Here is a 288,358-nt window from a genome sequence, read left to right as displayed (position 1 = left end):
GTGAATCGTCCAGATGAACAGTAAGCCAATAGAAAAATTATCTAAGAGGTACATGTGTTTGTATTCTAGCCTATCACCGAATGAATCCGCGAATTTGGCAGGTCTCTACATATTACTTAGGTAGAGACCGGAAAAATTCGCGAATTCATTTCGCGATAGGCTAAAATACAAATCGTTATACCTTAGTGCTGCCTCAGATATTGACTCACAACTCACCTGGATGAATCTGGACCAATAATAAACACCCAACCAAAACTTTATCAAATCACGGGCTGCTACGTTGGGACGTCTCACAAGACAGCAGCCAATGAGTGGGTGGCATTTGACCGAGTGTACGTAGAACTATGGAGTTCATCCTATAGGTCATGAACCCGAGAATTTTTCCGGTCCCTATACATAGGATATTAATCCATACAATTTGGACTTTCACGCTTGTACGTTCACTCTGCGCAGTGTGCCACTGTCACTCGGCAGGAAGGTACCGCTGCGGTGAACTGCGTCAGCTTGCGTCGACTCGCCCCGGGATAGCCTGCGCGGTTGTGGCTTCGCGGTGACCTCTGGGGTCACTAGTGCAATCACATCTCGCAGTCGGGGTCCTCTGATGACCCGGGGTTACGCCCGCCGGGACTATGACTCATCAGCTCATGTTTGGCCATGAGGGGTCCCTGGCCTCCACCTGCTGCCATCGTGCAGTCACAACTTTGCCTCATCTGCAGCACAACCTACCTTCCGATCATCGCTTACTGCCCGCTATGAAGTACCCGTGTTGCTACAGATTGTTGTGGTGCTACCTTCTTGAAAGCGAGCAGGTAAACCACGTTCCAACAGCAATGCTACCAACAACTGAAGTCAGCTCTCCTGCAATACCTGCATATACATTTCTGTATATTAATTTCCTCTATGAGGAAGATGTGACAGATGGCATTTGTCCACTGGATACTGACAACTCGTTGTTTTATTCTATCAGCTACGGCGCTATAAAGCAAAAAAAAAAAAAACTTCCACATTATTAAATTTAACTTTGTTATAAAAGTTAACACTTTTTTTTTTCCTGAAAGTTGAAGATTTTTAATGTATTTTTTTTTTACTATCGCAGGTGTCTTGTGCCAAATTGTTATATGTTTAAAAAAAGACGCGTGTTAATGGCGTGATCATCTCAACTGGCCAAATAAGAACCAGTTTTAGGTTTCAGTATCGAAGACTGCTCCTTGTAACCTTGGCAACGGTTTTCCTTGACAGTTCGTATTGTGTCAGACCTGGACGAGATTCGTAGTCTGATATTTACGACGGGTATCTAGTATTTATGAAATTTTGTTGTACATTTCCATTAAGTATTTTTTATTTACACTTACCTTAACAGCGTTATACTGACATCTTGCTTCATTGTACACAGTATAAAAATTTCACCTTAAATTTACTAAGAACACGTGGTACAAAGTGTTACAGGTTTTTCGTAAAAGTACGGATATCTTCAAAAGCGCACGTTTAATAAGTTTACTTTCTTTGAACATTAACTCACAAGGATCGTATTGAAACTTCTAAAACTTGCTGAGTCTACGGCAGAAACACTCTAATTTGATCCAAGAGAAGGTTTAATTTGTTTAAAACGGAACAGAACACACTAAAAGTCACATTCTTCGCTGATAAGTCCGTAAGCTTCGGGCAGTTTCTCTACTGGAGCAAACGCATCATATAACATGAGTGTATTTACTTTTACATCACACGCCTCCCCTAACACGGACCCTCCCAAACACACTTAGTACTAGCTAAGTTAAGGGGGAGGAAAGGTTTCACAAAAATGATTTCACGAAAACGCATTAAAATTCAGCCTTAAAATTTTACTCCCATCACGCCCAAAGAAGTTTCACTTCAAAAATTTGCAGAAAACTCAAAATGCTTGTGAAATTAAATAATTGTACTTAACGTTAACGACGTCGCAGTACTTGGTTAGTGCCCGGGTTCACTTGCTCGAGTCCCAGCATGAGCACTACACTGTTTGGCCCAATTCAACTGTCACAACTCATCCTTATGTACATCTGCAGTCGAGCTCGTTTGAGGACGCAAGGTACAATCATAGCTACAGGCAAAAGGACATAGCGGATTACCGTAGAGACCTGAAAAATTCGTTGATTCATTCGGTGATAGGCTAGAATTCAAACACATATACCTCTTAGATAATTTTGTTATTGGCTTACTGTTAATCTGGACGAATCTTAACCAGTTATAAACCCTCAACCAAAGAAGGATCGAATCACAGACAAACCAGCTGAGACGACTTACAAGTCGGCAGCCAATGAACTTGCGTTATTTGGCCGAGTGTACAGGGGTATGTGCAGTCTATCCTGAAGGCCATCGAAACCGCGAATTTTGCAGGTCTCTACGGATTAGTTCTTTATCAAAGTATACTCGAAGAACATGTGCCTAATTTAAATAAATTGTAGTTATTGGCACGTCCTGGGTGAGAATTGTTGACTGAAACGTGTGCAGTCCAGGTAAAAGGATGGAAAATTCTCATTTTGATGTCGACAAATGTCACTGAAAAAATAATAATTTGGTTGCCACCAATTTATGTGAGACAGAATAAACGTAACCATATACTTTATGGTGAACAAAAAAAAATTGTAGTGTCAACGAATTCAATTATTAGTGACAGAAGAAATTTATTGCAAATAAGAAATGGTTACGTCAGTACTACAAATTATTTTTAGTTGCCGCTTCAAATTGCTTGATAGTGTTTATATTTTTTTTTTAAAAATTGTATTTTGTTGTCATACGTAACGGAGATCAAGACCAGGTCAAACGTTTCCGACGGTTGCTCCAAAGGAAAATCCGGACCTCGACAGCTGCATGTTGTTGGTTTATTCCGACACGAACTGAGACAGCGGCGACAGACGCCTCTACCCGTCCGGAAGAGACCTGGAGGGAGCTGGTGAGTGGTTGACGGTGTAGTCGCCACGTGACAACTCGCGCGCCGGCCGGCCATTGATTTCGTCCGCCTGCCAGTCCGCCGTCCCCCCCCCCCCCCCCCGGGCAGCTCCCTGGAAGAGGCGCTGTGGCTCCCGCTGGAAGTCTGCGGGCGAGACACTTCCTCCCGAGGCTACCACAGCCTCTCCTCCTCCTCAGAGAGTCTCCGTGACGTCACAGGAGCCCCTGCCTCCCGTGCTGTGGCCGTCTCTTGTGACCTCGCTGGCGAGGACCCGTCAGGCCCGGACAAGAGTCACGTCATGCCACGTGGCCTCACAGTAGCTGCACTCTGATTACGAATCATCAGTAGAGACCTGAAAAAATTCGCGGATTCATTTCGTGAAAAGCTAAAAATTCAAATAATCATACCTTAGTGCTGCTCCTGCCGTTGGTTCACTGTTAATCTTGAGTAATGAGGGTCAATTAGAGACCCTCACTCGTAGAAGTGTCGAATCACAGGCTGCCCAGTCGAGACGACTCACATGTCAGCAGCCAATGAACAGTTGGCATTCGCCCGAGTGTGTAGAGGATAGTGGAGTCTATCCTGGAGGTCGTTGAAGCCGCGAATTTTTTCGGTCTCTAATCATCAGTTATTTCAATCCTTCCGATCCTGTTTATTTAAACTTCACATTTTCAGCTTCGGCTTACTGTGAAATCCGTTAACGTCTCTTGAGTATCAGTACCTTACGTTATAAAATTCTGCGAATGTTTAGTATAAATTACTTAAAAATCAGTGCTCCTGAGTCACTTACATAACTTTACGACCTAATGCGAGGAGAATTTAGTTGGTTAGAGATAGCCAAATCAGGTTTTATTACAGTTTTATTAATTACTGATATATTTACATTAATAATAAATGATTGTACTTAAAAATGTCCAATCACAAATCACTGGCACTTAAAAATGTTTATTCTCAAGTCACTCAGTGTCTGTCAAGTTCCGCAGTGCGCACTCCTCACTGGATGGAGCTAGGCTCAACACCTCGCGCCTGTCCTCACACGCAGTCTCGCGCCACTCTCGAGGGGGTCTCTCACCCTCTTCGCCGATGTCGCACTTCCCGTCACTCACGGAACTCTCCGAACTCTCGGAACTCTCGGAACTCGTCGCGGAACTTGGCACTCCCCGCGGAGGCCGGCGTCGCTGCTCAAGTACTAGAGGGTTGTCTTTCCAGAACCGACGAGAGCGGCTGTGGCGAGTCGCGCCATCCCGGGCCGACCCGATGCCCGAACAGTCCAGTAGAGCGGCGTCAATCCACGCCGGTCCGCGCGGCGGCCCGCGGAATTTACAAGGCCGCTCAACGATAGAAAACAGCGCCGAGGCAGGGTGTTGCTAAGGGGGGAGGGGGAAGGGGTAGCGACGACCCTTGTAATCCGACCACCGCGCGTAACGCCAGTGGCTGAGCGGGGACGCCAGCCAGCTCCAAACCTGGTATCGCGGTCTGGTCTCTCGCATTCGAAACATTAATATATTTTTATTATAATTCATTTTCAAAAAAACTTTTCGTTTCTTAACACAGAGAGTTCATCAGACAGCTCGAGTAACCTCTGGAAACCTCGGATAAACACGAGAATCCTCTGGAAATCTCTGGAAACCTATGGGGAACCTCGGGAAACATCAATAAATCATGGGAAGCCTCGGAAAACCATTGGAAACCTTAGGAAACCGAAATCAGGATTGCCGAACTGGGGATGGAGCGCAGGTCATCTGGAGTGCGAGCTAGTGTGTTACCACTGCGCCGCCTCGCTCTGTCAGCCAATGATAGTCCCTTGCAGAGAGCAAGCCACGCGTAACACACTTGGAACTGACTAGTTGGAGTCCTACCTCAAGCACACGTGTAGTGTGAAACTGTTAAAAAACGACGCAAATAAATAAAATCTCATCTTAAAAAAAATTGTTTAATAGGCTCCAAACACATTCAGAATAGAGAATTATCAGCAGCTTTTTTTTTTTTTTTTTGGAAATTCCTCTCATTCGTAATAGTTAAAGTTTTATATATATATTGAACAAACTCTATGTCGTATTAAAATTGATTTAGACAAAAAATATTATTATTAAAATGTTGATTAAGGAATGGCACATAGTTGAATGAAATCAAAGGTTTAGAGGAGAAGGCTGTATTTGAATCTTTCTCTAGTTTAATCCCCGGTGTTTAAGATATATATAGTAAGAATTGTAACAAATAAATTGGTATTATCAGCTGTTTGTATCTAACCGTTCCATACAAGTTTTTACTGCTTGCCTTAAAGGGGTACCATTTTCAAACATCAATTTGTGAAATAAGTAGTTGAGAAAAAAATGTATGATTTAAACTGGCGACTTCTTCTCCTCTGTAAAAATTAGTTAGTTATAAAGATATCTACGTCTCATCACTAGAGACTGGAAAAATTCGCGGGTTCAATAACCTCCAGGATAGACTCCACTATCCTCTACACACTCGGGCAAATGCAAACTGTTCATTGGCTGTTAACTTGTGAGTCGTCTCGACTGGGCAGCCTGTGATTCGACACTTCTACGAGTGAGGGTCTCTAATTGGCCCTCATTACTCCAGATTAACAGTGCACCAATGGCAAGAGCAGCTCTAAGGTATGATTATTTAAATTGTAGCATTTCACGAAATGAATAAGCGAATTTTTCAGGTCTCTACTCATCACTAAGGCATTGTCCGGGTGAGTTACTATACTGTAAATTAATATGAAAAAAAGGACAGGGCGCTGGAGATAATCGGTGGCGATACGACCGGATGCTGAGCAGAGAGTGGTGGTTGGTCCACGCGAGAAGAGGAACACAGACATCGTGTTCCGTGTTGTGTCCACGGGAAAATCTCTCCCCGGGGGCGGTGCTGTATCAATCCGGGAAAAAGGGGGAAACAAAGAAAAAGAGCGCGGCTTGTAGCTATTCCCCCCTCCCATGAAACAACCCCTCCCCCCTCCAAAGAGTCTAGTCGATTGCTTCGCTTCTCCCAGCAAGGCGGGTCAGAGCAACTGCGGACCCGGAGCTCTGAGCTTCAAGCAAGAAGGGCTGTATCTGCACACCACACGGAGTCGAAGGACAGCCAGGTTAACACATTGTAGCTTCACAGGACAGCCAGGTTTCCGTGTCATGTGCACGACCTGTGTAGTCCTTCACATCTGAGTGAAATTGGATCTGTCTATCTTCAACATCCGTACTAACTCAACATGCGTGAATTTGATACCACTGCGTAGAAACATGAAAAATTCGCGGATTCATATCGTGAAATGCTACAGTTCTAATTATTATACCTTAGTGCTGCTTCTGCCATTGGTTCACTGTTAATCTGGAGTAATGAGGGCCAATTAGAGACCCTCACTCGTAGAAATGTCGAATCACAGGCTGCCCAGTGGAGACGACTCACAAGTCAACAGCCAATGAACAGTTGGCATTTGCCCAAGTCTGTAGAGGATAGTGGAGTCCATCCTGGAGGTCATTGAACCCGCGAATTTTTCCGGTCTCTACCACTGCGATACAGAGCAACAACTGTACATCAAGTATATGGTGCCAACTTTAATTACATAAAAAAACACGTGCATCGGAAAAGCCGTACAAATTCAGTTAACCTGCTGGTATGGTAACGACAGTTGCAGACAATATTACAACTGGTTCATTGTATGCAGACACAAATAATATGGTGGAAAAGCGGAAACAGGGAAGAATGTTGGTTTTACGATGAAACACCAAATCCCCCGCCATAACAGTTAGAATAAATAACTACTTATATTTAAAGCAACTGTGTTTACTGAAAAACTATATTTTAATATTTTCTGTAATTAATAGCAAGACTGGCTTAAAAATAGAAAATGGATACCTTTAATAGGATTGGTTTGCTACATTATTTTTCTGCCATAATTTATTTTTTTTACCAACACATTTACTTGATTATTAGTATAACTTACCTATAGTTGGTTGTTTTTAAATATATGTGTTAATTCGATTTATATTATTTTTCAGTGGATTAAAAAACTATAAACTTCTGCTTATATTTCAACTAGAGTTTAAACTGGAAGTAAGTATTCATGTGGTTAATATTTTGAAAGTAGACTTTGATAAAATTGTTTGGCTTTAATTTCAAATATAGGGTTAGTTTTAACATTGTTAAAACATCGGCAGCTTTTCTTCTGTCAAAACGCGAACATTTAACAAAGCAGGTTAGATGTGTAGTACCTCGATAGTTAGGGCTGAAAGCAATATACTTTCTGGCTCTGATTGGTGGAGGAAAGTCGTCCCGCTCATGATTCCGCCTATGAAAACAACCGAACTCAGTAGAGTCGTCGAGGCAGTAGCGACTCGCAGAGCAGAGCCCGCTAGTCTTCCGTCAGCTGAGTCGGGGTAGTAGTGACTCGTATATCAGAGCCCGCTAGTCTTCCGTCAGCTGAGTCGGGGTAGTAGTGACTCGTATATCAGAGCCCGCTAGTCTTCCGTCAGCAGAGTCGGGGCAGTAGTGACTCGTATATCAGAGCCCGCTAGTCTTCCGTCAGCAGAGTCGGGGCAGTAGTGACTCGTATATCAGAGCCCGCTAGTCTTCCGTCAGCAGAGTCGGGGCAGTAGTGACTCGTATATCAGAGCCCGCTAGTCTTCCGTCAGCAGAGTCGGGGCAGTAGTGACTCGTATATCAGAGCCCGCTAGTCTTCCGTCAGCAGATTCGGGGCAGTAGTGACTCGTATAGCAGAGCCCGCTAGTCTTCCGTCAGCAGAGTCGGGGCAGTAGTGACTCGTATATCAGAGCCCGCTAGTCTTCCGTCAGCAGAGTCGGGGCAGTAGTGACTCGATTATCAGAGCCCGCTAGTCTTCCGTCAGCAGAGTCGGGGCAGTAGTGACTCGTATAGCAGAGCCCGCTAGTCTTCCGCCAGCAGAGTCGGGGCAGTAGTGACTCGTATATCAGAGCCCGCTAGTCTTCCGTCAGCAGAGTCGGGGCAGTATAGACTCGTATATCAGAGCCCGCTAGTCTTCCGTCAGCAGAGTCGAGGCAGTATAGACTCGTATATCAGAGCCCGCTAGTCTTCCGTCAGCAGAGTCGGGGCAGTAGTGACTCGTATATCAGAGCCCGCTAGTCTTCCGTCAGCAGAGTCGGGGCAGTAGTGACTCGTATATCAGAGCCCGCTAGTCTTCCGTCAGCAGAGTCGGGGCAGTAGTGACTCGTATATCAGAGCTAGCTAGTCTTCCGTCAGCAGAGTCGGGGCAGTAGTGACTCGTATAGCAGAGCCCGCTAGTCTTCCGTCAGCAGAGTCGGGGCAGTAGTGACTCGTATATCAGAGCCCGCTAGTCTTCCGTCAGCAGAGTCGGGGCAGTAGTGACTCGTATATCAGAGCCCGCTAGTCTTCCGTCAGCAGAGTCGGGGCAGTAGTGACTCGTATATCAGAGCCCGCTAGTCTTCCGTCAGCAGAGTCGGGGCAGTAGTGACTCGTATAGCAGAGCCCGCTAGTCTTCCGTCAGCAGAGTCGGGGCAGTAGTGACTCGTATATCAGAGCCCGCTAGTCTTCCGTCAGCAGAGTCGGGGCAGTAGTGACTCGTATATCAGAGCCCGCTAGTCTTCCGTCAGCAGAGTCGGGGCAGTAGTGACTCGTATATCAGAGCCCGCTAGTCTTCCGTCAGCAGAGTCGGGGCAGTAGTGACTCGTATATCAGAGCCCGCTAGTCTTCCGTCAGCAGAGTCGGGGCAGTAGTGACTCGTATATCAGAGCTAGCTAGTCTTCCGTCAGCAGAGTCGGGGCAGTAGTGACTCGTATATCAGAGCCCGCTAGTCTTCCGTCAGCAGAGTCGGGGCAGTAGTGACTCGTATATCAGAGCCCGCTAGTCTTCCGTCAGCAGAGTCGGGGCAGTAGTGACTCGTATATCAGAGCCCGCTAGTCTTCCGTCAGCAGAGTCGGGGCAGTAGTGACTCGTATATCAGAGCCCGCTAGTCTTCCGTCAGCAGAGTCGGGGCAGTAGTGACTCGTATAGCAGAGCCCGCTAGTCTTCCGTCAGCAGAGTCGGGGCAGTAGTGACTCGTATAGCAGAGCCCGCTAGTCTTCCGCCAGCAGAGTCGGGGCAGTAGTGACTCGTATATCAGAGCCCGCTAGTCTTCCGTCAGCAGAGTCGGGGCAGTAGTGACTCGTATAGCAGAGCCCGCTAGTCTTCCGTCAGCAGAGTCGGGGCAGTAGTGACTCGTATAGCAGAGCCCGCTAGTCTTCCGCCAGCAGAGTCGGGGCAGTAGTGACTCGTATATCAGAGCCCGCTAGTCTTCCGTCAGCAGAGTCGGGGCAGTAGTGACTCGTATATCAGAGCCCGCTAGTCTTCCGTCAGCAGAGTCGGGGCAGTAGTGACTCGTATATCAGAGCTAGCTAGTCTTCCGTCAGCAGAGTCGGGGCAGTAGTGACTCGTATAGCAGAGCCCGCTAGTCTTCCGTCAGCAGAGTCGGGGCAGTAGTGACTCGTATATCAGAGCCCGCTAGTCTTCCGTCAGCAGAGTCGGGGCAGTAGTGACTCGTATATCAGAGCCCGCTAGTCTTCCGTCAGCAGAGTCGGGGCAGTAGTGACTCGTATATCAGAGCCCGCTAGTCTTCCGTCAGCAGAGTCGGGGCAGTAGTGACTCGTATATCAGAGCCCGCTAGTCTTCCGTCAGCAGAGTCGGGGCAGTAGTGACTCGTATAGCAGAGCCCGCTAGTCTTCCGTCAGCAGAGTCGGGGCAGTAGTGACTCGTATATCAGAGCCCGCTAGTCTTCCGTCAGCTGAGTCGGGGCAGTAGTGACTCGTATATCAGAGCCCGCTAGTCTTCCGTCAGCAGAGTCGGGGCAGTAGTGACTCGTATAGCAGAGCCCGCTAGTCTTCCGTCAGCAGAGTCGGGGCAGTAGTGACTCGTATATCAGAGCCCGCTAGTCTTCCGTCAGCAGAGTCGGGGCAGTAGTGACTCGTATAGCAGAGCCCGCTAGTCTTCCGTCAGCAGAGTCGGGGCAGTAGTGACTCGTATATCAGAGCCCGCTAGTCTTCCGTCAGCAGAGTCGGGGCAGTAGTGACTCGTATATCAGAGCCCGCTAGTCTTCCGTCAGCAGAGTCGGGGCAGTAGTGACTCGTATAGCAGAGCCCGCTAGTCTTCCGTCAGCAGAGTCGGGGCAGTAGTGACTCGTATATCAGAGCCCGCTAGTCTTCCGTCAGCAGAGTCGGGGCAGTAGTGACTCGTATATCAGAGCCCGCTAGTCTTCCGTCAGCAGAGTCGGGGCAGTAGTGACTCGTATATCAGAGCCCGCTAGTCTTCCGTCAACAGAGTCGGGGCAGTAGTGACTCGTATATCAGAGCCCGCTAGTCTTCCGTCAGCAGAGTTGGGCAGTAGTGACTAGTAGAGCAGAGCCCGCTAGTCTTCCGTCAGCAGAGTCGGGGCAGTAGTGACTCGTATATCAGAGCCCGCTAGTCTTCCGTCAGCTGAGTCGGGGCAGTAGTGACTCGTATATCAGAGCCCGCTAGTCTTCCGTCAGCAGAGTCGGGGCAGTAGTGACTCGTATAGCAGAGCCCGCTAGTCTTCCGTCAGCAGAGTCGGGGCAGTAGTGACTCGTATATCAGAGCCCGCTAGTCTTCCGTCAGCAGAGTCGGGGCAGTAGTGACTCGTATAGCAGAGCCCGCTAGTCTTCCGTCAGCAGAGTCGGGGCAGTAGTGACTCGTATATCAGAGCCCGCTAGTCTTCCGTCAGCAGAGTCGGGGCAGTAGTGACTCGTATATCAGAGCCCGCTAGTCTTCCGTCAGCAGAGTCGGGGCAGTAGCGACTCGCAGAGCAGAGCCCGCTAGTCTTCCGTCAGCAGAGTCGGGGCAGTAGCGACTCGCAGAGCAGAGCCCGCTAGTCTTCCGTCAGCAGAGTCGGGGTAGTAGTGACTCGTATATCAGAGCCCGCTAGTCTTCCGTCAGCAGAGTCGGGGCAGTAGTGACTCGTATAGCAGAGCCCGCTAGTCTTCCGTCAGCAGAGTCGGGGCAGTAGTGACTCGTATATCAGAGCCCGCTAGTCTTCCGTCAGCAGAGTCGGGGCAGTAGTGACTCGTATAGCAGAGCCCGCTAGTCTTCCGTCAGCAGAGTCGGGGCAGTAGTGACTCGTATATCAGAGCCCGCTAGTCTTCCGTCAGCAGAGTCGGAGCAGTAGCGACTCGCAGAGCAGAGCCCGCTAGTCTTCCGTCAGCAGAGTCGGGGCAGTAGCGACTCGCAGAGCAGAGCCCGCTAGTCTTCCGTCAGCAGAGTCGGGGCAGTAGCGACTCGCAGAGCAGAGCCCGCTAGTCTTCCGTCAGCAGAGTCGAGGCAGAGAGAGCTCGTGCTTATCGTCACCTGTGAAGGACTGTGTGCAGGAGGGAAATAAAGGAGGGGGGGGTGGTTATGGGAAAGTCAGTAAGTGGCAGCTTGTATCCCTGTGCGGTGTGTATACCCTGGCGGGCGGGTTGCAGCTCCATCAGGGGCGAACAAGGAACCCTGCCTGTCGCGACAACACCGCGCGTTATCGCGGCCAGCCGAGCCGCGAGCAACACAGGCACAAGTCCATCCCGCCTTCTGCCTCTTACTCTTTGTAGCGCTTCGACTTACTGAGTATCCAGAAATAACAACTCTTTACAAGACTTAAGTATTTTTATCTACAAGATCTGAATACATTAGAAAATGCTAAAGGAACATGAATAATTAATCATCAAGGTATTAAGTAAGTTTGAGAGTGATACTTTCTTTGTACATTTTAGTAAACATAATAACTTTTTTCTTTCACATATTGGTGCAGCGAATTAATTATTTGTACTAAATTACTTATTTAGAATTTCAGAAAAAATAATTCACCATTAGATTTATATGTTTCCAATGGAACATTTATGGAGTAACAGAAACCTAATACTGTCACTGGTATGAAACACTTTAATAAACTACGGACTGTTCATTTCGAAGAAGGTATCCACTGACAGTAGCCACAGATCCTGTGCTTTGGGCGATATCTGTGGACCGCGGTAAGAGGCGTCCTTCAGGACTTCAGTTCGAAATGTTAACTTTTAACCCGAGTTTTATGATTTTTATCTTTATTTTTAGCGTTTTTATAAAATTGGTTTGTTATTAATCTTACTGTTCAGTTATACTCTATTAGTAAATAACTATGTACCTTAAAGCCTACGCCACCGTAGATTCATGTTCTGGTATTTTGCTGTCGTCTAGTTGAAGTTTACAGTTTCTTGGTCGTTCAGAATGCGGGGGAGTTTCGAGATTTATTTAATGTTTGTGTTTACCCTGATAGGACGTTAATTACAAGTCTATTACTGATAGAGTTTATAGGAAGCCCCACAAATAATGTGTTTCACACATATCCCGCTTAGGCCCTTGTACAACGGCACGGAAACGTAACAAATGACAACCAATGAGTTTGCATTTCAAGGTTGTGAAATATTAATATAATAAAAAATATATATTAAGCTTCGAGACCATTGTTCGGGCCATATTTACATAAGTGATAAAAATAAACGACAGAGAAATAGTATAAAACTTCATATTCTTGTAATTGAAACAATTTTAAACGTATTTAGAACCTAAAAATAAAACATGGCTATCATCTCAGCTTCTATCGGTCGCACGGAGCAACGCACACGAAAGAGCTCAGCACTGCCGAGCTGATCCGTGCGGGTTCGTCTGTTGCAGAAACTCCTGTTCCGCGAGATCCCGTCTCAATTTACGTGATCCGTCTCAGTACAAGCTTTGGATATATATACTGTATAGAAGTCGCGAGTGGATAGGATTTACTCTACGTTTTTCAGAAGCGTATAATGAGCAGCTTGGGAACTTCACCGCTGCAGTGCGCTGCCGTAACGCCCTGTATCGTCTTAGTTGTTATTTATACGTTATAGCGCAGCACTGTCGCCCGCTGTCATTCCCCGCACCCCTCATCCATCATTCACTGCAGCTCAACGTCGTTCAACGGGAGGGGGAAGGGGTGTCTGAAGAGTTGGACACTTGTCCGCTAGGGACCACCACAAGTCGATGCCCTAGAGATGGTGGCGATTGCGGCGGTGAATTAACCAACTACCTCAAAACCGTATTAGAATTTTAAAACCTGAGCTGGCGACTTCTATACAGTATATATATTCAAAGGTACAAGTCTCATTGTTAGAGACCGGAAAAATTCGCGGGTTCAAATACCTCCAGGATGGACTCCACTATCCTCTACACACTCGGGCAAAAGCCAACTGTTCGTTGGCTGTTGACTTGTGAGTCGTCTCGACTGGGCAGCCTGTGATTCGACACTTCTATGAGTGAGGGCCTCTAATTAGCCATCATTACTGCAGATTAACAGTGAACCAATCGCAGGAGCAGCACTAAGGTATGATTATTTAAATTATAGCATTTCACGAAATGAATACGCGAATTTTTCAAGTCTCTACTCATTGTACAACGGGCCTTAGAGAGTTATGGCCACAGAAACTTTTCCAATCTTTAGATTTGTTTTAAACTGTGGTGAATAAAGGAAAAGACGAAATGATTTGATGCAGCCGTGTGTTATGGAGGGTGGGCTGGAAAAGGTGGAAGGGGAAATACAGCAATGCCGACCAGGGAGGCTGCGCGCAGGAGGGGCCACGTCATGAGTCACGTTGCGGCACGGGGTCAGGGAGGATGACACGAGCGCGAACTGACGCCAGGGGAAAACCTCTTGCGAGACCAGGCTGCTGCCAGAGATCTATATTCGCTCAACACCGCGACTGTCCGTTGCACCAGTGACTGGACCAAGAGAAGGAGGCGCCGTCTCTGATCTGCAACCCGCCACTCGAGCAGAGCAACGACCACACGTCTGCAATCACTGGACACTCATCCTTGTGTTCCTGCACGCGTATACAGCCACTTACTACACTGCCATCTGTGAATCTACAAATGAAGTAACGTGATGGAAAGTGCGTGGCGATAGAATGTACTGAAAAAAATCTTTTGTCAACGGTTTTTTTTTAAGCTGAAACGGAGGCACTTGATAACTATCAGCCTCGCATATGATATCATATTTTAAAGAACTTATTTCCCATGTTAGAATTTAGTGTTTACTTTATCTTTATTTTTAATATTATTTAAATAATTCAAAGTTATCTCATATAATAAAAAAAATCTATATCTCTCATTTTTATTCGGGGGAATTCAAACAACCAATTTTTTTCAGACCAATTTTATTGCTATCACAAAACATTTTGCATGAAATATTGTAATAAAATATACTCTGTATGTATTTCAGCAGTGTGTAGCACAGCAGTGAGGAGATATGTTCACGCCAGCCACTTGCAAGAGTCGCACCAACGCGCGCGGACTGCATTAAGACTGCTCCTGACTCACTGCGACTCCCAGGCAGTCCCGATGCGGCAAGCACTCTCGCCGTTATGGCTTAGCGGCAGAAATAACGAGCGATGGAGGTGGTGTTACTGAGCCAACTACCCCCCCCCCCCCCTTCCTCTTCTAGCTGAAGGACTGATGTTCCCTGGCATCCGAGTCCTCGTCTCCGGATCCCCGCATGAGTGCACCAGCCCGCCAAAACAACAGCTCCCGTTCCGTTATCTTGGTGACAACCGCAACCTAATGTACGAGTGCTTTTATTCCATTGTTCAAAAATTAAGTTTTCTCTAAAGCATATAAACTTGAATTTTTGACGTGACAACGTCTAATAAATCTATGAACGCCCGCTGAACGCACGAAAAAGTGTCCCGTTACGCAAAATGGCCCGTTAAGCTGTGTCCCTTTACACTCATTGTACGCTTGCGCCGCATCTATCTCTCTTTCACTCGATTGGAACCATTGATTTGACTTTTTCGAGGCACATTAAACTTGAAACACTCCCATTCGTTTCCTACTTTTCCTATCATCGTCCTATCCTTAAGAGAATAACACAGATTGGAAGAAGTTAAATAGCAAACATGTACAAAAGTTATAGTTAAAATAATCTCTTCGTTAAAGTAATACACATATTTGAGTTAATAAGTGCAAATTAAATTAAATTTATAAATTAAATTGTAGATTTCATTTCAGTCCTTCTTTGTATCCATACAAAATAGTGATAATTAAATAAAAATGATTCAATTTTATTCATAAAAGTATGCAATCATTTAATCAATGTTTTGTTATGACGTTGTCACGTTAAACTATCGTCCGTAAACCGACTTTACAGACAACCAATTTTTTTTAACTGGCACGGAATTCTTAGTGAAAAATTACAGTTAATTGTACAATTACCAGAAAACAACTGTATTGCTACAAAATAGTGTTCGCAGTAATACTGGGTTCGGATTCGTACCCGGGGATTTATTCTTTGTGTTGTGCCAGTACCTCAAAAAGTTAAAATTATTTGTGAACCGTTTCCTGAATAATTTTACCGTATTAACTCCGCAAGTAATAAGCATGATAAAAACAAAATAAAGTCACGTTGTTGAATACTCGATTAGCTTTCCCATGGTTTAAAAAATTAGCTTAAATAAATATATAAAATTATACGCTTATTTTCGTTATAAATACTCAAGATTATCTCGAAAAACGAATTTTAATATGCAAAAATAACCTTAGCCATGTGTTGTGCAGATGTGCAGTATCTTTCTTATAGTATTGCAAGCTATCTCTTATAACTGGTTCCCGCAGAAATCTTTTGTGAAGGCACAGGATATGTTATTTCTGTGCAGGTCCCTGCTCGCTCGAGTGGTCCCGTCTGTGAGTCCAGAGGCCCGCTGGTTGGTCGATTAGGCGGCCTTTGAGAGCGGAGCTGCTGGTTGGTCAGCTACCCCTTCCCCCACCCCTACCTACCCCCTCCAACAACCCCGACCAGCCACTTGTCAGTTCCCACGCCTGCGGGCTCGTCAGCTCTGGCCCCGTCCCACACTCTCGTCCAGTAGTATTTACACAACACTACTGCAGAAGCTACCTTTTCTCGCGTGCCACCCACGTGTGGAAACACAGAAGACGAACATCTGATGAGCAGCAACCTAGCGACGAGACCGACAAGCAAGTTTTGGCCATGGCTTCTGTGCCATTGAACTGTTTTGTGGCACTTGCTCAACTTTATTTACCTTTTTTTTTTTTGTTGTTTTAATGGCGAACTGGTTTCCACACATTTTTTAATTCAATTTGTAAATTATTAATTTAGTATGTCATATTTAAATATATAAAGTTTACTACTGGACAAAGTTGGAATTGTTCATAATAATTGTAATTGGGTGTAACTAAAAAAAAAATTTGTAACACAGCAATTTTGTTATTGTGCCAACGTAATTTCAAGTTTATTATGAACCATGATTTATTCTAATTTAATTATTTTAGTAAATATGTAAAAGAATAATTTCATAATCTATAAGTTAATTCATTGTTTGTGGTAATATTGTCAAGTAATAATCTATATATATATATATATATATATATATTGTATTTCCAAAAGGTATTCTCTACTAGTACTATTATCTATGTTCTTCTTCGTCTTGCCGTGAGCGAGAAAGGACTTTCTTTTTCAACACCTCGTCGATCACAATTCCATCATCAAACTCTCGTACATGGTCTAGTATTTAAATTTAAAAAAATTTTGGTTTTCTGTAAAGCTAGTTTACGGACGATAGTCTTACGTGATAACGTCATAAGAAAACATTGATGAAAAATGCATACTTTTTTTTTAATTTTCAAATATTATTTACAGTTTTTTTTTTAAATTTAATTTAAATGATTTGTTTAAATATAATCACGAACAATCAGTTAAAAATGCCCGCCTTAACCTTTTTGATATTATAGAAGATTTTTCTCGCACGGAGGTTGGCCGGTTCTTGCACGCTCGGCTCAGGCAGAACGTGACAATTGTTCGTGCGTGCAGCTGGCTAACATCGATTTATAAGACTTTATCACGTCAAAAAGCGTTAAGAAATAAATGAAAGACAGAGCTGGAAGTGCCTCGCGGTGGAAGAGGACGGGAGAAGGCAGCCGGAAATGGCGGCTGTCTCGCTGCGGGTCGTATCCTCATTGAGGATCAGCGGAATGGAGACGAACGGCCCAGAGAGGAACTGAACACCGTGTTGAACCCTCGCTCCTGATTGGCCCGCTGCGGGGTTCCCCAGGTAGCGCGTTTTGCGAACCTGCAGTGACCGTCTCCTCACGAGAAAACTAAGCACTGCATTAGTCACGATTAGTGCTCCACTGGTTTTAATACCGTGAAGTTTGGAGAACGGTTCACAGTCGGGGATGCACCACAACGCCGAAATACCACAACGCCGAATGTACAATAACGCCGAAAACCATAACGCCGGATGCCAAATTGACTACATCGCCGACAGCTAGAAAACTGCTGTACCACAACGCCGAAATACATGAACCCCGAAACATGTCATTGCAGGACTGCCACAAAAGTTAGGTTAGGTAAGGTTAGCACACAAACTCATTCAGTTGTTTTTCATTTTGCTCCTGTGCCCCCCCCCTCCCCCGCAGCAACATTTTTCGGCGTTACTGTATTTCGGCGTTGTGGTACACAGCAGTTTTCTAGCTGTCGGCGTTTGCAGTCAATTTGGTATTCGGCGTTATTGTACGTTCGTCGTTGTGGTATTTTGGTGTTGTGGTAACGACCCGGTTCAGTCGACCAACTATAAAACGACGCCACCCCTACGTCACCTTATATCCCCTCCATACTGCGCCATAGAAAGATCAATAAAAATAGAAACCGAACATTTCTGAAGACATCAATAAAAGTGGTGTTTGACTTCACACTCATGTTGCATTAATTCCCACATTGTTTTGCGTCTCCAGCAAATGTTTCACTTTATGAGCATTGCGTATTATTATTATTATTAATATTATTTATTGATATTCATTATTAATTGAAATTCGACTCGATTATTTAACTAAATTAAATAATTAATTTTAAACACGATTTTCATAGTAATTTTGAATACTAATTATTTATTATATATTTCTTTTAATTTGATTGTATTTATACTTTGCTAGCCATGTTTGTACTATCACACAAGAGCTTTTATTATTTTATTTCTATTAATTATTTGCATGCAAAATTTAAGTTAGTATTTTATTGCGCGAATTAACTATAACATCTAATGCACGTACATGGGTACGAACACCCAATTTGTAACCCACTTATAGCACTTAAAAAAATTATGTTGAAATTACAGCTCTTATAAATGAATAAAAAAATTTGCCTAATTGTAATAAAAATATAACTTTCACAGAATTTATTTTTTACCATTTCCAACAACATTTTCGATATAAATATTTAATCTTTGATTGTACACACAATCATATACATGTACATGAAAATATAAGACTGTTTTACGAAAGGGAAAAATGTTAGTTTTCTTAATTATATCGAATATATTGTTAGAAATGGTGAGAAAAAAATTCTGTGTAAGTTACAGCTCTTAATAATTAATTTAAAAATAATTACCCAATTATAATAAAAATCTAACTTTGTCTGTAAATATTTGTTTTATTGCATCATTATGTTTAATTTTAATCCGCTTGAGAAAGCCTCCCTAGACCTCCGCACGTCTCAACCAACACCATGTAGATAGAGCCCCAGACCTCCCAAAACAGGCAGATGCTGAATGTCATCTTATAGCCCCTTCAGCCCCACCTTCCACATATCCCGACTGCGCCCTAAGCAGGTTTTCGGTCTGTGTCCTGGTCGAGCACACCAGCAGTACTGGAGGGAGGGGAGTGGCAGTTGCTGTCTGGCGACACCACCACACCACCACACCACCACCCTCGCAGTTCTCCTCGTGACCCGACGGATATATCCTGCAAGCAGCAGCCGCTACACTCCGGTACAAGTAGTTCTCAAAGCCGATGTAAAGTATATTTGTGTTGGCACATGTATCCCCCACGAAATATCAACGTGTTGACAAAAAAATGTTCCGTGATGTCCACTTAATGTTTTATTAATAACAGCAATAATGTGTTGTCCTTGTTGCTAATGAACGTTGTTGGTTTTTAAAACATGAAGATTTAAAGCAGTCATGGACAGTGATGATGGGTATTTTGTATAAGTTACACATGCAATATTATTTATATAATATGTATGCATATGTCTATATGATATTATTTCAATAGGTTGCAGTTTAGTTGTGTTCATTAATTTGATGCAAGTTTGTGGCAGTCCTGTCTTTTTGTCTTAGTTGCATCATAGTGTTGTTACTTGGTAGTTTTTTTTTTCCTGTCTAATATTGTTTTAATTTAAGAATTGTTGATGGCGTTTTTTTAATATTTGTAATGGTAGTTGTTGACGGGTGTGTAGCGGAATCGAAGCTGTGTTTGCATGTGTTCTCTGTGTGGAGTGTACTGTTGCCTGTGCCGGTAACTTTCTCCATTGTTTAGTTAGCTGTTGCCTACGTGAGTTTATTTTCTTTGAAGAAGTATTTATTTTTGTGTTTAATTAGAAAATATTCATTTTTATTTTTTTAAGGGCAAAAATTGTTGCCTTTGCCGGTAACTTTCTTCATTGTTTAGTTAGCTGTTGCCTTCGTGAGTTTATTTTCTTTGAAGAAGTATTTATTTTTGTGTTTAATTAGAAAATATTCATTTTTATTTTTTTAAGGGCAAAAATTGTTGCCTTTGCCGGTAACTTTCTTCATTGTTCAGTTAGGTGTTGCTTACGTGAGATTATTTTCTTTGAGTGCTTGTCCACGGGTCAGGCGGGGAGAGGGTCCAGACTACACTCAGCTGCCTGCGAGGCGGTGGGGGGCGGGGCTTGGCGTCACCACGGAGCTAGGGGGAGGGGGTGGGGGAAGAGGCGCCGCCAGACGCCAGACGCCCCTCTGGATGCGCGCCAGGGACGCCAGAGACGCCCCGGCCGGAGACACGCGTCTCTCCGCGTGCGACCGGCGCCTGGGGAACACAACCAGACTATCTTCCACGGCCAATCACTAGAGACTGGAACAATTCGCAGTTTCAATGACCACTAGGATGGACTCCACGATTCTTCATGTACTCGGGCAACTATCAACTGGTCATTGTATACCAACTTGAAACACCTGTTTACTGCGATTCTTATGATTCGATACTTCTTTTGTTGAGTGTTTACCATTGGCTCAGAGTCCTTCACGTAAATTGCGGTCCAATCACTGACGCAGCATTAAGCTAAACGAGTTTATATTCCAGCCTGTCTCGAAAGGAATCCGAGAATTTTTCCAGTCTCTACTAATCACTACAGACTGGAACAATTCGCGATTTCGATGACCTCTAGGATAGACTGCACAATCCCCTACACACTCGGGCAAATGCCACCTACTCATTGGCTATTGTCTCGCGACCTCTGTCAAATGGGACGCTTGCGATTCGATACTTTTTTTTTGGTCGAAGGTTTTTTATTGGCTCAATGGTCCTTCAGATGAACTGTGAGTCAATCCCGGAAGCAATATAAAGATACAGTTTTTTTGGATTATAGCGTATCATGAAATGAACCCGCGAATTTTTCCTGTGTCTACTAATCACGTATCTCGTCGCTATATCCCTGACGAGCGACTTTAAAAGCATTTCATGGCGTAACGGTTTTGATGCCACGGAATTCTCGGCAATTTCTTTATTTATAAGTATATATGAACATCTGTTACATATTTTTATGTAACAAATATTTTATTTAACCAAAAAAAAAGCTTGAAGCAGATAATATCATTTTTATAAACTCATAATATAAATATTTTAATACCTCAGTAGGTAACTGCTGCCTGATGATGGCGACTGCAATGTCGACCGAAACTTCGGTGAATTTATGACCAAGGACACGGCTGCAACCCAGGAGCCAAGCTACTTCAGACAATGGCCGTGAAAGTCTGCGAAAATTATCATAATTTTACTAGCTTGTAAGTAAGAGAAACCCATTTGCTACGAAACTTAAAACGTTAAAAAAAAATATTTTTTTTATGAAATTTTGATTAGTAACATAAAATAATGTAGTTTTATCCGTGAACACCGTGTCATGCCGTGCCACAACTTGAAGCACAAGAAACATGGCACTACAAGACACGGGGAACTCAATGGGGGGCCAGAGACAGCCGGCAGTTTGGGCATCCCTGCGCCGCGTATAATCGGTTCGCCGGAAACGCCAGGTCGATACTCGGCGAGCGGTGAGGTTAGGTACGACGTCTGCCGGCGCACAGACGAGTCCTGATGAGGCGGAGGTAGCCCCCCTCCCCACACCTCCTCACCGCCTTAGCCCGCCGCACTAGCGCCCCTGGCGAGCGCGACTGACACTGCGCTAGGACTCGAGGCAGACTTACCATCGCTGTCCGGCAACTGCTGTGCCCATGCCTGTTTACGTGAATGGCTTCTAAGATCGAGATTTAGACTATCAATACAGCTGTACACATTAATAATTTGGTAAATAATTAGAGTTACTTATAGTTATCACGGAATTAATAGTAGATTAAAACAAATAACAGTTTAATTTTGTTTAAAAAAAACACGCTTTTATAAATAAACCAAACTACAAAGTAGAAAATAAATAATAGTTTAAAAAACTAAAAAAAACACGCTTTTATAGAAAGTCCAACTAAAAAATGGAAAATAAATTTTAATAAATTTGAATTTAAATAGTGTAAAATAAAAAAATATATATGTTATTTTAAAAAAGCGTGGGGTGCATTTTAAGATATTATCAAAATGATAATCCTTCTACTCATATATGTCAATAAAATAATTATAACTATTGACTTTTTTTAAATAACATACAATTTTTTTACACTATTTTTAATTCAAATTTATTAAAAAAAAATTACTTGTACAAGAGAAAAAAAAATTTCACCATACCTACCATCCACATGGGAAAAAGACCCCAAGGAAGACCAAGAAGCAGGTGGGAAGAGGAGATGATTAAAAGAATGAAGGAGAGAGAAGTAGACTGGAACAGAGTAAATGATGAGGCGGGTGCCACCTGAACCGAACACTCACTGCAAGCAAAACACTATTTAGCAAAGTTTCAACAACCAAGGTAAAACTTGCTTTCGCAGATGGGGCCTGCATATTTAAATCAAAAAAGAAAGGAAAAATAACATAAGTCCAAAATCTTTGAGGGGTTGCCAGAACATCAACAACAAGATAAAGTATGTTTATTTGAATTTTATTTTTATCTTTCTTCTATTTTAATTTACATAGCCAAAACACAACTGACTTTAAAAATAAAGTTATTATCTCTATCTTCAAAAATCTTAGGTACATATTATTTGTTTTTATTACACACACAAAGGTATAATTTATTGAACAGGAAAAAAAATGGTTTGATAGTAAACACACTAAAAACAAACTAATTCTTTAATCAACCTATATCGAAAGAATGGTCAAGAGAAGACACTAACTGAAGTATATAATTTTAGAGATAATGTTAAGGTATTTGGAGAGCTAAAGTATTTTTCATGAAAAAAAAGGTTTGCAAATATTACTGCAAAAGGTGCAGGAAAGTGCAAAAAGTGCAACATGGAAAACTAACTTTCCGAGCACCCGACTAAAAACCTAACTACTTATTTTTAGCAGGTCATTACAACAAGCAAAACACTGGCCGTTATAGACAAATAAATCAACATTGCCATACTTAGCTTTCAAAGCCTCCAATATATAGGCGAACCTTCCTCTCGACGCTGATTTTCGTGTGTTCGTATCATGGTTCTCTTCTAATCTGATCAAATCCCGAGTCAAAATGGCGGACCCTTGTGTTGTTACCACTGGGTTGTTAATGGCATCTCCCGTTTACCTTTTCTTGTTAACGGAATTTATTTGCTATGTTTAGTGCATCTAGATTTGTTTATTTCAAATAGATGGTAAATTTTTTTCTTCCGAACTTTCCCGTGTTTGTGCTGTCTGGATGTGCGGACAAATTGTGAAGTTGGTAACATTGTAACTGACTCCTTCGTGGCTTTTCGGTGGAGACGAAGTTTCCCGAGTGAGGAGCGACGAGCGAGTGTGCGGCGAGCACTGCGTAGAGGAGACCTGGTTTGGACGCCAAAGTGGGCACAAAGATTCTAAGCGTTCTAAAGAGTTAAACGCTTATTGGTGTGCCAAATGAAACTTTATGATAGTGAAACTGGAATATCCATAACAAGACATTACTAAAAAAATACCAATAATGTATTAGCCAAGAAAATTGCGTTGGAAAAATGGCGTCAAAGAAAAATGTTTGGACTATTTTCTGGTTCTCTTTAACATTATAAACGCAGCGCTAAATTTTTTATACATATATTTTAAAATTAATAGTTACAGTCCAATAGATGCATTAAAACAAAAAAAGAGTAACGTTTTACGTGTGTACATAAATACTCGCACAATTTTTTTTGGAAGTTCCACATTTTTTTTTAAGAATTAACGTTTTTAAAATGTAAATATAAAATGAAATGTTGCAGGGGTTTTATAGATGCTAAAAAACAAAGAATGATTTTTGTTCAAGTAAAAACCTTTAAATACGAATACTTTCCTGCATGACTCATTTGGCTCAGTAAGGGAAACATGCGTGTTTAGATTATGAAAGATTATAGAAATTTCGCTTTACGAAAGTTACAAAATTAAAATAGCTAAGAATGTAAATCAAATGTAATATGTCTCATTACTAGCTGGTTTTTAACATTGAGGTAGCCACACGTGCGACTGCGCGGCAAGTTATCCCGGCTACAGATCAGGCTGCCCGTAGGGGCGATGAGGCTGGTGCTGCGCGCTCTCGCGTGGTCCTTACTGCACCTGGCCTCCCCTCGCGCTGGCGACCACGCCGGGCGCAAAGTGGTGATTAGCCTACATCTGCCCGGGCAGGGGAGGCAGTTATCGCATCAGCTGTGCCGGCCCCTCGCCGCCAAGAGTAGGCAGCCCCGCCACACACCGCCGCTGTGCGGGTCGGCGTCTCCTCGCTTGCAAGGGGACGTCACAGAAGCACAGTGAAGGAGGGTCGCGCTAAACCATTACGTAATTATTCATTATAATGGCATTTTTAGAAATTTAAAACTACAGCTGAACACTAAAATCTCAGGGAATGGTATAATTTTAGTACCCCAACATTTACACATAGTATTTTTAAGTACTGATTTTGCTCGAGAAAAGAAAACTGGACATTTTATACGTTTCCATTTTTTTATTTTATTTTTTAATACTTTATATTTAAGTCAATTGTTTCATTTCGTTAAGAAAAGTCATAAATGCAAACATATTAATGTTCATAAATAGACGAAACACACTGTTCAAGTTTGTATGAAAGACATACTTAACATGTGTCCAAACTGACATGAAATATAGACAGTACTTGGAAATAAATCATCCTGTTTCTGTGAATGAGAGCTGTAATATGGGGGAAATACACTGTTGCCCACTAAGGAATATCAAAATATTACAAAAATTATACATATTTGGAACCTTATGTAGCTAAACTGCTGTTATTTTCTAATTCTCTTCTCATGTGTATTTTCTTTTATTCTAAAGGAGAAATCTCTCAAGAACTTATTTTAGTAATTTAAGTATAAACAAATATACAAACACTAGCTGACCCGGCAAACGTTGTTTTGCCATATAAATTATTTCTAGGGAATTTCTAGCTACAGTACCCGGCGTTGCCCGGGCTGAACACAGGGTGAAGGGTACCTTTTTCGAAATCAGATGTAGTTAGTAATTGTCTTCTTAATTTGAATGTCAAGTGTGCAAAATAATTTAAATCACTTTCAGATCCCGACAGACGTTCTGCCAGTGTATAGTTATTTAACTGTATACATCTAAAAATTGGTGGTCTGTATGTAATCTAGACTCTATAAAGCACTATAGAAAAAAGCTTAAAAATAAGAGATTACTAATATTGAAAAGATTCCATTATCTAGCTAATGCTCGACATGCATTGCAATGTCTCATTCAGTTTTAATTTGTAATATGTTTGAAATAGTTAAACATATACCAATTATCTATCCATCTCTCTAAACATATATTTATCCCTATCTACATCTTTATTCATCTATGTATCTCTCTATCGCTATTTATCTCTTTATATCTACATATTTACATATATACCTCACACTATCTCTATCTCTTCTATATATAAATCTCTATATAGCTCTATACATCTATATATCTCTTTTTCTAACCCATTTCATTCTCTATACCTCGCTCCATCTCAACTTATCTCTCTGTTTCTCTCTATCTCACTCTATATGTATATATCGCTATATCTCTGTCTCTCTTTTATATTTAAATAAATAGTGTCATGCGTGCGCACTTATACCACAAAAACAGACGAAGTGCCGCTATATAATATGAAATAAACACATTTTTTGAAACAATTCGTGCTCCAACTATTTAAAAATAGTTATACCATCTCAGAAACCTTCATGGGCATGCGCATAACAACCCACCAAAATTTCATCGCAATCGGATGAATGGTATAGGAACGCATACGGCACAAACAAACGAAAATTAAAGACATGACAAACGCATCAAACGATGGTGCGTTTAAAATTCAAGGCAACTCTATCTATTGACGAAGTTAAGAACAAAACTGTTATGAGCGCCTTTATTTTGCTAGCCGCTGCGAGCTACACTAAGCGGGCTGGTTTCACCAAGGAGAAAAATACGAATATGCCAGACCTTACTATTTGTTTGATCGTGTGGCAGACATAAAGAAATGACACTCACTCACTATTTGTATATCTATGACCTATGATTTTTTCTGTTATAAAATGAAATTATCACTTTTTCACTCCCTTAGGGATGGAATTTCATATTAATATGTGGTCTGTGTGTTAATCGAGGTAATGAGCTCGCTGTAGGCGGGGAAGGTTGATCAAGTGTTAATTGATCAGCTATCGACCGGGGTTGAAAAATATAAAATTCTATTAAAAATTAGGGGTTGGTGATATAAGAGTGAAAATTTAGGGTTGTATGTATTTTTAATGCCACATTATAAAAAAAATTTGTCCAAAAATTAAAAAAAAAATGTTAGGGGTGGACAACCCTTATCACTTAGGGGTATGAAAAATATATAGTAGCCGATTCTCAGACCTACTGAATATGCATACAAAATTTGATAAAAATCGGTCAAGCCGTTTCGGAGGAGTATCGTAACTAACACTGTGACACGAGAATTTTATATATAATATTTTATAATTCGTGTTATGATTAGCGTTTTAAAATGTTTTAGGTTAGTATTTTAATAATGCTATGGATGTATAAATGCTAACATGTACGGTAACTTTATAGTATTTATTATTTTGTACATTATAGAAATATGGGCAGTAATTGAATAAAATTCCTTAACGAAAATCAGTTTAAAAGGCGCAATTTTATCGGAGCTGTGTCTGATTGATTAAAATTTTCTGTTGTTTCGTACTGATAATTGTTATCTGCGTTTGATTCAGGCAGCGATTTTTACGGCGGGCACATAAAGTATGAGTGTTGTATGCATCCAGAAATTTTGGTATTTCAAAGACGATTATTATATTTATCAGTTTGTTTATCACAATTGGCATTATTTTAAATAATTATTCATTCAAGTTTGAATACAAAATTATGATAAGTTTATTTCTAGCATAAACAACATGCGAACACATGAATTAGCTCGTCACCGATGTCAGATATTTACACTTCATTGATTTTTTTTTCTATCAGAGGACATAAATAATAATTTAACTGATTGTAAAAGACTACAGGTTTTATTTTTCTCCTAAATTCACTATCACTAGAGACCGGAAAAATTCGCGGGTTAAATGACCTCCAGGATAGACTCCAATATCCTCTACACTCTCGGGCAAATGCCAACTGTTCATTGGCTGTTGACTTGTGAGTCGTCTCGACTGGGCAGCCTGTGATTCGACACTTCCACGAGTGAGGGTCTCTAATTGGCCCTCATTACTCCAGATTAACCGGGAACCAATGGCAGAAGCAGCACTAAGGTATAATTATTTGAATTGTAGCATGTCACGAAATGAATCCGCTGAAGGCATGGCAGTGACACGGCGCCACAGGGCAGCAGTGACCGAGTGACGCGGCGGGCAGGCCGGAAGTGATAAGCCGCCTGCCAGCAGATACCAGGGCGCGGGTCGCTGACCCTGAGACCTCGCCACCGGCTGCCGCCTGCGTCTCTGGGTCGAGCCGCTACTGCCAGGGACTACTGATCACTACTGTGTCTGACACCAGGCTTCTCAGTAGCCAGCTACTGCCAGGGACCAGGGAAACTACACACTACTGTGTCTGCATTACACCAGCCTGGTCACCACCAGCCTTCACAGTAGCCGTCCCAACACATCACCGTCTCTTCGGTAGAGACCGGAAAAATTCGCGGATTCCTTTCGAGACAGGCTGGAATCCAAACTCGTTTAGCTTAATGCTGCGTCAGTGATTGGACCGCAATTTACCTGAAGGACTCTGAGCCAGTGGCAAACACTCAACAAAAGAAGTATCGAATCATAAGAATCGCAGTAAACAGGTGTCCCGAGTCGGTAGCCAATGACCAGGTGATAGTTGCCCGAGTACATAGAGAATCGTGGAGTCTATCCTAGTGGTCATTGAAACCACGAATTTTTCCAGTCCCTAGTCATCGCTGACCATGCAGTCCGCCACACGCGTGAGAACTGCCCGTGAGTTGTGCGGCGAGGACATGCACATAGGTGCGTCCTCATGCTACTGCATAGTCGCGAGAGTTATCAGTTCCCGTCTCTACTACTCTTATACACGAATCGTCTTGTGTAAATATTCCACAACGTTTAAAAAAAATCTTTATTACTTAGTTTAAATAATACTTAACTTTAATTTTAAATGAAAATTCAACTTTCGCAAATACTCTACATTAAGATTTCGAATTGCTCTGTACTTCCATAATTAATATATAATTTGTACACTTATCGTAGAAGTAATAATGTCATATTAATAAACATATTAATTCCTAAGTTCTCATGTAAATTAGAAAAATACTGGTATAATTTTACAGTTGGAATATATTTTAATTGTTCATAGATTAAAGAATATTTATCATTTAATCCACGTCGGAAATATTTTTATTATTTTTTATTTATCCTGCAACTAAATATCGTCTAAATTCTACCGCAAAACCCTATAAAAACTGTTTGTGAAAACTTTATTTTAATTCTCTTAAATTGTCACGACACCCAATTGAGTAATTTTTTATAGTTAGTATGTTTATCTTTGTCAGTAAAATAAATAACAATGAAATGCGTTTTTTGATTGTTCTTTATTCTAATTTATGTAGCAGAATTTGTATTAACTGGTGTAGGCTCTTCCTGGTAGTTTTCCTGCAGAGTAATAAGCTCTTTTATACTTTCAATTACCTTATACTTAGAGACCGGAAAAATTCGCTGTTTCAATGATCTCCAGGATAGACTCCACTATCCTCTACACACTCGGGTAAATGCCAACTGTTCATTGGCTGTTCACTTGTGAGTCGTCTCGACTGGGTAGCCTGTGAATCGACACTTCTATGAGTGAGGGTCTTTAATTGGCCCTCATTACTCCAGATTAACATTGAACCAATGGCAGAAGCAGCACCAAGGTATAATTATTTGAATTGTAGCATTTCACGAAATGAATCCGCGAATTTTTCAGGTCTCTACTTATACTTAAAGACCCGAGATATATAATGAGTAGAGACCCATGAATTTCGCGGATTCATATCGTGTTATGCTAAAATTCAAATAATTATACCTTAGTGCGGCTTCTGTCATTGGTTCTCTGTTAATCTGGAGGACTGAGGGCCAATTAGAGACCCTCACTCATAGAAATGTCGAATCACAGGCCACCCAGTCGAGACGACTCACAAGGCAACAGCCAATGAACAGTTGGCATTTTCCCGAGTGTGTAGAGGATATTGGAGTCTATCCTGGAGGTCATTGAATCCGCGAAATTCACAGGTCTCTAATAATGAGTTTTTTTTTGTCAGGTGACTAAACGTCACATTCATTTTAACGTGTGGACCTATAACGTTTTTGACGTTACAACGTCTAATAAATCGATGAACAACGGCTGCACGCACGAAAAAGTGTCCCGTTACGCACATTATCACGTTACGCTTTGTCCCGTTACACTCATTGTACGCTTGCGCCGCATCTATCATTCTTCCACTCAATTGGAACAACCATCGATTTGACTTTTTCGAGGCACATTTAACTTTAAACACTCCCATTCGTTTCCTACTTTTCCTATCATCGTCCTATCCTTAACAGAATAACACAGACTGGTAGAAGTTAAATAGCGAACATGTATAAACGTTATAGTTGAAATAATCTCTTCGTTTAAGTAATAAACATATTTGAATTAATGAGTGAAAAAAATATATCAATTAAATTGTAGATTTCATTTCACTCCTCCTTTGTATCCATACAAAATAGCGATAATTCAATAAAAATGATTCAATTTTATTCATAAAAGTATGCAATCATTTCATCAATGTTTTTTATGACGTCACGTTAAACTATCGTCCGTAAACTGACTTTACAGACAACCAATTTTTTTTTAGGTTGTTATTTGAATAAAGACTTTTGTTTGTTTCACTCCAATTGCACACGACTGCCACTACAACACAAATGTTAATCGTCGGCTCGGAGTCTTACAGCCTATGTTAACAAACGCGTATTCAATCATCGGAGCCATGCTAAAGTTTAAACAATTTAATTATATTTTGTAAACAATTAATTCCAGGAATTTCGAAGATTGTACATATATATTATTGTCTATTCTTCTTTGCTCTCGTCCATCAAAATCTTTCGGGCAGTTGTATGAGTAATCGAGAAAATGTCACCAGTTCGTTGGACGCTGACTTACGAAGTGTCTCAACTGGGTTGCATGTGATTCGATTTTATTTTGGTTTGAAGGTTTCCCATTGTTCCAGGGTCATCCTGATTAACTGAGAGCCAATAGCAGAAGTATCACAAAAGTATGAGATTTTTTAAATTTAGCCTGTTCTCAAATATTGGTATTATTGGTAGAGACCTGTAAAATTCGCGATTTCATTTCCCTAAAGGATAGACTCCATGATCCTCTATACACTCGTGCAAATTATATCTGCTGATTGGTTACTGACTCGTAACACCTGTTAACTGGAATGATCGTGATTCGCTAATTCTTCTGTTAAAGTTTTTTCATTGGCCCAGAGTCCTTCAGATAAACTGTGGCCCAATCACTGAAGCAAAATAATGTTAAATGTATTTGGATTCTATCCTATCGCGAAATGAATCCGCGAATTTTACAGGTCTCTAATTATAGACCTAACATTTTCGCTTTTCTCTGACCCTAGAACTTAATTATTAGAAACCGGAAAAATTCGCGAATTCATTTCGCGATAGGCTAAAATACAAATAGTTATACCTGAGTGCTGCCTCTGCTACTGGCTCACAACTCACCTGGTTGACTCTGGGCCAATGAGAAACGCCCGACCATAACTGTATCGAATCACAGGCTGCTACGTTGGGACGTCTCACAAGACAGCAGCCAATGAGTAAGTGGCATTTGACCAAATGTACGTAGAACTATGGAGTTCATCCTGCAGGTCATTGAACCCGCGAATTTTTCCTTTCCCTATTAATTATAAATAGAGACTGGAAAAATTCGCGGGTTCAATGACCTCCAGGATAGACTCCACTATCCTCTACACACTCGGGCAATTGTCAACTGTTCATTGGCTGTTGACTTGTGAGTTATCTCGACTGGGTAGCCTGTGATTCGACACTTCTATGAGTGAGGGTCTCTAATTGGTAGGGACACCTGTATTTCGCGAATACATTTCGTGTCTAGGTACATCGCAAAACACCGTAGTTTTTTCCTTGTAGTTATTGGCTGTGGTTTTCCCGCACTTGACGGGGCCAATGGGAATGTGGATACCGTACTGCTGCACGCACACGATTCGCCATTACTCTAAGAAAAAGCTACAGTGTTTTGTGACATACCTTGACACGAAATGTATTCGCGAAATACAGGTGTCCCTACTAATTGGCCCTCATTACTCCATATTAACAGTGAACTAATGGCAGAAGAAGCACTGAGGTATAATTATTTGAATTGGAGCATTCCAAGAAATAAATCCGCGAATTTTTCTGGTCTCTACTAATTGTTGACCGCAACCTCGTGGTACTACCACAGCCAGAACTTGGCAAGTACCGCTGACCCGCGGTGTGTTAGGACGATGCGAATCACGAATGTGATGGCGTGACGAGCAACTGCCGCCTCTAGTGACCTGAAGTGAAATGGCGTAAGCGACCGAGAGAGTGTGTGTTTAAATTACACGTGTAGTTGTGGTTGCAGTTGGAGCGAGGCGCTGTTTCACAGCTTCACGAAGACAATCTGCAAGCGAGGAGGCCTGCAAGCGAGGAGGCCTACCAGCAGTCTGGATCACTGTATCCCGTCTGTGTGTCCTGTTATGCTTTCGTGCCAACTCTTTATTCACTTATTATCTTAGAAAGATTTGTGCAATGGGAGTGCATGACTTGATGTAAGCTTTTGGACATACGCCATTGCTAAGCACGTGCATGTCTGTAGAAGAAAACTACAAAATACCAAAAGACAAAAAAAAACACAAATTAAGCAAAAATTGCTGTTGTCAACAGGATATGTGCACCACATAATATTCCATAACAAAAATATGGTCAACAAAGAAAGATAAACAATTAAAAATGGACTAAGAGAACGAAAAAACCGGTTTTGGGAAACTATTGTGTTTGTTTCGTCTTTTAGTTTTGTTGTGTTTTTGTCTCGTTTCAACTGTATGCTGGTGTTTGGACTTGTGTATGTTTGGACTTGTGATGTTTTTAAATTTGTGTAAATATGTTGGGACTTTGAGATATTCCTTATATCAAGACTGTGTTTGAACTTCCCGCGCTACTGGCTGCGGTAGCGCCACTAACTGGCAGTGCCGGCAACTAGTCAGTCTTTGTTATCGCGCCGCCGCGGTAAGTCGTTCCGTCAGGAAGATGGTGTTATCAGTCCACAGTCAAAACATTTGGTCCTCCGGGCCGGATCTTGCCGGCGTGTTTAGTCTCTCAAGAAATAGTTTCGTAGGTGTTTAGTTTACTTCGTCGGCGTGCGTCGATATGCATCGTTCAGTTCGAGTGTGGTCCGTTGACGTCTGAAGTGCATTGATCATATTTGTTTTCTACTCTGATGAAATTAACTTGCTCGTGTAAATGTATCAGACGTGAAGCACCCTATTGTTGTGTTTGTCACGGATTTGGAAATTATCGTATTTGTCCTGAGTGCGCCGCGCCGCGCCGTGACTTTAACCTCTCCTTTGTATTACGTCGCCGTCCTTTATCATTGTTCAGGGTCCGTGACCTTTCCCTTGTTCACGTCTCCTTTGTCCATAGTGTCTCGTCGCTGCCTTTGTCCTTTAGTATCCTGTCGCTGCCTTTGTCCTTAAGTGTCCTGTCGCTGCCTTTGTCCTTTAGTGTCCTGTCGCTGCCTTTGTCCTTTAGTGTCCTGTCGCTGCCTTTGTCCTTTAGTGTCCTGTCGCTGCCTTGTTCGCCGTATCCCGCAGTTGCCTTTGTCCGTTGCGTGACGTCACAGTTCTTTGTGTCAATGAATAAAGATTACGTGTTTTGACACAATAACAGTACATCATGGCAGACGTTCGGTCGGCGTTATTGCGCCTTAGACTTGCTGAAGACCGGGTTAAACGTGCGGCGGACCTTGCACACACTGCGGCGGGGGACCCGAATAAAAGGGGCCTATTTCTTGCAACGGCTCGTGATCTTGCGTCAGTGAAAACTGGTTTTGATGCAGAATATCTCGCTGTGGAGGCTGCAGCGGACCCAGCTACGGGTTTCGATCCTGAAGCCCATGTAGCTCGCATAATCTCATTTGAAAATTACTATTATTCAGCGATGGCCGCCGTGGAGTCCTTCACTATTGAAGAGAGGGCTAGAGACTTAAAGGAGCAAACAAAGAGTATTTCATCCGGGAATTCTCACGTTGCTCTACTAAAAATAGTGCTGCCACATTTCAATGGCAACCCTAGGGAGTGGATGAATTTTGCCAACCTATTCACCACTCTTGTGACAACGAATGCCAACCTTACTGAGGTTGAGAGACTAGTGTATCTCAAAACCGCACTAAGTGATGAGCCACTTCAGTTGATTCAGTCATTGACAATCACAGACGTGAATTTTAAAGTAGCCTGGAAATTACTCACTGATCGGTATGACAACAAACGCTTAATCATATCTGTTCATGTTGAAGCCCTTCTGCAGACACCTTTTGCATCTGCTGATGCACCAGCATCACTTCGACATCTTTTAACGGTTATCACGGAAAATGTGGCAGCATTGGCCGCACTTGATGTCCCAGTCAGTCAGTGGGATTTAATATTGCTTCCTATTCTCTGCAAGAGATTAGATATGGTACTTCAAACCCAGTGGGAGATGACACTCACCGGTCAAGACCTACCATCCTTGGCCAAGTTCACCGAATACCTGGAAAAGCACTGTCGTGCTCAAGAGGCTGTGATATCATCCAGGGGAAAGGTACCCACAACACAGATCACTCGGCAGAAAAATTTCCCCTCTTTTGCACCTGTTCGTAAGTCTGTTCTGCCTAAATACCAAAGTGCAAATACCTTCCTTGCCAAATCAGAGACACACTCCTGCCAAATGTGCAGCAGTGCTCACTCATTGTTTAAGTGCTCTAAATTCAATCAGCTTAGCCCAACAGAGAGATACTCTGTAGTCAGACAACACAGACTATGTTTGAACTGCCTTAGATCATCACATCAAGCAAAAAACTGCCTCATGGGTTCATCTTGTCGCCATTGTGGTTCGCGTCATCATTCACTTTTACATTTTGAGGACGAAACTTGTGAGGATGAACAAGGTGATGCTGCTCCCGACTCTGCAGAGGGACAGTCGACTGTACACGATGTAAATCCAACCTCTACATTATCCACTGTCACCTCTTGTCACCTCAGTGTCAACAGTCCTGTTGTCGACAGCCCAGGTTCAGATTCATGATGTGCGTGGAAACCCACATACGTTTCGGGCCCTGCTAGACTCTGCCAGCCAGGCCAGTTTTATCAGTGAAAGATGTTTTCAGTGTTTGAGTCTGCCTCGCAAAAATGCTCACCTACCCATAGAGGGTTTATCCAATACACCAGTGAATGTTGCCAAGTCTTACACTTCTTTGGTAATTAGTCCAGTTGGTGAAGACAGTCCTCGGTTTGCTCTCGATGCCTTCATCCTTACACGAATTGCTAATAGCTTGCCCAGTGTTCAGTTGCCTTCTGACACTCGTCAGTCTGTTGTTCACCTCAAGCTAGCGGATCCCTCATTTGATATCCCTGGTGCTGTAGATTTGCTTCTTGGAGCCGACTTGTTTCCACAATTATTGACTGGTGGTAAGTTAGAAGGCTCTCCCATGGCCCTCAACTCAGTACTGGGATGGGTCCTTATGGGAAAAGTGGAGACAGCATCTTGTAGAACTGCAACCTTTGTCACATCCATGGTGACCACCATTTCCCCCTTGGAGGAAGTAATGAAAAGGTTTTGGGAGCTGGAGGAATTTCCACACACACACTACCTCTCTCAAGATTACACTGTATGTGAAGAACTGTTCAAGAAAACACATTGTAGAAGTGCTGAGGGGCGGTATAGTGTTGCCCTGCCGTTTAGGAATCCTGAACCCGAATTGGGAACCTCTCGATCCCTTGCATTGAGCAGGTTTGAGCATTTGGAGAGGCGACTGAGTGACAATGTTCCACTTCATGGAATGTATTCAGATTTCATGAAAGATTATTTGATGGCAGGCCACATGGAAAAGGTTCCAAAGTCACAGATTGATTGCTCTACTTCCTTTTACATTCCTCATCACTGCATAATCAAGCCAGACAGTTCAACCACCAAACTTCGTGTAGTCTTCGATGCGTCAGCCAAAGGTTCAACTGGAGTATCTCTCAATGATGAACTGCTCACGGGACCCAAGCTGCAGCAAGACATTGTTAAGGTACTAAGTAACTTCCGCCTTCACCCAGTGGTGTTTACCACTGACATAAAGCAAATGTACAGGCAGATAGGTGTGCACAGAGAGCATCAAGATTTTCAACGAATTGTGTGGCGGTTCAATAAATCGGAACCAGTTGAAGATTATCGACTGAAAACCGTGACGTATGGAGTGTCCTCAGCACCTTACTTAGCAATTCGCACCCTGCATCAACTTGCTGCTGATGAGCGGGAACAGTTTCCTACTGCTTCAAGGACACTCTTGTCAGATATCTATGTGGATGATGTTGTGACGGGAGCTGACTCAGTAGATGGAGCCTTGGAACTTCAGCGAGAACTCATGACACTTCTCGATAAAGGTGGGTTCATGTTATGCAAATTCATGAGTAATAATCCTGTGCTCCTGGAGTGGCTCCCTCCCGATGCTGTTCAACTGCCAAGGCCATTCTCCATGGACCAAGATAGTGAAGTAATAGTATAGGTACTTGGGCTGCAATGGAACCCACTCTCGGACACCTACTCGTACAATGTCCAGGCTAGCTCTGAATCACCAACTAAACGTTCTATCTTGTCTAATTTGGCTCGCGTATTTTATCCTCTTGGTTTTCTGACACCCTTGACCATGTTCGCGAAGAGCCTCATCCAGGAATTATGGCTGAAGAAACTGGATTGGGATACAGTTCCACCGCCTGAGATTGTAAGAGTGTGGGAATGTTTCAGTAAAGACTTGCCACACTTGTCGTCCCTTACAGTTCCCAGACATGTCAAAGGCTGTTCAGATTGCTCTTATGAAATTCATGGATTCTGTGACAGCTCTGAGAAGGGTTATGCAGCTGTTGTGTACCTGCGTGTGAGTTGTAAGGGTGATGTGAAAGTACATCTCTTGGTTGCGAAGTCAAAGGTCGCACCTGTCAAGGTAGTTTCATTGCCTCGTTTAGAGTTATGTGGTGCTTTAGTGTTGGCTCGGTTGCTGCAGCATACTCTGGCAATTTACAAACACCATATTAAGCTTCAGTCCATAACTGCCTGGACTGACTCCCAAGTTGTTATGGCATGGGTCAATACTGCGCCACATCAGTTGAAGACTTTTGTGGCAAACAGAGTAAGCGAAATTCAAGACTGCATTGAAACCTCCTGGTGTCGACATGTACGTTCCGAAGACAACCCAGCAGACTGTGCCTCTCGAGGCTTGCTTCCTGTAGACTTGCTGAACCACTCGTTGTGGTGGTGTGGTCCACAGTGGCTAAGACATCAACCCTCTCAGTGGCCTGTCCAAATAGCATTTGATGACATGGCACCTGATTCAGTGGTGCTAGAGAAAAAGAACCTCACTCTCATCAGTGTTGTAACACCTCATCAGTGTGATCCACTGCTGGAACGACTGTCAAGACTGCTTCATGTAACGTGCTACGTGTTGCGATTCATTCACAACTGCCGTGCCAAGCAGGCGAAGTTAGTAGGTCAGATTGGTACTCATGAGATAAAAGGGGCAATGATGTTTTGGGTCAAACGAGTGCAAGCTATTGTTTTTGAGGGTGATATTACAGCTCTAAAAAATGATAAGTGTACATCCCCACAGCTTCGTAAACTGGTCCCATTCCTCGATCCCTCTGGAATGGTCAGGGTGGGCGGTCGATTGCCTCAGTCTAGTTTGCCCTTTGAGCACAAACATCCCATTCTGTTGCCAAAAACTCATCGATTCACAGATCTCATCATTAGTCATTACCACGAACTTAACCAGCACCCTGGACTACAAACTCTGCAAGGCATTCTCAGAGAAACCTTCTGGATCATCGCAGACAAGCAAGCAATACGTCGTCGTTTAGGTCGTTGCCTTAAATGTTTCAAGGCTAGACCCTCTACTCAAGCCCCATTAATGGGTGATCTCCCAGCCATGAGAGTTCAACAGGTGAAGCCCTTTTCCAAGGCAGGAGTGGACTATGCCGGTCCCTTCACCATAAAAATGGCACGTATTCGTCGACCTACCCTATTAAAGGCCTACATGTGCATCTTTGTATGCTGTACAACTAAGGCAGTGCATGTGGAACTGGCATCAGATCTGTCCACTGAAGTTTTCATTGGAGCTTACAAGCGCTTTCTTGCTCGCCGGGGCCGATCATCAGACATTTATAGTGACTGTGGGACAAATTTTATCGGAGCTCGCAATCATTTGCAAGAATTACAACAGCTGTTGACGTCATCAGAACACCAGAAAGGTGTTACAGAATCTCTGCAGCCACTTGGAGTGACATGGCATTTCCACCCCCCGTCTGCCCCGCACTTTGGTGGGCTATGAGAGGCAGGGGTGATGTCCTTCAAGACACACCTCAGGCGAGTTATTGGCGAGCAGGTACTGACGTACGAGGAACTGTACACGGCCTTGGTGCAAGTGGAAGCAATCCTAAATTCAAGACCACTATGCCCACTGAGTTCAGATCCAAATGATCTGAAGGCTCTCACTCCAGGCCATTTTCTAACCCTTGAACCCTTGGTCACGCTGCCTGAACCCACCTTGGAAGCCATCCCCATTGGCCGTCTGCAGCGTTTTCAGCTGGTGGAACGTCTGCACCAAGACTACCTCCACACGCTGCAGCAGCGTGGCAAGTGGTCTCGACAAGACAGACCGATGGCACCAGATCAACTAGTGCTGCTCAAGGATGACAGGATCACCCCCTTGCAGTGGCGTTTAGGACGCATCATTCAACTGCATCCAGGAAATGACAATATTCCTCGTGTTGCGACTGTCCGCACCTCTAATGGGATGGTCAAGCGTCCTGCTGTAAAACTTTGCCCCCTACCAGTTGAATTTTGAAAACAGTGTTTCAAGGTGGGCGGTTATGTTTGGACTTGTGTATGTTTGGACTTGTGATGTTTTTAAATTTGTGTAAATATGTTGGGACTTTGAGATATTCCTTATATCAAGACTGTGTTTGAACTTCCCGCGCTACTGGCTGCGGTAGCGCCACTAGCTGGCAGTGCCGGCAACTAGTCAGTCTTTGTTATCGCGCCGCCGCGGTAAGTCGTTCCGTCAGGAAGATGGTGTTATCAGTCCACAGTCAAAACAGCTGGCTTGTTTCTGTTTTGGAAAACTATTGTGTTTGTTTCGTCTTTTCGTTTTGTTCTGTTTTTGTCTCGTTTCAACTGTTGTGCTGAATTTTTTTGGGGTTCAATTCATCATTTGTGGGCTTTTTCGTTCTTTTAGTCCATTTTTCTTTGTTTTTCTTTGTTTTTTGGCCATATTCCTGTTATGGAATATTATGTAGTGTATACATCTTGTCGACAACAGCAATTTTTGCTTAGTTTGTGTTTTTTTGTCATTTGGTTTTTTGTAGTTTTCTTCTACAGACATACATGTGCTTAGCAATGGCCTATGTCCAAAAGCTTACATAAAGTCTTTATTCACTCACTTCTTTATTCCTCGCTCTCACTCTCTCTAGCTCTCTCTCTCTCTCACACACACACTCTCTCTCTCTCTATCTCTCTCTCTCTCTCTCTCTTACTCACACCCTCTCTATCTCTGAGTTCAAACTGACCAATTCCGTAATTTCGTGATTTGTGATTTGATTGATTTCCATTCGGATGCAGTCATCTTTCATTCGCTGCAACGTTCTCGTGCGATTTTATTAAACTGTGTGGAGTAGAAATCGTTTATCTGATTCGAACTGAAATACCTTCCTTAAATATTTTTAATAATATTGTTACTTAATAATATTATAAACAAAATTTTCGAAATATATTTTTAATTAATAACATATGATAGACAAAAATACACTTTGAAAGAGTTAATTAAAATTTTAAAAAAAAAGTTTTAACTTATAAATATATCAATTAGGCAAAAATACTTATATTTATAAGGTAAAAACTCTATTACTATACCAAATATTATGATTTTTTTCTGTTGAGTCAGATAGCAGATATAAATAAAAAACAGACATATTATAACATGTTACAATACAAAGTCAAATCACTTGACAGTTTTTTTTTCATCAAACAAAGTCTGTTCAATCAAACACAGCCTCTCTTCTCATTCTCCCAGCCTGGTCGCAGTGACGTCACACGGCCCACTGGAGCCTCGCTCGTGTGATTGCTGTCCTCGTCACCCCTTCTGCTCCCCGCCCCCCTCAGCCGCCCAAACCCCCCGTCAATCACCGCGGCCGTGTCACGTGATTCCACGCGTCGATGGGTGGTGGGCACACTTACTCCTGTACCAAAGTACTAGCCAACCAGAACACGTTCGCTCCTGTTCCAAAGTACTAACCAACCACCACACGTTCGCTCCTGTACCAAAGTACTAGACAACCAGAACACATTCGCTCCTGTTCCAAAGTACTAACCAACCACCACACGTTCGCTCCTGTACCAAAGTACTAGCCAACCAGAACACATTCGCTCCTGTTCCAAAGTACTAACCAACCACAACACGTTCGCTCCTGTTCCAAAGTACTAACCAACCACCACACGTTCGCTCCTGTACCAAAGTACTAGCCAACCAGAACACATTCGCTCCTGTTCCAAAGTACTAACCAACCACAACACGTTCGCTCCTGTTCCAAAGTACTAACCAACCACCACACGTTCGCTCCTGTTCCAAAGTACTAACCAACCACCACACGTTCGCTCCTGTTCCAAAGTACTAACCAAACACAACACGTTCGCTCCTGTTCCAAAGTACTAACCAAACACAACACGTTCGCTCCTGTTCCAAAGTACTAACCAGCCAGAACACATTCGCTCTGGTTCCAAAAGTACTCACCAGCCAGAACACATTCGCTCCTGTTCCAAAGTACTAACCAACCACAACACTCCTGTTCCAAAGTACTAACCAGCCAGAACACATTCGCTCCTGTACCAAAGTACTAACAAACCAGAACACATTCGCTCCTGTTTCAAAGTACTAACCAACCACAACACGTTCGCTCCTGTTCCAAAGTACTAACCAACCACCACACGCTCGCTCCTGTTCCAAAGTACTAACCAAACACAACACGTTCACTCCTGTTCCAAAGTACTAACCAGCCAGAACACATTCGCTCTTGTTCCAAAAGTACTCACCAGCCAGAACACATTCGCTCCTGTTCCAAAGTACTAACCAACCACCACACGTTCGCTCCTGTTCCAAAGTACTAACCAACCACCACACGTTCGCTCCTGTTCCAAAGTACTAACCAAACACAACACGTTCGCTCCTGTTCCAAAGTACTAACCAAACACAACACGTTCGCTCCTGTTCCAAAGTACTAACCAGCCAGAACACATTCGCTCTTGTTCCAAAAGTACTCACCAGCCAGAACACATTCGCTCCTGTTCCAAAGTACTAACCAACCACCACACGTTCGCTCCTGTTCCAAAGTACTAACCAACCACCACACGTTCGCTCCTGTTCCAAAGTACTAACCAAACACAACACGTTCGCTCCTGTTCCAAAGTACTAACCAAACACAACACGTTCGCTCCTGTTCCAAAGTACTAACCAAACACAACACGTTCGCTCCTGTTCCAAAGTACTAACCAGCCAGAACACATTCGCTCTTGTTCCAAAAGTACTCACCAGCCAGAACACATTCGCTCCTGTTCCAAAGTACTAACCAACCACCACACGTTCGCTCCTGTTCCAAAGTACTAACCAAACACAACACGTTCGCTCCTGTTCCAAAGTACTAACCAAACACAACACGTTCGCTCCTGTTCCAAAGTACTAACCAAACACAACACGTTCGCTCCTGTTCCAAAGTACTAACCAGCCAGAACACATTCGCTCTTGTTCCAAAAGTACTCACCAGCCAGAACACATTCGCTCCTGTTCCAAAGTACTAACCAACCACCACACGTTCGCTCCTGTTCCAAAGTACTAACCAACCACCACACGTTCGCTCCTGTTCCAAAGTACTAACCAAACACAACACGTTCGCTCCTGTTCCAAAGTACTAACCAAACACAACACGTTCGCTCCTGTTCCAAAGTACTAACCAAACACAACACGTTCGCTCCTGTTCCAAAGTACTAACCAGCCAGAACACATTCGCTCTTGTTCCAAAAGTACTCACCAGCCAGAACACATTCGCTCCTGTTCCAAAGTACTAACCAACCACCACACGTTCGCTCCTGTTCCAAAGTACTAACCAACCACCACACGTTCGCTCCTGTTCCAAAGTACTAACCAAACACAACACGTTCGCTCCTGTTCCAAAGTACTAACCAAACACAACACGTTCGCTCCTGTTCCAAAGTACTAACCAGCCAGAACACATTCGCTCTTGTTCCAAAAGTACTCACCAGCCAGAACACATACGCTCCTGTTCCAAAGTACTAACCAACCACAACACGTTCACTCCTGTTCCAAAGTACTAACCAGCCAGAAGACATTCGCTCCTGTACCAAAGTACTAACAAACCAGAACACATTCGCTCCTGTTTCAAAGTACTAACCAACCACAACACGTTCGCTCCTGTTCCAAAGTACTAACCAACCACCACACGCTCGCTCCTGTTCCAAAGTACTAACCAAACACAACACGTTCACTCCTGTTCCAAAGTACTAACCAGCCAGAACACATTCGCTCTTGTTCCAAAAGTACTCACCAGCCAGAACACATTCGCTCCTGTTCCAAAGTACTAACCAACCACAACACGTTCGCTCCTGTTCCAAACTACTCACCAACCAGAACACATTCGCTCCTGTTCCAAAGTACTAACCAACCACAACACGTTCGCTCCTGTTCCAAACTACTCACCAACCAGAACACATTCGCTCCTGTACCAAAGTAATAACTAACCACAACACATTCGCTCTTGTTCCAAAGTACTCACCAACCAGAACACATTCTATCCTGTTCCAAAGTACTAACCAGCAAGAACACTTTAGGAAGTAGGTACTAGCTCGCAATAACACTTTTGCTCCTATCCCAAATTACTATATCGTCAGAACACTTTCATTCCTGTCTGAAATATTTTCCTTTCTAAACGTTGTGTATGAAATACAAGTATAGAAAATTATTTCAAAATTTTATAAAAATTGAATAATGCCCTCTGATATAATGCTTTTAATAAAAGTTATATAAAACATTTTAAATTTATGTTATAATTAGTAAACTTAAACATTAAATTGATTCAGATACTGTAATACAATCACTAACAATAAGCCGAGTAATTAACGTAGAAGGTTGCTCATATCAACTAGCTGGTCTCCTAAACAAATTTTTTTTTTCTGAATTAATTTATCTGTCTTTTGATAAACACATTTATACATACATACCTAAAGATATATCACGTTTATCTGTTTCCCTAACTTAACCATGTATGAAATTAAATATACAATAAATAGAGACCGGAAAAATTCGCGAATTAATTTCGCGATAGGCTAAAATACAAATATTTTTACCTCAGTGCAGCCTCTGCTATTGGCTCACAACTCACCTGGATGTCTCTGGGCCAATGAGAAACACCCAACCTAAGGTTTTATCGAATCACAGGTGCAAAACACTTGTGTAATACTGCATTAGCGTGTGTTTGAGCTGCCCCAGGCTGTCTTCCTTCTTCACCCTCACAGAGCAACAACCCCCGGCTCTACCCTCCAAGGAGCGAGACAGACGCCCGCGGCTAATGGAGCGCCCCTGGCGGCCGGCCGCCGCACTAATTGGCCGGCTAATTAAGTCCTCCGCCAGTCGCGGCCTGCTGCAATTAAAATTTAATTAGATATTCGTTATGTTTTTACACCGGGCAACCCCGACTGCGCACATCACCCCCTCTCGCCTCGCTCGCTCACACCTGCAAAACACATTTGCTGCTCTATGGAGTTGGATAACTGTTGCTCTAGCTCTAGTGATTTGGAGCGCTGTATATCTATGGAGTTGGAGCGCTGTAGCTCTATGGAGTTGGAGCGCTCTAGCTCTAGTGGTTTGGAGCGCTGTAGCTCTATGGTGTTGGAGCGCTCTAGCTCTAGTGGTTTGGAGCGCTGTAGCTCTATGGAGTTGGAGCGCTATAGCTCTAGTGATTTCGAGCGCTGTAGCTCTATGGAGTTGGAGCGCTATAGCTCTAGTGGTTTGGAGCGCTGTAGCTCTAGTGGTTTGGAGCGCTGTAGCTCTAGTGGTTTGGAGCGCTGTAGCTCTATGGAGTTGGAGCGCTCTAGCTCTAGTGGTTTGGAGCGCTGTAGCTCTATGGAGTTGGAGCGCTATAGCTCTAGTGGTTTGGAGCGCTGTAGCTCTATGGAGTTGGAGCGCTCTAGCTCTAGTGGTTTGGAGCGCTGTAGCTCTAGTGGTTTGGAGCGCTGTAGCTCTATGGAGTTGGAGCGCTCTAGCTCTAGTGGTTTGGAGCGCTGTAGCTCTATGGTGTTGGAGCGCTCTAGCTCTAGTGGTTTGGAGCGCTGTAGCTCTATGGAGTTGGAGCGCTCTAGCTCTAGTGGTTTGGAGCGCTGTAGCTCTATGGAGTTGGAGCGCTCTAGCTCTAGTGGTTTGGAGCGCTGTAGCTCTATGGAGTTGGAGCGCTATAGCTCTAGTGGTTTGGAGCGCTGTAGCTCTATGGTGTTGGAGCGCTCTAGCTCTAGTGGTTTGGAGCGCTGTAGCTCTATGGAGTTGGAGCGCTATAGCTCTAGTGATTTCGAGCGCTGTATGGAGTTGGAGCGCTGTAGATCTATGGGGTTGAGGACTTGCTAGCAGCTATGGTGCACGTGCAGCCATTACCGTTCAAATATTTTAACGTTTTATATTAAAAAAGCAATTATGACAAAAATGTTTTCAATTAAGAAATCAAAATTATCCCAGAAAATTTGGTCAAAGTACAAATGAAACTTTACAGGTCTCATGATGCTTATTTAATTATTAGTCACAAAAAGTCGCGAATTCGTTTAGTTTACCTTTTATCAGCTTCTATGATTTTCCCACAGTCTATGTAAAGTACCCTAGGGCAACGAGAAACCCTCAAACAAAACCGTATTGAATAACGGGAAACCCAGATTGTAATTTCTCAAGTGAGCAACGAATGAGTATGAGACTTCATCCCAGGTTTACAAAGGACTGTGTAGTCTATCCTACAGGTCATTGAAACCACTCTTTTTTTCCGGCCCATAGTGATTATTAAAGTCCGGAAAATTTTGTGGATTCATTTCCCGTAATGCTAGAATCCAAACACATGCAACTTCATATTGCTCCCGTGATTGTCTCACAGTTTTTTCCGAAGGACTTTGAGCCAGTGAAACACCTTTAACCAAAGAAGTCTCGAATCGGAAGCATCCCAACTGACAGGTCTCACAAGTTAGTAGCCAATGAGTAAACGCAGTTTGTCCGAGTATGTAGGGGATCTTGGAGTCTGTCCTAGGGGGTCATTGAAACCACGAATTTTTCCTATCCCTAGTGATTATTGCCACTATTAATTCACAAATTACTTCTGCTTAAGACCGGACTCAACATCATATACCTAGGGACCGGAAAAATTCGCGGGTTCAATGACCTGTAGGATGAACTCCATAGTTCTACGTACTCTCGGTCAAATGTCACGCACTCATTGGCTGCTGTCTTGTGAGACGTTCCAACGTAGCAGCCTGTGATTCGATAAAGCTTTGGTCGGGTGTTTCTCAATGGCCCAGAATCATCCAGGTGAGTTGTGAGCCAATAGCAGAGGCAGCGTTGAGGTATAACTATTTGTATTTTAGCCTATCACGAAATGAACTCGCGAATTTTTCCGGTCTCTACATATACCTAACAAAGTTGACTCAGCATGCTCATTGGTCGGTGCTCAAGACTGGGCGTGGCTGCTTCTCTCTTCATTACTGGCTCAGCATCGTGTCCAGAGGAAAGAGCGCCAATCATCAAAGTGAAGTAGATGTGCTGATGCGTGCTTCTGCTCCAAGCATACTTTTCTGCCGAATGAAAACGATGATCTATATGTAGGGAACGGAAAAATTCGCAGGTTCATTTAATGATATTCTATAATCCAAACAACTGTATCTTTATATTGCTTCTGTGATTGGCTTACAGTTTATCTGAAGGACTTTCGAGCCAATGAAAAAACCTTCAACCAAAAAAGTATCGAATCACAATCGTCCTAGTTGACAGGTGTCACGAGTCAATAGCCAATTAGCAGGTGGCATTTGCCCGAGTGTGTAGGGGATTGTGCAGTCTATCCTAGAGGTCATCGAAATCGCGAATTTTTCCCGTCTCTATCTGTATGGATTTGAGAATTTCGTGGATTCACCTGGCGGCTCCTGCGATCAACACTAAGCTAAGAGGTCGCGGCGATAAGTCTCGACACGCACTCTGCCGTCTTGTAGTGGCCTTGTTCCTATCCGAACATCATGCTGGGTAGGCGCGTCTTTATGTCATGTATAGAGACTGGAAAAATTCGCGGGTTCAATGACCTCCAGGATAGACTCCACTATCTTCTACACACTCGGGCAAATGCCAACTGTTCATTGGCTGTTGACTTGTGAGTCTTCTCGACTGGGTGGCCTGTGATTCGACGCTTCTATGAGTGATGGTCTCTAATTGGCCCTCATTACTCCAGATTAACAGTGAACCAATGGCAAGAGCAGCACTAAGGTATAATTATTTGAACTGTAGCATTTTACGAAACTTATCATTAGGGGCATGCAGATTTCGCGAAAAGATTTCGATACTAGATGAAAGTAAAAACACTGTAGCATCGTCTGTGTTTCGTGACTGGGTGAGTTTCTCCCAGGTACATATGGATTGTAACAACACCAATCACAGTAATCCAGTGCGGAAGCAAACGTGTTTTGAGTGGTTCGGTCAAATAAGGCAACGACTTCTCTCTCAGACAGCCGCCAATCACAAGGAAGAAACCACAGGTGCGGGTATACCTTGTTGCAGTGTAATACGTGTTCATATCTTTTCGCGAAAAATACATGCCCTACTTATCATGCAGACGACCGCCAATCACAACTAAGAAACAGCAAAAGCGGGCACACCATATTGCAGTTTAATAGGTGTTCAGATTTCTTTCACGAAAAATGCCTGCCCCTACATATAACGTTTAAAGTGTACCATGGCGGATACTCCACTATAGTATAACTAGGAACTGGACTCATTTGCCAGGTTCAATGACCTTTAGGATGGACTCTAAAACTCTCTACATACTCGGAAAAATGTCACATGTTAAATTAGCTCGTAAACAAACAAAATTTCTCAGCTGCATAGGCATTGGGTCGATACTTTTTTTTTGACGTGACGTCTAATAAATCGATGAACACTGGCTGCACGCACGAACAAGTCTCCGTTACGCACATTGTCCCGTTACGCTGTGTCCCGTAACGCTCATTGTACGCTTGCGCAGCATCTATCTCTCTTCCACTCGATTGGAACAACCATCGATTTGACTTTTTCGAGGCACATTAAACTTGAAACACTTCCATTCGTTACCTACTTTTCATATCATCGTCCTATCCTTAACAGATTAACACAGATTGGAAGAAGTTAAATAGCAAACATGAATAAAAGTTATAGTTAAAATAATCTCTTCGTTAAAGTAATAAACATATTTGAATTAACAAGTACAAATAAAAGTAAATTTATTAATTAAATTGTAGATTTAATTTCACTTCTTCTTTGTATCCATACAAAATAGTGATAATTCAATAAAAATGATTCAATTTTATTCCTAAAAGTATGCAATCATGTCATCAATGTTTTGTAATGACGTCACGTTAAACTATCGTCCGTAAACCGACTTTACAGACAAACAATTTTTTTTATGTACCTACATCTTTGGTCCAGAGTCCTGGTGATTAAAATTTGAGTAGAGACCCTGAAATTTCGTGGATTATTTTGGCCTCAGAGTAGAATTCTAGGTCATGAATGTGCTATGCCCATGTTTCCTTTCCCAGCAGTTGATAGCTTAGTAAGGACATTTTTATCGTTGTAAATCGGTACTACCTGATTCGCTTGCTTCTCTGCTAGCTGGTAATCCGGTGGCTAACGGTGGTAAAGGAAACTGTCCAAAAAAAAGGCTGTGCAATCATGAGCACAGTGCTGGAGTTTAATGGTTTCCAATCTGACTTACGAATATATAAGTACGCGAGAATTCCGTATTGATTTTAATGAGTAGAGACCTGACAAATTCGCGGATTCATTTCGTGAAATGCTACAATTCAAATAATTATACCTTAGTGCTGCTTCTGCCATTGGTTCACTGTTAATCTGGAGTAATGAGGACCAATTAAAGACCCTTTCTCGTGGAAGTGTCGAATCACAAGCTGCCCAGTTAAGACGACTCAGATGTCAACAGCCAATGAGCAGTTGGCATTTGCCCGAGTGTGTAGAGGATAGCGGAGTCTATCCTGGAGGTCATTGAACCCGCGACTTTTTTCCAGTCTCTAGTAATAATGATTGGATAGCAGAAGCAGCACAGTTAGTTTATTTTTGATTTTATTATCTTTTATTATTTTGAGTTTTAGATATTTTTCAATTGATTTTTATTATTTTCTTACTTTTTTTTGTTGGTATATATATATTTTTTTTCGTATATGTTTATGTTCTTTTTTTCCTTCTTTATTGGCTGATACTAATCGTACTCCTTTTGCTGAAGGTGAATCTGGAGTTATGCGTATTTGAAATGCGGCACGTGAAGGAACGAACACGCGAGTTTCTCTGGCCTCTCAGTGTACGTGCTGGAGGTCGTGTGACCAGGTACAGGAGGCAGGAGAGACTATGCTCAAGAGCAGCTCCTTGGGGGAGGATACCCCTGCTGGCATGCCTCGAGAAGGCCTGCATTCCCCCGACATCACGGCGAGACCTTGTTTTAACTACCGCGCCGCTGGTGCGATAAGACAGGAGCTGTCCTGGAGCGAGGTGGCACAAGGACACAACCACCCGCCTCCTGGGAGACTCAGTTGCGTTATGTGCCGTTTCAAAACTGATGATAAATAAGTAGCTTGGCTTCTGGGTTGTAGCCGTGTCCTTGGCGAACAATTCACCAACGTTTCGGTCGACATTGCAGTCGCCATCATCAGGGAGCAGTTATCTACTCAGTAGGTAATTCCCCGACGGTTCGGTCGACATTGCAGTCGCCATCATCAGGGAGCAGTTATCTACTCAGTAGGTAATTCACCGACGTTTAGGTTGACACTGCAGTCGCCATTATCAGGGAACAGTTTACCTACTGAGGTAAGATGTCGTATGATTATTCCTTCGGGTCTCAATCTGCTGATGAGTAGGTAACTGCTCCCTGGTGATGGCGACTGCAATGTAGACCGAGACGTCTGGTGAATTGTTCGCCAAGGACACGGCTGCAACCCGGAAGCCCAGCTACTTCAGACAATGGCCGTGAAAGCCTGGTGATAAACAAGCTGGAGTTGGTGGCACGTGGAGGTGTTAGGGGCGACCCGACGGGGGAGGAAGCCTGGAGTCGAGGCCTGACCACGCACACCCGGGGGACAGCGGTCTGGGGCAGAGACGTGCCGGGGGCTGGTCTGCGGGGGTTCCAGGGTGAACCAGCGAAGGGATTAACGGCCAAAACAAGAACGAAAGTACGGTCCAACGCCCTTCCTGATTCACATACAATAATAGTAATGAGCCTCAAAGGACTCTAGCTAGTTCACAGTTGCTTGTAAGGAAACAAAGAGGGTTCCATGCAAACAGCTTTATATTTTCTGATAACGGGTCACAAATAGAAACCGGGAAAATTCGCGAATTCATTTCGCGATAGGCTAAAATACAAATAGTTATACCTCAGTGCTGCCTCTGCTATTGGCTCACAACTCACCTGGATTATTCTGGGCCAATGAGAAACACCCGGCCAAAGCTGTAACGAATCACAGGCTGCTACGTTGGGACGTCTCACAAGACAGCAGCCAATGAGTGAGTGACATTTGACCGAGTGTACGTAGAACTATGGAGTTCATCCTGCAGGTCATTGAACGCCGGCTGCACGCACGAAAAATGGTCCCGTTACGCACATTGTTCCGTTACGCTGTGTCCCGTTACGCTCATTGTACGCTTCTGCCGCATTTATCTTTCTTCCACTCGATTGGCCTATGCGTCCGAGGAGAAGAAAGACAGCGGCAGCACACAACTTACATGTACACGTGAACTGTTTCGTCGACTGGTTATAAAGTGAAGTGAAAAGTTAATGTGGTTTTCATAGCTTATTACAACAATTTCGTCAATAAAGGTTAATTATTCTTGCATTTTAAAAAGTTGATTACTAGTATAATTCCAAGTATTTATTCTTTTATTATTAAAATTAAAATGAGTCAATTTCATTAATAAAAGTATGCAATCATTTCATCAATGTTTTGTTATGACGTTGTCACGTTAAACTATCGTCCGTAAACCGACTTTACAGACAACCAATTTTTTTTTTTTCAATTGTTGTTGGGTAATATTGCAAATTTCCCTTCGTTCAGGCAAAAATCCAACAAAAAGTTTTTTTTTGACGTGATAACGTCTCATAAATCGAAGAACGCCGGCTGCACGCACGAAAAATCGTGACTCATTGTCACTTTCCGCCTGAGCCGAGCGTGCAAGAACCGGCCAACCACCGTGCAAGAAAATTTTCTGTAATATCAAACAGGTTAAGGCGGGCTTTTTAAAAGCAGCAATTTAAAAAAAAAATGATTTAAGTTTTTGTCCAATTTCGTCATTTCAATTTAACAATTTATTGACATTGATTTTATTTCAGTTTATTTCTATAACTGATTGTTCGTGATTATTTTTAAACAAATTATTTTAATTAAATTTGCAAAAACTGTAAATAATATTTGAAAATTAAAAAGTATGCAATTTTTCATCAATTTTTTCTTATGACGTTATCACGTAAAATTATCGTCCGTAAACCGACTCTATAGACAACCGCCTTTTTTTTTTTTTTTTTTTTGCATCTTTAAATAGCGTCTAATGACAATATTTCACAGTTGTAGTAAACATTCTCATAACTAAACGGCAATTTACGTCCAGAGCCGGCGAAGCCAACAACATAGTCAGAAGACCACCCATGGTAACATATTGGGACGGCAGAAATGGAAAAGAAAAAATCAAAATGTTAGTAAAAAAATTAACCTTAAGTGCAAATTTTTTCCTCTTCAAAAATGATTTTTGTAACCATTTATAATTTTCATTTTACTAAATTCACCGGTTTCCTTCTGTTATTTTATTCTACAGAGCATTAAAAATGGTTTGGTAATAAAGCGAAAGCTAGCTCTGCTTGAATGATTTTAACTCGCAAAGGTGGTCACCTTGGTTATGGGTGGCATGTGTGACTTTCGCCCAGGGTGGCAGGCCTGGTTGCGCCGGCCCTGGCGACATCACAGGGAAAACTGACCGTCACTAGACTATTAAATCATCACTCAGTTAAGTCATGACGGTACTATGTTTGATGAAGTAAAATAAAACATCCAGTATCCCCCCTTGGGCAACGCAAAGGCGACAGGTTTAGGAATAGTGTCGCCAGGGTCACATCCGGGGGGGGGGGGGGGGGCCTTGTGCCCCGGGCGCCATATTTTGAAGGGAAAAAATGAGGGGGGGGGGGCTGAACTGGAATTCATTATTAATATGGATATATACTTGAATATCGTATTGCTAGAACAAAAAAAAATGTTGGAGGACAGATGAATTGAATTATTTGTATTGAAAGATGCAAACGTTTATATCGTTACATATTTAAAAACTGGTGTTTTTCGCGTACTATCCAACTTGCGATGAATTAAAAATGAAATCACTGGAATTAAATCTATTTATTTAACATCTGAGTTAAATCAAAAATATTTGTAAAAGTGGAATTAATATGTGGTGGCTATAGAGGTGCTGTTGGGAAAGGTTTTGGTATGGTTGGTTTGGAAAAAAAAAGAAGGGAGCTGAGATGAGTTCTTGCCCGGAGAGGAAACTAGTGTAGTTACGTCCTAGTGCGTGGTGCGATTGCAGCGCCGACACACCTGCGCCGGCAGTTGGCAGCACTGGGTCGAGCTGCCAACTGCTAACTGTTGCATGGCCAGGGGAGGGGGTAGCTCCACCCCCGACATCCGCCCATGGGAAGCCTAAGATGTACATCAAGATCTGTCCCTGCCCGAACACGCCCGAAAATTCACCTTTGGCCAACCTCGGGTTTATTTATATATATTTATATTTCTCTGTTTATTTTAATGTAGCTATACTAACCTAACTAACCGTCCATAGTGTTTTAAAGTGTTTTAATGTAGCTAACCTAACCGACCACTTTTAATATTTGAATTCATTTTTCCTGCACAAAAATAAAATAAATCCCGAGGTTGGCCGGAGGTGAATATTCTGGCGTGTTCGGGCAGGGGCAAAACTTGATGTACATCTTAGGCTTCTCTCCGCCAATAGCACGCACGGAACTGTCTCTCACACGTGTCTCTGTACGGCAGATATCACCAGCGCACCGCTGGAAACTAACAGAGAACCGGCAAAACTGAAACCCGTAATCAATAATTGTTTTTGGTGCCGTAACATACAGGTAGAAATAAACTACTGTTACGTCAGATGTGATACAAAATTATTTGCTGTTTGATTTAAACTTCCAACATTTCCAAGACCACAACAATATCCCGCTGATAAAGTATTGAGTCTGTAGTATTATTTCGTAACTGGATGTGATCCGCAGAAACAGATAGTTCTTTGCCTGACTGCTGTGAAATATTCATTCTTGAATTTACTAGTAAAAAAAACTACGCCATGTTAAAATTATTTTTTTCAGACCTAATAAAAGTGAGTGAAATTACAATGTGTTGCATGATTAGATGAAAAAAAGTTTAATTTTTTTACGCTAAATAATTTAATCTAAAGATAAACCTAATCACATTATAGCAGAAACGTAAGTCTTATCTGCTTGAGATAAATTCGTCGAGTGATAAGGCCAATCTCATATTTTCTGAGCACAGAAATCGCCTAACAATCAATGTTTCTCGGTGTGAAGCTATGGAGGCATGAGTTATTAAGGAACGTTTGTATTTTGCATTAAACCGAATTCGACGAAATAAATGTTCATATTTATACGTGCAATGGAATACAAGCCGGCACTAGTTGTCGATCAAGGCGGCAGAAAAGAGCGCATTCATCTAGTGAAATGCTGAAATAAATATAAACACCCGTGAGCTATTTCTGCTGTTGTCTCGCTGTTAATCTGGAAAACTATGGTCCAATGGGAGACCCCATCAAATATGTATCACATGTAGCCATAAATATCACAGATATGTATGTACAAATTTTCTTTAACTGGTTTCTTTAAAGAACCAATTGTTACAGTCCAACACACATAGGCTTGAACGTAAAATTTTACCGAAGTCTCCGATTCTTGCACCTTTAAGGCCCTATATATTATTTAATAGCTATGCCTTTTTTTTTACTTTCAGATATATCAGACACAAGTGATTTAAATTACCAAGGACACCAACCTAAAAAAGTGAAATTTGCTTGTTTGCACAGTTATTGGGAACAATTGCTAGATTGTTTTCTCGAAACTGAAACTTTGTAAGAGTAAAACAAAATACATGATCATGTATCAATCAACATAATGTAGTTTGCTAGCAGGGCACATCATTAAAAATGCAAATACATAAGCTTGGAGTCTGAAGTTATTAGTCTCCAATTGATAGAGACCTAAAAAATGCGCGGATTCAATTCGTGAAAAGCTACAATTCAAATAATTATACCTTAGTGCTGCTTTTGCCATTGTTTCAATGTTAATCTAGAGTAATGAGGGCCAATTAGAGACCCTCACTCGTAGAAGTGTCGAATCACAGGCCACCCAGTCAAGACGACTCACAAGTCAACAGCCAATGAACAGTTGGCATTTGCCCGAGTGTGTAGAGGATAGTGGAGTCTGTCCTGGAGGTCGTTGAACCCAGAAATTTTTTCTCTCTCTACGAATAAAGCATTATTAGAGACAGGAAAAATTCGCGGGTTCAACGACCTCCAGGATAGACTCCACTATCCTCTACACACTCGGGCAAATGCCAACTGTTCATTGGCTGTTGACTTGTGAGTCGTCTCGACTGGGCAGCCTGTGATTCGACACTTCCACGAGTGAGGGTCTCTAATTGACCCTCAGTCCTCCAGATTAACAGTGAACCAATGGCAGAAGCAGCACTAAGGTATAATTATTTGAAATGTAGCATTTCACGAAATGAATCCGCGAATTTTTCAGGTCTCTAGTTATTGGTTAGGGACATGTGTTTTTTCGCGAAAAGTTTTTTTGAGATTGTGTTTCCGTGATTGGTCGAGTTTCTTTCAGACACATGTCTACTGGCAGCACACCAATCACAGTAATTCCGTGCGTAAGCAAACGCTTCCTGAATGACCCGTTCGAATTAGAGAGTTGTTTCTCTTGCAGACGGCCGTCAATCGCAAGGTAGAGTTCGCAGGCGCAGGTATGCCATGTTGCAGTCTAGTGAGCGTTCAGATTTTTTTTTCGCGGAAAATTCCTGCCTCTAACAAATGTCGCTCAATTAAAGACGGTTCAAGTTTAACTTGTGTTGGTATTCCTATTTGTGTTGATATATAAGTTTTTTTAAGTGAATTAGACCAACATTAGCTCAGCAACCACATCCTCGCTGGCCCAGTTAAGTGTGGATAAGTCCTTCTCGACAGTAGCAAAAATTGATTGAAAACATTATTTTGGACACATGTCATTGCTGGTTTGTACAGCATGTCATAGAAAAGGCATGGTGAATGGACTAGAAGAAAAATGAATACACAAACACACAGAAAACAAACAAAAATCAGCCGATGCCAAATGTCAAACTTTCAGACCAGCACAGAGACTTCCACACGCTTGTGCCTGAAGATGGATCTCAGCTCCCGAAACATCGAGACTGTTGTCTTAGGAAGCTCATTGTTTTCGTCTGTGCTGTGGTCGTTGTGTTGCCAGAATATCTGTTTAGAGTAATCGTCGGGTTCCTCTGTTTGTCGCTGTTTACCCAAGGTTGTTGTTTGTATGTATTTGCTGTTCTTATTGCAACTGTACCGTCGTTATCAGCCCGCTGTTCGTTCTGTGCTGTGATATTGTTCTGACTAATTCCTAATAACCACACTGAGCTAGAAATATAGCTTGATTGTTCGTTTGAGTCTCGATTGTGAACTTTGGTTTTCATGTTAAAAGCGACGTTTATAAATTGTTTATTTGTTTACATGTATTTTATTCTAAACTAGCGACCCGCCCCGGCTTCGCACGGGTGCAATGCTGATACTAAATATACTAATTATAAATACAGACTAAAAACAAAAGATAATCAGCAAATATCAACAACAAAAGATACCTGTTCTATTCAGTTCTTTTTTGAACTTAAATACCTTACCTTAAACTACAATTTTTGATAATTAAATAAAAAATATTTTACTTACTATTTGTTTGACTAAAAACAAAAGATAATCAACAATTATCAACAACATGATCTATCTCGTAGGGTTCAGCCAGCGTTTGCAATGTAAGCGCAAAAAAAAAAGTGTTTATTTACATCACATTATAAACCTCTAAAATTATCAGTGTATCTCTACTATCTCTACTATAATATGTATCATACATAAAAACCTTCCACTTGAATCACTCTATCTATTAAAAAAAAAACGCATCAAAATCCGTTCCGTAGTTTTAAAGAAATAAGCATACATAGGGACAGACAGACAGCGGGAAGCGACTTCTTTTTATACTAGTGATAAAATGGAATGGCCGAAATACTGTTTTGATCTTTTTATTTAGAATTTTAGCCATCATTTCATCTTAGAAACTTGAACGCACAACAAAATTGTTTATAGTTATACTTGCCAGACGTATATAACACGTGTCAAATTTGCTAGCCAAATGTTACGTTTTAGACGGATGCTAAATATTTAGACACGTAATCAAGGTTCACTCATTGGGATAAACTAGCGGCAAGATAACTATAGTCATAATAGCCAGTTTTGCCAGCAGCTACCACCAGAAACCTCGACTAGTCGACACGCTAGTGTGCCTAATTACTAGCGTGCCTAGTTACTAGTGTGCTCAGAGACAGTGCTTCGCGGGTAAAAAATTAATTTTTTTTATTTATTTAACGTTAAGATATAGTCCCGCCGACATTGCCTCATTACAAGCAATTACTGACCTACGTCACGGAGTCATTCAAGTATTTCTGGAATGACTGCGCACTATTAAAAAAAACAGTTGAATGAAACTATTAAATATTCTATGGGATAGCAGTCAACAGACCGGATGACATCTGTCCAAAATGTCGGGTAAACGATTTTCGGTCTATTAGCGCTGCAGTAGGTGTCAATACAGACTCCGCCAAATATACAAATGTTGACAAACGGAACGCCTCAGATATATATTTTTAACTCTCTCTGAGAGTATAAATTATTAATCAACTCACTAGTAAGATAAATTTCACGGTTAATCACAGCATTGATAAGAATACAATAAGCAAAGAAACTGCCTTGTTTACTAAAGCTACCCAAAAAAAAAATTGTGGCGCCTTTAATTATTTTGGTCAGTATATACCCCGCTGTGTTTTGTGAAGTCAGAAAAGTATTTTTAAAGCCTTAACAAAACCACTTCATACAGGCAAAAAATAAAACTGTTGCTGTCACTAACCGGATATCACAAAACTGTTCTGTTGTCAACACACAATATTTGTTGGAGCCTGTATTGACACTAGGGTGGTATGCCAGTGTATCGAGTCGTTTGAGCGGCAGGTACTTCATCGAAGCTCTTTTACTTCGCAGAGAAAAAAAAATTGTTTACTTACTTGGATACAAAACCTCGTGAAAAGGGAGAGAGGTTTGGATTTTGTTGAGGGGGGGAGGGCTTTATTCAGAAAAAAATGATTTAATATTTTCTTGAAAAAAAGTAATCAGTGTAAGTTGTGTCCAATATGTAGGTTTGGGGAGGGGGAATCTATATAAGGTCTCCCTCTCCCCCAATTATATCTGCATCTGCCTCTGATCATATTCCATATTACATCTTTCACATCTTTATATAAATCCTCTCCCCTCCTTTTAGAACACAAATTATTCTGATTACTTTTTTCTGGAGAAATATTAGAACATAATTTTCTGATCATATCCCTCCGCTCGCCTCCTCTCACCCTTTCCAAGAGGTAAATATTTTTTTTCCGGGGAAGAAAAGGGGGAAGAATACACTTTTTTTCTTCTTTCTGCTCCAACAGACAGAACGGTTACATTATTTATCGTATTATTATCAATGTTGTGCTTAAAAGTGAAATTTTACAATCTGGTGAATTTATTAATAATGTCGACTCTCAAGGAGGGTTTCTGATGTTCTGAAGTGGAAATGCTGTCGCCAGCTTACCACCCTTCTGTTAATTCACCCTTGCTGACCCAATAAATAACCAAGGAGGGGAAGGGGGGTACATATTTGCAACTATGCCTTTTTAGATTTGATGTAGGAGAGATTCAGAGTTGGCAAGCTAATTGTGGTAATTATTAACTAGTTATTGGTAGAGACCTGAAAAATTCGCGGATTCATTTCGCGACATGCTACAATTCAAATAATTATGCCTTAGTGCTACATCTGCCATTGGTTCACTGTTAATCTGGAGTAATGAGGGCCAATTAGATGCCCTCACTCGTGGAAGTGTCGAATCGCAGGCCGCCCAGTCGAGACGACTCACAAGTCAACAGCCAATGAACCGTTGGCATTTGCCCGAGTGTGTAGAGGATAGTGGAGTATATTCTGGAAGGTCATTGAACCCGCGAATTTTTTCCCGTCTCTAGTTATTGGCGGGACTCGGGCAGTGGCGGATCCAGAGGTGCACCTCGGAGGGGGCAGTCTAGGATTTCAGCATAGCCAGAGAAAAAAAATGTCTTAAAATTACTAAATTTGTATTTAATCTACTCACACTACGCATAACATCCAACCACCAGATTTTATGATTCTACAAAGAAATGCGTTAATTACATTAAAATATCTTATTGTTTTCAGAAACAATCATTTTTGTCGGCAGTATTAATGTAGCAGGAAACTGGTTGTTCGAGGGGGGGGGGGGGGGGCACTTTCCAATGGTGACCCCCCCCCCCCCCCTTCACTCTAAAAAAAATTTGTACTTTTACAAGGGAAATTCTTGGAAACCCTGTTGCCAAGGATATTTCTTGCAAAACTACATGACAGACCCTTGCAAAATCGCAATGGTACAAAGCTCTGCCTTGTAATTTTAATAATATCATTGGCAACAGGGTTTCCAATGATTTTCCTTGTAAAATTATACAAACTTTTGTTTCAGTGTAGTATCCGCCGCCGGGCTCGGGGGGGGGGGGGGGGGGAGGACCCACCTGCTTGTGCAGCGACGCAGCATCCTCCGCGCGGTCGAAGCGCTCGAACTTGAAGCTGTTGCTGCGGTACAGCTCGTTGTCCGGCTTGCGGCCGCCGCACAGGCGCCGGGACAGCGCGCGCGGCCGGAACTCCAGCATGTGCGAGTCCAGGTAGTGGAAGTTGAAGACCCGCAGGCGCCGCTGCTGCTGCGGCCGGCAGTCCTCCTCCTGGTCGTCCGCTCCGCCGCCCGCGCACACCGACTTGAAGCTCAGGTAGTCGCACCACTGCACCTCCGCGCTGTCCGGGCTCGAGCCCCCGCCGCCCCCGCCAGACTTCTTCGCGTGCAGACCCACACGCTTCAGCATGCGCTCCATCGTCGCCCGCCGGAGCAGCTCAGCGGCGCGCGAGCACACGTCCGCGACCCGCGACTGGCGCGCTGCCGGCCGGGCGGCGCGAGAACCCGCAGCGACGCCAGCGCTCCGCCGCGCCAACTACCAGCGCCAAGCTCCACTCCGCGCGACTGGCGCGCTGCCGGGCGGGCTGCGCGAGAACCCGGTGCGACTGCAGCGCTCCGCCACGGCAACTACCAGCGCCAAGCTCCACTCCGCGCGACTGGCGCGCTGCCGGCCGGGCGGCGCGAGAACCCGGTGCGACTGCAGCGCTCCGCCACGGCAACTACCAGCGCCAAGCTCCACTCCGCGCGACTGGCGCGCTGCCGGCCGGGTGGCGCGAGAACCCGGTGCGACTGCAGCGCTCCGCCACGGCAACTACCAGCGCCAAGCTCCACTCCGCGCGACTGGCGCGCTGCCGGCCGGGCGGCGCGAGAACCCGGTGCGACTGCAGCGCTCCGCCACGGCAACTACCAGCGCCAAGCTCCACTCCGCGCGACTGGCGCGCTGCCGGCCGGGCGGCGCGAGAACCCGGTGCGACTGCAGCGCTCCGCCACGGCAACTACCAGCGCCAAGCTCCACTCCGCGCGACTGGCGCGCTGCCGGGCGGGCGGCGCGAGAACCCGGTGCGACGCCAGCGCTCTACCACTCCAACTACTAGCGCCAAGCTCCACTCCGCGCGACTGGCGCGCTGCCGGGCGGGCGGCGCGAGAACCCGGTGCGACGCCAGCGCTCTACCACTCCAACTACTAGCGCCAAGCTCCCACTCCGCGCGACCGGTGCGCTACCAAGCGAGTGTTATGAGAACCGGGTGTGAGCAGTGCACGACGCCAGCGCTCTGCCACGGAAACTACTGCAGATAGCACTCCGTATCCGTGAAACATGATTATGTTTTATTCTAAAGTATAGCCACTTTTACGTAAAAGTTACCAAGAAAATTCAATTATTTTTGCTATATTTGCAACATTTTTAAATTGGTTGTTTATGTTAATTGGATCGTTAGTTTACCAACATTAAAAGTACCTACTATCAAATAGTAAGGAATTTTAAATAGATTTAGTTAGCTTTTATTTTTATCGTAATTCCTAATAAATTGTTCAAATCATTTGAAAGCATTTTTACTGTTTCACGTCCTCTTTTGGACTGTCCCATGGGTGAAATTAGGAAAGTTTATGCCCGGTGAATTCTCAAGAGAGTTCCTGGCCACATGGCGTGAGACAGCAATTACGAATTCCCGAAATAAAGAACAAAACATACAGAACGATGTTGTATTAATGCAGAAAAGACACTTTGTATGATTCTGCCGCAGCACTCAGCCCATTGTTGTGTTTCGATGCCGGAACATGGTCCTGCATACTTATAGAACATGAGCGTTACAGTACAATAAATTATGAGGGTAAATATGTAGAGTAGCGGTATATGCGAAACAAAATGCTAAAAATCCGAAAATACTTTTATTCTATGCTCTTTCACTTCCTCTTTTCAAATCAACCGGCGGAGATAAGGAATTCCAAATACTTTAGGAGATATCGAATTTTTTAAATTTTGAACATGTAGAGTAGCGGTATTTGCGAGAAAAAAAATTCTAAAAATCTGAAATTACTTTTATTATATGCTCTTTCACTTCCTCTTTTCATTAAAACCGGCGGAGATAAGAAATTCTAAATACTTTAGGAGATATCGAATTTTTTTAATTTAGCAATACAACACCTGTACAACCATTTGAACGATGCCATTTTTGTTATTTTGCCGTGTGTTCATGAATGCGTAATAAATAAAATGGTCGATTAGGTCAGGTCAGTTACATTATTAATACTTTCAAACTAAGCGGACATAAAAAATAATGTGAATTAATTTTAATGGCTGTTTAGTTTTAAAATATTTATAATGTAACTGACCTGACCAAACAAACCGTGACAAAGGATGATCAGTAAAAACTAAAATGGTCGATTAGGTCAGGTCAGTTACATTATGAATACTTTCAAACTAAGCGTACATTAAAAATAATATTATTTAATTTCAATGGTTCGTTAGTTTTAAAGTATTTATAATGTAACTGACCTGACCTAACAAACCCGGACAAATGATGAACATTAACAACTCATGTAAATTTTTTTTGTTACTTATTACTTGCGCAACAATATCCAAATAAAAAATAAGACTTTAAAATTAGAAACGTTAAAAGCCCACCTAAGTTGGAGGCAGGTACATTTCCTTTGCCATTAGAAGGAAATGATGTAGTCGTTCACCTACGTCGCGATACCTCCGACGGAACATTAATAAATAAATAAATAATCACGTACTGGTTCATTTGAATACTGGCCAATCACGGAACTGTCACGTGACAAAATTGTCCAATAAGAAACATAATAGATACTCCTAAACAAGAAACAATGGTAATCGCAGCATGAATACGCAGGTATTGTGATGAAAATTAAAAAATTCGATATCTCCTAAAGTATTTGGAATTTCTTATCTCCGCCGGTTGATTTGAAAAGAGGAAGTGAAAGAGCATAGAATAAAAGTATTTTCAGATTACTAGCATTTTTTTTTTGCATATACAGCGACTCTACATATTTACCATTATCAGTTTTAAGATGTCGCAGAGTGGAAGTCACTGGGAAACAGTACGAGGTTACAGATTAATTGACATGCGAATTTCGTCACATAGTACATGACTAATACTTTTACACGCCAGAGCACTTTAGGATGACTAATTACACACTACTTCATTACAAAATTCTAGAAGAGCATATGGACCGAGTCCCAAAGAAAGTGCGCAAAACAGATTTCTGCTACATCTCGCGGGGAATACAGTTCCGTTTGTTTACCTTTGAATTAACATGGCGACGACATTGTATAGGATACTCAGCGTATCGATGGTTAAGCATGGGTGGAGGCTCACACTTTCACGTTCCTCATGTGGTGATACGAGTTGCAGCCAAAGTCCCACGAAAGAATTAATAAGAATTACTACTTTTGTCAAGACAGCTTCTACACGTTTCGTCCATGGACGGCCCAGTGCGAGCGAAAGTCTGGGCGCGCCAAGGTAAACATCGTCATTCGTGACCAGTCTAGTCAGACCACAGCCTTGGTGCTACAGCACCTGAGGGACGACCTCATCTTGGGTCTACCCTGGCTCATCCAGGAGGACGCAACAATTGACGTTCGAGAGGGTAAGCTACATGTGAGCCGTCAGGGCAGGATATTGTACAGTCTGGGCCGAAGGCCCGTCTCACCACTCAGACACACCATCATACTGACTGAACTCAGGAATGAAGTCCCCTGAGCACACAGCACGTTTCAACAATGTTCAGGCCCAGCAGCCATAGGTATTCACAGAAATGGACCGCAGTCTCACTACAGTCCCCACCCGACCACACGAGCCCCGATTTGTGAAGCCCATAGGTTTTGGACCTAGCGAATGAGAGGCCATCCAGATCCAGATTGCCGAGATGCTGCAGGACGGAGTAGTGGAGCCGAGCGAGTCCCCGTACAACTGCCTGGTGGTAATGGCCAAAAAGAAGGATGAGTCGCTCTGATTCTGTGTAAATTTTAAGCCTGTCAACTCAGTCACCATTCTCGCACTCCCACCACTCGTCGTCACCGATGCCCTGGCAGGGTTGGGCGATGCCCGCATATTTTCATCCCTGCACCTGAAGCCGTGCTACTGGCAGGTGCCTGCTCACCCAGAGGACAGACCAAAGATCGGTCTCACCACCCTCGACGGCCGCAGATTCCAGTCCTGTGCCATGCCGTTCGGGCAGATTGGCGCCCCTGCGACCTTTCAGGCAATGATGGTGCTCGTCCTAGACGGGTTCATGGGCCAGTTTGTCATGGCCTACTTGGACCACATTATAATCTGGTCACGTACATGGGGAGAACCATGCTCAACACCTCGCCATGGTCCTTGAGCGGCGGGCCAGACACGGGTTAGCATGTGCGCCCCACAAATTTCATATCGGGGCAACGGATCTGGAGTTCCTGGGCCACGAAGTCAGCAAATTCATCACCCTCTGAGCATTACGCTGCTGTTATGCTGGTTACGTCATCGCCTCAACCTACTTTACCGGCTGTCAAAAAGTTCCAACTCAAAAATTTTAAATAATTGGTATATCATATAAATACATACTGTTCAATTTGTTTTTTACATGCTAGTACAAGTTTCATTCGTTTCTTTATGGACTTTCTGCGATGAGAAAGGTTCTTGGAACACTTACGCCAATTTATTCCCATATTTGTAGCGTAGTAACTAGAGAACAGTTCCGAAGAGCACATTTACATGTAGTGAGGGGTTCAAGGCCATTCTATAATAGCAATTTCCTAAATTGTGTCCGACAGACACTGATCGCTAATTGTTTCACGAGTCCCTCTGATGTCTGGGAGATGGTTCGAATCCCCTTGGTCCAAATACATTACTAAATTTCAACTTTTTGTCCCAATTTGTGTCCTTTGGTAGCAGAGAAAAAGAAAACTCATACTTGCTGTTTCAGATTCCTGTTTCAAAAAGGTAAACTGGACAACGTGTTAGGAACAGATCAAGGCCAAGGCCAAATATTGATTAATGCTCTCCCTTCGCATCCGACATTTTTCAAGGGTCAAAAATACAAATTAAATTTTGGCAGTGTGATTAGACTTCATTTTTTATCTTACCATTTACTTTTGCTTTTCCGAATAACTTAATATTATTGAACTCCCACAACATTCACAACTTAAATGAATATTCAAAACAACTGCATACTCATTATTCACAATGCATGAAAACAAACAAAATCCAAATAAAAACACTTATTTTGGCGCTACATATTTACTCCGCTCTGGTAACTACTTTATGAATCAGTACAATAACACATCGCAACTGTAGACAGGGCAGTTTTCCACGAGACAATGTGAGGACATTCATTTCAGTATAAGGACACAGACTGCCCACACGTTCGGACTGTTGTAGTCGGGCTTTCACTGTTTGATAGCCTGTCGCGTGACAGTTGGGAGATAGATGGAGGACGAGGGAGGGGCGAAGTGGCAACAAGGCAGTTCCTTCCCACCGCCGCCACGCGGTCATCGCTTCTGTGCGCCGTAGCTGGAGCATATCATACCAGCAGCGCGCCGAGCAGCCTATACATCAGGCACTGCCAAAACATACTTTAGTTTTAATTTTAAAGAAATTAGTTTTTGCTTGCATATTTAAAGAGTTTACAATGCAGTGGGGCTACACCACGGTGTTCACACGCTGCAAGGCCCGGTACACACCGAGGGGGCCAGCCCAGTCTTCAGAATTAATTATATACTAAAACTCTATATTCCATGGTTGAAGTACATAATATGTTTAAATTTCCGCTAGGAGTTTTGGAAATTGTGGCAGAAAAAAAAACGTGATTTTCAAAAATTAATAATGGCTGCATTAGTAATCACTCATTTTGGCTGTAAAAAACTATGTATTTAAAGTTGCCTTCTTTAATAGTGTAATAAAAACATCATGCAGAAATAATAATGGTTGCAGATTTTAAAATTGGTCAAAACAATCACACATTTAAGAGCAGCAGTAATTTTTTTTTCTTTTACAGGTTTGTACAATAAAAAAAGTCCACCACCTTAAGAAAAATATTGCAATATTTATTTTCTATGAACATATCTACAACATTTCTACATTGCCAAAACAAGTATGACAAGGAAAGTATTGTTTGTAAATTGTATCTACAGTAAGTTATGATGGAAGTATCAAGGAAAATCTCAAAATAATATTTTTAACTTTTAAGTAAACAACTATTTCAAAAATTACAGTATTAATATTTCAATATCAGATATACATGGTTTCATTTTAGAATTAAGAATTATATCCTGAAATTTTTTTGGAGTTTAACATTCAAGAAGTGTGTAGAAACAGTTAAAAATCAAAGGAAGAGAAATAAATGCATTTCTTTGCAAAAGTTTGAGTTGCAATGTAAATTGCAAAAGCAGTCACTATAGACAGCAACTTCAGCCAACAAACATTCTTCTTTCAATAAAACATGACACATCAATTTTCCATGCAGGCCAGGCACTTGAATAAATTCCTCTGTGCATAAATTATTTTGCTAATAACAAAAGAAAAAAAAAACAGTTCACAACCTGCACAGATGTATTATATTTAGAGAAACTTTTTGAATCTAATTACATTTATAACAAACAGTATAATATCATTGAAAGTAACAAGTACCTCAGCAGGTACATATATTCACCTTCTACCGGCTCAAATTACAAAATTAAACAAACATTTACCACTACCTCTGCACATTGGTACATCTACTGCAAAGGGTTGAACTAGGAAACGTCACCATCATTCGATTTGTTTGAAAATCAAACAAATAACCAATAATTTAAAATCACCTACGTCCCGGCAAAAAGTATCAAATATTTAGCATTACGTCTGCAGGCACAGATGAAAAAATTATGTACCTTAATAACGCTTCCCTTACACATTGTTAACAAACACATACTTTTGTCTCAAATACACAGACATAAAGAAATTGAAATATGTAAATTTATTTTTTGTTGGGCCACTGGAACATGCGACTGTCTGCTGGTTCGTGACGGGAAGTAAGGAGTGGAAGCCGGAGCAGTTTCGTCGCTTGGTGCCAGGTGTCGCAGGTGGGTCGTGGGTCTTTGCGCGGCGCGGCGCGGAGTTCACGCCCGCGCAAACAGCAGGTCCTCGCCCTCCTCGTCGTCGCTGGAGCGGCCGTCGCTGCCCTCCAGCGCCAGCCTCCGCTCGGCCGTGGACAGCTGGCGGTACCCCTCGCTGCGGCCCCACGCGCCGGCGCCGGGAGTCGGCCGCATCTGCGGTCACACCCGCGGGTCAGCTACGCCACAACGCAGCGGCTTAAACCCACGCTTAAACAAACCTCCTGGGAGCAGCGCCTCGGGTCTACCTCCGGGATCCTTCCTACGCACACCCAGTGGCGTAGCCAGGATTTGTGTATGGGGGGTGTTAAGAAGCATGCCCCCCCCCCCCCCGTATTAAAGCGGCGGGCCCGGGGGTCCTTCCCCGGGAAAATTTGGATTTTAAGGTGTAAAATAGTGCTATTTTAGCAGTTTTTGGTACTTAAATTTAAATATTGTAATGGTAGAAATTTTATGAATTTTAATATATTTGTTTGAGTGATGAATAAGAAATTAATTAAATATTTGGAGCTAGGGGGGGGGGGGGGTTGAACCCCTAACCCCCCCCCCCCCTCCCCCCGGGCTACGTCCCTGCACACACCACAATATCATCCTCATGGGCCTAGTGACCCATCAGCATACAAGGAGCCAGAGATGAATCTGTTAAACTATTGCTACTTCCTAATGCACATAAACGAAAATAAATCAATTTTAAGCTGCCAGTAATTTCAAAACACAGCATTTCTATATCAACACAGTAAGTTTGACGATAATACCTTTCCTTGACACACTATCGATTGAACAGTGTTGTTATCAGATTGTGATATGATCTTTCGTTTTCAGTTTAAGGACAGGTTTTTTTTTTTCAGCGGATGGTGTGGACAGTCGGGGCAGTCGGCGGCACGCACGCACCTGCAGGGCCAGGAACACGATGCCCGTCACGGCCAGCACGGCGATGCCCACGCCCACCACGAGCGCCGTGACGCTCGCGAAGGAGGCGTAGTCCCGCGCCGCCAGCCCCTGGCGCGCCTCACTCACCGCCCCTCCCGCGCCACCTGCTATCCGCCGCTTGCCCGCGGGCGACGGGTTGCGGCACTCCCCTGCAAGCACGTGCGAGAAACTGCTTTCCAGCGCTCCAACCTGTCGCCTTTCGCTTCAACACTGCAGCCACACACAACGCGTGCTGCTGTCACTTCCCTCGCACGCCTACATTTACAACAATCCAAATGGTGCTCTCTAGGCCCTTGCGAACGTCTTATAAATCGATGAACGCCGGCTGCACGCACGAAAAAGCATGACTCATTGTCACGTTCCGCCTGAGCCAAGCGTGCAAGAACCGGCCAAACCACCGTGCGAGAAAATCTTCTATAATATCAAAACAGGTTAAGGCGGGCTTTTCAACTAATTGTTCATGATTATATTTAGACAAATTATTTAAATTAAATTTGCAAAAGCTGTATATAATATTTGAAAATTAAAAAGTATGCAAGTTTTCATCAATGTTTTCTCATGACGTTATAACGAAAAATTATCGTCTGTAAACCAACTTTACAGACAACCCCCTTTTTTTTTGTCAAAATCAAATTAGAATGCAAATATGAAAATCGTTTTGAATATGAAACATCATATTGGAGTGGAAAGATTTTTAAAAAAGTTCTTAATATTTTTTTGACACATTTAATTGAACAAAACATTTTAAAATTTGTTTACACATGCTTTTAAGCAAAGAAATATATATACAATTAACGAATTAACATTTGATGGTAATGAATACTAATACACAAATATACAAGATGGACACATGAATATTTAGGTTTTTTATATTGCTTGTGAACTGAAGCTTATTATTATGTTTTGAGTGTTTTTTTTCTATGCTTCACTAACTATTTCACTTGATATAGCATATATTAATTACATATTTACCCTTTGCTTATCAAGAATTTTCTGTTACATTAGGAGACTAGAATGAAGTATTCTTTCTTTTGAAAATAAATTTAATAATTAAGATTTTAATTTGTTATAAGTATAAGTATTGTGAATCTTCACAATAGTACCATCTGGATCATGAAACAAGTTCGGCAGTAGTATGATTGATACGCTAGTAAGTTACGAGGACTGTGATTGGTCGGTGGGTCTACACAGTTACCATATAGGCAACTAACTACTGTTTCCAATTAGTTTGCGATTAGCGTTCAGAAAGGAAGCCTATCAACTTAATCAACATATTCTATTCAAACATTTAGTCAGAACAAGACTTGGAAGCTATATGTTATAACAGTTTCTTGACAGTTCATATTGGTGATTCAAAATATTTATGGAAGAATATAGTTCATTGGCAGAAGATTCATTTTTTAATTATATACCCAGTAATTGGGGTACCTACGGAAATGGTTCAAGTAATTAAAGAAGCCGAAGCACATTTTATGAAGAAGAATACGCTAACAAACAATGCTACATCATCATAGGACGGAAATCGAAATTAGAAGAATAGCTGGGGTGATATTTCCAAACCAGCAAACTGACTGAAAAATAACACGGATAAATCGACAAAGTTGGACATGCCCGAAGGTCCTAACCAAGGATCAAGGTTCTACCAGAGGACGCCTGACTAGCTACGCATCTGAAAGGTTCCTGTCCGAGACACAGCGTCATCCCATCAAGGGTAAACTGAGGAACAAGTCACAAGTATGATTGTGATAATTAGGCGTTGACCTGTTTTGAATCTAGCAATTTTGACATATAGCATATATTTCTCTGGCATCCATTAGACTACATCCCTTAAACCTAGTAAATTGAAACTTACTGACATGAGTAGGTATTTGTTATTTTTTTAGATAAATCTTGTTTTGCCAATACACGCTATTTTGGATTCAACAGCTTGCATCACTGAATAACATATTTAACAGACACATAATATTTTCATTAGAGATATTAGATGGCTATGAAAATTGAGTTGAAGTGTATTTAATAAAAATATTTTGTGTTGTTCTTTGTCTTATTTTGATTGTGCTGGTTTGTATGATCATCCAGAGGTCCAACTACTTAATTTTTGTTTTTCTTGCTCTCATTAAGGCTGAACATTGTTTGGTCATTTAATGTAAAATAGTACCAACTTAGATAAACGATTACGTCTATTTAAATTAACGTCAATTTGAAACCACTGGATGAATTAGAGTAACTGCCAACACTAAATAATCTCTATGACTGTAAGCAACCTTTTAAGAACTTAAATCATCAGATTCAAAAACTGTTGTATTATATATTAAATGTTGAAGGACTCAGAAATATTGAATCTTTAAAATAATGTATCGTATTGCTATTAAATACGATGTTGACATGATTGCCCAGTATGTATTAGATGAAATTTAGCTTATTTTTGAGTGCACTTTAATTCAACTAGGGTTTCTGGCACATAACACAGAGATATATATTGCTGCGAAGGTGGCAAATAAATAAATAATTAATGTTAGTAACTCATGTAGCACAGGTGAGGCCACCTGTGTGTACTGCATACAATAAAAGTATGCTGTTGCTAATCAGACAAAGAGGAACACATGTTTTTTTGTGAGTGGAGCTGTGAGAAATGCATTGCAATGATAACCAAAGAATTGTGGTTAACATTATCTACTGTTGCTAAAAAAAATATGTAAATGTCTCAAAAGCTTATGGAATCCGTGTCGGGCCAGCTCTACTTCAAAAAATTCGACAAAATCAATGTCAAAGTTTTCAGGACACATTCGTCACAAAAGAACAAATAAAAAGCCTTTCTAAACAATAGAAAAAAAATTGCATCCCAGCAAATTAAGAACACATTTGAACCTTAAATCTTGGGATGACTTGAAAACGACAAGACGGCTCTAGTCACGATGTATTAGTGACATCGCATAAGTCTCGAGGAATGGGGACGCACCACAATGCCGAAATACCACAACGCCGAAATACCACAATGCCGAAATGCCAAATTGACCAAAACGCCGACAGCTAGAAAACTGCTGAGTACCACAACGCCGAATTACCACAACGCCGAATTACCACAACGCCGAAATACACTAACGCCGAAAAATGTCATTGCAGGACTGCCACAAAGGTTAAGTTAGGTTAGACTAGGTTAGGTTAGACTAGGTTAAGATAGGTTAGGTTATATTACTCTAGGTTAGGTTAGGTTGGGTAAGGTAAGGTTAGGTTTGATTGTGGTATTTCAACATTAAGGTACATTTAAGAAACACACACAAATCCATTCAGTTGTTATTTCGGCGCTGTGGTACACAGCAGTTTTCTAGCTGTCTGCGTTATGGTCAATTTTGATATTCGGCGTTATGGTATTTCGGCGCTGTGGTACACAGCAGTTTTCTAGCTGTCTGCGTTATGGTCAATTTTGATATTCGGCGTTATGGTATTTCGGCGCTGTGGTACACAGCAGTTTTCTAGCTGTCTGCGTTATGGTCAATTTTGATATTCGGCGTTATGGTATTTCGGCGTTGTGGTAACGACCCTCGAGGAATCGATGTAAAAGAAAATACTAGGCAAGGGTTCAGACGCGCCGAGACGCGCCGAGACGGGCACGGACCTGTGGCGGGGTCGCACGGGCAGCAGCCCTCGCCACCGTCGCTGCCGGGCGCGCAGCACGGCACGCACTGGCTGTTGAAGCGGTCGAGGTGCAGCGGGGGGCGGCAGGCGCGGCAGGCGAAGGGACCCGGCCCACCGCACGCCGCACAGCTGGGCTCACAGCCCTTGCACAGCTGCGTGGGCGCGTCGTAGTACTGCGAGGGCTGGCACTCCGCGCAGATGCCCCCCTCCAGGGCCGAGTTGTCGGGGCACGACGTGCACTGCAGCGGGCCCTCTCCTGCGAGCACGCACGCACGGTCGTCACCACTTAGGCACTGGCGTGCTGTCCATTCCTCACCACTCAGGTAATTAGAGTTACGAAAATAGCACTCTTGCACTGGCATGCTGTCCATTCATCAACAATCAGGTAATTAGAGTTACAAAAATAGCACTCTGGCACTGGCGTGCTGTCCATTCGTCTCCACTCAGGTAATTAGAGTTACAAAAATAGCACTCTGGCACTGGCATGCTGTCCATTCCTCACCACTCAGGTAATTAGAGTTACGAAAATAGCACTCTTGCACTGGCAAGCTGTCCATTCATCAACAATCAGGTGATTAGAGTTACAAAAAAAGCACTCCGGCACTGGCGTGCTGTCCATTCGTCTCCACTAAGGTAATAAGAGTTACAAAAATAGCACTCCGGCACTGGCGTGCTGTCCATTCGTCTCCACTCAGGTAATTAGAGTTACAAAAATAGCACTCCGTCACTGGTGTGCTGTCCATTCGTCTCCACTCAGGTAATTAGAGTTACGAAAATAGCACTCTGGAACTGGCATGCTGTCCATTCATCAACACTAAGGTAATTAGAGTTACAAAAATAGCACTCCGTCACTGGCGTGCTGTCCATTCGTCTCCACTCAGGTAATTAGAGTTACGAAAATAGCACTCTGGCACTGGCATGCTGTCCATTCATCAACACTCAGGTAATTAGAGTTACAAAAATAGCACTCTTGCACTGGCAAGCTGTCCATTCATCAACAATCAGGTGATTAGAGTTACAAAAAAAGCACTCCGGCACTGGCGTGCTGTCCATTCGTCTCCACTCAGGTAATTAGAGTTACGAAAATAGCACTCTGGAACTGGCATGCTGTCCATTCATCAACACTAAGGTAATTAGAGTTACAAAAATAGCACTCCGTCACTGGCGTGCTGTCCATTCGTCTCCACTCAGGTAATTAGAGTTACGAAAATAGCACTCTGGCACTGGCATGCTGTCCATTCCTCACCACTCAGGTAATTAGAGTTACGAAAATAGCACACTTGCACTGGCAAGCTGTCCATTCATCAACAATCAGGTGATTAGAGTTACAAAAAAAGCACTCCGGCACTGGCGTGCTGTCCATTCGTCTCCACTAAGGTAATTAGAGTTACAAAAATAGCACTCCGGCACTGGCGTGCTGTCCATTCGTCTCCACTCAGGTAATTAGAGTTACAAAAATAGCACTCCGTCACTGGTGTGCTGTCCATTCGTCTCCACTCAGGTAATTAGAGTTACGAAAATAGCACTCTGGAACTGGCATGCTGTCCATTCATCAACACTAAGGTAATTAGAGTTACATAAAAAAGCACTCCGTCACTGGCGTGCTGTCCATTCGTCTCCACTCAGGTAATTAGAGTTACGAAAATAGCACTCTGGCACTGGCATGCTGTCCATTCCTCACCACTCAGGTAATTAGAGTTACGAAAATAGCACTCTTGCACTGGCAAGCTGTCCATTCATCAACAATCAGGTGATTAGAGTTACAAAAAAAGCACTCCGGCACTGGCGTGCTGTCCATTCGTCTCCACTAAGGTAATTAGAGTTACAAAAATAGCACTCCGGCACTGGCGTGCTGTCCATTCGTCTCCACTCAGGTAATTAGAGTTACAAAAATAGCACTCCGTCACTGGTGTGCTGTCCATTCGTCTCCACTCAGGTAATTAGAGTTACGAAAATAGCACTCTGGAACTGGCATGCTGTCCATTCATCAACACTAAGGTAATTAGAGTTACAAAAATAGCACTCCGTCACTGGCGTGCTGTCCATTCGTCTCCACTCAGGTAATTAGAGTTACGAAAATAGCACTCTGGCACTGGCATGCTGTCCATTCATCAACACTCAGGTAATTAGAGTTACAAAAATAGCACTCCGGCACTGGCGTGCTGTCCATTCCTCACCACTCAGGTAATTAGAGTTACGAAAATAGCACTCCTGCACTGGCATGCTGTCCATTCATCAACAATCAGGTAATTAGAGTTACAAAAAAAGCACTCCGGCACTGGCGTGCTGTCCATTCGTCTCTACTCAGGTAATTAGAGTTACGAAAATAGCACTCCGGCACTGGCATGCTGTCCATTCCTCACCACTCAGGTAATTAGAGTTACGAAAATAGCACTCTTGCACTGGCATGCTGTCCATTCATCAACAATCAGGTAATTAGAGTTACAAAAATAGCACTCCGGCACTGGCGTGCTGTCCATTCGTCTCCACTCAGGTAATTAGAGTTACAAAAATAGCACTCCGGCACTGGCGTGCTGTCCATTCGTCTCCACTCAGGTAATTAGAGTTACGAAAATAGCACTCTGGCACTGGCATGCTGTCCATTCATCAACACTAAGGTAATTAGATTTACAAAAATAGCACTCCGTCACTGGCGTGCTGTTCATTCGTCTCCACTCAGGTAATTAGAGTTACGAAAATAGCACTCTGGCACTGGCATGCTGTCCATTCATCAACACTCAGATAATTAGAGTTACAAAAATAGCACTCCGGCACTGGCGTGCTGTCCATTCATCAACAATCAGGTGATTAGAGTTACAAAAAAAGCACTCCGGCACTGGCGTGCTGTCCATTCGTCTCCACTCAGGTAATTAGAGTTACAAAAATAGTACTCCGGCACTGGCGTGCTGTCCATTCGTCTCCACTCAGGTAATTAGAGTTACAAAAATAGCACTCCGTCACTGGCGTGCTGTCCATTCGTCTCCACTCAGGTAATTAGAGTTACGAAAATAGCACTCTGGCACTGGCATGCTGTCCATTCATCAACACTAAGGTAATTAGAGTTACAAAAATAGCACTCCGTCACTGGCGTGCTGTTCATTCGTCTCCACTCAGGTAATTAGAGTTACGAAAATAGCACTCTGGCACTGGCATGCTGTCCATTCATCAACACTAAGGTAATTAGATTTACAAAAATAGCACTCCGTCACTGGCGTGCTGTCCATTCGTCTCCACTCAGGTAATTAGAGTTACGAAAATAGCACTCTGGCACTGGCATGCTGTCCATTCATCAACACTCAGATAATTAGAGTTACAAAAATAGCACTCCGGCACTGGCGTGCTGTCCATTCGTCTCCACTCAGGTAATTAGAGTTACAAAAATAGCACTCCGGCACTGGCGTGCTGTCCATTCATCAACACTCAGGTAATTAGAGTTACAAAACTAGCACTCCGGCACTGGCGTGCTGTCCATTCGTCTCCACTCAGGTAATTAGAGTTACGAAAATAGCACTCTGGCACTGGCATGCTGTCCATTCATCAACACTAAGGTAATTAGAGTTACAAAAATAGCACTCCGTCACTGGCATGCTGTCCATTCGTCTCCACTCAGGTAATTAGAGTTACGAAAATAGCACTCTGGCACTGGCATGCTGTCCATTCCTCACCACTCAGGTAATTAGAGTTACGAAAATAGCACTCTTGCACTGGCAAGCTGTCCATTCATCAACAATCAGGTGATTAGAGTTACAAAAAAAGCACTCCGGCACTGGCGTGCTGTCCATTCGTCTCCACTAAGGTAATTAGAGTTACAAAAATAGCACTCCGGCACTGGCGTGCTGTCCATTCGTCTCCACTCAGGTAATTAGAGTTACAAAAATAGCACTCCGGCACTGGCGTGCTGTCCATTCCTCACCACTCAGGTAATTAGAGTTACGAAAATAGCACTCCTGCACTGGCATGCTGTCCATTCATCAACAATCAGGTAATTAGAGTTACAAAAAAAGCACTCCGGCACTGGCGTGCTGTCCATTCGTCTCTACTCAGGTAATTAGAGTTACGAAAATAGCACTCCGGCACTGGCATGCTGTCCATTCCTCACCACTCAGGTAATTAGAGTTACGAAAATAGCACTCTTGCACTGGCATGCTGTCCATTCATCAACAATCAGGTAATTAGAGTTACAAAAATAGCACTCCGGCACTGGCGTGCTGTCCATTCGTCTCCACTCAGGTAATTAGAGTTACAAAAATAGCACTCCGGCACTGGCGTGCTGTCCATTCGTCTCCACTCAGGTAATTAGAGTTACGAAAATAGCACTCTGGCACTGGCATGCTGTCCATTCATCAACACTAAGGTAATTAGATTTACAAAAATAGCACTCCGTCACTGGCGTCCTGTTCATTCGTCTCCACTCAGGTAATTAGAGTTACGAAAATAGCACTCTTGCACTGGCAAGCTGTCCATTCATTAACAATCAGGTGATTAGAGTTACAAAAAAAGCACTCCGGCACTGGCGTGCTGTCCATTCGTCTCCACTCAGGTAATTAGAGTTACGAAAATAGCACTCTGGCACTGGCATGCTGTCCATTCATCAACACTCAGATAATTAGAGTTACGAAAATAGCACTCTGGCACTGGCATGCTGTCCATTCATCAACACTAAGGTAATTAGAGTTACAAAAATAGCACTCCGTCACTGGCGTGCTGTTCATTCGTCTCCACTCAGGTAATTAGAGTTACGAAAATAGCACTCTGGCACTGGCATGCTGTCCATTCATCAACACTAAGGTAATTAGATTTACAAAAATAGCACTCCGTCACTGGCGTGCTGTCCATTCGTCTCCACTCAGGTAATTAGAGTTACGAAAATAGCACTCTGGCACTGGCATGCTGTCCATTCATCAACACTCAGATAATTAGAGTTACAAAAATAGCACTCCGGCACTGGCGTGCTGTCCATTCGTCTCCACTCAGGTAATTAGAGTTACAAAAATAGCACTCCGGCACTGGCGTGCTGTCCATTCATCAACACTCAGGTAATTAGAGTTACAAAACTAGCACTCCGGCACTGGCGTGCTGTCCATTCGTCTCCACTCAGGTAATTAGAGTTACGAAAATAGCACTCTGGCACTGGCATGCTGTCCATTCATCAACACTAAGGTAATTAGAGTTACAAAAATAGCACTCCGTCACTGGCATGCTGTCCATTCGTCTCCACTCAGGTAATTAGAGTTACGAAAATAGCACTCTGGCACTGGCATGCTGTCCATTCCTCACCACTCAGGTAATTAGAGTTACGAAAATAGCACTCTTGCACTGGCAAGCTGTCCATTCATCAACAATCAGGTGATTAGAGTTACAAAAAAAGCACTCCGGCACTGGCGTGCTGTCCATTCGTCTCCACTAAGGTAATTAGAGTTACAAAAATAGCACTCCGGCACTGGCGTGCTGTCCATTCGTCTCCACTCAGGTAATTAGAGTTACAAAAATAGCACTCCGTCACTGGTGTGCTGTCCATTCGTCTCCACTCAGGTAATTAGAGTTACGAAAATAGCACTCTGGAACTGGCATGCTGTCCATTCATCAACACTAAGGTAATTAGAGTTACAAAAATAGCACTCCGTCACTGGCGTGCTGTCCATTCGTCTCCACTCAGGTAATTAGAGTTACGAAAATAGCACTCTGGCACTGGCATGCTGTCCATTCATCAACACTCAGGTAATTAGAGTTACAAAAATAGCACTCCGGCACTGGCGTGCTGTCCATTCCTCACCACTCAGGTAATTAGAGTTACGAAAATAGCACTCCTGCACTGGCATGCTGTCCATTCATCAACAATCAGGTAATTAGAGTTACAAAAAAAGCACTCCGGCACTGGCGTGCTGTCCATTCGTCTCTACTCAGGTAATTAGAGTTACGAAAATAGCACTCCGGCACTGGCATGCTGTCCATTCCTCACCACTCAGGTAATTAGAGTTACGAAAATAGCACTCTTGCACTGGCATGCTGTCCATTCATCAACAATCAGGTAATTAGAGTTACAAAAATAGCACTCCGGCACTGGCGTGCTGTCCATTCGTCTCCACTCAGGTAATTAGAGTTACAAAAATAGCACTCCGGCACTGGCGTGCTGTCCATTCGTCTCCACTCAGGTAATTAGAGTTACGAAAATAGCACTCTGGCACTGGCATGCTGTCCATTCATCAACACTAAGGTAATTAGATTTACAAAAATAGCACTCCGTCACTGGCGTGCTGTTCATTCGTCTCCACTCAGGTAATTAGAGTTACGAAAATAGCACTCTGGCACTGGCATGCTGTCCATTCATCAACACTCAGATAATTAGAGTTACAAAAATAGCACTCCGGCACTGGCGTGCTGTCCATTCATCAACAATCAGGTGATTAGAGTTACAAAAAAAGCACTCCGGCACTGGCGTGCTGTCCATTCGTCTCCACTCAGGTAATTAGAGTTACAAAAATAGTACTCCGGCACTGGCGTGCTGTCCATTCGTCTCCACTCAGGTAATTAGAGTTACAAAAATAGCACTCCGTCACTGGCGTGCTGTCCATTCGTCTCCACTCAGGTAATTAGAGTTACGAAAATAGCACTCTGGCACTGGCATGCTGTCCATTCATCAACACTAAGGTAATTAGAGTTACAAAAATAGCACTCCGTCACTGGCGTGCTGTCCATTCGTCTCCACTCAGGTAATTAGAGTTACGAAAATAGCACTCTGGCACTGGCATGCTGTCCATTCATCAACACTAAGGTAATTAGATTTACAAAAATAGCACTCCGTCACTGGCGTGCTGTACATTCGTCTCCACTCAGGTAATTAGAGTTACGAAAATAGCACTCTGGCACTGGCATGCTGTCCATTCATCAACACTCAGATAATTAGAGTTACAAAAATAGCACTCCGGCACTGGCGTGCTGTCCATTCGTCTCCACTCAGGTAATTAGAGTTACAAAAATAGCACTCCGGCACTGGCGTGCTGTCCATTCATCAACACTCAGGTAATTAGAGTTACAAAACTAGCACTCCGGCACTGGCGTGCTGTCCATTCGTCTCCACTAAGGTAATTAGAGTTACGAAAATAGCACTCTGGCACTGGCATGCTGTCCATTCATCAACACTAAGGTAATTAGAGTTACAAAAATAGCACTCCGTCACTGGCATGCTGTCCATTCGTCTCCACTCAGGTAATTAGAGTTACGAAAATAGCACTCTGGCACTGGCATGCTGTCCATTCATCAACACTCAGGTAATTAGAGTTACAAAAATAGCACTCCGTCACTGGCGTGCTGTCCATTCGTCTCCACTCAGGTAATTAGAGTTACAAAAATAGCACTCCGGCACTGGCGTGCTGTCCATTCATCAACACTCAGGTAATTAGAGTTACAAAAATAGCACTCCGGCACTGGCGTGCTGTCCATTCGACTCCACTCAAGTAATTAGAGTTACGAAAATAGCACTCTGGCACTGGCATGCTGTCCATTCATCAACACTCAGGTAATTAGAGTTACAAAAATAGCACTCTGTCACTGGCGTGCTGTCCATTCGTCTCCACTCAGGTAATTAGAGTTACGAAAATAGCACTCTGGCACTGGCATGCTGTCCATTCGTCTCCACTCAGGTAATTAGAGTTACAAAAATAGCACTCCGGCACTGACGTGCTGTCCATTCGTCTCCACTCAGGTAATTAGAGTTACGAAAATAGCACTCTTGCACTGGCATGCTGTCCATTCATCAACAATCAGGTAATTAGAGTTACAAAAATAGCACTCCGGCACTGGCGTTCTGTCCATTCGTCTCCACTCAGGTAATTAGAGTTACGAAAATAGCACTCCGGCACTGGCATGCTGTCCATTCATCACCACTCAGGTAATTAGAGTTACGAAAATAGCACTCTGGCACTGGCATGCTGTCCATTCATCAACACTCAGGTAATTAGAGTTACAAAAATAGCACTCCGGCACTGGCGTGCTGTCCATTCGTCTCCACTCAGGTAATTAGAGTTACAAAAATAGAACACCGGCACTGGCATGCTGTCCATTCATCAATACTCAGGTACAAAAATATTCAATGAAATTAGCCTCGTCATACCATCAGAATAGGTTATCCGTTTTCAAGTTTTTTAGTGCAAACATTGATTTCATTCCGCTGTTTTAGTACAAGAAGTATGTATCTGATGATCCATGAATAGTATTAAAAAGAGCTTTCTCCTAGGACCATGCGCAAGGGCTTGACGGAACTGTGTATTGTTTTTGCGAGAAATTTCCTACGCTTTCTACTGCAACATTTAATTCGTAATGGAACTGCTATAAAGGCAGTGCTTGCTTTTACTGCAGGGAACTGACAAAAAAAAATTGGAAAGGAAATATCCTGCAGTGTTTATTTTCTCTTTTGGTGAAGGGGACAGGTAAAAAATATATATATATACGGGAAGGAAAACATGGGTATAACAATAGTATACTTTTTCTTGTATTTTTTGTTAGATAATGCCAAGGCATTTGGTGAACAGGGTAGGAAAGCCACAAAGGCTGAAGAGGGGAAGAATGTGTGGGCTTGTGGACCCGCGAGATAGGCGGGGGCACTGACCCCGGCAGGTGGCGCAGCTGTGGTGGCACTTGAGGCAGCCGTAGTCGGACTTGAAGAAGCCGGCGGGGCAGTCGGGGTGGCACTGGCCCGCGGCCAGCTGCCAGCCGGCCGGGCACGTGATGCACTGGTCCCTGCGCGGGCCGCTGCACGTCCGGCAGCTCAGGAAGCACTCGGTGCACACGCCCCGGTCGCTGTAGTACCTGCGCACGTTCCGGCTCGATCAGTCGCGCTTCACATCACGACGACGAGGCGGTCTCTCTGTTCGTACAATGTGTTCGTTATTAGTTACTTGAAATAAAATAAAAAATGTAATCTTGAATGCATCTGTAAATATTTTTATGTACATAATAATTTCATTAGACTGAGCGAAGTTCAGTTATCCAGATATGACTATTTTTATCAGTGATTAGGATTAAAAATTATTCACGATACATACTACATATTTTCGTGTACACTAAGTGTTGGATGAACAAAAGAAATTTTCAAAACTTGAAATTCTACTGGTTCAATAAAATGCAAGGCCAGGGGTGTGTGTCTGTGTCTGTGTCTGTGTGTCTCTGTGTCTGTGTGTGTCTTGTGTGTGAATATAATTATTTAGAGCATTTTACACTACAGTACACTCCCGATTATCCGCAAAATTAAGTGGCAGGGCCACCGCAGATAGTGAAAATCGCAGATAATCCGCAAAAGAGCCGAAAATGGGAAACAAAAAAGGAAACATTAATGTTAATCTAAACATTTATGTACAGTAAAAGTTACAACTAACATACGACTAGAAACAAAGTGCGACAGAGACAAAAATAGCAACGCATGCCAGCCTACTGAGTGAGTTCCGAGAAGGCCTGTGGCGTTTCACTGTATACTGCACACGATACACTCGTCAGTAAAGTTCAAAATTTGCTCACTTGTAATAAAATACAGATTTACATATGTGCTGTATTTTTTCGTAGCATGCGCGGATAATCCGCACCGAGCATCATCCGCCCGCGGATAATAGGGAGTTTATTGTACTTTATATTTGTTCAATATAATTTTTTTCTCTTTTTCATTTTACTGTATTTCGCAAAAAAATTTCTCGGACTGCACTGAGGTAATGTTGTGTTCCACTCAAGCAAAGCAGAGTTAAAGGGATCGGCGGAAGCGTCTCACCCGTCGGCGCAGGTGGCCCGGCACTCCCCGCGCTGCAGGTGCAGGCCGGCGGCGCACGCCGTGCAGTTGGAGCGCGCCAGGCACTCCCGGCAGGTGTGCAGGCACGGCGCGCAGGCCCCCCGCTCCTGGTACCAGCCCGGCGCGCACGCCCCCACGCAGCGCTGCCCCTGGGCCAGCAGCGGCGCGGCGCACGACGCGCAGTCGTCCTCAGAGGGGCCCGCGCACGTCAGGCACGACGCGTGGCACGCCTGGCACCGGCCCTCCACCCAGAACTGGCCCGCTGGAACACCACATCCCCACGCTCGCTCACGGTCCGCAACTCCCCAGCACGCCTGCCCTCCGCCCAGACTGGCCCGCTGGGACACCACGTTCCCACGCTCGCTCACGGTCCAGCACGCCTGTCCTTCGCGGTCGTGAACTACGAGTGTGCGTGTGTGTGCCGACGTGCGCACGTCAGACACGACGAAACAAAGCATGCATTTGACAAAAAAAATGAGGGGGGGGTTGTCTGTAAAGTCAGTTTACGGACGATAATTTTACGTGATAACGTCATTAATACAAATATTTCTTAAAAAGTAATTAATTACATAACGCTGACATAAGAATCATATTGTTTTGTGTTTTTTAAGGCAGGGATTTATATTAAAAACACAATCAAGAAGGTTTTGCTGTTGGGCTATATGTATATCCCTACCGATTAATACTCTAAAATTTATTGACTTTCAAGACACACATTAGAACAGGTCTTGTTGCATCTATTATGTTCCCAAGTTTTTCATGATGAATGTATAGTAAAGCCCAAACATTAATATAAATGGCAACATTAATTTAATTTAAACATTAATCTAATCTAGACATTAAGTGAAATGATACAAATCACACAATTGTCAAAAACTTTTCTTTAAGGAGCCCGCCTCGTCAGGGGTGTATGTGTGTTAGTGAGGCGTGATGATAAGTTGGTGCTTCTAGCGCGGTGTCGCCTCTGGACTGGCGCGCAGTCTTCTTGTCGTCACAGGACAACTGTGAAATTTGAGCGGTGACCATAACATTATATGGCGGAGAAATTAAGATAAAGGTGTAATGCAAGTCCCTCAAGTACTTTCAAGAATCTGTACCGCTTGTTTTAAGTCTAAAAATTACTCTGAAAACATGCGTTTTAGCCATTTTAACTCTTCTAAAAATACAGTTTAAAAACTTAATCCGAAATCAAAAGTACTTTTCGGCCCTCAGCGAGCTATTAAACGCTTTTCGTAAGCGGACCCCCACTCAGATATCTTGAGTAGTTTTCAAATCGCGTTGTTTTCCCTAAAGCTCTGCGCACCGTGTGTGTGCCCGGGTAGGCGGAGCCCTCAACCATGTGTATAGGGATTACGTGTACACGTATGTAGAGCAGCAGGGACTGCACTCACTTGCCGCGCATCTGCCGCCGGCGTGCGCCACGCACCGCCCCTTCTTGCTCAGCGCCCAGCCGTCCGTGCAGCCGAGACACGCCGACCCGTCACACTCAGCGCAGCCCGGCGGGCAGCGCACGCACTCGCGCCGCTTGGCGTCCCCGTAGTGGCCGCGCGGGCAGGCCGGCACGCAGGAGCCGTCGTGGGCGTAGTGGCCGGCCTGGCAGGTGACGCACCGGTCTGCCCCCGCGCCCGTGCACGTCTCGCAGCTCGCGTCGCAGGGCTGGCAACTGTCCACAGGCGAACACACACGAGCGTCCAACACCGCTACCAAACATCACGGTCTCTCGAGACAGGAGGTGCAAGGGCTCATTTTGCTGGAGCAAGTTAATTTTTATTTTGGTTTTCCAGGGTTTCTCGACGCAGCTCAGGCTAATACTTGCATGGTTCCATGGCTGGTTCTTACCTTAACGTCCCTAAGTTGTGATGTTGCATGTCCACTAATTCCAAATAACGTTGCTGGTGAGTAGATGTAGGGATCAAAATAATATAAAAACAAATAAGCGCCTCAAGTCTACTAAGAAACCGAGCAAAGTAATTTATTTGAGCGCTTATGCCCATAGTCACCACTCTGCTTGATCCCCTCGTAACGACAGGCGAGTGATCCTCTGACCCCGAGATCGTGTCAAGACGCGCTCCACTGGCACGTCGTGCAGTGTGCTACCTGTAGTCCTCGGTCTCGTACGTGCGCGCGGGGCAGGCCGCGCGGCACCGGCCCCCGAACAGCACCAGGTGGTGGTCGCAGCTGGTGCAGCGGTCCGCGCGCTCCTGGCAGCTCGCGCAGTTCGGCTCGCACGGCACGCACTCGTCCTTGTCCGTCACTGGACAACAAGCAAACCCCACGCGTTCACCGTCTGGAGTCCGATTACTAGACACCTGCAAACTTCGCGGATTCATTCGGTGATGGGCTAGAATTCAAACACACATACCTCTTAGATGATTTTGCTAATGGCTTACTGTTCATCTGGACGAATATCTCAACCAGTTATAAACCCTTAAACCAAAGAAGGATCGAATCACAGACAAACCAGCTCAGACGACTTACAAGTCGGCAGCCAACGAACTTGCGTTATTTGCCCGAGTGTACAGGGGTATGTGCAGTCCATCCTGAAGGCCATCGAAACCGCGAATTTTGCAGGTCTCTACTGATTACTCAAAAAGATTTGGAATTAAAAAATGAATAGTTCAATGTTCGATTCGACATTTAAAATTTAATAATTTATTTCAGTATTTTTTTTCACCAAAAGACAGCTACTGAAAATTACTCACAAAACTTTAAATACTAAAAAAAGTGTAACATGTATGAAGCCAGAAGATTAAGTGAACACTTCAGATTTGTTTCATACAGCATAGTAAATACAAGTACATGCTTTTTATATGTAACTTATCATCTGTGATTATGACATATATTTCTTTTTCTTTATACTGTACCTTGCATCAATTTTTCTAGGATTCCTGTGAAAAACGAAAAACATATTTCACAGTATATTTAACTTTGATTAGAAAAATAATTGATATTCATACAAAAATTTATATTCAATCATATCTTTTTTCAATTTTAATTCAATAAACAGGATTTGCAGAAGCCTAGCATCGATTTAATTAAAACAATTCCACGTGGAAGAGTGCCGGAGAGTGAAGTTGGAAGCACGGAAGTGAAATGGTACTAAATTTTTCTTTCTAAATGTGTACATTTTGATTGGAGGCTACTGACACAACATATTTACTTTCATTTTGGTAAAGAAACAAAAAACGGGCAGTAAGACATGTAATTAAAAATATAAAAAAAATGGAAAGCAACCCAGAAATCTGCTGTCGCACGGGGACGCTGTTACTTAAACGTGACATCATTGTTTGCCTGGGGATTAAAGATTCACATCGCTTGGGTGTGACTCGGCTCGCAAAACCTCTATACTACTTGCAATCTAACCTGGCAGCCCGCTCTAAACGGCGGGCACGCGATCTCACTCCACACCAATGATGGTTACCAATGGACCCTTAGGGCCTCCCGCATGCCCCGAGTCCTGTGGTCGGAGGATTAAAGACACACTGTCTGGTAAAAGGCTTTATTGCTCGCGTTGCTTGATAAGACAAGCACTTGCCAGTTTCACACGGGAGTTAAACTGAGAGAGAGGCCAATGGCAAAATCGTCACACTTAGGTGCAGTCCAGGACACCACGTGACCTGGCCTCGAAGGAAGTATCGTAGTGTTGTTTAAAATGTCCTGTGGACTTAAGATATTTAGTTAAAGTAGTCTACCACCTGGAGTAGGCCTTGCAGAAGAAAGAAAAGGTTTATAAAAATTACTCTGTATGGCGGTTGTTAAACGATCAGTTAAGAAACACGGTGAGGTCAAAGAGGTGCAGACGACGCGTCCTACTGTGGGCAGCGATCGGAAGAGACTGGGATCAGAAAGCTTCAGATTTACCGTTAGGCAATGAACAATAACATGGAGGAACAAAGTAGCGAAGCAAAGCCCTTACAGCTCTTAACACTAATTTAAACATATTTTTCCTGAATAAATATTACTTAGAAAAAAATTATCTATTTCTATTTTAGTTCAAAAAAAAAAGTCTGCCCACTTCGGGTAGTTCAGAAATCAGCCGTTCATGGCGCTGCTCAGTCCTTATGTCTAACTTGTGAACTTAAACACACTACGAAGCAGTAAAAGAAAAGATAAAGAATGACGACTAATTGTTTAAATAGTAATTACGATAGAGGTGCGTGGCACAGGCCCCATTAATGCACCTCTTGCAAGGCAGACAAACATACGAAACGCACGTACGCACTCGACAGGCGGTGAATGGATGGCGATGGACATTGGGCTTAAAGGAGGGCATAGCCCGGACATCAAATCAGAGGATAGTACTTATCCTATTATTATATTTGTTTCAAAAATATTACATTAAAAATCACGGGCAGAGATACCAGGGCGACCAGGGGGGTCCGAAACCCCATGGAATTAAGAAGCCCCTCACTGGAGGGGCCCGCTTGAGCTTGCAAAATACTGACTGCGTAACCAGGTTGATAAAAATAAACGTCTAAACTATGTTTTATGGAAAAATTTCTGTATATTTTAAAGTTTTTATGCATATAGGCCAACATATGGGCAGTATAAAACATAAAAGCACCCTATCCAGAGATGAATTGTATCAGTTAAAACCCACGCGAAAACTCAGCGGCCGCGCGGGCTTTCCCTTGAAAATACAACAGATTTGCGCTCTTGTTAAGAATCTTACCAATGCTTTCATACCTAATACTGCTTATTGTACTTCTGAGTTACAGGTTATCAAGGTCGGGGGTAACCAGTCTCTAGACTTCACAGGGGACCAAAGATTTCGCAGGAGCTCCTGAAGTGTTAGATAAAATGTAAAAGCCAATGTGGGATTTCACTTTTCAAAACGCTTGAGGTGACGGGACATCCAAGCACAGCAGGCCCGGGCCGCGTGTGTACCAACTTGCAAAAGTTCACCATTTTCTGGCGCTGGGTTGGATTCCACAGACTTGAACCAAAGTTAAGTGCAAATTATCAGCTGGCTGCTACTACTACATGTATTACTTTCTATCCCTGTTGCGCATGAGTGGGTCATATCTAATGGGTAAACCGTTAGTTTTTTTTCAGCATCTGCAGGTTATTTCCGGATACGCCCATTAGCTCTGGATTCAATAATAAATTTAATGAGTTTTTCTAGCCAAAATATAGATAAATCGTCATTTTTATGAAACTTTGCATCTGGGTGGTAAAAATGTTTTTTTTTTTTTTAATTTAAAAAAAATAATTTTGGAAAAAAAAAATTATGATTGTAATTTAGGACCAGATAACCCCACCTTGTGTAACACACAAAACTACTCGCGACAATCTCTTTTGACTACTCAATTGTTTGTGTATAAGAACCTGACTACGTCAACCTCTAACCATGCTAGGCTTTGTGGATGTGATAGCGCCTCGACTGACAATATCTTTTGACTGCACAATCATTTGTGTATAATAGCCTGACTACGTCAACCCCTAACCATGCTAGGCTTTGTGGATGTGACAGCGCCTCGACTGCACAATCGCTTGTGTACAAGAGCCCGACTGCGGCACGGGGCTGGCGCGGCCGGGCGCGGCGGAGGGGCTGCCGACCTTGGAAGTAGCCCTCGGGGCACTGCTGCAGGCACACGGCGAGGTCGGTGATGCGCAGGTGACCCGCCGCGCAGGTCAGGCAGCTGTCCTGGCCCGCGCCCGCGCACGTTTCGCACGACTCGTGGCAGGCACGGCACGCCCCGCTGCGGTCGGGGAAGCTGCGCGGGGGGCAGGCCGCCACGCACGTCCTGCCACAAAGCACGGCACACACACGCTTGACGACCTGCAGCTGCGCGTTCCTGCTACCTCATCTCTGCTCGGACACTCGCCAGCAGTAACGGAGGAGAACCTTCCTTCACCGGTCCATTCTGCACTGATAAACTCATTCCTTGATTTGGCACATATTACAACTTGTATTAAATGCTAAGTATACAAATTAAAAACAGTAGATTTACAACAACGTGCTATATCTATATGTACTCATAATAAAACTGTTTGAAGCAAAAAGTCTGCACATTGGATAAAAGGATGGATAAAACTATTAAGAAGTCAAAAATATACTTTTGATTTTTTTTTATCTGTTTGTTTGTCTGTTTGTTTGAGCATCAATCAAAAACTACTGGATGGATTTTGAAGATTTTTTTTTTTTTTTTTTTTTTTTTTAATGGAAAGCACTTCAGGCTAACTTAGAAACTAGGCTAGGTCTTAATACAGAATTTTCCACCCCTTAGGGCTCTTTCACACGGAGAGCCGTGCGGCTCGCACTCGCGAGCGGGAGCTTTTTCCGCTCCTACCTTCCACTCTTTCACACGGAGAGCCATTTCGGCTAGGGCGCTAGCCATTGCGTAGTCGCAAGTAAGCATTGGAATGGATCGTACACGTGTCGTGGCCATGTATCTTCTTTACCGTAGGCGACGTCTTCGACGACAAAAACCCCGATGTACCAAAACGTATTGGGTACATCCTATTAATCAAAGGCGCGATGAAACAGGTGTTTTTGCCACGCTTTATCAAGAACTTCGATGAGATGGCAACAAGTTTTACAACTACTTTCGAATGTCATTGGCCTCATTTGATGAGCTCCTTGGGAAGATCAAGAATAGTATCCAGCTCGAAAATACTAACATGAGGAACTGCATTCAGCCTGAACTGAGGCTGGCTGCAACATTAAGGTAAGTAAATCGCACTGTCTAAACAGAAAATTTATGTAAACCATGGCCACCAACTCCTACACAAACTAAAATTCAATTTAATTGAACTAAAAAATCTTGAGAGAGAATAATTATAATAAACTCATATGTTCTTTAATTTGCAGCATTCTTTATTGCGAATAAATTTAGCAATATATATATTAAGCTTAAATAATGCACACTGAAACCTCAAAGTTTGTATATAAGTAATACAAAAGTTATTTCTAAAAATAATAATTAAAAAATAGAAAAATTTAAGGTATTGAAAATAGACAATATAGACAATGAAAGAATAATTAGGTAGGCAAACACATACTAATTGAAACCAGACAATTGCACTATCGTCCCATATCCTGTGGAAATGGAGTCTGTGTTGGAGACGTGGTTGTGGTATTGCTTGGGCTGGGAGAGGGCACACATGAGGTGGTGGGCATTATATGCGAGTAGTTGTAGCAACTATGATTGGATTGCTGAGGAGTGCTTGGTTGTCCCCATGCAAAAGGCTGATTTGTCTGGTTTGGATCGATAACAAATGTAACAGCGGAGTGAGGTGGATTATTCCTTGCAGATTTTATTTTCTGAATCAAATTCAGTGCACCAGCTTGGAATTCGAGTACCTCATCATCAGTGAAGGTTTCCAGTGTTGGCACTAGTCCTTGCATGAAACAAATGTGTCTGTTTGGGGTTTCGAGTAAATGCAGCATTTTCTGCTCAAATTCGTCAGGGTGGCTTCTGGGTGTTTCTTTTCGTCCCTTCTTGTTTGTTGAAAGAACCTCCCTTTGTTGGGTACGGCTTTCCGGATTCGAGGGTACCGCACCTACGGTAAACTGTTGTTGATCCTCAGCTTCACCTTCTACACTTCCGAGGCAACTTCCTGGGTCACTGTTGTCACTGACAAGAGAATCTTCAGTCACCCTCCGTTCAAAAACTTTCCTTAAGAAATCCATTTGGTCGTGGTAAACATACTTCTTGATTTTTGAAGCGGGGGCTCCTGATTTCCTCGCATTTTTTGCTCTGTCGAGTGCTTTTCTGTATCCATCTCTGATAGTTTTCCATTTAGTCGTTAAGTCCTTTTCTGCAACAAAAAAGAAATGATTCGTGTGACAACATAGTGAATTACCACTAGTATTTTCACAATTTTGTTGTTTATTTTCATGTTAACTTGTTTTAGTTTATTATATTTACATAATGAAATAATAAAAATGATGTCAAACAACTAACTCGATAGTAACTGCAATTGATAAATAGGGAATTCGTATTTTGCATAACCGTATGGCCAATTTTCGTCCTTATTGTGTTAATAGGCTATAGTTTTTTTTACCAATCAACTGATAAATGATCTTGCACTATTACTATCTTTTCAGGTACCTTGCAAGTGGTTGCACATTCACCGAGCTACATTACATGTTCAGAATCGGAATATCAACTGCATCCATGATTGTGAGAAGCGTTTGCGAAGCCATTTGGGCAACAATGAAAGCGGAAGTGCTCCCAGTCCCGACAAAAGAACAGTGGGAAAGCATTGCAGCAGGTTTTGAAAAAAAAGCTAACTTCCCACATTGCCTTGGTGCTGTTGATGGGAAACATATACGTTTGGTATGCCCTTTCAAAAGTGGATCCATGTACTACAATTACAAGGAATATTTTTCTGTGGTCCTCATGGCCATAGTGGATTCTGAGTACCGCTTTGTGTACGTGGATATTGGCAGCTACGGAAAGGATTGCGACTCTTCGGTTTTTCAACGTTCGAGACTTTGGAGTTCAATCGAAAATGGAACTCTTGAACTTCCGACCGATAAATGTCTTCCTGGTGCAATGGGACTTCAACTACCTCATGTTTTCATCGCTGATGAAGCTTTCGGGTTGCACAGAAACTTGTTGAGACCCTTTGGAGGACGACATCTTTCAGTTGAAAAGAGAGTATTCAACTACCGTTTAAGTAGGGCAAGACGTTTTGCAGAATGCGGATTTGGAATTTTATCAAACAAATGGCGAATCCTTCACCGGGCAATCAATGTGCAGCCAGATTTCGCTGTAGACATTGTTAAATGTTGTATTGTACTCCATAATTTCGTTCGTGACAGAGATGGTTTTGCATTCGAAGACACTATGACAATTACAGGACTGGAGGATGTACAACAGCAACAAGGAGTGCGAGGAACTTTGTCCGCCAACAATGTCAGAAATGCGTTCTGCAATTATTTCATGTCACCTGTTGGTGCTGTACCATGGCAGATGAATGCAATTTAATTATGTAATGCAACAATGTCAAAAATGTCTTCTGTAATTGTTTTAAGTTACTTGTTGTTGCTGTAACATTGCATATTAATTTAACACTGTAATGCAACAATGTCAGAAATAATTTCTGCGGTACTTTGCAGCGCCGCGTTTTTATTATTTTTTTTATTTTATTTGTAGGTACCTGCCCAGTAACAAGATATGTAAAATGAACAGAAACAAACAGTTCATTAAATAAAAAAAAACACAAAAATTGATGTAGCTTCATATTTGAGTACTTATTTTACTTGGCTGGTGCACTGCCGTGCATTCAGACTCAAAATTATTTTATAAATATGTGTATACTAAAATATACGTATATACATAAATACGTAAATACAATTTCAATTAATATGTGTTTTCCTTTCACCTTACCGTATTTCTTTTTCTCAGGCCCGGACAATGTTTCAAATTCACCGTTGATTTCTTCACACACTTCCCTCCAATTTCTAGCCACTTCATTCCGGTCCTTGTATAACTCGGTACTTTTGTCCCAAAGGGTGGGCCGGATACGCACTGAATTAATTAAGAACTCGACATCAACATCCATCTTGAAAGCGAGAGACTGAGGAGCGAGAGCTATTGTCGCCCTTCGTGTGAATGCCCCCACTCCTCCCTTTGCATTCCGAGGATGAAGCGCGACCCCCGCCCACAGCGCACGGCTCGCGATGCGCGAATCCGGCTCGAGATGCACGAGCCTTGCCGGCCCTCGCTCGCGCGCCCTGAAGGCCCGCGCTCCCCGTGTGGAAGCTCCAGTTGCACTCTCTGCATTTCAGTCTCGCGCGCCTCGCTCCCGCTCGCGAGTGCGAGCCGCACGGCTCTCCGTGTGAAAGAGGCCTAAGTGTTAAAAAAAAGAGGTAACTATGGTTAAACTATAATTATTATATCTCTAAAACGAATCAAGCTTAAGAAAAGTTAGTGGCTACCAATAATTAACATTCAAAAACTACCTCCCACAATTTTTATATTTTGCAAAATTCAGCCCATTATAAATGAACAAAAAAATTATATGTGTATTTTGATTAATAATCATATCTCAGAATTAAATTATCAAGCATAGTAATATATTTTGTCTACAATAATGAACATACGAAAACTACCAACTAAAACTTTACCATTTAGCGAAATTCCAGCCATACAGTGTGAAAAAGGGGTGAATATGGTTTAAAGATAAATGATTTAAACTTCAAATTTAATCAAGCAAAGTAAAAAAAAAATGAGGATTCATAAACACATTGGCCGAGACCAGACATGCGCGGAGTCATCAGAGACGTGTGGCCACAAGTCGCCAACCCCGTGGTATCCGTGTGTGTTAAGCGGTGTGGCGTGCCCGACGCCTAGAGCGGGCCAGATCTTAATAAATTAGCTCGATCTAATCAGAGGACCAATATCTCGCCTCACACAGGCCACGTAACGCCCTGACCGGGAGTCTCAGCCGGGTCCACGTGCCCACTCACGTGGTGGCGCCCACTACAAACAGCCTCGCGTAAGCAGCTGTGTCCTCAAATTTCTCTGTTAATACGCAGATAATGTGAACATGAAGCCACTAGCTGATAAGCAGTCCGAACAGAAGGCCAGATGCTACGATGCTACAAGAGCAGTCCGAACAGAAGGCCAGATGCTACGATGCTACGGTGCCACGAGGAGTCGGCCCACTCACGTGTCGATGCGGTGGTTGCGGCAGCGTACGCACTGGGCCGGTCCCGGGCCGCGGCAGCCCTGCGCGTCGCACTCCGGGTCGCAGTGGGCCTCCGCGCCGGCGCTGGTGCTGTTGCCCTCGCCGTCGAGGGGCACGGACACCTCCTGCGCCTCGCTGCCCGCCGCGCTGTACACGTCCGAGAAGCTGTGGAAGCCCGGCTGGCCGTACGCGTCGCCGAACTCGTCGCCGGCCGCCGTCGACGCGCTGGGGAAGGCGAACGGCAGCTGCGACGCGGCCTGGGGGCGCGCCAAGGACGCCGCGGGGTACGCCCCCGGCGCGCCCGTCGGCCGCAGCCGGATGGGGTTGGTGGCCGTTCCGTAGAAGATGAGCTGCCACTTCTTCAGCAGGCCTGCGAGAAGCCGGCCGTCACCACGCGGTCCCTCACGTCGCACGGTCGTGAGCTGTCACCTCACGCCACGACGATAAAGAACACTACTGGATACGCCATGATGAAGCAGCTGGGCAGCCTAGCATGGGACTGAAGCTGGCATGCAAGTTTTTCTCCGAGAGTTGTTCCAGTGCCAAATCTGTCTTCTGATCGGTCACTGTGTCCAGCATGCTGGTGAGGCCATCCTACGGACCTCCTAGCAGTCTTGCCAATCATCACAGGGAATACTTTGTATCTCCTGCCAATGGGATGCACATGTGTTTCAAGTTGACAAAAATATTTTTTTTGGAATTTCTCTCAGGGAAATTTATTTTACCTTACCTAAACGTCAAACTTGATAAAAAAATTACAAAAATTAATAAAGACCACACGCTTTCACGGCCATTGGGTTGTAGTCACGTCGAAGGCAACGTAACTGCTACCCTGATGATGGCGACTTCATCATCGGCCGAAACTACGGTGATATGTTTGCCTTCAACGTGGCTACAACCCAGAAGCCAAAGCAACTCCATTTTAAAAATTTTTGCTTCTTTTAATTTGAATACATGACACTGAAAAAGTTATAACTACCTACATCATGAAGCCAGAGATTTGAATTTAAATCTGAAAAAGGTGGAAAGTAATCTGAACGAAATAAAATATTAACTGAATATAACAAGCATTTTAAACAATTAAAATATGGGTATTTTGTGTGAAAAGAAGTTGTAACACACGAATAAGTATAAATTTTGATACATGTATTATATATTATCTGAAATTTTATAAACAGAACTCTTATATTTCAATCTGATTAAATCAAACCCGGATAAAGTCGGTGAAAATGCAGCCTATTTCCGCTCACACAGTGTCGATCTGAGATCATTGCTATGAAGCGACGCGAGAGTTGGTTCACATCGGGGTTCCCAATAATCTTCATTCGGTGCATTCTTTTGGTGCTCACAACTCAATGGTGCAACAGAAAATGTGATCGAATGATGATCAAACCAGCTTATGAATCCAGATCATGCCTGAACTCTAATTGAGTAAATGACCTTTAAGTTAGTGATCGTAGGATTGCTATGAATTTAGACGTAGTTATGCCAATATTTTAAATTCTACAACCAACTTCCATATATAGTTCATTGAAATAAACTGATTGAAGCTTGCATATTAAAGTGTCATTTGCAGAATCTAATAGCTACTTACTGCATTTCTAGGGAGCATATTACCACCTATTATCCATTTGCATTTACCTGTTTGAGCAACAGAGCCGAAAATGTGACTCAGCAAAGTAAGCAAAGAAATATGGAACAGGTTTTTTTTTTAATTCCATGTAAATTAAATCACTTGATAAATCTACATGTAGACTTGACTAGTCTACATTGAACAGTGTGTAATATGTATACTAAGAAAAGATTATTTAGGTAATGCACCTTCCTAAGGCATGGCACAGTAATCAATGGTTTATTCTAAAAATTTCAGTGTGGCATGCAACATAAAACTTTTAAATTGCAGTGTGCAAATTATTAAGTCATCTTAGAGGTTTTTTGCAGTTCAAATCAATTTGCCGTAAAACAAAAAGTTTAGATTGTTTGAAAGAAGTTTGTAGATTTGTCATTTAATCTTTAAATTAGTAAGAATAATGTATTTTACTCAATTTTAACAAGTTTTACTTACTTCTCTTAGATGAGACTGATGGAGTCATGTGTTAGAAGATGATAAAATGTCACATTTACAGTCGCTCATTTGCAACATTACTGGCCGATGTATTTTCCCGGGACAGGCAGTGGAGAGTAATGGCCCACGGAAGAACATCACCCTCAATAAAATGTCACATTTACAGTCGCTCATTTGCAACATTACTGGCCGATGTATTTTCCCGGGACAGGCAGTGGAGAGTAATGGCCCACGGAAGAACATCACCCTCAATAAAATGTCACATTTACAGTCGCTCATTTGCAACATTACTGGCCGATGTATTTTCCCGGGACAGGCAGTGGAGAGTAATGGCCCACGGAAGAACATCACCCTCAATAAAATGTCACATTTACAGTCGCTCATTTGCAACATTACTGGCCGATGTATTTTCCCGGGACAGGCAGTGGAGAGGAACGTCACCCCGGGGATGGAGAGGCGGGCGGAACACTCACCCGGCTGGTTGACGCGCCGGCTGCCGCTGTTGACGATCTGCAGCGTCCAGCGGCCCTCGGCCTTCTCGCCCCAGTAGTGCACGCTGAGGAAGGGCCAGTCGTCGAAGTTGGAGTTGGTGACGTCGCGCGGCCGCTCGAACAGCAGCGTGGAGGTGGTGCCCATGGGCGAGGTGAGCAGCACACGCAGGTTGCCGCGCGGGAAGAAGCGCAGCGTGATCTTGCACTGCACGTGCTCCAGGAAGCGCACCTCGTTCAGCGAGTTGGAGCAGCCGTTCACGTCCACGTGCGTCGTCAGCGTCGAGCTGAACGTCTGGTCGATCTGCCTGAAGGCAGATGGTGCGACGCCACATTTCAGCACAGAAGAGCCAAACTTACAGAACGATTGGGAAAAAAATAAAGGGTTGGTTTCTCTGTAAAGTCGGTTTACGGACGATAATTTTACGTGATAACGTCATAAGAAAACATTCATGAAATATTGAATACTTTTTAATTTTCAAATATTATTTACAGTTTTTTCAAATTTAATTTAAATAATTTGTTTAAATATAATCATGAACAATTAGTTAAAAAGCCCGCCTTAACCTGTTTGATATTATAGAAGATTTTTCTCGCACGGTGGTTGGCCGGTTCTTGCATGCTCGGCTCAGGCGGAACGTGACAATGAGTCATGCTTTTTCGTGCGTGCAGCCGGCGTTCATCGATTTATAAGACGTTATCGCGTCAAAAAACAAACCAATGAAGGAATAAATATTTCATACTTTTTGAAAAAAAAAAAAAATAGGGTTTGACCCCACCAAGAATAAAACCCGGATAGCCTTGCTGGGACACATAAGATATAATCATTTTACTTCATGTCAATCCCCAACCCAAAAAAAAAGAGAAAATCACATAGTAAATTATACCTCAAATTCTAGTAGGTACAAAACTTCCTATTTAGAGTAATACATGCAACATATATCTACCAAGAAGAATGCTGAACTAAAAGTGTATAGAAAAATCTCATTGTAGGCTACGGCAGAGACAGAAAGTGTGGCTAGAAGGGATAGTGCAGAAGAGATTTGGTGGAGATACATCGATGGTGGAGGTACAGTCTGGACACTTTAACACAGGAAATGGATGTTAGGTTATAATTATATAAATATCACGATTACCACAGCAGTAAAACTCAATGAGTGGTTTTTTAAGAGGATTTGTCCCATTCCAGGATTTTATTTTATATTTCATTCAACCAATGTTAAACATGTAACAATTTTAATTAGCTTAACTTTTTTAAATTTAAAAACATTTATACGGACATATGCCATTCTGGCTTTCACTCTATATCAAAGAGAAAACCCAAGAATAGACAAGAAAGATGAATACACAAATACATGGAAATACAAGCCAAAATCAGCAAATGTCAAATGTGTGAATGCATGGACAGCACAAAGAATTCAGTGGATTTAATCACCTAGTCAGGAAAAATATAACGGCACTCCATTAAAATTTTAAAGAAACTTTTGTGCAGTTGCAAAAAGGAAAATTTCTCTATAAGTGTAAGTTATAATACCAAACAATCTTTAGCTACATTGTGGGTTCTATAAATAATTAAAATATAACCTTAGTAAAAGCAGCCTTTCACATTTAGTGCACAGAAAGTTCTTGAAAACAAGTGGGAAAAGTATTCAAGTAGGTATGTAGAACCTTCCATTTTACACTCATGAAATAATATTCTTTTCCCAGAAAGCTGAAAGCATCATTCAACACACATTATTACGTACATTATATGCAGATTATTACAGACATATTTAATTAGGCACTACACAGAGTCATATAAAATTTTAATAATGGTACAATACAGATATGTATTCCCATTTGTTGTCAACATCAAGCATTCAGGATGCACGACTGCTTGATATGTATGAGTATGAATAAGTGTGTATATATATATATATATGTATATGTGTGTGAGTATCTATCTCTCTCTCTCTCTCTATCTCTCTCTCTCTCTCTCTCTCTGTGTATGTATATATACATATATATATAAATATGATGAGAGAACTATTATTTAAAATCTTTTCAGAGAAAGTTGAATAAGGGGTGTCAATTAGATGAGAAAAAGGTTGGAATTGTAAGACAGCAGAGAACAGCTCATTAATGAATGAAGTGCCAGTATGTGTGAATGCGTTTCAGTCAAGGAGGTGGTGGTTAAAGGGGGTAGCAGCAACCTCCAGCGCTGGAAACACTGACCTGTCTTCGTTGAGCTCCTGGGACTTGCAGATGTGCTGCGGGGGGATGTTGGTCCACTGCTCCGCCAGGCTCACCATCGCCCCAGCATCCATCAGCCCGTAGCCGAACTTGTGGGAGACTGCCCGCACACCACACCACACACCTCTCACGCTCTCGTTCACACTCGCTGCCACACTGTCTCGTCGCTCTGTCCAATGTTCACTTTAAATAGCGTGGCCGTGCAGAGAAACAGTTATGGCTATGGTAGCCATCAAAGTTTAGTGGTCATGTCTTTTGCCTCCCAAAACACCATCAAGGCTGTTGGGGTTGAAGTCTCATCTGATCAACACAGTGGCGGATACCAAGGGGGGGCACCCGGGGAAAGTGCCACCCCCCCCCCCCCCCCAAACCAGTTGTCTGCTTCATTAATATTTATAATATTTTAATATAACTAATGAATTTCTTGTAGAATCATAAAATCTGGTGGTTGGATGTTATGTGTAGTGCGAGTAGATTAAATACAAATTTAGTAATTTTAAGACATTTTTTCTCTGGCTATTCTGAAATTCTAGAATGCCCCCTCCGAGGTGAATCTCTGGATCCGCCACTGGATCAACATTTGCATTCTCCTAATGTAGCAAAGTGACACATGTTAAAAATGTGCAGATTTACTGGTAAGTCAGTCCTGGTTTAAGTACGTACTTCAAAAAACATTTTTAACCATGGATACATCTCGTCACTTCTCCTCTTGTTTGTTTCTAACTCACTCTCTGTCGACAAGACTAGAGGCAAACTAATTATAATATTGTAAGACTGGATATTGACCAAAATTCAAGGTGCATACTTAATTTATGCTGCCCTGTAGAGACCCCAGGCACACCCCATTGACACTAAGAATAACTGAGCAGTGTACTCTACAATATCACACAGCAAATTATATCCCAAAAACATACTAGACATAATATTATAAATTTAAAAAAATTAGTAATCTGTTTAAGTCTTAGTGTCGTGCACCGTGTTGGTCATTTAACTATATTTTCATAAATTAATTCTGATAGCTCTCTAACATCCGTCGCTGGATCACAAATTTTCTCACCAAACATTTACAAAAAAGTTATTTTTCGAGCTGTGATAGTTCATGCAAGATGCTATATTTATTAACTCTAGAGTGAATTTTTTTTCCAATAACAGATAATATTCAGTAAATATCAATCTGATGAGAAAATTTGAGATGAATCAAGAAATACAATAGAACTGTTGTGATGAATTAACAAAAAAAAAGGGAGGGGGTTGTCTGAAAAGCCGGTTTACGGACAATAATTTTACGTGATAACGTCATACGAAAACGTTGATGGAAAAATTGCATACTTTTTTAATTTTCAAATATTATTTACAGTTTTTTTCAAAATTTAAATTTAAATAATTTTGTTTAGACATAATCATGAACAATTAGATAAAAAAAAAAGCCCGCCTTAACCTGTTTGACACTACAGAAGATTTTTTTCTCGCACGGTGGTCGGCCAGTTCTTGCACACTCGGCTCAGGCGGAACGTGACAATTATTCTGCGTTCGTCGATATATAAGACGTTATCACGTCGACAACTGACGGATGCTAGTAATGACCGCAGTGGCGAGCGAGACGCCGGGACCGGGCCGGGAGCCACACGCACCCTTCCTCTTGACGCCGTTGAGCACCCAGCCGTCCTCCTTCTGGAGCGGGCCCGAGCGGGAGGTGAGCACCACCAGGTACTGCATGTCGCGCCAGGTAAGCCCCGGGTTGGCCTCCAGCGCCAGCGCGGCGATGCCCGCGGCGAGCGGCGCCGACGCGGACGTGCCCGTGTGCTCGGCCGTGCAGATGTGGTCGGGGCGGAGCCGGCCGTCCATGTCCACCGTGGCCACGGAGCGGTCGTGGCCCGGCGTGCCCGAGCTGTACGTGGAGGCCAGCGTGGAGCTGCACTCCTCCAGGTACCACGGCTTGTACCTGCGCCACACGCCGCTCTCTACAGCCTGCTATCAGCCTCTTCATTCATTCACGTGACTATGTCACAATCTACACGTTTTTACGTAATATTGGATTTTAACAAATTGCTCTTTTTCAACTTTCATCTTTATAGAACTAATGTTAAGTTTCTTAGGTTATATTTCACATATTTATTTCTCACTTATTATACATTTGCAAATGTTTACAATCGTCAAAATATGTACCAGCATGCTGCAATTTTGAAGTGACGAGATGCACTCACATACGAGCTTGCTTTCGTGAGTGCTAAAATTCCTGGTTGATTAAGTGAATATTGTTAACAAAGTGTAAAACAAATGGGAAATAAATTATTATTATTGTTATTGTTATTATTATTCTATTTACTACTACTACTACTACTACTACTACTACTACTACTACTACTACTACTACTACTACTACTACTACTACTACTACTACTACTACTACTACTACTACTACTACTACTACTACTGCTGCTGCTACTACTACTACTACTAGTAGTAGTAGTAGTAGTAGTAGTAGTAGTAGTAGTAGTAGTAGTAGTAGTAGTAGTAGTAGTAGTAGTAGTAGTAGTAGTAGTAGTATACTAGTTTCAACCAAATCCAGAAACACGAAAATGTGAAATGTAAGCCGCTAGAAAACAGGAAGAACTTTAGTGAAATTAAAAAAAAAAAAAGCCAGTCATGGGGACTGTTGACGGAAGTGAAAACTTAAAAAATTTTGTTTTTAAATGTGTAATATGACATCATTTCTACGTCAAACGTACATAAGAAAAATTATTTTGGTATTATGACAGTACGATGTCAGCATGATATCATTTATCTTTACATCATTTTTTTAGTCACAACAGATGTCAGTGGTATATAAAAAGTACGTAAAAATTCATCACCTAGCTATGACTTACCTCAGTGATATCAGACATAGGTCATGTATTCACATGGTCAAATTAACTTCACTTACTGCTACTACAGCCATGTCGGTGATGCAAAATCACAAGATTTTACCCATCCAAAAAAAAAGAGTCCAACACGCACATGATACAGTCGAGTATACACAGTGTACTAGTGTATCTATGCGTATACATGTACACAGGCCGCTGCTCGTCACCAGTCTGGCGCGACACGTCACTAGCATGTCGGTGACGCGAACCCATAATTTTTGCCCATACCAAAAATCACCCAACGCGGCTAAAGAAGTTTTCACTTCAAAAACCAACAGTAGCGATAAACTCTGAGTGAACCAAGCCCTGGCAGTGCAATAATGCAACCAGGTTCAAACAACATAAATATGTATAATTTTTAAATATGTTTTTTTCTAAGAGATGAGGTTATTTTCATTGCCATAATGTACCATATGTATTAAACAGCTTCACTAACCCCTCCATGATTCATACTGGGCATTTGGACTGACGCAAAAACAACGCAAAGGTTTTCACACAAAAATCTTGGAACTGTCCGGTGTCAGTTTCTACCATAGAGTACTTGCCATGACCCTGAACCACATAATCTTTTTTTTGTTCACAATGTGAAGTAGGTTGTGCGGTTGACTTCAACGTGAACACGAACAATGGGTATATGCCGTGCATACAATTCGTGTTCTGGACCATAGGACAGGTGCTGTGACTTGTGGGTTTGGATAGTTTCGTGCAATTATATCTCGCGTGTTCCTCCGGTGGAACGTGGTTGCAACAACAAAGGAACTAGGCAGTGCGATGGTAAACATGTCCTGAGAACGCTGCGCAGAGTCGGGAAGGGGAAGGTTGTCGCAACTCACCCGCCCTGCGTGGCGCTGGAGATGGACAGCGTGAAGATGCTGTTGGTGTAGCCGTCACAGTTGCAGGAGTCGGTGTGACGGCCCCCGTTGCCCGAGGCCCACACGAAGATGGAGCCCTTCCCCTGGCGACCCTGCGACCATACACACACGCCTCACCTCGTCACTGCTGGGGCGGTTACCCGTCGTAGGCACGGAGGGGCATATCCGTTCCCAAAATACCTCAAATATATTTCAGGCCAACACAGCAAAGTAGATTCATCGCTCCCGGAATTTTAATTCCTGCATACGCTCCTGGCCGATTCTGTTTCCACTAGTTACGCGACGCCTGTCCGTCTCTACTGCACTAGTCAGCGAGACATAAATAAAACTATTAATTATCATTACAGCACAACCACAAAGAGAATTCCAATCAGTCAGCATCTCAAATAGGTCTTCGAAAAGAAAAGAAAAGAAAAGTTCTTGGTTCATGTAACAATTTAATTGAGCTGAGTAAAACCACATGCCAAGCAAACTGCTGCATTTTATATACAACAACCACCTGTAATCTTAAGCTAGTTTTTAACTAGGTCGTTTGTCGACTACATCCTTTAGTTGAGATCATGAATTATTATTTTTGTTTGATCAACAAAACACAGCAAGCTATCTGTTTGCAGCAAAAATTGACGCACGTGTCCAAGTCTAGAGTTTCTATAATATATATGTATCATGAAGGTGAAGGATGCAAGGGTGCAAATGAAGTGTGCTCTTTTGTCACACCATCATGTCAAGTAAGGTAACTAACTGAACTCTTTCTTTTCTTAGTTGGGGCACATTTTAAGAATGTGTATGGGGCTAGTGTCATATGGGCAACAGGAGCACTTGTTCATGCCCTGTGTTCAATTTTTTGGTGTTATTACAAACTTAAGAAAAATGATCAATTTTATACTCTTAAACAATATTTTTAGGTGATTGCTAATACTGTGCATAATATTACAGCAAATTTGGGTGACAGCACGCATGAGATTTTTGACTTTAAAAAGTGATGGCCGAGTTATTTCAGATAGATAGTTCTATCCTTCAAAACTGCCAAAAGTATCATTCCTCAAAGTGAAAAATAGGGTTTTACACTTGCCAGTTTCAAGGAATATAAGTTTTTGTATTTATATTTATATATAGTTCAAAATTTGGCCCTAAATTTCACTTTTTGGAAAAAAATTACCAATTTTTGAAGTGCTGTATCTTGGGAACTCTAGGACATACAGGGCTGTGGTTGAGCTTACATTGTGGGAAATGTAGTCTGCATTAAAAACTGCAGGAATGAGTTTTTTTCTACCACATATATTGTAGAAATTATAACTAAAAAACGTGCAAAAATTATACTGATTTTTGCCAATATCTCAAAACGCACCAGAAAAGTTTGTTGGCTAGCTCAAGATTCGGATTGAGGCGTCCAATAATAAACGTAGGGAACGATAATAATACCACCTACTGGATATTTTGTAACTAAAAGTCTTTTTTTGACACTGTTTGCCTGGGTTAATATGCGTGTACTTATTTTGAGTGTTTAGTGAATGACAAAGATAATGATAATTCCTAATGTGAAAATATGTGCATCTCACTTCCAGATTTAGTAATGACCCAATCATTTTCATCAGCAGAGATACTTTAAGAAATCTAAATAATTTGTAAGTAATTTATGCATAATGACTATCATAAATTAAATAATTTGTAAGTAATTTATGCATAATGACTATCATAAATTTCCTAATTAACATTGTTCCATGCTATGCAAAATGTGACGTGTCATTTCATTGATAATAATGTGGAATGTTTTTCATGCGCAATATCAGTGGTGCAAAGAAACTAACTATGAATTTTTAAAAATATTGTAATGTATAATTGTTTATTATTTTCACATTAATGTATCAGAATATCAGCTTTAAAAAAAAGTTGAATTCCTTGAGACTAATAACCGCTGGGAACTTGCAGAGACCGGGTCAGTGCTGGTTGCCGGTGGCTGTCGTGGAAGGGTAACCCTTCATTTCACAGACGAGAGAGCCACACCCGAAGTTCCCCGAAGTTCATGCTCACTTTTTTTTTCCCCCGTTCTATCTCATTTTATAAACCGGTGTGGCATTAAATTTTGCGGTCGATTAGGATAGGTTAGCTCAGTGCTTAATTTCTAAAGTTTTAGGTGTGGGAACTCTAAAGCGGGATGCTCAGACCGGGGGGTCTGGAATACCCCCCAGGAAGGAGGAGGGTCCGGGGGCCCTCCCCCGGGAAAAAGTTTTGAAAATCATAACTGTAAACCCGCGTTTTTAGGCCATCCAGACATAATACTACAATTATTTTTATAAAAAATTGATATTTTAATGGTGATTACTTTTTAAAGTGCTTGATTATTAATTGTTTTTTAAACTTTTAGTTTTAAGTGCGTTCCCTTGCGTTCCGGCAGTGGCGTAGCCAGGATTTGTGTATGGGGGGTATTAAGAAGCAGACCGCCCCCCCCCCCCCCCTCGTATTAAAGTGGGGGTCCGGTGGTCCTCCCCCGGGAAAATTTGGATTTTAAGGTGTAAAATAGTGCCATTTTAGCAGTTTTTGGTACTTAAATTTAAATATAGTAATGTTAAAATTTTTATTAATTTTAATACGAAATTGTTTGAGTGATGAATAAGAAATTAATTAAATATTTGGTGCTAAGGGAGGGGTTTGAACCCCTAAACCCCCCCCCCCCCCCCTGGCTACGCCCCTGCGTTCCGGCACTCTTGGGAGGTAAGGGAACGCCGTTCCCTTGCGTTCCCACTGAAATTAACCCCTGGGTTAGCTACATTATAAATACTTTAAAACATTGTGGATGGTTGGTTATATTAGTTTAAGTATAGCTACATTAAAAAAATACTGTAAAATCATTTCATGGTTGCTTAGCAAATAACTTTTTTAATATGTAGCAGATATACAGGGCTAGAAAACCGTTTACATGATTTCACAGTATCTTTAATGTAGCTATCCTAACCAAATCAACCATCCACGATGTTTTAAAGTATTTATAATGTAGCTAACCTAACCTAATTGACCATTAGTAGGGACCGGAAAAATTCGCGGGTTCAATGACCTGTAGGATGAACTCCATAGTTCTACGTACACTCGGTCAAATGCCACCCACTCATTAGCTGCCGTCTTGTGAGACGTCCCAACGTAGCAGCCTGTGATTCGGTAAAGTTTTGGTCAGGTGTTTCTCATTGGCCCAGAGTCATCCAGGTGAGTTGTGAGCCAATAGCAAAGGCAGCACTGAGGTATAACTATTTGTATTTTAGCCTATCGCGAAATGAATTCGCGAATTTTTCCGGTCTCTAACCATTAGTTATCATGTGTTACAATGAACAAAAAAAACCCTCCGAAGAAGCACGATCGGGAGTTTGTCTCTCTCGTCTGTGAAGAGAAGGCTTCCCTGGTCGTGGGTCGGGGAGGATCAGTGGAAGAGGGAGAGGAGGAGGAGGAGGAGGTGGAGGAGGGGGAGGGGGAGGGGGAGGGAGGAGAGGGGGTTGAGGGAGGGTGGGAGGTTGGCACTCACGCTGGTCACGCCGTAGATGAAGGCGCGGCGGGCGAGCGGGCCGGGCCCGTCCACGGTCTTGCCGTCGTCCTCGGGCCCCCACGAGGCGCTGTAGATGTCGATGTGGTCCGGGTTCAGCCCCAGCGCGCGCGCCTCCACGGCGTCGTTCACCGTGCCGTCCAGCATGCGCACCCCTGCCGACAACACACACACACACACTCTCTCTCTCTCTCTCTCTCTCTCTCGCCAGGGGTTAGTCGCGTGCCTCCGGAAGTAGTATAACACTGGTGGTTTGTACCCAGCGGCGTAGCAAGCGGGTGGCAGGGATGGCCCCCGCCAGGGGCGCCAGTGCAGGGGGGGGGGGGGACACTGCCGCGACGGTTTCGCGGTTACTGAACCCTCCCCCATCTCTTTTAATCCAAGAGGGGGCGCCATTTTCAAATTCGGCCAGGGGCGCCAGTCACCTTAGCTACGCCACTGTTTGTACCTCATCTAGAACCTATGCGGTTTACAAAAAATGAAAAATTCCTCGTTTTAGCAAGATTCTATTATTTATATTGGTCGCAATCACTATTTGTTGTTATTGTACTGAGGATTAATGACAGTGAAAATCACAAAATAGATATTTTTACGGCGATCGGTTAAACGGTGTAGATGCTGTTGCGCTGCAGCGCCATCTAGTGGCCGGTTATGGCAAAATAGATAGCATAAATACCTTTTCAACATCAATTTATTTATATACATATATATATGGATGTTGGTATATATGGCGTTTATAAACTCCGACCGACCACACATCGAAATGTTTTTTTGATGGAAAAGATTTTTATGATATCGGGAGAACATTTGTTGCGTGGGTCACTAGAGGGCAGGCGTGTTGAACAAAAAAATCGAACACCCAAAGCGGTCCCGCCGAGTCAGGGGTGTATGTGTGTTAGCGAGGCGGGATGATAAGCGCGACGCTCGCTGGTGCTTCTAGCGCGGTGTCTCCTCTGGACTGGCGCGCAGTCTTCTCGTCGTGCATTGAGCGGTGACCGTAACACTACATGGCGGAGAAATGAAGATAAAGTTGTAATGCAAGTCCCTTAAGTCTTTTAAAATCTATACCGGTTGTTTAATGCCTAAAAATTCCTGTGAGAAAATGCCGTTTAGCCATTTTAACTCTTCGAAAAACTTAATCCAAAACAAAACTACTTATCGCCCCTCAGCGAATTCTGAAATGCTTTTCTAAAACAGACCTACTCGGATATCTAGAGAAGTTTTCAAATCGCGTTGTGTTTCCTGAAGCTCTGCACACCTTTCATGTGCCCAGGTATACGGGGCAGAAACTTCAGACTAAGTATATTCAAAAAGATTAATTTTAAAAAAAAATTAACATGGTAATAGAGACATAGAAATTTCGTGAGGTTACTGGGCACCAAAAAAAAATCAGGTCTGTGTACAATCGAGACCACTTTCTACCGTCCATCAGATGGTTTCTTTGTGATTGAACTTTCTTTACGGGTTATTTTTGAGCTTGGGTCATTAGATCGTGACAAAAAAAAAGGGGGTTGTCTGTAAAGTCGGTTTAAGGACGATAATTTTACGTGATAACGTCATAAGAAAACATTGATGATAAATTGCATACTTTTTAAATTTCAAATATTATTTACAGTTTTTGCAGATTTAATTTAAATAAATTGTTTAAATATAATCACGAACAATTAGTTAAAAGCCCGCCTTAACCTGTTTGATATTATAGAAGATTTTCTCGCACGGTGTTTGGCCGCTTGCACGCTCGGCTCAGGCGGAACGTGACAATTTTTCGTGCGTGCAGCCGTCGTTCATCGATTTATAAGACGTGATCACATCAAAAAAACCTTTGGTACAGTCAGTAAAGCAACTACTAAAGTGTTAAGCCACTGAAGCCAGCCCTGCGACCAGAGTAATCACTCAAACAAGTATTACTAGACAAATGCACGACGGTAAGACCATGTAGAAATGACTGATACAGACAGGTTCTCATTTTCTGCGCAGGAAGTTAACACTGACTTCCGGTATGCTAGAATAACTGACCATTTTTTTATGTGCATAATTCCATGAGGGAAGTGGCTTGGTTTCTGGGTTGTACCTGCGTCCTTGGCGAATAATTCACCGACGTTTCGGTCAACATTGCAGTCGCCATCACCAGGGAGCAGTTACCTACCTGATAACTTCTCGCTGATGATGTCGACTGCAATATCGACCGAAACGTCGGTGAATTATTTGCCGAGGACGCGGCTACAACGCAGAAGCCAAGCTACATAATACAATGGCCGCGAAAGCCTGCGAACATTAATTCCATGAGAGTTTTGTTTACAAATGGAGCTCCAAAAAAATGAACCGACATTTTTGTTGAAATAATGACAATGTTAAGTTGTGGATTTGACACGTGGCGTGTTCAGATGCGCCGATAATTAGAGACCGGAAAAGTTCGCGGATTCATTTCGTGATAGGCTAAAATTCAAACACGTCAACAATTCTGCTGATTGTGCTATTGGCTCGCAGTTTAACTGGATCTCTCTGGGCAAATGACAGACTATTGCTACCCAGTGGAGACGCCTCACAAGTTAGCACCCAATGAACACGCGTGTTTACTTGAGATGTGCAGAAGAAAATGGAGGCTATCCTAGAGGTCATTGAATCCGCGAATTTTTTCAGGTCTCTACTGATAAGGAAATGCAAAACAGAGCCCGGACGCCGAAAGCGCGAGAGGTCGCAGACGGTCCGGCACGAGGGCCGCGGGAACTGCAGACACCCGGGTGTGCACGCACCTCCCACGCTGGCGTTGTAGGCGACGCCCACGCCGCAGTAGTTGTTGAAGGCGACGGCCGCCACCTCGCCGGCGCAGCGCGTGCCGTGCTTGTTGTCGCCGTTGTCGCGCGGCATGGGGTCGTCGTCGTTGTCGTTGATGTCCGTGCTCGCCAGCTGGTCCTGCGCACAACATCCCCCCGCCACGTCTACAACTGGAGGAGCAGGAGACAAGACAGCTGGAGAGGAGACACGGGGCCAGACAGTAGACAAGAGGAGTCTGGCATTGGACGAGACAGGTCTGGAAGTAGTCAAGTCACACAGTGGACAAGAGGAGTCTGGAAGTGGACAAAAGAAGAGGAGACTGGTGGTAGGCAGGAGGAGTCCGACAGTGAACAAGAGCAGTCTGGTCTGTTAGTACACAAGAGTCACACAGTGAACAAGAGGAGTCTGAAAGTGGACAAAAAGAGGAGACTGGTGGTAGGCAGGAGGAGTCCGACAGTGAACAAGAGCAGTCTGGTCTGGAAGTACACAAGAGTCACACAGTGGACAATAGGAGACTGTGGTAGGTAGGAGGAGTCCGACAGTGAACAAGAGCAGTCTGGTCTGGAGGTACACAAGAGTCACACAGTGAACAAGAGGAGTCTGAAAGTGGACAAAAAGAGGAGACTGGTGGTAGGCAGGAGGAGTCCCACAGTGGACAAGAGCAGTCTGGTCTCGAAGTACACAAGAGCCACACAGTGGACAAGAGGAGTCTGAAAGTGGACAAGAAGAGGAGACTGGTGGTAGGCAGGAGGAGCCCGACAGCGAACAAGAGCAGTCTGGTCTGGAAGTACACAAGAGTCACACAGTGGACAAGAGGAGACTGGTGGTAGGCAGGAGGAGTCCGACAGTGAACAAGAGCAGTCTGGTCTGGAAGTACACAAGAGTCACACAGTGGACAAGAGGAGACTGGTGGTAGGCAGGAGGAGTCCGACAGTGAACAAGAGCAGTCTGGTCTGGAAGTACACAAGAGTCACACAGTGGACAAGAGGAGACTGGTGGTAGGCAGGAGGAGTCCGACAGTGAACAAGAGCAGTCTGGTCTGGAAGTACATACACAAGAGTCACACAGTGGACAAAAAGAGGAGACTGGTGGTAGGCAGGAGGAGTCCGACAGTGAACAAGAGCAGTCTAGTCTGGAAGTACATACACAAGAGTCACACAGTGGACAAAAAGAGGAGACTGGTGGTAGGCAGGAGGAGCCCGACAGTGAACAAGAGCAGTCTCGTCTGGAAGTACACAAGAGTCACACAGTGGACAAGAGGAGACTGGTGGTAGGCAGGAGGAGTCCGACAGCGAACAAGAGCAGTCTGGTCTGGAAGTACATACACAAGAGTCACACAGTGGACAAAAAGAGGAGACTGGTGGTAGGCAGGAGGAGTCCGACAGTGAACAAGAGCAGTCTGGTCTGGAAGTACATACACAAGAGTCACACAGTGGACAAAAAGAGGAGACTGGTGGTAGGCAGGAGGAGTCCGACAGTGAACAAGAGCAGTCTGGTCTGGAGGTACACAAGAGTCACACAGTGGACCACCAGACGACGGGCGGGAGCCAGCGGCACTCACGTAGTTGAGGGCGAGGTCCGGGTGGTTGGTCTGGATGCCGTCGTCGAGAATGGACACGACGACCCCCTTGCCCGTGTAGCCCTTCCTCCACGCGGGGTTCACGTTCATGTCGAAGCCGTCCTTGGCGCCACCGTTCTGTGGGGAGAACTTCTGCAGGGTTAGCACCTCCAAGAGGTCAGCGCTCACAGGATGTGTCACAATTCAAACATATAGAAACAGATGTGATGGTTACTGGCTGATGAATCTGACTGTTTCCGAGACCTTACTTTAATAAGCGATAAAAGCACGTACCGCTCTTGAATGAGCCAATGAGACTGCTACTGCTGTGTTGAATAACATCCGTAATTTGTCTGTACGCAATATCTTTGCTCAAAAATGTTTTCTCAACCAAGCAGCATTTACGAATACCATATGTGTAACCAAGGGTCATTCTAATGCGGTGTTTAAGTCATCAGTAGGGTTCAAAACACAGTGGATCCGCCTTGAATTTTCTCAGGGAGGGAACGGTAAAGACATCGTGAGCCAGTATGTCTCGAACCATCAGTGGCTGCCATGCAGGCTGTGGAAAAAATAATATTACTTGTTTTGATAAGATTATTATTAATTATATTGGTCACAATCACTATTTGTTGATACTGAGGATTAAGGACAAAGGGGAAAAAATATATAACAATTTTTAATGGCGATCGGTTGAAAGGAATAGTGAGTTGATCCGCTGCAGCACTATCTAGTGACCAGTTATAGCAAAATGGATATCTTACAAACCTTCTCCATGGAAAAAACACTCCGATGTGGCAACTTTCATGGTAATCGGTCGGAGTTAATCATCATCAATTTATATGTGTATACGTATATACAGGTCTCAGGAGCAGAGACACTCACCAGGTACCACTGCTCCTTGTACAGCGGGTCGGGGAAGAGGTCCCGCAGCCATCAGAGCCACACGGAGGCTCGACTGGACATGCTACAGGAGCAGAGACACTCACCAGGTACCACTGCTCCTTGTACAGCGGGTCGGGGAAGAGGTCCCGCAGCCATCAGAGCCACACGGAGGCTCGACTGGACATGCTACAGGAGCAGAGACACTCACCAGGTACCACTGCTCCTTGTACAGCGGGTCGGGGAAGAGGTCGCGCGCGCCGATGCCGCGGTACTGCACGTGGCGCTGCGACGCCGCCCCGGAGCCGCCGAAGAAGGACGGGAAGTCGCTGAACGACTGGAAGTCCTCGAAGTCGCGCTTCTTGCGCACCTTCTCGTGCTGCTGCTGCACCCACGCCACCTGTGACACGCCCCCCGTCAGCCCCCATACACACACTTGTACTATAGTAGTTCTCTAGTTCACTACAAATGTTTGAACACCTAAATCACAATGCTACATTTTCTAACTTGATGCAAGCTTTTGGACATACGCCATTGCTAAGCACATGTATGTCTGTAGAAGAAAACTAAAAAAAAACACAAAATACAAAAACACAAATTAAGGAAATAATTGTTTATGTCAACAGGATATAAACACCACATAATATTCCATAACAGGAAATTGGTCAACAAACAAAGAAAAACAAAGAAAAATTGACTAACAGAACAAAAAAAAACCCACAAATTATGACAGCACAAAAATATTGAACACAAAAAAATTCAGCACAACAGTCGAAACGAGACAAAAAAAAACACGACAAAACGAAAAGACGAAACAAACACAATAATTGTTTTCCAAAACAGAAACAAGCGGTGTTTCGGGGACTGCTATCTGCTCCCGTCCTCAGGCAGAGACGCACATGGTAGGCTACGACAACACAGGTGCTATATGTTCTCAATTACCAATTGTTCCATCATTTAAACTTATGTATACAATAGCCTAAAAATTAACATACATAGCACACAATGGTTCACAGAAAATAGTAGGCTTCCCATAGTAGAACACAATGAATGTTAACTAACGGTTAGTATCAAATAGTATAAAAGCAAAAAATTGAATATCTAAACTGTATGTAAATTTGCAGCACTGAAATACTTTACTGTGAACACTGTAAACACCTAGCTAAGATGTCCTCAACTCTGTGCAAATTGCACACTGGCTACTACAGCGGGCAGTGTGAGCTTCTGTCGTTCCTGTCGGCAATCACGTAGACTTGATTAGGTCTCGGAGAAGAAATGCCTACACAGTGCTAGGGGCATATTTCTCAACCATGTCTTCAACCAGTCATTTAAGGCCTAGTGTCACATGCCATACTACTTTCTCTTCATTATTACTTTTTTCCAAGGGCTATCTGTAAATTTAACACGATACCTCCCTTGCATTTGTTGTCATAACACAAATATTTGCAATGTATATTCACTAAGTGTAATATATTGGACGTTAAAAATGCCACAAGTTTTAGTAATTATTATCACCTGCACGACATTTTTAAATCCATAAACTTAGTGAAAAATCTGTTGATGATATTTGTGACAGAATGGCGAAATTCAAGGGAGGTATCACGTTCAAATTATCAGAAACAGCCCTAAATTAAAAGTAATGTCGAGAAAATTAAATAAAAATCTCATGACGTGTGAGATCGAGTCTTGAGCATGTTGTATCTGAGACACACTTTTTTTTTTTCAATATAACACACTAGAAAGAATGGCCCTTTTGGCATGACAACGTCTAATAAATCGATGAACGCCGGCTGCACGCACGAAAAAGGATGACTCATTGTCCCGTTACGCTCATTGTCACGTTACGCGCATTGTCCCGTTACGCTCATTGTACGCTTGCACCGCATCTATCTCTCTTCCACTCGATTGGAACAACCATTAATTTGACTTTTTCGAGGCAAATTAAACTTGAAATACTCCCATTCGTTACCTACTTTTCCTATCATTGTCCTATCCTTAACAGAATAACACAGTATGGAAGAAGTTAAATAGCAAACATGTATAAAAGTTATAGTTAAAATAATCTCTTCGTTAAAGTAATAAACATATTTGAATTAAAGAGTGCAAATAAAAGTAAATTTATCAATTAAATTGTAGATTTCCTTTCACTCCTTTGTATCCATACAAAATAGTGATAATTCAATAAAAATGATTCAATTATATTCATAAAAGTATGCAATCATTTCATCAATGTTTTGTTATGACGTAGTCACGTTAAACTGTCGTCCGTAAACCGACTTTACAGACAACCAATTTTATTTTCTACGATTTGTATTTCGTGTCAAATGACTTTTGTCCGATGAAAGCTAGGTCAAATGACCGTCGGCCCGGTCACTAATAGAAGTACAAGATGTGTTTTGTGCACGCGAACTCAGTGTTTCATCCCAGTGACTCGGCTGGACTCCAGGACTCGCATCTCCAGAGTGACGGGCATAACAGAGAGCAGCGAGGACTCTAGGACTCCAGCGGCGGTTACACTGTACATTTGTACACTTACAAGACAACACCTGTATCCTTACAAAATAGTGTTTGCAGTAATACCGGGCTCGTATTGTTACGAACGCAGACAGGACCGCGATTTGCGCCAGGTTCGGAGCTGGCTGGTGGCCCCGCACGGCCACTGACGTCAGGCGCCGTCCACTGACGTGAGGCATGCCACGCGTACCTGGCCGGATTACAAGGGTCGTCCTTACCCTCACCCCCCTCAGCACCCCGCGCATCCTCCCGCCACGGGCTATTATCACCTTGGGTGGCCTGAGAATTCCGGGCTTGCAGAGGCCGTCGCGCGGAGTGGCATGAACGAGCGTCGCCATTCTCGATGTTTCGGGCGTCGGTTTGACCCCGGGATAACGCGACACGTCAAAGCCGCTCTCGTCGGTTCTAGAAGGGCATCACAGGTACTTAAGCAGCGACGCCGGCCTCCGCGACTGTCCCTGCGAGTGAAGGGAAGTGCTAGATCGGCTAAGAGGGTGAGAGACCTCCATGAGAGTGGCGCGACGAGGAGCAACAGGACCGTGAGAGTGCGACTGAGTGGCGCGAGACTGTGTGTGTGGACAGGCGCGAGGTGAGGGGCGAACCACTGTCGAGCCCAGCTCCAGTGAGGAGTGCGAACTGCGGAACTTGACAGACATCGAGCGACTTGAAAATAAACATTTTTAAGTGCCAGATTAAGGTGGTGGGACATTATTTAAGTACAATTATTTATTAGTAATGTAAAGCTAGTTATTACTAAGACTGTAATAAAACTTAATTGGGCTATTCCTTACGAACCCAGTTCTCCCCACAAAGGTCGTAACAGTATTCTTAATAACGTAGTTATGCTTTGTGTTGCCCTAGTACCAACAATAGTTAAAGTTATTTGTAAACCGTTCCCTGAATGGCTTTCTAGTAATAAATGCGTAAATTAATAATAAACAGTAAAACAAATTAAGTTATATTATTGAATATTCTTTTCCAAAGATTAAAAAAATTCCATTAAACTGTGAAATTAAACACTAATTTTGGTAATAAATACCTAGTATTGTCTCAATATGGAATTTCATATGTGCAAAATAACCATAGTCATGTGTCGTAAAAAGTAACAATATTTATTGTATTATTACAAGTATTTTTTGCAACTGTTTACCAAAGGAATCTTTTGTAAAATTACCGAAAATTTATTTTTTTTCTGGGTAAAGGACTCTTCATTCTCTTCGCTCGCAATCTGCGAGCTGCAAAAGCTAAAAGGCGCAAGTTCCAGTCCTACAGCTAGTCTAGTTTACATTGGGCGGTGCTGAACTAAACGGTAAGGCCTCTAGCTAGGCAAGTCTAATTAGCTGTCAGCTGCCATTAAATTTTACATTTCCATCTCGCCACAGACAATTCACGTGCACCGACCGTTAAAAAGGCGGTCGGAGCTCACAGTAATTCAAAGGTCCCATCGCATTAGTAAGTGGTTGCTACACTAAGGATTAATGCTACCGTTGAAAAAATGAAAATGGATTTAAACAATTAACAATGGGTTTCCACACACTTTGTTTAGCCAATTTATTTTAGTTTTCCCTGTTTTGCTGTCCTGCATAACATTATTTCACTGTCTCATTAGTCCATCTAGCAAAATAACAGCTATAGTTCAATACGCATTATTATCAAAACACGTTCACTGTAAATAAATAACGTGCATGATTGACTGTAATAGGTTTCCCTGCACAATATACGGTTTGCACTGTTTCCATTCCACCAAAGTAACGTAACCAAGACTGCCAATCTGAAAAAGAGAACTGATATAAAATGTTTATATCAATTTGAAATATATATATATATATATATATTATTGTACGGTTGAAAAACTGTAGGTAAAAGACTGTGCTTTAAATTAACACACATGTATCCTTTAGGTTTAATCATTGTTAGTAAAAATCAGCAAACCTATATTTGATTGAAATATGTAACGGTTTAAACACCTTTGATACTACGCAGTATCGGAAATAATTGATAATGTGCTGTACTAAGGCACTGACAATTCCCATGTGTTTTTCAGGTTTCGAAGACAGCCGCTTTTTTAATTCCTTGATATTTCCCTATTTCGACGATTTTGTCTGCTTGCAAATTAATGTAAGCTAGTTTTTTTTGGCAAATACGTGAAATTAAAGCCTGAGACTAATTTCTGTGAAGACTAGTTATCACTAGTTGACACTAGTGCAGACGTGGAACTCCCTGGAGTACCTCCAAGTAGAGACAGGAAAAATTCGCGAATTCATTTCGCGATAGGTTCAAATCCAAATCGTTATACCTCAGTGCTGCCTCTACTATTGGCTCACAACTCTCACCTGGCTGACCCTCGGCCAATGAGAAACACCCAACCAAAAGCTTTATCGAATCACACAGGCTGCTACGCTGGAACGTCTCACAAGACAGCAGCCAATGAGTGGGTGGCATTTGACCGTGTGTACGTAGAACTATGGATAGAGACCTGAAAAATTCACGGATTCATTTCGTGAAATGCTACAATTCAAATAATTATACTTTAGTGCTGCTTCTGCCATTGGTTCACTGTTAATCTGGAGTAATGAGGGCCAATTAGAGACCCTCACTCGTAGAAGTGTCGAATCACAGGCCGCCCAGTCGAGACGACTCGCAAGCCCGCAGCCAATGAACAGTTGGCATTTGCCCGAGTGTGTAGAGGAAAGTGGAGTCTATCCTGGAGGTCATTGAACCACCGTATTTTACCGGTCTCTACCTCCAAGCCTCACACGACACGGAGAACCAGCCACCGCTAGAGAACACGCGCGCCGGCTCGGTCGACTGTTTTACCAGTTGATTGGCCTCCCGGCTTGATTGCCGCCGGCTGAACGGATCCGTGACTGGCGAGCTTCGCGCGGCGTGAGCGCTCCTTCGGGTCGCGAGCTTGTAATTGGCTCGGAACAGTTCCGGGTAGGCGGGTCCCCGCCACGGCAAGTTGCAGAAGCGCCCAGAGCATAGGCGAGCCGGATCCAGCTGTTCAGTCTCTCGTTCACCGGGTGTTTTGAGGGGTCCCAGCGTGATGTGGGAGATCGGTAGAGACTGGAAAAATTCGCGGGTTCAATGACCTCCAGGATAGACTCCACTATCCTCTACACACTCGGGCAAATGCCAACTGTTCATTGGCTGCTGACTTGTGAGTCGTCTCGACTGGGCAGCCTGTGATTCGATACTTCCACGAGTGAGGGCCTCTTTTTGGCCCTCATTACTCCATATTAACAGTGAACCAATGGCAAAAGCAGCACTCAGGTATAATTATTTGAATTGTAGCATATCACGAAATGAATCCGCGAATTTTTCAGGTCTCTTATCATTATATTAGGATGACTGCGGAGATCCGGGCTTTAAAGTTTTTTTTTTTCAAACGAGGGAAACAAACAAACAAAGCGGAAGGAAGAAGAGAAGGGAAGACTGGTCTCGGGGGAGCACGGCGCACAAGACGGACAGAGGGAGGGAGGGACGTCTCTGCCGGCGGGATTAATAATTCGCGCCGGAGGATTGCCTAACCGCCCCGAGGGGGGGAGGTGCGTGGACAACAGGGGAGTTGCGCCAAAGCGACGCAATCCAATCGGCGTCGCCGCAGATTGGACGACACCTCAGAGAGCCGCAAGCCGAAGACAACTCTCGCCCCGGTAGCGTCGTGACGCCGACACCCCCCCCCCCCCCCTACAGGTGCCCGCCGACAACAAGCTGGGAAACATCGACACAACTGACGCCCTGCAGTGCTCTCCCCACGAAGGGACTCTGAAGTAGGGTTACCAGACACTGATAACAAAAAAGGAGGACATTCACCTCGCAAAAGGAGGACATTTCACTAAAAAGGAGGACAATATATATTTTTTTAAAAAGCCATGAATTAATTACAATGGAGTACGATATTTTACAATGTTTTGGCATTTAATACAGTAGTTTCAGTATAAAGAATCAAACAAACTACGCATATACAGCATATTAAAAACACGTGCTTCTGCATGTGATGCTACCTGTCAAGCTGTCATAGAACTACTTACTAGTTGGGTGACTCTGCGGACAGCGCATTAGCGCGCACCGCGCGCTTTACTCAGAGTGTAACTGCAGGAATTATCTCACTTTATAAAAAAGCCGAACATATTGGAGCATTAAGGAAAATCCGGCCGGACGCAAAAAAATACATAAAAAGGAGGACATGTCCTCCTTTTGCCGGACGTCTGGTAACCCTACTCTGAAGGGACTCAACGATAACTACACTGGCAACTAGCCGCTACGTCTGGTTACATGGAGAGAAAAAAAAGGGGGTTGTCTGTAAAGTAGGTTTACGGACGATAATTTCACGTGGTAACGTCGTAAGAAAACATTGATGAAAAATTGCATACTTTTTTTTTTAATTTTCAAATATTATTTACAGATTTTGCAAAATTTAATTTAAATAATTTGTTTGAACATAATCACGAACAATTAGTTTTAAAAAAACTGCCTTAACCTGTTTGATATTATAGAAGATTTTCTCGCACGGTGGTTGGCCGGTTCTTGCACGCTCGGCTCAGGCGGAACGTGACAATGAGTCATGCTTTTTCGTGCGTGCAGCCGTTCATCGATTTATAAGACGTTACAGTCAACAAAAAAACCAGAAAGCTCGCGTTTCTAATAAGTTTAATTCCACAATGTTTGTGGGTATACAGTACTTTTTATTCCACTGTCTGTGCAGACATAAGAGATTGTCTGGTTTGCCGACTCAAGAGCACGCAACATGAAATTGTCCATGTCAGATGCAGTCCGTGTCTAGATCCAAAAAAAAAATTTTCGAAATAAATTAAAATAAAAAATGAATCTGATCAATCAAAATAACAATTTTAAACTAATTATATTCGAATCGAAGCAATGTAAATTTTAAAAATCTAAATTTTTACCTGTCAAAGGTGTGACGTATCAAAATTTTAAAGCAATCGGTGAAGAACCTTCGAAGCTTTAAGATTTAATTTTTTTAAACGAACGACCATTTACATTTTTATAGCTAATAGAGAGTATTTAGGATGGAAATCTGAGAGTCTGAAGTGTGTTTAATTGAATTATGTTCTTCAACCTCAGCGAATGTTTTTCGTTGTAGCAAAATTATTTCATTGTAAACATTGGGTGTAAAAACCATTATTTTTCACTTTCTTTTGTGGCGTTTTAATATCCCCCATTATTTCAATGAAATAATTTTTGACAGCATAAAAATTCGCTAAAATTGAACAACTTCGTTGGATTAAACATGATCTAAATAATGCTCAGTATTCAATCTAAAATATTTTATATATTACATACAATAAAAATGTTACTCAACTCCAACTAAGGCGTACACCAGCCACGGGAAACACCCTATACCAAATAAGATGTTTTCATCATATTGTGTCGTAATGAACCCGCATCCAAAGTCAGTCGGTCGAAATCAGACTCATCTTGTACATGTCCCAACTATCTAAACTCGTATGGATATATTCTTGCATCTTTTTCATTGACCTTGACTAAGTTTAGGATTTAGGCGACACAACAGTATAAGTGGGTTTAGATTCTGTAATTCGTCAAAAATTTTTTTTCAATATTTATTTTTAAAATACAACACATTTAAATCTATGTGTTTTTTTTAACTACAGTACACGGGTAAAGGGTATGAAAGAATTAATTAAATTTTGCATACAGTGTATACCGTTGCTAAACAGAGAATGTCTGGTGCGTTTAATTCTTTTTGTGGGGAAAAAAAAGGGGGAGAGCAGGAGGAAGCGCTAATCATAATTTCTGCCCCGGGCGAAGGAAAATCCTGCATCAGTCCCTGGCCCCGCCGTACAATGTTAATGACATAGCGTATTTACATCGACATTAAAGGTCTGTTCTTTATAACATAACACTAAATGTGCAAATACACACATACTTCCACACCACGAAAGATCGCAAGCTTTAAGAAGATTTTGTAACTTATCAGACGAGTCACTGCCAAAATTAGACGTAATGCTAAAGTGACGTAGAATGTTGCGGTTGAAAATTAAAAAAAAAAAAAAAAAAAACTATGATGTGTTTTCGAAGTAGCGCGAGAAGAAAGGAAAGTGTACATCAAAGCATTTACGTCCGCCTACCGTGTAATGTAATGAGAAACCTGACCTTGACGTCAGATTGAGGCGCGACCACAAGAAGTTATGATGGTTCATTTTCGCTTCCAACGACGACACCTATTTCCTTTCCAGCGCCACACGTGGTAGTCAGTCATTAACATCGGCTACGTGACTGCCGCTGTGTGAAGCAATCACAGCCTGCCGCCTCCCCCCCCCCCCCCTCAATGAGTTCGACCCAAGGCGTGTTCCTTCCCGGATCTCCGTGCGTGGGGAACATGGCGGACGTTGCTCACGGGTTTTCTCGGAGTACTCTCAAGTGGTCCTGCTCCAGAAGTAGGAGTGCGGAGCACGCAGGGGTCATTGACTGACCGAACTATGACGTCACTGCGGCCATCTTGGAATCTAAATAATTCAGAATGTCTCAAAATTACCCTATTTTGAGAGGAAATAAATTCCCTTTTTGAGAGAAAATTTCCCGTTTCATTCTTCAAAATTCGCAATTCGGAATACCTCGAAAGACTTTCGTCTTTGAAAGAACCCAAATTACTAAAAATGGCATAAGACTTCTACAAGCAAGCCGTCCTAAGCCGCCGCGGTCTTGACCTTGACCGTAAACTTGAAATTCTTTCATCATTGTTTTGGTCAAAAATTAAAGAATCAAGTTTACGGCCAAGGGCATTACCTCGGCGGTTTAGGGTGTCTTGCTTTTAGGTGTCTTAAGCCACTTTTTTTTAGGAATTTTTGTTCTTTCAAAGATAAAAGTCTTTGAGGCATTCCGAACAGCGAATGTTTTTTTCAATTTTTTGAGGAATACCGTAAAACGAGAATTTTTATCTCAAAATAGGGGGGGGGAATAGGAATTTGGAGTCTTTTTGAGGAATTTTGGAGTCCAATATGGCTGCCGTGACGTCAGAGTTCGGTCGGTGGTTGACCCCCCTCCACGCTCCACACTACTGCTCCTGGGGCAGGAACGCCTTGTGCACACTACTCTCTCATTCGTGCATCCGTGCATTCTGTCCCCGCTCCAGTGCGAGGGGGGGGGGGGACACGGACAGGTAGCTCCGGAACTTCACACCCTCCACAAATAACACAAATAAAATTCCAATTTTGACTGGCAATGCAGATACAGTTAATTGTTAATCAGTAGAGACCTGTAAAATTCGCGGATTTATTTCGCGATAGGTTAGAGTCCAAATACTTTTGACATTATTTTGCTTCAGTGATTGGGCCACAGTTTATCTGAAGGACTCTGGGCCAATGAAAAATCTTTAACAGAAGAATTAGCGAATCACGATCATTCCAGTCAACAGGTGTTACGAGTCGGTAACCAATCAGCAGATGTGCCTAATTTGCACGAGTGCATAGAGTATCATGGAGTCTATCCTTTAGGGATTTGAAATCGCGAATTTTACAGGTATCTATTAATCAGTTATAAAAATTTAAGTCAATTAAGTATTCTTACCGATGCAACCTTGAATGTTTTAACATACGTGTATCAAAACAAAAAAAAAATTGTTCTTTCTGACCCAAGAATAACTTTTCATTTGTGTAATGAGCTGTGACTCGTCATGTCTAAGAGGTGTAGGTCATATTTAGGCTGAGGCAGTTTTCAAACACCATGGAAATTCGTTAAGTTTTAGAACCAAACTGTCACATAAAAGGTTAAACTCTCACAAGAGAACATTGCAATGCAAATACGTACTAACGAGTTTTTGTATATGTTTTTTTATGTACGTATTTTCCTGTAGCGATATGTCTATTTTAATATTTCCTAGATTATTCCCGTTTCGTAATACGCATGAACTCTTTCCTGTGTGTGTGTTCTCACTATAAGATACTTTTCTCTGAGCTCCGGCGGCAGGCACGTACGCCGAATGCAAACACCGCGATTCTTTTAAGACAAGAAAAGGCGCGCTTCGAGGGGGAAAAGAGAATCACCAATGCCGAGCAGCGCCTGCGAGGTTCGCACGCGGCGCCCGGTACACACGCGTGCTCGGCGGGACAGTATCAAGTTCGCGCGCAGGCGGCGTTACAAGCCCGAAAAAGCGAATTGCTTCCTACATCCGGGGCCCGGTTACACTTCAAGGCTTCTCAATGCGTGGATTTACCCTGATAAGCAGTACTAACACTACACATCAGGAAACCTTAAGTTGTGCGATATGCTCATATCACGTCTGCAGTCGAGGCCATTGTAACTTTGTACAAGTAAATCTGCATGGGAGAAAGTTATGTAACAGACTACACGGAGAGACAAAAAATATGTCAATGAGATACTTAGTTTAGTGTAGGATGAGGAGGCTTGAAGGCGGAATGTTGTAAACATGATAAGGCAATGGGAAGTCTGCCGGCCACTGCAGGTGGATGTTATTGCAAGATAATGAGCGGGACAGCTTCTGTTGCAGCCAGTAACTCAGATTTATTTGCGCTCCTTGATTTGTCTACCGTGTTCATTCTGTTTTAGCATGTTACAGAGGGAAAAACCCACATATACAGTTATCACACGCATGTATTCGATCGAGTTGTCACCAGTTTACTTGGAATATAAATTAAATGACCTGTAGGTACAAAGATCCGAAATCTCACGCAAGAAACATTGGTGTGTATCGTTGAACATGCATATAATAAATACGTTAACTTAAAAAAAATGTTACGTGACATATTAAATATACACAGACTTATGCACAGACTTAACAGAAGAATTTATGTACCTTAAAGTGATTTACAAGATAAACATCTCGAATTTATCAATAAATCAACACAAACCAATATCGCTAGTTTATTTCCGAATGTGTATGTCGCACTGCGCATATTCTGCGTACTTCTTGTTTCAGTTGCTGAAGCAGAAAGATCTTTCAGAGTTTTTTCAGTGTGAATAAAGAACTGCCTGAGATCCACAATGGGTTAACGAAGACTCTGAACCAGGAAAACTGTGCGTACGTTGAGTCTTGAGTCTACTGTTGCACCGCTCGCTGATACGAAAGCGGGGGAAAAAAAAATTTAATTACTATTGATTTTGAATCTGTTAGGCATCAAGCAAGTTATATTTCTAATTGTGCACTGTTTCATAAACTCTTAAATTTCGAAGAGAAAAAAATTTATCGAATGTTTTATTGAGAGTAACATTTAAAAACGTTTCTTAAAATTCTGTTAAAAATCACTTAAAGATGTTTTATTTACACAGGACTATAATCTCTTAAAGGTTTCAATTTTTTGACGTGACAACGTCTAATAAATCGATAAACGCCGGCTGCACGCACGAAAGTGTCCCGATACGCACATTTTTTCCGTTACGCTGTGTCCCGTTACGCACATTGTTCCGTAACACTGTGTTCCGTTACACTGTGTTCCGTTACGCTGTGTTCCGTTACGCTGTCGGCGAGTGCAGTAATAATAGGTTATGTTACAATTGACTAAAAAATTATGGTGATTCATATGATTGATTATAGATATTTGATTACATTTTATTTATATGAAAACTTGTTCATAATCATATTTAAACTTTATAGCTAAACGCCAGTTTTTAAAATTAATTACAAGTATTCTACACGTGAACTGTTTCGCCGACTGTTTATAAAGTGAAGCGAAAAGTTAATGTGGTTTACATAGCTTATTACAACAACAATTTCGGCAATAGAGGTTAATTATTCTTGCATTTTAAAAATCTGATTACTAGTATAATTTCAAGTATTTCTTTTATTATTAAAATAAAAATGATTCAATTTTATTCATAAAAGTGTGTAATCATTTCATTAATGTTTTTATATGACGTTGTCACGTTAAACTATCGTCCGTAAACCGACTTTACATACAACCAATTTTTTTTATTATTCCCAAGTGAGTTTACTGCGGGAGACAGTTGTGATCCGGAGGGACGAGGGTGTACCAACACAACTGCTCGCCGCACGAAGGTCGTGCGTGAGACGTCCTCGTGGGAGCGAAAGTCCCCGTCCAAGTCGCTGCCTGTGTTCTCCCTCTGTCCGGCCGCGACACGAGGTGCGCGCAGAGCAGGACTGCGGCACTCGCGGGGACATCGCCCGCACGGCGGGGTCAGGGCTACCATCCACGAGTGCGTCTGGCTTCGAGTAAGGAAAGTATAGGTCTGGCTAAAAAATTTCGTTGTCTGTAAAGTCGGTTTACGGACGATAGTTTAACGTCACAACGTCATAACAAAACATTGATGAAATGATTGCATAATTTTATGAATAAAATTGAATCTTTTTATTGAATTATCACTATTTTGTATGGATACAAAGAAGGAGTGAAATGAAATCTACAATTTAAATGATAAATTTACTTTTATTTGCACTCATTAATTCAAATATGTTTATTACTTTAACAAACAGATTATTTTAACTTACATGTTTGCTATTTAACTTCTTCCAATCTGTGTTATTCTGTTAAGGGTAGGACGATGATAGGAAAAGTAGGAAACGAATGGGAGTGTTTCAAGTTTAATGTGCCTCGAAAAAGTCAAATCGATGGTGTTTCCAATCGAGTGGAAGAGAGATAGATGAGGCGCAAGCGTACAATGAACGTAACGGAACAATGTGCGTAACGGGACACTTTTTCGTGCATGCAGACGGCGTTCATCCATTTATTAAACGTTGTCACGTCAAAAATAAGTTCTATGCGTACCGAGGAGAAGTCGTTTATTCGATCCTTACGAACCCGCTCTGGACGAAAGAAATAGGTTAAGTGGTCAGCTAAATAATATTTGCAGACCTCCATAAAATAATTTGTTCTGGCAACAAACGTATTCTGCAATGTGCACGAAGTGGCTTCTTAGTGACAGCGGAATTTTGGTGTCGGTAACAAACGGTTGTAACGAACGCTGGGCTGCAGGTAAACACTCAACAATGAATAATTAAATTAAGGCCTTGGAAGCGTCAGCCCAGAAAACAAAACAATAACAACAATTATCACAGAGGTGCCCAGACATCGTACAAAAGAATTTTATTTATAACCTGCTAGCAACTCTAGTAGGCTATGTGGATCGGGGATGAATAATAATGAAATAACAAGACTGGTGGTTTGATTTATATAAGTGCCCTTTTACTAAAATAATTTACTTTTTTTATACATTTTAAGTACACTGGTATTAGAACATATTAATTACAAAATGGAGGGAGCCCCGGGGCAACAAAATACATATAAAAGTAACACAATAATACATTTTGAACTTAATACAGGTTTTAAGTGAGCTCGCAGGCTCAAAAGAAAGAAACAATTACATCGTGTTTTTAATTTTCTTTTCAAATGAAATTTAATTATATCCTGTGTCCTGGCACCGGAGGTTTCGGTCGATTAAAGTCCAGAAGGAATAATTTTGTGTAAACTTGGAGATAAATTTGGAGATAAACTTGGAGCTAATTTTGGAGATAACTTGCAGCTAATTTTGGAGATAATTTGCAGCTAATTTTGGAGATAAACTTCGAAGCTGAACTTGGAGCTCATTTTGGAGTTAACTTGGAGCTAAACCTTGAGGCTGATTTTGGAGCCCGCCTGAAACCAAAGTCCCAAATAACTTAGACTGGTTAACAGGCAGCTAAGCCTGGGCAAGACTATTCCCAGGAAAAGGCAAAAAAAAAGGGGGGGGGGGGAGAGATGACGATCACTTACCCAAAACAGCGGGGTGAAGTCATGTGGCTGGCTGCAGGAGCAGAGAAGGCAGCTCGCGGCACGGAAGTTCGCGGTAGTCATGTTGAGAGATAATGAAATAATTTAGATTAGCAAAAAAACTATTGCGGGCAGCAGAATTTAAAAATAAGAAAATTGAGGCCTCTATGCCTTGACGTTGGCGACTACATGACTTAGTGTCGAGTCTTGGACGAACAATGGAGATTGACGCTCGCGGATCGCGACGCGTGGTCCGCACGGACCAGATGCTGCCCGCCGAATCCCCAAAAAATGGCGTCGGGGCGCCTAATTAAAGGAAGCAACTGCCCCCAGCCAACGAAGGGGTGGTGGTGATTGCCCGAAGGTGTCCGGGAACGCCCGAAGGGGCGAAGCAGACTGCAAAATGTTCGCCGCGCTCTCACGCGAGTCGCCGGCGAACTAAGATCGCAATCGCACTACAACTGCTGCCAAGGTCGATTGTGACAAGCTGTCTCTTATGGGAGGGATGAGTAGTGCACTCTGGCGGCCACGACGAGAACCTGCCTGGAGGGTCACAGAAACGTCCGCTAGAGTGCAGTGGGCGCGCTCGCGACCAGCGCTCAGAGCAAGGTTAGGGATTTTTCCCGCCGCTAGACTTCGCTGAGGGCTCTGTTTGACAAGGGCGAAAGTCCTTGAAGAGACAATGTCCCCGCCTGGGTTCACTGAGGGTCGACGCTCAGGGTTGGAGTTCCCGTGAAGCCACAGGTGGGTGATGAGGGGAGGGGGGTTTAAATTTGCTAAATCGCCTGGGAAAGGCGTCATGTGGACCGTCCCGAGGCTTCGCCGCTGGCTGTAACCTAGTCCAGTACGTGCTGGCAAAGCCCTTACGTATGCTTGCCTCCGAGAAATGAAAGTTGCTAGCAGTGGGCTTGGGGTATCGTTCGCTAGCACAAAAGTCATTCTGTTACATGGAGAAAACGTGACGCGAACCGCGGCCGAGATGCTGCGATCACAAATCGTCAGCAAACAGTATCTAATTGAAGCCTGCGAAGAAGCGCAGGTGCACTGGGTTGCACAAGATTACATCGGAGTGTACAGTAATGGAAACAAAATTAAATTAAATTAAAAATGCAAATTTATTATTTGGTTTTATTCTTTAAAAAGTACAAATTAAATTTAAAATCGTACATTTGTGCCTGAAAGTGGCACTGAAACGGCACACGGTTCTGTCAAGACGGCAATTTACGAGGTATACATTTAAAAGAAAATTGCAACGTCCACAAAACTGCTTTCTCAGTGAAATTTAATTTTTTTTTAAACATGGCGGACGGTACCGCGCAACAGTGGATATTATCCGGTTGCTTCCACCTGGGCGTCCCCCCATCTGGAAAAACATTTCCCTGTCTTTTCCTTGACTTTCGATAACCAATATTTAATATATCTCTGACTATGATTTACCTTACTAATATTTACCTATTTTGCAATTTTCTGAATGAAATGAAGATAATCCAGCCTCACTATCCCCACAGCTGACATGGTTCTCTCTACACTTTCTTTATTTTAAACAGATCCTTGCATGAGCCATTTATATTACATATGACTATATACTAAAACCTATCCGGTGAAAAAATGCTTTCACAGCATGGTTGACGGCAGACTGAAGCATAACAAATGACTGGAGGCGGGCCCGCGACACGTGTCAGGTAACACTGACGTCATGCGCGCATACCGTGGGGGATTAGAATGGCCCGACCTCCCACCCCGCTGCCCCCGCGGCGCCGTCATCTGTCCCTTAGCGGCCTGGGAATCCCGCGGGCTCACGGAGGCCGCCGCGTGGAGTGGCGTGTGACTCCGACGCTGTTCTGGATACTTCGGATGACGCGACACGTCGCAACCATTCCAGTCGGTTCCAGAAAGACGGTCACGGGTGTAAAAGCGGCGACGCCGGAGTGAAGTGCGAGTTCAGCGAAGAGGCTGAGAGGCTGACTCTTTGAGAGCGACGGGATCGAGAGAGTGGCGCGAGACTGTGTGTGTCCACACTGATGTGAGGCGGAGAGACGCAGACTCACCTCCAGCTCCTGGGACAGGCGCGCGTGGTGGTGCTCGCTGGGGGTCAGCGACCTCTTGCTGAGTCTGCGGTGCTCCAGCAGGAAGTAGTTGGGAAGACTGCCGATCTGCAACACGACAGTGCAGGCGCTCAGTTCCCTCCTCGCTGCAGCCGGCGTCACCTTCACACTCTGCCCTTGCAAGACAAGTGCTCTTGAGGGGGTGCCTCCCATTTCAGGTCAAGATTTCATATTTACAGTAATTACAGATCAACTTGTAGACTTTTACAATTGTTTAACTTTCACGAAATAAAAAAAAACATATACTGCGCATACATTTTTTGCATAATTATCTGTCAAAGTTATTTTTTTAACGTTTTTGGGTTGTATAAATAAGGAGAACTTAATTTATTGCAGAACTGAAACATTTTAGTGTTTAACTGCAATACCACTGACTCGAGTCACATACAAATGATACGTCTACAAAGAGAAAATGACACAAAGTGTGAATTGTGATCTTTCAAATAATTATGATTCAAAAAAGGTAGTAGTTACGTAGTTAAATTACAATATAAATATTATAATTTTTTTTTTAACACGTCGTGGTTGTGCAATGTTACTTTTCACCCGAGAGCAAGCGAACACCTGCCCCCACGAAGCAGTGGCTGACATTCTCATGGTCATTTGAAGGATGTATCTCATTGATAAGGGACCGGGAAAATTTCCCAGATTTATTTTGCGATAGGATAAAATTATAAATATTTATACCTTTAAGGCGCTTCCGTTCTTATTGCACAATTAACAGGGAATGTTGTTCATCGGGCAGGACAGACGGCTCCTGTGAGTGATAGCCCCAATCCATCCATGCTGACCCTGCCTCAGGAGGTTATAAACCCTGTCTCGGCGCTGTTATCTATCGCTGAGAGGCCTTGGGAATTCCACGGGCCGCCGCGCGGAGTGGCGAGAGCGAGCGACGCTATTCTCGACTGTTCGGGCATCATCGGGTCTGCCCGGGATGATGCGACTCGTCGCGGCTGCTCTCGTCGGTTCGAGAAGGGACGCCCCAAGTACTTGAGCAGCGACGCCGGCCTCCGCGGGAGTGCGGTGAGAGTTCCGCGGTGAGTTCGGCGACAGTCCCGAGAGAGTTCCGAGCGGATTCCGAGTGAAGGGAAGTGCGACATCGACGAAGAGGGTGAGAGACCCCCCTGAGAGTGGCGCGACGCGGAGTGACGGGACCGTGAGAGTGCGACTGAGTGGCGCGAGACTGTGTGTGTGGACAGGCGCGAGGAGAGGAGAGAACCACTGTCGAGCCTAGCTCCAGTGATGAGAGCGAACTGCGGAACTTGACAGACACTGGGTGACTTGAGGATAAACATTTTTAAGTGCCAGTTATTTGTGATCGGGCATTCTGAGGCACTATTTATTATTAACATAAATATTAGTAATTAATAAAACCGTAATAAAACGTAATTGGGCTATTCCTTACGAACCCAATTCTCCCCACATAGGTCACAATACTAAGTACCTATAACTTACAAAAATTGGCACATAACTTTACATTTTAATTGGTGTATTATTCAAGCATAATTTTTTTAAACATGGAAAAGATAATATAATATTCAACCATTTGACTTTATTTTGTTGTATCATGCTTATTATGTGCACATTTAATACTGAATAGCTGTTCAGGGAACGGTTGACAAATAACTTGAACTATTAGAGGTACTGGGACGACACAAAGCATAAATTCCCGGGTAAGAATCCGAAACCAGTGTTACTGCTAACACTGCTTTGTAATGATAAGTAGAGACCTGAAAAATTCCCGGATTCATTTCGTGAAATGTTACAGTTCAAATATTATACCTTAGTGCTGCTCCTGCCATTGGTTCACTGTTAATCTGGAGTAATGAGGGCCAATTAGATACCCCTCACTCGCAGAAGTGTCGAATCACAGGCCGCCCAGTCGAGACGACTCACAAGTCAACAGCCAATGAACAGTTGGCATTTGCCCGAGAGTGTAGAGGATAGTGGAGTCTATACTGGAGGTCATTGAACCCGCGAATTTTTCCGGTCTCTAATGATAAGAGTTGTTTTCGTGTAAATGTACAAATCTACACATACCTACCTGTAATTTTACATTTACAGAAGGAAACAAAAGGTATCTCCAGGGCAGAACACGAGGGACCTGATCTCGAAGCCACGCAGTGGGAAGGGGGGGGGGAGTCACGTGGACCCCAGGAGTGCAGTAACGCGGCGCCAACCTCTTCTTTAGCGAGGCCCGAGGGAAAAAAACACACACACACTTTAAGTTTTCGCAAACTAACGAACAAAAGAAATATAAACGAGGTGGCTTGGGCGGGTGGGGGGAAAGCCAAATTGAATTTATGCGTGCGGAGAAGTTCTAGGGGTTAATTAGGGCGCAGGGCTAACAGTGTTAATTACGCGAGCGTCAAGAAGCCGGGTTGGGGCGCAGAACTTCCGCTACCACTCTCTGCGTGACCCCTGTGACCCTCCCCCCCCCCCCCCCCCCCCGAGACACCCGTGACCCCGTCTGTGTCGTCACAGACCCACACACAGACAAACTTAAAACGCACAGCCTAAACCTGTAGCCTTAGAGATTTGAAATCCGGAGGAAATGTTGCATTGTTGATGCCTCTTCTACGGGGGTGCTGTCACAACTTAGAAACACATAACTTAGAAACACACAAGATAGAATCTTGTAAGTTATGCCTGTTCTAAGTTCTGTGTTTCTAAGTTATGATAGTTCTAAGTTACATGGTTCGGCGTTGTGTGTTTCTAAGTTATGAAAGTTCTAAGTTGTGTGTTTCTAAGTTGTGATAGTTCTAAGTTATGATTTTCTAAGTTATGACCTTCATAAGTTGTGTGGTTCTGCGTTGCGTGTTTCTAAGTTATGACAGTTCTAAGTTGTGAGTTTCTAACTTGTGATAGTTAATGGGTTATGACTTTCTAAGTTATGACATTTCTAAGTTGTGTGGTTCTGCGTTGCGTGTTTCTACGTTACGTGTTTCTACGTTATGACAGTTCTAAGTTGTGTGCTTCTACGTTCTGTGTTTCTAAGTATTGTGTTTCTAAGTTATGATAGTTCTAACTTATGACAGTTCTAAGTTACATGGATTTTTTCGAGGTTTATAAGTGGTGAATGTTCTAAGTTGTGTGTTTCTAAGTTATGTGTGGTTCCCCTTCTACGTCTTCTGGCGACGTCTTTTTACATTTTAATTATTCACTCACTTTCAGGCGAGCGGGGTTGTGGGGGACGTTCATAGATCAAAAAATTTCCCGTCCGTCAAGTATATGTCCTGTAGACTTGAAACTTGGCATGGGGTTTCTTTATGTTACGTACACAATAACTGAGCAATGGGTTTTCCTAAAAAAAAAACCGTCTACAATGCGGGTTCATGGGACTTTTCAAGATTTTTTTCTTCCAAGTTTATATCATAATGCCTTGAAATTCAGCAGTGATGTTCCTTATAAAACATAGTTATCAACTAAGAACGTGGTTTTCCGAAGATCAGCTCCCATGGAGCTGTGTTTCCGTACCATGTGCGTCTCTGCCTGAGGATGGGAGCAGATAGCAGTTCCCGAAACGTCGCTTGTTTCTGTTTTGGTAAAACTAATGTGTTCGTTTCGTCTCTTCGTTTTGTCGTGTTTTTGTCTCGTTTCAACTGTTGTGCTGAATTATTTTGGGTTCAATATTTTTGTGCTGTCATCATTTGTGGGTTTTTTTTATCGTTCTATTCTGTTTTGGAAAACTATTGTGTTTGTTTCGTCTTTTCGTTTTGTCGTGTTTTTGTTTCGTTTCAACCGTTGTGCTGAATTTTTTTGGGTTCAATATTTCTGTGGGTTTTTTTTCGTTCTCTTAGTACATTTTTCTTTGTTTTTCTTTGTTTTGTTGACCATATTCCTGTTACGGAATATTTTGTGGTGTTTATATCCTTGTTGACAACAGCAATTTTTTGCTTAATTTTGTGTTTTTTTTTCTTTTTTGGGTTTTATTTATTTATTTATTTTAGTTTTTAGTTTTTCTTCAACAGAAAAAGTTCTTAGCAATGATGTATGTCCAAAAACTTTCATCAAGTCCCATGGAGGGTTAAGAGAGCGTTAAAAGTCCAAATTTTACGTTTAAGTTCTACAAAATTTTGCGGGGCGATAAAAATCTAAATTTCCCGTTTTTCCAAGTATAATTCCTTAAGATTTTAAACTATGCAGTAATGTTGTTTATATTACAAACCCAAAAACTCAGAACAATGTTTTCCGAAAATCACTCCCAACGCCGGGTGCTTCAGCTAGTTGATTATAAAAATAGTAACTACTTAAATACTGACAAAGTATGTGTTGAGAAGGATGAGGTGTTAGTGCAAACCCGAGTGTATAATGGTTTAAATGGATTGTCATTTTATAACCAATATGCTCATGGTTTATATATTTGTAACAGTATTAGCTTGGAGAAATCTCTGTGCATTAGCCAATGGAAGCATTGAAATATTTATGTGAAGCAAGTATGATATATTATACTTGGTGTCTGGGTTATATATTAAATCCCACCCAGTTACCTGGCATGGTGACATAAAAATTAAATGTTTCGCATATTTCTGTTTAAAAACATATTGTTAGGGCGAATTTCTTAGGCCCTACACTAAAAAAAACAGCCTTCTTTGCCATAGAAAATAGTTTTATAAAATATGAGCCGTTGTTAAGATTGTGTTCTTGATTGGTATGTGTATTATAAGCAAACGCAAGCTTGCACTATCATTTAGATAGTGACTATCTTTCAGAATGACGCAGTTAGCTGTTATGGATATAAGGAGAAATATGTTTCACAGGCAAAATTATTGTAAGGTCCGAGAAACGATGATGTCCAAATAAACAAAACATATCTCACAAAAATGACTGGGAATTACCATAAGTCATTTAATATTTTCGTTGGAATATTTCAGATTTGTATAATTTGATTTAAAAAAAAAAACGAAAATGCAGTCATGGAGACTGTCGACAGACGTGAAGACTTAAAATTTTGTTTTTAAATGTGTAATATGAAATCATTTCTACGTCAAATGTATGCAAGAAAATTATTTTGGTATTATATCACTAGTATGTCGGTGACGCGAACCCATACGTTTTGCCCCAACCGAAAATTGCTCAACGTGGCCAAAGAAATTTTCACTTCAAAAAAAAAAGGGGGGGTTGTCTGTAAAGTCGGTTTACGGACGATAATTTTACGCGATAACATCATAATAATACATTGATGAAAAATTGCATACTTTTTTAATTTTCAAATAATATTTACAGTTTTTGCAAATTTAAATTAAATAATTTGTTTAAATATAATCACGAACAATTAGTTTAAAAGCCCGCCTTAACCTGTTTGATATTATACAAGATTTCCTCGCACGGTGGTTGGCCGGTTCTTGCACGCTCGGCTCAGGCGGAACGTGACAATTTTTCGTGCGTGCAGCCAGCGTTCATCGATTTATAAGACGTTATCACGTCAAAAAATATTTGGCTTTCTTTTTTTTTTTGGCACATAAAAAATGGTTTTTACAGTCGAGCCACGAGCCGGGGCCAAGGACACACGCAGATCCGCCAGGCCCTGCCTCGCAGTTCCGCCGCGTGCTGGCCACTTGGTGACTTTTGGCCACGTCACGTTGGCAGCGGCGGTCAGCTGACTGCAGCGGCGAGCGAAAGTGGCGGCGGTGAAAGGACGCAGATGTCGGCGAGTAACGGGCAGCAGGGGGGGGGGGCTCCAAGGCTGACCACTCTGCGCGAGCGAGACAGCCAGCTGTGGGCGGAGCGTGGAACAGTTTATCAGCGGGCGACGCGTGCGGCACGTGACGTAAACGAGTAGTAAAGTCCCACCCAAGAAATGTGCCGCCCTACTACACATTGTCGTGTTAGAATACCTGCAAAACCTGTTGCGACGGGAGTCCACAGCCAACCTGACAAAATCAAAAAAAACTGCCTGATGCGCGTGGAATGCATTGAAAGAATGTTGAAAACACGCCAGAAAAAAAAACCCTCACGGAATAGTCCAAAAGAAAACTTTTAAGACGTTTAACGAGTGGCTTTATTAAGGCCCGTCTGCAACAGTCCGAACCTGTGTACGGTTCGTGTCCTAACCCGAATGTGAATGACGTCAAATTAAGATCCACGTGAAAGCACCGCAAAATCTCCAATAGAAATGTCGTGGTTCTCGTCCTGAATCATCCAGTTTTCGCATATCTCTCCTTCCAACTCCTTCCATCTCCACCTCCTTCCGTCTCCACCTCCTTCCATCTCCACCTCCTTCCGTCTCCTCTCTCCTGTAACCCACTTCCATCTCCAGCGTCACCGACTAGAGGTCTCCAGGAGTCTCCGAGCTAAATATGAAATAAAGGAGAAACATAAGGGCCGTAAGGAAATGTAGTTTAGCACTACAAACATCCTCACAGCTTCCCCTCGACTGTACTTGGGGAGTAGAGCAGGAAGACTTCACAAGTTGAGTAGAGTAGGGACTGGAAAACTAATTACGATTGGAAACTCTACAGACATAAATATGAAAAGGGTTAACATAGCACCAAAAAAGCTAGGCCAGGTTACAACATACCGAAAAAATAATAAAAAAAAACTTTGAATTCAAAGAATTTACCCCCACAATAAGGAGTATGGAGAGTTACATTGACTTTCTCAAGATGCATCACCACTACCTTTGTGGTTTGCGACTCCAGGTGTTATAGCAGCTCATCCTGCATCGCCCAAAGCAACATTCTGTCTTCACCGATATCTCGGATATTTTTTTGATAACTTCAAGAGAGAGGGATACACGCATCCAATTCCCCCCCCCCCCCCCTTTTCGGGCAATAACCGCCTCAAGGCTAAGAGCCACTTGCACAGCCAGATAAGTAAACTCTAATAACAATTTGTACGTTAATCAAATAGAGAAATTCATGACGTGATAACGTCTTATAAATCGATGAACGCCGGCTGCACGCACGAATAATTGTCACGTTCCGCCCGAGCCGAGCGTGCAAGCACCGGCCGACCACCGTGCGAGAAAATCTTCTATAATATCAAAGAAGTTGAGGTGGGCTTTTTTAACTAATTGTTCGTGATTATATCTAAACAAATTATTTAAATTAAATTTTGCAAAAACTGTAAATAATATTTGAAAATTTAAAAAAATGCAATTTTTCATCAAATTTTTCTTATGACGTTATCACTTAAAATAATCGTCCGTAAACAGACTTTACAGACAACCAGGGTATGAAAAAATCCTGATTTATTTTAAAAAAAATCAAAAAAATCAGATTTTTTTGGATTAAAATCGGTTTTTTTATTAAAATCGGGTTTTCTTATTAAAATACGATTTTTTGATTAAAATATAAAAAATTGTAATCTGTGTAATATAAAGTACATTTTCATGACTGTTTTCATGACTTGACTTTGCTCTACAGTACAATTAATAACAGATTAATTCATTTTTGAAAATTTTTAGTATAGTAACATAGTTAACATTAGTAAAAAAAATGTCTTATAGAAAATAACTACATCATTGAAAATATATCATATTTAAATGTAACGTTGTCACTTCTGTCATCCCTTATAGTCTTATAGTCCAATTTTTCTAAATAAAGTAATTTAAACCAAAACCACAATTTCCTTTTTTTCTTCTTCTCAGAATTGCACACGTACGAGAGTATTCAAAGTAAAACTTCTACATAAAATATTACTTATTTAAAATTTTAAACAAAAATACAAGTTTGGCAGTTTTTTCTGTACCCAGTCAATTTCTTAATGTTGACTGAACCAAACCAGACATACCAAAGAACTGAAAATTTCCTTCCTACAGTTCTAAAAATAGCATTTGATATTGTTGGAAGACAAACCTGTTGCCAAGGAGATATATGACACACACACACAACACAAACACTCATGAGGTGGAGGAGAGAAGAGAGAAAATGAGGTGGCATTTAAAGGTACATTCCACCCACCTATATTTAACAAGTGTTTCAAAATAACTATAAATACATTGTAGAATAAATTAATTACTATTCAATTTTTATTCTATCTTTGCAGGAGTCAACTTTTATATAAGTAGTCATGATTACTTGGTTTAAACAATACAGTATAGGAAATATTAACGTTTATATTATCATATTATAAATTGATTTTATTCACTGATTTAAAAAAAATCACATGATTTAAATTATGATTTAAATCACGATTTAAATCATGCTGATTAAAATCAACATACCCTGCAGACAACAACCTTTTTTTTATCATTATTTTGTCGTAAGTCGCGACGGAGCAAGCCACCCTGCATGCAGGACATGCAGGACTGCCGCCGGGAAGCCATATTAAAAAATTGGTTGTCTGTAAAGTCAGTTTACGGACGATAGTTTAACGTGACAGCGTCATAACAAAACATTGATTGAAATGAATGCATACTTTTATGAATAAAATTGAATCATTTTTATTGAATTATCACTATTTTGTATGGATACAAAGAAGGAGTGAAATGAAATCTACAATTTAATTGATAAGTTTACTTTTATTCGCACTCATTAATTCAAATATGTTTATTACTTAAACGAAGAGATTATTTTAACTATAACTTTTATACATGTTTGCTATTTAACTTCTTCCAATCTGTGTTATTCTGTTAAGGATAGGACGATAATAGGAAAAGTAGGAAACGAATGGGTGTGTTTCAAGATTAAAGTGCCTCGAAAAAGTCAAATTGATGGTTGTTCCAATCGAGTGGAAGAGAGATAGATGCGGCGCAAGCGTATAATGAGCGTAACGGGACACAACATAACGGGACAATGTGCGTTACGGGACACTTATTCGTGCGTGCAGCTGGTTTTCATCGATTTATTAGACGTTGTCAAGTCAAATAATTGTCTCACCCTGCGAGCAAGCTTTCTCGAAATTGTTTATTCTATTTCCTTATTCCTTGGCGAGCACTCGAAAACACAGGCCCCGAGAGGAAGGACGCCTCCCTCAGACCTCGAGCGGCGCCGGTCCAGCGGCCGCCAGGCATTGTGCCGTCTCAGGGCGGCTGCAGGGAGGGGGGCAGATGGCCTGCACTTCAGGAAACCCCATTACCAGTGAGCGAGCGAGTGGGCGGGTGACGGGCCGCAATGTAATTAGCAAGGCAGCAAACTGCGCCAACTGCGGGGGCGGCCCTGCCCGCAGCCGCAACGTCCCGGTAACTTCGTCAAGGAACAACTCTACGGCAACCTCACAGGGAACCTCACAGGAGACATCACAGGGAACCTCACAGGGAACCTCGCAGGAGACCTCACATGGATCCTCACAGGGAACCTCACAGGGAACCTCACGGGGAACCTCACATGGAACCTCGCAGGAGACCTCACAGGGAACCTCACAGGGAACCTCGCAAGGAACCTCGCAAGGACCTTACAGTGAACCTCACAGGGTACCTCGCAGGGAACCTCACAGGGGACCTCGCAGGAGACCACACAGGGAACCTCACAGGGTACCTCGCAGGGAATCTCACAGGGAACCTCACAGGGAACCTCACAGGGTACCTCGCAGGAAACTTCACAGGGAACCTCACAGGGTACCTCGCAGGAGACCTCACAGGGATCCTCACAGGGAACCTCACAGGGTACCTCGCAGGAGACTTCACAGGGAACCTCACAGGGAACCTCGCAGGGAACCTCACAGGGATCCTCACAGGGAACCTCACAGGGAACCTCACGGGGAACCTCACATGGAACCTCGCAGGAGACCTCACAGGGAACCTCACAGGGAACCTCGCAAGGAACCTCGCAAGGACCTAACAGTGAACCTCACAGGGTACCTCGCAGGGAACCTCACAGGGGACCTCGCAGGAGACCACACAGGGAACCTCACAGGGTACCTCGCAGGGAATCTCACAGGGAACCTCACAGGGAACCTCACAGGGTACCTCGCAGGAAACTTCACAGGGAACCTCACAGGGTACCTCGCAGGGTACCTCGCAGGAGACTTCACAGGGAACCTCACAGGGTTACTCACAGGGAACCTCACAGGGAACCTCGCAGGGAACCTCACAGGGATCCTCACAGGGAACCTCACAGGGGACCTCGCAGGTGACCTCGCAGGAATCCTCACAGGGATCCTCACAGGGAACCTCACAGGGAACCTCGCAGGGAACCTCACAGGGTACCTCGCAGGAGACTTCACAGGGATCCTCACAGGGATCCTCACAGGGAACCTCACAGGGGACTTCACAGGGAACCTCACAGGGTACCTCGCAGGAGACTTCACAGGGATCCTCACAGGGAACCTCACAGGGGACTTCACAGGGAACCTCACAGGGTACCTCGCAGGAGACTTCACAGGGAACCTCACAGGGTTACTCACAGGGAACCTCACAGGGAACCTCACAGGGATAATCACAGGGAACCTCACAGGGAACCTCGCAGGAGACCTCACAGGGATCCTCACAGGGAACCTCACAGGGATCCTCACAGGGAACCTCACAGGGATCCTCACAGGGATCCTCACAGGGAACCTCACAGGGGACTTCACAGGGAACCTCACAGGGTACCTCGCAGGAGACTTCACAGGGATCCTCACAGGGAACCTCACAGGAAACCTCACAGGGGACTTCACAGGGAACCTCACAGGGTACCTCGCAGGAGACTTCACAGGGATCCTCACAGGGATCCTCACAGGGAACCTCACAGGGAACCTCACAGGGGACTTCACAGGGAACCTCACAGGGTACCTCTCAGGAGACTTCACAGGGATCCTCACAGGGTTACTCACAGGGAACCTCACAGGGAACCTCACAGGGGACTTCACAGGGAACCTCACAGGGTACCTCGCAGGAGACTTCACAGGGATCCTCACAGGGAACCTCACAGGGAACTTCACAGGGGACCTCGCAGGGAACCTCACAGGGTACCTCGCAGGAGACTTCACAGGGGACTTCACAGGGAACCTCACAGGTAACCTCACAGGGAACCTCACAGGGGACCTCGCAGGTGACCTTACAGGGAACCTAGCTTGGGACCTCACAGGGAACCTCACAGGTAACCTCACAGGGAACCTCACAGGGGACCTCGCAGGTGACCTCACAGGGAACCTCGCAGGTGACCTCACAGGGAACCTCACAGCGAACCTCACAGGGAACCTCACTTGGGACCTCACAGGGAACCTCACAGGGAACCTCACAGCGGACCACACAGGTAACCTCAGGGAAATTTACAGGGAACCTGCCGGAGACAGCCCGCATGCGCACAACGTCACGTCACAGAGCTGACGCCATCTTTTCGCCTTGGCCAAATGTTTTTCCGAGCGTGCATGTTTTAGAACAACATTGCAGTTCAGTATACCTTACTTAGCCATTAATTTTATATTGCCACTTCGCGAAAATTAATAGTTTTTTTTTCTTCCCACGACTTTTTAAAATGTAGGTACAATGTGCACTTTTATAACAACACTACATCATCGTTAAAACTTATTTCATATCATCAGTTCACTCAAAAGTTTCAACAAAAAGTACAAATATTCAAGTGACAAGTACAACGAAGATAATTTTTCACTTTTTTTTATAATTTTACCATTTTCTACGATTCGTAAATATTTACGTAGTTTTAATTACTTCCGTGGCCTACTTGTATTCCTTAAAATACTTGTCCAATTTTAATTTGTTTTTAGACCTTGTTATAACAATTAAACATACAAAATATATTTTCACAAAAAATTATAAACTACTTAAGTTATAACAATATTTTATCGCAAAAAAATATTTTATACAGAATATTGTTCAATGTACTATTATTATAATTATAAAATCAAACTGGATACCGAAATAATTTTATTGCGGATTAAAATACTAACTTAAGATTTTTCTTAGTGAGATAAATTGGTGCCTCTTGGATCCCGATTTATCCTTACGTCATTCACTTCGAATTAATTGAAACAATAAAATATGCAACTGAAGTCGACAAGCTATAAAAAAGAAAAGTTCTAATATTAAAAATAAAAAGGAGGTTGTCTGTAAAGTAAGTTTACGGACGATAATTTTACGTGATAACGTCATAAGAATCCATTAATGAAAAATTGCATACTTTTTAATTTTCAAATATTATTTACAGTTTTTGCAAATTTAATTTAAATAAATTGGTTAAATATAATCACGAACAATTAGTTATAGAAATCAACTGAAATGAAATGAATAAATTGTTAATTTTAAATGACGAAATTGGAAAAATAATCAAATTTGTTTAATTGCTGCTTTTAAAAAGCCCGCCTTAACCTGTTTGGTATTATAGAAGATTTTCTCGCACGGTGGTTGGCCGGTCCTTGCACGCTCGGCTCAGGCGGAACGTGACAATGAGTCAAGCTTTTTTCGTGCGTGCAGCCGGCGTACATCGATTTATGAGACGTTTTCACGTCAAAATTTTTTTTTAACTTAAATATCTCTTTTACAGCATCAAGATGGAAAATATGCCGGGATATTTGGTGGTGTGTTGCAACTTTGCTTGCATCAAAAGGAAGAATTACGAGGTTTGAATGTGTTATTCCGAGGTGATGAGCTCGAGACAGACGACTGTCGCTTCAGCTCTAGTCCTCGATGTGACTCGGCGACTGGGCCAATCAGCGCCCTCCCTCTCTCCCGCCAGAGGACCGCTGCTCCGTGCTCTGGTTCCCAGCAGTAACGCCGCGCCGTGTCGTTTTCTAAACCGACGCAAAAAACAACCGTCTTCCTTCCGAGCGACAGTCGCCGGCGACAGCGAGCTGTGATTAGTCCAACTGAACGGCAGGTTTACACAGAACAACGAAGGCATGATTGCACAAACGTTTAAGGTTTCCGCCAAACGACAATAAGGTTTCGGGTCGTTACCACAACGCCGAACGTACAATAACGCCGAATACCATAACGCCGAATGCCAAATTGACCGCAACGCCGACAGCTAGAAAACTGCTGTGTACCACAACGCCGAAATACAGTAACGTCGAAAAATGTACCACAACCTAACCTAACCTAGGCTAGCCTAACCTAGCCTAACCTAACCTAACCTAACCTAAACTTTGTGGCAGTCCTGCAATGACATTTTTCGGCGTTAATGTATTTCGGCGTTGTGGTAATTCGGCGTTGTGGTACACAGCAGTTTTCTAGCTGTCGGTGTTGTAGTCAATTTGGCATTCGGCGTTATAGTTTTCGGCGTTATTGTACGTTCGGCGTTGTGGTATTTCGGCGTTGTGGTGCGTCCCCTAAGGTTTCTATCCAGAATTTTTATTTGATTTACTAGTTAATGCCAGGTATGCGTTGCAATGCCTTAATGATTTTTTTTATATTTATATTATTTAAAGTAGATGCACAAATACAAAGCTTTTTTCAATCTCTCTATATGTATATATACCTCTCTCTATCTCATTTTATCTCTCTATACATATTTACTCTATATTTTTATATCTATACATCTACATATATGTCACTCTATAGCTATGAAATAATTAAAAATAATTTTTTTTTGCCTATCTACCTTTTTATCTGTCATTTTAACTGTGACATAGGTATATAAAAACCCGCTGTATTCGAAAACAATGTTGTGTCAACATTTCACAGAAATCGGTGAAGAACTTTCGAAAATTTAAGATTTTAAAAGAACGAACATTTACATATTTTTATTTATATAGATGATAGGAATTGCTTATTTCTAAGAGACCCTAACCACTCTCGTTGTTAGGTCTCTACCAGGCACCGGGTTAGACTCTTCATACATGTTCTTGGTTAAGTAAGTATCATTTATTCATTTGTTATTGACACATTTAACTATCCGGGTTGCACATGATTAGTTATATTTATCTTTTAGTGTGTTATTTGTTTTTCAAGCCCTTCATGCGTTTAAGAAAAAAAAAGTTTTTAAATGATGAAGACAAAGCAAATGTACAAAACGTTTCCAGTCTTACGTACCAAAAAATTGATAAGAATCAGACACTATTTTCTTCATATTTAATTCATACAGTGAAGAACAAATCACTGGTGAATGAACGCAGAAGAACCATACACATATCGGTCAGATTGATTTGATACAAACGAGTAGGAACAGAGATTACTGCGTCAATATTTCTGGAGTAGCTACGGCGCTATTTTAAGACTTTGTTCAGCTCGTTCTGTTCGGTGGTTGGCTTGCACTCTCTTCTGTTTTGGAACATGTAGGAGCGGTAAGGGCGACTCTGGCGTGTGCGCCGAGGCTCTCCTCGCCTCTACGCACAAGGAGTCTCGCGCCTGCTGAACTCCAAGCGGCGGTCAACATAGGTCAGACGCGGGTATACTCGAAGGACATCCCCCCCCCCCCCCACACACACACACACACACACACCGTTGCTTGCAACACTCTCGGATAGAAATCCCACATCAAAACTGTTTTGAAAATACTCATGTCATTTATTATCTCTTTAAAAAAAAAGGGGGGGGGGGGTGTTTGTCTGTAAAGTCGGTTTACGGACGATAATTTTACGTGATAACGTCATAACAAAACATTGATGAAAACTTGCATACTTTTTAATTTTAGAATATCATTTCCAGTTTTTTGTAAATTTAATTTAAATAAATTTGTTTAAATATAATCACGAACAATTAGTTAAAAAGTCAGCCCTTAACCTGTTTGATATTATAGAAGATTTTCTCGCACGGTGGTAGGCCCGGTTCTTGCACGCTCGGCTCAGGCGGAACGTGACTATGAGTCATGCTTTTTCGTGCGTGCAGCCGGTGTTCATCGATTTATAAGACGTTATCACGTCAAAAAAAAAACACTATAAAGAATAATCGTTAGATCAACACAAGCATTCAGATAACAACAGTTTGTTACACGCTATCAGAAATTATATACATAGGTATATATTGTAAATCCTGAGCAAGTCCCAAACGGAGCGTTCTCAGCGAAGACTCTGTTCGCTGCTCGGTGGCTACAGTATCTTTGGTTTGCGTGCAGACATGGAGTTAAGTCTTTATTCGATAACTGCACGACGATTGGGTGACGAAGTTAGCCGGGTACCACGGCACTTGCTGTTTCATCGCATCACGTCACGCGCAAAGATAGCACGAGAAACAAAAAAAGCGTAAGATAAGACACTGGACACGTGCTTATCCTGTGATGTGTTTAATCATCGCGGGCGAGAAAGGTAGGCTCACTTTAAGGGACCTAGAAGTCCACATGATAAGTAAATTATTCAAATTTAAAAAACAAGGTCATCGCTGTAATTTTTCGTAATTATGGTTCCACTTAAATTCGTGCGAAGCACAAATGTTTAAATATGTGATACGCTGTGATATATCATAGGCGAGTCGATGCGATAGAACCAAGTGGAAATTGATGGTAATCTCACAGCCACGTCGCTGAAGGGAGGGTCACTAGTGTTATCAGGAAGAATGCAAATATTCAAAGAGGAGAATATGTTGATATGTGCATTCGCGCTGGTCTGAGCACTGTTCTAATTAACCATTTAAAAGCACTTCTTCCCTCTGAGCGCATATAATTAGCACAGCCTGTTGCGCGCAATCATCACTGCTTTGTTACCTCCCGGCTGGTTGCGGCCACGGTCTGTGGTACCATCTCACGGTCTTCAGCACCTCTCGTAGCGTTGCACATACCGAAGGAACAACAAGACGTGACAACGTCTAATAAATAGATGAACGCCGGCTGCACGCACGAAAAAGTGTCCCCTTACGCACTTTGTCCCGTTACGCTCACTGTACGCTTGCACCGCATCCATCTCTCTGCCACTCGATTGGAACAACCATCGATTTGACTTTTTCGAGGCACATTAAACTTAAGTATGCAATCATTTCATCAATGTTTTGTTATGACGTTGTCACGTTAAACTATCGTCCGTAAACCGACTTTACAGACAACCAATTTTTTCACTAACGAACGAATGTGTCCAAGCAGAAGTAATTTTACTAACAAGGTCCAAGCCAGACAAAACAAACAGAAATGTAACACGGACGTTGCACATGCGCTCCTGTTACTCGCTTCGCGCAGACAGGCAACTGTTAAAAATAATAGGAAACATAAAAATTAATATTCAACATATTAGCCCTGGCTTTATTACAATTGCAGTGATTAAGAACAAAGAACCGTTGCCTGGTATATCACAAATTATATATACCTTTTTAAAAAAAATATATTACACGATATGCATTATATATTTCTGCTATCGGCATTTTCAATATGCCAAATCAAAATCACAACAAATATTCAAGTAGTGAACTGTTTCAATAAAATGCATAAATACTGCACTTCACGAAAAATTATAACTATTCAAACCAGTAGTTTCGAAAATATTTAAATGTCTCAGCCAACTCACTTTTAATAACTTGATTACTGTTAATCATTTACAACTTGGAAATGCTGATTGGCAAACTAGGTGTTTTGCACACCATGTCTTTAGAGTGAGGACCGAAGAGAATCACTGTACTCGGGTGTCCACTGTTGCCACACTCGCCTGGCGCCATGCAAACCGGCGCGCGTCGGCGAGTCAACCTAGGGTTTGGAAATACGCGTAGCGGCACTGCAGCACTCGAGCTGTCAGCGCGGAGATGTTCAGAGCGGCGACCGGTGCGCGCGCGTGCAGCACGTCCTGAAAACATCGCCCCACAGCGGTGCACACAGGCGGTGCGGCGAGAACACGCCACGGCCGTAATAAAGCGAAATGAGCAAATTGAAGTGACCAACGCGCGGTAAATCTTAACGAATGCTGTCCGTGACGTCAGAGGAATATGAGCGTATGTTGTTTTTTTTTCTGGCGACGAGAACAGCTGCGGGCTGCTTATAGAGTCTCGTGCCAGATCTCAGCTGCCAAAGACATCTGCCCTCTTCGTTGTAATCCAACTCGCGACTGTGAGCCGGTAGCAAACAGTTTGTAAAAGTAGTTCGCAGCTGGCCTTCGAGGCTACAGGCAACTCCGGGGTTACGGGTTATTCCGTAGTGGTTTACTACTACCTCCCGCAAAGCGAGGCGACAAGGCGACAGTGCTGGACTCCAACCAGCCCTCCCAAACTACTCGATCACTGCAGACACCTGGCAAGGATGCCAGGGAGGCTCGCCGCTCGGCTAATTGGCCCAGAGTCCCGAGGGGGCGGGGCCCTGGGTCTTTGGAGAGACTAACCCGTCTCCCCACCCCCCGGCCACACACACACACACACACACACACAAGCCCCTCGTTCCCACAACAATCAGCTGCCTTGCGGTCCGCAAGCCTAGCTAGCTTTGTCCTCCACTACCTGGTCATTCTTTGTCTCGTTTTCTCTCTGTTATCTTTCCCTGACCTTCTCGCCCCCTCCCTTCACCCAGAGACGGGCGGGTGGCTCCCACAGCCACGCAAGTGGGGAACTTGGCGGACGTTGCCGGTTGCTACGTACAGTCCATGGTCCGTACACACTTGGTGCAAACAAACATTGAGGAGTTTTTAAGGATCCCTTTACTTCGTCGTCTTCACCACTATCACAAAGAATCATTTTGTTTGGATTAGTTATATTCTTAAAGGTAAACCCCATTTTGTCCAGAATCACCTCCGGTACATACATCTAAACCAAGCCTAGTATCTATCTGAAGCTGATAGCCAAGTCGGAAACAAAAGAACTTTGAAATACCTGCGTTTATCCATTACTTGCACGCTATCAGTCTTTATTCGGGAGTAAGGAGATATTAGTGAAATTAAAGGACTTGTAAGGTTCTTAATTCAATCAAAGAAAAATTAAGGACTTTCTAAAGAAACTGAGGAGGCGTACCAACCCTGTCCATTTTCCCCCGAGATTCCGCGTCTTCGGTGCAGTTGCTGAGATTACAGCCGTGTTGCTCACACCTGTGGCTTCGCTCGGAGGACTTCCCGGTCGATACACGTGGCGTGTTCGGAGCCAGCACGGAGACAATCACAGAACAATCACAGCGAGGTTTGAAATGGGTCTTCTCTAAAGCCGGCACAGCAAGGCGCGGCGATTACGTCATCTGTAACTCTCAAGAGGGCAGCACCACGATTGGTAGGGACCAGAGTGGTAAAGGAGGGGGGGGGCTGTTTACGTGTTTACGTGTTTACGTGTTTACTAACTTGCGTACTTGCTTACTCGCATCCTTGCACGCAATCTTTATATTTTCATACACCCCCTCCATCTGTGAAGATTCGCTTGTAACACGCGTAGTGGCCACATACCCTGGGGTCTTTTTTTTTTTTCAAAGACACTGTCTGAAATCAACTATTTGAACACGCGTGGCTTGAATCGCTAATACAGATTTGACCCAAGCGCGGCTCCAAAAGGGGGGAGGTGGGGGCGATAGCCCCTCCCGAGACCAATTTTATTGATTAGTGTATATTCATGTTAACTTAAATATTTAATTTCATATGTTAAACTTTTATCTCATCAAAAGTTGCATGGAGCTACTAAGGTTCTGTATTTGAAACCTGTAATTTGTAAATAATATTCCAAGTCCAATATCTGACCACTTTCATTTTTTGCAACTACGGCCTTTCTTTGTGCGATAGCCCCTCCCGAAAAGTCATCCTGAAGCCGCCATTGCTTTTGACCCACACAGGAACTTTGTTCCGCGTCTAATTCCGCCAAACTACTGTTTGTTTATTCTCTCCTGACGCGTGTTTCGCTGCTGCATCCGGATGTCCGTTTCCGCGGCCGGGTCGGCGGCGAAGGTCACGTGACGCGAGGCGGCCGGCCAATCAGGGCAGCCCGAGTCCCGAGCAGAAGCACACAGACTCCGTTACGTCACTAACTCTGGAAAACATAATCAAGTCTGTGGCCAGTAAAAATATTAATAATGTTCGCAGGCTTTCACGGTCATTGTCTGAAGTAGCTTGGCTTCTGGGTTGTAGCCATGTCCTTGGCGAATAATTCACCGACGTTTCGGTCGACATAATCAGGTTCCCTGATGATGGTGACTGCAATTTCGACCGAAACGTCGGTGAATTATTCGCTAAGGACATGGCTACAACCCAGAAGCCAAGCTACTTCAGTAAAAATATTTATCACTATACACCCCATTGAAAATTAAATAATTCTAAAGTGTCCACGAAGTAGCTTATTAGTAACTGCGCAAAAAAAATTAACTACGAAATATCTCGTAGGGCAAATACTGACAAAATATGTTATGATGGCCCCAAAACATTTAACGGATTTTTTTTAATCAAAACCAAGTATGAATTACGTTATTTAAAGAAAAGGAACACAACCTTCTATTAGCGACACCAGTACCGAGCAGGGCGACAGGAAACGGAAGTGGTCCCATGAAACTAGCTGCAATGACCCACAGCGAACCATGCCAGGATCCGAACATCTTTACTTTGAAGACAGGCGCAAAGATATGAAACCAAAGTTTGTTGTAGTTAGTAGGTATGAAGTGCTGGGTAGAAAGCAGTAACTAAAATATTTCAATCAGGACATTAAGAAGAGATTGTAGAACGTTTTTTTTTGTTGGTCCTCCTCCCCTCCCTCTCCCGTGACCAAGTTACCTACAAACTCTACTCCATTCACCCACAAGGAATTAAGGCCCCCGTCTACCCGGGCACGCATACGGTGCGCAGAACTTCAGGAAAAACAACGCGATTTGTAAATTACTGAAGATATCCGAGTGGGTTATGGTTACGAAAAGCAATTAAGAGTTCGCTGAGGGCCGAAAAGTACTTTTGATTTTGGAATAAGTTTTTTAAACTGTATTTTTATAAGAGTTAGAATTCCTAAAACGCATGTTTTCAGAGTAATTATTAGGCGTAAAAAAACCAGTACAGATTCTTGAAAGCACTTAAGGGACTTGTATTACACCTTTATATTCACTTCTCGGCCATATAATGTTACGGTCACCGCTCATATGCACGACGAGAAGACTGCGCGCCAGTCCAGAGGAGACACCGCGCTAGAAGCACCAGCGAGTGTCGCGCTTTGCCGCCTCACTAACACACATACACAACTGACGAGGCGGGCCTACGAGACGTAACAACGGGGAAAGAACATCAGCGACCACCGGGAACATGGGCTGGAAAACTACTCAGGGAAAAGCAAACCCCCATACAGCCAACTGTGTCCAACTAAAAAACGTTAAAGAAACCTCTCGAGGCGAAGCAGGCGCGCTATTCGATAACGCATGACAAAGTACGGCTCTTTTCCTCTTTCCATTCCTCCTGCTCCGATTTTCCATTACGATCACTTTCTTTCCTCTGTTGACTCTAGCAGGCTTCCTGTGTTTTGCTTTCGTCCTTCTTCGTAATTGCATTGCTCTTTCTATCTTTCTATCCATCTATCTTTCATGCAATCTCGTTAACTATAAAAGACGTTAGCTAAAGAGAAAGGGGGTTATTGTTTAAAGTTGCAAAATAAAATTGTGAAACTTATTTATTTCTTATTTATCCTACCTCATAATTTTTCCTGAAACACTGTTCGAAGAAAGTTAGTTCGAGGCTAGTAAAAACTGATGAAATATGAAACAATTGTTTCATAAAATGTAGTTTCGGTGTCTGTTAATGAGTTAGGGCTGCGACGTGTCTTTTCATTAAGGGCTTTTATAAAATTTCAACTAGATATCTCCCTTCCATTCGTGGTTCTGCCACAAATACAACTTCCAACAGATATTCACTAAGTGTAAGATGATGGATCTAGGAATTCGCGCAAGTGATTGTGATTACGAAGACTTGCGCGACTTTGTAACCCACGTTGTAGCACTTAAGTGAATATTCGTTGGAAATACTTGTGGCGGAACAATAGATTCAAGGGGAGGTAAGGAGTTGAAATTTTATAAATGGCAATTAAATAAAAGAAATGAAAAAAAAATGTTGTCTGTAAAGTCGGTTTACGGACGATAGTTTAACGTGACAACGTCATAGCAAAACATTGATGAAAATTGCATACTTTTATGAATAAAATTGAATCATTTTTATTTATTTATCACTATTTTGTATGGATACAAAGAAGGAGTGAAATGAAATCTACAATTTAATATTATTTTAACTATAACTTTTATACGTGTTTGCTATTTAACTTCTCCCAATCTGTGTTATTCTGTTAAGGATAGGACGATGATAGGAAAATTAGGAAACGAATGGGAGTGTTTCAAGTTTAATGTGCCTCGAAAAAGTCAAATCGATGGTTGTTCCAATCGAGTGGAAGAGAGATAAATGCGGTGCAAGCGTACAATGAGTGTAACGGGACACAGCGTAACGGGACAATATGCGTTACGGACACTTTTTCGTGCGTGCAGCCGGCGTTCATCGATTTATTAGACGTTGTCACGTCAAAAAAGAAACATGGCGAGTGAGACCTTGGCCCGACAGAGGCGGCGAGCGAGCAGGCTGCTCTGAGACTCGCGGCGTCCACACGGCGTCCACACGGCGTCCACACGGCGTCATCACGTGACCGACGCGAGACGCTCGCCTTGTCGCACTCGAGCCGACGCAGCGACTCTGCAGAGTTTCATCTCATTTTAAAAAGGAGGGTGGAAGGGGTCGTTGCGGAGTCGACTGGAGAACGAGAAGAAAAATTTCTCCAAGCAAAAGGCTCGCCAAGTCAGTAGTTTTTGTAATGGTAACAGAACCATGTGATGTTGGACTCTGAGAGGTTTCGTGTTTTTATGAGGAAATGGTCAGCTCCCATACACACACACACACAAACACACACACACACAGATATATATATATATATATATATATATATATATATATATATATATATATATATATATATAACCTTTAAAAAAATGTGTGAGTGGAGTCCGCGTGCGACATAACAGAAACTTTTTCCTCTTTAAGTATAGATAAAGATAAATTATTAGTATTTTTTATTGAACAAGAGAAAATTATTGAAAATAGTAAGTATGTATGTATTATCAGAGACCGGAAAAATTCGCGGGTTCAATGACCTCCAGGATAGACTCTACTATCCTCTACACACTCGGGCAAATGCCAACTGTTCATTGGCTGTTGACTTGCGAGTCGTCTCGACTGGGCAGCCTGTGATTCAAAACTTCCACGAGTGAGGGACTCTAATTGGCCCTCATTACTCCAGATTAACAGTGAACCAATGGCAGGAGCATGATTATTTTAAATGTAACATTTCACGAAATGAATCCGCGAATTTTTCAGGTCTCTAGGTATTATCAAAAAAAAAAACTGTTGACAAACACAAGCAGCATATCAGAATGCCGTAGCATCACTGCTGCGTCAGTTCTACCTCTCCCCTGCCGAAAACCCTTACGGCCGTTACAACTAGCATATAGCACACTACCCCCCCCCCCCTAACACACGTTCCCTCTTCCCATTCGACCCTAGCGCATGCGTTGGAGTTGCATCGCCGCTGACACACTCTCCACCTCTGCCGGTTCCCCCACCACGTACCTAGCTGTTCATCTCATGCCATCGGAATTTTCGTAACGCTCGAACATTGTAACTCCCTCAGCAAAGTAGTTACACTTCAAAAGGGAATTTTGTTATTTACTTTTAATGCTTTAGATATAATTAATGAGATCTAGCAAAAAAAAATCACCCAAGCTAAATAAAAAAAAGGCTGATAAGGCATGCAAGAAAGAGACTTCCAAGAATGAAAATGGCGTAAACTGCTTGCTCAGGCTTCTACCGCTAAGGGTGGACTCCAACGGGTCGTTACCACAACGCCGAAATACCATAACGCTGAATGTCAAAATTGACCACAACGCCGACAGCTAGAAAACTGCTGTGTACCACAGCGCCGAAATAACTGAATGAATTTGTGTGTGTTTCTTAAATGTACATTGACGCCGAAATACCACAATCAAACCTAACCTTACCTAACCTGACTTAACCTAACGTAATATAACCTAACCTAACTTAACCTAGCCTATCCTAGCCTAACCTAGCCTAACCTAAGCTAACCTAATCTAGTCTAACCTAACTTAACCTTTGTGGCAGTCCTTCAATGACATTTTTCGGCGTTGTGGTAATTCGGCGTTGCGGTACACAGCAGTTTTATAGCTGTCGGCGTTGTGGTCAATTTGACATTTCGGCGTTGTGGTATTTCGGCGTTGCGGTGCGTCCCCGACTCCAACCATCGCCGGCCTGTGCGTGGTTCGGGGCACAGCGTCTATACGCGTCCGTTTAATTACCCACACGAACTTGATAAAACCAAAAGGTAGTTTGGCTTTTAAGGAACAACCAGCATTAAGACAACAGCCACTAGAAAGCAACATGCATACCTTCAACTTCCTGCACTCAGTAAGAGCTGATTTCTCTGTACAGTCGAGGCGAAGTGAAAACCTCACCGGATTACGTGCATTGTTTTGAAGAACTGTGATAAAGCAATACCTACAACCACCTTTCACTTTCAAAACTTCAGCGCAGAAACGACCAATATGAATTCGTTACGATGTCCAAACTGTAGTCCCTTTAAAAAAGATGTACTGAAGGGAATTTTTTTTAAAAAAGAAAGTACCCATAACTGTCAATCGTATACTGCGATCGTTATGCCTAGCAGAAAAAAGGGGGGGGGGGGGGGTTTGTATGTAAAGTCGGTTTACGGACGATAATTTTACGTGAAAACGTCATAAGAAAACATTGATGAAAAATTGCATACTTTTTAATTTTCAAATATTATTTACAGTTTTTACCAATTTAATTTAAATAATTTGTTTGAATATAATCACGAACAATTAGTTAAAAAGCCCCGCCTTAACCTGTTTTGATATTATAGAAAATTTTCTCGCACGGTGGTTGTCCCGGTTCTTGCACGCTCGGCTCAGGCGGAACGTGACACTTTTTCGTGCGTGCAGCCGGCGTTCATTGACTTTTAAGACGTTATCACGTCAAAAAAATATATGACAAAGCCGCATTATTTTTGGGTGGCGAAGTAGATTTAATGCTCCTAAACGCCACCGGGGTTTATTTACTGCCAACCTTGTGAGCGAGTATTTCCCCCTCTGACCGAGTGGTCGCTTTCCAACGAAGTGTTGCTGGCCGAAGGTGATCCAGTCACGCGAGGAACGGGACTTCGGAAAGCGCCAATGTCGCGAGCCGGGCGACCAGCACAGGAAGTGGCGGCGCGCGCAGCCAACTGCGCTCGCCGAGAACAGAGCGTGAGTTGCTGCCGTCACCTTGGCAGTTCGCGCGGCCATTGTTTCCCGCGCAGTCGCGTTTAACCTTGTGGAACAAATTAACTAGCTAAAAAAAAGCAAGCAAATGGGTTCCGGAGAGAAAAATAACAAAATTATAAAAAAAATCATAAATAAAGTTAACAATACACGTCTCTTCAGAGTTGTGGCGAATGAACAATTACGATGGTACTTAAACAAAAAAAATTGGTTGTCTGTAAAGTCGGTTTACGGACGATAGTTTAACGTGACGTCATAACAAAACATTGATGAAATGATTGCATACTTCATGAATAAAATTGAATCATTTTTATTTTAATAATAAAAGAATAAATACTTGAAATTATACTAGTAATCAGATTTTTAAAATGCAAGAATAATTAACCTTTATTGCCGAAATTGTTGTTGTAATAAGCAATGAAAACCACATTAACTTTTCACTTCACTTTATAAACAGTCGAGTGGAAGAGAGATAGATGCGGCGCAAGCGTACAATGAGCGTAATGGGAACACAGCGTAACGGAACAATGTGCGTAACGGGACACTTTTTCGTGCGTGCAGCCGGCGTTCATCGATTTATTAGACGTTGTCACGTTAAAAAAAAAAAGTTTTTTGATCAGTAACAGGCATTCAAAGGTACAAAAAATTAATTACATAAAATTTAAAAAAAAAAAAAACTGTACTGTATTTTCTGATACAATCGCCAGAACATCAAAAACTTGTCATAGCGTTTAAAAACTCTTTAACTGCCTTATTGAAGCTAATCTGCCGCATCATCGCGGAGTGCACTGCCGTCTGGAAGCTGAGCGAAGCAAGTCGCTGTCCGAACCTGAGGAGTGGTGATCACTCGGTGCCAAATCTGGGCACTTCTGCATTATCCCAGTTATTATTTTCCTTTTTTTTTTGTTTTACATATTTGCACAATCACATTGTTTTTCAGGATACTAAACTCACAAAAGCAAAGCTTTTTCGTGAGAGCCTCTTTATGTTACGTGTAGTATTTTAACTGTGTTATCAATATGAGAAAAAAATGTAAAATTACAGAAAATTACAAAAAAGAGACAACAACCAAACAAAATAAAACACCTGAAATATTTTCAAATATATTTTAAAAATATATATTTTTATGATAGATATATATGTATGTCATTAATGTAAAAAATACAATGACAAATCACAATCAAAATAAAAATACGTCTACACGTGCTGTCAGAGAAAAGAAAACCCTACTTAAATAACAGAGCGCTATCATCATCTGGTGGGATTTTCCGCATTAATTTTCATTTTAAACTGATGCAGAGGACGAAGACAACTACAACACAATCTTCTCACTGCGTCACAAGGATGCTGTAACTATCCACATCCACTTATTGCACGAGCGCAAAGAGAGGTGTTTTCAAAGCAGAGTTGTGCTGTAGTTCTGGTTGCCTGGAGGGCGCCGCGTGACGTCACGCGAGGCTAGGCAGGGGACAGATACTGCCCGCACAGCACGCGAGCAGCGCGAGTTGCGGGCTCGCCCCTGCCGCGCACACGTCACGAGCATACCCCGTTTCCCCGAACAACACACATCATCTTCCTTCTTCCGCTGACCGAGCACGTGAATGCAGATGCCAGTTCCACAGCAGTCTTCCACGTCTTCGCCATTTTAAGGCCACGAAACTGAAAGCGTAGTCGCCTCAACTTAAATGTAGCATTACAAATATTATTAGAAGTAAATTTGATTCATGATTAAAACATATTTGTTGGCTCTTTGGAAATTTTTTTTTATAAAAATGGACCGTGTACATAAATAAATATGCGATTCACTGTAACTTTTTGAACATCATTTCCATGTAACATCTTTGATTTTTTTGTCTATATTAGAGACATTTTGGACATTTAAAAAAATCGTAAAAAAAAAAAGTTTTTTTGGTAGTAATAGTTTACTAAATATCAACTTCGTTTTTCCAAATAATCGCATTCCAGTTTTAAGCACTTTTTCGTAACCCTGCACCAGTTTCTATTAACCCTCTGCACAGAAGTTCGCCGGCTGGGAACTAAGCCAGTTGACATCGGCGGTATTGAGTGTCTCGAAGTCACTAATAAAAGCGGCCGCGGCAACATCTCCAAAGACAGTCCAGCAAACAGCAGCCAGTCGCGCGCCTGGCAGCGCGGCTACCCGCAGAGCCTTGTCGCGGCAGTCGCACCGCGATACCCCGCCAGCCAGGCGACACGTCTGAGCCCAGCACGCTCACTGAAGAGCTCTCGTGATTGGCGGGCACGTCCAGGCACGTCCAGGCACGTCGAGGGTCACTCCAAGGTGCCGGCAGTCAGCCCTAAAGGGCCAGGCCGCGCGGCTAATGAGAAAACTTCTGGGCGGGGGAGAGCCACATAGGGCCGGCTCGATAGCCACTCACCCCCAGGCTGGACCCAGGTGCGCGGCCTGGCCACCGGGCAGTGATGCGAGTTGCCCCCCGGCCGATGCGTGCATCACAAGCCCAGCTTCCACCTCTCGCATCATCCTTGACGCAGTTCGTCGAGCAGTAGTTAGTTCACACACAGCTGTGGACAGGACCGTCGAGAGACGAGAAGTGAAAGCCGGTTGGAGTTCCAACATTTCCTTTAATGCCTGGATTCACCCGGATAGGATGAACATAAATATATTGTTAGAGACCGGAAAAATTCGCGGATTCATTTCGAGACAGGCTGGAATCCAAACTCGTTTAGTTTAACGCTGCGTCAGTGATTAGACCGCAATGCACATGAAGGACTCCGAGCCAATGGCAAACACTCAAAAGAAGAAGTATCGAATCATAAGAAACGCAGTAAACAGGTGTCCCGAGTCGGTAGCCAATGACCAGGTGATAGTTGCCCGAGTACATAGAGAATCGTGGAGTCTATCCTAGTGGTCATTGAAACCGCGAATTTTTCCAGTCCCTATCTATTGTTAACATAATTCAACAGGAACCTTATAGATCTTTATATATATATATTTTTTTTTTACGTGATAAACGTCTTATAAATCGATGAACGCCGGCTGCACGCACGAAAAATTGTTACGTTCCGCCTGAGCCGAGCGTGCAAGAACCGGGCTGACCACCGTGCGCGAGAAAATCTTCTATAATATCAAAACAGGTTAAGGCGAGGTTTTTTTTAACTAATTGTCCGTGATTACATCTAAACAAATTATTTAAATTAAATATGCAAAAAACTTAAAATGATAGTTTGAAAATTAAAAACGTATGCAATTTTTCATCAATGTTTTTCTTATGACGTTATCACGTAAGATTATCGTCCGTAAACCGACTTTACAGAGAGGGGCCCCCCGGCACCTTTTTTTATTAATTGAGAGATTGGAAAAATTGTGCATTCCAATAATTATAATCACCCCTCCTCCGTGGGCTATGGTTTCTCTGCACGGCCCTGGCTGTGGAACATACTGAATGAATGCTACACTCTCGAGACTGACAGCACGAGAGGTGCGGCCAGGGGACGCCGTGTTTGTGGAAATGCAATCTGGACGGAGGTTGCGGGTCTGACGCCACGAGGTCGCGCGGGACTCGCGGTTTGACGGCGCAGACACGCCTCGCTCGGCGCGCCAAGGTCGCGGGCCGAGCTGTCCACGAGCTGTCCACGAGCTGGGCGAGCTGTCCACGACGTAGGGACTGGAAAAATTCGCGTATTCGACGACCTCCAGGATAGACTCCATGATCCTCTACACACTCGGGCAAACGTCACATGTTCATTGGCTGCTGACTTGTGAGGCGTCTCAACTGGGAGACTCGAGATTCGATACTGCTTTGACTGAGGGTCTATAGTTGGCCCTAGAGACCTGAAAAATTCGCTGAGTCATTTGTGAAATGCTACAGTTCAAATAATCAAACCTTAGTGCCGCTCCTGCCATTGGTTCCCTGTTAATCTGGAGTAACGAGGGCCAATTAGAGACCCTCACTCGTAGAAGTGTCGAATCACAGGCTGCCCAGTCGAGACGACTCGCAAGTCAACAGCCAATGAACAGTTGGCATTTGCCCGAGTGTGTAGAGGATAGTGGAGTCTATCCTGGAGGTCTCTGAACCCGCGAATTTTTCCGGTATCTAGTTGGCCCACAGTCCTCCAGGTTAACAGTGCACCAATACCAGAAGTTGCATAAAGGTACAACTATTTGCATTCCAGCATATCGCGAAATTAATCCGCGAATTTTTCCGCTCTCTATCCGTGAGCTGGGCCAGTGAAGAGGCTGAGAGACCCCCTGAGAGTGGCGCGACGCGGAGTGACGGGACCGTGAGAGTGCGACTGAGTGGCGCGAGACTGTGTGTGTGGACAGGCGCGAGGAGAGGGGCGAACCACTGTCGAGCCTGGCTCCAGTGAGGAGTGCGAACTGTGGAACTTGACAGATATTGAGTGACTTGCGAATAAACATTTTTATTTGCCAGGGATTGGTGATCAGACATTTTTAAGTATTATTATGTATTAGTAACATAAACATCAGTAATTAATAAAACTGTAATAAAACATAATTGGGCTATCTCTTCTCCCCACATAGGTCGTAACAATACATAATAATGAAACTAAACAAAGTTATTTTGAGATATGAGCTTATTCGAAACATCAACGACAACCACAACTACTTAAGTATGTATGGGATAAGAACTGTAATTTGGTGTTTCATTTAAAGGCTTCCCCCTTGTAATAGGAATTCCCAGTTTGAAAAATTCTTTTCCTGAGGAGTTCTGGCCGGGTTTTGTGGGGTCGCTCCACGCTCGTACTGCAGAAGGCAATGGAAAACCATCGTATTATCTGCGGCCTGTGCCCCCGCGCTGCGGTGGTGTCGCGACACTAAGTCAACGAGCCTCGTCATCATCATTGACCAGTATTAGTCACACCACGATTAGTAGTGACGCGCCGTTGGCATTCCAGGAAGGAAAACAACTGAAGCTATTGAGATGTTGGCTTGCAGACAAATGCTGACAATCACCTATTCGTAGAAACATTAACAAACGGAGATGTACCAGGATAAATCGACGATGTTTGAAGACCAGAAGAGAACTGACTGACCATTATTTGGGCTTAACATCCGGGCGGGATCGAGGGTCATCAGAGACATATCAAGGAAACTGCGGCCTTTAGTAAAGTTTGTAAATGCTTATACAAGATAATAGCCACGCAGAAACCCTACAGATATTAAGATAAATAACTATCCCGTCTCCGCGCGCAGCAGATAATACAGAAATCTTGGAATATCATTTGATGACATCCTTTCTTGAAACAAACACACATCTACTTGCCTACAAACACTATATTACAGACTTAAGTCATCTGAACAAATTAAAATACTTCTTGCCCCCCCCCCCCCCGCCCACAAAACCCTTTTAATTACTGTGCATGATTATTCATCGGCATTAACAAAACAATGAAGTATAGAATTCAGAAACTACAACCTTGCATTTATAATTTAAATGAACACATATAAGTCAGAAAATAACAGTAACAAACTGGCTCAACGAGGATTACAAACGGCAGTTCCACTTTATTACCCAAATAAAAAATATACGATTTTGAAAATTACCACGTTTCTTGTATTCTTAGCTCTCTGGGCAGTTGGTAAAAACATGGATACAACACCAGACATGGGAAAAATATTCAGATAGCAAAGAAACGTAATATTAAAATTTTCAGAAAATTAATTAACGAGTACTTTTTAACATCTTTAACACTTAAAATTCTTATAGCCTTTCGGGAAAATTTTGTAATTTATTTGTTTGTGTAAAATTACTTACGGCTCTATATCCTTTAGCACTTACTTTAATAAAACTATTTTTAGTTAATAAAGATCGCAGAAGCCAAGCTACTTTTTTTTAGTTGTTAACTTTGATTTAAATGTAGTGTCTTTGGAAGTGCATTATTTATAAACCAGCCTCTCAGAATGACTCGTGGGCATTGATCTCTATCTGAATGTTATATCACACACACACACACACAAGTTATCAGACAACTAGCCAAGTATGACCTTCTGCGCAAGAAGAGGTCATTCCCAGGATGCCGGTTGGAATACTGACCCGGCAATTACAACCTCAGTTTCCCATGATTACCTTAGAACTTAGATACTTCCGGCAAGTGCTGGCGTGGTTCCTAGAGAACCTCCTACCTAGCACTCTTTCATTTGTCCCGATCAGTATCTCCGTCTGTACCGACCAGAGACTATTGGTAGAGACAGGAAAAATTCGCAGATTCATTTCGCGATAGGATAAAATACAAATAGTTATACCTCAGTGCTGCCTCTGCTATTGGCTCACAACTCACCTGGATGACTCTGGGCCAATGAGAAACACCCAACCTAAGGCTTTATCGAATCACACAGGCTGCTACGTTGGGACGTCTCACAAGACAGCAGCTAATGAGTGGGTCACATTTGACCGAGTGTACGTAGAACTATGGAGTTCATCCTACAGGTCATTGAACCCGCGAATTTTTCCGGTCCCTAACTATTGGTTATGATCGGCACTTGGCTAGGCCAATGAGATAGCGGTTATGTACTACTGAACTTTCCATGACTGTCTGGAAAGAGCCACGACATATTAAAAACCACTCTACGACCAGTGGCGCGCTCAGCTCGAAGTTCTGGGGAGGGCGGGATGTCCGGAGGCTAACTTTCTCCCGTTTCACTGGGAAATACTAAATTTGGAAAATAGTATCATTTCAAAAGGCTGTTTTAACGCATTTCTGACGTTTTAATAAGCCTAACTCATTATCAAAACCATGGTTTTATATTATTTCCAATAGTAGGATTACTAAAGTTTGGAAAAAATTACACACAGTAGGTACAATGTCACTGAACAATTTGATACAGTGCTGTAAAAGTCGTTTTAGGCCTGGAGTGGATATTTGCTGTCGTCTCACCTAGTTGTAGTCGACTAGCGTGGTTACAGTGATTGCTAGAGACCTGAAAAATTCGCGGATTCATTTCGTGACATGCTACAATTCAAATAATTATACCTTAATGCTGCTTCTGCCATTGGTTCACTGTTAATCTGGAGTAATGAGGGCCAATTAGAGGCTCTTAATCGTGGAAGTGTCGAATCACAGGCCGCCAAGTCGAGACGACTCACAAGTCAACAGCCAATGAACAGTTGGCATTTGCCCGAGTGTGTAGAAGATAGTGGAGTCTAACCTGGAGGTCATTGAACACGCGAATTTTTCCGGTCTCTAGTGATTGCCGATAGGAACGCCATCAGCGCGGGCCTCGTGTCCAAGCATACAAGCAACGCCTGCAGACACTTACTTTTCTGACGAGCCCGACTCTTCTCGTGTGCCTCTTGTGTCCCGCACTCAACCTGCTCTCTTGATGCATGGCTGAGCCAGGGTTTACCTGGGCGCGGTCTGGAGTTGAGATAGGGACATGGCTGGCTGACCCCCGGTTAACCACGCGAATGCATGGCCATCCCTCCCGCATGGTCGAATCCCCTCACGGTAAGTCGTACAGACTTCGGCCTGATACGCAATTCGGAAAAATTCGCGGGTTCAATGACCTCCATGATAGACTCCACTATCCTCTACACTCTCGAGCAAAAGCCAACTGTTCATTGGCTGTTGACTTGTGAGTCGTCTCGACTGGGCAGCCTGTGATTCGACACTTCTACGAGTGAGGGTCTCTAATTGGCCCTCATTACTCCAGATTAACCGGGAACCAATGGCATGGAGCAGCACTAAGGTATGATTATTTGAAATGTACCATTTCACGAAATGAATCCGCGAATTTTTCAGGTCTCTAACAATTGAGTCTTCCCTAACCCGGTACAATTGGAATAAGTTAGTTTGGAAGAATAGGTAGAGTTGTTTGGAAGAAAAATCGTATATAATCCACGACGGTAATAAAAATCACCAGTGTTTCGAGAAGTATCATGTCTGACGAGAGGTTCGAGCGAGATGCGGTGTGCCTGCAGCAGCGAGCTCCGGGCTGGAGTCGCGTGCGCGCACGGAGCGTTGTGCAAAAAGGTTGCGAAACTCCCGGGACGGGAGCGGGTCGGAGAGAGGGGGGGAGGGGCGTGGCCGTGTCGCAAGAGCCGGCCCGCCATTGGGCCGTCCAGGGGCGCGCGTGTGTCGGGCGGACATTCTCCCGGCGGCCTCGCCCGAGAGGCGGGTCGCGGGTTCGAGTCCAGCGGCGCGACGTGGCTCGTACCACGAGCTACGGAGCTCCGACTCAACACCACCCCGCCCCCCTCCCCTCCTGCACGGCCGACTCCTCTGGCCACCCCTGCCATTCCGCTGAACGGCAGACACACTTCACCGCTTGATACACTTCCCATCCTTCTCGTGATTGCAAACACAATTTTTTTTTTAAATTGGTTGTCTGTAAAGTCGGTTTACGGACGATAGTTTAACGTGACAACGTCATAACAAAACATTGATGAAATGATTGCATACTTTTATGAATAAATATGAATTATTTTCATTTTAATAATAAAAGAATAAATACTTGAAATTATACTAGTAATCAGACTTTTAAAATTAAAGAATAATTAACCTTTATTGCCGAAACTGTTGTTGTAATAAGCAATGAAAACCACATTAACTTTGCACTTCACTTTATAAACAGTCGACGAAACAGTTCACGTGTAGATTACTTGTAATTAATTTTAAAAACTGGCGTTTAGCTATAAAGTTTAAATATAATTATGAACAAGTTTTCATATAAATAAACTGTAATCAAATATCTATCATCAATTATATGAATCACCATAATTTTTTAGTCAATTGTAACATAACCTATTATTACTGCACTAGCCGACAGCGTAACGGAACACAGCGTAACGAACAATGAGCGTAACGGGACACAGCGTAACTGAACAATGAGCGTAACGAGACACATCGTAAAGGAACAATGTGCGTAACGGGACACTTTTTCGTGCGTGCAGCCGGCGTTAATCGATTTATTAGACGTCACGTCAAAAATTACTACTTTCGCTTAAATATTATGCTGAAATTAAACAGTGAGAGTGCGGCTGTAATCGCAGCAGAGAGCGGAAAGGTCGAACTGATTTGATTTCCTTCGTAAATACTTACGTTAGAGAAGTGGGGGGGGGGGGGGTGGTTAAAAGAAAGTTGGGCGATTATAAAAAGCGTACATTACAGGATGTTTACTCACTGTTCCAGAACGAACAGAATTAGTACCCTCGATTACCAAAGACCGGAAAAATTCTCGGATTCATTTCGCGATATGTCAAAATTCAAATACCGATACCTTAGCAATATCTCATCTCTTGCATACGGCTTATGTGGAGGACTCTGGGCCAATGAGACGTATAGCTGACATCACCCTCGCCGTATTGTAACGCCCGAAACCAGGGTTGGCTGATTGCAACCACAAGGGTTTAAACCATGGTTCAAACAAAGTGGTTTTATAAACAACCAAATTGTTTTTTAAAATGGTATTTTTTGATAGAATACATTTTTTTTAATGAAAGTTTGTTTATTAATGTTTCTGGTCATTTGCAGCAACAGAAGATTAATACTAATCAAAATCTTATCACTTAAATTATCAGAATAGGTTGTAAATTATACCCAGCTCAATTATCATCTAAAATTAAACGTATTAAATGGTTTATTCCTATTCTGTAGGAAATCCTCGACTGTACTGTCAATCCTAATTATGTGGGAAACACCCATTCTACGGATAATCCTCCTCCTGTGTGTAAATACACTATTTCTGTGGTTAGGTCCCAGTCAGATGTGCAGATTTTCTAGACTTCCATTCTTTGATGTTGTAACTCTTCTGGTTCAACATGAGTGGAAGAATGCGGGATGTTGTATGGCTTTCATTTGAACATGCTGAGAACCAAAATAACTAATGTAATCAATATATATTATAAAAGAAAGTGTGGAATGTGCGTGCCGCTAAAACTCAAAAACTAATTAAGGTAGCTACGATTAAGGGACTTACATGCAGTGATATCCCCTTGATACCCCCCCCCCCTGCGGCCCCACCAAACAAGAATGTTTTTGTTTTTATCTAAAGGGCGTACCTTCGGAAATATAAGGGCTTAAAGTTATGCTTTCTAGAAATTTCTACAACAGTCCAGAGTTTTCGTGAATATTCGAGAGCACTCTAAAATACTCGAGAATGTTATAAAACGTCCAAAAATTTCCTAAAACTCGAAACACCCTGAAACGTCTGGGAATACACTATAGTGCTTTCGACTGTTGTAGAAATGTCTAGAGAGCCAAATTATTAGTTTTTCAATTAACAAAGCACAAGGAAAAACTTTAAAATATTGTGGTATTGCTCTCAGAGACTCCTGCTTCTCTCACAGTCAATTATACGTAGCTTGCTCTCGAGTAGGAAATTCGAAAAATTTATACATATACACTCCGGACAACAAAATTACAAATGTTGTTTATAAACAGGTGTTGTAAATAGAAGTATTGTAGTTAGAAAGTATTTTCAATAAAAAAAATTGAACCTTTTATATTTTTAAGTTTATCATTTAATTCCAACTCCCACACAATCTCATATACTCCCCGAGCGAAGCTGGGTACCCCAGCTAGTACATAAAAAAAAAAGTTGGTATAAACATAAATCCAGGTTGTTTTTTTGACATGACATCTTATAAATCGATGAACGCCGGCTGTACGCACGAAAAAGTGTAACGTTACGCACATTGTCCCGTTACGCTGTTTCCCGTTACGCTGTGTCCCGTTACGCTCATTGTACGCTTGCGCCACATCTATCTCTCTTCCACTCGATTGGAACAACCTTCGATTTGACTTTTTCGAGGCACATTAAACTTGAAACACTCCCATTCGTTTCCTACTTTTCCTATCATCGTCCTATCCCTAACAGAATAACACAGATTGGAAGAAGTTGAATAGAACAAAATGTATAAAAGTTATAGTTAAAATAATCTCTTCGTTAAAGTAATAAACATATTTGAATTAATGAGTGCAAATAAAAGTAAACTTATCAATTAAATTGTAGATTTCATTTCACTCCTTCTTTGTATCCATACAAAATAGTGATAATACAATAAAAATGATTCAATTTTATTCATAAAAGTACGCAATCATTTCATCAATGTTTTGTTATGACGTCACGTTAAACTATCGTCCATTAACCGACTTTACAGACAACCAGTTTTTTTAAAGCCCTTCCCAAAACATTGCGGCAATGATGCCTGTCCACCACAGATGATGGTTAGTAAGTCCGTCGCTGAACACAGGTACTTCCACGCGGGTATCACGTGATGAAGCGTGGCCAACCGCTGATCACAACACAGACGTCAGCCCATCCACCGGAAATAAACACCTCTCCTCGCTAGTCATCACAGAGCTGACCTCCGCACTGCGCGAATTTAAAAGTCATCGTCAGCGGTGTTTTGGCCGTGAAAATATCGCGCGATCCTTTGTCCATCTACTTCATTAGTAGAGACTGGAAAAATTCGCGGGTTCAATGACCTCAAGGATAGGATCCACTATCCTCTACACACTCGGGCAAATTCCAACTGTTCATTGGCTGTTTACTTGTCAGTCGTTTCGACTGGGCGGCCTGTGATTCGACACTTCTACGAGGGAGGGTCTCTAATTGGTGGAGACCTGAAAAATTCGCGGATTCATTCAGTGATAGGGTAGAATTCAAACCCATATACCTCTTAGATAATTTTGCTATTGGCTTACTGTTAATCTGGACGAATCTCAACCAGTAGTAAACCCTCAACCAAAGAAGGATCGAATCACAGACAAACCAGCTGAGACGACTTACAAGTCGTCAGCCAATGAACTTGCGTTATTTGACCGAGTGTACAGAGGTATGTGCAGTCTATCCTGAAGGCCATCGAAACCGCAAATTTTTGCAGTTCTCTACTAATTGGCCCTCATTACACCAGATTATCAGTGAACCAATGGCAGAAGCAGCACTAGGGTATAATTATTTGAACTGTAGCATTTCAAGAAATGAATCCGCGAATTGTTCAGGTCTCCACACATGTGCCGCACCGCACACCCGGGGCGCGCCTGGTCCAGGCGGTCGACGCCCCCTGGCGCGCCGCCAGCCCTCCGCGGCACGGCTGCCAACCTGGCGGCCCGAGGAGCGAGCACACGCTGCCACGGCGTGGGAATACCGTCCCGGTGTCACCGACCTCCGCGCGCGCATCTCTGCACTTCCTCTATTTATTTATTTATTTATTTATTTATAGAGACCGGAAAATTCGCGGATTCAATAACCTCTAGGATAGCCTCCATTATCCTCTGTATTTCTCAAGCAAACACGTGTGTTCATTAGGTGCTAACTTGTGAGGCGCCTCCACTAGGTGGCTCGTGATTCGATGATTCTTTGGTCGATAATCTCTCATTGGCCCAGACAGCTCAAGTTAAACTTCGAGCCAATAGCAAAACCAGCAGAATTATACACGTGTTTGCATTTCAGCCTATCACAAAATTAATCCGCGAATTTTTCCGGTTTCCATTTATTTATGTATCGTCTTTATTGGTGGCGAAGTCAAGGCGGTACGCCTTTTCTTACACTCAACCACTTTTCTGCAACTACATCAAATAGTGGAATATTAAAAATTAATAGGGACCGGAAAAAATTCGCGGGTTCAATGACCTCCGGGCAGAACTCCATAGTTCTACGTACACTCGGTCAAATGTCACCCACTCATTGGCTGCTGTCTTGTGAGACGTCCCAACGTAGAAGCCTGTGATTCGATACAGCTTTGGTTGAGTGTTTCTCATTGGCTCAGAATCATCCAGGTGAGTTGTGAGCCAATGGCAGAGGCAGCACTGAGGCATAACTATTTGTATTTTAGCATATCGCGAAATGAATTCGCGAATTTTTCCGGTCTCTAAAAGTTAAGCATGATATAAGCAGATGTTGACTAAATATTAAGAGAACAAATTAAAATTTTAATTTAATGTTCAAATATTAACTATTACAAAAGATTAAACCATAACTAATTTAAAGTAATTAGAAATTAAGGATAGACATACATAAAAAGGAAAGTGATTAAACATTTGGCAACAGGCGGGACCGCCACACATTAGGTACCTAAGCATCCTTTTGCCACCCCAATACCCAGATCCGATCAGAAAACAAGCAGGAACACGAGGGACTAATTGTGCACTGTTAAATTAACATCGCTTAATTTGGGTGGCTACACGGAAATGTTTGGTAGTACACGGAAATGTAAGCCCACGCATATTTACTATTTCTATATTTAAAAAAAAGGGGGTTGTCTGTAAGGTCGGTTTACCGACGATAATTTTACGTGATGATGTCATAAGAAAACATTGATGATAAATTGTATACTTTTTAATTTTCAAATATTATCTACAGTTTTTTGCAAATTTAATTTAAATAATTTGTTTAAATATAATCACGAACAATTAGTTGAAAAGCCCGCCTTAAACTGTTTGATATTATGAAAGATTTTCTCGCACGGTGGTTGGCCGGTTCTTGCACGCTCGGCTCAGGCGGAACGTGACAATGAGTCATGTTTTTTCGTGCGTTCAGCCGGCGTTCAACGATTTATAAGACGTTATCACGTCAAAAAAAAATCTTGAAGATGTATGCATGTGTGAAGCACGTGCAAGAGAAGACGCCTGTTAGAGTTTATTTTTTTATTTAAATGTCATCAGCTTCTAGTTTTAAAGTGTCAGTTTCTGAATGTGTGTGTGTGTTTTGTGTACTCGTGCTGTAGGCTTGGCAACATCGCTAACGTTGCACATAAAGCAACCGGGTAGAGTGGTTCAGACCGTAACAAAGGCGTCGATCATACACTGAAGGTCCACAGTCATCAAAACAAAAGCAAAGGCATGCGTATCTGAATAAATTATCCTCTGCTAACAAATGAATCCGTGCGATATGTGGGTCTCTATACTGGAGACGGTGGTCGCAATAAATGATTCTGGTAAGATGCAACGAATTCATAAATCCAGAATGAACAGCGTGGAACCAAACGCAAGAGTTCGGAATGGGTTTGGGTAACTTCGAGTCGGTAGGTTTCAAGCACTCACTCTTCGCCGTGCAAATTGAGGGGCTGTCGATGGTGTTTTGTTGGAGAGCAGTAATTAAGGCCAGGTCGGGCGCTCGGCGGCCTACTTCTCGCTCGTGGCGGTCAACGAGGCCTGACCCGGCCGCCAGATGACGTCCCTGCAGACAGCTGGCTTCACTGCCCGCAGCCGTCAGACCGCACCAGCAGGGTGACTTGCACTTGCTGCCCCATACACTCCTGGTACTCCCGTGTGTACGTTCTCATCTTCCATGCAAATGCAAATCGTATTTTTTTCCCCGACTCTTTTGACAGTTCCATTAGTACTGTACTGTTACTATTTATAATGTGGGGAGAACTGGGTTCGTAAAGGGACAGCCCAATTAGGTTTTTTTTACAGTTTTATTAATTACTAATATTTACATTAAAAATAAATAATTGTTCTTGAAAATGTCCGATTACAAATCACTGGCACTTAAAAACGTTTATTCGCAAGTCACTCAGTGTCTGTCAAGTTCCGCAGTTCGCACTCCTCACTGGAGCTGGGCTCGACAGTGGTTCGCCCCTCACTTTGCGCCTGTCCACACACACAGTCTCGCGCCACTCAGTCGCACTCTTACGGTCCAGTCGAACTCCGCGTCGCGCCACTCTCAAGGGGGTCTCTCACCCTCTTCGCCGATGTCGCACTTCCCTTCACTCGGAATCCGCTCGGAACTCCCGCGGAGGCCGGCGTCGCCGCTGAAGTACTTTTAACGCCCTTCTCGAACCGACGAGAGCGGCTGTGACGAGTCGCGTCGTGACGAGTCGCGTCATCCCGGGTCGACCCGTCGCCCGAACAGTCCAGAAGAGCGGCGTCCATTCTCGCTACTCCGCGCGGCGGCCCGCGGAATTCCCAAGGCCGCTCAGCGATGGATAACAGCGCCGGGGAAGGACGATGCGTGGGCTGAGAAGGGGGGAGGCACGCGTGACTTTACGTCAGTGCACGCACGTGACACGGCGCGTGACGCCAGTGGCCGTGCAGGGCCGCCAGCCAGCTCCGAACCTGGCGCGTGTCGCGGTCCTGTCTTCGTAACAGTACTTATTTATTTATATTTAAGTTACGCACACTTGTATATCGCAACCCATTGTATGCGTGCCTCAAGAAGATTCTCGGCGCCTGAAGGCCCCCGTCTGCCTGGACATACACACGGTGCGCAGAGCTGCAGGAAAAACAACGTGATTGTAAAAGTATTCAAGACATCTGAGTGTTATCTGTTTACGAAAAGCATTTAAGAATTCGCTAAGGACCGACAAGTAGGATCATATAAAATATAACATTCAATAAAAAATATTAAAATATTAATACCAACATAAACCATTAAAAACAGACTTTTAAATAGGAAACTATTTAAATTCTTATTAAGATACTGTCATTCGCTTATTAATACACACGCATTCATTCAGTATTCCATGATGTCTGTGAATTCAGAGAGTCGATATGTTAATACTATTTTTTTATATAAATATTCGTATACCGCTGGTGTCTATCCTCTGGTCTAGGCTCCAGGGACGAAATGCAGTGGCTGTGAAGGATTCTGACATTGTTTTGGCCTTATGCAAAGGTATTTAAAGTTCACGATTTGATTTCGATCGGCTCCCATGACTATGACGCGAGCTTAAAAACGTAAATCGCCGGGATGAATATCGAGAAGTATCTGCTATACTTATCTAATATAGCATTAGCATAGTTTCTAGTGAAGTTTAAGATAGCATAGTTTTTTTATAGCAAGAATGCAGGTGATAACACGTAATTTAAGATTATAAATAAAGCGAACGCAAGTATTTTGAATTTTTTCGCAGTCGTTATCCCAGTCAATGTCGTTTACGTTTTACCAGTTTTCTGTGTCATTGTATCCTGTCACAGAAATCAAGATGAGGCCAAATTAATGTCTTATTTTTTTAATTGATTTGCCTCTCTTGCCACTAATCCCTCGCCTTTCTCTCTCACCCCGCTTTTCTCATTGGGTATTTAGTTTTTATAATTACTAGTTCGCTGTAAAGTACAACAGAGTCCAGGAGTGCTTTAACTGTCCTCAACTTCGTTCATCGCGCTCTTATTATTTACAATACAAGTGTTGCGCCTCAGTTTTTTTATGCTATCATTTTAGGCACAGAATTACTAAACATCGAAAGTAAACACTTGGCGAGCTTTTACCCGCGTGGAGTTTACTTCTGCTTGTGACAGTTTGGCGTGGGACAGACGGGTCTTTCGAAGATAGCATGTTTCGGGGACGGAAATTACCTGACGTTTCCTACCCACAAATTTCAGGCGTACGGTATTTCTACACTGAAAAATTATTTTAGTAATGGAACAGAAATAATCATAAAAGTTACAGACATTTGTACATTTGTTATTTTACATGAAAGCAACAATATCAATACTTAAAAAAATATTTCGTAGTAATACTGGGTTCGGATTTCTTGCCCAGGCAATTATGCTGTGTTGTCTCAATGGCCTACACACATTAATTAAAGTTATTATTTGTAAACCGTTTCCCGAACAGCTTTACAGTACGAACTGCGCACATTAATAAGGATAATAAAACCAAATAAAATTCAATTCTCTAAGAGTTCATGATATTTTCCAAAACATTTAAGCTTGCATAAAAAAATCAATCAGAATTTAAAATTATGAGTAGGGGCATGCACATTTCGCGAAAAGATTCTAAGAGTACTTGAAAGTTAAAACACTGTAGCATCGTCTGTGTTTCGTGATTGGGTGAGTTTCTTTCAGGTGCGTGTTCAGTGGTACAACAACAATCACGGAAGCAAACGCGTCTTGAGTGGCCCGGTAATACAAGGCAACGACTTCTCTCGCAGACGGCCGTCAATCACAAGGAAGAAACAATGCAGCGGGTATACCGTGTTGCAGTCTAATAGGCGTTGATTTTTTTCGCGAAAAATACCTGCACCTAATTATGAGTAGAGACCCGTGAATTTTGCGGATTCATTTCGTGCTATGCTAAAATTCAAATAATTATACCTTAGTGCTGCTTCTGTCATTGGTTCTCTGTTAATCTGGAGGACTGAGGGTCAATTAGAGACCCTCACTCGTGGAAGTGTCGAATCACAGGCCGCCCAGTCGAGACGACTCACAAGTCAACAGCCAATGAACAGTTGGCATTTTCCCGAGTGTGTAGAGGAAATTGGAGTCTATCCTGGAGGTCATTGAATCCGCGAAATTCACGGGTCTCTAATTATGAGCCTTTTTCCGTAAGCGCGACAAGAAATATTCAGTGTTGTTTTCAAAAATGAATGCAAAAATAATTATAGCAATGTGTTGTACAAAAATTACAATATTTTTTTCCGGTAAATAGTATTAGATACAAATTCTTAGCAACTGGTTTCAAAAGAAATATTTTGTAATATAGGTAGAGACCGGAAAAATTCGCGAAATAATTTCGCGATAGGCTAAAATACAAATAGTTATACCTCAGTGCTGCCTCAGCTATTGGCTCACAACTCACCTGGATGACTCTGAGCCAATGAGAAACACCCAGCCAAAGCTGTATAGAATCACAGGCTGCTACGTTGGGACGTCTCAAAACACAGCAGCCAATGAGTGTGTGACATTTGACCGAGTGTGTAGAGGAAATTGGAGTCTATCCTGCAGGTCATTGAAACCGCGAATTATTTCCGGTCCCTAAATATAGGCGTGGTGCTTGTGACCAGTGGAGCAGCCTTCACAGTGGGATGTACCACGCTGGGCTGACCTGTGTCTCCGGCCGGCTGTGACGCGGCATGACGCGGGTCCGAGTGCTTGTCACGTCACGTCACGTCACGTCACGTCACGCGCCGCTATCGCACGGAAGTGACGCTCGGCGCGCTGTTTGCTCCGAGCAGACAGACGAGTGGGGGTCGAGATACTCCCGGACACAGCACCACAGCCGGCCACGGTTGTCCGGGCCCCTTGGTATTATGAAGGGGGGGGGGGGCACTTACGCTTGTTTAAACCACGCGCAGAACTCTCGGCAACCACCCCCTCCCCCCTAGGACCGGATAAAAAATTACAGAATGCTCTAGGTGTCAATGTTGTTAGCATCAAGCAGCAATCGCATTGTCTTCCATTTTTCACGCCTGTCCGTTTGCAGTAAACGGACAGCAGTTTTTTTAAGTTAGTTTTAAAAGTTTTAAAATTACTGCGAATGTTATCTCGAAATAAAAGTTATAAACATTAGCAACATTGTCGATTATGAAAAATAAGTTCTAAAAAAATTATTTCAATTAATTAACAGCTTCTCAGCTTGGTTTAATTTACGTATGGGTAAAACATCCCCCGAGGACTTCATAAATAAACTAATATGTCAGAGTGCGCGCTGGGGGAATAAAGTATAGTCGCGTTCGAAGCGCTCCCGAACAGAGGCACCCGGCGATCAATCACGCGAAAATGTAGCGAAAGAGCTGCTGGAAAGCCCGGCCCAGCGAAAGCGAGCTAGCAGGGTCCGTGTTGGTTGCATGAGGGAGGGGGGGGGGGGGGGGAACTGCGGACAGAAAACACAGACACAGCTGCAACAACGCACAGACACATTCGTCTAGCCACAGCCCGCTCTTGGCCCCGCGGTCTAGCGCTTTGTAGGTGTTGCCGTGGTAGACATTGCAATGTACGCTCTTTGGAAGAAGCGAGAATCAACGGCGAGCCATCACAAATACTGCAAATACTATTAGCGATCACACAATATGTATGTTTTTATTAATACCGCAAATACGGTTATAACTATAGACCGGAAAAATTCGCGGGTTCAATGACTTCCAGAATAGACTCCACTATCATTTACACACTCGGGCAAATGCCAACTGTTCATTGGCTGTTGACTTATGAGTCGTCTCCACTGGGTGGCCTGTGATTCGACACTTCTATGAGTGAGGGCCTCTAATTGGCCCTCATTACTCCAGATTAACAGAGAACCAATGGCAGGAGCAGCACTAAGGTATAATTATTTGAATTGTAGCATGTCACGAAATGAATCCACGAATTTTTCAGGTCTCTAGTTATAACTCATCCATAATATTGCATTCATATTACAGTCCACATTTCCAAAAGTGGAAACTACTCCAAATAAATGGAATTGTATTGTATTGTAAATATGTTTAAAATACTCTATTTGAATACGTAGCTTTCTAAAGTTTATTTCATTCATGGAATCACTTATTTGTATAGACTGGAAAAAACCGCGATTTCTATTACCTCTAGGATAGACTGCACAATTCCCTACACACTCGGGCAAATGCCACCTGCTAATTGGCTATTGTCTCGTGACACCTGTCAACTGGGACGCTTGCGATTCGATACTTTTTTTTTTGGTTGAAGGTTTTTTCATTGGCTCAAAAGTCCTTCAGATGAACTGTGAGTCAATCACGGAAGCAATATAAAGATACAGTTGTTTGGATTATAGCGTAAGTATCATGAAATGAACCCGCGAATTTTTCCGGTCTCTACTTATTTGTGTCCTCTAATAAACCAGTCAAGAGCAGCATTAAGTTTCAACATTAAGTTACAGTCACCTCACAATTTTAAAACACTGATTCGGCTTTAGATAGTAGTGATGTTAAAAAAAAGTAAAGTTGGTCATACAAATATTGGTATGGTATATCAAATATCTTTAACAAGTAATGCGTTATGTCGCTCAATGCATTTACGCCATATCGCGACTAAGATATTGGACGAATGTACAGTGATCGATTAATCGTACATCGCACAGCGAACGCAGCCTCTGACACTTCCCGCCGCCCTCGTGTGGCCACGTGATGATTTATGATGATGTGATATATGATGTGTGATTTATGGTTTTATTTACCATGTATTTTATTTTAATGCATTAATTATTTATGACATACGATTAATGTTAGTACTAAATTTGGAAGTTATTTGGCAAATGATTCATAGGTAGGGACACCTGTATTTCGCGATTTCATTTCATGTCAAGGTATTTCACAAAACACTGTAGCTTTTCCTAAGAGTCATGGCTAGGGGCAGGAAATTTTCGCGAAAAAATCTGAACGTCTACTAGATTGCAACAAGGTATACACACACCAGCGGTTTCTTCCTTGTGATTGGCGGCCGTCAGCGAGAGAAGTCGTTGCCTTGTTTGCACGAGCCACTAAGGACGAGTTTGCTTCCACACTGAATTAGTGTGATTGGTTGTTGTAACAATCGACATGCACCTCAAAGTAACTCACCCAATCACGACACACAGACGATGCTACAGTGTTTTAACTTCCAGCTACTCTCGGGATCTTTTAGCGAAATTTTCATGGCCCTAGTCATGGCAAATTGTGAGGGTGCAGCAGTACGGTGACCACATTCTCATTGGCCCCGTCAAGAGCGGGACGACACCTCTCACCGACCTCAGCCAATAACCACAGGAGAAAAGCTACAGTATTTTGTGAAATACCTTGACACGAAATGTATTCGCGAAATACAGGTGTCCCAATTTATAGGTAATTGCTGTAATTTGTTAGTATGTAATTTCATGTTTTATACCAAGATTGTCTAATGCCGGCATACGTTGCTATGTCTCTTTCAATCTGTTTGTAATTTGTTTGAAGTAGGTACACAAATACAAAGTATCTTTCTATCTCTATCTAAATGTCCCTCTATAAATATATGTTTATATATATAAATCTAGCTCTATACATCCCTCTATATATCTACCTACATATCTACATATCTCTATATATGTATATATATATGTATGTGTGTGTTTATCTATATCTCAATCCACCTCCCATACCTATATATCGCTCTATTTATATATCTGTTTATCTCCCTCTATCTCTCTATACATCTTTATTTCTATGCCTATATCTTCCTATCTATATATATTACGCGGCTAAAGAAGTTTTCACTTCAACAAACAAATCCCGAATGCCCACTCTGCAGAACTCAGCCCTGTGTGCGCACGAGAGGCACGTGTTGTCTTGTGGAACCTCGTGGGCTGAAAGGAAAGTCGGCGCTTCTATTCTCGGAGGAAGCCAGAGGCTAGTTTCTGGACGAGGACGTGGTTTTCCACGCGGACGGCCACGGGTTATGTAACTGCCAAACAGCCGCTTATTCTCTCTCTCTTACCTCACTTGTCCGAGAAAGGTCTTCGAGCGCGATAAAGTGCCTGGACACAATGGCATTTCGCGGGGAGGGAGAGGGGAAGTCTGAATGCCTGTTGGACTTCAACAAACATTCCTCTTTGACCGACATAGACTGAGGATAAGTGCCATAACTAGAGACCTGATAAATTCGCGGATTCATTTCGTGGAATGCACCAATTCAAATAATTATACCTTAGTGCTGCTCCTGCCATTGGTTCACTGTTAATCTGGAGTAATGAGGGCCAATTACAGACCCTCACTCATAGAAGTGTCGAATCACAGGCTGCCCAGTCGAGACGACTCACAAGTCAACAGCTAATGAACAATTGGCATTTGCCCGAGTGTGTAGAGGGTAATGGAATCTATCCTGGAGGTCAAATAACCAGCGAATTTTTCCGGTCTCTAGCCATAAATATTTTACCGTACGACAAAACTCAGTAAAGTGCAGACAAAGACGTTGTGCCAAAACCACATAGAATTATGTACCACATGAAGAGTGCAGAACCTTAAAATAAACTCTGTGTTGCACATCAGCTTCTGAACTTCGAACTCTTATCATAATGAGGCTAAATCCACCAAGTTAAAGGGGCTATAGAATGAAAACAGAATTTCAAACCCCATAGAGGGGAACCTTACCTAAAAGTACGCTCTTTTTGTTATGCCACAGCATATCAGCTTCAGGGTTACAAAGGTTTGCGTTCATTTTAGACGCCTCCGTACTTAACAATTGCCAAGTTCAGAAGCTGATTGGAAAATAAGTTCTTGCTTCTAAAGTTTAAGTCGGCGAAATTGTTTTATGCTGTTTTTGCACAACACTTTTGTCTGTTCTTTCCTGACATTTGTCGTACAGAGCAATAATTATAATTAGAGACCGGAAAAATTCGCGATTTCAGTGACCTATAGGATGAACTCCATGATCCTCTATGCACTCGGGCGAATTGCATCTGCTCATTGGCTACTGACCCGCAGCACCTGATAACTGGGAAGCTCGTTATTCGCTACTTCTTTTGTTTACATTTATTTCATTGGCCCAAAGTCCTTCAGATATACTGTGGCCCAATCACCGAAGCAGGAAAATTGCAACCTTTTTGGATTCTAGCCTATCGTGAAATGAATGCGCGAATTTTTCAGGTCTCTTAATTATAATACGTTACCGATTGGAAGCTAACTTATCCTCAGCACCTGGAGCGAGAAATATAATAAATCAGGTCAGACCATCAGGTGCGGTGCCGAGGACTGGGTGTGGCGAGCGGAAGGCAGCGGGCAACCACCGCGCCATGCGAGACCAGGCCAGGCTACGGGGAGACGACTCACCTGCAACAGGCGGGAACAACACAGTCAAAACTCGCGACCATCACTGTGACAACTGGAGGAGATGTAAGGTCGACAGCGGCGCACGCGACAACGGATCCATCACCTCTTCTCGCACCACTGCCACTTCTCTGATAGATAGAGACATGGAAAATTCGCGGATTCATTTCGTGAAATAATTATACCTAGAGACTGGAAAAATTCGCGATTTCGATTACCTCTAGGATAGAATGCACAATCCCCTACCCACTCAGGCAAATTCACTCTGCTAATTGGCTATTGACTCGTGACACCTATCAACTGGGACGTTTGCGATTCGATACTGTTTTGGTTGAAGGTTTTTCATTGGCTCAAAATCCTTCAGATGAACTGTGGGTCAATCACAGAAGCAATATAAAGATACAGTTGTTTGGATTATAGCGTATCATGAAATAAACCCGCGAATTTTTACGGTCTCTAATTATACCTTAGTGCTGCTCCTGCTATTGGTTCACTATTAATCTGGAGTAATGAGGGCCAATTAGAGACCCTCACTCATAGAAGCGTCGAATCACAGGCCACCCAGTCGAGACGACTCACAAGTCAACAGCCAATGAACAGTTGGCATTTGCCCGAGTGTGTAGAGGATAGTGGAGTCTATCCTGGAGGTCATTGAACCCGCGAATTTTCCCACTCTCTACTGATAGAGTCTTCAGCAGTGAAACACACTGGTTCTGCACTCCTGTGCATGCACCACCGCTGAATTATATTTATCACTAGCTGAACCCGCCCGCTTCGCTGGACGTGAAATAATGTAACTGCATTGAAGGCAAATAATTAAGTTATGACTGTTATACGCAAGACCCCATTAAAATTCGTATATTAGTTGTGTAGAACACAAAGTATAAACAGAAAGACGGACAGAAAAAGAACTACTATTTTATTATAGTAAGATAGATAGATTATTGTTACATGTTCGCATCCATGCAGTATATGAAAAATCAGCATGCATTGCCCTATACCTATAACTATACGTAGCTGCTGCCCACGACTTTTTCCGCATGGAATTTTGAATTATCTTGCACCATTTAGAAATTTGAACATTATAACATAACAGTTGATACAGTTGTAGTAGTAGTTTTCTTATGTTCACAAATGATAATTTTTCTCACCTATATTTCAGTCTTTGCAATAAAAATATGTTACTACCTAAATTTGGGGTAAATATGTTTCTACTTTCAAATGTAATGTCGGGAAGACACTTCATAAAATTTCTTTGTAAACTACATTTACTGTTTTCCCGTCTTGAGCTAGAATGTAAAGATTGTCTCCATTATTGACCCGCGAGCAAGCCACATACATCTGGCCGTGGGAAAAACAATCAGACCTTAAGTCCACACCAACTGCCTTAAGGCTCTAACCCTGAGACTTATTTATTGTCATCGCGAAACAAACTGCTATTGGAAACTGTGTGCGCTTGAACCCGAACGGGAAGTTATTCGGGATGATCGGTATGCGTGGTATGAAAACAGTTTCACCTGAGCCACATCCAGTAAGAATCTCAGCTTCGATTATATTTCGTTGTAGAGCAGTTACTTTAAGTCAGGTTCCATTGCACAATTTTGGGGGAGTAAGGTTCCTCAGAAGCATTATTGGAACACCGACTTTGAGAACAATTTTGTGAACAGGAAGACCACTTGCAGTGAGAGAACTCAAAAACTCAACTGGATAATTAGTGGCGTCGTCCTGATTAAGGACGCTGTTAAACGATGTGTAAACCACTTCAGCCCCATTCAATTCGTTTAAAATTTTTTCATTGATTGCAGCAGCTTGGTCATTTCTTGGAGTGAGTATGGCACGTTCACATAACCACGTATGTTCCTGATGTATGTTTGACAGATCCCTGAATACCGAACGTATGAGTTCGTCTTCCGAAGATACGACTCTGCCAAGTATTTTTGGAAGCGTCACCTGACCGTGTTGCTCAGGGAGGGCACCTTCTCCAACTCTTAATAGAACACCGGAAAATTATTGCGCATGAGAATTACCACCCAGCTGTGCTCTCATGTTAATTGTTAATTGCAGTTTTTTTATTTGAGGCCAGAGGTAAGAATTCTTCAGTGAAGCTTTGATTTCATCGGCTCTAGTCCCTCGACTTGCAACTGGTAGAGTTTGCCGAAAATCTCCAGAAAAGATTAGTGTGACATTCCCCATGGGCCTTTCATCGCGCCTAATGTCCCGTAGTGTCCTGTCCACAGCTTCAACTGCTTTTTTTTTCGCCATCGTGCATTCATCCCAAACGATTAAAGAGCAATCTTGTAACACTTTTGCCATATCACAATTTCTTGTTATCGAACATGTTGGTGATTCATTAGTGTCTTTATGGGAGCAGATTGTCATGAAATAAATCATTCAACGATAAAAGCTGTTTATTTAATTTAATTAAGCGGATGGGTTCGCCCCAAGGAGAAAATTGACGCGCCGAGACCTCGTGGACATAGAGAAATTACACACACTCACTATTTAAGTGTCTATGAAACATGATTTTTTTTCTGCAATTTAAATTGTAATATACAAAAAGGGTATTGAAAATTGAAACAAATATGGCGACACTACAAACTGTTAGGATCTGTATTTTTTTCTTACTCTCTACTTAGTTCCTTACAATAGCAAAACTTAATGGCTTCTTATAATGATTATATTGTATGTCATAAAATTAAGATTTATTTTCTTTCCTTGAGCCGATTTTGATGAAATAAAGCTTATATTTATTTCTCTACTACGCTCAAGTTAACTTGAAAACCCCATTAAAATTCGTATAGTAGTTTTGTAGAACACCGCGTACAAACAGACAGACAGACAGAAAAAAAACTACTGTTTTATTATAGTATATAGATTAGAACCGTCACAATCAAGTCAAATAAATACAGACACGTTTGTTCGTTTAGACTGGCATTCAAACAAGAAGTGTGACTGCTAAAATCATTCGCCATAAAGTAGTGTGTATTCAGGTGTGCCTACTGCTAATGATTCAAAGAAACAGTAGGCTTGGATGATGTTATTCTAGTGGACTAGTTTTCCCGCAAGAATTAAAAAAACTCATCATTTTTATGAAAGGCAACAATGGATGCTCTCACAGTGGTTTTAGGTATCAAACAATTATATTTGTTACTGCGGTAAAAATTCACAACAGTATAGAGTGATGTACGAAGATTAAGGCGGCTGCCGATATGCTCGCCTACTTATTAGCTGGAAGCAACGTGATTCAAATGTGGTTTCATGACTTATTGAAAATTTATATTACATTCGTCTTGTGCGAATACGTCTAATAATTTATTCTTAATAGTGCATTTCCAACACTCTGAAACAACTGAGATAAAGTGTAGTTGGAATCTTCGAACCGGCGCTGATACGGAAATATTTTAATGGGTACATAACTTTTTTAGATACATAAAAAAAATTGTAATTGCCAATTAATGAAACATGTATCTGAGATGAGGAAACGCTTTAGTTCGACCGGTAGAATCTTACATACCATCGAATTTGTGTTTGAAAAAAACTCCACGGTGTGCCATGACGTGGTCGTGTGTTTCGCGGTGAAAGTGATTTAATAAAAAATTAAAAGAATGTAACTTTCGTAAGATCGAAACAGGTAATTTACTTTTTTTTTGGGGGGGGGGGGGAAGTGAAAATTGTTCTTCGCAAGAACAGGTGCAGAAGGGAATAAAGAGTAACGGGATCTAAAAGAAAATTCCGGAAACTACTTGAACTGCAACACCGACAGGAAGAATTGTTTCTACACTGTTAGAAAAAAAACTACGCCTTCCAATTGCGAATAACGCCGGTTACAAATTATCCAAGAACCTTAGTAAATCTACGTCTATCTGTCGTAAATAATGATCGCAGGCTTTCACAGCCATTGCCTACTGTTCCCTACGAAACTGCTCCCTGATGATGGCGACTGCAATGTCGACCGAAACGTCGGTGAATTATTCGCCAAGGACGCGGCTACAACCCAGAAGCCGAGCTACGTCCATCTGTCGTAAATTTGCGGACACTTGAGTTCACGTACGTCGGCCATTAATCTAAAAAGAATATTCTCGGTATATCAACAAAACATGGGGGGTGGGGGGAACTGTGGAAGAACACTTTTATTTCGTCCACGCGTGTGTTGTTCACATTTGTTTACAATGAAACACACAACTCGGAAGTCGAAACACTGCGCAGTTTCCACGGAGATTCAGTTATTTGCAGAGACCGGAAAAATTCGCGGTTTCATTGTCCTCTAGGATAGACTCCACAGTACTTAACAAATTCGGGGAAATGACACTAGTTCATTGGCTGCCGTCTTAACCAATTGGTCCATGATTCGGCACTTTCTTGGTTTATGTTTTTTTCCATTGGCCCGAAGTTCCCCAGTTAAAGTGTGGGCCAATCGCAGAAGCTGTACGAAGGTATACTTTTTTGGATGTCAGTCTATCGCGAAATGAACTCGCGAATTTTTCAGGTCTCTAGTTATTTGAAATAACGAAGAACTTTTCGTTTATTTGAGTTTAATTCTTCTTTGGAAAATCCGTAAAACTTGCTGATTTCTCGGAGAGTGCAGCAGGACTGGTGTTGGTGTCCAGCAGAGAGGCAGCGGTCAACTAGCAGGGTGGACGCTCTCCCGCCAATAGGCTATTTGAAGACTGGGTGTGGGGTGGGGAGGGGGGAGGGGTGTTGGCACAACTCCGGCACTTCCTGCCGCGGCCAGGGGGAGTCTCGGCGTGACCTCTGACCTCGGCGGCACACCTGCTGCGTAGCGGCCGGCGGCGCAGCACCGGACAAGCGTCTGGAGAAAGTCGCGGGTCCTGAATAGCAGGAACATGTCATTCGTGTTTCACTTGTTTATCCTCGTTTAATTTTTTTTTGACGTTACGTCTAATAAATTGATGAACGCCGGCTGCACGCACGAAAATGTGTCTGTTTAAGCACATTGTCCCGTTACGCTGTGTCCCGTTAAGCTCATCGTACGCTTGCGCCGCATCTCTCTCTCTTCCACTCGACTGTTTATAAAGTGAAGTGAAAAGTTAATGTGGTTTTCATTGCTTATTACAACAACAATTTCGGCAGTAAAGGTTAATAATTCTTGCATTTTAAAAATCTGATTACTAGTATAATTTCAATTATTTATTCTTTTATTATTAAAATAAAAATGATTCAATTTTATTCGTAAAAGTATGCAATAATTTCATCAATGTTTTGTTTGACGTTGAAACGTTAAACTATCGTCCGTAAACCGACTTTACAGACAACCAATTTTTTTTTTTTTTTTAACTTTTAAGCACGTCCTTCACTGACCTCTCTGCCCGAGAGTTCGCGATCACAGCCAGCTCAGTGACCTCTGCCACGGGCTGCCTCCTGTCAGTTGTCGCGACCCACACGGCGACCAGGACGATCCTACACTGTTAGAAATTACAGTAAATTTACGGACATTCCAACGAGGAAACACCCGTAAATAAACTGAACGCTCTTCGTATTTCTGTAAAACGGAATCTCCGTAAAATTACGGTGGTATTAGAGAGAGAGAGAGATAGCTGTGCTATCGCCCCTCTCTCTCATTCACCGTTTAGTACCCTCTACGCATGCGCGTAATTTACTTCGGCGTACTTCGGCCTACTTCGTGAACTATCATTTGTTTTTTTCCCCATGCATTCCGTGTTACCGTGTTTTGTTGCTGTTTCTTAATTCGCATATATATGGAATTGTTCAAGAGATATTCCTAGTGATTTTATATTAATTATTGTTGAAATGAAGTTTACTGCTTTTAAGATTGATAAAATACCTGCTACATGTAATGAAAACATAGCTTAGTCTAGAAGTTGACCGTGGTCAGCCATGTGTGGAAGAAGAAAGCAAGCAATTTTTCGAAGTTTTATACAATCGGAAGAATTTTGTGAGTCCATGCGCAAGGTAAGTTCAATTAGAGTATCTGTTTTTATTTAAATAAATTATATTATATAGATATAAGTTTTTTATCCCACCAATAATATAACCAGGCTAAGACACGCAAGTTTCGGTAAATATGTAGTTTAGAAAAAAAATGTTAAAAATCCGAAAATACTTTTATTATTATGCATATTATGCTCTTTCACTTCCTCTTTTTATTAAACCCGGTGGATATAAATTATAAATACTTTAGGAGATATCGAATTTTTTAATTTTCATAGTTGGGCGATATTTGTTAAAAAAATTTAAAAATTCCGAAAATACTTTTATTCTATGCTCTTTAACCAAAAATGCAACTTTTGTTCAACTTACAATCTTTATTTATTGTTCTACCTGAAGTTCAGGATCTAATGATGTACTTAATTGAAACAGTAAGCATTGTGTACCACAGGGTCAAAATGTACAGTTTAATGCCATCAAGATCAAGGGCTCAACTTAGATACGCGATACGGAACTTTTACCATTAAAATTGAACAACTTGAAGTATCAAATGTCAGCTTAGAAAATTATTTGAAAATAAGTCAGGAAGTAAAAAAAAATAGCCATTTGAAAGTTTTTTTTCTTAGGAAAGTATCCTTCAGTATTATCTAAGCATGTATTCTTTGCTTTAATTTATTATGCCTGCACATATTCAAAACATAGTCAGTATGTAATGAACATTAACAACGTACTTTCTGATGAACAAAATTTGTTTCTAGATTTATTAATGTAATTTTTATGTACTAATGGATTTTATTTTGGGACTATGATTTTTTTTTATGCATGCACTTAAAAGCTTTTGTTTCGTACTAATTTACCCAAACAAAATTGACAAATGGGGTTAAAATAATGTTTATTGTTTCCTGGCCACCCGCTGTACTCTGTTGGCAATGTGCTAAAGCAGGTGCTCTTCAGAAAGTATAAAACTATAATTTTGAGATTTCTACTTTTGTATTCCTCTCATTATGTTTAGCATTATTAAAAATTGCAATTTAAAAAATGCTGTTGTAATTGGTATAGTGCATTCATAAGGAAAAAAGTTCATCATTCACTCATAAGAAAAATGTTCATCGTTCCAGAATAAAATCTAAAACACGTAAGTCACGAAAATAAATGCAGAAAAGGATTTGGCTTTCTTTAAGTATGTTGAAATGTTCATCACATTCTTTTAATTTTTTGAAATATGTTGTTAATAAATTAAATTAAAGAAATAAATGGTATTTCAGTAATTCTGAAGGAGAGATGCTTTCATTCCTGAAAACAAAATTTTTAGAACTTTTTTTTTTAAATTATCTCGTGTTTTCGAAACAATTTCTACGAGGGTGAGGAATAGGTTATGTAATCTACAATAAAAATGGCTGCAAATTGGTGTGAATAGGGGTCACATTAGTTTGTGAAAAACATTAAAAATAATTAACTGTGTTTTTCTGCACCTTCTTTCTGGTAACCCTGCTGAGATCTGATTGTAAGAGGAAAATGTTAATAATTCTCTTTAATAGATTTTTTTCTTTTAGGTCAGCTACATTATAAATGTAACCGAATGATTATAACCAACTTTTCATCTAAGTTAGTTTTTGCCTGGTTTCCCAAAATTCACTACTCTCCATAATTACCTTGTTGTAAGAATTAATGTACAGCAATTTAAATATCTCAATCAATATTTGTTTCATGGTAATATATCAGAACTAGCCATTTCCCTCGACTTCAAAAGTCTTAAAATTTAACAAGTTTTCAGAAATCAGGGGATAAAAAGGAAGCTATTTTATGATAATGTTAATATTGACAATTTTACAGATTTAAAGTATGGCTGATTACATAAGAAACCTTTCACTTTTGATTTTGATTCCAAGACCTGTACACTGAGCATCTGTGCATCTAGTCCTCTCAAAAACACTTAACTCCCTCCAGAAAAACCTTACTTTTACTGGAAAAACCTTTACAATATTAAAACCACAACCAAATAGGACAGGGGTGCCAAACACCCGAAGAAAATTAAAATTAGGGGTAGACTGAAGGTTAAATTAATCTCACCGTGCCCCTGGGGCCGGTTCCCTACCTCAAAATGTGGGAGGTTAAAACTAAGTTTAAAGGGGACCTAGTCCCCACAAGTCACTAACTTAATACAGCTAAGTGAATTTAAGTGAGAAGTCAGATCTAGTCTGCCTGTACATCAAATTAATACAAAAAACTTGGATAGACTATGTTTTCAGGGAGCCTAGCTCCCTGCGGTCCTTAAATAAATTCAAACTTAACCTATGCACTTAAACTATAATTCGGTGAACCTGGGAAGTAGCCCCTTCCTAACTTTACTTAGATACATAATAATAATTTTTATAGGCAGGCTGCCTGTTCCGAAGATAACCCAGTCATAGCTGCTCTCCACCTGCTACTTTAAGTGCCTCAGAACTGCATTCCTAACAAAGCTATTATTATTAAGTAGTAGTTAAGAACATGTTATTCTTATAAATTTAATACTTCACCATCTTCATAAAGTAACAGCTAATAACAATTAAACCAATTTTGAAATTGTAATATTGAAACAAGCATTATAAAAAATGTGGTCTAGGTGTATAGTAACTGTGTAAATTTCGCTGTGGGTATTTCAAGTAAAATAAGACCACACAATACAAATTTCTGCTTTCATAACACCAAAATTCTTCTTAAAATATCACCATGAAATCTTGATACAATTTGGGACGTGCCCCATTACTGGTCATAAGAAACCTTAAATTTGGACAAAAACATTCATTTACAAAAAAAGATGAACATGCAAACACAGAAAACAAGCTAAAATGAGCCAATGTAAAAAAACAACAGAATTCTACTGTATTTTTTATGCTGTTGAAGTTTTAATTATTGCCACTACCTGCTTTTATTTTGTTTTCTGTGTGTTTGCACATGCATTTATTTTAATTTTTCTCAAATATTTTCAGGTTTCTTAAGACATACAGTCATACAGCTATGGTTTATGTCCATAAAACAATTTTTTTAATCAATCTTACCCAATGCAGTAACCATTCAAAGACTGAACCATGAAATCTTGTCTTCATGTATGCAGGGGCGTAGCCGGGGGGGGGGGGTGTTTAGGGGTTCAAACCCCCCCCCCCTTAGCACCAAATATTTAATTAATTTCTTATTCATCACTCAAACAAATGTCATATTAAAATTAATAAAAAATTTTACCATTACAATATTTAAATTTAAGTACCGAAAACTGCTAAAATAGTACTATTTTACACCTTCAAATCCAAATTTTCCCGGGGGAGGACCCCCGGACCCCCCGCTTTAATGCAGGGGGGGAGGGGGCCATACTTCTTAACACCCCCCATACACAAATCCTGGCTATGCCACTGCATGTATGAGGTATATATTAATACATTAATTAGTGGTGAGTTGTGTATGTATGTAGGCTACTCACAAAAAAAAACTACAAATGAAAAGATACATTGAAATTTTGGCATTACTTTATAAAAATGTAACTTACCTCCACAACCATTCTGATCCGTAAACATCATCTACTCAAAGTAACTTTATGTAACTATAATACATAACACTATACTTGGCATAACAACCAAGTTTAATTATATATAATAACACTGATTTACCTATCCCATTATTTGTTTATTTATTTTATAATTATAAATAAATAATTTTTTTCTCTTCTTTTTACATTTTGTTGTATTTTTATTTCTTTTGTATTACTTATATTTATTCAAGCCCTTCCCATTTACTTTATTTTATAATAAATTTGCATCTAAACAACACTGCCCATGTTATTAAAAAAAATTGCCAGTTTCACCCATTGTAGCCATAACTTTACATCCCCCACCCATGATCCAGTTCTACCAACATAAAATACCTACCCCCTGGCTTAGAATAACTTTCCACTGATAGCCTTACTTTAAACTAAATTAACTTTACTGATTACTTGCCGCTTTATTAATTTCTGCCAACTAAAGAGGCCTGAACAACCTACATTTTTTTTTTTTTTTTTTTTCCCATATTTTATTTTCCTAATTATGTTGAATTTGCTTCTTGTTTCTGCTAAATTCTGTTTTTGCCTTCCCTGCTGCTCCCACTTATTATAATCTTCATAACCATAACAACCGAGTTAAATAATATACATCCCATAACTTTTTAATTTATTTTTAATTGTTTTCAACCTTATCATTGCTTTTTTTTACAAGCAGACTTTTTTCACATACTTTATTTTATAGTAAATTTAATCTTTAACAACCCTGCCAATGTTATTAGAAAAAATTGCCAGTTTCATCCGTCGTAGCCATTACTTTACCTCTCCCCCACCCATGATTCAGTTCCACGTACATAAATATATATGATAAATGCTGTTCTGCTAAAGTCTGCCAACTAAACAGTCTGACCAATCAGCATTAATATTATTATTTACCTCAATTTGCTTTACTTTTGTTTTAACTCTTGTGCTGCTCTTATATTTTGTTTCTGTTAAATTCTAAAGTTTTTACACCCCATGCTACCTTCTGCTCATAAAAACTAGACAATAACTACATAAACATCAAAATTTTTATCCAACCACACTCCACCAAGTTAAAATAAAACCTACACAATTCCAACCAAACCTTTGTCGCCCCCCCCCCCCCCCCCCACATCTTAAAAATAATAATAATAATTGCAATCAACTTCACCTTTTTCATTGTTTTATTTTCTTTATTATTAAGTAGCTTGCCCCGCCATCTGAGGGTGAGCACATTTGACCAGCCTCGGAGAGACCAACCAAGCTTGGTCACCAGGATGTATTGAAGTTCCTACAAGCTCCAGCCAGGGTACAGTCATGTACGCCGCGACCCCCTTCTCCCCAGCCAACTCCAGGAAGTGGTACGACAGGGGCGGGAGCCTATTAGTTAACCTGACTGTTAAATCTTTCTGAATGCTTGCCTACAGTTAATGCACAAGCCCTGTTGTATGCAGGGCTGAACTGGGTAGGGGTGTCTTTCCCACTCCTCATTAGGTTTTTAAATAATTAGGGGAGTGAAGTTAATTATTATGTTCAATTTGCCATTTTGGCCAGGCATTATTTCAAAAAGCAAACACTAGATAAAATTAAGATAAAAAAGGTGGCAGCCTTTGAGGGCACTAAAAGTCTGCTCATGGCAGACCCTACCACCCAGACACCTCAGGTCAGTCCTGTACACAAACCAAGTGATGCTAGATGTTAATTTGGCAGAGTAAACATGCCAAAGCAAGGAAATATCTTGTGTGCAAGCATTCAGTTATTGCAATGGAGAAATTGGAGTTAAAAGTTGAGAGCAGACATTGGCACTGGCCTAATCTTTTTGCAAATCTAAGCATGCCTTAAGTATCTCATGTTATACTTTGGAAAGAAAAATAAATACTAGTACATAGAACACTTGCCAATATACATAAGGTCTAACCCTCACAAACTTAAAAAAATTCAGACCTGCAAAAGGAAAAACAAACAAAAACTGAGCAAATAAAAACTTTGAAAAAAGAAAAGTATTGGTTTGCTTGAAGAGCTTGCATGATGCTTAAAGAATGGTGTCTAATACCCTCAAAGCTTAAGATATTTCAAGTACAGATAGAAAATTTGGCCAATAGCTGATGGTTAAAAATATGAACAGCTAAACATTGTAAAACTAATTGATGGTAAACAAAGTGTCTAACACCCACAAGACTTTACCTCAGATGGTGGGGCAAGCTACTTAATAATAAAGAAAATAAAACAATGAAAAAGGTGAAGTTGATTGCAATATTATTTTTTTTAAAAAAAGATGTGTGGGGGGGGGGAACACAAGTTTGGTTGGAATTGTGTAGGTTTTATTTTAACTGGGTGGAGTGTGGTTGGATTAAAATTTTGTGGTCATGTTATTGTCTAGTTTTTATGAGCAGAAGGTAGCATGGGGTGTAAAAACTTTAGAATTTAACAGAAACAAAACATTAGGGAAGCACAAGAGTTAAAACAAAAGTAAAGCAAATTTAGATAAATAATAATAATGCTGTTTGGTCAGACTGTTTAGTTGGCAGACTTTAGCAGAACAGCATTTATCATATATATTTATGTACGTGGAACTGAATCATGGGTGGGGGAGAGGTAAAGTAATGGCTACGACGGGTGAAACTGGCAATGTTTTCTAATAACATTGACAGGGTTGTTAAGGATTAAATTTACTATAAAATAAAGTTTGTGAAAAAAGTCTGCTTGCAAAAAAAAGCAATGATAAGGTTGAAAACTAAAATAAATTAAAAAGTTATGGGATGAACAAATCAGGTTGTTGTATATTATTTAACTTGGTTGTTATGGTTATGAAGATTATAATAAGTGGGAGGCAGCAGGGAAGGAAAAAACAGTAGAATTTAGCAGAAACAAGAAGCAAATTCAACATAATTGGGAAAACAAAATATAGGAAAACAAAAAAAAAATGTAAGTTGTTCAGGCCTCTTTAGTTGGCAGAAATTAACAAAGCGGCAGGTAATCAGTAAAGTTAATTTAGTTTAAAGTAAGGCTATCAGTGGAAAGTTATTCTAAGCCAGGGGTAGGTATTTTATGTTGGTAGAACTGGATCATGGGTGGGGGATGTTAAGTTATGGCTACAATGGGTGAAACTGGCAATTTTTTTAATAACATGGGCAGTGTTGTACAGATGCAAATTTATTATAAAATAAAGTAAATGGGAAGGGCTCGAATGAATATAAGTAAAAAAAAAAGAAATAAAAATACAACAAAATGTAAAAAGAAGAGAAAAATATTTGTTTATAATTATAAAATAAATAAACAAATAATGGGATAGGTAAATCAGTGATATTATATATAATTAAACTTGGTTGGTATGGTCAAGTATAGTGTTATTTAGGCCTATTATAGTTAAAGTTACTTTGAGTAGATGATGTTTAGGGATCAGAATGGTTGTGGAGGTAAGTTACATTTTTTTATAAAGTAATGCCAAAATTTCAATTTATCTTTTCATTTGTAGGTTTTTTTTTTGTGTGTGTAGCCTACATACATACACAACTCACCACTTATTCATGTATTAATATATACCTCATGGCTGAAGACAAGATTTCATGGTTCAGTCTTTGAATGGTTACTGCATTGGGTAAGATTGACTAAAGATTTTTTTTGGACATAAACCATAGCTGTATGACTGTATGTCTTAATAAACCTGAAAATAACCGAGAAAAATTAAAATACAAAAAATTTGAATGTGCAAACACACAGAAAACAAAATAAAAGCAGGTAGTGCCAAGAAAAATCAACAGCACAAATATACAGTAGAATTCTGTGCTTTTTTTTTATATTGGCTGATTTTAGCTTGTTTTCTGTGTTTGCATGTTTAGCTTTTATTGTAAATGAAGGTTTTTGTACAAATTTAAGGTTTCTTATGTACAGCAATGGGGCATGTCCCAAATTGTATCAAGATTTCATGGTGATATTTTAAGAAAAATTATAGTTATGTTAAGAAAGCAGAATTTTGTGGCCTTATTTTACTTTAAATACCCATAGCGAAATTTGCACAGTTACTGTACACCTAGACAACATTTTTTATAATTTTTGTTTCAATATTACAATTTCAAAATTGGTTTAATTTTTATTAGCTGTTACTTTATGAAGATGGTGAAGTATTAAATTTATAAGAATAACATGTTCTTAACTACTAGTTACACTAAACTTGATATATGTAGTTAAAAATATATGTTGGTACATATGAGACACACCATTTGACCGATCATCATGAAAGTTGGCATATCAGTGTTTTTTCATGGAGAGTGTTTTTTATGCTATCCATTTTAGTAACTCTTCACCAGACAGCGCTGTAGCACATAAACTTCTAGACTTTTCAACCATCACCATGGGTGAATTCATTTTTATAACAGAAAATCATAGATCATAGACATACAAACAGTAATTGTATGTCATTTCTCAGTGTCCACCACACTTGTCATATAGCGCTATCCATTTTCATGTAACTCATGGATACCTAGATACTGCAGCTAATTAATTATATTATGGAAGTTGTATTTGTTTATTCAAAATAATAATATAGGTATATTGTGTGGAACAAATTTTAAAAATGGGGGCAACCATTGATCGTAGTATGTACCAGGATCAGTAATTTAACAATTTGATGATAAAAGCATGATCAATCAAATTAGGTAAATAATTTTTATAATCAAATTAGTACATTATTTGTTATCAACTACTCACAAAATCTCTGACCTACATTGTATAAAAATTAAGGAATTAAATTTCAATGTTATTGGTAAAGGGTTTTTAAAATATTATTTTATTTAAGTAATTGACTTGTATTATTAAATCAAATGATGTAATGGCTCCACGTGTTATGTTTTATTGCAATTCATCATATAACTTGTTCCTTTGCGTGCATTCTTTTTGTATTCTATTATCTCTATTTTGTTTCAATAGTACAGCTTGTGTTCGGTTTTAGTATATTTTGGGACATGAGGCGAAATGCTTATTTCTCAGGAATGTGTGCTTAGTTTATACTTATTGCTACTAATTCTCAGTAAAATATTAAACTAGGTTTACTTTTCATATTATTTATTATTTAGATAATAAATAGTCAGCTTTTGGGGGTTTTGACATTGCTAAAAATTTTAAGACTGGCTGAAGTAAGATGGCTTGCAAAGTTACATAAAAACTAAGCACTAAGAATTTTTTAATTCTGCGTTTACCCATGTACACCTAGGTCAACCCAATGTTGACTGGGTTAGGGATCGTCCATTAATCACGTGAGGCTCGAAAGGAGGGGGGGGGGGTTCGGAAAAATCACGAAATATCACAAGGGGGGAGGAGGGGTGTAGAGAGATATGACGTGTATTAATTTTTTCACGCGATTTCTACTAAACCGAAAAGCGACGCGTGACCTTGACTCGCCGTAGCCAGGCAACAATATCCCCGCCTGGCTCGGCTTGCCAGTCGCCAGTAAAACTGTGATTTTGGTGCCGAATATACATGCTGTGCTTAATTTTCCAGAATTAAATTAGATTATACCTATATTTAAAGATAATATTCTGAAAATTTTAAAAATATTTTGTACGGAAAAAATACACGTGATTTGTTTTTTGGGGGGGGGGGGGGTAGTCTAAAACCTCACCACAAATCACTAGGGGGGGGGGGGGGTTAAAAATTTGCTAAAAAAAACATCACATGATTAATGGACGACCCCTTATGTAAAAAAAAATATTTGATATATCAGTTCATGATACCTTGACGAACTTAATCCATCCAACTAACCTAATTTAACCTAACGTAACAATACCTGACATAGGTACTCAAAATAATGATGCAGCATCTAACAAGTATATGTGCAGTATGCTTACACAGTTCTATAGGAATTCTGAGCCCACTGCTACAGTTAGAGGCAAACTGCAATGTTTTTTTTTTACAAGTGATTGGTTTTTGTTCTATTAGTATTACCACTTAAAATTGAGGGTGAGATATACCTAACAATTTTTTTTTTGTTGTGAGAAATGCTAAGCACAATCTTTTAGATATTGCAGCCTGTTGCTTGTTGGCCTCTACCACATGGATACCTAGTGTAACTCATATAGCATTCACTGTGTATACGAAAAGGACATTTAACAAACCATATAATCATTTCAAGCCATTTAATTGTGGGAAAAGGCTTATTCATAAAATTGTTATGTAGCAAACTTACATTTTTATTTTAAATCCAAGTTATTCATAAATTTTGGTTATTTATGTCAGCAGTTAAACTGAAATATTTACATATAATTTACAGCATATTCTTACAGAATATGGTTCTTTTATAAACTTTTTTTTTTCTTGTGGTCACATTGTCTAAATTGGTGTAGATTAAAGTATGGTGGTAAATCAGTCATGTCTATCAACTAATTTATCATTATTGTGTTCACACTATTTTATGTAGGTACATAAAGTTAGGAATGGGATTCAACAGTTATATGACAGTAAATATATTATGATACAAAATACTTTACACATTACTGGTATTGATTAATTATAAATTTACTTTTTATTTTTCTGAATGTTAAATGATTCATTGTGTCTGAATTTCAATATAGTTCTTTTGTCTTCCGGTTATCAAACTTACTTTCCTGTATGCGATGTCATTATGTTCATTTGTGATGGAATCCATGGTGACTGGTCATCACTGAGAAAATGTACTTATGTGGCGAGGGTTGGGACAGAAGTGGTACCTAGTAGTTTGACTTTCTTGATTGTTGTAGCTTCCCATCGGAGCCAAGTTTATTGTTACTGCTAGCCTTTTGAATTTTTGCTCCTAAATATATTTACAGTATTTATGTTCTTGTTTTCCTTGTGTGCCTTTAAGATTGCATAAATTTATAGTTGAAATAAGTTGCAATTTTTTTTTTTTTAATTGAGAGTTAAAACATTTACAAGGATTGGTGGAAAACATGCATTAACTATTTGCCTAAATTGTGAACTTGCAGGGTTTTTTATAAGTTTTGTGGCTTTTAATGAGTTATATGGTATTATTGTTTTCCAGGGCCATCTCCCTAATTCTCGGAAGTTTATCTTGTTTGTGGACAAGAAAATGTCCCTAGAAACAGGTGTTATTTGCCTTACTTTATTAATTAGCAAAACTAATTATGAAGTGGGCTGTTATTTGTAATATTTACATAGGTACGTGCAGTCAGAAAACTTATTTGACTAAATTATATGTTTTTTTGATAGAAATCTGACATATAGAGGATGAGTCTGAATGTGACTGAAAACTTGGGCTTTATTTTCCACATACTTTTATGATTTGTTGCTACCCCTAATTATTTCAGGAAATATTTACAACAGTGACACAATTCATGGTTGTTGTTTAACTCATACCCAGTGTTTCATCTTAAATACTTTCACTATTATTTACAATAAAAATATTGTTCAGCCCCAACCACAATGACGTATATACAAGCCTTGAAGCAAGTCAGAACATAAGTCGTACAAAGGTTATTTTGTCGTGATGAACCTGCAGCTGATATTTGTTGGTCAGATACAGACACATCCTGTACAAAAACTTGTTTTTATTTATGTATAATCATAGTACGTTATATGACAATCTGCCTTGTACATAAATACATATGACACTTTTAATCGCGTGCCAATTTGGTGAATAAACAGGTGTGTGCTTGCTCTGTCAGCTATGAAAACACATTTTTTGTCTTTCAGTATCATTAATTGCAAGTCTTATTTGACAAACACTTTTCTGTACAACCCACATTTTATTTGGATAGATAATTTTATATTTATTTTTATCAGTTTATACAACCTTCCACTGATAGTTATAAATTATGCTTTTATTATTTTTCAGGTCCATTATGAAGATTAATCCTACTGTATAAAAAAAGCATCAAGGAAACCCCAGAGTTGGAACTTTGAAGAAAGTGACAGATACAATTACTAAAATTGTTGAATTGTCAAAGCTGTTGGATGATTTGTACATGCAGATTTGTGTGGTGTTTCAAGATTATTTTTTTTTTTTTTAATTATTGTGACTAAACAATTCTAATATGAATATTTTACATTTATATTTATTTAAAATGTTGGCTTATATTAACAATGCATTTTGTAAATAAATATTTATAAAGGTATAGCTCATTTATTTATTTTAATTTTTGAAAATTTACCAGCACATAAACAAAGGAACTATGTGCTACGATTATGGTTCTTATGTCTTACAATGGCATATTCTGTACGTTAATCAACTAGCAGTGCTGCTAAATATTATGTTTTTTTGTTGTTTAATGTTTCAATTTTGTAACAGAAACTATGTCTCCTAAGCAAAACTTATTGTGGGAATTTTTAGCAAAAAACTTCGGGATTTACATATCATTATAAGCTCTATTGGTGTGTTTTTGCACTAAAATAATAATAAATACAGTAAATGGATATTTATTCAAAACTAGATTATTTAAGTACAATGTATCTATACTTTTTATTACTTCATAAGTTAACATACTTTTTCATTGTAGTATAAACACTGGTCCTACTTCCTACAAATATATAAACTTAAAAATTTTAAGGTTCATATGCTTTTCAATTGTGTCTTTTACACTTAACCAATTTGGTTACAGTTTGATACATAGGTAGCCCATATACTGGATTAACACAAATGCTATAGAGTAACTTATCATTAAAAGTATCCAAAAAAAACCATACTTTGGTACTTTTTAATACTGTATGCCTCAAAGTGTGTTGCTTTGTAATGATTTTTCACTAATAAAAAATTCCACCCCTCAGGGAGGGGTGATAAGTATCATAAAAATACCTCACAATTAGGCTAAATGAAGCATAAGGCAAGGTTGAGTATCCTACTAATCTTTAAATTATGTAATTTTTTGAGTTTAAAAGTTTATAACGTAATGAAGTCTTTGCTACTTACCTGATTTTGATAAAATTTAAAACAGGATTCGTATCTTCTAGATTATAGTCTAACAAATAATGGAGTTAATGTAAGAATGTGAGTAAATATAATATTTTTAACTATGACATTTTATCATATTTAGATAAAGAATACAATTTTTTAATTGGGAAGAAGTCAGGGCTTAGTATATTCTAAATGGCTCCTTCTGACTTCTTATACATTCGACAAAATAAAGAGATTTTATGTAACTGGATTTTCCACACAAAACCCTCAATATACACTGTACATGATTAAAATTCCACCTCTAAATTGGGTTTATAATAGAAAATGGTAGAAAGTAATTTATTTGGTGTGAATTGTAAAATGGCCATTAAGTAAAACATGTAGAGGCTTAGAGTTATGTTTTTGCTCCAAAAGTAAGCTATATAGTTATTATAAGCACAAACATTAAGAGTGCTATGTATTTAATTGCATTCTAAAATAGCATGACTTTACTGTAATTATACTGGTTACAAATTACCCAGAGAATTTCATAAATTAACATGTACTACACCATGGAAAATAACTTTATCTTTGTAAATTTTACAAGTGCTGTAAACATAACGGTAAAACAATATTTTTATGCTACGGAGTTTCAGTAATTTTTACAGAACTTTTGTAAATTTGAGGAACAATCTGTATTTGAATATTACGAAGTTATCGTATATTTACTGCATTGGTTTTGAAATTTACAAATAATCTTTATTTGAATTTCACAATGTACTTGTATATTTACAGTATTAATTGTAAAATTTACTAAGAATACATTTTTTAGTATTACGAAGTACCGGTATATTTACGGCATTGGTCGTGAAATTTACGAAGAATCCATATCTGAGAATTACAAAGTACTAGTATATCTACGGCATTGGTAGTGAAATTTACGAAGAATCAGTATCTGAGTTTTACGAAGTACTAATATATTTACGGCATTGGTCGTGAAATTTACGAAGAATCCGTATCTGAGTTTTACGAAGTACTAGTATATTTACGGCATTGGTCGTGAAATTTACGAAGAATCCGTATCTGAGTTTTACGAAGTACTGGTATATTTACGGCATTGGTCGTGAAATTTACGAAGAATCCGTAACTGAGTTTTACGAAGTACTAGTATATTTACGGCATTGGTTGTGAAATTTACGGAGATTTAGTTTTTTTCCCTAATGAAGTAACCGTAAATTTACGAAGACCACCGGAGAATTTTTTTCCGGTACTTTTCGTAAATTTACGGTAAAATTTTTTAACAGTGTACCTCCTCGCTGACGGGAGTCTGACGGGAGCAGGCGTCCACGCCATGTTGACCACTGTCTTGTGTTGAGTGGTTGGCTGGGTGTCTGCTGTCAGCACACCGATCACAGCCATCCGGTGCGGAAGCAATGGACCGGTCAAACAGAGTAATAATGGCTTCATCGCTAGAGACTGGAAAAATTCGCGGGTTCAATGACCTCCAGGATAGACTCCGCTATCTTCTACACACTCGGGCAAATACCAACTGTTCATTGGCTGTTGACTTGTGAGTCGTCTCGACTGGGCAGCCTGTGATTCGACACTTCTATGAGTGAGGGTCTCTAATTGGCCCTCATTACTCCTGATTAACAGTGAACCAATGGCAGGAGCAGCACTAAGGTATAATTATTTGAACTGTAGCATTTCACGAAATGAATCCGCGAATTATTCAGGTCTCTGACCATCGCTAGTGCGGGCGTACCTTTCTCCACTCTAGTGTTGACTGCTGCTGACAAGTGGGCGAGACGGGAGGTAGGCACAGGCCCTGGCAGGTCGTGGGCGCACGGACGCCCTCCCACGCGGGCAGGGGGGGGGGGAGACAAGGGCGCCCTCGTGATCAGCGACGGGCGTCACGACGCCGGCTATATCCGGCCAACGGTCGGCGCCGTAAGAGCAAGACAGACCCCCCCCCCCCCCCCACCAGCCAGCTCTACCCTGTTTACAAACTGAAAACATGTTGTGGCGCGTTGTGAGAGTGCGTTTCGACGTGAATTCGTCTTTGAAATTGCTAGGGACTGAAAAAATTCGCGGTTTCAATGACCCCTAGGACAGACTCCAAGATCCCCTTAAATACTCGGGCAAACTGCGTTTACTCATTGGCTACTGACTTGTGAGACCTGTCAGTTGGGATGCTTCCGATTTGAGACTTCTTTGGTTAAAGGTTTTTCACTGGCTCAATGTCCTTCGGAAAAAACTGTGAGCCAATCAAAGGAGCAATTTGAAGTTGCATGTGTTTGGATTCTAGCAATACGGGAAATGAATCCGCGAATTTTTCCTGTCTTTAAAAATTGCTTCCATAGTGGGAGGCAATTAAAAAAAAACGAATTATAACAAAATCGGAGGGATACAGTTTGGTGTTGCAGCTACATATATATAATCTCCATCCAAAAACTTAATTACACCACTGGGTAGCTGAAGGATGAAAGAATTCGTTACGCTAAGTGAGGACTGTGACGCATCGCGCGCGGTGGAGGGGGGAAGGGCCGTCATTTTGAGGTCATTTTGCTGCGTTTCGAGATTTCGATTTAGTATGACTTTTGACTCGGTGAAGCTACGACGTTCGTTTAGGTTTCAATCGTCAGCTCTCGTCAAAATCTATCGATTGCAGATATAAAACATTAGTGTAAAATAGTTACAGTGATTATATATGGTGTTAAAAAATATATATATCAAAAAAATATGTCGGCCTATATGCGACTTCTTAGTGTTTAAACATGGTTATAACATGCATAAAATAGCGTATTTTATAGTTTGTATAGAAAATATTACATGTTACGTACACGTATTCACGTACAACACACGACCGTGTCCATGACACAGCCACAACCCACATTTTTTTTTTTTACGATGCGCGCGCATAATGCAAAACCAATTGAAGGCATGAAAAAAAGTTTACATACAAGTAAAATTATATTAATGTGCTTTTAAATAATATACTTTGGTGTTTAATATCGAGTACTGGTTCACATCATTAAAACGTTTTATTTATTGTATATATTAGTGATATAAATTGTTTTTACAAACTTATTCAAGTGTATTAACATAAGTAAGGTTATGTTTCCTTATGTATAATTTATTTTCATTATAAATTATTACATTAAAAAATTATAATAAACATTCAGAGAATTTATTTCATTAATTTTAACTTACATCAATAATTTACTAATTATATCATTAATGTTATACGTGTTTATGTTAATATTGAATACTGAGTATTTATTTAAGTTATTTGATTTGATTTAATTTATACTTTTCCAATATCACTCCAGTTCTTTTATTATTGTATTTTATAAATTATTTGCATGCAAAATTAAAGTTTTTTTTATTTCACCAACTAAGTATAATTTCTAACGCGCGTACATTAGTACAGACGCCCATGAATGTTTTTAATTTTGGTACATCATATTTTCTTTTTTTGTTATTGGCAGAAGAGGGATGGCGAAAATGTTCAAACTATTCTTAGTAACCACCAAAATCAATTTTTTAAACGTTTTCAAGACATAATGTTCACTTTATCTATAACAGTGAATTCACGGAATTGTCACCGAAAGATTCACCTCAAATAAACAAAGAGTTCTTCGTAATTTCAAATAAACCAGTCTTCGTAAAACTACGCCGTATTTCAACTTCCGTGTTCTTAACTTGATGTAAGCTTTTGGACATACGCCATTGCTAAGCACATGTATGTCTTTATAAGAAAACTACAAAAAACCAAAAGACAAAAACACAAATTAAGCAAAATATTGCTGTTGTCAACAGGATATAAACACGACATAATATTCGATAACAGGAATATGGTCAACAAACAGTTATTCCATTTTTCTTTGTTTTTCTTTGTTTGTTGACCATATTCCTGTTATGGAATATTATGTGGTGTTTATATCCTGTTGACAACAGCAATATTTTGCTTGATTTGTGTTTTTGTCTTTTGGTTTTTTGTAGTTTTCTTATACAGACATACATGTGCTTAGCAATGCCGTATGTCCAAAAGCTTACATCAAATCATGCACTCCCATTGCACAAATCTTTCAAAGATAATTCCGTGTTATTATTTAGGGTAAACACATTCGTAGAAAAAACATGAGTGTTTTTGCAGGAGTCTTCACAAGTTATTTTGATGCCATACTACTATACCAAGGTTAATTTCGTGAATTCATTTTCAGTGTCAATAAACTTATTACCTGTAAATTGACGAAGATCCGTGGATAAATTTTAACCCGCGTTCTTCGTAAATTCAAGGTGAACGTAGTCAGAGCCTAGGATGTGCGAAGAGTCACAGATTCCAGGAGGCTCAAAGAGTCACAGGAGGCGCGAAGAGTCACAGAGGCCAGGAGGCAGGAAGAGTAACAGAGACTTTGAGTCAAGAAGAGCAAGAGGGCAGGAGGCGCGAAATCACAAGATTCCAGAATGCACTAAGTCACAGGAGGCGCGAAGGGTCAAGAGGCTAGGAGGCGCTCAGCGACTGCGATTCCGTCGTAACAAGTCACTACACAGGACGCCTGAACGTGCCGCTAAACAGTACAGTCTAAAAAAAAATAAACTAAAGCTGCTAAATATATTTGACTGATTTCTGATTTCAAGAATCCTCACTAAATGCTCTTTCAGCAAATATATAGTTAGCAAATAAAAATTGTATTTCAAAAGATCTGCAACCTTGTGAAACCACCCAGCAGGCGAAACCCTAGATAATATTGTTCACACCTCTACGCCAAATTCAGTTTAACGTCTCGTTGAAAATGCTTTTATTCTTTAGTATAGATGGATTAAAATTACCCACGTATTCACAATTATTTTTCTGTAGGATGTTGTTTCGCGATCCCGCTTCAAGCGCCACGAGCGGCCCTGCACGTAGGGGCGAAGTGGCACATGAAGCGACAGTGAGCGTCGCCCTTAGCACCTGCAGCACGAGTCTTGTTCCGCTGACAGTGGTCTCTGGGAGGTGCCGTTACATTTCCAAGAGAGCACAATTTCTCCCTGCCGTTGATCAATAATTCATCGTCGCAGACGGTGTAGCGAACCTACCCACACCTCCTGGCTGTTTAGACGAGAGGGATAAAAGAGCACGCGTGCACAAAATAATAAATAAAAACCTCGTTAATTATGCATGTGGGCCAGGCCCTGGCGCGAGCATATTCCCTCTCCCTCCTCCCCGCGTGACGGTGCATGGGCGGGGAAGCCTACGATTCACGCCGAGTATTCGACATGCCCGAAGATTACCGAATACCTGCCTCCGGGAGACTTCGGAATGCTTTTGTTTAGGTGAAAAAAAGGCATTTCTTATTTTTCCGTGTGCTCGTGAATGCCTAGTTAATTAAAACGGTCGATTAGGTCAGGTCAGTTACATTATAAATACTTTCAAACTAATTATTTTTAATGGTTGCTTAGTTTTAAAGTATTTATAATGTAACTGACCTGACCTAAAAAACCGGGACAAAGGATGAACAGTAGGAACTCACGAAGTTCTTTTTTACATATTACTTGCGCAACAATATCCAAAAAAAACAAATAAATCTTAAGTTAATTGCATCGCATTTTAATTTGATGACATTGCAAGACGAATGTAAAAGATAAGAATGTTCGTATATTTACTCAAATATTAGTCTTGGTTTTAATGGCTTAGTTTGTATTATTGTTATAAAACTTCCTACCTTTATTTGTTTTGGTCCGGCATTTAAAACAGACGTTTTTTCTTCACCTAAACAGAAGAATTCCGAAGTCACCCGAAGGCAGGTATTCGGTAATGTTCGGGCATGTCGAATACTCGGCGTGAATCGTAGGCTTCCCGCGTGGGCGCCCTCGGGAGACAGAGTTGCAGCCTACTCGTCATGTGATTGGACCACGACTCATCCCAGGTGGGGGAGGGGGGGAACTGCGAGCCAATGAGAAGCCTCGACCAGGCCTCCTCGCAGCCTGGCCGCGTTCACCTACAGTCCGGAAATGTTTCCAGTCCGTACGCAACAAAAACTTTGATGTACTTTAACATACAAAAAAAGGGGGGTTGTCTGTAAAGTCGGTTTACGGACGATAATTTTACGTGATGGCGTCATAAGAAAAAATTGATGAAAAATTGCATACTTTTTTAATTTTCAAATATTATTTACAGTTTTTGCAAAATTTAATTTAAATTATTTGTTTAAATATAATCACGAACAATTTGTTAAAAAAAAAGCCCGCTTTAACCTGTTTGATAATGTTACGATCGCGCTTGGCTGCAGTGCTGGCGTCGCCACGCTCGTTCGGCCTGTCTGCTCCCCCTTCCACCTGCATCCTCTCCCTGGTATCTCGTGTCATACTATCTCGCAACATCCTGACCGTCGCAGCGCGCACCTTCCTCAGATCGGGTTACTTAAAAGAGGCCGCACTGCGGAATAAAAGGACTCAGACGCCTTTATCGGCGTTCTTAGAGCAGCCACCGCGTCCTTCGAGGACTCACGACGCGTTTCTGGGCATTTCGACGGCGAAGGTCGCGCGATATCTCGGAGACATGCCCGATTGTTCTGGATGGGAACCTAAGGGCTATTTAAGGAGGTTGGGCCGACCTTCGAGTCAGTCAGTCAGTCGGTGACTGAGTGAGTTCTCCCGCGGCGGAGTTTCCGGGCGATAGTGCCGCAGGTGCGGCAGAGTGGCGAAGTCCTTGGACGGAGGTTCCAGGGCAGGGAGTGAGTGAGTTCAGTGGAGTCGGGAGTTTCCGGGTGATAGAGTCGCGGGCGCGGCGGAGTCCCGAGTGAAGTGGCGGGCGAGTCGTCGTGTGGGATCTCGGCGAAGGGTGTGACGGCGGCGGCGGAGTGCGGCGACGGAGTCCCGCGGCGGAGACCCACGAGGGGTGCTGCGGTCATAGTTGCGCCGGAAGTGCGGCCCAGCGAGGTGTGTGAAACGAGTGACTGGGGAATTGGCATTTCTTTAAGTGTAGTTAATTATTTGCCAATTTTGAAGATTATTTTTTAAGTGACAAGTAGTGGTAATAAATAAAACTGTGTGTGTGAAATAAAATCTATTAATTGGGCTATCCTTTACGAACCCGCAGGGAAATCGTAACATTTTGGTGTCAGAAGTGGGATAGCCCTAATTAATAGATTTAGGATTCAGTTAAGAAATAGGATTTAGATTTTCGAGAGTAAAGTTAGCATTTAGAAATTTAGTGAATTTGTAATTTTCTAGAGCTAGTTTGAATTTACTGTAGTCAGTGATAGTCTTGAATGTAATAGAGTTATTGTTATTTTAATTAGAAGGTTCGTCTAAGTCATTTAAAATTAAGAACAGTATTCAAAAAAGTATTATTATTTAGGTTGTTTAATTATTAGTAAATGATTTAAAGAGAGATGGCTACTGAAGAGCTTACTGACGAGCAATACAAGGAGATAATGGTTGCCCTAGAAGAGATCAATAATAAAATGGAAAAAATGGTAACCAAAATCGAGAACTTTACGGAAGAAATGAAGAGTGGAAGGAAGGAGAGTAAAAACCACCATGAAGAAAAGAAGAGCGGGTCAAATAATAGCCTAGAGGAAATGAAGAAGGGTCAGGATGAACTGAAGCATGGCCAAGAAGAAATGAGGAATGAAATGATGACCGAAGTGAAGATAAGCCTAGAAGAGAAGAACAGCCAAGAGAAGAATAGCCATGATAAAAACAGTGAAGAGAATAACAGCGAACAGAAGACCGGCCAGGAGAAGACCAGCCAAGAAGAGAATAACAGCGAAATGAAGAACAGCGAAGAGAATAACAGCAAAGAGAATAACAGCGAAGAGAAGAACAGCGAAGAGAAGAACAACGAAGAAAAGGACAACGAAGAAAAGGACAACGAAGAAAAGAACAACGATGAGAAGAACAACGAAGAGAAGAACAGTGATGAGAAGAACAGTGATGAGAAGAACAGTGATGAGAAGAACAGTGATGAGAAGAACAGTGATGAGAAGAAGAGTCATGAGAAAATTAGCCAAGGAGAGAACAGCCAGGACATGAGGATGAAAGAAGAGCTGAAGAAAAGTACAGAAGTGAAGATGAGTTACAAAGTAAGGAATATTGAACATAAAGAAATGAAGATAAACCAAAGAGAGAGGGGTAAATGCCAAGAAGAGATGAAGAAAAGCCGAGAAGAGATGTACATGAGTCAAGAAGAGATAGAGAAGTGCAAAGAAGAAACGAAGAAAGACCAAGAAGAGACGCAGGAAGACCAAGAAGAGGTAAAGAAAGACCAAGAACAGGGGAAGAAAGACAGAGAAGAGAAAATGAGAACACAAGGGGACATGAAGAGGGTGCAAGGGGAAACTAAGTGCAGTCCAGGTGAGACTCAGAAGAACCAAGAGGGCACAAGTAACCAAGAAGAGACGAAGAGGAGCCGGGATGAAATGCTGTGCGAACAAGTAGCTGCGAGAGAAGAAATGGAGAGAAAAAGGGAAGATACAAGGAAACCGTTGGAAGGCAGTAAGCGATGCACTCAAGAGTATCGGGTCTGTCCAAGGCATCGGTCAGCCCGTCTCGGGCAGCTGGCTGAACGACATGGGGCATCTGCGACGCAGAAGTGTCGCCGGGTGACAAGAGAAGCTACATCTAATGAGAGAGAGGGTTATCTGGTGAGACTGTACAGCCCGCGATGGAGGAAAGGCAGGAGGCCTAAACTTCGAGAAGCATGGGGACCTCCAGGAGGAGATGCATTACCTGTTCGGGACGAACAGGTTTAAGGAGGGGGCAATGTTACGATCGCGCTTGGCTGCAGTGCTGGCGTCGCCACGCTCGTTCGGCCTGTCTGCGCACCCTTCCACCTGCATCCTCTCCCTGGTATATCGTGTCATACTATCGCGCAACATCCTGACCGTCGCAGCGCGCACCTGCCTCAGATCGGGTTACTTAAAAGAGGCCGCACTGCGGAATAAAAGGACTCAGACGCCTTTATCGGCGTTCTTAGAGCAGCCACCGCGTCCTTCGAGGACTCACGACGCGTTTCTGGGCATTTCGACGGCGAAGGTCGCGAGATATCTCGGAGACATGCCCGATTGTTCTGGATGGGAACCTAAGGGCTATTTAAGGAGGTTGGGCCGACCTTCGAGTCAGTCAGTCAGTCGGTGACTGAGTGAGTTCTCCCGCGGCGGAGTTTCCGGGCGATAGTGCCGCAGGTGCGGCAGAGTGGCGAAGTCCTTGGACGAAGGTTCCAGGGCAGGGAGTGAGTAAGTTCAGTGGAGTCGGGAGTTTTCCCGCGGCGGAGTTTCCGGGCGATAGAGTCGCGGGCGCGGCGGAGCCGAGTGAAGTTGCGAGCGAGTCGTCGTGTGGGATCTCGGCGAAGGGTGTGACGGCGGCGGCGGAGTGCGGCGACAGAGTCCCGCGGCGGAGACCCACGAGGGGTGCTGCGGTCATAGTTGCGCCGGAAGTGCGGCCCAGCGAGGTGTGTGAGACGAGTGACTGGGGAATTGGCATTTCTTTAAGTGTAGTTAATTATTTTCCAATTTAGAAGATTATTTGTAAGTGACAAGTAGTGGTAATAAATAAAACTGTGTGTGTGAAATAAAATCTATTAATTGGGCTATCCTTTACGAACCCGCAGGGAAATCGTAACAATATTATAGAAGATTTTCTCGCGAATTCATTTTAAATTTGCGAGGAAAGCAGGTTACAAATTGTCCAGGGATCTTCGTAAATTTACTGATACTAAGTTTACTTACTTTAAACATGAGTCCTCAGGAATAATCTTTCTCCTTTATCAAAATCTCAATTAAATTGTTACGACTTCTGCCGAAATACTTTAGTTTCTTTATAACGTGTGTTTTCTTAACTCTGAAATAAAAACTTGGAAGTCGAAATGTGGTGTAGTTTCTACAAAGATCCAGTCATCTGAAATAACTCTTAGATTATTTTGAGGTAGGTAATCTCTTCGTTTAAAAAGTCTGTGAATTGATTGTAATGTCTAAGTGTGAAACCTAAAGGCAACAGCGTTCCGTTTGACTCACAGGGTGCAAACTCATTGATTCAAAACAACAACTATCTGTGACCGTCACAGAATATTTGGGAAGCCCACCCTGGCAATTTCTATTATCTTTGAAAGATTTGTGCAATGGGAGTGCATGACTTTATGTAAGCTTTTGGACATACGCCATTGCTAAGCTGCTTAGCAATGGCGTATGTCCAAAAGGTTACATCAAGCCTGGCAATTTCTGTTCGCAGAGACGGTAAGATGAGCATGTTCCGACCCAACACAAACCAACATTCCTTGACACTTGGAGGATTCGCGTCGCTACTTCAACTTCCTCTGTCGCGAGGACTTCTCACTGCGTCGTGCGTGACTGTCACTACACTTACAGGAATTAGAGTAAAGGCACGGACTCTTCAACAAAGAGTGCCCCTCAAACACACGGGTGGTTCCCAATAGTTACACATGACTGCGTCGTCGTATAAACTACGGCGGATTCCTGTTTCTGTGTCCTGTTTTTCGGTTGTAAGCAAGATTTAAAAAAATTCAGGAGGAAGTAAAACGAGTGTTACTGCTGTAGACTAAACCAGTTTTGGAGATTTTGCTGATATTTCTATATCCTTTTAGTGGGTTCATATTCAAAGCCTAAAATTTAAGAACATATCCTTCCGTAAGCTTAGTATTCTTCGTAATATTTAGGTCAAAATGTTTAACAGTGTCCTGCCGACAGTTTGACTATAAGGGGGTAAAAACTGTTTTGAGGCTGCTACAAGATATTTTGTAAGAATTCACTCTGACTAACAATTAATTATTGTTGGTGAACACACAAATCTTTAGTTTTCACATAGGTGTGCGTCAGCTGTAGCAAAACGTCATGTATGATAAAAACGGGTCTGTTCTTACAAACAAAAAATTGGTTGTCTGTAAAGTCGGTTTACGGACGATAGTTTAACGTGACAACGTCATAACAAAACATTGATGAAATGATTGCATACTTTTATGAATAAAATTGAATCATTATTATTTTAATAATAAAAGAATAAATACTTGAAATTATACTAGTAATCAGATTTTTTAAATGCAAGAATAATTAACCTTTATTGCCGAAATTGTTGTTGTAATAAGCAATGAAAACCACATTAACTTTTCACTTCACTATATAAACAGTCGACAAAACAGTTCACGTGTAGATGTAAGTTGTGTGCTGCCGCTGTCTTTCTTCTCCTCGGACGCATAGGCCAATCGAGTGGAAGATAGACAGATGCGGAAAAAGCGTACAATGAGCGTAACGGGACACAGCGTAACGGAACAATGAGCGTAACGGAACAATGTGCGTAACGGGACACTTTTTCGTGCGTGAAGCCGGCGTTCATCGCTTTATTAGACGTTGTCACGTCAATAATAGTAATTTAGTCTGCATAAAATATTTGGCACAGTGGACATACAGAAAATAGCTACGACAATCGCAGTTTATCGACCTTGTAGCTGTACACTGTTATAAATTAGAAAAAAATTACTGACTTTTCAACGGAGAATTCACCTCAAATAAATGAAGATATATGTGTAATTTTATATAACTGAATCTTCGTTGAAACTACGCCATATTTCGACTTCCGAGTTCTGTTTTTTTTTTTTTTTAAAGGTAAAGACACCCGTAGAAGAAATAAGAGTGTTTTTGCAGGAGTTTCAGCAAGTTTTTTAATGTTTAACTAGTATACAAAAAATTATTTTCGTGAATTCTCGTTCAAAGGTAGGGACTGGAAAAATTCGCGGGTTCAATGACCTCCAGGATATACTTCACTATCCTCTACACACTCGGGCAAATGCCAACTGTTCATTGGCTGTTGACTTGCGAGTCGCCTCGACTGTGCAGCCTGTGATTCGACACTTCTACGAGTGAGGGTCTCTAATTGGCCCTCATTACTCCAGATTAACAGGGAACCAATGACAGAAGCAGCACTAAGGTATAATTATGTTAATTTTAGCATTTCAAGAAATGAATCCACGAATTTTTCAGGTCTCTATTCGAAGGCAATAAACGTAGTACCGATAAATTTACAAAGATAACTCTAAATAAACGAAGATCCTTGGATAATTTATAACGAGCGCTCTTAGTAAATTTAAGGTGAAAACTTGAAACAGTCTAGAGGGAATGAATTCATAGCACACACTGGGTGTTCCCAAGTCTGACTTCCAACGCTGAAAATAATGTTGAACAGTTGAAGGTTTTCCAGCGGTGTGAACAAGCTCACGACTCACAGCTAATTAATTATTAACGAGTGTGGCCTTCGCGAAGAAATAAAAGTCCAGGGTTCTGCGGGACCATTCCAGAATGAAATCTGCGCTAATTGGCGGTATTTCTCCCCCCCCCCCCCCCCCCCCAAATGCACAACACGAGCTTCACTTTTCCTTTCTCCCCTCATTGCAGCCAGGTCCCACAGTCAGCATGCGAGACAGTCTCGGGAACTCTGGAGCCAGTGCCACAATGACGCGGAAACGCAACAAACGCCAGCTAATGAGAGTGAATTTTTGTTACGAGGAGCTAATTTAATTGAAAAAAAAAAATTCTGAGATACGAGAGTGAAAAAAAACCGGTCGGATTTGCATGTATGATAAAATTAAAACAACAAAGTAATGATAGAGCACTACATATTAGATATCACTTGTATACTACCAAAAGTGACCAAGTGTACATTAATTTTTACAAACAATATTTTAGTTACTGAGACTTGGATCAGAATAGTGACATTTTAATTCTTATACTGATTCCGACAAATTTTTTTCGTGTTTTACTACTGTTCTTTATTAGCCAGATAGTAATTTAACCTCATTTTTACCACTTTTTGACTTGGTCACTTTTAGCAATATACAGACAATATTCTTGAAACAATTTTAATGTAGTTAAAAATGTAAACAAAACTGCGGTCAAACCGAACGGAGTAACGTTAAACGGAAGGATTGGGCTTTGCCGAACTAATCCGTGCGGGTCCGTGTCCGCAAGCGTACCGTTGTCGATACAGTATCGACGATACTCTGTTCCCGTGAGATCCGTCTCTGCTCACGCGATCCGTCCGTCACTGCGGGAGAACTGGCGCTTCAGCCGGACTGATTCGTGCGGGAAGTCGCCTAAGGTGTTCTGCTTCTGCGTGCCGACAAGGGTATTCTCAAGGGAGACGCCCGGAATGGGAACGTGTTCAGCGGGGTTGCCCGATGGAAAGGGAAGCGCCACAGCAGCAGGTGCGGAATATTGAGACCCATAGTAATCGCGAAGCTGACCTATGATTAGAGACCTGAAAATTTCACGGATTCATTTCGTGAAATGCTACATTTCAAATAGTTTACCTTAGTGCTGCTTCTGCCATTGGTTCACTGTTAATCTGGAGTAATGAGGGCCAATTAGAGACCCTCACTCGTAGAAGTGTCGAATCACAGGCTGCCCAGTGGAGACGACTCACAAGTCAGCAGCCAATGAACAGTTGGCATTTGCCCGAGTGTGTAGAGGATAGTGGAGTCTATCCTGGAGGGCATTGAACCCGCGAATTTTTCCGGTCTCTACCTATGATCCCGAAGAGTCGGAGGACGGCCGCGGTGTTGCATCTGTCGGGAAGTGGGCCATATTCAGTACACCTGCCCGCTGCGTAGGGATGGCTTCGCAGCATGGTCCACAACAGCACAGTGTTACCTGTTCGGGACTAACTGGTTTTAAGGAGGGGGACAAAGTTGTTACGAACGCGATGCCAGGTTCGGGGCTGGCTGGCGGCCCTGCACGGCCAGTTGCGGTCCACTGACGTAAACATGCCACGTGCGCCTGGTTGGATCACAAGGGTCGTCGCTACCCCCCTCCCCCCCTACGCTCCCCCGCTCATCATCGTCACAGCTGCTCTCGTCGGTTCTAGAAGGGCGCCACCGACTACTTGAGCAGGGACTCCGGCCTCCGCGAGAGTTTTTTTGGGCGACAGTTCGGCAACAGAGTTCGTCGAGGGATGCGGTGAGAGTTCCGCGGTGAGTTCCGAGCGGACTCCGAGCAAAGGGAAGTGCGACATCGACGAAGAGGGTGAGAGACCCCCCTGAGAGTGGCGCGACGCGGAGTGACGGGACCGTGAGAGTGCGACTGAGTGGCGCGAGACTGTGTGTGTGGACAGGCGCGAGGAGAGGGGCGAACCACTGTCGAGCCTGGCTCCAGTGAGGAGTGCGAACTGTGGAACTTGACAGATATTGAGTGACTTGCGAATAAACATTTTTAAGTGCCAGTGATTTTAGATTGGACATTTTTTAGGTAAATTATTTATTAGTAATGTAAATATTAGTAATCAATAAAACTGTAATAAAACCTAATTTGGCCATCCCTTGCGAACCCAGTTCTCCCCACATTATAAATCGTAACAAAATGTTCGTGATCGATTTAATCATATAATTAGCGCTGTAAAATTGACACAACAGTTATCTGTTGATTCATATTTGCGAGTGGAGGCCAATAAATTATATTAAACAGATATACGCGGCCAAAAGGTGGCAAACTAAGCCACGGCTCGCTACTTTATCATTGAAAAATGGTGAAGCTATCGGCCTCGTAAAAATACGCCTCGGACTTGGCAGCAATGCTAGGAGGAACAGGTTGACCAAGAGAAATAAAAATGTTACACCGTAAGCGCATGAAAACTGAATTCATACAGTGTGTCAGAGTTATTCAGTGTGTCAGTCAGTGTGTCAGTCATTGAGTCAGTGATGAGCGTATTTATATTATTCATACCATAGTGAGATGACCAATAGACTTCAGCCTGAGTAGGTCAAGGTATATATTGTGAAATCCGACAAGATACGGGGTTCTGAGGCAGACTTTGCCCCAATGACTAAAGACCGGAAAATTTCGCGGGTTCAATGACCTCCAGGATAGACTCCACTATACTCTAACACTCGGGCAAATGTCAAATGTTCATTGGCTGCTGACTTGTGAGTCGTCTCGACTGGGTGGCCTGTGATTCGACACTTCTATGAGTGAGGGTCTCTAATTGGCTCTCATTCCTCCAGATTAACAGTGAACCAATGACAGAAGCAGCACTAAAGTAAAATTATTTGAATTTTAGCATAACACTAAATGAACCCGCGAATTTTTCAGGTCTCTCTACCAATGACACATAACTAGAGACCGGAAATATTCGCGATTTCAATTACCTGTAGGATAAACTCCATGATCCTCTATGCAAGCGGGAAAATTACATTTGCTCATTGGCTACTGACTCGTGACACCTGTTAACTGGGACGCTAGTGATTCGATACTTCTTTTGTTAAAGGTTTTTCATTGGTGAGTATCATTCAGATAAACTGTGGCCCAGTCACTGATGCAGTATAAAGGCAAACGTTTTTGGATTCTTGACTATCACGAAATGAATCCGCGAATTTTTCCAGTCTCTACACATAACTGATTAAGTATCTAGCTGTCTGCACGCTGGTGTGTTTTACAGCGGCCCGCGCTGTTAGAAGTTACAGTACATTTACCTTCTTCCCGACGAAGAATTCAACTAAAATAAACGAATAGTTCTTCATAATTTGAAAGAACTGAAATCTTAGCAGAAATTGTGCTGTGTTTTGACTTCCCCGTTGTATATTTGGTTCTAAACAACAAATGCTCAAACAGCTCCAACAGCTCCAAATGCTCCAACAGCTCCAAAGCTCCAAATGCTCCAACAGCTCCAACAGCTCCAACGCTCCAAATGCTCCAAACTACAACTAGAACTACAAAGTGTTCTTGCAGTTTTTAAATGCCAAGAAATTTTCTTTTTGTAGTCACGTTCAAAGCAAGTGAACTAGTCCGTGGATAAGATGTAACCGGCGTTGTTCGTGAACTGGAGGACAGAAACTGCTGACAGAGCGCAGAGAGAGAAGCTACCTTCAGGAAGCGAGAGGGGGCGTGACTCACTAACCCGACCCAGGGCTGCGCCCCGAACAGGGCCAGGGATATGGGGGGAGGGGGGTGCTCGAAGAGAAATGAGATCTGTCTCGCGCATCTGATGGAGCCGTCGCCTCGAGCCCTGGGGAGCGCTGTTGCAGATACAAGTCCCCTTCGCGAAAGAGGGGGGAGATTTCGATTTCGCCGGCTACCTACCGGCGCGAGGGGGGGATGCAAATTACTACCCCTTCCTCGTCTGCACACAGCCCTCGCCTCTGATTACTGGAGGGTGGAGGATGAAGCAGTTCTCCCCCTCGGGGGAGAGACAGCTTCGCCAGCGCCTGTACTGCGGGCCTCCGGGTCAAACTCGTGCAGGCGACATAGCGGGGCCCGTCCTTAGCTTCGCTGTCCCTGTTTCGATGTGCTGTGTTCCCAGACACACACAACCACAGATCAAAAAACCTTTTTTTAATTCAACTTCCTAATGAAAATAAGTTTTTTTTTTTTCAAATTTATTTTTAAAAAATGCTATTTTTTTAAATGAAAATTTGGAATGAGAATTTTGGGAATGCATTATCTTGTTGTATTTATTTATTTTAATTTTTTTATTTAACGTCTTTATTGGTGGCGAAGTTAAGGCGTTACCACTTTTCTGCAATTACATCAAATAGTGGAATATTAAAAATTAAGCATGATATAAGCAGATGTTGACTAAATATTAAGAGAACAAATTAAAATTTTAACTTAATGTTCAAATATTAGCTATTACAAAAGATTCAACCATAACTAATTTAAAGTAATTAAAAATTAAGCATAGACATACCACATACATAAAAAGGCAAGTTATTAAACATAGAGCAAATAGTATAAAAAAAAATTGGTGCTACTACATTAAAACCAGTCACTCGCACATTCACACACCAGATTCAAGCAATAGGGTAGCAGCGAAGTGGTCATGGTACGCAGTTGTTACAAAGAGTTACAAGAGTATAATCTGATAATATTCCATTTTCACTTCTAAGGAGAAGAAACTGAAAGACTCTTTTCAGCGAATTTTTTTTTATATCGGTTAGTATTTAAAACATTTGGCTGTTTTTGAGTATTATACTTAATTTGATGAAATGCCTTATTATAAATTGTGACTGACTGCGACAAATAGTTTATCCTGTGTAATAATAATAATAATAATAATAATAATAATAATAATAATAATAATAATAATTGGCGTTAGCATTGATTGTTCTTCTTTCAGAATGAATATAACTGTAATAAAACTTACAATAGACACTATTCATGACAGGTAGCACTATCTATGCTGGGAATGCAGGTACTGTCTCAACAGCGCTCTCTACGCTGCTGGTTGAACAAGGAGGAACGCGAGCGCTATTAGTAATTTTAAAAATTCGCTGACCGTATAGGATACCTATATCTATTTTCTGAAACAAGTGCACGCGCACACATGTATTATTCTTTCGTTCATCTCTCCCTCGGTTCTTTTTTTTTTTTGGCGGGGAACGAATCAGCGCACCAAGAGGAGAACGAAAACGAGCTCAGCAACGTATATAGCATTGTGCTCTCTTTATAACTTTTTGGAAAGTGTAGCTATTCTCAATCCTTTTCGCGTCAGAAACACTTCACAACAATGTTTCCTCATTATTATTAGAATAATCAACTTTTTTTCTGTAAAAATCGTCTCGTTTTCTTACGTGTTACACGAAAGAGCCGATATGGCCAGAGCATGTGTAATGATTCACATTGTATTAAGGGCAGCCTCACATACTAGGCGCCATTTTATGTATATTTTTCTGTGTCAATAAACTACTTACTTAAACAATGTTTCACACAAACGTAGCATTAAAATTCGGCCTTGAAATTTTACTCATCGCGGCCAAAGAAGTTTCACTTCAAAAAATATTAAACCTTATTATAATTAGCGATGGTTAAGAAGCCATGTACAGAAGGCGCATTATATCTAGAAGCCTGAGTGACCGTTACGGCCAGGGCAAGTAGGCGCTTGGAGGGTTTTTCATTGGTCTAGATTACTTCCCACAAACTGTGAACCAATAACAAAAACTACACATAAGTAAAATGGTTGAATTTTAGCCTACCACGAAATGAATCCGCGAATTATTCCGGTCTCTAGTTATGAGTAGAGACAGTAAACATTCGCAGGTTCATTTCATGATACGCTATAATCCAAACAACTGTATCTTTATATTGCTTCTGCGACTGACTCACAGTTTATCTGAAGGACTTAGGAGCCAAAGAAAAACCTTCTACCAAAAAAAAAGTATCTAATCGCAAGCGTCCCATTTGACAGAGGTCACGAGCAGGGTGTCCACAAAGAAAAAATATTTCGTACCAACTTAGTCCGGAAAAAAGTACTAGATTTGAAAGGAAAAAAAAGTACTAAATTATAATTTGTTATCGTTTTACCAATTTAGGGAGTTATTATGACATTGCAACGTTCTAACAATTAATGAATTGAAAATAAACAGTAACTAAAATAACACATGCAAAGATAAAAAATAAAATAATTTTTTTTAACTCACCATTTTATCACCAGCATGCAATTGGAGTTGGTGTTACATGATGCCCCATGTATTAATCCTGCACTTGACATATTACATGTGATTAAATTTAATGTTTAGAATTTGCAAAAAAAAAAAGTTTTGTTTTTGAAATAATTATGCATTAAACTTGCATTTACTAAATATTATATTTACACATTTTCCGAGTTCCCACTCACAAAATAAACCACAGGAAATATTCATTCATTTTTTTTCTAGCAGAGCTTGCTAACTTAATCAGTTCTTCTGAAACAGTAAAATCTGCAGCTGACGTGTTCTTCAATTTTTTTTTCTTTTAACAAAGTTCATTTACCAGTGGTGTTTGTTTTGTTTATATCTTTATTTTTGTTTAATGTTACTGTTTAAAATATTCTTTCAGTTGCTGCGAATGAATGAGGCAGACATAGCATGGCTTTAATGAACACTGTTAAAGAAGGGAACATTTGGTCTCCTACCGCATTTTTCATTCCAAAAACTGTATTCCAAAAACTGTATTCCAAAAATCCATAAATTTGTCGTCTTTCTTCTGTTCTTCTAGAGTCGTCAATAAACGCCATTTCCTACCCAAGTTTTCGTAATTTTTTTCTTCAATAACATTAGGAAAAATTTTGGCACATGGCTTTATACTGTGATTGTCGTCCGATTTGCACTTTTCTGGACTCAGCATAACTAAACGTTTTAGAATTGAATCGTTTAAATTTGTTCGTTTTAAAACTTGGAAGCAAAATTCAACAAAGAAGGCCAAACATTTAACTTTAAATTGTGTTACATCACTTGGTGGAACTATGTTCTTGTCTAACCCCACCAATAGGGCATCCACTCTCGCTTCTAGATAAACTTTGATTATGTCTAAAAAATGGCCGTTGTCAGCTGGATTTATTTTTTAAATTGGATTATTTAAAACATACTGAGGTTTCATGTAATATTTCATTATCATTTTTATTTTTTCTTCCACTGATGAAATCAGAACATGATGACTATTATTCAGTACCTTGATAATCTAAATTTAAATTAATTACTGTCAGCAGAATAAAAGCCAGGAACAAAAAAATGCCTTAATTAATGTGTTTTGTAGTGCTTTCAAAATGGATTTCGCTATTTCAAATCCATCTTGGGCATTTTTACTGAAACATATTGGAGTTACGGTAATATTATTATATTAAAGGAAAAAGTACTAGATCTGAGCGTAAATGTACTAGACCACTAAAAAACTTTTAAAAGTACTAGATCTAGTAGGAAAGAACTAACTGTGGACACCCTGGTCACGAGACAATAGCCAATGAGTAGAGACCAGAAAAATTCGCGGATTCATTTCGTGACATGCTACAATTCAAATAATTATACCTTAGTGCTGCTTCTGCCATTGGTTCACTGTTAATCTGGAGTAATGAGGGCCAATTAGAGACCCTCACTCGTAGAAGTGTCGAATCACAGGCTACCCAGTCAAGACGACTCACATGTCAACAGCCAATGAAAAGTTGGCATTTGCCCGAGTGTGTAGAGGATAGTGGAGTCTATCCTGGAGGTCATAGAAATCGCGAATTTTTTCCAGTCTCTAGCTATGAGACAGTTCAGTTGGCAAACAAACAAGCACTTCAGTGCTGGACCTCGATGTATCTGGATCCCAGAAGTGGCCACACTCGCAGGAACACCCTTCACGGGACAGCACACGCCAGGTCTTGGCCCAGTGCGAGGAAAGAGACTCCCCAATTAGCTGTCACCGCAGGCCCTGGCCTCACCCCTGCCCGCTGCCCCTGCTCAAAGGTCCCGAGAGTAAACCCCCTTCCCCCCCCCCACTCCTCCCACAGGAGGGGGCGATCCAACAGTGGAAGGAAGTAGGGGGGAGTGGCGGGAGCTAATTACGCAATTACGGTCGCCAGGATGACAAAACAAGCGCGGTTTCGCCCCGCGCGCACACATTGCACTATCTGCTGCTCCGAGCAAGTAGGAAGAACAGGCTGGTTCTGGACCACCCGTGCAACAGTGTTCCCAAGTGCTCAAGTGCTCTCAGGGTGTCATGTATCTTTTCGCCCCGCGCGCACACATTGCACTATCTGCTGCTCCGAGCAAGTAGGAAGAACAGGCTGGTTCTGGACCACCCGTGCAACAGTGTTCCCAAGTGCTCAAGTGCTCTCAGGGTGTCATGTATCTTTTCGCCCCGCGCGCACACATTGCACTATCTGCTGCTCCGAGCAAGTAGGAAGAACAGGCTGGTTCTGGACCACCCGTGCAACAGTGTTCCCAAGTGCTCAAGTGCTCTCAGGGTGTCATGTATCTTATCACGCTATCTAGCTTAAATAAAACCCTACTCCGAACTGTAACATATACACGTACTTATAACATTAATTAATAATCTTCGGTGTTACTTGTAACTTATTCGCATTATTTAAGGATATCATAATATTATTAATGGCAGGGTCAACATATTTTAACAATATGAAATTTATATATATATATATACACACACACACACACACACAAACGGAAGCATTATTAAAGTGTGTTTTAAATAGTAAATACTTAATCACGTTTTTTATGAAACACAGGTGGTTCCAAGCACAGTAAAATTCTAGAGGAACGTAACACGAACCTACCCTTTTTTTTTTTGCCTGTATTTCCTGGAACCCTCTGAGGAATGAGCTGTTAATGCACACTGCGTGAGTCAATGAGAGACCGCAGAGTGCTTTCGCTCGTCCTGATTATCGCGGGAGAGCTTTCACGACACCAGAAGCTACTGTCGGGTGTTTCTATCCACGAGGGTAAATAAAACAATTACAGAATCAATTAGTTAAAAACTTGTATATGATGACACACACACCCAACAAAAAAGAATTGGTGAGTGTGTACTTGTGATTGCACGTTACAAGTTATACTTATTTGGCGTAATAAAAAATGTACCTTTAATTTTTCATGCAAATAATTAATAGAAATAAAATAATAAAAATACCGGAGTGATATAAATACGGTTGTATAGTATAAATTCAAACAATTTAAATACTTTATTTAAATACTCAGTATTATACATTAATATAAACACATGAGTAAAATTAATTAATAAATTTAGTAAAAAATAAGGATTAGTAATGAAAATCAATACATATTCTGAATATTTATACTACTTTATTAATTTTAGTTATTTATTTAATAATGTGATAATTTATGATGGAAATAAATCATTCATAAGGGAACATAACATCATTAGTATAAATACGCTTGAAAATACACTTGAAAACGTTTATAAATAATTTCTTACACAAATAATTACAGTAAATAAAGGTTTGTAATTATATAGACCAGTATTCACTATCAATCACTAAAATATAAGATTTAAAAGCACATGTGTAATTTTTATTTGTATGAAGCTTTTAATCAGCCTATCAATTTTTGTTGTATACGCATCGTAAAATATTAATTCTCATCATTTTTTTTCATAACGCGCCCAAAGAAGTATAACTTTAAAAAGGCAAATGAATAATAAAAATACCTTTCGGCACAGCCTACAAGGTATATTTCAAAGTACCTATTTCTTTGGGAATATTTTGTAAACTTCTATAAACTCTTGGAACATTTTAAGACCATAATGTAGACGACATAACATCCTATATGTTCGTCAATATTTAAAAAAGTATCGATTTAACTTTTATTTCATGTTCCATGCAGCGAAAATATTTTGAATGTTTTTAAACTTAATGCATCCAGCATTGAATGTCTTAAATAATTTTATAATATGCCTAGTAATATATTCATGCAATTTTGATCTTCAAACACTATTTTCATCCCTTGTACTAATACGTGGTCGTGTACTAATACGTGGTCGTATAAATATTTTTGTACAAAGGTTTAAGGTAATATTAAGATAGTTATTAATAAACTTCGACGAAATTTATGGTAAAAAAGTTATAGTTTTAATTTCAACCCATGTTTTTACGGTGATAGTTCGTTTAATCAAAAATTGTTCCAGTCAGCGCTTTCAGGTAAAGTTTAGGCGTTTTACAATAAATTATAATGGAAATAAAAGTAAATGTATTTAAAAAGTAAGACATTTTGTTCTTCTACCCTTGTTATTTCCATCCCTTGCAGTAATGGTTTCTATCCGCAAAAATTGTTTGATAAAAGTTTTAGGAAAAAATTATAATATTTACAAACTATTTGAGCGGATTTGATAGTGTACCTACAAAGGGAGTTATGATATTTTTTAAATTTTACCCCTCGTTTTTTCAACACCTTGCAGCAATCGTTCTTCATATCAAAAATTGTTTCAGACAAAAGTTTCAGATAAAAATTATAACATTAATACACAATTCGTATAAATTCGATGTTGAGCCAGCGAAGGGAGTTACCATTTTTTTTTGTCCTCCAACCATCGGTTATTTTACCCGTTGCAGTAATGGTTGGCAGTATAAAAAATTATTCTGACGAAAGTTGTAGATAGTAATTTAAGAGTTTACAGTAGAACAGAATGGATTTAACAGTTGTCATGGTACAAAATTATGATTTTTTTTTAATTCTACCCCTTTATTTATTTCAACCCCTAAAACAATGGTTCGTCTAATAAAAAATTGTTTCAGACAAAAGTTTTAAATAAAAATTACAAGATTAATACAATACACAATTTGTACGATTTGGAAGTTGTGCCTAAGAAGGCAGTTATGATTTTTTTTGTCCGCCAACCCTTGTTTTTTCTACCCCTTGCAGTTATGGTTGGTCGTATCAAAAACTTAAATCAGTCAAAAGATTTTGGCATTACTCCTACGAGTTATAAAACGTTCAAACGGATGTCATATTTTCCATATCACGAGAGTTAGAACCATTTTTCTGGTTTTCAAAAAAAAAACCTTGCCTATTTCCACCCTTTTGGTCGGATATTGCCCATTAAGGAACTAGGCCGAGATTATCCATTACTAGGGACACCTGTATTTCGCGAATACATTTCGTGTCAAGGTATGTCACAAAACACTGTAGCTTTTTCTTAGAGTAAAGGCGAATCGTGTGCGTGCAGCAGTACGGTATCCACATTCCCATTGGCCCCGTCAAGTGCGGGAAAACACCTCTCGCCGACCACAGCCAGTAACTACAAGAAAAAAACTACTGTGTTTTGCGATGTACCTAGACACGAAATATATTCGCGAAATACAGGTGTCCCTATTCATTACCAGATTTTATGTATCAGTTCGGGAGTGATTGCAGAGAAATTGCGACATTTATCGTGTCCACAAAATTGTGATATATATAGATATATATATGTGTGTGTGTTTTTTTTCTTCTAAACTTTTGAGTTGACGATGGTTTTGGGGTCTATTGACCACGAAACGAAGAACTATATAAACATATTCCCGGATGTCGCACCACGGTAATGGCTACAATAAGTAGCATTTCTTTGAAATGTACCCAATAATAACCAGAACAAACGTCTGAGACACAGAGCGACGTGGCGACGCAGCACAGGGTCCGGAAGGTGAAAGGTGAAACTGCCAACAGTGACGTCACGACACGGCCCGACCCTTGCGCCCGGTGCGGACTCTGGCCTCGTGACCTCTCGCACAGCACCGGGGCAGCGAGACCCGGCCAACACTGCAGCGCCCAGCTCCGCCGCCGACACGCGCTGACAGTGGGTGCTCAGCTCGTGCTAGTGACAGTTACCTGCATACCTGCCGCAGTGCCGTGTGCGGAGCTCATCCGAGTGGGGGTCAGCAGTTGTGATTCTGGATTACATTCATTCATACGGACCGGTAAAATTCGCGGGTTCAATGGCCTGTAGAATGAACTCCATAGTTCAACGTACACTCGGTCAAATGCTGCCCACTCATTGGCTGCTGTCTTGTGAGACGTTCCAGCGTAGCAGCCTGTGTGATTCGATATAGCTTTGGTTGGGTGTTTCTCACTGGCCCAGAGTCATCCAGGTGAGTTGTGAGCCAATAGCAGAGGCAGCACTGAGGTATAACTATTTGTATTTTAGCCTATCGCGAAATGAATTCGCGAATTTTTCCGGTCTCTAATATATATAATCAAATACTCGTTACTAGAAACCTGAAAACGCCGATTCATTTCTTGAAATGTTACAATTCAAATAATTATACCTTAGTGCTGCTTCTGCCGCATTAGTTCACTGTTAATATAGAGTAATGAGGACCAATTAGAGACACTCACTCGTAGAAGCGTCGAATCACAGGCTGCCCAGTCGAAAAACGACTCGCAAGTCAACAGCCAATGAACAGTTGGAATTTGCCCGAGTGTGTAGAAGATAGTGGAGTCTATCCTGGAGGTCATTGAACCCGCGAATTTTTCCAGTCTCTACCTACTGAGGTTCTTACCAGTTGTCCTGCCTTTATGTACTCTCGCCTGAGGGGAAGGTGCTTCCTGATTGGCTGCTGCTGTGGGCCAATCAGAGCATTCCTTTCTTCTAATTGGCTTTTGGAACCCACACTTTAGAAATCCTCAAAACATAGCTCCACAGCCAACGCGAGACAAATCGCCCCTGATTGGCAGAACAGCCCAGCCAACCAATGTTCACGTTACAAATACTATTTGGTTAATGCAAACAAGCCTTTGTTTCAGCGTATAAGGTGGCTGACTCACATTACTTCCTCACTGCTAACGATGTTACTCGCTGTTAGCAACTCATACACTTTTCCCTGGAACTGTTCTGGTAATTAACTCCCCCAGAACACGTTCCGTTTCACACCATGAAGCTTGCACACGCCCGCGAGACGGCGTGTGTTCTGAGCTGCTTTCCTTTTAACGCAATGCCTACTGCCGCGGGCCGCTGTGCACTTTTCTTCATTCTTCATTCCGACCCATCCTCGATGCCTCATGTCTAGAGACCTGAAAAATTCGCCCATTCATTTCACGATAGGCTAGAATCCAAAAAGGTTGCAATTTTCCTGCTTCGTTGATTTGGCCACAGTATATCTAAAGGACTTTGGGCCAATGAAAAAATGTAAACAAAAGAAGTAGCGAATAACGAGCATCCCAGTTAACATGTGCTTCGGGTAAGTAACCAATGAGCAGATGCTATTCGCCCGAGTGCATAGAGGATCATGGAGTCCATCCTATAAGTCACTTCAAACGCGAATTTTTCCAGTCTCTACTCATGTCTGCCTGGCAATTTTTACACTACCAAACGGTGCACTGGAACTAATTGTGTTGCAATATAGACCTCGCGACGTTTATTTTGACGGAAGTAAATCATTTAGTGGTGTTGACCCAAACACTGATTCCGTTGATTGCAATAATAATAATAATAATAATAATAATAATAATAATAACCGTGTAACAACAGAGTTTTGGAATCAATTCCAAATATGTTATACCTCAGCATATTTTTTTTCAAGCCCTGCGTGTATAAATTGTAGTTAGAATTTTTTTCGTGTTACAGTATGGGTCCTGGAAATCTTAGTATAAAATTTTATGATGTGATTATTTCAACAGTGAGTAATATTTATTGTTAATTAATTATTATTGATTGATATCCACAGCAGTTATATTGACGGGAGAAATACTACTGTTAATTCGTGTTTATTTATAAAATTGTCCTCTTTCTCTGCTGTTTTATCCCTTATGATATTCTTACGGGTCGAGGTACTAATTGCCAAATAAGATTAACTTCTATCACGTGTAATGAGTTGCACGCGCTCTTTTGACGTGACAACACCTAATAAATCGAAGAACGCCGGCTGCACGCACGAAAAAGTATGACTTATTGTCCCGTTACGCACATTGTCCCGTTACGCTCATTGTATGCTTGCGCCGCATCTTACTCTCTTCCACTCGATTGGAACAACCATCGATTTGACTTTTTCGAGGCACATTAAACTTGAAACACTCCCATTCGTTTCCTACTTTTCCTATCATCGTCCTATCCTTAACAGAATAACACAGATTGGAAGAAGTTAAATAGCAAACATGTATAAAAGTTATAGTTAAAATCATCTCTTCGTTAAAGTAATAAACATATTTGAATTAAAGAGTGTAAATAAAAGTAAATTGATCAATTAAATTGTAGATTTCATTTCACTCCTTCTTTGTATCCATACAAAATAGTGATATTTCAATAAAAATGACTCAATTTTATTCATAAAAGTATGCAATCATTTCATCAATGTTTTGTTATGACGTCACGTTAAACTATCGTCCGTGAACTGACTTTACAGACAAACATTTTTTTTTCTTTATGCAGTGTGTGTGCAGAGCTCCGAAGGGGAGAACGTGCAATTAAAAAAATAAAATAAAAAGCTGGAGATTTCTGTTTAGGTTACCGTATTGGCTTTTCCTTTTCAAACTGCGTGTTTTTGCATGGTGACAACCACTAAACCAGGACCTTAAAGCAGCACACGTGCAAGCACGGCACATCACTAGAGACTGGAAAAATTCGCAGGTTCAATGACCTCTGCACACTCGGGCAAATGCCAACTGTTCATTGGCTGCTGACTTTTGAGTCGTCTCGACTGGGCAGCCTGTGATTCGACGCTTCTATGAGTGAGGGTCTCTAATTGGCTCTCATTACTCTAGATTAACAGTGAACCAATGGCAGGAGCAGCACTAAGGTATGATTATTTGAACTGTAGCATTTCACGAAATGAATCCGCGAATTTTTCAGTTCTCTACACAACACCTTCACAACTGCCCCATTTAACGAGCGGCGAACAAGTGACGGCGTGTCACCGTCGCTCACTCCCCGCGCGCCATGTCCGTGTCGGGGCTCCTGACAGCTGACAGCTGCAGCTGACACCGGACAAGACAGCGCGAAGCTGCACGCGCCGCAGCGCTGCGAGCCCTGGACTCACTCGCAGCTGCAAGGCCGGCGACTACTCCGACACAGGTGCAGACGAAAACACTCGAAACTAGTCAGCCACATCAACCCAAATCAAATAATTGTCATCCTTACAACTGGTCTTTAAAAAAAAATGTTTCAATACCTACATTTCTGAAATTTTCTTTTTTTTTTAGGCTGTACTGAAGGGAAAAAAAGAGAAAACTAAATGCGTGAATTTTTTTTATAAGGAAACCTTTTCATAACATAAAATAAGCAAGTTTTTGAAAATATATCGACTGATTAACAACTTTTGATTGTAGAAATAATTTTTAAAGTTGATGACTGACTTACAAAAAATAACTGAAAAGTTTCGATTCCTGCAGGGAATATTACTCCTGCGTATCATTGCCTACCCACGTTTAATCATCAACTATAATGTCTTACATGCTGAAGTATTTGATAACGGGCGCCAAATGTCAGCTGGCCTTGAATCAGCTCCTCGAGCTGACTGCTGACCGCAGAGCGCTCTGCCGACCAGGGACCACTGTTTGCTAACCTAACTGCAAGCAAGTGTGTTAGTTAGGGAGGGGTCTGTGTCAGGGAAGAGACCAGGTAAGTCCCAGGTCGAAGCCTGTACTCAGGGTCTCAGCCGAGCAGGAAGGATAGCATGCATCGTGTGCTTTGCTCGGGGATTGGCCAGCCACGGCAGCCATTATAGACGGCTAGTAGAGCTGGGCGCAGGTGAAACCTGCACTGACACAGGGTGTTGCAAGCATGAAGCAGGCAGGTACAGCACAGGACAAGGAGTGAAGCAGGCAGGTACAGCACAGGACAAGGAGGACGGTGCAGGGAGAAGAGCTGGTCGGGATCTCGGACCTTGTGTGTCCGCACTGTTCCTCGGGCGCGTCTGTGTTGGTACCAGTGGCGCATGCGTCCCTGGCGGCGGGCGACAGTACTAGCTGCCAGACAGCTCCGATCAGGGGAGGGGGGTTCTGTCACAACTTAGAAACACATAACGTAGAAATGCACAAGATAGAATCTTATAAATTATGCCTGTTCTACGTTATGACAGTTCTAAGTTATGACTTTCTACGTTACTACGTTGCTAAGTTGTGTGATTCTGCGTTGCGTGTTTCTAAGTTATGATCGTTCTAACTTATGACAGTTGTAAGTTACGTGGATTTTTTTCCAGGTTTCTAAGTTATGACTGTTCTAAGTTGTGTGTGGTTTTCAGACCAGGGGCATATCCCCCCCCCCCCAGCTCACGACCTTGCGCTGACGGCGACCTACATCCAGGCCAGTCCGCCGGGCGGCTCCAGCATCGCGGCGAGGCTCGCTCGCATCTGGCACTTGTCAAGTCGGTGTCGCAACGACGACGAAGATCCGTCAACACGTGCCTCAGGACGGGAACAAACACCAGTTCCCGAAACACGCCGCGACTGTCATGTTTCGCTGGATCATGGTCGCAGATGCCACGTCAAACAAACTGTGGTCCTGTCACCAAAGTCCACCAACTGTGATGCTGCCGCTGCATTTAACCTGCTGTTCTTTAGTTCTTTGGGGGGGGCTGGTCCAATCCAGTAGTATTTACAACCGTGACGTCCACCATCTTGTCAGCCATCTTGAAGTTAACCTAAAAATTCGTGAAAAATTCCAAAAAAAAAATCATCCAAAAATCACCCATTAATGTACTGATAAATTCGATTTCCTTTCGTGTTTTAACCCTAGCTCCATGACAAAAAAAAATTATTATATGTTAAAGATACTTACAAGGGTTAAATCCCTGAAATGCCGTCCAGCACAAGCCGTGAGGTGATGGACAGACAATGACATCGAGAGAAGGGCCAGAGTCGTGAGAAGCAGGGGGCGGGAACTGGGGCATCGCCCGTCTCCAAGAGGTTCGCATTCCAGCAGCCTCCAGGCACCGTTACTGGAGCAGTGAAGGGAGCCCGCTGGTTTTCGTGGTTGTTCGCAGCCCGCACCGGCCGACGGGGTCCACCCGCGCGCTTGGGATCCCGGGCTAGTTGTGAGACATGCACTCGTCTCGGTGCGACGCCAACCACACTCCGGCATGGCCCCAATGCACGAGCGGCAGCCACTGCAGTACTGGAGATACTGGGCCTCAAGGGGCCCGGCTCGTCAGGGGCGTATGTGTGCTAGTGAGGCGGGATGACGAGCGCGACGCTCGCTGGTGCTTCTAGCGCGGTGTCTCCTCTGGACTGGCGCGCAGTCTTCTCCCAGTGCACATGAGCGGTGACCGTAACATTATATGGCCGTGAAATGAAGATAAAGGTGTAATGCAAGTCCCTTAAGTGCTTTCAAGAATCTTTACCGGTTGTTTTAGGTCTAAAAATTACTTTGAAAACATGCGTTTCAGCCATTTAAACTCTTCTAAAATTACAGTTTAAAAACTTAATCCGAAATCAAAAGTACTTTTTCGGACCTCAGCGAACTCTTAAATGCTTTTCGTAAGCAGACCCCACTCGGATATCTTGAGTAGTTTTCAAATAGCGTTGTTTTTCCTGAAGCTCTGCACACCGTGTGTGTGCCCGGGTGGGCGGGGCCATTAAGGCCCCCGTCTGCCCGGGCACACGTACTACAGTAAAAACAAAGCGATTTCATAAACTGCTCGAGATATCAGAGTGGGGTCTGCTTACGAAAAGCTTTTAAGAGTTCACCGAGGCCCGAAAAGTACTTTGGTTTCGGATTAAGTTTTTTGCTGTGTTTTTTAGAAGAGTGAAAATGGCTATAAAAAAAGGCGTGTTTTCGGAGTAATGTTTAGGCCTAATACAACTGGTCCAGAGTCTTTAAAGCACTTAAGGGCCTTGCATTACAACTTTTATCTTCATTTCTCGGCCATATAATGTTACGGTCACCGCTCAATTTTCACAGTTTTCCTGTGACGACGAGAAGACTGCGCGCCAGTTCAGAACCTTGCGCTTAGAGGCGATACCGCGCTAGAAGCACCAGCGAGCGTCGCCCTTATCATCCCGCCTTACTATCAAACATACACCCTGACCAGACGACGCCCCAGAGGGTGGTATCCTCAATATTTTCCTTCTATTATTTCGTGTTTGTGCAAGTGATTTAAAATAAATTAATAATATAACCACATTTAATTGTTTACAGAAGGTTTCTTTCTACTAAAACGAATGGTTTTTATGAACTTAAAGGCGAGTTTTCACTAGTCCTAGCGAGTACTGAAAGCATGAAACCATGTGACATGCAGTTATAATTAACCTTCCGTATGTAACCTTCGTCATCGGACTCTAAATTGTTGATAAATATATCGTTTATTAAATAAATAAAAATTAGGTTTTCTCAATGCCATAGAACTTACTTTTTGGGGGGGGGGGGGAGTTAGAAATGAATGAAATACTAAAAATAAAGCGTTTTAAGATGAAGGCTAAATACGAACAGTTAATCACAAAACTGTATAACCACATCATTTCATGTTTTCAGTACATGCTAGGACTGACATAAAAAATATTGCCATTATGTTCAAAAAATATTAAATAATGACTTGCTAGAAGAAAAGCCTTTTAACAACAATTAAATATAGTTATATTGTGTATTTTTTTAACAAATATCATGTGCAAAAAAAATATTATAAACAAAATAATGTAACATACCACCCCCTTTAACCTGTATTAAAACTTTTAAACCCAAGAAATTCAACAATATTTAATTATGTTTGTTAATATCCTTTTCATGTCTTCAAAATGTACAACCTGGCTCGCTCTGTCTGGGGAAACGAGCTTGGGGGACTACTGAATGGACCAATGCGAAAGCAGCTGCAGCATTACAAAACATCTGCGGTTGGTCGGAAAATTTGCTACGTCATACCAAAAACAGTTCTTCAAATCGAAACGTGATCTGTCCACTCACCACTCTCGCACGAACACGAGACAGCGCGCGAATCCAGATAGGCAGTTCGTGACACATCAATCTCCGTCACGTTACCGGACGTGCGACAACATCTAACTGGAATGAAGGTTATTATATTAAGCAGATATCGCTCACAAATTATGTTGTTCGCTCGATAACCGAAAACATGTAAAGATAAATTTTCTAGGTCATAAAATTCTATAAAATTCCACAGTCGAAAGAGGATAAAAGTTCCTTCCCTACATCTCAAGGGCTGGGTACTCAACTTGGATAGTCTTTGCTGTTTGATGTTATTTCTTAATTATACTAAGACATAGTCAACGACTGGCTATGCACTTGTTTTTAATATTTGTTTCCATCTAACATAAATATCGTAACATTCTATTTGGTAACAGAAGAACAAAACCACTCTGTTCTACATTTATTTTGTTTCGAGGATGATTTATTGAGAAATTTTATTGAGTATTATCACTATAACATCTTGTAATTACCAAACTAAAAATTTTCAGTCAGGCTTTTACCAAACCAAATATTATGAAAATTTATTTCTGGAGCATCGTATACTTCCACTATTGGGACAAGGTACAAATGATTGACAGAAATAACCTCTAATACCTTGAGAAAATCTCTTACATGTTCATGCAAATAAAAATTCGAAAAAAATTCAAAAGTTTAATGAAATAAATTCTGGCTTTCGAACTTATCCTTGCTTCAGGAAGGATAGAGTTCTAGCACATTCTGGCTAGTGCTAGAACTCTATCCTTCCTGAAGCAAGGAGAAGCTAACAAGCCAGAATATATTTAATTAAACTTTTGAATTTTTAAAAACTTTTACTAAATAATTTTTTTTAAATTATATATATTTTTTATATTTTTTAATTTTGGGTTATCGGTAAATGGTTTTCTCAGAGTGCTTCGAATTTTTATTTGCATTACCATGTTGTAAAAGATTTTCTCCGTGTGCTCTGCTATTAAAAAATATATATATTTTGCTACTTCTATTTGGAAATACTCCCAGTTTCGACCTTCAGTTTGTGTGTCGCGATTTCGATCCCCACATACTCCTGTTCATATATCACTATATATCATTTAGAGCAATAAAAATTATTTAATATCTAGAATACTAAAACTATCAGAAATTCTTATAAGAATAAATGTATATGTATATAAATAATTTTACTAACTTAACAGATATTTACATTTTCTTTACAAAAACTTTCATTTATTTCTTACCGCGCTCCGAAATGAAAGGGCGTGAGTTCGACTTCACTTACAACCATTAAATATTTTAATATCTTTAAATTGTTTTAACAAACTACACATAAGGTGATTTATAGGATGCTAGAAGGCTATACTGAAAAAGAAATTCTATCTAGTAGTAAGTAGTGTACTTCACAATTAGTGGAATAGCATAGAGTATTGTGGTCGAAGTCGAAGATGGCCGATCATAGCCGATGAGATCCGGATCACAGACTTCTCGCGCGGCGGACACAACCGAACACATCCCGTAGGGTCACGATGGTGGAGCCACATCAAGGCAGCCACATCACAGCCCCATAAGGAATACACAGTCCCAATAGTGGGAGTACACGATGCTCCACAAATATATTTTCATAATACTTGGTTTGGTAAAAGCATGACTGAAAATTTTTATTTTGGTAAACACAAGATGTTTCTCATTGATAATACTTAAATAATATGTTCGCAATAATTCATCCTTGAAATAAAAAAAATGTGTAGCAGAGTGGTTTTGTTTTTCTGTTACCAAATAGAATGTTACGATCTTTCTCTTAGATAAAAACAGAGATTAAAAACAAGTGCATAGCCAGTCGTTGACCATGTCTTAGAACAATTAAGAAATAACATCAAACAGCATACCCAAGTTGAGTTCCCAGCCCTTGAGATAACAGTAAAAAGCTCTTACACTCTTTCGACTGTGGAATTTATAGTGTTTTATGTCCTAGAAATTTAATTTGTACAGGTTTTCGGTTATCGAGCGAACATTAATTGTGGGCGATCACACATACATGTTGCTGCTCTGTTTACAGTGTCCCAGAACCAGCCCTGCTACCTTACTACAGTTACAACTGAAATAGTGCAATGATTAAAGACCGGAAAAATTCGCGGATTCATTTCCCGTAATGCTAGAATCCAAACACGTGCAACTTCATATTGCTCCTGTGATTGGCTCACAGTTTTTTTTTTCGAAGGACTTTGAGCCAGTGAAATAACTTTAACCAAAGAAGTCTCGAATAGTAAGCATCCCAACTGACAGGTCTCACAGTAGCCAATGAGTAGAGACCTGCAAAATTCGCGGATTCATTCGGTGATATGCTAGAATTCAAACACATATACCTCTTAGATAATTTTGCTATTGGCTTACTGTTCATCTGGACGAATATCAACCAGTTATGAACCCTCAACCAAAGAAGGATCGAATCACAGACAAACCAGCTGAGACGACTTACACGTCGGCAGCCAATGAACTTGCGTTATTTGCCCGAGTGTACAGGGGTATGTGCAGTCTATCCTGAAGGCCATCAAAACCGCGAATTTTGCAGGTCTCTACCAATGAGTAAACGCAGTTTGCCCGAGTATGTAGGGGATCTTGGAGTCTATCCTAGGGGTAATTGAAACCACGAATTTTTCCAGTCCCTAGCAATGATAGTGTTTACGTGTGGTATGAATAGAGGCATGCATATTTCGCGAAAAGATTCCGAGACCAGTTGAAAGTTGAAACACCGTAGCATCATCTGTGTTTCGTGATTGGGTAGTTCCTTTCCGATTTATGTCGATCGTTTCATAACCAATCACAGTAATTCAGTGCGCAAGCAAACGCGTCCTGAGTGGCTGGGTCAAATAAGGCAACGACTTCTCTCGCAGAGAAGAAACCATTGCGTGCGGGCATGCCGTGTTCCAGACCAATAGGCGTTCAGATTTATTCGCGAAATACACATGGCCCTAGGTATGAAGTTATAGGTGGGCGAGGCCTGGTTGTCGGGCAGTACACCAGGACTTCATGGCGAACAACAGCACTTCAGTTCATCTCTTCCACGACCCGGAGCCAGAGGCGCCCAGCAGGCGACCGCCGGTGAAAGGTTCCCGAGGTGTGAACGCGGCTATTCTCGGGCTGTACCCCAGCTGACGTCACCTTTCCGCGACGAAGCTTTCCCGTAGACAGTTGTCCATGGGTGGTGCGGCTCGGCAGCCTTCTCCAGCGGTGGACAGAAACGCGAGAAACTCGAGTAATGTTCCTAAACTAGTACAACTCACGCCAGTGCCATTCGTTCGTTCACTGGCTCCTGATCAACTCAAGGGCCCCGTCTACCTGGGCTCATGCAGCGTGTAGAACTTCAGAAGTAAATAACACTACTAGGTATATAAGAAAAGCATTTCAGATTACGCTGAGGGCATATGAGTAATTTTTTCCGTATTTCGTTTCTGAACTGTTTTCTTATAAGTAGGGACCGGAAAAATTCGCGGGTTCAATGACCTGCAGGATGAACTCCATAGTTCTACGTACACTCGGTCAAATGCCACCCACTCATTGGTTGCTGTCTTGTGAGACGTCCCAACGTAGCAGCCTGTGATTCGATACAGCTTTAGTTGAGTGTTTCTCATTGGCTCAGAGTCATCCAGGTGAGTTGTGAGCCAAAAGCAGAGGCAGCACTGAAGATTAACTATTTGTATTTTAGCTTATCGCGAAATGAACTCGCGAATTTTTTCGCTCTCTACTTATAAGAGTGAAAATAGCTTAAAACGCGTGTTTTCAGACTAATTGTTAGGCATGAAAAACTCGGTACAGATTATTGAAAGCACTCAACGGACTTGCACCACACCTTTATCCTCATTTCTCCGCCATATAATGTTTTAGTTACGGCTCAAATATCATAGCTGTCCTGTGGACGACGAGAAGACTGCGCGCCAGTTCAAAGCCTCGTCTTAGAGGCGACACCGCGCTAAAGCAGCGGCGAGCGTCACACTTTGTCCCGTTTCACTGATGACCCAGTCTCATCCGCCATGTTCGCTATGTCATGTGATTATTTGTTTTGTTACAGAGAGACTCTGCGTTTCATGTGCCGTGCGCCTGAGCGCGCGGGGAACGCAACCCGCACGGCAGACAGCGAGTAGCCGCGAGTTGGGCGCTGGAAGCCTCGGCTATCCTCGGAGCCGCTCGGCGGTCCTCGTGTCTGGGGGGAGGGGGGAGACGGAGATGAGACTCCGCCCCGCAGTTCCGGTTCCACGAGCCTCGGGGAGCTTCTGGAAACTGGTAGAAGCTTGCCCAATGCGTATAAATAGAGCCGCCATCGGACGGGGGAGGCTACGCTACTCGAAGTCACCGACAACGCCGTCACGCTGTCAAAACCCTTACTGCCGTCACTTTGACTGAAAGTGAAACCAACTGGACTTGGGAAATATCGGTGAGTCACTCGAGTGTGTTTTAACGGCGGAAATAGAGACAACGCTTAGTAGTAGAGTGTGTGGTAACAGCTCATGTCCTGTGTCTGCGCTGCTGGATAAGGCACACAATTTCAGCTTCAACAGTCCATTATCTGCGCACATACTCTCCATTGAAGTCTCATATCAGCAAGAAGCAAAAACGTGGCCGAGCCAGGTAGCGCATGTTGTCGGCATCCGTGGTCTAGGGTGAGTGCTCCCGACTTCTGGCCCTGGATCTTGGCCTCGAGACCCTTCAGGCCTTGATTGTTTTAGAACAAGCTGGTTTGGAGGCTGTCTCCTACCGGACCTACTGGTGGACAAGTTGGTGCACACGAGAGAGAAAAAAATTAAAAGTTGCACATGATTTCGTAGGGTTGGTCAAAGTGGTGGAGTGTGAAGGCGAGGTCAGATGTTTAAGGCGATGTTTATCGAGAGGTAAGATATAGACTGACTGGACCAATAATTAGAGACCTGAAAAATTCGCGAGTTCATTTCGCGATGGACTGACATTAAAAAAAAAATATACCTTCGTACAGCTTCTGCGATTGGCCCACATTTTATCTGGGGAACTTCGGGCCAATGGAAAAACCTAAACCAAGAAAATGCCGAATTATGGACAAATTCGTTAAGACGTCTTACTAATCAGCAGCCAATGAAGAATGAACTAGTGTCATTTCCACGAATTTGTTAAGTACTGTGGAGTCTATCCTAGAGGACAATGCACCCGCGAATTTTTCCAGTCCCTACCAATAATGTGGCATTCAAGGTATTTTTTGTTTGTGTAATAGTGGTTTCCAGTCAGATCTCATCAGTAGCCAAATAATAACGGGACTTGTGCGTGTTTCTGCGTGTAACCAAACACGGTTTATATGCTGACAGCTGTGTTGCCGAAGCAATCGGTTCTGCCGAGCAGAGCAGAGCAGAGCGGACTAGGTGCAGCCTGTCAGTCACAGTCAGACTCCTCGTGACGTATGTCAGCGCTCCGCCCCCTCTCCCACCCGGTCCCGCCCCGTGATTGGTCCTCCTTTCAGCGAGCGTCCTCGAAAGGCACGGAACTGCAATGCAAAATGTTCGAGTCGAGATTCACAAGGAAACCACTAAATGTATGACGCATGAGTCACCGCTGACTAACAGCTGAAGCGTGGTTTTAATGAGAAGTATGTCGTGTGATTGTAACATCTAATCTCGCCTTTAAGGAGTAAGCTAAACGGGAAAGCATTACTTGCCCTAGTTGATATCCCCTTCTATCGCCCCGTGTAATCGATCCTCGAGGCGCGCGGCCAGAAGTCACCTACTCGGCAATTAGATTTCCCAACATAACATGAAACTATAACTAGAGACCGGAATTCTTCGCGAGTTCATTTCGCGATAGGCTAAATTCCAAATAGTTATACCTCAGTGCTGCCTCTGCTATTGGCTCACAACTCACCTGGACGACTCTGGGCCAATGAGAAACACCCAACCAAAGCTGTATCGAATCACAGGCTGCTACGTTGGGACGTCTCACAAGACAGCAACCAATGAGTGGGTGACATTTGACCGAGTGTACGTAGAACTATGGAGTTCATCGTACAGGTATTTGAACCCGCGAATTTTTCCGGTCCCTAACTATAACGTATTGATAGGGGCAGGCATTTTTCGCAAAAAAATAATTTAAACACCTAATTAAACTTCAATATAGTGTGCCCGCTTTCGCTGTTTCTTTGTTGTGATTGGCGGTCGTCTGCGTAATAAGCCTTTTGACTTATTTGGCCGAGCCATTCACGGAGCCTTTTCTTCCGTGCTGAATTACTGTGATTGGTGTGTTGAGGCAGGAGACGTGTGCCTACGAGAAACTCTCGACCAATCCTGATCACACGCGATGATACACTGTTTTAAACTCTCAGCTAGTCTCGGGAATCTTTTCGGGAAAAATACACGCCCCTGCGTATTGATGCATAGCTAGAGACTGGAAAAATTCGCGGGTTTAAGAGGCCGTGTCAGTAAATTTTTATTTCCAATATTCTGGTCTAGAAGTTCTCTCTTTTAACAGTGAGATTTAGTGGCTTATTCAACCGAAGTAACTGTAACCGCAGCTCGTGATAAAGCTACTATACCGCCAGATTACTCGACGAAAAATGTATCTGGTTCCTCGACAATCTGAGAGGATGACAATCTGACCGGCGGCTCACTAGGAAATTGCGGATGCAGGGATTCAGAATCAAGAAATCTCACATTTACAACTGTAGTATGAGTCGTATCTAAAAATTTTAATACTTTAAATGTATCGGAATACAATTAATCTTCAAACATGTGGTAATTATTCTTTATCTGGATGTAATATTCCGTGAAAAATAATGGTAGTTGACATTAAAAAGTATACGAAATTCATAGTGTAACGTTTTAAAAGGATAATAACATAAATTCTTATGCTTAGATATTGCATATGCATTACACACAATCTAAATACAATCTCACTTAAGTCAGACTACCTAATTTTTTTACAATGCACCATCATACAGTTTAACAGAGGTAGGAGAACCTCTTATCGATGTTGTTTCAAAGAATCTAAATTTACAAATATTACTATTTATCTTATTATGATATGTATCTTTATGAATAAGAATTTACAAAAAAAAAATGAATTGATTACATTACACTTTAACATTACAAAAGACTAAAACACTAACAAAACTTAGTTTTATATATTGCTGTAGCATATTAGAAGACGAAATAACTCACTAGACTAACATTAAGAGGGCTGTATCACAAATTTACTTTACAGAGGAGAAAATATCTTTTAAAGATATTTCATTACCTCATTGATTACATAATACTGCCGTTGATGTGATCGTAGATATAAAGTATTGAAAAATTAGATTTCATTATGTTTATGTAAATATTTAGAAAACGTTATTGCTTATAGATGCTCATTATTTAAATAATAGAGAATCTTTTACTTTAATGTACTGGACAAACAAAATACTTATAAGTTAATAAGCTTAGTTGAATAACATCTTCAATTTGTATTGAATTCAATGTACAAATTGAAAATCATGTTCAATGAATGCAACTGATTGAATTCAATAAATATTTGATCTTGTGAAACGGCCATAATGGTGATGTAGATAATTATAGATACTCACATGCATTTTGAGAGTCCTTATAAAGCCTATTACAATTTTATAAGTATACATTAAAATGCTTTTAAAATAGACATGTGTAATATAATTAACACTTGTTTAAATAAGATCATAACAATAAAAAATAAATGAAAATCCTTCAACAGTAAGTTATGTTTTATAAGATTTTAACAAAACACACATACCATAAGAGAATATTAATCATGCCACATAATTCAACACAAAATATTCATTCCAATAGGCGCTACGTAAAAATAACTTCTATTTTTATGCTGATAACTTTGCATTGTTTTATATATATCATTATTTTTAACTTTTAATATTCTCCACACATTAACTGAAATTAAGTATTTTCAGAGCCTTAGCAAATGTTGGTCTGTACCACATACAGTTCGTACGATATCTCTACGTGAAACACATACAGTTCATTATTTGTAATTTTAATTATATTTCCATGAACATAATGAAATTAGTATAGGGCCTAGGTTGTTCACTGTTGAGTACTTCTGAAGTATTTTCATTGTGAGTTAACATACATACCAAATGCCATTCTTCCAGCAAAGTTACAAAGAAGACAACAAGATAATATATGTATAATATATATAATATGTATAATATATATAGTATGTATGTAGTACCATATTTTAAACCCCTATTAAATGCATAATAACTCAATCTCTTTTCTGGACTATTAAGTAATAGTTTTTGATTACTGTTATTTGTAACTTAAATAAAATGACAACTAACAAATTAGTAAAATATATAATTATGTGCGATATAGTGTGACAGTTTTACTTGGACGGCAAACGAATATAATAAAATGTCTATGACAATGTTAACTTTACTCATTATTATGGAAAGAAACAAAATGGGCAGATAAGCATATTCTACGCTGACATTTAAAAATGCTCAATTCAAAATGAACATTTCTTCCCGATGACAAACAAAAAAGTTGTATCGTCGCGAATAATACATTCGTATGGCGTCACATCAGCGGAATATTCCCTTGGCATAAATGTGTGAAGTCTGTGACACAAAAACAAATGAACGAACAGCTTTTTTTTTTATCGGATGTGCAATCGGAGACCCTTGGGGTGGTTGAAGAGTGTCAGGTCGGTCGCCAGACCAGATAGTGAAAGCTCAGGGGCTTAGGATAGAAAAGGCCTATCTCCAAATTATTAAGTATAAATGTTGTCATGAAATAGTTAAAGACTTGATTACAACCAGGTTTTTAAACCCATCATGATCATGAAGACACTGATCGGAAGGTAATGTACAATACATTTCAATGGCCTTTTCAGTTTTTGCTAAATAATTATAAATATAAGCAAAATTCCACTGTATCTGGACAAATCAAAATATTGATTATATTTTTTTCATCACAGAAATAATATATGATATGATAACTAAATTTGAAAAAAGCGGTTATGTTAAATGTATTGTATACTTTCAGTAGGCAAAATTTCTGGCCCCTACCTCTTATAGACTTTGAGAAAAACTGCCTTTTAAAATAACATTGATATAGATAGGAGCACAAATTTGTGACACGGCCTCTTAATGACCTCCAGGATAGACTCTACTATCCTCTACTCACTCGGACAAATGCCAACTGTTCATTGGCTGTTGACCTGTGAGTCGTCTCGACTGGGCGGCCTGTGATTCGACGCTTCTACGAGTGAGGGTCTCTAATTGGCCCTCATTACTCCAGATTAACAGTGAACCAATGGCAGGAGCAGCACTAAGGTATGATTATTTAAATTGTAGCATTTCACGAAATGAACCCGCGAGTTTTTCCTGTCTGTATGTATGGGACGGGCCGACTGCAGGCTGGAGTGGCGTGGCTCGCGGAGGACATCCGGGCAGCCCGTGGAGCCAGGGGCCAGGGCGTGTCCCCGGGAGCCGGCCTTGGGCGCGGAGCCCCGCCCCTCGCGGGTCCGGGAGACAGCTCCTGGGGCCGCCCCCCAAGGCCGCCCCAGCGGGGTCCGGCAGCGGCGAGGCTCGGACTTCCTGGCGGCTGAGCGGTCGCCATCATAGGGACAGGAAAAATCATCGGTTTCGACGGCCTCCAGGATAGACTGCACATTCCCCTGTACACTTGGGCAAATAACGCCAGTTCATTGGCTGCTGACTTGTGAGTCGTCTCAGCTGGTTTGTCTGTGATTCGATCCTTCTTTGGTTGAGGGTTTATAACTGGCTGAGATTCGTCCAGATGAACAGTAAGCCAATAGCAAAATCATCTAAAAGGTATATGTATTTGACTTCTAGCCTATCGCCGAATGAATCCGCGAATTTTTCCGGTCCCTAGCCATCACGCGAACACTGGCGTATTTCATGTCCGACACAATATCCTGTACGTACTTCTCATCTTCTGTGCTAGGAACAAACACTTTGAACTCGAAGTGGAGTTATATTTCTAGGACGGATGACGTAGAGACCTGAAAAAAATCGCGGATTCATTTCGTGACATGCTGCAATTCAAATAATCATACCTTAGTGCTGCTCCTGCCATTGGTTCACTGTTAATCTGGAGTAATGAGGGCCAATTAGAGACCCTCACTCGTAGAAGTATCGAATCACAGGCTGCCCAGTCGAAACGACTCACAAGTCAACAGTCAATGAACAGTTGGAATTTGCCCGAGTGTGTAGAGGATAGTGGAGTCTATCCTGGAGGTCATTGAACCCGCGAATTTTTCCAGTCTCTACTTATCAGGAAGTTTTATCTATCAATAACACGGTCACATCCTTTGGCTGGTTACAGATTATTACGTAACCACTTCTTCTCCTTACTTTAATTGGCTCAGATTCGTCGAAAGACGTGACAAGAGCACCGCAGTCCAATCAACGTAAAAGAAAATGTATATGTGTTACCAGTGTACTTTTCTAACAAAAAAATAATAATCGTAACTCTACCAAAACAACGGTATGGAAAATTTACCAAAACATTGTAGTTTCCTATTGTAAAAATTTTTCTAAACTAAATGTAGGAGAGGTACCATGGATTAACAGGAAATATATATTCACATTCGTAATTTCACATTAGATGTACATTAGAATGTAAACATCCCAACAATTGTTCCCATGTGTATTTTCGAGATGATGCGTGCAAAGTAAAGATGGAACTGCGATGCATCTCCACATGATGCTATCCGAATGTAGTTAGAAAGTACCCCTTTAAGCCACTTTACACTTCAAGAAAACACAATTCGGACAACGAGACTTGGCTATCTTTTGCGGGCGTTCTTCTGAAGTTCCCGCGCGCGGCTCGCAGGCAAGTGATGACAGTGGCTAGAACAATGGGCGCTTCCTGCCGAAGCCCCTTAACTGGTTAATTACAGCTCCTCGCCTCGGTGTAATGACTAACGAGGGGAGGTCCAGCGGGCCAATCACGGCGCCAGAGCCAACAGCGAGGGCGGGGATGTATCCCGACCCGTCAGCAGTCCGTGCCCAGGAAGCAGCGACGCTCATCTCGCAGTCGATGCCGTCACTGCACAGTTCCAACACTCGCCGCGCATGCGCGAACATCCCCCCTTTAGTGCTGACAAGAGCCCGGGTCACTGCACTCTGAACATACGACTGTGAGAACTACTGCTAGAGACCTGAAAAATTCGCGGATTCATTTCGTGAAATGCTACGATTTAAATAATTATACCTTAGTGCTGCTCCTGCCATTGGTTCACTGTTAATCTGGAGTAATGAGGGCCAATTAGAGACCCTCACCCGTAGAAGTGTCGAATCACAGGCCGCCCAGTCGAGACGACTCACAAGTCAACAGCCAATGAACAGTTGGAATTTGCCCGAGTGTGTAGATGATAGTGGAGTCTATCCTGGAGGTCGCAGAACCCGCGAATTTTTCCGGTCTCTAACTACTGCGAATAGGTAGAGACCTGAAAAATTCGCGGATTCAATGACCTCTAGGATAGCCTCCATTATCCTCTGCATTTCTCAAGCAAAGACGCGTGTTCATTGGGCGCTAACTTGTGAGGCGTCTCCACTGGGTAGCTTGTGATTCGAGGCTTCTTTGGTCAATAGTGTGTCATTTGCCTAGAGAGCTCAAGTTAACCTGCGAGCCAATAGCAGAATTGTTCACATGTTTGAATTTTAGCCTATCACGAAATGAATTTGCGAATATTTTCGATCTCTACGAATAGGCTAGCACGCGCGAGGCGAGGGAAACCCGAACAGAAACTCACGAAACCATTGGATGGAGTCAGTGGCGCAAACCGGTATGATTCTCAAGGGGGCGGGCCAGAGAGTTCTGCGCGCGGGTTTCAACCGACACAAGTCATCTCTGGATAGGGGGCTTGTGTGCTTTATATCCCCCCCCCCTTTTTTTTTTTGCCTTTATGCGGGCAATGAGCAGAAAACGATAAAACATACAGAAAGTTTTGATGTTTATCAACACCGTTTCTCATGTCACGCTTCGCCGCTACCCTATTGCTTGAATCTGGTGTGTGAATGTGCGAGTGACTGGTTTTAATGTAGTAGCACTTTTTTTTTGTACTATTTGCTGTATGTTGAATCACTTTCCTTTTTATGTATGTCTATTCTTAATTTGTAATGACTTTAAATTAGTTATGGTTGAATCTATTGTAATAGTTAATATTTGAACATTAAGTTAAAATTTTAATTTGTTCTCTTAATATTTAGTCAACATCTGCTTATATCATGCTTAAGTTTTTATATTCCACTAAGTTATTTAATGTAATTGCAGAAAAGTTGTTAAGTGTAATAAAAGGCGTACCGCCTTAACTTCGCCACCAATTAAGACGATAAATAAATAAATAAGCGGGCCCCCTTGGTGAGGGGCTCCATAATACCAGGGGGGGGGGCCCCTTCACCACCACCCCTGGGATTTTGCATATAGATAGTTTATGGACAGGAGAGTGACATAGACTACACATAATTATGTAATTCCACCCCTAAGGAAGTGAAAAAGGGGTGAAATCAGTTTTATAATATAAATTCATAGAATGTAGTTCATATAAACACAAACAGTGAGTGTGTCATTTTCCATGTCCGCCACACGGTCATGCAGTAAGGTGTGGCAACTTCCTATCCTTCTCCTTGGCGAAACACACCCGCTTAGTGAAGCTAGCGGCCGCTAGCGAAATACGGCGCTGATAACAGTTTAGTTTAGAACTTCGTCAATAGATGGAGTTGCCTTGAAGTTTGTAACGCGCTATCAATTGGTGCGTTCGTCACGTCTTGCCTAGGGGTTATCTGCCTTCCCACTAAATGAAGCTGAAGATTGTCGTTCCGGTTTTGGTGATGCGTAGCCTTGATGCACCGAGATTGTGCAATCAATGCGATTTTAAAATCAAAATTTTACCGTTTTTCAAATTTATGTCTTACAAACTTGAAACTCGCTAGTGACGTTCCATGGAATCACTTAATTGTAGAGACAGGAAAAATTCGCGGGTTCAATGACCTCCAGGATAGTCTCCACTATCCTCTACACACTCGGGCAAATGTCAACTGTTCATTGGCTGTTGACTTGTAAGTCGTCTCGACTGGGTAGCATATGATTCGACACTTCTACGAGTGAGGGTCTCTAATTGGCCCTCATTACTCCAGGTTAACAGTGAACCAATGGCAGGAGCAGCACCAAGGTATAATTATTCGAATTGCAGCATTCCACATTTCCGCCTCGCAACTTCATGCGCGAGACGGACCACACCACCGCGCAACGCTACACAACAAACAGCACGGACACGGCCATTATACTTTCTACTGCACACACCTCAACATTCAGCCGACCCGAATCGACGCAATAAACTGACAATCACCGATTAAGTCACGGATTTACTGGCTCCAACTTGCACGGACACCAACCATAGTGCCTGCTCATCAGATTCGCTCTGCATCGCAGCTCTCGAATACCCTCCCCTATTAAATCTCTTGCGTTTCGGGAGTGCTTACAGTGTTAAATCTATTATATAACTTCCTCTTTCCTCTTAGTGATAAAATGGTTTTTCGCTACCTAAACGACTTTCCCCACCCCCCCCCCCCCCCCGTGCCTAAATCCTCTAACCACAGAGCACAGACTAGCACCTATCGCTTCTCACGTACTGCTAACTCCCTATCCAGAGACACCAACCACAGTGCCTGGACAAGGAAGCAACCGATCAGGGGGAGGGAAAAAAAAAGCTAATAGTATTAGTTTTAGAGTTCTTTGTTGCAGGTCGCGGCATTCTAACCGCAGTCCTTGAGTAACCACGGGGCAAACCAACACGACGTCCGGCAAGCCTGCTGCCTCAACAGCCTAAATGGCGCGACATATGCCTCTGCGACACACACCCATGTCGCAGGGGCACCAAACCTATCCTACATTCCTCGCTCCCGCCCTCTCCGGTCTGTCGGGCGCGAGCTGCGTTTACACTCGGGCTACAGGTTCCCTCCAGTGCGTTCGCTGGTTTACTGTAGCCATCCCACTTTGCAACTTCCCTATGGCTGCCGGGCGCTAATTGCCGCGCCCCTGCAGCCTTGTGCTAGCGCCAGACGCGCGCGGGCCGCCGAGTCCTCGCCCAACAGAGTGAGGGAGGGCTCAGGCCATTGTTTACTTTTCTACGAGACGCGTACAGGCTCCGGCCTGGAACGTACTAGGAGCCTCCCGTAAAATCACTCCCAACTTTGTTGGTAGGGCTCACAAACACTTCGGCTGTGTGAGACTGACTTCAGCGTGGATGGGCTGTAGTCCAAAAAAAAATAATTGCCACCTAATGAATCCGCGAATTTTTCAGGTCTCTAATTATGTGTTCAACCCGGGCATCACCGGGTACATTAGCTAGTAAGTAAATAATTTTTAAAAATGGCAGTTTTTTTTTTTTCGAATGTAACATAAAAACGCGGATAAATATACAGAAATATCTGCTGCACATTTGAAGAGCCGACTACGCATGTTATGGATGCCATAGGCGAAGCTACTAATGGATAGGGGCAGGCACTTTTCGCGAATAAATCTGAACGCATATTAGACTGCAACAAGGTATACCCGCACCAGCGGTTTCTTCCATGTGATTGGCGGCCGTCTGCGAGAGAAGTCTTTGCCTTATTTGACTGGGCCACTAAGAACGCATTTGCTTTGCTTCCGCACTCAACAACTGTTATTGGTGTTGTAACAATCGACGTGGAACTGAAATGAACTCACCCAAACACGAAACACAGGCGATGCTACAGTGTTTTAACTTTCAACTAGTTGAGGAATCTTTTCGCGAAATATGCATACCCCTAGTTATGGACGCCATAGGCGAAGCTACTAATGGATGTAGATTCCTTCCACGCAGCCATGAACACGCGGACAGTCGTTATCGCAATAATTGTGATGCGCGCAACTGCGTCCAACTCGCGATAAACCTCCTGACCCTGGAGGGCAGTTGACGCTCATCACTCATCGCTCTGCGCCGACTCCGCCGGACACAAAAGCTCTCAGCGCGAGCGAAGGACTGGTATTTAGAAAATCATTTGTGCCTGTTCGAACGAGAATCAGAACTTTTTAACGCCAAGTATGTTCCTCGCGTCCCCTTGAGCAAGATCGTCTTTGCAAAAAACGTTATCCAAGAAATATTAATTTCGGACAAACTGTCAGGAAAAAAATACATCAGTGTGTGACATCCACGCGCGTTTAGAGTGAAACTTCGTAGACACGGGTACAATAATGTATGTATAAGAATGTGGTCAAGTGTGCGTAATAATTCCGACTTGTCATCGATCGTCCCAATCCTCAAACCACCCTCCCCTTTTCCCCATCGAGCACCCCACTCCCTGGTCGTCGCACTTCTCGTTAATCAATGAAAGTTACACTTTCGTTGGGCTCTGATGACGTGATCGCTGCGCCTTACCCTACCAGCTATACACAAGTTTCACTTCAAAAACAATAATATAATTAGAGTCACCGAGTTTTGATGCAAAAAACAGTTTCACCGCACAAAAGAATAGAGTACAAAAATTGTCACGTTATTTTGAAAAAACTAGTATAGCTCGTGCAATTTTACACAAAGTTTCTAAACAACCAAATAGTTCTACAGGATTCGGTAAAAATACACGAATGTACAGTATCCACCCATTATTACAATAACTAACGTGTTAAATTAGACATTTAAATTTACAGATGAAATAACACAAGTAATAAATAGAGACAGGAACAATTCGCGAATTCATTTCGCGATAGGCTAAAATACAAATAGTTATACCTCAGTGCTGCCTCTGCTATTGGCTCACAACTCACCCTGGATGACTCTGGGCCAATGAGAAACACCCAACCGAAGCTGTATCGAATCGCAGGCTGCTGCGTTGGGACGTTTCACAAGACAGCAGCCAATGGGTGGGTGACATTTGACCGAGTGTACGTAGGACTATGGAGTTCATCCTACAGGTCATTGAACCCGCAAATTTTTCCGGTCCCTAGTAATAAATTAAGAAGTGTTCGGTTTTATTGTCATTTCTGTACAGTACAGTACTGTCATTGTACTGTAGACACACACATACGTCATTGTAAAAGTGCAAAATATTTGTCACAATAAATCTACAGCTACCAAAAACCTTAAAAAATAAATCATTTATTTTGCAATTTATACTGACAAGACTCCTATTCGATTTGCATCAGGTTACAAAAGTTGTATTTCCATTACACAACCGAGAAGTTAGAATGCACGATGGATTAGAGGGCAAGTCGCTACAATTTCAACCATAAGGTCATGGGTTCGATACTCTGCTAAGTTGATCTGATTGTTGGAAGAATGTTTACTTGGACAATTAATGTTATAAAACCAGAAATCCCTCTGAAACTTAAATACTGTTCATTATAGCTATAATCTACAAACTGAAATATTTTTGGAAGTACTTTTATTTGAAATGTTGATGTAAATTTACTCACCCGTGCAGTTAAATTATTTGACAGTCTTGGTAAATAGGCGCATGCATGTGTATATTTTTATATAAAAAGAACAAAAAATTTCCAACAGCTATGACATAAATACCAAACCATAATTTTTTTTACGATTTTCGGGGCGACTGAATTGTTGCCCATTGGAAGGGCAGCCCTTCAGGATTTTTCTGACAGTGGTTTATTTGTACAGAGACTGGAAGGGCAGCCCATCCAATTTCTGAAAACACGCTCCTTTAAGAGTTTAAATAATCCTGAAAACTTGCCCCTTGGATGGGCAGCCCATCAGGATTTTTCTAACAGTAGTGTTTTTGAAAGGTTTTCTGAATTGTTGCCCTTGGAAGGGCAGCCCATCAGGATTTTTCTAACAGTAGTGTTTTTGAAAGGTTGTCTGAATTGTTGCCCCTTGGAAGGGCAGCCCATCAGGATTTTTCTAACAGTAGTGTTTTTGAAAGGTTGTCTGAATTGTTGCCCCTTGGAAGGGCAGCCCATCAGGATTTTTCTAACAGTAGTGTTTTTGAAAGGTTGTCTGAATTGTTGCCCCTTGGATGGGCAGCCCATCAGGATTTTTCTAACAGTAGTGTTTTTGAAAGGTTGTCTGAATTGTTGCCCCTTGGAAGGGCAGCCCATCAGGTTTTTCTGACAGTGGTGTTTTTGAAAGGTTGTCTGAATTGTTGCCCCTTGCAAGGGCAGCCCATCAGGATTTTTCTGACAGTGGTGTTTTTGAAAGCTTGTCTGAATTGTTGCCCCTTGGATGGGCAGCCCTTCAGGATTTTTCTGACAGTGGTTAGTTTGTAAAGTGACCTGACCTAACCTAACCTAACCTAACCACTGTCAGAAAAATCCTGAAGGACTGTCCATCCAAGGGGCAACGCCCATCCAAGGGGCAACAATTCAGACAACCTTTCAAAAACACTACTGTAAGAAAAATCCTGATGGGATGCCCATCCAAGGGGCAACAATTCTGCCCCCCCCCCCCGATTTTCAACGTATTTTTAATAATTGTTTATATAATAAAAAAACCTTCAAAAACCGACTTATAAATACACTTAAGTAACATAAGTTCACTAAAAGCAAAAATAAATGTTTTATACACCAAAATAATACTTCAGTGTTTTTTTCCCGTTATTAATTGCTTGATAATTTTGAAGTCGTTGCCTAGTACAACACAAAAAAATTTTTCCATTTTTTATAATATTTTATAAATAGCATCCATTTTTATCGCAAACACACACAACTAACATACGTAAGTATTCAAAAGCAATGACTATAGAGCTAATACCGGACACTGTCTGGAAATCATGGCCACCACTGCGCCCGCGCTGCTAGTGACAGTAGTTTCCTAGCTGTCTAAGGCTGACTTTAAAATGTCGTTAACATTATAATGACAATCATTTTCAATTATAGTGTACTTTTGAACCGAAACCTCTTTGGAGGCGATTGGATTAAAATATCAACGCCGATATTGAATGCAACGTTTTCTTGAAACATTTATTACGTGTTATTTTCAAAAAAAAAAAAAAAGAATCGAGCACAATTAATTTTATACCATTGTTATTTCAATAGTAAAACAGTGTAATACCAGACCCTTCCAAATTATGAATTTTATATTTATGACTCACAGAGTAATCTGGAATTAAAAACGTTTGGCGCGTGACAAAGCCAATTTTAATCAACACAGCTCAAAGTAATAAACCAAGTTGGAGGAACAAGAAAACGAATAAATGCAATAATTTCGTTGTGAGCAGATATTTATATTATATACATATATAGTTGGCTATTATTTATATAGTATTATCAGCTGTGATATATATTGTATGAATTGTCTGTTACTTTTGTCATCCAGTACTGAGATATGTTTGAAGTTACAAGTTTCTAGCTCATCGGGAAGTTAGTTTAAAGTAGATTATAAAAATCTGTACAGAACAGATAAACAGGCAGACAAGGAAATCGAGTTAGTAAAAACGTGGAGAAAAAAAAACACGCCAACATTTATGTAGATGTAAAGGAACTAGATCATGAAAGTTCCTTTGGAAGTGGGCAGTGGCTCCGAAACAGTGTGTCACGTTACGGCAAGGGTTATGGAATTCACTGCAAAGTCGTTGCACATCACTGTAAATCAGTTGAAATCAACTATTAATCATTGTTAGGGACCGGAAAAATTCGCGGGTTCATTGTCCTCTAGGATATATTCCACAGTACTTAACAAATTCGGGGAAATGACACTAGTTCATTGGCTGCTGATTCTGAATCAGTGATTCGTGAGACGTCTTAACCAATTTTTCCATGATTCGGCACTTTCTTGGTTTATGTTTTTCCATTGGCCCGAAGTTCCCCAGATAAAATGTGGACCAATCGAAGAAGCTCTACGAAGTTATACTTTTTTGGATGTCAGTCTATCGCGAAATGAACTCTTGAATTTTTCAGGTCTCTAGTCATTGTTAGCTTGTCAGCAGTGATCAGAAGGATGTGGCTGGTCACGACAGGCCGATGAAGACGAGGCTGACACCGCTGGCAGTACGAGGGGGCAGATCTGCCCGTGGTGACGTGAGTACAGCAGTAGGTACTGGCACATCCCTGTCCGCTGGGAGAGTTCTGGCGGCTGTGCAACTTCCTCGGATTGGGTTCGGAGAAACCGCCATTACTCACAGCCCGCCGGGAGGGCGCAAAACGTGTGTAATATGTCATGACTTCCAATGCCCCTCTCACGCTTTCACCCGCGATAGCGAACTGCACTCGCCGGGCATGTGTCGTTTTGCCTAAAGGCGTTTTGCCTAATTTTAGGCAACACGAAGTTTAGCAAAACGCCGTTAGGCAAAACGCCGTTAGGCATAACGCCGTTAGGGAAAACGTCGTTAGGGAAAACGCCGTTAGGCTAATCGCCATTAGGCAATTCGCCGTTAGGCAAAACGCTTTTTCCTCTTTTAGGCAAAACGCCATTAGGCAATTCGGCGTTAGGCATAACGCCGTTGGCCAAAACGTAGTTAGGCAAAACGCCGTTAGGCAATTCGCCATTAAACAAAACGTCGTTAGGCAATTCACCATTAGACAAAACGCCGTTAGGCATTTCGCCGTTACGCAAAACGAGGTTTTGTCATCATAGTAAAATTTTAGGCAAAACACCGTTAGGCAAATCGCCGTCAGGCTAAACGCCGTTTGGCAAATCGGAGTTAGGCAAAATTCCATTAGACAAATCGCCGTCAGGCAGAACTCCGTTAGGGAAAACGCCGTTAGGCAAATCGCCTTTAGGCAAATAGTCGTTAGGCAATTAGACGTTAGGCAGAACGCATTTAGGTGAAATGACTTTAGGCAAATCGCCGTAACGAATTCATGTTTAGGCAAACCACATTTACGCAAATCGCCTGTTACTCCACTCGCCTTGTCCGAGCGGCATTTCTGAGGTCCGAGCCTCGGATAAGAGTCCAACTGAGCGTTCCGAAGAGTTCGCCCTTTCAGTCTACTCGTCCACTGAAGCCATTCATATCATTTCACTTTCCAACTGCTGTAAATGGTAGTTACAATGAGCAGTTGTTTGTCGTCGAAATCACGTAACCAAGATGGCGGAGAGGCCGTGCGCGACACCAGTTGGCAGCCCTGCCGCTGCAATTCCGCTCACGAAGCGGCAGGAAGTCGCCGCGACTTTCCTGCGCCGACGCGAGTGAAAGTTGTTGTCCCCCCTGCTCACCCACCCATGAGGGGGGGGGGGGGGGAGCGAGCCAACCTTGGTGGGGCAGGCAGGGGGGAGGGGCGCTGCCTCGCTACGGCCTTCTGGCCGGCCTCAGACACGACACTCCGACGTCACGAGGCCCGCTCCACGTAGCACGGGCCGACTCGCTGCAGGCCTCCCAACCTTCTCAAAACAAACCCAAGCTCACTCGGATATCCTGTCTCTTGCTGTCTGGGAAAACAGGAATAGCAAGCTGCTAAGGTAATCGTATCTCTTAATGGTCAAATTCCGTTTCCAGACACTGTTAGTAATTACAGTAAATTTGCGGACTTTTCAACGATGAATCAACCTAAAATAAACGAAGACTTCTTCGTAATTTAAAACAAATGAATCTTCGTATACACTAGGCCGTATTTTGATTTCCGAGTTTTTTGTTTCGTTCCAAATAAAAGGTAAACACTCAAATGGACAAAAGAAGAGTGTCGTTAACAAGTTTTTTTTTGACGTAACAATGTCTAATAAATAGAGACTTGCGAAATTCGCGGATTCATTTCGTGATATGCTACAATTCAAATAATTATACCTTAGTGCTGCTTCTGCCATTGGTTCACTGTTAATCTGGATTAATGAGGGCCAATTAGATACCCTCGCGCAAAGAAGTGTCGAATCACGGACACTCAGTCCAGACGACTCACAAGTCAGCAGCCAATGAACAGGTGGCATTTTCCCGAGTGTGTAGAGTGTAGTAGAGTCTATCCTGGATGTCATTGAACCCGCGAATTTTGCAGGTCTCTACTAATAAATCGATGAACGGCTGCACGCACGAAAAAGTGTCCTGTAACGCACATTGTCCCGTTACACGCTGTGTCCCGTTACGCTCATTGTACGCTTGCGCCGCATTTATCTCGCTTCCACTCGATTGGAACAACCATCGATGTGACTTTTTCGAGGCACATTAAACTTGAAACACTCCCATTCGTTTCCTACTTTTCCTATCATCGTCCTATCCTTAACAGAATAACACAGATTGGAAGAAGTTAAATAGCAAACATGTATAAAAATTATTGTTAAAATAATCTGTTCGTTAAAGTAATAAACATATTTGAATCAATGAGTGCAAATAAAAGTAAATTTATCAATTAAATTGTAGATTTCATTTCACTCCTTCTTTGTATCCATACAAAATAGTGATAATTCAATAAAAATGATTCAATTTTATTCACAAAAGTATGCAATCATTTCTTCAATGTTTTGTTATGACGTTGTCGCGTTAAACTATCGTCCGTAAACCGACTTTACAGACAACCTATTTTTTTTAAAGTGTGTTTACATGCCAAAGAATACTCTTTTGGATTCATGTTCAAATAAAGTGAACTCTTGTGTCCGTAAATTCACAAAGATCCCCCCCCCCCTGGAAAATCTTTAACCAGCGTTATTCGTAAATTGAAGGTGAGAATTTTTAAACAGTTGCAAAGGTTGCAAAGCGTTTGGTAAGAGTCAAAAACCCATACTAACTTGATGCGTATTGATGCAAAGCAAATGCGTAAAACATTTGTCGCATTCATGTTTCACAATTTTGTTAGCGTTAGGGCAAAAGGTCTGTGATCATTAGTCACAAGTGTGCTGGTCCTATCTGTGTAATCTTCGCCCTTACAAGGTATACTCCAGGTGACTTAAGAAGTAAAGCCACTGTTTTTATATTATTATTTTGCGTGATGAAATGGCTGACTGACTGCAGAAAAAATACTTAACATCATTTAAATAATGTGTACTACACAAAAAGAAAAGCAAATGTTGTATTTATAATATTTAGTCTATATTTTAAGTATTAAGGACTGGTCCCACACGTTATTGAAAAATTTTCATTTTCTCATAATTACTATTATTTGAACACATTCATCCGTTTCATTTATTGTTCAGTAACACATATATTTTAACATACAATGAGTGCAAAAGTTCGCGCGTTTTACACATAGTTATTAAATTACACATAGTGAATATATGTTGGAAGTATTTGTTACTGCACAATAAATGAAACTAAGGTGCCGTGTTAAAATGTTTGAACTATCACCTAAAAAAGTAGCGTGAAAATGAAAAAAAAAAAAATCAACATGGCGAGTGAAAGCCAACCTTAAGGACTAAATTTATATAATTTAATGAACTAATATTATTTTTAATTACATACATGTTAATTATATTGTGTTAATTATATATCCACAAGGCGTATAGCACAATTTTTAGTTAAAACTTAGAGTGGGTGTAGTATTAGCCCCACAGCTTCATACAAAGACAAGTAAGTAACTTTGTATTTTTATGTCTTATTTTTCTAGTGAAAGATAACAAGATTAGGGGGTTTATAAGTGCTAAGATTATCTGCAGTGTACTTCAGGTAGCGATCTAGTATATTTGCTATTACATACCACGTATTGTTAATATACAAATAGCAATGAAATACAAATAAGAAAAGCAATGAATTTTTCGAAGCAAAATTGTGAGACACTTCAAAACGCAACCTGGTATTAGTGTAGCCACAATGAAAGATTACGCATCTAACCTAATTTCACTAAACATAGGGTTTTTCCGTGGTGTTACACATTTCAAAATAAAAATAAAAATGCTTAAATTGTCATTTGTTATCTGACACTTGTTTTACTACGTTGTATTTGGTTTCAGAAAATAGGAACATATCTCAGTTGTTTTCTGATTAGGACTAAATAATAATAATAAATGTTTATGAAGGCGTATTTATCGACTAACAAAAAAGACAATTAAGTTATCTGTAAACATGTAATGGTTCATAAAACTCACTAATTTTCTCCAATAGACTGAATATTTACGTTAGCTATAATCTGTTAAGAGACCTACTTACAAGTCTCGTGCGACTAATAACTAGAGACTGGAAAAATTCGCGATTTAAATGACCTCTAGGATAGACTGCACAATCCCCTACACACTCAGGCAAATGCACTCTGCTCATTGGCTATTGACTCGTGACACCTGTCAACTGGGACGCTTGCGATTCGATACTTTTTGGTTGAAGGTTTTTCATTGGCTCAAAGTCCTTTTGATGAACTGTGAGTCAATCACAGAAGCAATATAAAGATACAGTTGTTTGGATTATAGCGTATCATGAAATGAACCCCAGAATTTTTCCTGTCTCTAGTTATTGTTATTAATGTATTTGTAATGGTTAGAGACCGGAAAAATTCGCGGGTTCAATGACCTCCAGAATAGACTCCAATATCCTCTACACACTCGGGCAAATAGCAACTGTTCATTGGCTGTTGACTTGCGAGTCGTCTCGACCGGGAAACCTGTGATTCGACGTTTCTACGAGTGAGGGTCTCTGATTGGTAGAGACAGGAAAAATTCGCGAGTTCATTTCGCGATAGGCTAAAATACAAATAGTTATACCTCAGTGTTGCCTCTGCTATTGGCTCAGAACTCACCTGGATGACTCTGAGCCAATGAGAAACACCCGGCCAAAGCTGTATCGAATCACAGGCTGCTACGTTGGGATGTCTCAAAACACAGCAGCCAATGAGTGGGTGACATTTGACCGAGTGTACGTAGAACTATGGAGTTCATCCTACAGGTAACTGAACCCGCGAATTTTTCCGGTCCCTACTAATTGGCCCTCATTACTCCAGATTAACAGTGAACCAATGGAATAAGCAGCACAAAGGTATAATTATTTGAATTGTAGCATTTCACTGAATGAATCCGCGAATTTTTCAGGTCTCTAGTTATCTGTAAACATGTAATGGTTCATTAAACTCACTAATTTCCTCCAATCGACTGAATATTTACGTTAGCTATAATCTGTTTAGAGACCTACTTACAAGTCGCGTGCGACTAATAACCTAGGAGCAAGCATTTTACACGAAAAAAAAATTCTGAACGCCTATTAGACTGCAGCTAGCTACACCTGCACCAGCGGTTTCTTCCTTCTGATTGGCGACTGTCTGCGAGAGAACCACTCAGGACGCGTTCGCTGCAAGACGATGCTACAGTGTTTTCAACTTCCAACTACTCTCGGGATCATTTCGCGAAAAATGCATGGCCCTATGCCAGGGCCGGCCCTACACAATTTTCAAGTGTAAGCGAGCAACATTTTGGCGCCGCCCCCCCCCCCCCCCTCCACCAAACCCAAAAAAAATCGAAAATGATAACTTTATTAAAAGCGCTTTTGATATTTTGGTTTACAAAGCAGTACCACGTGGTTATCTGTAATATTATTTATACACTCACTACTTTAATAAATTAAATCATGATATTAGATAAAATAATTTACAAACTTGCATCAATTTTTACAAGAATAAAAAACGCACTGTACATAACTGTACATAAAATAGAGAATGTAAATGAATACAACTACACTCACATTATAAAAACGTATTGCAAAACTAAAAATAAATTATTAAAAAGAGATTTTTCTGGCTTTCATTTTTGCGAATTCATTGAGTATGATATCGGTGTTCATTTCATTAAGCAACTCATTTTCAATGGCCATTGTTGCCAGCCCAATCAAACGCTCTTGAGACAAAGTTGAGCTTAAATAAGTTTTTATCAGTTTTAACTTAGAAAAACTTCTTTCACCACTGGCCACTGAAACCGGAAGAGTCAGAAGAATTCTCAGCGCAACGAAAATGTTTGGGAAGGTGTCCATATAACCATTTTTGGTAATGAACGATAACGCTTTAGCTGGAGAACTTTCAGACGGCAGCATAAGTCCAAAAATTTGTAGCTCATCAAACAGTTCAACTCCGTTTATATCACGATCTGCTCCATCACTTAGAACACTGTCTAGAAAATTACAAGCATCCTTCAACTCATTTCTATCCCAAGTGTGTAAATTTGTAATATCATAAAGAAATTTGAAACTTTTACTGTGGTTCTCCATAAGTTCAAATCTCTCTTTAAGCGAAGATATTGCTGTGTCAAGTACTACAAAGAAGAAGTTAACTTTGAACGATGTTCTCCCAGCCTGAATAGGTTCATCTTCAGTCTCGTAGGAGAATTGCTTTTTTGTTTTCCTTGGACGGACTTGAGTTTCTTTTTCAAAGTCAGCAGCAATACCGACTTTTTCTGCAAGCTGTTTTGCATATGTGATGGCGTTATTCAGGCCTTCATCAGATCTCATTTTCTCTAGAAATCTCTGTACACTTTTGACAAGATTCATTGAGCTTTGCAGGTTAGTTATAACCTTTTTCAAGACCTTACTTACCATGTTTATTTTGAACAGAATCTCATACCAAGTTACTAAACAACACAGAAACTTGAAACTTTGCAGTTTTCTTGCGATTCCTAAAGCAGCGTTTCTGCCAAATGCATCGAGTTTCTGGTCTTGAGAGGCTTCATACACAGCATCGTAGTTTCCTCAATATGATATCTTAGAGGCAATAAGGCCTCAATCCTACTCTGCTGACCTGTTGACGGTCTTGCAACAGACTCTAACACTGTCAATTGCTGACTTGTTGGCGGTTTTGCGACAGCTTCCGACACTGACAACTCTTCACCGACACCAACATGATCGGCTAAAATTTGTTTGTCCAATTCCTTTACGGAAGTTGAAGCCGAAAAATATCTCTGTAAAGCTTTCAATTGCTTCTCATCTTCTTTCTCATGTTGTAATTTCCTTTTGCGGTTAAAAGACCCAGATGTTTTTTTAATACTCCACATGATGTTAATTAAAAATAATTACAAGAACAATAACACGAAAACCACAGCTGCACAGCATTAGTAGTTTATAGGCAACAAAATAAAATATAACCTTCACACAACCAATTCGTACAACTCCGGTGACAACTAATTCGGGAATGGCATTCCCATTTCACGCCAATATCATCCTATTCCCACGCTGCCGTGCCGAGGTATTATTTACGGACGAGTTCATATTACCTAACAGACGCGTTGGAAAAGGGGTGTGGCGCCTGGCGGTGTGTGTGTACATGTGTGAGAAAGAGAGATATCGTCTGCTCTACAGTGCTCTGCTTCGTCATGCGTCTTGCGTGATGTGGAGTTGGGCCCACAAAATTCGTTCCGACGAGACGTCACACTTTAGAGGACGTGGTAATTAAGTTAATGATAAACACCTTCGCAGTATGTCACGAGAATGTGCAAACTAAACAAGAAAAAATAAGTAATGCCATGAAGAAACACTCTACTCTAACTGCTTGTTTATTAACAAATATTCGCTTCTCTTTGATGTTAGTGCTTATTATTTTATATTTGGGGCCGCGGCGGCCGAGCTGTTAGATCGATCGCCCTCCACCAAGGCGATCCGGGTTCACTTCCCGGCCGGGTCACACAAACTAGGTACTAATATGTACCATGGACCAGTGGCGTAGCCAGGATTTGTGTATGGGGGGTGTTAAGAAGCATGTCCCCCCCCCCCCGGATTAAAGCGGGGGGTCCGGGGGTCCTCCCCCGGGAAAATTTGGATTTTAAGGTGTAACATAGTGCTATTTTAGCAGTTTTCGGTACTTAAATTTAAATATTGTAATGGTAAAATTTTATTAATTCGAATATGAAATTTGTTTGAGTGATGAATAATAAATTAATTAAAGATTTGGTGCTAAAGGTGGGGGGGTTGAACACCTAACCCCCCCCCCCCTGGCTACGCCCCTGCCATGGACAAGGCCGGGGGTTGACCAGCGCCCTACGCGGCCGCGTAGCTTGCTTATACCTAGGACCGGCCCTGCGGCCTATGCATAGGACAACTGTGAGATCAGAGCCGTGACCATAGAATTGTATGGTGGAGAGATGAAGATAAAGGCGTAGTGCAAGGTCTTTGAATCTCTATCGGAAGTTTCGTAACTAAATATTATTTTGAAAACACGCTTTTAGTCATTTTCTCTCCGCTAAAAATACAGTTTAAAAACGATATACGGAAACAAAATAACTGCTAACTCCCCCGCCCTTGTAGTATTCGTAGACACTACTCTGAATTTGGACAGATTTGAAATCTCGTGGGTTTTTTTTTTCTGAAGCTCTGCACGCCGTATTGCCTTGGGCCAAAGTCACAACTACCTTGTACATAGCGAGTTTGAGTGAGACACGCGCCAACAAGAAGGTCAAACCAACCAGCAAAATGGCGGCACAGTATTCGCCAATCAGCGTTCAAGGAGAACTCTCCGGTTGGCGCAACCAAACCAACCAAGGCGAGGTCTTCCACGCCGTGGTGTGGCCAATCAGACTCAGGCCCGCGCAGCCAATCAGCGTCCGAGCGCGCCCACGGAGGGATTGCGTACAGGGTGGCCAGCACGTAGAGGTCAAGTGGCCCGCGACGCGCGAGCTAATGTCGCCCCAAAACGCTCGAGCGACCAGCCGGAGTCGGTCTCCACTTGGCACGGCCACAGTCGCGAGATACCCGCGCCAGCGGGCGGGGTGAAAGTACTTGTTGCGTTTTAGAAAGTTGGCACCGCAACATTTTGACGTTAAAAAAGTCATTTGCATACAAGCACCGCCTCCAGTGCGCCCCCCCCCCCTCCCCTGTAACAAACACTTCTCTGATAAAACACGTGTGTTTATCGCACCGGCGGCATTTCGAAACCGGTCTCGACTTTTCGTGATCGCACTGTCCCGCACGGGCGCACCACGCCGCTAGCGCGCGCATAGTACTGTTCCGTTACTCTGGTGCGCGCGAGACGGCTGGGGAAACTCTCAGGCTCGCTGCTTGTCGCCTGCAGTGGGCAGGCATCTCCCGTGGCTGCAGGGAAGCCTTCATTTCACTGACGAGAGAGCCACACCCGAAGTTCCCCCAAGTTCATGCTCGCTTCCCCCCCCCCCCCCCGGGGTTCTATCTCATTGTATAAACCGGCGTGGCATTAAATTTTGCTGTCGATTAGGATAGGTTAGCTACATTATAAATACTTTAAAACATTGTGGATGGTTGGTTATATCAGGTAAGTATAGCTACATTGAAAATACTGTAAAATAATTTTATGGTTGCTTAGCAAATAACTTTTTAATATGATTTCACAGTATCTTTAATGTAGCTATCCTAACCAAATCAACCGTCCACAATGTTTTAAAGTATTTGTAATGTAGCTAACCTAACCTAATTGACCATTAGTTATCATGAGTTACAATGAACCAAAAAAAAACCGAAGATGCACGATCGGGCGTTTGGCTCTCTCGTCTGTGAAAAGAAGGCTTCCCGTGGCTGCACCCACCTCCTGTCCATATTCCTTAGTCTGGACGCACAATGACCCGTCACCCGTCACTCGTCCGTCCGCCTAACCGGGCACGCACACGGTGCGCAGAGCTTCAGGAAAAACACCGCGATTTCAAAACTGCTCGAGATATCCGGGTGGGGCCTGCTTACGAAAAACATTCAAGAATTCGCTGAGGGCCGAAAAGTACTTTTGATTTCGGATTCAGTTTTTAAACTGTATTTTTAGAAGAGTTAAAAATGGCTAAAACGCGTGTTTTCGGAGTAATTTTTAGGCGTAAAACAACCGGTACAGATTCTTGAAAGCACTTAAGGGACATGCATTACACCTTTATCTTCATTTCTCATCCATATAATGTTACGATCACCGCTCAGATCTCACAGCTGTCCTGTGACGACGAGAAGACTGCGCGCCAGTTCAGAGCCTTGCGCTTAGAGGCTATAACGCGCTAGAAGCACCAGCGAGCGTCGCCCTTATCATCCCGCCTCGCTGACACACACACCCCTGACGAGCAAGCCGAGCGATTCACAGCGATCCGCGCTTCAGTCATGATATCGTCCTACGCGGCTGCTGACAACAACTACGAAGGCTTATGTTGCAGAGAAAAGGTTTACCAGTTTGACCACTTAAGACCATTTGAAAATAAAGAAAATGTCTTCCGGACATTTTTTAGGTTATGTTTAGAGACCGGAAAAATTCGCGGTTTCAATGACCCCTAGGATAGACTCCAAGATCCCCTATAGTAGGGCCGCGACGTCTTGGCGGGTCGACTCCCTAGAGCTCAGCGACCTTGTAATCGACACGTCCCTCCTTGTCTGCTCCGCAGATAACAACGGCCTGGAAGTCTCCATGCCGTTCCGAAAACATTGGTCGAGAACAATCTCACGTACGGTGCAACACAGCGCAGATCTTAATGATACAAAGATGCGATAATGATTTACGGTAATTTATTATTTAAAGGTAGTGCACCATTTGCTCGACTGGGCAGCTTAGTTAAACATAGTTAAACATAGCTATACAATTCTTTAAAGTTAAGAACTAAATTTGTAATTGTGGGTTGCTGTAGGAAACACAATTAATTAAGACTTGCATGTAACTCCCTCGCTGATGCTTACTTTTCCATTTGGTTTGGCTGAAATGTGAAGACGATCGACATGACACTTTCACGCACTTCAAGAACCTTACCACTTTTATGCACACGGGTTGGTATTTTTTCCATAACAGCACTCTGAAAGAACCATTTTAGTAATTTCGAGGGGTCCGAAAACCATATTTATAACAAACCATCCTCGCGTATTTTATAGTCTTCTGTTGTTGTGCTTGCTTTATAAACAAGATAGGCTCCAGGAAGAAAACCCTGCCTAGAACCAACGCTTAAAACTATCAGTCTGTGCGCTGCATTTCCTGTTGCCATTACCTACACCTTCAACGTCACCTTTCTTTTGCCAACATTTCTGAAAGGTTTAATTAGTGTCAACCCAGGATTCATCCATGTCAAATATATTCTTCCCAGCCTCCCTGCACTGTTTCATCTGAGTCAGATACCGTTATCGCCAAGCAACAACGTCAGATCTTTCGAGAAGAAGCATTCGCTTATTTTGGCTTCTTCTCCACACAAAACCCATTTCTTTGAGTATTTTACGCAGCGATGTCTTTCCCTAACTCCATCCGATGTTTTCTTTCAAAACTGGCAGTAGTTTCCTTGTCGTTTTTTTTACTGCATAAAATTCGTGGCTAGTGTCTCTGATCACTCTTCTATCAAAGTCATCAACTGACAACAAACGTTTCCCAGTTTTTTTTTTTTTTGGCTTGAAATGAATAATTAAACATGAGAGGCTGTTTAACGGTCAAATAAAGGAGTGATATATATATGTAAATATAAACATATAAATTGTAAATAAATAATGTATTAATATAATATACATTAATATATATCATAAAATCATATATATCATAAAATATGTAATGCAATATATAATGTATATAATGTAATATAATATCATGTAATATAATGCAATATAATGTGTAGCAATATCGGCTACACTTGTAGATAAAAAATATTCAAATAAGCGGTGCAGAAAGTTTGGAAAATTGCCAAATGCAAAACAAACAAACCGCGGGTGAAATTACGGGGAATGCGTTGAAAAAATTATAATGTTGTTGTTTGTTTTTTATTTGGCGTCTCTCTGTTGTGTTTTCGGATGCGCGAAACTGATCTTTGGCTTATACCTGTGTATCGCGCAGCTCTTTCGGTTGCATTTGTTAGAGGTACTAGCAGACATTTGTTGGCAGCTTCTTCATCACAACACTGGATTACACTACTTATAATTTCCCTCTCCCCACTATGTATTACTTTATTGTATCTTGAACGTCCTGCGTCGGGCTCCATTGTTCAATTCAGACTGAGAGCGTGGCGCCTGATGTTTTTGCTATGAACCGCATAGCGGCTGATGTGCGCGCGCAGCTGCTTCCCCTCTCATTAACTCTTCCCCGCTTCCCCGCAAAACGACACGCCAAGACGTCGCGGCCCTACAGTACATACTCGGGCAAACTGCGTTTACTCATTGGCCACTAACTTGTGAAACCTGTCAGTTGGGATGCTTTCGATTCGAGACTTCTTTGGTTAAAGGTATTTCACTGGCTCAAAGTCCTTCGGAAAAAACTGTGAGCCAATCACAGGAGCAATATTAAGTTGCATGTGTTTGGATTCTAGCGTTACGGGAAATGAATCCGCGAATTTTTCCGGTCTTAAGTTATGGAGTATCGTGTAAACGTGTTCACGTTGATGATACATTTTCTAAATAAACTGCCCCCGACGCGGCGCAACAGTCTCCGGTGCTCTTTGGACAGCGTGGGAGGAAGAAAAAAAAATTGGTTGTCTGTATAGTCGGTTTACGGACGATAGTTTAATGTGACAACGTCATAACAAAACATTGATGAAATTATTACATACTTATGAATAAAATTGACTCATTTTTATTGAATTATCACTAGTTTGTTTGGATACAACGAAGGAGTGAAATGAAATCTACAATTTTATTGATAAATTTACTTTTATTTGCACTCATTGATTCAAATATGTTTATTACTTTAACGAACAGATTATTTTAACAATAATTTTTATACATGTTTGCTATTTAACTTCTTCCAATCTGTGTTATTCTGCTAAGGATAGGACGATGATAGGAAAAGTAGGAAACGAATGGGAGTGTTTCAAGTTTAATGTGCCTCGAAAAAGTCAAATCGATGGTTGTTCCAATCGAGTGGAAGAGAGATAGATGCGGCGCAAGCGTACAATGAGCGTAACGGGACAATGTGCGTAACGGGACACTTTTTAGTGTGTGCAGCCGGCGTTCATCGATTTAATAAACGTTGTCACGTCAAAAAACAGCAGACACAGCGTGTTACACGTCGTCACATAAAGATACACCCGCTCTTACCGCGAAGCGCGACTTACACCGGGTGTCACCAGGCGAGCTTGTCACTGTCGTCACGGACTTGACGGCACTGCTTCATCACGTCACGTCACGTCACTAGGGATCAAGCGCGCGCCTCGGCGCCGGCAGCTGTCGAGGCGGAACTAGTGACGGCATGAAATCGCCCTCAGCACAGTCACGGGTTCGAGTCCTTACCGCAACCCCGCCACAAACCACCCCCACTCACAACACCTCAGGGTCACCAAACATCCGATATCTATATCACCATTAAAACCTAATATCTATTTCCACAACTGGAGGTAGTGGAACTCTACCCGGGGGCCTGTGGTTCGATGCCCGGGTCTTGCACTCGGACCTCGAGGCCCGCATGTGGCTGTGACGACAGCACAGTTGCAGCTCGCCCTGCGGCGGTGTTGCCTGATGGAGCGACAAGTCTGAGCCCAGTGACGGCAGCGCGCGCCGCTGTCACTTCCTTGCGTCGCTCCCTGCACTAGCTTCCACCCGGGCCCGAGAACTCATTTCCCCGGACAACACCACCATGTTGCTCGTCATCCCACTAGTCAAAATATTTCTCATTCACCTCAGACGGTAAATAGATTCATTGCTGTCATTTCATTTGTAATACATGGAGACCGGAAAAATTCGCGGATTAATTTCGTGATAGTCTGAAATCCAAACAGGTGTACAATTCTGCTGGTTTTGCTATATTGGCTCGCAGTTTAACTTGAGCTCTTTGGGCCAGTGAGATATTATCGACCGAAGAATCATCGAATCACAAGCTACCTATTGGAGACGCCTCACAAGTTAGCACCCAATGAACACACGTGTTTGCTTGGAAAATGCAGAGGATAATGGAGGCTATCCTAGAGGTAATTGAATCCGCGAATTTTTCCGGTCTCTAGTAATACATCGCAAGTTGGATAGTGCGCCAAAAAAATTACCAGTTCTTAAATATTTGACGATTTACATGTATGTATCTTTCAATTCAAATAATTCAGTTCATCTGCCCTTTATAGTAATAATAACTCGTGTCAGTTTAGCGTCCTCTGCCCTCTGGACAGGTCCCTGATACCGCTCGACATGCTAGCGTACATATCAGGCCTGCTTCCTTTTAAAAACTTGATAAAACAGCGTCTGGCGTGAACTGTTGCTGTGATTACAACTGGCGGGAAATGGACGTGTGACCCCCGAGTGTTCAGTCAGGGTGGTTCCCCAGCGTCTACTGACACCACTGTCTCGCGTATCGCATACAATCACTAACGATGAACCCACTCCACAAGGCAGAGGCGTTCCTAGACTCTGCGGGGCCATGGGCATTTCACTTTTATCTTTGAATATCCCCCCCCCCTTTCCCAACCACCGCCCCGGAAAATTCTAAAAATTAATTAATTAATTAAAAAATTAATTAATCTCCAGCAAAATTTTAAGCCCCAAACTGAAACTGAAATTTCGACGCTGGTGTTGCTAATCAATCTCAAGAAATAATGTTGATATTTTCCCTGATAAATTATCTTCAGGTCAGTTTTATAATTTTTTTTTAACGATTAAACTCCGGTGGAACCGCATAATTATGCGTGGCAATAAAATAATTGGAAGTTTTTTTCCAATATAATACATCATGAATTGAAATTTGTACTGACCAGGACTTTAAATGGCATGCTAATACAATTTTAATCTTCCATTTCCTATTAATGTTTGTATTTTAAAACCGATCATCATGAAACTTTGTAAACATTTTCTTGGAGGTATTCTTGGAAGTAACATAGGATCCTTTTTTTAAAAAAAAAAAAAAAAAATTTACGAAAGATAAAAAAATGTTTGTCAAAAAATCTCAAAATCTAGCCTCTTTAACGCCATCTAGCATTCCAGTTATGAAGTTCCAACCCTGAGTACTGTAATACCGTTGCGCTGTATTATCGACGGTCAAAATTCAAAATTTAAAACTATTTATTTTTGTTACAAATAAATACATTTTAGTGATTCATTTATACTGTAATGATATCTGATACTTATTTAATGGCTTCAATGCGAGCGAAGCCGCGGGTAAAAGCTAGTTTTAAATACAACAATGGACAAACGAGGCCCTGGGCGATTGTCCTGCCTTGGAGCCGCCCTTGCCACGAACACTACGAGAAGCTGTCGGAACAGTAGCAATCACTTGAACGTCGCCAACATAAAACTGCAATCTAGACGTCTTCCCCCACCCCTTTTCCAGTCACATTCAGCTCAGATTTGAAATAACGGTAATTTTTTTTATTATATCTAATTAATAACAAATAGTAACTTCTATTACTGAAAAAAGTTACAAGCAACAAAAAATAATCGTTAGTACGGGACTAAACTATGTATCTTTCTATTAATTTTCCCATTACTGTTTATATATTACTTAATACGGCAACATATTGTTTACAGCTAAGTAACTAGTTGTAAAAAAATATTCGCATAACCATTTACTCGGCCACTAGATTAATGATTAAAAGTTTTATTCAACTAAGTTTTATTTAGAAACATATAAATTTAGAACTAACAATTTTGATAGTTTAAAGCATGGAAGAGCATTTTGATGATTACCCTCCCTTTATAAATGTTTTTAACGTAGAATATTTTATACAAAATAAAATTCCGTGTACAAGCTGCAGGGACGTAGGTACAATTTTCTGTAGTTACAAATACAGCTTTCTTACATTTTTCCCCCGGGCATCAATTCAGATGTTACAGTCATGATATAGACGTTTTCCCAGTAACAAATTGAAGCTTTCAACTAATCTCTCCAACGCTCTCTTTTATTATTCCCTTGTTGTTTTGCCTCTCGTAGACAGAGAGGTCGCTAGAAGAGTATACGCCTAGAGACTGCAGTCAAGCTTGATGCATTTTTGACGTGATAACGTCTAATAAATCGATGAACGCCGGCTGCACGCACGATAAAGTGTCCCGTAACGCACATTGTCCCGTTACGCTGTGTCCCGTTAGGCTGTGTCCCGTTGCGCTCTTTGTACGCTTGCGCCGCATCTATCTCTCTTCCACTCGATTGGAACAACCATCGATTTGACTTTTTCGAGGCACATTAAACTTGAAACACTCCCATTCGTTTCCTACTTTTCCTATCATCGTCCTATCCTTAACAAAATAACACAGATTGGAAGAAGTTAATGACAAACATGTATAAAAGTTATAGTTCAAATAATCTCTTCGTCAAAGTAATAAACATATTTGAATTAATGAGTGCAAATAAAAGTAAATTTATCAATTAAATTGTAGATTTCATTTCACTCCTTCTTTGTATCCATACAAAATAGTGATAATTCAATAAAAATTATTCAATTTTATTCATAAAAGTATGCAATCATTTCATCAATGTTTTGTTATGACGATGTCACCTTAAACTATCGTCCGTAAACCGACTTTACAGACAACCAATTTTTTTAAAAGAAGGGGGGGGGGAGGCTCTCACTGCTGTGGTGGAGAACCATCCAAATATTTTTTTTTCTGAGGTGTCACGTCGGGTGAACGAACGAAACTAAAATCAGAGTTCACGGCTCGGGATTGGAAGCCAAGTACCCCCCCCCCCCCCATTTTTTTTTCTCTCAAGAATTCAAGTCAGGGTTTACCACAGCGACACACCACTCTGTCCCACGATTTACATCCCCCCCCCCTCCACCAAACTATATATGCTTTTACGCTCCAAATCACGAACTCGCTTTTTCTGCAGTGCTTCAATGCTACTTAGTTGATTTCGTTCATTATAAATATGAGATACTGAACTTTTGTTAAGGACATACATATTTAATTACTTATAGGTCTATATTATTTAAGGACGGGTGTAGTAAGTGCACACGGAGGGGGAGGGGGGGGGGGGTCGATGAGATATAGCCCAATCCCAAGAAGTTATAAAAAATATGCGAGACCTCTCATGTTATTTCGGGTGATGCCAGGGATCAGTTACAACAGTGGAACTACAAACTGCACAGGGAGTGATGTATGGTGAGAATGATAAAGTTAACTGCCCAAAGCCCTTGTTGTTGACGTAAGTTTTTATTTTAATTCACGGATTCTAATTTTTTTTGTATATTTGAAATCTACTTCCGATAAAAAATATTCCTGTAACCGCCACTGGTGAGGTAAATATTTCCCCATTCCAATAGTGTGTGGTACGTACATGGATTTTAAAAAACCGTTCTAAAAACAGGGCCCGGAGGAGAAAAAAGGGGGAGAGGGGAGGAATATGTTGCATGTAATTTAGCTATTATCTTTGAAAGATTTGTGCAATGGGAATGCATGGCTTGATGTAAGCTTTTGGACATACGCCATTGCTAAGCACATGTATGTCTGTCTGTAGAAGAAAACTACAAAAAACCCAAAAGACAAAAACACAAATGAAGCAAAAAAAATTCTGTTGTCAACAAGATATAAACACCACATAATCTATATATATAAATATTTAGCTTCCGTATGTATTTGGCCGCAAAACTCGGAAAGTATACGATGGTTTGGATTGAAATTTTTACAGAACATTGCATCTTAACAGAAGAGTGTTTATATGAAATAAAAGTTTGGGAAAATCCACCGGAAAAGTCGGAAAAAAAAGTTTCTATAACTAAATATCATGGTCACCCAACTTAGTTGTGACCACGCTCGACGATGCTGTACCATATTGTCGAAGTTCAAGCACATCAGGCTACTCGACCATTGTGCCTTGACGACTATAATTTACACAAATATGTATATATATATATTTCAAGAAAGAATAAAAAACTTTATTTAATTTGAAAGTATATTCTTTCGACTCTATTGATAAAAATACGTTTAAATTAAAAAATACATTTCGTACAATACATTTGAAAATTAAATAATTCTTATCTTATAGCTTATATCTTATATATTGCTATTATAATTTGTTATAATCACGTACGTTGTTATGATAATTGTTCGTCCAGGAAAATACACCGAGACTCCTTAGTAGATGTATATAGTTCATCCTGGGGCATGGGAGGAGGGAGGGGGATCGCGGGATCCGCGGCAGCTACCTTAAGACTTCGCTTCATCAGCCATGTTGGATTACGTCACTTCCGCCGGCCATGCACACACGAAAAAGTGTCCCGTTACATTCATCAGTCATGTACGCACGAAAAAATGTCCCGTTACAGTAGTTGGAAATAGGGGGTTCAAGCACAGGCGGAGGATCGAGGATCCGGCGGCCATCTTGGATGACGTCATCTAATCCGTATGCTAATCCATGCTAATCCATATGCTAATCCATGCTAATCCATGCCAATCTATGCTAATCCATGCCAATCTATGCCAATCCGTATGCCAATCTATGCCAATCCGTATGCCAATCTATGCCAATTCGTATGCCAATCTATGCCAATTCGTATGCCTATCTATGCTAATCCATATGTTAATCCATGCTAATCCGTGCTAATCCATCCGCCATTTTGTATTTCTAGAAATTTCCACCAACTCCGAATCGTGACCTGGTAGATGTCGCTAGTATCGCGCAACAAATTCAAAAATTAGTTGCCAGAGGCGCCACCATCTTTAGTTCCTAGTGTTGCTACCAGAGTGTGCCACCGTCGCCATCTTTAATTCTTAAAGTAACCGCCAGAGCGCGCCACCGTCGCCATCTTTAATTCTTAAATTTACTGCCGGATGGCGCCAAGTGTTATGTAGTCAGTCGAGACAGGTCGGGAACGAGTCGAGACAAGTCTAGACAGTCGAGACAAGTCGGGAGACAAGACGAGACAAGTCGGTAGCCTGTATTCACCAAGTTCTCCGTTGCCGTCACTACCATCAGGGTATCTGACGAGTCCTAATTAATATACTCGTACACATCATACCTCTATGACTTCTACAAACAGACTGATTGTCTGCGTATAATTACATTTTACCATTCTCTAAAACAGTTATAAGTATCAGTACCTTGGGGGGATATAGGTTATAATAAAAAAAAATTAAAATAATATGTAGGTAAAATCTTATTTATTAAATTAAGAACATAAACTGAAACAGAAAATATACAACAAAAACAGAAACTAGGTATACAACAAAAACTAAAACTATACAACAAAATGAAAACTATAAAAAAAGAAACTATACAACGAATGGAAACAACAACCAAACTGCCAAACTATTTACAACAAAAACTATTTACAAAAAAAATATTATTCATCGCCTCCGATATAGCCGTGGGGGACCGTGCGGATACCGTCTTCACAGATTAAACGTTTGTCGTCCTCCCACGTTATGGCTAGCTTATTGCTGTATTCGCTGTACAGCACATGCTCTCTCGACCGTATGGCTCTAACACCTACCCTCCTTGTGTGGTGGTCTTGCAGGGCATCCAGGTAATCACCGAATGTGATGTGGTTTTTGACCACACAACGCTGGATGCCCTTAGCCTTCTTCTCGACCTTCCCACCGCACCTGTATGCATAGAGTTTGGCCCGCAGACTGACAAACTCGCTCATTACTTCTCCCCCACATTCATCTTTGAATTTGCCAACAACTTTCTTGTTGATGGGGGAGAAGCATGGGTGGTCAGGAGGGTAGCAGCTGGTGTCGAATTCAGACATGAACTTAGGGTCGGCTCTTAGATCATGGTAGAAGACCTGTGTCTGAATCTCATACACAAAGCTGTCTGTATCCATATATGCCAGATGAATATTTTCCTGATATTTCGGTTTCATATTATTATAGTGGAAGTCGTACATGAGTGTTTTTGATAGATCAAGTACTGCGAGTCCGGCATAGATCGGCTTGTCGAAAACGATGGTCTCATGGTTCAGGTGGACAAGACTCAAGTTTGGCTCATACATCGTGCGGTCCTTGAAGGACGGACGGCACACCAACTTCTTAAATCTCTTCTCAGAGCACACCAACTCCATTTTGAGCCTCTGCCTCTTGTTTTCCATCAGTTTACCAAATGTCGAGTTCACAGCGAGCTTGAAGAACTCCTTCTCGAACTCGTTGGCTGCTGCTTTGCGCTTGTTGGTGTTCAGCCGAATATAGGGCTCCAACCATGTCGACTGCTCAAACTGAAGAACTTTATGTATACTTATGATTTTTAGACCATGCGATACTGCTTGCTGTAGGTTTTTGTAGTGAACGATGTAGTGCTCTTTATTTTCCAGCGTTGTCATCAGCTTTGATTGCTTTGAGCCGGGCGGACACTGATTTACGGGAAGAAATGGCAGGTCTTTGTGACTTTCGTGGAGTTCGAGAGGGTACTCCACATCACACTCGATAATGTAGCCTGTGGGTGAAGTTTCCGGAATAGACATGAGATCAATTGATGTGTCTGTCCATTGGAAATGACGAATGGGGAGCGGCAGAGACATCGCCCACCCGTACAAGTTGTTTGCATCAATGTACTCCAGGAATGTGGATGGCTTGGAAGCATCATGTGTTTCTGGTACGTAGGCATTATTGGCTACGCAATGACGTTTAATGCTTTGCGCTACACCACCGCGAAAACCAGCCTCCACAAACATATACATGTCATAATCTGTGAGTAGCTCTAGCTGTACACCTGTGGTTCGAAGCATCGCGTCGAAAGCGAACCCAGGACAAGAAATGTAGTGAGACGGATCTAAACTATATGTCTCCAAGCAAAGACTGCGGAAATTCTCGAATACGTCCGCCAAAATCAGAACATCTGTCTTTAGGTACAAGTCAGCGTACTCCCCTAAGGTAGCACACTGAAACTTGTCCCAGACATTTTGTGCGTGAGCGTAATCTGCCTCAGAAATACCAGAATCAGTCAGAATATTAAAGAACTCATCGATGGATGGAAGACTAGTATCGTCTAGTCGAGCAAAAGAATCAACAAAGTCGTAGGGGAAGACTCCCTTGCGGGTAACCAACTCCAACTCATCAGGAGCGAAAAACTCAGCAGTACTTATAAACTTGTCTGCAGGCAAGAACTCGGCGAGTGAAGCGAGACCCCGTCTCATAAAACGGAACGTATCGACAAACTGAATGCTGAACTTATCATGTAACTTCTTGGAAAAAGTTATCAGCTTCTCCTCTGAATTCGGAATGATGAAGATGTCTTTACTATCATACCCCAACTTCCTGATAATGAAGTTCTGATCGTATGCCAGGTTGTGGAAGAACACAATCATCTTTTTTGGTCTGCACCTGAGAAGGTTGCAGTCATTACATGCAGGCCCAATAAATTCACCGGTGAAGTGATTGTGGTCACGAACTTTCTTTACAGCCCCTCCAAACTTTCCCCCACAGTAGCAACAACACCTTGCTTGCAGAAAAGCAGTGTTTTGTGCATGTGTGAGCGGAGTCATAGTAACATATGTAGAAAATATTTTCTGTACATCATGTCCAATCTCCACAATGCGGGATATGAATTTATCTTCTGCGTCACACCCCCTGTATACTTCAGGCTGTGAAGGAAGTGAAGAAGTTAGGTGTGCACGAATGACTGTATTATCTGCTTTCACGTAAATGCAGTAGCTGTATGCCTTATGCTTTTGGTACTGCAGCGTACATGACTCATCAGGATTCGGGTGACACGTATGGATTTTCTCCAGAATAGCTTCAAAGTCGCAGTATACCACGATGGGCATCTTGTCACTGTGATGGAAGTTTTTGAACTTCAGAACAGGAGGCAAGCCATTTTGATCGAGCGATGGCATTTCCATCCTAACAGCAGCATGCTGTTTGCAGAACTCACTGTGTTTTGCCAAACACTGAAGACCAGTGAGCCCGCTAACCCTATTCTGATCATCATAATGCTTGAAGCATCTTTTGCAAACATGAATAGCATCATGATGTGAAGTGATTTGGGACCGAACCAGGGCAGAAAAATTAGTGATGTAGGTGAAATGGGAAGAATTGTCATTGACCAAGAGCAGAAGATCGAAATGATGTTCTTTCTCTTCAGGAGCAACTCGTGCAGGTACAATGTTCTGGTTCTCATCGATACTGTAAATGTTGATGGAGACTCCAGGGTTCTGTTTTTCAAACAGCGGTATTAGCTTGATTGGAGTAGGGAAGTCAATGTTGTTGAAGTTGAACTTCCCCTCCAAATCATGGTAGCGCTGGTTGACACGTTCAGGATTCCATCCTTCCACATACTTGACAAGAATTGACCACTTAAAGCACATGTGGTCTTCGAGGTTCTGTGGATTGATCACCGCATGTTTTGTTTCGATGCATGCAGGTAGCTCGATGTAGGAGCTGGCACAGAGCGGATCGAGCTTGTTTATTCGGAGTTGAAGTCGCTTAACGGCCGACAAAGTCCATCCGGACCCCTTCCCCATGTAGTCTTCCTCCTCCTTGCAGATCTTAGAGATGGACTCGGTAACTACCTCCTCCACCTCATGAACTGTGTAGAGGGGAACATTCATGGTTTTGAAGGCCCTCATGTCTTCACTGACATCTACTGGTTTTTCGTAGACGCACTCGAGCACGATATTGAATTTGAGAGGTCCGTTCTCTTCAATCTCCTCCACAAGTTGGTCTATTATTTTGTTCTTGATGAAGTCCAGGTACATACAAATGTCCTTGGCAGAACTTGACGTATTAACAGCAATGTAAGTCTTCAAATTACCCTTGAATCCTACTTCAGCGGTGATGAAGCCATGGGTATTGGCCAAACCCGCGCCGGTCACCACCTTTGTTCGGCTGGTCGATGGTTTAGGCAGTACTGCTGGCATAACTGCTGCCATCCTCTGCTTCTTTGTCGGAGGCGGAGCAGGCCCCTTGCACACCTTGATGTGGGCTTTCAATTTGTCAGCCCTGGCGAACTCCTTGGCACAGTTGTCGCAGGTATGTGCTATGCGGTTAGGGTTGAGACCACAAGCAGACTTCTCATGACGTCTAGCAAAATCAGCACGGGCGAAGACCTTATAGCAGAAACTGCACCGCATGCCTGATGTCGTGGCGACAGCTCCAGCACATGTTGACAGGTGCTGCTGCATCTTGTCGCTGCGTGCGACCATCTTGCCACACAGATGACACTGCTGGAAGTCACGCTGCATGTTGTCAGCACACTGACGTTCGTGACGGTAGCGGTTGTTGCCTGCCGTGAAGGTAGCAGGGCAGAAACGACATTTCTGCACGGTAGATGCCATCACAGCAATCGGTAGTCCGGTCTCAACGTACAGAACACGCGAAGGAAGCTCGACGTACGGAGAACTATAACAGAAGAATTAAGAATACAATGTAGCTAGCCATTACACGAAAACAAACATAACCTCAAAACTCTAGCCCTCAGGCTAACTAACCTAAACTGTTAGCAATGTTACTAAATAAAAAAGTTGCAAACATAACCTCAAAACTCTAGCCCTCAAGCTTACTAACCTAAACTCTTAGCAATGTTACTAAATATAAAAGATGCAAAAATAACCTCAAAACTCTAGCCCTCAAGCTTACTAACCTAAACTGCTAGCAATGTAACTAAATAAAAGAATTGCAAACATAACATCAAAACTCTAGACCTCACAGCTTACTAACCGAAACTGTTAGCAATGTTACAAAATAAAAATAGTTACACACATACCCTCAAAGCTGTTCCTTCATGTACAGTCCTAAAAATGGTAGAATATTTAAAGTACTGATACAAGTTAAAGCTGAAAAAATATTCAATGTTAACTAAAAATTATTGATTACATAACCTCAAAACTACTCTAATGCACAACCTAAAAATGCTATAATATTTAAAGTACTGTTAAAATGTTTAAGCTGAACAATTCCTGGTTATCCACACATATGTGTACAGAGAAAAAAACTAGCTATCTGATAACCTATGAAAAAGCTGAGAAACATAAAAATATTAACGAAACATATAGCATACCTCAGAAAACGTTGAAGTGGAGCTGCAGAAGATGATGTAGCGTTGGCGGTAGGAATCGTGGTAGCAGCGAAACTCATTCACGAACTAACTCACTCAAACTCTAAGAACACACTGAAGCTCCGACAGCTAATCCCGGCCTTTTGTAGCCTCGGAACTCCTTTTTTAGTGTAGCCAATAGGAACAGAGAATTTCTGTTGTATCCACCAATAGGAACGTAGTACATGGAAGGGTAGGAATGTGGGGGAGTACCATTGTCTTCGGAAAACCCAGCATGACTCGAGCACAGGTCGTAGCAGGTCTGTGAGGGGTGGGGGGATAGAAATTTAACCCTGTAGCCTATGTATTCCGATCTTCACTCCACTTCATTTTAGAGTATGATGGGTGTATTCATACTTTTTATAAAGCTATGTTATTATGTAGCATGCAGGATGTATACTTGGTGTTCGCAAGAGAAGTAAGGATTCGATATGTCTCAAGGGCAAGAAAATCAAATTTGTGTTGTCCTCGTAACATGCTATCATTTCCTACATGTAACAAATTAACGATTTTTAATCGAGTGTCATCGTTATTTTCATTTGTTTGACCTAACCGAAATTGTCAGCACTTAACCAGTCACATGTAGAAATAATCTGGCTATGGTGGATTATTACCCCAGAATTCACTGAAAAATGCTATGTGAGAATCAATTTTATTTCTAAAATAAGGTCCCATTCGACAGTTCTAAGAGTGAACATTATGGAGGATGTATACTTGGTGTTCACAAGAGAAGTAAGGATTCGATAGGACTCAAGAGAAAATCATCAAATTATTGTCAGATAAAAAGCAGAAGCACACGAAAAAAAATTCTGACACAGTAAAGTTGAAGCAAATAAAGAAATCCATCGAAATTTCACATGAAAAAATAGAAGCACTCAGAGTAAACCATCAGGGAGGATGTCGTTTATAAACATCATAAATTTCAAATTTTTTTACAAAAGTCCAAATTTAATCCTGCTTAAGCAAAAAGAGTTCACAAGCCCGCTTGTGCTAGAACTCTCATGTTGCTTAAGCAAAGAGTTCACAAGCCCGCTTGTGCTAGAACTCTCATGTTGCTTAAGCAAAGAGTTCACAAGCCCGCTTGTGCTAGAACTCTCATGTTGCTTAAGCATAGAGTTCACAAGCCCGCTTGTGCTAGAACTCTCATGTTGCTTAAGCAAAGAGTTCACAAGCCCGCTTGTGCTAGAACTCTCATGTTGCTTAAGCAAAGAGTTCACAAGCCCGCTTGTGCTAGAACTCTCATGTTGCTTAAGCAAAGAGTTCACAAGCCCGCTTGTGCTAGAACTCTCATGTTGCTTAAGCAAAGAGTTCACAAGCCCGCTTGTGCTAGAACTCTCATGTTGCTTAAGCAAAGAGTTCACAAGCCCGCTTGTGCTAGAACTCTTTGCTTAAGCAGGATTAAATTTGGACTTTTGTAAAAAAATTTGAAATTTATGATGTTTATAAACGACATCCTCCCTGATGGTTTACTCTGAGTGCTTCTATTTTTTCATGTGAAATTTCGATGGATTTCTTCATTTGCTTCAACTTTACTGTGTCAGAATTTTTTTTCGTGTGCTTCTGCTTTTTATCTGACAATAATTTGATGATTTTCTCTTGAGTCCTATCGAATCCTTACTTCTCTTGTGAACACCAAGTATACATCCTCCATAATGTTCACTCTTAGAACTGTCGAATGGGACCTTATTTTAGAAATAAAATTGATTCTCACATAGCATTTTTCAGTGAATTCTGGGGTAATAATCCACCATAGCCAGATTATTTCTACATGTGACTGGTTAAGTGCTGACAATTTCGGTTAGGTCAAACAAATGAAAATAACGATGACACTCGATTAAAAATCGTTAATTTGTTACATGTAGGAAATGATAGCATGTTACGAGGACAACACAAATTTGATTTTCTTGCCCTTGAGACATATCGAATCCTTACTTCTCTTGCGAACACCAAGTATACATCCTGCATGCTACATAATAACATAGCTTTATAAACAGTATGAATACACCCATCATACTCTAAAATGAAGTGGAGTGAAGATCGGAATACATAGGCTACAGGGTTAAATTTCTATCCCCCCACCCCTCACAGACCTGCTACGACCTGTGCTCGAGTCATGCTGGGTTTTCCGAAGACAATGGTACTCCCCCACATTCCTACCCTTCCATGTACTACGTTCCTATTGGTGGATACAACAGAAATTCTCTGTTCCTATTGGCTACACTAAAAAAGGAGTTCCGAGGCTACAAAAGGCCGGGATTAGCTGTCGGAGCTTCAGTGTGTTCTTAGAGTTTGAGTGAGTTAGTTCGTGAATGAGTTTCGCTGCTACCACGATTCCTACCGCCAACGCTACATCATCTTCTGCAGCTCCACTTGAACGTTTTCTGAGGTATGCTATATGTTTCGTTAATATTTTTATGTTTCTCAGCTTTTTCGTAGGTTATCAGATAGCTAGTTTTTTTCTCTGTACACATATGTTTGGATAACCAGGAATTGTTCAGCTTAAACATTTTAACAGTACTTTAAATATTATAGCATTTTTAGGTTGTGCATTAGAGTAGTTTTGAGGTTATGTAATCAATAATTTTTAGTTAACATTGAATATTTTTTCAGCTTTAACTTGTATCAGTACTTTAAATATTCTACCATTTTTAGGACTGTACATGAAGGAACAGCTTTGAGGGTATGTGTGTAACTATTTTTATTTTGTAACATTGCTAACAGTTTCGGTTAGTAAGCTGTGAGGTCTAGAGTTTTGATGTTATGTTTGCAATTCTTTTATTTAGTTACATTGCTAGCAGTTTAGGTTAGTAAGCTTGAGGGCTAGAGTTTTGAGGTTATTTTTGCATCTTTTATATTTAGTAACATTGCTAAGAGTTTAGGTTAGTAAGCTTGAGGGCTAGAGTTTTGAGGTTATGTTTGCAACTTTTTTATTTAGTAACATTGCTAACAGTTTGGGTTAGTTAGCCTGAGGGCTAGAGTTTTGAGGTTATGTTTGTTTTCGTGTAATGGCTAGCTACATTGTATTCTTAATTCTTCTGTTATAGTTCTCCGTACGTCGAGCTTCCTTCGCGTGTTCTGTACGTTGAGACCGGACTACCGATTGCTGTGATGGCATCTACCGTGCAGAAATGTCGTTTCTGCCCTGCTACCTTCACGGCAGGCAACAACCGCTACCGTCACGAACGTCAGTGTGCTGACAACATGCAGCGTGACTTCCAGCAGTGTCATCTGTGTGGCAAGATGGTCGCACGCAGCGACAAGATGCAGCAGCACCTGTCAACATGTGCTGGAGCTGTCGCCACGACATCAGGCATGCGGTGCAGTTTCTGCTATAAGGTCTTCGCCCGTGCTGATTTTGCTAGACGTCATGAGAAGTCTGCTTGTGGTCTCAACCCTAACCGCATAGCACATACCTGCGACAACTGTGCCAAGGAGTTCGCCAGGGCTGACAAATTGAAAGCCCACATCAAGGTGTGCAAGGGGCCTGCTCCGCCTCCGACAAAGAAGCAGAGGATGGCAGCAGTTATGCCAGCAGTACTGCCTAAACCATCGACCAGCCGAACAAAGGTGGTGACCGGCGCGGGTTTGGCCAATACCCATGGCTTCATCACCGCTGAAGTAGGATTCAAGGGTAATTTGAAGACTTACATTGCTGTTAATACGTCAAGTTCTGCCAAGGACATTTGTATGTACCTGGACTTCATCAAGAACAAAATAATAGACCAACTTGTGGAGGAGATTGAAGAGAACGGACCTCTCAAATTCAATATCGTGCTCGAGTGCGTCTACGAAAAACCAGTAGATGTCAGTGAAGACATGAGGGCCTTCAAAACCATGAATGTTCCCCTCTACACAGTTCATGAGGTGGAGGAGGTAGTTACCGAGTCCATCTCTAAGATCTGCAAGGAGGAGGAAGACTACATGGGGAAGGGGTCCGGATGGACTTTGTCGGCCGTTAAGCGACTTCAACTCCGAATAAACAAGCTCGATCCGCTCTGTGCCAGCTCCTACATCGAGCTACCTGCATGCATCGAAACAAAACATGTGGTGATCAATCCACAGAACCTCGAAGACCACATGTGCTTTAAGTGGTCAATTCTTGTCAAGTATGTGGAAGGATGGAATCCTGAACGTGTCAACCAGCGCTACCATGACTTGGAGGGGAAGTTCAACTTCAACAACATTGACTTCCCTACTCCAATCAAGCTAATACCGCTGTTTGAAAAACAGAACCCTGGAGTCTCCATCAACATTTACAGTATCGATGAGAACCAGAACATTGTACCTGCACGAGTCGCTCCTGAAGAGAAAGAACATCATTTCGATCTTCTGCTCTTGGTCAATGACAATTCTTCCCATTTCACCTACATCACTAATTTTTCTGCCCTGGTTCGGTCCCAAATCACTTCACATCATGATGCTATTCATGTTTGCAAAAGATGCTTCAAGCATTATGATGATCAGAATAGGGTTAGCGGGCTCACTGGTCTTCAGTGTTTGGCAAAACACAGTGAGTTCTGCAAACAGCATGCTGCTGTTAGGATGGAAATGCCATCGCTCGATCAAAATGGCTTGCCTCCTGTTCTGAAGTTCAAAAACTTCCATCACAGTGACAAGATGCCCATCGTGGTATACTGCGACTTTGAAGCTATTCTGGAGAAAATCCATACGTGTCACCCGAATCCTGATGAGTCATGTACGCTGCAGTACCAAAAGCATAAGGCATACAGCTACTGCATTTACGTGAAAGCAGATAATACAGTCATTCGTGCACACCTAACTTCTTCACTTCCTTCACAGCCTGAAGTATACAGGGGGTGTGACGCAGAAGATAAATTCATATCCCGCATTGTGGAGATTGGACATGATGTACAGAAAATATTTTCTACATATGTTACTATGACTCCGCTCACACATGCACAAAACACTGCTTTTCTGCAAGCAAGGTGTTGTTGCTACTGTGGGGGAAAGTTTGGAGGGGCTGTAAAGAAAGTTCGTGACCACAATCACTTCACCGGTGAATTTATTGGGCCTGCATGTAATGACTGCAACCTTCTCAGGCGCAGACCAAAAAAGATGATTGTGTTCTTCCACAACCTGGCATACGATCAGAACTTCATTATCAGGAAGTTGGGGTATGATAGTAAAGACATCTTCATCATTCCGAATTCAGAGGAGAAGCTGATAACTTTTTCCAAGAAGTTACATGATAAGTTCAGCATTCAGTTTGTCGATACGTTCCGTTTTATGAGTCGGGGTCTCGCTTCGCTCGCCGAGTTCTTGCCTGCAGACAAGTTTATAAGTACTGCTGAGTTTTTCGCTCCTGATGAGTTGGAGTTGGTTACCCGCAAGGGAGTCTTCCCCTACGACTTCGTTGATTCTTTTGCTCGACTAGACGATATTAGTCTTCCATCCATCGATGAGTTCTTTAATATTCTGACTGATTCTGGTATTTCTGAGGCAGATTACGCTCACGCACAAAATGTCTGGGACAAGTTTCAGTGTGCTACCTTAGGGGAGTACGCTGACTTGTACCTAAAGACGGATGTTCTGATTTTGGCGGACGTATTCGAGAATTTCCGCAGTTTTTTTCTTGGAGACATATAGTTTAGATCCGTCTCACTACATTTCTTGTCCTGGGTTCGCTTTCGACGCGATGCTTCGAACCACAGGTGTACAGCTAGAGCTACTCACAGATTATGACATGTATATGTTTGTGGAGGCTGGTATTCGCGGTAGTGTAGCGCAAAGCATATAACGTCATTGCGTAGCCAATAATGCCTACGTACCAGAAACACATGATGCTTCCAAGCCATCCACATTCCTGGAGTACATTGATGCAAACAACTTGTACGGGTGGGCGATGTCTCTGCCGCTCCCCATTCGTCATTTCCAATGGACAGACACATCAATTGATCTCATGTCTATTCCGGAAACTTCACCCACAGGCTACATTATCGAGTGTGATGTGGAGTACCCTCTCGAACTCCACGAAAGTCACAAAGACCTGCCATTTCTTCCCGTAAATCAGTGTCCGCCCGGCTCAAAGCAATCAAAGCTGATGACAACGCTGGAAAATAAAGAGCACTACATCGTTCACTACAAAAACCTACAGCAAGCAGTATCGCATGGTCTAAAAATCATAAGTATACATAAAGTTCTTCAGTTTGAGCAGTCGACATGGTTGGAGCCCTATATTCGGCTGAACACCAACAAGCGCAAAGCAGCAGCCAACGAGTTCGAGAAGGAGTTCTTCAAGCTCGCTGTGAACTCGACATTTGGTAAACTGATGGAAAACAAGAGGCAGAGGCTCAAAATGGAGTTGGTGTGCTCTGAGAAGAGATTTAAGAAGTTGGTGTGCCGTCCGTCCTTCAAGGACCGCACGATGTATGAGCCAAACTTGAGTCTTGTCCACCTGAACCATGAGACCATCGTTTTCGACAAGCCGATCTATGCCGGACTCGCAGTACTTGATCTATCAAAAACACTCATGTACGACTTCCACTATAATAATATGAAACCGAAATATCAGGAAAATATTCATCTGGCATATATGGATACAGACAGCTTTGTGTATGAGATTCAGACACAGGACTTCTACCATGATCTAAGAGCCGACCCTAAGTTCATGTCTGAATTCGACACCAGCTGCTACCCTCCTGACCACCCATGCTTCTCCCCCATCAACAAGAAAGTTGTTGGCAAATTCAAAGATGAATGTGGGGGAGAAGTAATGAGCGAGTTTGTCAGTCTGCGGGCCAAACTCTATGCATACAGGTGCGGTGGGAAGGTCGAGAAGAAGGCTAAGGGCATCCAGCGTTGTGTGGTCAAAAACCACATCACATTCGGTGATTACCTGGATGCCCTGCAAGACCACCACACAAGGAGGGTAGGTGTTAGAGCCATACGGTCGAGAGAGCATGTGCTGTACAGCGAATACAGCAATAAGCTAGCCATAACGTGGGAGGACGACAAACGTTTAATCTGTGAAGACGGTATCTGCACGGTCCCCCACGGCTATATCGGAGGCGATGAATAATATTTTTTTTGTAAATAGTTTTTGTTGTAAATAGTTTGGCAGTTTGGTTGTTGTTTCCATTCGTTGTATAGTTTCCTTTTTTATAGTTTTCATTTTGTTGTATAGTTTTAGTTTTTGTTGTATACCTAGTTTCTGTTTTTGTTGTATATTTTCTGTTTCAGTTTATGTTCTTAATTTAATAAATAAGATTTTACCTACATATTATTTTAATTTTTTTTTTATTATAACCTATATCCCCCCAAGGTACTGATACTTATAAATGTTTTAGAGAATGGTAAAATGTAATTATACGCAGACAATCAGTCTGTTTGTAGAAGTCATAGAGGTATGATGTGTACGAGTATATTAATTAGGACTCGTCAGATACCCTGATGGTAGTGACGGCAACGGAGAACTTGGTGAATACAGGCTACCGACTTGTCTCGTCTTGTCTCCCGACTTGTCTCGACTGTCTAGACTTGTCTCGACTCGTTCCCGACCTGTCTCGACTGACTACATAACACCATAGGCGTGCCTACATGGGGGGCCAGGTGGGCCATGGCCCCCCCTAATGTAATCACTCAGATCGGCATTTTCTCTAATGCGTTCGTTAATATTCGTATATTCCTGGCACTGTGACGCTCAAACTGTTTTTCAGTGTTGTAGCGTGCTAATTAACCATATTCTTAAACATTTTATCGTTCTGGAAATACAGCCACCTTAGTTTATTTAAAACACGAGGTCATGGCCAAGCAAAAAAAAAAATATTTAAGAGGTTTGTTAAAGTTCTGTTGTCTGAATTGCTGTGTTTGCATTCACTAAAAAGAAGTTCATTTCAAGGTAGATCTGGATCAAGTTATTGGAAAATTCGAGGGGGGGAAATCTGTTAGGCCCCTTTACACATTGTCTATGGCAAAAAAAAAAACATATTTTCAAGATTGTTAAAATTATACGGATATAATTATTAACTAGTAAACATATCTCGTTGATACTGCACAAAAATATAAACACGGCAATGAGTGAATATATTTAGGATTCTTAATTCAGCTTCTGATTTAAAAATTTAGCAGGGCCCCCCCCCCCTAATGGAAATGTCTGGGCACGCCTATGCATAACACTTGGCGCCATCCGGCAGTAAATTTAAGAATTAAAGATGGCGACGGTGGCGCGCTCCGGTGGTAACTTTAAGAATTAAAGATGGCGACGGTGGCACACTCTGGTAGCAACACTAGGAACTAAAGATGGTGGCGCCTCTGGCAACTAATTTTTGAATTTGGTGCGCGATACTAGCGACATCTACCAGGTCACGATTCGGAGTTAGTGGAAATTTCTAGAAATACAAAATGGCGGATGGATTAGCATGTATTAGCATGGATTAACATATGGATTAGCATAGATATGCATACGAATTGGCATAGATTGGCATACGAATTGGCATAGATTGGCATACGGATTGGCATACGGATTTGCATAGATTGGCATGGATTAGCATAGATTGGCATGGATTAGCATAGATTAGCATGGATTAGCATACGGATTAGCATGGATTAGCATACGGATTATATGACGTCATCCAAGATGGCCGCCGGATCCTCGATCCTCCGCCTGTGCTTGAACCCCCTATTTCCAACTACTGTAACGGGACATTTTTTCGTGCGTACATGACTGATGAACGTAACGGGACACTTTTTCGTGTGTGCATGGCCGGCGGAAGTGACATAATCCAACATGGCTGATGAAGCGAAGCCTTAAGGTAGCTGCCGCGGATCCCCCGATCCCCCTCCCTCATCCCCTGCCCCAGGATGAACTATATACATCTACTCTCCTTCAAGAACAAAATATAGTATATAATACTATCATACAAGCTGTGGCCAACCAATCCGGTGGATTGTACTTTTTGGATGCTCCAGGTGGAACTGGAAAAACATTCTTAATTTCCTTAATCCTTGCTACGATCCGTTCAAATGGCCATATTGCATTAGCTCTTGCTTCCTCGGGTATTGCTGCAACATTAATGGAAGGAGGTAGAACAGCGCATTCAGCTCTTAAACTATCACTAAACATGCAATGCACAGAAAGTCCAACATGTAACATTTCAAAAACATCAGGAATGGGAAAAGTTCTTCAGACGTGCAAAATCATTGTATGGGATGAGTGTACAATGGCTCACAAAAAGTCATTGGAAGCATTAGACCATACACTGAAATATTTGCGAAATAATCCAGATCCATTTGGGGGAGTGTTGGTGTTACTATCCGGTGATTTCAGGCAAACGCTCCCAGTGATACCTCGCTCAACACCTGCTGATGAATTGCATGCCTGCTTAAAATATTCAAATTTTTGGAGCACAGTAAAAAAAATGCATTTAACCACGAATATGCGAGTTAAACTTCAGAACGATCCAACAGCAGTCATATTTTCAAGACAATTAATTGAAGTTGGTAACGGCACTGTACCTACAAATCCAGAAACAGGAAAAATCAGCTTATCATCTGATTTATGCAACATCGTAGATTCAAAAGAGGAATTAGTAGACAAGGTATTCCAAAACATCGAAACAAAATTCAAAAATCATGCATGGTTGAGCGAAAGAGCCATTCTAGCGGCTAAAAATGTTGACTTACACGATATGAACAATAGTATTATAAACAGAATCGAAGGTGAAACAATGACATACAAATCTATTGATTCAGTAGTGCACCAAAATGAAGCAGTGAACTTTCCAACGGAATTTCTCAATTCACTCGATGTTCCAGGATTACCACCACATATTTTGAATTTGAAAATTGGTGTGCCAATTATATTGCTTCGAAATATCTGTCAGCCTAAATTATGTAATGGTACACGATTAGTAGTTAAAAAATTAATGGATAATCTTATTGAAGCAACAATTTTGATTGGACTTCATAAAGGTGAAGACGTATTACTTCCACGAATGCCACTTATTCCGACAGATATGGCGTTCGAGTTCAAACGACTTCAATTTCCAATACGCCTTGCGTTCGCTATGACCATCAATAAAGCACAAGGACAATCTTTGCAAGTGTGCGGTTTGAATTTAGAAAATGAATGCTTCTCTCATGGACAGTTATATGTCGGGTGCTCCAGAGTCGGTAAACCATCTGATCTATATGTTTATGCAAAAAATGGGAAAACAAGGAATGTAGTCCTTCCATTAGCTTTACAATAAAAATATTTAAGCTAAACACATTTTTATTTCTTCTATTACATTCCACAGCCATGCACAGTAAAATATTAAATTAAACAATGAATTAATATTAAACTGTGCCACAGCAAAGCGTGGCCGGGTTTAGCTAGTGTTCCATAACAGGAATGTTTTGTGGTGTTTATATCCTGTTGACAACAGCCACTTTTTGCTTAATTTGTGTTTTTGTATTTTGGGTTTTTTGTAGTTTTCTTCTACAGACATACATGTGCTTAGCAATAGCGTATGTCCAAAAGCTTACATCAAGTCATGTAATTTAGCTCGCACGTGGTTTGGACACCTGGTTCAGTCTATTGTCGGACACTTTTATCAGTGGCGCGTAATGTTTGTACTCGATCTCGCTATCAAATGGCGTGGGCATAAACCCAAAGATACGAGGCTCGGTGGTGGTGACAATAGGGCGACAAGAAACAAAAGAGCCTTCTCGGATCTCTTTGTGCCCGTAGACTGCCTTCCCCTCCCGTGAGGAGGGGGTCGTGCGTTCGACTCCCAACACGCAACACCGTATCGCAATATCGTGCGACGCACAACTCTCTTTACCTTTGCTCGAGCAGAAGATTAAATATACATTATCATATAGCAAATGTACTTACTTGTACTGGTTAAATTTAATAAGCGTACAATGTAGGCTATACATGTATTACCAATCCTACTAACATTAGAAATGAATTAATTAAATCTTTAAAATATCTAAGATAACGAAAATATTTCATTTAAGTATGTCATGAACAAAAATAGACGATTTAAAGTTTTAAGGCAATAACTATCACGCTGTGCTGTACACAACCAGTACAAACTTTAAAATGTAATTTTTATTTTTATTTTTATAATTATGTACTATCTTTATGATGTTTTAGAACATATTAAGAAAATAATCTGCAAAAGCCAAAAAAAAAAAAAAAAAATCGTGCCACAATTTAAAACGGTACATCAGGGCAGCAATAACTTCAGCATAAAAAAAAGCATAATTGGTTTAAAATACGTTCATGAGACAACTTGAAAACGAATGATTCAAATTAGATTCGTTCCTAATTTTTCAGTTCTATTCACTGTTTTTTTTTTCTATCTGTAATAACTAAGTAGGCACTCTAGCCCAAAGAGTACTTCTCTTAATTGTACTATCAGTGAACGTGCATTGAGGACAATTACAGTTGTTTAACAATTTAAATTATTAAGTAGAATGACGGAAACAAGTTTTATGATAAGTAGATATTTAGCAGGCCGATATAATCAAATCAGTTATCCTCTTACCTGTCCGATGTTCTTGAAACCATGCTTCGAAGCTATTTCGTCTGCAGCTGCCAATCCTTTTGGAACATGCACTGCGAACTGATTGTGATACACTTTCGCTTGCCGACACACGACGACGGAAAATAACGCAGAGAATAGGCACACGAAGGAAGTTACACTTTTCCTCTCTACTAACCTCATGGTTGTTAAAATTATCGCACGATTAAACTATTTATACTGGCTTGATCACGATAGCACCGAGTGGACCTGTAAAAAAAACACGTGTTTAGATTGGATATACAAAAACAAACAAAAAAGTACAATTTCATTTCAAGTACTAGCATACTTTACGTTGGTGAACATTTTGGTGAATGTGAACTAACTACATGAACATTTTAATCTCACATATTATAACATTAAATATTCTCACAGGTTATAATATGCGAGTGTCATATAAAAATAACATAAATAGAAAGCAACATTACAAACCTGACAGTTCGAAGAGATTCAAAACAATCTTCTGGTGGCTAGTATTCACACAACCTGTAAAACGAACTTATTTTACCAGGTTAGGTCGTGTGAAAGCAGGTATTATCTTTTGGTTCTTAGCATCATGTTTCTATTGTTCATTCAGAACACACGCGCCCGCACATACACACAAACGTTCCACGAATTACTTCCACGCGAAAGGCGAACACACCTCTCGGCCACCACAACCCAACTGCACTGTGCCTGATGACGGATCAACAAAACAAAAATCCCAGCGACCAAGCGACAGTGCTGCCAACATCTGCGCAATGGAACCAGCTGGAAATCGAAATGACGCATGCGCAGTACTTCGATTGCGTGGTCGGAATATTTGAACAGAAGAGAGCAGAGAGCAAAAGGGAGAGAACGAGGTGGGTCTGGAATGAAAAAGCCCTTGTAGTAATGTGGAGGAGGGGATATGTCAGGTTGTTGCGCTGACCCATTTAGAACTGAGATCGGCATTTGCGTTGCAAAATTAATTAATTGAAGTTTAAACAATAATTTTCTGCAATTAAAATATATATTAATCAAAAAATATTTTTTTCCAAATTAATCTCTGTTAACATTGTAAAAACGAGAACAATATGTTCCACTTTCTCTCTAGCAAAATAATCATCAATATTTTTATTTTTAAAGTAGGCCGTTTCTCTTTATAAGCTACCTACTGTAAGAGAAAAAAATGGCAGTTTACAAAGTTACATAACATGAATAAATGATGAATTTATATTTTTATGAGCATAAAGAATCGTTTACATCGACGTTATTAGAGATTATGAGGGCCGATGAGATAAAAATGGAGCATTAACAGAAAACATTCGTAAGGGAACAGGAGTACCTTGAAGAAACCACACTGCAATGCCAGCCACAACTCTAGTAGGTAACTATAACTTATGAAAAATCCAGGCTTCACCCCATTGTAAATAGAACCTGTACCAAATTGGTGATGTAACCACTTTTCTGAAGTCATACTTCTCTAGGTGAGTTATGAAATAATTATGACAGGGAATTTTTTCGATGTGCGTGCATCATGCAAAGATTTTTTCACAGGATGAAAAAAGGCTACATAAAAATACAATTATATAATATGCTTTTAAATCTTACACTTAAGTGCTTGATATTTAATACTGGTCAATACAATTACAAACATTTATTTATGGTGAATATTAGTGACAAAAATTGTGCTCATAAACTTTTTCATGTGTATTTATATAAGTGAGGTAATGTTCCCCTAGATATTACCAGAGATAAGTAAATAGACCAGTTGGGACATAAACACATCGTTTTGAAGAGGGGTTTGAAATCGTTGAGGAAAAGTGAGGGGGAAGGTCCGCCATATTGCTTAGTGAATAACATCATTAATTTCGCTATTTGATTACATTGCGAGTAGTTGAAAGTTTGTTAATGTATGTATCGTTAATTTGGTTTTTGAGTGTTGTAGGTGAATCTGTTGTAATTTCTCAAAAGTTTGGTTGTTTTAGAAGTAGAATGTGTGATTTTTAACCAGTCTGACAATCTATAAAGTATGATATTGCCGTCGCCCAAGTTCTCGTGTTCGAGACTCAGCGGTGTTCCTAGCGGGAAGGCTGTTTTCTTGCGGGGAAACGTGTCTGGGAGGGTGCCAGGCTAACGCGGCAGTTAGCCACGAGGTGGGTCGTGAGGTCCGAAGGCCCCTGCGTGGCCCACTAGGAACGGCGGTGGTGGTCGTGATGTTAGGGGTCCCTAATGCCTGCTGCACCACTGGCCCTACACAGCATAGGATGCTGATCCTTAACTGGATTGGGGAGGTTTGCAAATAACGTACACAGTTTTGCACTGCCGTCCACCGCGGTCTCGTGTTCGAGGTCGGGCGCAAGTCCTAGCGGGGTGGCTGGCTTTCTTAGAGATTTCTGTTCCGGGGGGGCGCCAGGTTAGCTCGGTGTCTAACCGTGTGATGGTCGTGGGTTCGTTACCCCAGCGTGGCCCGCTAGAACCGTCGGCGGTGATGGAATCTGTTTCCTGATTAGGTTGGGTTGTTTAGGTTAATTTACATACACTGTTCTGGTTGTTCTACGGGTCGCACGTCGCGCACGGGAGGTGCAGGGTAGACATTTTATTGTTCACGATTTACACTGGTTCATTACATTGGGCGCGAGGTCTACTCGGCGGTACATGACTGCCAGTGAGGCGTCGGAACACGTAGAAGTTTTGGTTACACAATTATTACAATTACCCTTGACAAAATTGCACCCTGTGAGCTGTTACGTACACGATTACACTCCACACGTTATCTGAGAGAGACACCTGCGTGCCTCTACGTGTGTTTACTTATTAAGCCCTCACGCCAGTCGCAGTTGAGGAAGAGTGTTTGATTAGAGTCGGCTAATCCCGTAATTGGTAAATTGCGACACGCGGGCCCACCTGTGTGGACCGCGGCTCGCTACTAAATTAAAAACATGTCAACGATTGGATGTAGCCTGTGCCTGTGCAGTGGGCGATTAATTAAAGTTCTGGGGTGGCGGGAGACGGCCCGTACCGTATACTGCACGGGCCCACGTAATGCTTTGTGTGGGGTGTGTTAAATTGACGCGGCTGGGATAGGCCCCACACCGAAAAAAAACCGGGCGCACACTGGGAGTATTTAAAAAAGGGTTTCGGTTGTGACTATAATTACCAGATGGACGTTCGATGAACACAAAGAAATGATGGCTCCCCGTGGGACGTGCGTCCGTCCCGGTCCGCGAGTCGCGCTGTACTCTGTCTGGCCCTGGCGCGAGGGGAGGGGTGAGCTCCCTGTCGCGCCAGAGTTTCTAAAGTTCCGTTATTCGTAAAAAATTACATTAATAATAAAATGCAAGTGGCTCTAAATTCTTACAATAAAACTTAATGATTAACTTAATATCTAAATATTGTCGCGGGTTGAAATTTTGCAGGGTTGTTGAAATCAAATTTAGGGACTTTACTGACGGGACTCTGGGCTGGCTGCTCTGTTCACTCGTCAGCGCAAGTGGCGTGACCATGTAATTGGGGCACGGGGCCGGCGCGGCGCGCTGCGGGCTTGCAGAATTTTGTTTGTTTGTTTGGCCGCGCGCTGGCGCAGCCACGGGCCGCAGTTACTGGGGCGCGCTGTCGTAACAAGCCGCGCGGTGTGGCCTGCACATTGGGGTAGAGGGGGGGTAGTCTTCCCAGATGTTCTAGTTAGTTGTTTAGTAAATTTGACTTCAATAACGAGCTTTTGTTATGGTAGGCGCGGCAGGGCGCGCGAATTTAAGCGCAAGTGAGTGGTGACTCGGGGCTCACTCAGGCGGAGGCTATGCGTCTCACCTGTGGTCACGAGTTGTTAGTTCGTTCGTGATGTAGGAATTCAGGCTCACTCAGGCGGAGGCTATGCGTCTCACCTGTGGTCACGAGTTGTTAGTTCGTTCGTGATGTAGGAATTCAAGCTTTCGGGCGGAAGCTATGGCCGACGCCAGAGGCCACGAGTCGTTTAATTTAAGTTAGGTCATAATGTAGTCATCTTCAAGCTTTCGGGCGGAGGCTATGGCCCTCGTCAGGGGTCACGCGTCATAGTTTTTAAAATGTAATGTTCGTTCGGGATTTCAAGGGCAGGAGAGGCCCCTACGTTATTTTTTTAAAGTAATCGATCAAGAAAGGCTTTTCGGAAAATGTGAGTATGGACTTATCTTTGTTTTAATTTTAAGTATTAATTATGATTTGAGGTATTCGGAAGGACTAGGGAAGTGTTTAGTGAAGTTCTCTCATTCTCTCTCTTGTAAGGTCGTTCAATCGTTAAGGAAGTAAAGAGATTATTGTTTTAAATTGTAATCCCGCTATTTAAATGTTCTTTAAAATGATGTTGAGTATTTGACTTTAAGAATAAAATAATTTTAATTAAGTATTATGTTATTTTGCAAAATCTCCTTAGTTCAGCTCTCACCAGACATCCTGTACGGGATGACGAACCTATGATCCTAGGTACAGTAAAGTATTTTATGAAGTTAAGACTAGTTGATGCCAAGCGAGTTGTTTCTATGTAAAGAGCTACGATTCTCTCCCCCCTCTGAAGGTGCACGTGACAGAAATGGCGGTGGCACCGGCTAGGTGCACGTGACAGAAATGGTGGAGGCGCCGGGTAGGTTCTATTTCTGGAGAGAGAGAGAGGTAGATTTTTATGTTTATTATTAAGTTAGTTTCAGCTTCTGATAGCAGGTTATTAAGAGTTTACTTGAGGAGAGGATTACGGAATTTTAGTCTATAGTGGAGGAAGTCTTTGAGATTTTTTTTTTGACGTAACAGATGTTTATTTGAGGATACTTGTAAGGATAAAGTTTATAGTGATAAGTTGTTTTAAGTCGTTGAATTTATTGTAGATTTATATCGGGGATTATTACGTGAGGAGAATACGTTATAAGTTAAATGCTTATTAGAGATAATGCAAGTGGTTTAATTTAATTGAAGTTCATTTTAAGATTGTAGGTTAAGAGAATTATAATTTAAAATAAAGTTTTTTGTCGTAAATAGGAATTATTTTCAAGAGAAGTTTGTTTTGTTTTCGTGCGCGTAGGAGACGAGACGTACGAATTAAATCAGTCGAGGGAAGGATAAACGTTAGAAAGGAATTAAAGAGAAAACGAGAGTTTATGTAAAAGAGAGTTATAGAATTTATAGTGATGTTTTGTTTTAATTAGAAAAATGTTGAGAGTTGTTTCAGAACGACACGTCAGTGGACGTGGCAGAGTGAACACGTGACGGGGAGGTGCTGAGACCTAGCGGAGAACGGAGGAACCGCAAGCGAGGGTTGGCGCACCTGATGGAATTCGGTGACGTCACGGGCTCATACGGAGACGTGGACGGCCGTGACCTTGTTTTGATCAGCTGTACGGTAACTTAGCGATAAGAAAATAGACTATTGGTTAAATAAATTTAAATTTAAGTGTGTTTTAGGAGAAGAGGAACTTTCAGTATGTAAGTAATTTATTTTAAGAAGTGTATGATGTATAGGCTAGAAGTGTTTCGTTGTAAGTTGTTTATGTTTTTGTTAGTTAAATCCTACCTCGGTTTTAAAAATATTTTTTTGGGATTTGTAAACATTATTAAGGAGGTACACTATAAAATCGATAAGCATTGAGAAAACTGGGAAGGCTAGATTTTGTGTGTAGAGGGAATTTACTCCAAAAGAACAGAGAGACAAAATTAATGTTTTCATTAGGGCGAGGGACCCTAAGGTGAGGCGTTGTGTCCCTGGGAAGAAAGGGAATTGTAGCGCAGACCATAGGAGATGGGCTGACTACGGAATTAAGGGTCAGGAGAATCCTGAGAGTTGTGAGTAGTTTGGGGCAGGAGTTCCCCATGGTAGTACCGAAGTGGCTATCCTGTATGGGATAGGGTACCATTTCAATGAAGTTTGTTGGTGGGGTTAGAGCCCCCTGTGTAGTGGGCCTATAGCAGATAGGCACTACAGTGAATTTGGTTATTTTGTGAGGTAAATTCCCTGGAGGTTAAGTAAGATTGGATTCAGTTAGGAAGGAGGGAAATGAGAAACATTGCTGTAGAGAGTTAGTGTACTTGCCTAATGTGAAATTGAATTTTACTAAATTAATTTAGGAGAAAGTTTTGTTCGGTAAATAAATAATAATGGAAGATAGCTAGATAATTAATTAATTTTTTTTGAGTAAGGTGTTTTAAGTAATGAAATAAAATAAGGTGAAGTAATTTGAATAATTGGGGAGGAGTTTCTTTAAGAGTTTAGATAATTGTTTTTGAATTTATTGAGATATTCAGCCAGTGAAGTTTGAGTGTGAGAGATACAGTGAGATTTTAAGGAAATCGGTTGTTTATTAATTAGGACAAATGAGATTTTATGATTTAGAGTCAGTAAGCATAGTTAAATTTACGACATAATATTTGTTGACAGTTTACAGTTATTAAGGAGAAAACAGAGTAATCTATTTATTTTTATTTTAATGGTTTGAAGATAAGATTATGAATTTTTTTTGGAAGTTTCTTTGGCATGTTGGAATAATTTTTTTTTTGATTTTTAGAATTTACAGAGAAAATTTAATTGATTTACATTAGTTTGGAAGTATGGAGGTTTAGTGTTCGATTAGCCCTAACTTGATGGTCGGATCCCAAAAGAATGCCGTAAAACCGATAGCCAATTGAGAGGAATGCGGTAGGCGCTTGTGTAGAGAGGGGTTGTGGGAAAACTCCTTGGGACTGATGGCAGATCAGGGGCCCTAAATAGTGTGTGATGCTGTAAAACCAGTGCAGAGAAAGCCTGGTATGCTTAAATTTTTGGGCACAGGTTATGTAAACCTGGGGTTCCATGGGATTTAGTCATGTTAGCTGCTGTGAGACATTAAGATTTCCAGGCTCCATAGTAAATTCAATGTAAATTTTTGTTTTCTTAAAATAATAAATTTGTTTTTAATTTTTTTTGAGATATTTGATTTGTAACAGTGAATACAGACCCCGAGGAATAAGAGTTGTCATGCTGTGAGAGGAGAAGGTGGTAGGCCTAAAAGGGTACAGGCACCACAGAGGTTATTTGTATTGCATAATTTAAATATAAGGAAACTTGAGAATTTGAAATTTTGTTGTTGGGTTGTACACCCATAAGAAGAGTATAGGCAGAATTTTTATTGTTATGAGATGTCTAATTTAATTGAAAAGAAGAAAGTTTAAAGATGCAAGGTAACATTATTATTGTAATAATTGAAAGAGATTAAGAGGTAGAGAGAAATAGGCAGTTTTTGTTTGTAAGTACTAAAGTTTACATATAGAAATTTAGTAACTAAGAATGAATAATAAGTTAAGTCTAGTGTAAAAGTTTTTTTTAAGTTTGTTAAGTTAAGAGTCACAAGTAAATTTTTTTTTTAGAGAGAATGTCTTTGATAGGAAGTATTAGAAACTTATGGGAAGTTTAGGGTAACATAAATAATGTAGGTAATGAATAATAAATAGATGGTAGGTCTTAAGTTAGGATTAACATTTGAAGCAGAATTTAATTAAGAAGAAGGAAAATAAATAGGCCTAATGAAAAGAACAAAAAAGGATTTTATGGTAAAGCATTTTTTTTAAGTAATAAACAATGAATAATAATGTTGTTTCAGGGTAATGTGTACTAATAATACAATTTTTTTTAGGACCAAAGAACAGGAATTATGTAATTTAAATTAACATGTATTTTTGAAACTGTTACAGATTCCTTAAGATGAGCTGAGCAGCAGTCCAGTTTACAAGATGACAAGAGTTCGAGAGACAAGATACAAGATCACTGAAACAAGAGCCAAGACTGAAGATTCAAGAGAAGAGAAAGCTGGCAGCCATGGACTTACAAGTGGAGATTAATAAGGTCATGTAAAGTTTTATTTTTTTTTATGGAAGACAGTAACTGGAGTTTTTTTTGTTATAAACATTATTTACAGAACTTTTTAGGTTATAGTAATGTAATGGAACTAGTGAGTTGTGGTAGCTGTCAAAAAGAACTAATACCTTAAGTTTAATTTTTAAAGTTAATTTTCTTAATTTACAGAGGGATTAGTAGTTTTTTTTTAAAACCTTATTTAGGTTGGAATTTAAATACAATAGCTTATTATAAATGTGTACGAACAGTTCAAGTTCACAGTACTGATAGGTAGGTCAGATGATCTTATTGATTTTGATGATTTGTTGTTTTGAGTTGATTTTTAGGTGTTGTGAATTAGACAATGAAATAGTTTTGAAAACTTAAATTATTTCAAGCTAAGAAATAGTAAATTTAATTGTAACTCAAAGGACACCAGAATTTAATTTTTTTTTTTGAATTAGTAATGTTTGAAAATTTTATACTTTACAAGAAAGGTTATAAACAAACAGATCGGATGGAACAAGGATGCAGTAAATCACAATTTCATTTAGAATTATTGATTAGCTTTTGAGGTTATGAAGTAAAAGTAATTATAATTTAAAAGTTTGAATAAAAAAATGTTTTTTTTTTATTTGTTTGAAATAGAAAGTTTAAAAGTTAATTAGTCATGATCTAGGTGGGTGATGGGGTGGGAATTGGCCACTCTTTTTCCCTATAACCTCCCTAACATGGCCTTCTATTACATCTAACAGAAAAAAAAAAGAAGAAAAAGAAGACTTATTATTAGTTAGAATGTTTCTTTCATGAAGATACCTGATGAACTTTTACTGTTTGGAAGAATAGAAGCAAGGTTAGTCAGATATTTTTACTCAGAAGAAGAAGAAGATAAAGCAGTTTTATGACTCGACAAGCCAGAGATTGGTGTTTCCCCTCTGCGCTCCTATTGACTACGTTGTTTACTCTCATGGGATAGCTGGTTCGGCACCATGGAGAGAGATTGGTGGGCATTGTGGTTGCCCCCAGAAGAAAAGAAGAGTAGAAGAGGTTATGGGTGGGTCATGTGAACTGACCTTCAACCCAGTTACTTCGTGGGGACTATTTGCTGTATAGAGAAGATCAAGACTCAAGAGTTAGGGAAAATTATTGGAGGTCATGTTTCCCTTCCTTAAGTTTTTCCTATCAAATTATTTGCCTGATTAGATTATGCTAAGGGTGGGATACTTTATGTTAGCAGTTGAATTAATTAATTTTATTTTTTTGTGTGTTTGCATCCTTGCCCATCGATTGCAGTTTAGTAGTTAGTTTTGTATTTGTCAGGCGTGATGGTAATGCCTGTTGATGATGTTTCAGAATTGTAATCTGTTCGTGATGAGGATGGCACAACTCCGAAGCAGATGTGGGGAGAAGTTGTGAGCTGCCCTGGAAGCCAGTCCAGTAGCTGTTGGAGTTGAGTGGTGTTTGCTGATGGCCAGCCCAGGGAGCTACTCTTCTCGACAACACTGACTTCGAGGAGTTGCACCAACCTTCACGAGATAAGAGTTTAATTAATTGAAACACTGTAAGGACACTTAATTTTTTTTGAAGAACGAAAGAAGTATGGTAATAAACGGAAACTGAAAAAAAAAATAATAATAATTATCAAGAATTTGCACATTGTTTAACGAATACTGAGAAACTAAGAACAGTAATTTAATTTGTAAAGAGAGCTTCACTAACAGAACAATTTTTTTTAGAATTGAGAACTCGAGCCTCTGAAGGTTCCTGTGAGAACAAACCAGATAAAAGTTTTACATTTAATTTTATGAATACTTGTTGTTTTAAAATAAATCTTATGCAGAATCTAGATGTATGTTCAGACAGCAAGGAACTAAGAAAATTATTATTTTTGTGAAATGAGGAATTTATAGTTATGGTTTAATGGAAAAAGACAATTTGTAATTTTGAGGTAGCTCGATGGGGCTCGAGCTCTGTGAGGGGAGGGTTATGTCGCGGGTTGAAATTTTGCAGGGTTGTTGAAATCAAATTTAGGGACTTTACTGACGGGACTCTGGGCTGGCTGCTCTGTTCACTCGTCAGCGCAAGTGGCGTGACCATGTAATTGGGGCACGGGGCCGGCGCGGCGCGCTGCGGGCTTGCAGAATTTTGTTTGTTTGTTTGGCCGCGCGCTGGCGCAGCCACGGGCCGCAGTTACTGGGGCGCGCTGTCGTAACAAGCCGCGCGGTGTGGCCTGCACATTGGGGTAGAGGGGGGGTAGTCTTCCCAGATGTTCTAGTTAGTTGTTTAGTAAATTTGACTTCAATAACGAGCTTTTGTTATGGTAGGCGCGGCAGGGCGCGCGAATTTAAGCGCAAGTGAGTGGTGACTCGGGGCTCACTCAGGCGGAGGCTATGCGTCTCACCTGTGGTCACGAGTTGTTAGTTCGTTCGTGATGTAGGAATTCAGGCTCACTCAGGCGGAGGCTATGCGTCTCACCTGTGGTCACGAGTTGTTAGTTCGTTCGTGATGTAGGAATTCAAGCTTTCGGGCGGAAGCTATGGCCGACGCCAGAGGCCACGAGTCGTTTAATTTAAGTTAGGTCATAATGTAGTCATCTTCAAGCTTTCGGGCGGAGGCTATGGCCCTCGTCAGGGGTCACGCGTCATAGTTTTTAAAATGTAATGTTCGTTCGGGATTTCAAGGGCAGGAGAGGCCCCTACGTTATTTTTTTAAAGTAATCGATCAAGAAAGGCTTTTCGGAAAATGTGAGTATGGACTTATCTTTGTTTTAATTTTAAGTATTAATTATGATTTGAGGTATTCGGAAGGACTAGGGAAGTGTTTAGTGAAGTTCTCTCATTCTCTCTCTTGTAAGGTCGTTCAATCGTTAAGGAAGTAAAGAGATTATTGTTTTAAATTGTAATCCCGCTATTTAAATGTTCTTTAAAATGATGTTGAGTATTTGACTTTAAGAATAAAATAATTTTAATTAAGTATTATGTTATTTTGCAAAATCTCCTTAGTTCAGCTCTCACCAGACATCCTGTACGGGATGACGAACCTATGATCCTAGGTACAGTAAAGTATTTTATGAAGTTAAGACTAGTTGATGCCAAGCGAGTTGTTTCTATGTAAAGAGCTACGATTCTCTCCCCCCTCTGAAGGTGCACGTGACAGAAATGGCGGTGGCACCGGCTAGGTGCACGTGACAATATGTTTTAGAATTGACATTTAATAAGTTTGTCTAAAATAAGTTTGAATATTAGAGTCAAGCTGGAGACTGTCTGTTTCTTGATAAAAACTCCAGTGGCGAATGATAATGCTAATTCGGGGCGGTTTGCGTTACGTCGCACATTTCACTACTGAATTTAGGCTGAAGGCCGCAAGGGTTGCACTCACAGCTGTTTTAGTAGAAAGCTACACGTGAGTGACCCGGGCACTCCTACGTCGCACTCTATTAGTTAGGGGCTTTTGTTTGTTTCTGGTTAATTTATTATTGTGAGGGGAATTTTGTAGGCACGGGGAGTGCGTTGCATGTGTAATTAAAATGGTTCGCTATTCTCTACCTTGGGCTGCGGTCCGCTCACTTGACTCAGGTGGTCCATTGCTAGGGGTGCTTTCCGTTAGCAGAGCCGAGTACTGGCGGGTGCAGGTCGGGCTTTGGGGTGGCCTTCGGCCATACGATGTCAGCACTATGGTTTACACGTCGCGCACGGAGTGTGAGGAGTGGACGTTTAATTACGTAGTAGTTACACTTACAATTACATTCACATGATTTCCCTACATAAAGTACACTGTCATTATACACTAGGCGCTCTGACGTGCCATCACTAAAGTTACGTCCTCACGCCAGTCGAGGTTGAGGGGGAGAGTTTGATTGGAATCGGCCAATCCCGTAATTTGTGAACGGCGACGTGCAAACCCACCTGTGTGGACCGTGGCTCGCTATTTAATTAAGTAAAATCTTCGATTAGATGAAGCCAGTGCCTGTGTACTCGGTTGCCGTTACCCGCAGTCTTGTGATCGAGACCCGGGGCGGTCCTAGTGGTTTTAGTGGCTCTTAAAGAAATCTCCGGCGGGCGCCAGGTTAATTTGAGTATTAACCGAGGTGGTCGTGGGTTTTTCCCCTGCGTGTTCCACTAGGATCGGCAGCTGTTGATGGTGGAAGGGAGTCCCTGCTTTTAATACGCACTGGCCCTAAACAGTGTAGAGGACTGTTTCCTAACTGTTCAGGGGGGTCTATGAAATAAAGAAAACGTTATTTAGGTGCTGGTTTTTAATCCCACATCTCACAAAGTGTGGATGGGCACAAGTTTGACATCGTACCTCCGTGGGCAGTAAAGCCCGGTCCCCACCCCGCCAGCACCAGCCCCCGCTGGCGAAATGCACCCTCACACCCCTCCTCCGCGCAGTCACCATCACTAGTCAGTCTTCACCCACGTGCGACCAAGGACGGAAGTGTAACCCTGTGAAACTCCGCGAGACGTGAGACCGCGAGACGTGAGACGCGAATAGTGAGATATGTGAGTGTTTTCCGGACGCGAACTCCGCACCGCCGGCGAGCCTAGTGAGCTGCACAGGGGCTGACGACCCACACCCATCGAGGCCTAGCTGCAAGCTAGCCTGGCGCCCATCCGGACCGAACAGTATACCAGCCAACTTCCCTACTAGGCTAACCCGCTAACGCAGCCTCCGTTACCGGGACGACGGCATTTGGCGCCCCTGCGTGTGGCAAAAATCAAGAAAATTTCAGTGTTCTACAGCAACTTTTCAACATCCAAGCTGAGTGTGTATGCGGGAAACGGCCATTTCGTGCGCGCGACGTGATTAGGGTCAGACAGGCCGGCGCGACCAGCGCAGCGAACAAAGAGCATCCCTCCCCACCCTCGCAACTTTCCAGCGGAGCGAGCGACGCAGCTGGCCTGCGTCACGACCCTACACCTGTCGGAGCTATCGCCCTTCTCTTTGTGCGATCATCCGGGCAGCTATCGCCCTCCCTTTTGTGCGATCGTCCGGGCAGCTATCGCCCTCCCTTTTGTGCGATTGTCCGGGCAGCGTCCCACACTACTTCCTCGACGCTGCGCGCGCAGACAACAGCACGACCTAACCTCCCACTTCCCCCCCTCCACCCCCAGAGTTATCAGTCTCCTCTTTGTGCGGTCGTCCGGGCAAGGGGCCACCATGCCTCCCCTCGTTTCAGAGTGCGCGCGCACGACCATGTAACAAACAACTACGATCAAAACAAACACCAGACACCACTCCATTAGTTTTGATTCTTAAAGATTCCAATGTTAAAAGTAATTTAAACATTAAATTAAACATTTTCGACTGACCATCACCTCAGATCTGATAGTAACAGCAACACAATGTTACCCCACACAATGACCATTTTCTGTGCGAAATGCTCCTTGCCAAAAAACATGGATCTACTGACAGGAACATTACCATGGCACAACGCGTGCCTGTGTGCACCGGACATGGGAAAAGTCCCAACCAAATGTGAGACTGTGGCCAACGCATGGGACATACCAGGGAACCCCATCTGGAGAGGGGAGACAGAGGTGAAGCCACCACTTCCTTGGCAACCAACCCAAGGAAACCCAAACACTGGTAACCCCTCCAACGGGACACCACCCGTCGACACGAAACCAACCCTATGTAAAAACTGCGTGCAGTGCGGCTCCAAACAGACGCCTGTGCAACAGTACTCACCACTGGTCGACCTGAGCCCACCATAGGTAGCAGCACCACATGTGGAGATGAGTGCCGGAAGGACCACGCTACCGGAGTTCAGCGGACTATCACACGAAGACACAAGGGCCTTCCTGCGACAGTGCAACGTACGCTTGGTGCGAGCGAGGGTACCGGTTGACGAGTGGGCGCAACGGACGAGCGAACAGCTACGAGGCGCTGCACAGCAGTGGTGGAGCCTTTGGGGCCAGTTCGACATGCCATGGCCCGAGTTCGTGGACCAGCTCACACGGCGGTTTAACACCGGCCAAGCGATAGTACTCTGCACGTCCCAATTCTACGGGGAACAGCAGCGGGACGGGGAGCAAGTGGAGCTGTTCATCGCCCACAAAGTACAGTTGTTTCGGCGGATCGCCCCAAACACGGATCTGACATCTGCGCTCCCGACCATCACCACACTGCTACGTGACGAGCTCCAGCCTTTTCTCCACAACAGCCAACACCTCTCAGTAGAAGACTACGTGCAGCAGGCAGTGGCCACGGAGAAGAACTTGCAGAAAATCTGGCGGCGAGGTGCACCAGCCCCAGAGCGGGCAAACAGCAGCCACTTCACAACACAGTGCAGCCGGCCGACAAACCAACCAGTCAGGACAACCGAGTGGCAAACCCCGCCCAGACGACAGCGGGCCATCGAGGGTGTGACAGCACCACCAATGGCACTCAACCCACAGGGCTACCGTGAACACTCACAGCCACGTGAATATGACCGGCAACCACAGTGCCAACAAGGCTGTCCCAGCGGAACATACCACTGGCATCGAGAGTGCCCCCTCCCTCCATCACAACGCCAGCACCCGACGACAACCTCATCGGGAAACGGGCCACCGGGGGCGCGGAACTAAGTAGCCTGCCCCCCACAAGACCACCATCCGCACCACCAGCCATGCCGGCACCACCTACCACAGACCCAGCACCATTAACATCATCGGCACCACCTGCCACAACACTCTCCCGGGCACCAACTGCCCCACAACTGGGGGCACCACTGGCTACTGGGAGCACAACTGGCCCCAGGCCAACCCTGGGCCAGCTAATCCAACTGCAAGACCACCTGCTGCGCATACCGGTGGAGGTGAATGGCCGGCCGCAGCGCTGGTGGACACAGGCGCCAGCCATGTGTTCATCACCCCGAGCCTCGTACCACCAGGGGCACTCCGGCCTCACCATGCGGAGCTGCGTCTAGCGACCACCACACGACCAGGAGTGACGGTGGGCCAGGCGGAGATTGAGGTAAGCCTTCGGGACCTTACTACCACAGTGACTGCCCTTGTTATGGAGGATTTACACGAGGCCCTTGTCCTGGGACAACCATGGCTAGCAGCACATGATGCTGTAGTGGAGCTAAAGTCAGCCCGCGTCCACGTGGGAATACAGAAACGGTTCACAGTGTATGGCATAGGCTTTACACCTGAACCACCTAGTGAGCCGCTGACTCTGAGACAGTTACACCACGATGTCCCCCTACAGTATCAAGCCGCCATCGAACAGGTACTCTGCGAGAGGCAGGGTGTGTTCGCCACGGCCAGCCCACTCCGATGCACCACAGTAGCGGAACACCAGATCCCCACCACCCATGATCGACCTATTCACCAGCCACCTAGGGGGTATGGCTTCAGGGAGCAGCGTGCCATCCGGGAGTAGGTGTCAGAGATGCTGCAATATGGCGTCATCGAGCCATCCAGTAGTCACTACAATTCCTGTGTGGTGTTGGCCCCCAAGAAGGATGGCTCATTACGGTTTTGCGTCGACTTCCGGCCCCTGAACGCCATCACCGTCAGTGCTCCCCCCCTCAGATCAGTGTCGAGGCCGCCTTAGCTGGGCTAGGACGGGCCAAGGTGTTCAGCACCCTTGACCTGAAGGCCGGCTACTGGCAGGTGCCCATACGGAACGGGGACAGGGAAAAGACAGCCTTCACCATCCCTGATGGGCGGCGCTTCCAGTTTAGAGCCATGCCTTTCGGCCTTAAGTGCGCGCCTGCAACATTCCAGGAAATGATGACACGAGTGCTGGAGGGCTATTTGGGGCAGTTTGCCATGGCCTACCTGGACGATGTCATTGTGTTTTCTGAGACATGGGAAGACCATGTCCAACACCTAGCACTCGTCCTGGAGCGGCTGGCCACTCACCACTTAACGGTAGCTCCGCTCAAATGTCACATCGGCGCTTCAGAAGTCGAGTTCCTGGGACACGTCGTGGACGCAGCGGGTAACCACCCACAGCCCAGCCACCTGCATAAAATCGCAGAGGCCGAGGTTCCCCGGACCCGCAAGCAATTGCAGCGGTTCATCGG

General features: G+C 41.9%; 1 protein-coding gene across 5 annotated transcripts; it reads right to left on the bottom strand.

The window, feature by feature from the left end:
* Window positions 1-63,024: 63,024 nt before the first annotated feature.
* LOC134531323 (furin-like protease 2) lies at window positions 63,025-273,243 on the bottom strand. Of its 5 annotated transcripts, XM_063367033.1 has the most exons (21): window positions 272,979-273,243; window positions 272,511-272,756; window positions 122,643-122,747; window positions 106,587-106,775; window positions 105,497-105,643; window positions 103,914-104,073; window positions 101,143-101,315; window positions 97,593-97,723; window positions 95,488-95,798; window positions 93,839-93,956; window positions 91,610-91,932; window positions 89,384-89,441; window positions 89,054-89,338; window positions 83,987-84,174; window positions 80,525-80,681; window positions 79,819-80,090; window positions 78,410-78,689; window positions 77,261-77,460; window positions 68,636-68,911; window positions 64,981-65,168; window positions 63,025-64,245 (listed from the first exon to the last, which is right to left on the bottom strand). In XM_063367033.1, exons 2-21 carry the CDS (start codon window positions 272,688-272,690, stop codon window positions 64,096-64,098), a joined length of 3,891 nt encoding a protein of 1,296 aa, XP_063223103.1. In that variant the 5' UTR covers window positions 272,691-272,756; window positions 272,979-273,243; the 3' UTR covers window positions 63,025-64,095. The 5 variants fall into 5 exon arrangements, with proteins under 5 accessions (XP_063223103.1, XP_063223091.1, XP_063223097.1 ...); XM_063367021.1 differs by having other exon boundaries at window positions 89,054-89,441; XM_063367027.1 differs by having other exon boundaries at window positions 89,054-89,441; window positions 105,497-105,631; window positions 272,979-273,242.
* Window positions 273,244-288,358: the final 15,115 nt, after the last annotated feature.

Source organism: Bacillus rossius, chromosome 1 (assembly GCF_032445375.1).
Source record: "Bacillus rossius redtenbacheri isolate Brsri chromosome 1, Brsri_v3, whole genome shotgun sequence".
In the NCBI taxonomy this organism is placed as follows: domain Eukaryota; kingdom Metazoa; phylum Arthropoda; class Insecta; order Phasmatodea; family Bacillidae; genus Bacillus; species Bacillus rossius.
The sequence above is the reverse complement of the archived record's forward strand: the minus strand, read 5'-3'. Positions and strand labels throughout refer to the sequence as shown.

Bases quoted from the DNA above. Each gene is read 5' to 3' on its own strand.
- LOC134531323 (XM_063367021.1), bottom strand. From the start codon at position 272,690: ATGAGGTTAGTAGAGAGGAAAAGTGTAACTTCCTTCGTGTGCCTATTC. The intron at 101,316-103,913 runs GTGCGTGCACAC...TGTTGTCGGCAG, and splicing joins CTACAACGCCAGCGTGGGAG to GGGTGCGCATGCTGGACGGC. The intron at 97,724-101,142 runs GTGAGTGCCAAC...GTATGGTCGCAG, and splicing joins TCATCTACGGCGTGACCAGC to GGTCGCCAGGGGAAGGGCTC.